This window comes from Lithobates pipiens, unplaced genomic scaffold, assembly GCF_037356315.1.
Source record: "Lithobates pipiens isolate NorthernLeopardFrog02 unplaced genomic scaffold, aLitPip1_a1.2 Scaffold_23, whole genome shotgun sequence".
Lineage (NCBI taxonomy): Eukaryota > Metazoa > Chordata > Amphibia > Anura > Ranidae > Lithobates > Lithobates pipiens.
The window spans coordinates 260,089,339-260,377,696 of NW_027507785.1; the positions used below are offsets into that span (position 1 = coordinate 260,089,339).

Consider the following 288,358-nt stretch of genomic DNA (forward strand, 5'->3'; position numbering starts at 1 on the left):
GAAGTTGTTCATTGCTCAAGGAACCCCAAGCAACCTCTGGAGGTTCCCTAGAGTTCCACACAACTGTAGATAAGAAGAGTTGTCTAGATGCTGGCCACCCAAAGGAACTCATTGGGTATGTAAACTGTATTCTTCTTTGGATGGCAACAATGAGAAAATTGGTGATCCCAATTACCCAACAAAGCTGCACAGATAAAATACATACATATAGGAGTGGTTTTACCTGCTATATGATCAATATGTCCTAATGGCCATATGCCAATTATGGGGTTGATTTACTAAATGCAAATAGACTGTTCAGTTTTGCAGTTGCTCCAGGGCTTAGTAAATTAGTAGAAGTTCTGCTTACTTCCATAATCCAATCATGTGCAAGCAAAAATGCTGTTTTTAAAATTTTCTTTGCATGTGATTGGGTATTTTTTGCAAACTGAAAATTTCCCTCATTCACTAAGCTCTAGGGCAACTGCACTTTCCAAAGTGCACAGTCTATTTACCTTTGGTAAATCAACCCCTATATGTCTATCCAGTCCTGGTATTTACACAGCTCTTTCAGAGAGCACAGCCCTGGTGGGGCAGAAGACCTGTGACTGGAGAATAAAAAAAAAAAAAGAAGCAGCAAACCGATGAGTTCATTTTTTGTCACACTGTTTTCTCCTCCTGTCAATGTGGCCCTTATTAAAAATTAAGAACTGCAGCATAACTGACTGGCTTCTTGTACTTCTTCTTTCTCTGCAAGTCTGTTCTTTGCTCTACTGTGATTGGTTGTCAAAGTAATCACACGATTGAGAGCCCTTTCTATAATTCTATATTTATAAAGTCAGTGACAGTGCAGTCCCAGCAAATTAGAGCTATACATATTTGTGGCTGCAGGGAAAAGGCCCACCTCTGTGCTGTCACATATATGCATACTTCTAGCAGGAAGGGATAAAAATTTTTTTTTCCTGATCATTTTTGTTAAATAATTTTACAGCATCTGGGTTTAATTAGTCACATCAAAAGACCATTAGACGCCATAGTTGGGAGAAAAGCCTGAAGCTACTCATTAATCTCCCTGGCGGTATTTCCGAGTGTGGCTCGGGGTGGATTTTCAGTACCGAAAGCGGTAACCCCGAGCCACACTCAGGATCTCATCGCAGGATCCAGGTACAGTTACATATCTTGTCCTCAGGATCCTGCAATGTCTCCCTGCTGTGTGCGGCGGCTGTGTCTCCACTCGATGTATCACAGCGCCATTCCCTGCAAGGGACGGAGCACAATGCCAAATTCAAAAAGTGAAGCACACACTATATATACAGTACACTGTAATCTTACAGATTACATTACTGTATCAAATAATTTCACATCCGTTTTGTCCCTAGTGGTTTCTCCAGTGACCTGCATGCAGTTTTATATTATAAATACTGTTCTTTCTGCCTGGAAACTGGAGATTGTCCATAGCAACCAAAATTGTCCCTTTACATAAAAAGCAGTTTAAGACCAGCTAAAAAACAGCAATAGTAAATTAGAACACTTGCAGAATTGAGAGATAGTGATTTGTGGGGAAATTCGTCATCAAACACTGAAAGTAACGACAGTGATAATTCTGCAACTGAGCAAAATTTCAGTGTTTTTGATTTTATTACATTATTAAATGATTTTTATTATTATTATATTATTATTTGTTATAATTATTTATAGTTATTTATGATATTATAATTTATGATTTCATGTTTCAAACTTTATCATACCCGGGATGTCTACTAGAATCTGGTTTGGACAGATTTAAAGCGGAGGTCCACCCTAAAGAGCTTCCGCTCATTGGAACCCTCCCCCCCTCCGGCACCACAATTGGCACCTTTCAGGGGGGAGGGGGGTGCAGGTACCTGTACAGTACAGGTATCTGCACCCAATTCCGGCGTAGATTCTGCAGAAGGAACGCTCCTTTCCGCAGAATCTACGCCCCTTTCCGAAGGTCCCCCGCTGCCTGCTGGGAAACACACGGATCCCAGAGACAGCGGGGACCATCCTTATTGCACAGCGTGACTCGCGCATGCGCAGTAGGGAACCGGGAAATGAAGCCACAAGGCTCCACTTCCTGATTCCCATACCCAAGATGGCGGCGGCAGCACCCGAGAGATGATCGAGAGATCGGCTTTGGGTGCCGACATCGTGGGCGCGCTGGGAGTGTAAGTGTCATTATTTTAAAAGTCAGCGGCTGCAGTATTTGTAGGTGCTGGCCTTTAAAAAAAAAAACGGCGGACTCCCGCTTTAAGCGAGTTTTTCCTAAGAATTACAGGCCTGCAATATAAAATGGCAAATTTCCATGCAAAAGAATGTACCACTTTGAGCATCAAAAATCTGAAATAATCATACCGCCTGGGAGTTTAAGCAGCTTTACTCAACATTTTTATCACAGAGAAATCCTTGAAATTATTTTCATGTGCCAGGGAACCCCTGCTAAGTTATGACATCTACAGCTCATGTTACATTACCATAATCATTTTCCTAGTCTATTTGACACCCAGAGCAGATTATTTTGTGACTCTCAGCTCTCTATTACAAAATTATTTTCAAAATGAAAGGATACGTTCAACTTTCATAACATGTTACATGTTACACTCATATTCAGGTGTAACATGCTATGAATGCACAAGCCCCCGCACCTCCCGCTCCCCCGCTGTGCCAGCTAGCAGGGGATCATCTCCACCCGCTAGCTGTCAAAAAAAAAAAAAAAACATGGCAGTGCGAGGCTCCTCCCACCTAGCCACATCACTCATTCACAGCACTCTGTTAATGGAAAACTACAAGGTCCATCAGCCTTTGCGGCTTGTCATTTTCAATGAACTACTATGGCACTGTGAGCACTGTGGTAGTTCATTCATTCTTCCTGTCAGCATGTAGAGAGACTTAAGGGGTTGTAAACCCTCATGTTTTTTCACCTTAATGCATCCTATTCCCCTCCTCCCCCCTACTTAAATCCCCATCCCAGGAAAAACCCAAGCTCAAATTCTCTCTCTCCTCATATGCCCCCAGCACAACCCCCCCCCCCCCAAACATTTTTCCCCCTCTTAGCACAAATCCTCTACCCCTCAAATTTCCCCTCCAAGTACAAGCACAAATCCTCTCCTCTCCCACTCCATATACATCCCACCCAGCACAAATCCCCCTCCTCCAATCCCCCCTCCCAGCACATATAATCTCCCCCCCCAAAAAAAAAGATCTCCCCTCCTAGCACAAATACCCCCAAATCACAACTCCTATCACACTTCCCCAAACGTCCTCTCCTAGCACAATTCTTACCCCCTGCCACTCCCCCAACCCCCCTCCAAATCTCCTCAAGCTGCCCCCCTCCTCACATGACACCACAGTGCCCAGGGTAGCCGCTCCTCCTACCCGCCCCTTGCCCTGGCTCTGTATACAGGTAATGCTAGATTATTCATTTAGCTACTGAGAATTGCAGTAGTAATTGTTTTTAGGAAGCTTTAAACCATTACATGGAAATAAAATCACATCAGCAGTGTCATAATATGTCCCAACTCTGTCAATGTCATGTTTGCTGGACAGCTTGGTCTACATATAAATGCAGGGGAAATCTAAAGGCCAGTGATACATGCAGTTTCTCTTAAGATTATAGGAACTACCATAACATCGTCCTGATTTTTAGATTACTCACAGGACTATGGGGAAACACATGACAGAAACGTAACCATATGTTTACCTATTTTGGCAGTATGTAATCAAGGTGTCTAGTTAGGATTATATGCCGTTATTTTCGTTTATTGATATTACACCAGTCCTTTGATTTATGTGTATTTGCTTTTTTAAATGCATATGACACTTTCAAACTATATATATATATATATATATATATATATATATATATATATATATATATATATATATATATAACATTTGTACTGTCCCTGTACATTCCCAAAAAAACTTGAATAAACAGAGATTAGACATAAGTAAAAATTATAATTAAAAACAACAGCGCCACAAGGAATATTAGGGCAGTGGTTCTCAACCCTGCCCTTGAGTACCCCCGACAAGCCATGTTTGCAGCTTTTCCTTATTATCTTGCACAGGTGCTTTAAATCAGAGTCAATGGCTTGGTATCTTGGACAGCTATTTTTTCCAAGAGAAATTCCCAAAACATGGCCTGCTGGGGGTACTTGAGGACAGGGTTGAGAACCACTGTATTAGGGGACCATAAAATACTATTTTCTATATGGCAAAAGAACAAACAAACTGCTGCTGCTCAGATTTTGGTGAACACAAAAGAAATATATATATAGGAAAAAATGTAAGCAGTGCTGGCCTGTAGTTGCTCATTCCTCAATTATACCAGTGACATAACAATCATGTGCAATGTGTGTTAAAACTAACACAGTAAGTATACAGGTATACGAGTCTCATCACAACATTATTAACATATATAATATTGATTTTGATTGAATACAATGTATCTGTATATATTTTGCAAAATTTTTATTATTTGCACTTTAGTATGCATTGTTTGCACTTCATAATTCACACTATTTTTGCACATTAGCAATTAGCACATGTTACTAATGTTGTGATGATATTTGTATATCTGTATATTTACTGTGCACATGATTATGTCACTGGTATAATTGAGGAATGAGCACTACACTACATCACTGCTTATCTTATTTCCTAGAGATTAAACATAAATAAGGGCCAGTGAAATAAAAAATAAAAAATAAAAAAATTTACTGGATAGTATCTGAATAGTATCTATAAAATGAATGCAGTTATCATAAAGCCCCGTACACACTATCAGATTGTCTGCTGAGTTTTTCCTTCGGATTTACCAAAACCATGTAGTAGAAGGTTCTGCCTGATTGCATACACATTGAAACTCCTAAGGTTTGACCTCATATTATATGGTTTTGGTAAATCTGAAGGAAAAACTCAGCAGACAATCTGATAGTGTGTACGGGGCTTAATACAACTTGGTGATAGTGGACATTTAAATATATGTCATGGAGGCTCCTGATAAAAAAATAAATGGATGAAAACTGTCACAGACCCTAAGCAGTGTTCAGACCAACTCCTCGTATTACTTTGATCTAATGGTCTTACACATTTAAAAGAAGGTACCATTAGGTTAATCATTAAGACTGGTGTTTTTAAAAGTATTTCTAATTTTTGTCACATTCTTTCTGAGTTAGAAGATCATCAACATTACCAGACTTTAGTGTCTTCTATGTTAAAAGCTGAACTCATACAGCAGAAGTGTTGGCATATTTGTCCAGCTGATTTCAGCTTTTCTACTTTTAGTTTCTTCGCTCATTTTTTGTAAAAAGAGAGGGATAAATTAGATGTACGGAAGCTGATTTACTAAAGAATTTAACAATCTTGAAACAATAAATTGCGTGGAATTTATTTTTAATTATTCAATCACATGAAATGCAAATTCCCGATTACTCATTTAATCTGAATATGACTGAGTATTTAAAGTGCGCAGGAATTTGCTTTTCATGTGATGTGGCAATATTCACACAATTTATTGTCTTTAGACAATGCCAAATGCCAAAAACAAAAATCTGTGACCCTTCCACCACCCTAAAAGATCCCCTGTTAACATTGTATGACTTTTACATTTGTATCTGCAATTAAATGACAGTTATTGCCTCTGACACTGTGCAAGGACTGTTGTGTAGGTAGAGAGTATTGGTGGTGCTGTTTCTCTTCTGTCTATACTACAATGGACCACTGGACTTCAACTACCAGCAGCTGTTGCATGACATTGTACTTCTGTGTGCAGAATGAGAGGGGTGATTAATGCCCCTGGTCACTACGTCTCTTAAGCAGCAAGAGGGAGCTACTGACTGTCACCTGGGAGGGGAGGTGTTACCAGACATGACCTACTCGTGTTATTGTGGCCAGCCTCTTCCTCCCAGGCGAAAATGTTGTTACCCACCATGAAAAAGCTATGTCAGCATTCAGTCTTGTAGTCTAGCAGCATTGGGGCTGAGGAGAGGGTGACAACCCTGGGTAAAATTTGTAACTACTGATACAATGTTGTCACCCTGCAACAGGAAGAGCTCTTGGCACATTGAAACAGACAGGATCAACTACCTGGAACTTTATTTGAAATAATGAGCTGTCCAACTTTGTTCCTTGTTGCCTTATGTGTACCAATGCTGCTGTGTATGTTACTTTAGCAAATTACTGTTGTTAATAAATTTTGTATTTCTTTTATATCTTGTAAACCAAAAAAACGTAATAAAAAACATTGAAACAGAAACAGGCAGGATCAACATGTATGTTGAACAGTAAAGAGGGAAAATATAAAGCACTATACACATTAAAGATAAAGAGCTTTCTACTTTACAAACTTTGAATTTTTTACATAAACTTTTAGCTGAATTTACAGGATAATATACCGTAATATAATATTTGACTGGTACATATTTAAAATGGCATTTGGAGATGTTAGAGTATAATTGTAAATAATGTCACTTCCAGGAAGTACTTTATTTTATTTTTTTAACAATTCATAAGTTAATATGTAAATGTTACACTTGTTTTATGAAATCCCCCAATGTCCGGTTTCGTACATAAAACGTACTTATAAAAATTAGTAATGGCAAGTTTCATCTTGCTTGTGGGCATGTGAAGCCCACAAGCATAAATGTCCTGGATATGGTGATGCTGAGCTACCAGCATTCACTGCTTGTTCCAGCGCATGCTCAGTTTGTATGTTGCGGAGTACCATAAACCTCCATGTTGCCATCACAACGGGCGGCGGCGGTGGCGGAAGTTCCCTCCCTGATGTGATGGCAATGAAGATAAACCGGTTTCCAAATCTCACAAGAATTAGTGGAGGCCATTTGCACTGACTCCTGGGAATGAGACATAGCTCCCAGGAGACAGTGTGTCGCAGGATATGACGACTATACCCCCATACCCGCGGGGGTCAGAGACAGGAAGCAACCAAGAAAACATTGATATACAGGTACCCCCTCTGAAAAAAAAAATTCACAATGTATGCAAGGCAAGAATGCGATGGAGGTTAACTTACAAATTTGTGTGGACCTCCACTTTAAACACTTCAAAACCAGGCCAAATCTGACATTTCTCACATACGCGTAAAAAAAATCTGCATTTTTTTTGCTAGAAAATGACTTAGAACCCCCCAAAATATATATTTTCTGAATGTCCCCGGAGAATAAAATGGTGGGTGTTGTAATCTTTTATGTCACACAATATTTCCGGAGCAGTTTAGCAAATGCAAACACTTAAATTAATTTTAGTGCACACAAACACAATTTAATACCCACTTTTTTTTTGTGAAATATAAAATATGATTATATGCCTAGTAAATACATACCTAACATGTCAAGGTTTTAAATTACATACACCTGTAAAATGCCGGCAAGCTGCAGTACCTAAAAATCTAAATAGGCGCCAATTTAAAAGCCTTTACAGGTTACTTTAGAGTTACACAGGAGTTCTGGCACAATAATTGGTGCTCTCCCCCTGACATCGCAACGTTACCTCACATGTGGTGCGATCACCATTTACATATGCGTACAAATTACATATGCATAAATCAACATGCAGTTTTCGCATTTGCGCGTAAGCATGGGGGGACAGGGCAATTTAAATTATTTTTTTATTTTATTATTTATTTTACCTAAATGTATTTTTGACACTGTATTTATCTGTTTATTTTTTTTAACAGCTTTATTGTTATCACAAAGGATGACCACCATCCCTTCTGATAGCAAGGCAATGACAGGTTCTCTTTATTCAGAGATCTGGGGTCTTTAAAGCCCAGATCTCTCCTCTGCCCTGCAAAGCAGCTGATCAAACCAGGATCCGTTTTAAAGACTGCTTTACTAGCAGGTACTAGCCAGTAAACAAAAAACCAAGACCAGAAGTGACAAAATCCTTCTGATTTTAAATACCATAGAGATAATTGGGGAATGTGAGTCCCTCCTTTGTCTCTGTGGTCACCTGGCATGACCACTCACAGCGGCTCTGGGTTCCCTGGTGGGACAAGAGAAACCAGAAACAGTGGTGCGCAGCGGGGTTGGGACCGCTTCAGCTGCTTGTGAAAGTAATTGGGTGGCTGTTTGGCTGCTTGGATCACTTTTACAAGAAAGGGCATTGCCAGCAGAAAAGAATGATATCTGGATCATGGCTGCATCACCAGCACTTCCCAAGGACATACAGTGGGGGCGGAAAGTATTCAGACCCCCTTAAATTTTTCACTCTTTGTTATATTGCAGCCATTTGCTAAAATCATTTAAGTTCATTTTTTCCTCATTAAAAGTACACACAGCACCCCATATTGACAGAAAAACACAGAATTGTTGACATTTTTGCAGATTTATAAAAAAAGAAAAACTTAAATATCACATGGTCCTAAGTATTCAGACCCTTTGCTGTGACACTCATATATTTAACTCAGGTGCTGTCCATTTCTTCTGATCATCCTTGAGATGGTTCTACACCTTCATTTGAGTCCAGCTGTGTTTGATTATACTGATTGGATTTGATTAGAAAAGCCACACACCTGTCTATAAAAGACCTTACCTCACAGTGCATGTCAGAGCAAATGAGAATCATAAGGTCAAAGGAACTGCCTAAAGAGCTCAGAAACAGAATTGTGGCAAGGCACAGATCTTGCCAAGGTTAAAAAAAAATTATGCTGCACTTAAGGTTCCTAAGAGCACACTGGCCTCCATAATCCTTTAATGGAAGACGTTTGGGAGGACCAGAACCCTTCCTAAAACTGGCTGTCCAGCCAAACTGAGCTATTGGGGGAGAAGAGCCTTGGTGAGAGAGGTAAAGAAGAACCCAAAGATCACTGTGGCTGAGCTCCAGAGATGCAGTTGAGAGATGGGAGAAAGTTGTAGAAAGTCAACCATCACTGCAGCCCTCCACCAGTCGGGGCTTTATGGCCCGACGGAAGCCATTCCTCAGTGCAAGACACATGGAGTTTGCTAAAAACACCTGAAGGACTCTCAAGATGGTGAGAAGTAAGATTCTCTGGTCTGATGAGACCAAAATAGAACTTTTTGGCCTTAATTCTAAGCAGTATGTGTGGAGAAAACCAGGCACTGCTCATCACCTGTCCAATACAGTCCCAACAATGAAGCATGGTGGTGGCAGCATCATGCTGTGGGGGTGTTTTTTAGCTGCAGGGACAGGATGACTGGTTGCAATTGAGGGAAAGATGAATGTGGCCAAGTACAGGGATATCCTGGATGAAAACTTTCTCCAGAGTACTCAGGACATCAGACTGGGCCGAAGGTTTACCTTCCAACAAGACAATGACCCTAAGCACGCAGCTAAAATAATGAAGGAGTGGCTTCACAACAACTCCGTGACGGTTCTTGAATGGCCCAGCCAGAGCCCTGACTTAAACCCAATTGAGCATCTCTGGAGAGACCTAAAAATGGCTGTCTACCAACGTGTACTATCCAACCTGACAGAACTGGAGAGGATCTGCAAGGAGGAATGGCAGAGGATCCCCAAATCCAGGTGTGAAAAACTTGTTGCATCTTTCCCAAAAAGACTCATGGCTGTATTAGATCAAAAGGGGGCTTCTACTAAATACTGAGCAAAGGGTCTGAATACTTAGGACCATGTGATATTTCAGTTTTTCTTTTTTAATAAATCTACAAAAATGTCAACAATTCTGTGTTTTTCTGTCAATATGGGGTGCTGTGTGTACATTAATGAGGGGAAAAATGAACTTAAATGATTTTAGCAAATGGCTGCAATATAACAAAGAGTGGAAAATTTAAGGGGGTCTGAATACTTTCTGTCCCCACTGTATATACTGTGGGAAAAATAATTGTTTCATACCCTGCAGATTTTGTAAGTTTGCCCACTCACAAAGAAACAAAGGGTATAGAGACAGAATATCAACCAAAATCCCCAAAAAACACAATACAAATGTTATAAATTGAGTTATAGTTCAGTGAGTAAAATAAGTGTTTGATCCTCAAGAAAAACATGATTTAGTATTTGGTGGAGAAACCGCTGTTGGCAAGCACAGAGGTAAGACATTTCTTATAGTTGGTTGCCAGGTTTGCACACATCTGAGGAGGGATTTTGGTCCACTCTTCTCTACATATCTTTTCTAAATCCTTAAGGTTTTTTAGCTGTTGCTTGGTGACTTGAATTTTCAGCTCCCTCCATAAATCTTCTATAGGAATAAAGACGGAGACTGGCTAGGCCACTCCATGACCTTAATGTGCTTCTTCTTGAGCCACTCCTTTGTTGCCTTGGTGGTATACTTTTGGTCATTGTCATACTGAGAAACCCATCCATGACCCATCTGCAGTGTACAGGCTGAGGGAAGAAGGTTCTCATCCAAGATTTTAAAATACATTGCCCCATCCATTGGCCCCTCAATGCGGAAAAGTCAGTCTGTATCTTTAGCAGAGAAACAGCCCCAAAGCATAATATTTCCACCTCCGTGCTTGACTGTAGGCTAGGTGTTCTTGGGGTCATAGTCAGCATTTTTCTTCCTTTAAACACCGCAAGTCCTCCTGCTCAAGAAGACACATGTACAGTCATGCTAATGAACATCTAAATGATTCAGAGAGGGATTGGAAGAAAGTGCTGGGGTGAGATGAGACCAAAATTTAGCTCTTTGGCTTTAACTTGACTTGCCATGTTTGGAGGAATAAAAATGTTGACTATGACCCTAAGAACACCATCCCTACAGTCAAGCACAGAGATGGAAACATGATGCCTTGGGGGCTGTTTCCCTTCTAAAGGTACAGACTATGAGGGACCACATTGAGGGGCCAATGGATGAGGCCATGTATTGTAAAATCTTGGATGAGAACCTTCTTCCTTCAGCTAGAACACTGAAGATGGGTCATGGATGAGTTTTCCAGCATGACGATGACCCAAAACATACCGCCAAAGCAACAAAGGAGTGGCTCAAGAAGAAGCACATAAGGTCATGGAGTGGCCTAGTCAGTCTACAGACCTTCATCCTTTCAAACATTTATGGAGGGAGCTGAAACGTCACGTTGCCAAGCGACAACTAAGAAACCTTAAGGATTTAGAGAACATCTGTAGAGAAGAATTGACTAAAATCCCTCTGGAAATGTGTGCAAACCTGGCCCTCAACTACAAGAATTGTCTTACCTCTGTGCTTGCCACCAAGAGTTTCTCCACCAAGGACTAATTCATGTTTTGCTTAGGGATCAAATACTTATTTTACTTACTGAACTTAATTTATAGCACTTGTTTGATGTGTTTTTATCTGGATTTTTGGTCAATATTCTGTCTCTGTCATTTAAAATACACATATGATAACAATTAGAGATCCTTAATTTCTTTGTAAGTGGGCAAACTTACATAATCTGCAGGGGATCAAATAATTATTTTCCCCACTGTATATACGCACATTAGTCAAGAAGTAATTAATTAAGAAAGCAGTACAGTCAGCTCTTACCAGTTTTTTGGTACCTGTAGACCTATGGATATCCCCCTGGCCACTGGCCAGGTATACAGAAGACAGTATATGACCTAGGCATATGACTAGCTGCCATGTACTGTAAGCACAGGCCTTGCTCTACTGTCATCCAACCAGATGTACAGCAATCTTGCAATCCATTAGCATATTGCAGCCTTTCATAGAAAGTATATGCTTATTGCTGGGTACTTAAAGCCAAGTGAAATCCTATTTACAGATAAACAGCAGCATTTTCTTAAGATGTATTTCTGTTTGGTGTTCTTCACTGCCTGAAAGATTTGCCACTAATTCTTTGCAGAAGATCTTGGTGTGTGAGATTTTGATCTGACCTTAATCCTAATCCACCACTGCCCTGGGGACCTGCATGAAATCCCTGACAATGTGTCATCCTGAGGGATTTAACCCCTCACTTGTCAACTGTTATTTTAGAATAACATACATCCAAAAACATTCAGCAATGTCCCTTTCTTATGTTGTAGTCATTACTTTCATAAACTATGTTGTACGGAGAGGAAGTCCAATGAATAGAATAGAGGTAGTCAACCCAACTAACATGAAGTACTATCCAATAATACCTGCTGCATTATGTAGTACTACATGGCTCCAAGACTGCCTGTGTGTGTTAGGTCTATATGTCCCTATATAGTAGTTATATAGTAGTATAAAGTCATCAGAAAGTTTTGCTACTGAGCCTTCACCAAACATTCACTGCAATGTGTTTCTAAATTACAGTGACTGCAGCAAATGTTTGGGGATTATAACATTCATTGCTTTAATAATGTGCTTCAAAGTGTACCTAAAGCCAACAATTGTGACATAGTCATCTTGCTGACAGTGGCAAATGCAACATTTTACAGTTGTTCCTTTCATTTTCATGAAATATTATTTTAGCTCTTGTTGAATGTGATTGCATTTTCATTATTCCTTTGGCTTTTAATATATATACAGTGTATATTTATATATATATTGATATATTTATTTGCATATGAGGCTGTGTAGCTGCAGACAGGTCATAGTGCCTATGCTGACCTGTGTCCACAGCTGAAAATGAATACAATTGGCAGGTGAGCATCAGAACTGGACCACGGAGCAATGGAAGAAGGTGGTCTGGTCTGATGAGTTCAAGAATGATGTGAGGAAAACAATAGCGAGTTTGAGGTGTTGACTTGGCCTAAAAATTCTCCAGATCTCTATCCAATTGAGCATCTGTGGAATGTGCTGGAAAAACAAGTCCAGTACATGGAGGGCCCACCTTGCAACTTACAGGACTTAAGTATCTGCTACTGATGGCTTGGTGCCAGATACCAAAGCATACCTTCAGCGGTCTAGTGGAGTCCACGCCTCAATGGTACCGATCTTTGATATAATGGAGATGGTTGCATGAATTCTGATTCGTGTTGCTCCGCTTTGCACACTTCTACATTGCTTGTTGAATAAACCCTTTATGTGACCTATTTAAAATAAAAAAATTACTTACTAGTTTAACAAGCTCTAGGTTTTTTAGAGCTAGAGCCATTTCCAGTATCCTGTACTTGAAGTGCATGCTGGGATCTGTGGCTTCACAACAGCTGCACTGCAACATGTTGGTAGAGCTGCTGTCAATACAGATTGATTGGGCATATGAACAGTGCATTTATGTGGGAAGGATAAGGGGATGTTGCTTAACAGTTTGAGAAAGGTAAAGCTTTTTGATCAATGAGATTATCATAGGAAGCTTCTTGAACTCTTTATCATTGATTTATTGTCATAAAATTTCATCTTTACTCTTGCCAGCATAAATTCTACAAACCTTGAAAGATGACACAGACAACCATCACTCTGTGTGCTTCTAAACTCAATCTCATTACCTTCAGCCGCTGGATGATGACAGAAAACAGATCTGGGCTGGCAACTGCAAGTAGAATTTTATAGGAATACCAGTTCCAGGTTTGTAGTAAATTATAAGAAACTATGGTTAATATCTATGGTGTCATACATCCCACTACCTTATTGTAATTGCAGCCACAACCTTTTTTTTTTATTTACATTTTGACAAAAGTAGGAAAAACTTTAATCCTAATTTTTAGTGCTGTTTACATCCCCATCATTGAGATCACCCCACACTTCTTAAAACCAGACACCACAGGAATTTAATGGAAATCCAAACATAAGAGGAATTCCTGCCATTGACAGCTGGCACTCAAACAAGTGTACCCATTGGAAGTAAAACTTTGGAATCTCCTTTTTTTTTTTCCCCGATGATGGTAGTCAGCATAATATATAGTGAGGGTAGATCTTCACAGTGGGGACATATATAGCAATACAAACCTGATAATGGTTCCAACACTTTGCTTCTTAGCCTAAACTATAAAAGCTTTTTGCTAGAGTTCTATGTAAATGAATCTCTTACAATTAACCATCACAGGAAAGCAATAATGTAAGTCATAAGATTGCCTGCATTTACATTAACAAAGCTCTCTTGCTGCTCTGGACTGTGAACCCCCCAAAATCCCTCTGTAAGTTGTGCCTTTCAGAAAAGTAAAGTTTGCATGTAACTAAACACACCCCGTCCATTACCATGTTATGTCATTGATGTCTGGAGATTGCCTGCTCTGGAAGTTAGCACTTGAATTTTAGGTGCTCCTGTGTACTCCATAACTAGAACTACCAGGAATTTTTTGAGGGGGGGTGGGTTCTGGTGCTGAAATAGAGCACTTTGTGAGATAAGTCAATATACTTTAGTTTTACTCTATACAAGTTGACTTTGTGGAACCTGAGAATTCTAAATACAAACCTACCAGTCTGCCCATAAAAAAAAAAAAACCTACCAGTCTGCCCATAAATAATACAAATCTACCGGTCTGCCCATAAAAAATACAAACCTACCCATCCTGCCCTGATTTCAATTTAAGCCAGGGCTATCTTATGAAAATGGAAAACATATTGGCCCTTAATTTCATGTTTATTGCACTGTATCTTGCTGACCTCTGGAGCCTATAAAATACATGATCGACACCGGTAAATGATTGGCTCTAAATAGGGTACCAAGAGGGGGTAGAGGTTCACATTAGCCAGTATATCCATAAACAGGAAAAGTCCATTAAGCAAGTCCTTATGTGATGTGGCTCACTTTTGTGGCAGCTCGGTCTACAGGCAAGAAGTACGGTAACTCTGTATAGATATAAGGAGAAAGGAGACACAAGCGCCTATTAAGTGTAGCAATAGGAGTAATTTTAATAGAGGGTAAAAAATATTACTCACAAAGGAAGCATAAATTAGGCATATAGCGTAGTAGGACCAGTCCTAGTCGGTAGGAGTTCCGGTCTGCGTCCAGGTGGAGTGGAAGCATGGGGTTCACAACTCACAGGGGCGCCGGAGGCTCCCTGTGCTTCCTGCTCCATGGAGTGCACAACCCAGCGGATGTGATGTCAGGACCGGACATCATGAAGGACATAGCTGGCAATGTGTTTGCGAAGCATGTGCTCCTTCTTCAGGCCATGTGTATGCCATATTAGATCAGGGCAGTCAGGCGTCGGCGGCCTACGAGAGGCCAGCAGCGGCCAAAAAGCACTAGATTAAGACAACTTTAAGCAAATATGGTGCAAATAAAAGGAAGATAAAAAAAATTGGTAAACAAAACAAATAAAAACAATAATATGGTGCATAAGAAACCTGAGTCATATAAGAACCTGTATCCATCACATGATGCAGCAATATGTTGACATATTTACACATGCAGAATTTATGCCAGTGTGTGTGCATGAATATGCACACATGCACACATAGACACCTTTATAAAGATCAAAAAAAAAATATATAGAACATTTTATAAGTATCTTTATAAAAATCTATCTGCAAAAAAAGAAAAAAATCAAATAACATTGCATATTTATCACAGGAAAACATAATTTCAATATTCAATCAACATATCTCCCGCTATGTGAATAGTATAATACTTACAATTGGAAAACCTGGCTACAGACCTTAAGGTACCCATACAAAGTATACATATATACCTGAATTAAAGATATATTGGAAGTATGTAAAAATCACGATAATGAAAGTTATGTGAATACATGCATACAAACTATAAGATAGTCTGATGAATAACATATATGCGGTGGGCTGTTACATCCAAATAAGGAGAGAGTACAGGGACAATGTACGATAATTAGTGGACATAATGTACAGCTGTGCCAAGGGGCTTATTTGCAAAAAGCACAACATGGGTGGATTAGAGGAGGGTATTAATCTCCAATTACTCTTTGAGGCCACTAGGTGTCAAAGTGTCCATGGTGTAGAACCAAAAGGTTTCCCTTTGGCAAAGATGTTTAAAATGCTCTGCCTCTGGGAAAGTATTTGTAATGGATTTGATTACCCATACTGTCAGGCCTCTGGATGACTTATTATGGAACTCTAGAAAATGTCTAGGGATGCTGTGCTTGTCAGCACACTCCACAACAAAACAATGATACTCACCAAACCTTTTACTAAGGGTCCTGTCACGTACCTGGGTGGAGACTGAATTGATGAGGTCGCCCTCTCTTGTATCTCCTGCCCGGGTCCCACTGGAAGTGGAGCAGAGGGAACCAAGGGCCAGGAAGAACACGAGTGCCCGCAACTGTAGACCTGGAGCCTTGCAGCAGAGGAAGCGATCTTAGACAGGCAGGAGAACCGTCAGTTCAGGATGGGTCGTCTTGCACCAAAGATCAGCTGGGCTTAAAGAGGAACTCCGCTGGAACAGTGGCACTGGAACGTTAGCTGATATTAAGTCCCTGATAGACTTGCAGCAGGAGATCGTAGTGGGTTGCAGGACCGTGTTAGCAGACATTTGCAGAATGATCAGAAGCGGGAGCAAGGTCTTGAGGGAAGCCAGATTCAGTAACAGGTGGGCAGTGAGGTACAAGGCAACAGGCAGAAGCAAGGTCCCAAGGATAGCTGGGTTGGGTAACGAGCAGGCGGTGCAGTACCAAGCAGCGGGCAGAAGCAGAGTCCAGTGGATAGCCAGGATCAGAAACCGGTGGTCAGAGCAAGAACAGGATCCAGAAGCAGGGTCAAGGCAAGCCAGGTTCGTCAATAGGTATCAAGCAGGAGAACAGCAGGATTCAGGTATCAGGACAAGCTGAAGATCAGTCAGCAACCGTCTGGGGTCAGAGCACTTCTTTAAATAGGCCATCTGGAGCCAATTGGCGCCATAGGCACACTCCTGCATGTGCACACAGTCCGCCTCGCACACACATTGACGCGCACAGGCATCTTTGAGCGCACGCATGCGTGAGTGCGCACCAGACGGGAACTAATAGTTCTCTTACAGGTCCTAATAGTTCTCACAACGTAGAACAGCCTGCAAGGGAAGGATAGACAATATACAACAAATTCTGTAGAACAGTTCTAGAAGTTATTGATGGGATACGTCTTGTTCTTAACTGTTTTTTTTGTCCGTGGGTGACATTATTACAAGTCAGGCATAGGGCTTTGCCACATTGGTACATGCCTTTCAATGGGAATACAGTTAACGGACTATTAACGGACAGTTATAGGACTTGGAGCTAGGGGGTCACTGAGTTTTTAACATTCTGGGTTTTCTGTTCAAAAATTTGGGTTTTGAGGAAAGACATGATTTGAGATGTGGGTCTTCCAAAAGAATGGGCCAATGCTTTTTGGATATCTGTTCCATTTTTTTGAACTTAGCATGAAACTGTGTGGTAGATCTGATGGCTTGTGAGATAGGTGTCCGGGGATTGTTGGAATCTATTGGGTTATCAGAAAGTACGGAGAATATGCTTGCTCTATCAGGGTCATGGGATGATAACCTTTGTTGGCAAATTTTTGTTTGAGAAATTCACTCTGGGTTACATAATCAGTTTGTCTGGGTATGTATTTTTTGCAGACAACAGAATTGGCTTTTGGGAATTCTAGATATCTACCTAGGGTGAGGCAACTGTTGAAATGTAAAAATAAGAAATCCCAGCTGTAGGTTTAAAATAATTTTTTTGATCTCACCTTTGTGGTGGTAAAATTCAAGGTCCAAAAAAGCTAGGATGTTGGCATCTTTAATGGAAGTGAATGTCAAACTATACGGATTGGTATTGAAATGGTGGACGAATTCTTCAAAATGGGGCTCTGGGCCATTCCAGATGACAATAATGTCATCTATCCATAGAAAACGATATTAGAAATTAAAGGGTTATTGCATCAGATAAAATTGGATTTTCAGAGCCCCATGATGAGATTTGCATAACTGGGGGCAAAATTTGTCCCCATAGTAGTCCCTGTAACCTGTAAAAAATAGTCTCCATCAAACTCAAAATAGTTATGAGTCAAACAGAATTCTGTGCCTTCCACTATGAATTGGGCCTGTCTAGAATTGAGTAGGGGGTCTTTCATAAGGAAATGTGTGACCCCCTTTTCCGGAGGCCAACCTCGTGTGGAATCAAGGTAGGGAGGGAATCTGTGTCTAGGAATGAACAGATGTATGTTTGCTCCCAAGTGTAGTCAGCTAGCATCTCCAGAAGATTTACCCCATCTCTGATATATGATGGAAGGTTTTGTGCAAGAGGCTGTAGGAATGGATCTATATAGAGGGAAAATGAACTGGTGATGCTGTCCGTGGCTGCAACTACTGGCCTGCCTAGGGGATTCTGGGAGTTTTAGTGGACTTTGGGTAGGTGATAAAAGTAAGGGGTGGAATAAAACTCCCTAATGAAAAAGGCAAATTATTGTTTATCGATGACTCCTACCTCATGTGCTTTTTTGGCAAGGGATTGTGCTTCGGCTGTAAATTTGAGTAATGGATTATTATGTAATTTGTGATATGCCTGAGGGTCAGAGAGTAGGTGGTGACCTTATGTGAAATAGTCCACCCTCTCTTGGACCACTACACCACCCTTACATTTATCTGCTTATTTTATAATGAGGTAGTTGTTATAGGAGAGGTCATTAAGAGCTTGCAATTCACCAGAAATTAGGTTGGAATATTTATGATGAGCTGTCTTGGTTTGATTGCACATCTTTAAAATTTCAGAATAAACTGCCTGATAAAAAGTTTGCAGGTATGGCATGTACTGGAAGAAACACTGACTTGGGTATAAAAGATGTATGTTGGACAGGAAGGGAGAAGGATGGATGCTGGGTGAAGAGAGCTAAATCTTCAATCCTCTTCATCCATGCCTAACTCTTCCAATAGTCCCAAGACCACAGGGTCAATGTACTCTGGAACCTCAAGGTCATTGGAAAATGTAATACTAAATACTAATTGGTTAAAATTTTGGGTGAAGATTTGATACTATAGTATCTGTGACCAGAGGATACGTTGAACCCAGAGTCCCTTGGGGAGATTGGGAAACCCTTGTTTCAGCTCCCCATGCATCTCCTATGTCTAAGGCCGCGTACACACGGGCGGATTGTCTGTCCAACTTAGTCCGCTGAACCGTGTTTCAGCGGACAATCAGCTCATGTGTGGGCTTCAGCGGACTTTTTCAGCGGACAATCTGACGAACAAAGTCTTACGGAATTTCCGTAAGACAGTCCGTTCAAACTTGGTTTTGTCCGTCCAAACTTGGTTTCAGCAGACAGTCCGCTCGTGTGTAGGCAAGTTGGACGGACTAAGTATGGCGCATGCTCAGAAAGGATTTACACGGCCGAAGGTTGCATTGCAGTGTATAGGACGTCGTTTTTCTAGTCCCGTCGTACGTGCTGTACACGTCATCGCGCAAGCTTTCAGCGGACTGTCTGCTCATCGTGTGTGGTCAAGTCCGTTCATGCAAATTTTGAACGGACTGTCTGTCGGATTGTCTGACGAACTTAGTTGGCCAGACAATCCGCCCGTGTGTACGCGGCCTAAGTCACCCTGTGTCTCTAATAGGGGCACAGGGTGATCAAGAACCCCAGTCTGATCTGTACTAATCGGACTCACTGTACAACCACACTGGAATGTTGTGTGCGTGTATATATATATATATATATATATATATATATATAGTATATTGTCTCATTTTGTTGTGTACTGTTTTCGGGGTCATTTGGGGTGTGGCTGTATTCTATTCTATTGTGTCTGTCTGCCTTGGATATTATGGGATGTGCAAGTATGTTTGCTATGAGGAGGGAGGGGGATTCCTCCAACAGCTTTTCCTGTTGATTGGACAGTCTACCCTGTCCGGAATGCAAAGGGGGTGGTTGTTCCGAGTATTACCTGTGTACCTGTGTTTTTTATAAAACAGTTCAACCAGATGAGTATTGTCTTGTTTGTGTTTTGTCAACGGTCGGAATATCTGATATCTATATTTAGACTGGGAGGAAGCTATGTACTGACTGAAGCACTCAAGTGGAGTGCAACGGGATCCGTTACAGTATCGCTATATGGTAAGATTTTGAATAAACTGACTGAGATCCTTAAAGATTGTGAAGGGGGGGGGGACTCTAAAAAAGACGGTGAATCTGTACTGGGACTGAGTTGTATAGAAGTTATAGGGCAATGAAGAGAACAGACAGACGGTGCAATAAGTTCTAGGGTTGGAGCCCTGGGCAAACTGTTAGATGAAAAAGTATGCACTCTTAGTATGTTCTCTCAAGGTTGTAGGAGGAACTATATCAACTTGTGAGGTGGTAACTGAGGAATTGGACCTGGATGAGATCAGAGGGACAGAAGTGGTAGAGATACTGATGGAGTTGGACACTAATGGACCATTATCTGGTATGGAACAGATGATAGCAGAGGATTCTACATTAGGATGAACCTGATGATTCCTCCTATGGTACTTTCTTTTTTCCATACTGGGCTTTGGAGGGGGTACACTCTGAAAAGTTTGGTGGGAATTTGATTCGGTGAGAGTTATAGGAACCCGCATGTTAGTACAGGATACTGTGGACACAGTAGGTGGCGCTGTGTTGAAATGACCAAAAGACTAAGGTCTAATCATGCCTGGTGGGTTCTGAGAGCTAAGTACTGGGCAAAAAGCCAAGAGATATGGGTGGAGTGGCAGTGTGTGCTGTGCTAGATGAGGGAAGGGCCCTAAGTGATTTCTTCCAATTAAACACTCTGTTGTAATTGTAATCATCCAAATCTCTCTGGATTTTACCTAGTTTGGTTTAAATAAGTTGGTCTTCATTCCTTTTTTTGTTAAAAAAAACATTGAGAGGGTAAATGGGGTGTTAGCTGAGAAACTCTGTAACCAAGAATTGTATGTGATGTTAGAGGTCGAGAAACTTCTGTTCTCACTGTTTAAATATTGTTTGCATCAATTTGCGTGTGCAGAACTCAGATATTTGAAACCATTCCTAAGTCCTTGATAGGACATGTCTTCAATATCCTCAAACTCCTGGGGGAAATGGTATGGGATATACAGTAGGACAAATGTAGGAAATGGTATGGGATATTTAGTAGGACAAATGTAGGAAATGGTATGGGATATTTAGTAGGACAAAAAAGAGTTTGTCCCACCATTGGTGGTTAGCTGGACTAATAAGTTGTTCTATTTTCCTGAACTTAAAACAGCATTCTTTGTAAAAAGTCTTGGGCAAGGAATAATCCTCTATAAAGAGCAAAGGGGAAAAAGAGTTATATCATTCTTTAAAAACTCTCATATTTGGCAGATTCAATGTCATGTATAAGTTCCATGGGGGAGATGACTTATCAATACACCAAAAATGTTCAACACATATATGTAGATAAAATATCAGTATACACAAATACAGGTATTATTAGCAATAATGGATATTCTAAAAAGCTGCAGAACCGTGAACGTCCAATGACCCTAAGTGCAGCGCAATCAAGCTTCTTGGTAGACAGAACAGACACAGGTAAATAATTGGCACTGATTAGTGTACCAAGAGAGGGCTCCGTGTTGCCCTTCTTACAGGCTGAGCTGCTGCTAACCTCCTCCACAGCAGCCATGACGGGTGTCCTCCATGGCTGCTGCTTTCTCTGGATTGGCCAGAAGAGAGTCAGTCAGTGTCCCAGCTGTGTAGGGTTGCAATGTTCAGCCCCTCGTGTTCCCTGGCTAGGCTAGTACGGAAGTCAGAGGCCATGGCTGCGCACCCTAGGCAGCAGTGCACCCTAGGCGGCTGCCTAGATCACCTAGTGGGAGCGCCAGCCTTGGGTAGAGGTTAGCAATGGGCAGTAAGTCCAATAAGCAAGCATGTATGTGATGTGGCTCACTTTTGTGGCAGCTCAGTCTAGAGGCAAGAAGTAACTCTGTATATATATAAGGAGAAAGGAGACACAAGCGCCACTAAGCCCTTGTACACACGGTCGGAGAATCTGTCGGAATGATTCTTATCGGACCGTGTCATCAGATAATCCGACTATGTGTGGTATGCATCGGACTGATTCCGTCCGAATCTCCATCCGACCCAATTTTCCAACATGTTGGAAATATTTCCCGACCAACTGGGCCGGACGGACCTAATCCGATCATGTGTAGAGCATTTTCATCGGACCAAGTGCCACGCATGCTCAGATCAAATTCTTACATCAAAGCTATTGGCTACTAGCCTGAATGTAGTCCCATCGTAACGAAATTACGTCATCACGTTCTGAAAGATCGGATTTTTCGCCAACTTGGCCCGACAGTGTGTATGCAACAGTTTCGGACTAAATCCGACGGGCAAAATCCGACGGATTTGGTTGGCAAAATCTCCGACCGTGTGTACGTGGGCTAAGTGTAGCACTAAGAGTCATTTTAATAGAGGGCAAAAAATATTACCGTATATACTCGAGTATAAGCCGAGATTTTCAGCCTCTTTTTTGAGGCTGAAAGTGCCCCCCTCGGCTTATACTCGAGTCATCGCTGTCTGCCCGCTCGATCAGCGTGTCGAGCAGACAGACAGCGGCCATTCTATTCAAAAGCCGCGCCTCCGGCTCCGCCTTCGCCTGTGATAGGCGGAACACTGAATTTCCCAGCAGCCTGTGTTCCGCCTATCACGGACGTCGTATCATCCTCGTACTACGGACGAGGATGATACGACGTCTGTGATAGGCGGAACACAGGCTGCTGGGAAATTCAGTGTTCCGCCTATCACAGGCGAAGGCGGCGGCGCAGCTTTTGAACTTTACAATGGCCGCCGACGAAGAGGGCACGGGACGGCACGGCACGGGACGGGACGGGACGGGGGCAAGGCAAGGCACGACACGGGACGGATACAAGGAGGCAAGGCACGGCACGGGACGGAGGCAAGGAGGCAAGGCACGGGACGGAGGCTCGGGACAAAGGTAGGCTGGACACACACACACACACACACACACACACACACACACACACACACACACACACACACGGATGGAGACACACACAGGGATGGATGGATGGATGGATGGAGACACACACACACAGGGATGGATGGATGGATGGATGGATGGAGACACACACACACAGGGATGGATGGATGGATGGATGGAGACACACACACACAGGGATGGATGGATGGATGGACACACACACACACAGGGATGGATGGACGGACACACAGGGATGGACGGACACACAGGGATGGACGGACACACAGGGATGGACGGACACACAGGGATGGACGGACACACACACAGGGATGGACAGGCATGTCTCACCCTCGGCTTATACACGAGTCAATAAGTTTGCCAGTTTTTTTGGGGGTAAATTGGGGGCCTCGGCTTATATTCGGGTCGGCCTATACTCGAGTATATACGGTACTCACAAAGGGAGCATAAAATCAGGCATATATTGCAGTCCTAATCAGCAGGAGTTCTGGTCTTGCAAAAACATTACGCAAATATAGTGCAAATACAAGGAAGATAAAAAAAACTTGGTAAAAGGAAACATGTAAAAACAATAATATGGTGCACAAGAAACCTGATCCATCAAATGATGCAGCAATATGTTGCCATATCTACACATGGAGAATTGATGCCAGTGTGTGCGCATGAATATGTTTACATGCACACATAGACATCATTATAAAGATTATGAAAATATACATATAAAATATTTATATAACAATATATCTCCAAAAAAGAACACATTTATATAACATTGCATATTTATCATAGGAAAACATAATTTTAGTATTCAATCAGCATTAACTCCTGTGACAGTATGTGTATAGTATAATACTTACAATTGGAAAATCTGGCTACAGGCCTTAAGGGTTCCATACGAAGTACACATGCATAGCTGAATGAAGGATATATTGGAAGTATGTAGAATACATGATACCAATCCATGTTGAAAATCAACATACAAAGAGTACCTTTGATGCTTTAAAGATAATGGCAGCTGCTGGTATAGGTGAAGGTAATTTGCCAACATTTATTTGTGCAGCCCAACAATACTTTCATCCATGTAGGACTCTGCATCATCAGAGAAGGCTTATAAACAGTTAATACAATGGCCTTTACAATGCAGGACCCATATTTTGGCATTGTAAGCACTGATTCGGTTAACTTTCCTTATCTGCTAATAAAATAGCTTACACCTATCCAGGGGTGGAGCCAGGTGGGTGCTTGGAGGTACTAAAGACCCCCAAAAAAAAATTTGCTAGCACCCTCATCGATTTAACCAGGACCACCACTTTTGGAGGATAAATCAAATAAATAAAGAATATTGATATACACTCAGTTGGATTGACCATTGCTTGAATACGTAATGTCATAAGAGATGAGTAAATGCCCTTACTACCTTGTTACTAATATGAAAGAAAACTAAACAGTCATCTAACAGATCGCAAGTGGAAAAATATATTTCAGAATAACCCAACTAGTCTTGTATGTGATCAATCATCAATATTAAACTGGCAGCACTTTTTTTATTGAAGCCCAGAAAGGGCATATACTGTAACTGACTCATCTTATCTCGTATTTTTATTCATATCTGGAGTGCACGTGATAGGAATAACCATATTAGATACAAATATTTGAATTGTTACAGTATTAAACTTGAAAATTTGGACACTACGGTGGCAATAACTCCAAAATTGAGAAAAAAGAGAGTTGTGCTGTTTATGATGTCAGCCTGATCTCTGATAGTGAATTTTTTTAAGAAACTGAATCCCCAAATGTCTTCTGCCTCGACTGCACCCCCAGTCTGGTTAGCTGGAGCCTGGGGATTCTTCTTTTTAAGGGGGGAGAGGGGGTAGTCATAAAGGCCTATTCTCAGGCCTCTTCCTGTTTTGAATATTATCATTGGTTGATCTTGATGGATAATCATTCTCTATATTAGATTTAGATTTGTGTGATATGCACCACCTGGAAATTACCAATAAAAATGATTGGAAACGAAAAGTGTCAAAGCTTATATGAGTATATAGCGATTGTGTTTACTTGCACTTTAAAACACACAGAATATGGAGATGTTGTTAGGAATTGTGGCACGGTTTGAGTCTGGCAGATCAGTTTTTATTTTCTGGCCTGTTGATTCATGACCAACTTTATAAAGGTGACATATGTAGTAGAAAATAGATATGTCAAATATTGCTCATTATGGTGCTTTTTTTGGCCATTTAAAGAACACTGTCTATTTGTCAGTTGTGGTTTATTAGGGATCTAGTATGTACAGGTATGCTTCTATCATGGCTAAATCTCTGGGCTTGAGCAAGTAAAAATATTTCATAGCCAGTGGGGATGAGACAGAAAACGGTAATGCAGGCATAGAGAGGAGGAGATTGTTGGTTGGGGGACCTCAGACATAGTAGAATTATGCTGCGTGGACATGAGTGGAATGTGCGACAGAAAAAGTCAGACAGGAGCTTTTCATCGTATATATCACAAGCGTGTGTATGCCCCATTGGACTTTTTATGTTGAAAATTCTGTTGGACCTAGAAATAGAACATGTTCTAAATATTTCCGACGGAACCAACTCGTATTGGGAAAACTGCACGTCTGTATGCTGTTCCGACGGACCAAAAACGACGCATGCTCTGAAGCAAGTATGAGATGGAAGCTATTGGCTACTGAACTTCCGTTTTCTAGTCCCATCGTATGTGTTGTACGTCACCACATTCTTGATGGTCGGACTTTGGTGTGATCGTGTGTATGCAAGACAGCTTGAGCGGAATTCCGTCTGAGTTTATTCCGACAGGAAAATCGGTCCTGTGTATAGGGCATTAAACATCAGTAGAAGTAGTGTAAAGCAAGACATAACTATTAATTACCAATCCAACGAAAGCCAGTAAATGAGATGCCTTTGTTAACAGATATAGACAACAGGAAAGAGAAATGCTTATTCTTCTCCCCTTTGTTCTTATAGTCATAGAAGGTACCTGCAAGCATTGATGTTTTGTGGAGCCTGCAGATGGTGGAGTTGTCACATAGTATTGTATGGGGATAGAAGCCCTTTAAATTTGGATCCCATGGCAGTCAGCAGATGTGTAGAAGGAAGTCTCCCATGGTGGGCCAGTAGATAGGGCCATGTAAGTTCTTCCACTGTTTGGTGAATGGGTCTCCCACCAAGAAGGGGGAGGTATAGGGATTGCTCACTTAGGAGAAGAAAGGGACTGGACTATAGCCCAGCAATATCATTATGACTCTCCTGTAGGACTGGATGTTTACATTTACTGTGTAAATGTACCTTATGTGCCTTCAGATTTGCCTGTGAAGTAGCAGCTATCTCAGGTATATGATGTTCCACTGAAGACCTCTGAATACAGTTTACATTTTGGTTTAATATAGTGTTAAATATGGTGTTTGGCCTGGTTTGCTGTTATTCCTCTTCAATTCTGTCTGCTTTGAGAGACGTTCTCATGATAGCCTAGAGTGTTGGCTTGATAGAGGGATGTATCCTGGTTAGGCTAGGCGAGGCCTGGAGTGTGCCCATCATATGCAGCCACCTGTGCTCATCATATGTAGTCACCCGTGCCCATCAAATGCAGTCACTTGTGCCCAACAAATGCTGCCACTTGTGCCCAACAAATGCTGCCACTTGTGCCCATCATATGCAGCCACTTGTGCCCATCAAATGCAGCCACTTGTGCCCACCATATGCAGCCACTGGTGCCCATCATATGCAGCCACCTGTGCCCATCAAATGCAGCCACTTTTGCCAATCAAATGCAGCCACTTTTGCCCATCAAATATAGCCACTTTTGCCCATCAAATGCAGCCATTGTACCCATCAAACGCAGCCACTTGTGCCCATCATATGCAGCCATTGTGCCCATCATATGCAGCCACTTGTCCATCAAATGCAGCCACCTGTGCCCACCGACCCCCCCCCCCCCCCCCGCACAGATCACAACTCCGGCACCCCCCACCCCCCCAAGCATACAATGGGGGGCCTGGTGCTTTGGCCAATCAGGAAGCAGGTCTGACATCCTGCCTCCTGATTGGTGGGGAGGAAGGTTAGTCTGAAAATCGGGAAATTAATTCTCTATGGTCACACAATTGGATGGGATCAGGGTGCATTCTCTGCACCCCGAGACCTATTTTGAAGCCTATTAGAGCCTCATACTCTAATCAGGTGCTTCAAAATATACCACCCCCTCCCACCCACCATAGATATCCAATGCATCCAGCATCCTGAAAGGAGCCGGGTGCATGGATGGGGGGTGGCGGCCCGTGCGCCCACAATGCACGAGCCGCCACTGGTGGGTAGTCTGGGAAGCCATGTGCACAAGGATTACAGACTAAAGCCTCATACACACGATTGGATTTTCAGACGGAATTGTGTGATGACAGACTGTTGGCGGAAAATCCAACTGTTTGTGTGCTCCATCAGACAATTGTTGTCGAATTTTCCGTGGACAAATGTTGGCTTTAAAATTTTCCGCGGACAAATGTCTGTTGTTGGATTTTCAGAGCATATGTACAGAAGTCCGTCTGCCAAAAGTCCAAAGTACAGACATGCATGCTCGGAAGCAATGATGAGCTGGAAGCGGTCAGTCTTGTAAACTAGCGTTCGTAATTGGAGGATTAACATCCGTGACACGGAAATGCAATGATCAAGTGTACGAGCCTTTAGACTGGGCTGCCATTAAAGTTCATGTGCGTGTAAAGGCAGGCGTCCCAATACTCTTGGTAATAGAGGTCTCTGGGAGAACACCTTGTTCCTTACTATTCACACTTTGCAACTTTGGGACGCTATCAATAAGGATGGTGAGTTAGCAAAGCCCCCCCCCCCCCCCATTTCTCCCCTTCTTCAGCTGGGAGAATTCTTGTGGTTCTCCCCAGGTTAGTCTTTATTCTTTTTCAAGAATTGGGCAGTCGATTGTGATGCGAGCTGCCTTAAATTTCTTTTTAATGGTTAATTGCTCCCTTTGGAGGAATTTGGACTTCTGTTTTATTAGGAAACGGGGGACTGAGGTGGAATGTTCTCTAACTGATTCCCAGAAACTATCTATTTAATTCATACCTCTACCATGTGCTCAAAATGTAAGAACTCAAGAAGTTAACTATAAACTAGTAACAAAATGGTATAGGGTCCCTAAAACATTGGCATTATTTTATCCTTCCATTTCGGACAGATGTTGAAAGGGTTCTAGTTTACAGGGTTCCTAACTACACATATGGTGGGCTTGTCCCAAAATTAGACCATTCTGGATTGAGATGAGAAAACTGATTTCAGATATCACTACTGTCCCATTTCAGGATGACCCAGTTTTTTTGTCTGCTAAACGCTTTCTATTTATTATGGGATATAAGAAGAATGTGTTCACTCACCCACCATCTATTGAACGTGGCTAAAAGCCTGATCCCCTGATCAAACTGGCGATAGGTTCCACTGGGCTCAAACCTTTGTCTACACTTATTTCCGCAGCAGTCTCCTTCAAGCTGGCTTCAATATCTTTAATTAAAACATTTCTACTCCAGGCTTTCCACACTGGGGATGCTCTATAGAATGGAACAGAATTACGGCCTTTCAAGGCATTATTCACGCTTGACCCAGGGTACCCTAATGCATTGTGGTGGCCTTGTTCTCGAAACAGGCCTTTCTGGACCATGATTTTTAAGCTATGCCACCAGATCACAGGTCAAACATGGCCAGAGACCCCAGAAGTGACCCTTATTTCTGCAATACCAGGTTCCATTGCTAGACTTAAAAGGGGTATCTTCTTTTTTTACTTTTATTCCCCCCAAACCTTATCACTTCTCCCTTCACATGTTCCTTTTCCCTTCCTTTCTTCCCTTGCCCACTCTGGTTTATTATGGCATTGTGGGACAGATGGTTGTACTTTGTGGCATATCGGCCATTTGTTTGGTATTCATGATGAACAATTTTGGTCTTTCTTGAAATATCTTCCAATAATATTATTCCTGACCCTTTGTACCATGTACAATGAAAATCTGCATTTTGTTCGCTACAGACTGTCCTTATGAAATCATACTGTTTTGGTGAACTTTTTTGTATATGCTGCTTTGTAAAAAGGTAAATGAAAGATTATTAAAAAAATTTAAAAATAAAAACCCAAAAGGCTTTTCAAAACTTCCAAACACTATCCAGAATTATACACGTTTAGTTTTCCTTGTTAGACCCTCAGGATGAACAAGAGAACACTGCTCAAATCCTCCATCCAAACTAAATAGCGAGACCAAATCTCCCACTGCTGGCTATTGTATTCTTAAGCCTAGTACACACGGGCCAAATGTAGAGCAGATTCGGGCGGTTCAATAGAAACAGGCTGACATTTGACCCGTGTGTACTGGAGTCGGTCTAACAGAAGCCGGCCTTCTGTCGAAGGGGAATGACCGAAAAAAAGGTCTGCCGATCGGCAACCAGTTAGGGCTCTCAGCCATTGGCTGACAGCGATGACCCGAGTGTTGTGGCAGGGAGCCGTCCCCCTGTCAGAACACAATAGAACAGAAGGGGAGATCACTGCACTAATGTTGGATAGTTAGTACAACGGCTCCTCCTGAGCTGTCAGTTTTTTTTCATTCAGCCCTGCTGGGTTAAGGGGAAAAAATACTAGTGTTTACTAGACTTTACAGTCTTTTACACACCTGCAGCTGCTAGATTAACCAAACAGTGACTGGAGCTGATTGGCTGACTTTTTTTCTATCCTGCTCCGAAGATTTCTCAGTCAAAGTTTTTCAAGCCAGGTGGTGTTGGCGGGGCCAGCCATGGCTCAGATTAGGACAGTTTACAGACATTGTCCAGAGATGGAGCTTAAAGTGGGATACATACTATGAGAAAATCAGAAGAAAAATTCCAGACAAGGCACGATCGTTAGATTTATGTATAGTGTGTACACAATTTTCTTCATCCAATTCAGACTGCAAACGGGACAAACTCCAAATTTTTTTCTCATACGTGATTTTTGTTTAATATGTCTAGTTTTCGTACGATTTTTGTATGAGAAAAACCAGAAACGAAGGACTGTGCATGATCAGAATCAATAAACTTGAAAAAAAAAACCTTTGTCGTATGATAATTTCCATACATTATTTCCTTCCTTCCTTTCGTTTTGTCAAGATAAACAATATAATGATCATCAAACACAGCCAGATTTATTGTTGGATTTGGTCTGTCTGATATACATCATTTACTAAGCACTGTGTGTGCAGTTCTATTTTATAGCCTGGCTATAATTTGAATGGATTCTTGGTCTGGCAGAACAAAATCTAATTCTGTGTGTGTCCAGTTTAGGTTATGCAGGTTCCACTTTTAAATATAGTGCATGACTTGGACTGTGTCATAATCATTGGTGTCAGTAATGAAAGGGATTACCGTGACTCCCCACCAACTATAATAAGAAGCAGGGAAATGATGAGGGCTATAATAACTTTCTGTTAATGATATAATTTATATCTGTTTTGTCTTTTTACAGAGATCCCACGTTGCTCCGGATGTAATGAGCACATTTTGGATAAATTCATCCTGAAGGTTCTGGATCGTCACTGGCATAGTGCATGCCTCAAGTGCTGTGAGTGCCAGGTGCCCTTGGCTGAGCGCTGCTTTTCCCGAGCTGGGAATGTATACTGCAAAGATGACTTCTTCAAGTGAGTCCCCCTACTTTACTACTTCTGTTAAAGGGTGCTCAATGCTGCTATCCGCACATGGAGAAACTCACCAGTCAAAGCAGTAAGCACCAAACATCTGAGCACAGACCATGATATCTCTAACAAATGTACAGAAATACATTGAAAATTACCTTATTCTTGCAGCATACTGGACATTTTCTACAAAGTCACCAAAATGAATCCATTATTGTCCAGAAAGAACTGATATGATCTTAAAGTGAACCTGTCAGTAATATTAAGGCTGGCTTCACAATATTTTGTTGTAGTAATGTGCAGTTAAAGACTTTTTTTTATCTTGTCTTACTACTGCTCCACGGGAGGTTTCTCGCCTTAGGACAACTGCGTTACCATTTGACAAGTGTACCCCCCAGTCATATTAAATCACATCACTTAGATGAGTGGGTGGTCATTCCTTTAAACTAGCATCCTAATGCACTAGGTATGTAGGTAGTGATACAATAGTAGTACAGCACATCATAGGGAACATGTGAGTGGTTTATTGTGATCATGGAACAGCCCGGACACCACCCACAGCTCTGTCTACATTGCATTTCCCATGAATCATGGAAAAAGCACTTCTAGCTAGGTCCACCAGGGTGGTTGGAGCGGCGGAGGTAATGACATCAAAGATCCCTCCTCCAGGCTGCTGGACATTGATTAATGGGTGAGGAGCTTAACTGATGTCACAGGAACTTAAAAAAAATTACCTTGGGAATGCTGTGAGTAATTTATATTATTTTTTGGCAATTTGATTTACCATTGGGAACAGAAGTTTAACATCGAAATTCATGGTCATTCTGGAATTCAGCTTTACCACATGCCTACTGGACACTTTCACCCCCTTCCTGCCCATGCCAATTTTCAGCTTACAATGCTCTCACACTTCAAATAACAATTGCCGGTTATGCAACGCTGTACCCACATGAAATTTGTGACCTTTTTCACATACATAGAGCTATATTTTGGTGGTATTTAATCACTACTGAGTTTTTTATTTTTTGTGCTATAAATTAAAAAAGACAGAACATTTTGTGAAAAAACACATTTTTCTTTGTTTCCGTTATAAAATGTTGCAAAGTAGTAATTTTTCTTCATAAATGTTGCCCAAAATTTGTACTGCTACATATCTTTGGTAAAAAATAACCCAAATCAGTGTCTATTATTTGGTCTTTGTGAAAGTTATAGAGTCTACAAGTTTTTGTGCCAATCATTGAAAATTGATCACACCTTATCATCCCTGATGTGCTGATGGCATATCTAATTTCTTGAGACCCTAACAAGCCAGGATAGTACAAATACCCCCCAAATTACCCCTTTTTGGAAAGTAGATATTCCAAGGTATTTAGTAAGATGCATGGTGAGGTGAGTTTTTTGAAGTTGTACATTTTTTCCCACAATTCTTTGAAAAGATTTTTTTTTTACAAAATTCTCATATTAACATTCTGCTATTCCTCCTGAGTATGGTGATACCACATATGTGATACTTTTATGTAGCCTGGCCACATATAGAGGCCCAACATTCAAGTAACAGTTTAAGCGTTCTAAGAGCATAAATTACACATTTAAATGTCATGACAACCTATCCCACTTTTGAAATCCCTGGGGCACCAGGACAATGGAAACGTCCACAGAATTACCCCATTTTGCCATTTTGGAAAGAAAACATCCCAACATATATTCTACGAGGCATAATGAGCTCTTTGAACATGTAATTTTTTTCCCACAAGTTTTTGGAAAATGTGGAAATAAAATCAAAACCCATTTCTTTTACACAAAGTTGTCCATTTATGCAATATTTGTAACACATAGCATTTACATAGCAAAAGTTACACCCCAGAATACATTCTGCTACTCCTCCTGAGCATGGCGATACCACATGTGTGAGACTTTTACACAACCTGGCCACATACAGATGACCAACATTTAAGTATCACCTTCAGGCATTCTAGGAGCATAAATTACACATCTAATGTCATGAGGACCTATCACAATTTTGAAGGCCCTAGAGCACCAGGACAATGGAAATGTCCACAAAATGACCCCATTTTAGAAAGCAAACCCCAACGTATATTCTATGAGGCATAATGAGTCTTTTGAACATGTAATTTTTTTCCCACAAGTTTTTGGAAAATGTGGAAGGAAAATTAAAAGGCATTTTTTTTTACACAGAGTTGTCCATTTATACAATACTTCTAACATGTAGCATGAACATAGCAAAAATTGCAACCCAAAATACATGGTGATACCACATGTGTGAGACTTTTACACAGTCTGGCCACATACAGAGGCCCAACATTCAAGTAGCACCTACAGGCATAAATTACACATTTAATGTCATGACGCCCTATCACACTTTTGAAGGCCCTTCATATTTTTTAACACATAGCATGTACATACCAAGAATTACACTCCAAAATGAATTCTATTGAGGAAAGGGGTAAAAAAATATATTACCTGTGGTTTTAGTAGTGCAGTTGTCCACAGAGGACCAGCAGCAGAGAAAACCCCAAAATTTGTTTTCTCCATCCGGAAAAACTATTCTGGAGCCCCTCATATATGTGAGACCCCTGTGTACTTCAGTAGCAGGGCAACAGATCAATCCAAGCGGTAGGCAGAAGCATTTTCAATAAAACAAGCCATGTTCAGTTCACGTGGAAGCAGCCCAAGCGGTAGACAGAAGCATAGTCGATAAAACAGGCCGGGATCAGTTCACGTAAAAGGCAGAAACATGGTGGATCAACAATTCAGATGGTAGGCAGAAGCATAGTCGAACAACAGGCCAGGGCCAGTTCACATGGAAGCCAGTGGCATGGTTATTTGAGCAAGCATGGAAAATGGTCAGCACAGATGATAAAAATGGGGGAATAGTTGAAAATATGGACTAATATTTTAGGGATGTATGCTAACGTTGAAAGCATTCTCCAATGTATAGGCCGGGTTGGGAGGGACACTGGGGACAATGGTAGCTGGTATCTCTTCCAAATCCTCTTTTGCTGCATACACGGCATCTTTTTTGGCGTCTTCGGCCTGCTTCAGATGGTGAAATGCTGTCCGGGAAGTGGCGCTCATTAAGTCGGCTAAGAGCATCAGAGCAAAGGTTTTCCGGGGGGCTTCACTGATCGATGAGGGACGTCACTATTTCTCATATGAATTTTAGGCAGGGGGTGGGGCTTTCTGTGGATTTGGTGTAGGTAACATATGCATTGTAAATGGCCAAATGAAAAAGATGAATCACAACTTTCTTATATCAGAAACCAGACTTCCTTGTCGCCAAGTAGGGCTGAGTAGGGCTTGAGAAAATTTTCTCAACGTATGCACTGAAGACCAGGTAGCAGCCTTACAAATCTGAGCCACAGATACCTGATAGCAAAAAACCCAGGAGGTTCCTACACCCCTGGTAGAATGGGTTCTCACCCTAAAAGGAGGAGCTTTACAATTCAGACCATAGGCCTGAATGACCAATTGACAGACCCAACTGGCAATGGAAGCTTTAGAAGCTGCCTGCTCCTTCCTGGGTCCTTTTGGTAAAACAAAAAAGGAGTCTGGTCCTCAGATCTCCGCAGATCTAGATAAATAAACCTTGACTGCCTAGACAACGTCCAAGGAATGCAGTCACATCTCTTCCACCAAACAATAAGGCAAAATAATGTCCTGATTTAAATGAAAGGCTGACATCACTTTTGGCAAAAAGGATGGAACAGATGGTAACACGACCCTATCGAGGTGCAGGGTCAAGTATGGTTCCCTGCCGTTAACTCCAAAACCCTTCTAGCCGAGGTGATGGCCATCAGGAAGGCTAGCTTGGGTGACAGCAAGTCTAATGGAATTTCCTTGATAGGCTCAAATGGTTGTTTCTGTAACATAGACGGTACCAAGTTCAAGTCCCAAGGACACATAGTTGACCTAATGGGGGAAAGCAAACAAGTTGCCCCCTGCATAAAGGTTCAGACCAGCGAATGGGAGGCTAAAGGCCTTTGGAAGAATACTGACAGGGAGAAATCTGACCTCTGAATGTACTCAAAGCCAATCTGATTTCCATAGCCGACTGTAGAAAAGAGAGAATTCTTACAATCACGTATTTCCAAGGATGCCATTTGCTGGCTTCACACCAAGCAATATAAGTCTTCCAGACCTTATGATAGATATTCCTAGTGACAGCTTTTCTAGCATTCACTAGGGTAGACACCACTGGTCCCGAGATCCACGGTCCTTCAACACCCTGGCTTCAATAGCCATGCCGTCAAATTTAGAGACTGTAAATTGGGGGGGAATATAGGACCCTGAGACAGTAGATCGGGGCGACATAGAAGCTTCCATGGCCCCTCTATTGTCAGTCTTACAATCTCTGGGAACAAGGGCCTTCTGGGTCAGGCTGGTGCCACCAGAATGACTGGAACCCCCTCTCCCCAAATCCTGCGTAACATATGTGGACGGAGAGGGATCAGGGGAAAGCATAAACCAGGGAGTACCGGCTCCATAGAACTACCAGAGCATCTGCCCCAATTGCCAGAGTATACCTTGTTCGGGACACATACTGCTGTAGCTTGTTGTCGAACCTGGATGCCCATTTATTCTTCCGTAATGCCCAGGTCCTGATCTGATTATGCGCTTCCTTCACTTCAGCGACATCAACCAGTTTCCTTCCTGAGATTATCCAAACTATGATAAATTATATAAAATTCTCCCACTTATAAAAAAGAATTCAAATAGATTTGCAGAACTTTATGCCCCTGATCAGAATATATGTGTGGATGAGTCCCCGGTAGACTTTACAGGCCGGCTAGGAATAAAACAATATTTCTTTTTTATACATCATCAGAACACAGTAACACACCAGGGGGATTCCTCTATACACCTCACTTGTGTGGATGGGGGAATTTGTTCAGTTTTTCTGACCCACAAATACTTTAGGCTCTCTAACACCAACGTTTTAAATGCTGCCACTCCCACTGTCCACATTGCGCTTCATACAGTTAAGCACATGACCCAGTTTAAAAGGAGAAGTACAGCCAAAGCTCATTGGGCTGTACTTCTCCTATGGATCACAGGAGTGCAGTTTGTTCTGCATTCCTGTGACCTGTTTTCAGCAGGCAGCGGGCTGAATCCTGCGGTCAGCTGACGCCACAAAGCCAATCCAGGGTGGGGAAAGATCAGGACCATATGGTCTGGAACCGCCCACATGCCTGGACCGGCACCCAGTTCAAGCTTTCGGCAGCTCACTCCCGCCCCCTCCACAGCCCAGTGCTTCAGTGAGTGTGGGGGGGCAGAGCAGGGCAGAGAACCGGTGACTGACCGTTACCAGCTCTCTGCTCAGGGAGCTGTAAGAACCAAGCAATCGGTGATGTTTGATTACTCGGTTCTCAGTCGGGGGACAGATGCAGCATGATTCCACAAAAAACGAATTCTCATATTTTTCTTTTGAAGCGGAGTTCTGCCAAAAAAATAAAAAATTTAAAGTCAGCAGCTACAAATACTGCAGCTGCTGACTTTTAAAATAAGGACACTTACCTGTCCAGGGGGCCCGCAATGTCCTCACCTGAAGCTGACCTGTCTTTTGGCTCCTGGGTGGAGGCATCGGCATCTTCAGTAAGGGAATCAGGAAGTGATGTCTTGCAGCTTCACAGCCTGGGTATCCACTGCGCATGCGCGAGTTGCACTGCACATCCTGACTGGTCCCAGAAGACAGCGGGAGGGACAGAGGAGGGGCCAGACATGGCGTAAATAGCCGCAGATTATTTGCCGGTCTATTGCCAGAAGTGGGAGCAAATACCTGTATTAGACAGGTATCTACCCCCCCCCCCCCTCCCCCTGAAAGGTGCCAAATGTGACACCAGAGGGGGGGGGGGGGATACAATCACTGGAAGTTCAATTTTTGGGTGGAACTCTGCTTTAAATACCTTTTTTTTTATATTTTTTCTATGATAAGATAGCAAAGCCCTGTCTCCCTCAGGAGGCTTATATCAAATCAAATTCAGGTATTTACACTAGTTGCATTAAAAAAAAAAAAAAAAAAAAAAGCCTGATTTAATATCAAATATGGAGCCACATAAAATGAGTGGCTTTTAATAAGTAGCTTTAACCATGGTGCAACTAAACCGAAAAAGAAAAAAAATGGTACAATGGGTTCAGAAAATGTCAATTTAGGGAGGCAGGTCCACTTTATGTATAATTAACTCTAACCCCAATATAATGGTCCTGACTATAAAACTTGGCTCCCCTCTCTGAATCCTTCTTGAAATTCTAAGCAGCGTGACTGTGCTGGCTTCCAGCTATCTCTCTTGACTTCCAAGGATAAAGGCTGCATTGCTGGGATTGCATTTTCAAGGCTGCGTTTAATAATTTCCGTGACTCACAAATCTAGTCTATCAGGGTATATAACACAAATATCCGATTTATACAAGACAGCTATCTGAGGCTCCATGGCAGTGATTGTGGAGGTTAGGGTGACCATCGGGGAGGGAGGGGCGCCAGTGGAGGATGTTTGGTGAAGATTGCATTAAATATTCTGTGTCATAGAGCACAGCTGGGCTTTAACTGATCCTGTGAACTGTGCCATTCAATGTTCTGTCTTTGTATGTGGGTGAAAGGCTAAAACTCCCATTAGAATGTTTTTTTTCTTTAATCCATAACTTCCATATTAGAGATGAGCAACTGTAGGGCAGAGTCAGCATTTACTTTTGTTTATTGTGTTGGGCTTTAGTTGGTATATTTATGGAGCTCTAAAACATCAGGAAACTGACAGCTGGGGATTTTACATCAGTATTCTTGGCTTTGATTATGTAACAACCAAAGGCATTGCAAAATCCTGGAACCCATGGCACGTCCCAGGTCTTCTATTGTCTGCCCCCAAGTCTCCTTTGAGATATGGACATGATACATTCTATGCAATATACAGTTTTGAAACATTGTATATTTTAATTTTCCAATCCATCTATTATTGATGTTGTTAACATAATGGGGGTTATTTACTAAAGGAAAATCCACTTTGCACTGAAAGATCCGAGGGCGACTTGCAAGGAAAATAAAAAACAGCATTTTAGCTTGCACATGATTGGATGATAAAATCAGCAGAGCTTCCCCACATTTCAGATCTACCCCTCAAATTTATAAATCCAAGGGGAATCGGAGATTCGCTGTCCAAGGGCCTCGGCTATGGAATGCTCTACCAATCAACATCCGCCTGGAAGAAAATCACCTGGCTTTTAGGAAAAAACTCAAGACCTTCCTCTTTTAGCAGATGAAGCTCGCCACAGAGCCTAGAGGCGACTCAGTTCACATTGTGCGCTATACAAGTATTTAATTCATTCATTCATTCATTTACAGCGACTGCACTTTGCAGTGCAAAGTGGATTTGCCTTTAGTAAATAACCCCCAATGTGACATTACTGTTTCACTTAGACCTTTTTCACACTGACAGACCGATCTGATCTGCCTGTCTGATTGCTCTCTATGGAGTGGTGGATGTCAATGGACATGTGTCCACTAAAAACAGGTGTGTGGGGATCCGTTCTTTCTGGTGGATTGGACCAGATGACAGTTGGATAGAAACAGACAGGTGGTCTGTTTCCATTCAACAGCCCATAAAAGATGGCGGTCTGTGTCCGTTCTGCATAGCAGAGGGGACACGGACCTGTCAACCACCTGCTCATCAGGGATCAGCGGAGAGATCCCTGCTGAGTGATCAGATTCGCTGGCGGACTTCATTAGTGTAAAAGGGTCCTTAATCCAATTTATTGTAATTCAGTTAAAAATATATATTTGTTTAAGGCTGGGTTCACACCTATGCGAATTGGATGCAGGTTTCGCCGCATCCAATTCGCATGACAGGAGATTGTGACCAGCTCTCTATGGAGCCGGATCACATATCTCTGTTGTGGCTGCGGAGCGGCTTGCACAGGAGCGCTGGGCATTTTTGGCTCAGTTTCAGGGCAGAATTCAGGCAAAAATTCGGCCCTGATTTGGCCCTGATTCATCCCTGAAACGGAGAACAGGGACGCACCGGACCCCTGCTGCAAGCCACATCTGTCGGAGGTGTGAACCCAGCCTAAAGCAATATTAAACAAACAATTAACATATTTCAGCTTAACAACTCTTAGATGTGATGGTTGCATTTGTTTTCTTTTTTAGACTTGCTTTCTTCTATTTTCATCTGGTGGTCCAGCCAGTAAGTCTGTTGTTTCCCAAAAGAACAAGCACTATTCCAGACGTATCAGTTTACAAGGTTGAGACAAACCATTTAACTGACAGGGGTGCTTAAAATGATCAGCTTGTATTTATTCATGTAAAATTTTTATTCCAAAAGGAAAATAACTGTTTGCTGTAAATGTGAGCTGGAGTTTGGCTCCCAATCTGCCAGTTCATGTAACACTACCCAACCCCAACACTGACAATGCTTCTGTCTGCTTTGCCCCCTGTGCTCCTTCATCCAGATTGGGGGCACGCTAATAGAGGAGGTGTGTTACTAGCCAGATCACCAGGTGAAAATAAAGGGAAAAAAATAATAATGCTGCCCCACATCTAGTGATTGGTAATCTGCAAAATATTATATTTTTGTTTTTTGGGTTTACTACCACTTTAAATCTGACCCAAAGTGGTCATTATGGTATCCTATCGGCACCTCAACATTTTAATCTGTGTACCCAGACAACAATCAGTCTTATATATCATACAGTGTGAGTGAAGAACTGCCTGAAATATCCCTTAGCAACCAATACAATTCAGCTCTGCACTGGCAGATAAAAGGTGGAGAACAAGAGTTGAATATCATTAGTTTATTGATTACAGGTACCTATATAGCGCCATGCTTTACATATATATTGTGCATTCATATTGGTCCATGCCCTCAAGGAGCTTACAATCTAAGGTCCCAAACTCAGATGCATAGACTGGAGCCAACTTACACAGCAGCCAAATAACCTGCCAGCATGTATTTGGAGTGTGGGAGGAAACCCACATAGGCACAGGGAGAACATGCAAACTCCAAGCAGGTAGTGCCATGGTTGAGATTTGAACCAATGACCCTAGTGCTGCCAAGCAGAAGAGCTACCACTTAGCCACTACACTACCATAAGTTGCTAGTCAAAACTCTTCACACTCGATCTGCACTCAACAGTGAAGATTTGTTATGATGAACATCACAGTGATAGCACAAGACTGAAATTATCTCAGCAAATACTTTTTTTTTTTAGCAAATAAAGCATCAAAGAAAGGGTACAAAACATGCAGAAGCAGGATTGAAGTAGGATTAGAAGCAGCGAGGCTGCATTACCACCTGATATCTGGAAGTGAACAACTAGGAAGTATAGAGGGGGGAGAGGAAAAGGGGGGAGAGGAAAAGGGGGGGAGGGCCCAGGGCCACCAACTCTGAATACATGCATGTCTGTATTTGGTGTCTTCGTAAATTGACGGGACTCAGCCACATGCGTCAATCCAGTTTCACCAGATTTTGTCAAACTTTGCCGGGCAGTTCCTGTTCTCATATGTGATTTTGTACAGTGGTAACACCTTATTAATCGTGTTTTGCCAAGAGCTTCTCAAAGGAAGCTCCTTCCCCTTCCACCATAGCAAGATTTCTCTCCTGGCATAAAATAAGGTGAAAGTGATGCATAGTTTGGTATATCTGTCCCCCTCTATGTCCTGAAGATAACTCAGTAGGATCAAAGGATCCGTTGGCATATCAATTCCATATATCTCTGTTAAAGTGTCCGCCACCACCTGCGTGGTGTTTGAAGCATTTTCTTTTGCGTCAGGGCTGTCGTTAGGAGAAGGACCTCCTTAGTCAGAGATTGTAAGCCGTCATAATATTGGGGCTCCCGGGTTCTGATATATAGGGCCTCCTGTCTAGTCGCCTCAGCTTCCACTCTGGTAAGTTCTGCCCTGCGCTCCTTCCGAACTCTAGCGGTAATGGCAGGGGCGGACTAACAACTCATGGGGCCCCCGGGCAATAAGAGATTATGGGGCCCCCGGGCAATAGGAAAAGATTATGGAGCCCCTGGGAAATAGGAGATTATGGGGCCCCCAGGCAATAGATTATGGGGCCCCCAGGCAATAGATCATGGGGCCACACAGTATACACACACACACATACAGTATACACACACAGAATACAAAGAAAAAAGAATGAAAGGGTACTGGAGAGGCGGGGCAGCTGTAAACGGGATTTAAAAAAAAACATTTTTACATACTGTCCCTGGTTTTATTGAGGCTGGCAACCCTGATGGGGCCCCTTAGTGGCATGGGGCCCTCGGTCAGTGCCCGAATGGTCAGTCCACCCCTGGGTAATGGTCTGATACTGTCCTCTAGAGTAGGCCTTCCTTGTTTTGGTATTAGCTTCCAGAATTCAGACTCGGTTCCCATATATGCAAATCAGATGCGTTTTGAACGGCATCCAATTTGCATAACATGTGAGCCAGAGCCCTTCTCAATGCAGTCGGGTGACTGCGGGGCGGTTTTAAAAAGAATCCTGTGCAATTTTGGGTCTGGTTCAGGTGGGATTTCAGGTAAAAATTTGATACCTGAATCGCACCTGAGCCAGTGAACAGATCCGCAGTGGACTCCCGCACTGAAACCAGGGCCGCATATTTGTGAACTCAGGCTTAAGCTGGGCATTGACAGTTTTTTTTTTAATTCAGCCAGATTCCTCCATCCATGCAAGCATCGTGGATGAGGAACCCCAAGCCAGGACTGGTATTCTGAAAGTAGCTCCTGCTGCTCTCAGAATACACTGCTCAACAGTTGATGATCAGAAAAAGTTTTCCAGCCTGTCCCTTCAAGTGAAGTCAATCTAACAATTGACTTCTGTCAAAGCAGATAGGCAACACACAGATCAACATTCATCTCTGCTGAACCAGTCAAACGTTATTTGTCCATACCCAGATTTACTTTCTTAGTTGAATGTCTGTAAAAGAAGTGTCTAGATATTGAATTTTGCAACCAATGTCAAACCATATCAAATCTGTCATTTTGCTTGAGTGGGCTGGGAGAAGAAAGGAAAATCTGATTCCTATTACTAAATAGACTTTTTCATTTCAGACACTTGAAATACACTTGATCCTGTAAATGTGATTATCTCCACAACCTCCTTTTAAATGATGGGGTGGGATCCAACCAGACTGTATACATAACATTTGGCATTGCTGGCTAGGCAATATGATTTTGTCTTAATTGGTGTAAATGTTTTCTAGATGGCCTCCAGCCAGATCCAACCTACACTAAGTGAAAGTATTTGATTAATTGTTTGGAATGCTCAGTTATTTGTTTGCCCTTTTGTGTAATGGGTGAACACTTCTCAGGGGACAAATCTGCATGGATTTTAAGATATTGTGTTACTCTGGTTGTCTCTGTTAAGTGTCTCCTTTATAGTGATTTTTCTCTAGAATATTCTTGTGGTGTAGAGAACAATGTCCATATGGCAAATTGCCAGTTCACAGTACAGACCTTAACATTATAATTAGGACTTCAGTTTAGTTCTCAATTTGTGTTGCACTTTTGGTTGTATGGTGTATTAGAGCTTTTTACAGGACACTTTGTTTTGTATACCAGTAATGTTGGGTAGACACGGGAAGTTTTTTTTCTTTCAACCTAGCGGACTGAACGAAAAAAAAACGTACAGATCGCCATACTAACAGGTCCGATGTTAGTGCAGTGATCTCCTTGTTGAGCTATTGTCTTCTGACAGGGGGTCTGCCCCCCCCCCCCGCCAGATAATGATCAGTGCTTGCAGCCCATGGTTTTTCACCATGCTCGTTCGTCAGAAGCTGGTCGTGAGACCAGCCTCTGTTGGAAGAGGAGCTGTACACTTAAGCCGAAAGTTGGCTGGTTCCTGCCGAACAGACTGCTCTCAGTCAATTTTCGGCCCCTGTGTACCCAGCTTAACAGTATTTGTAGTAGGCTCTCAGACATTACTTCTGTCAGAAACCATGAATTAGACTGAGACAGAAGTACAGTTAAATCACACTTGTTTAATAATAATAAAAAGGTAAACAGAGTAAACGTATTCAAAACATAGCCAAAGTTCAGGAACTGGAATGGATAGTCAGACAAGCCAAAATGTCAGGGAGCCAGAGAACAGCATAGTAGAACAAACAGAAAGCGGGGTCTGGAGCCAGAAGGAATGTCAGCCAAGCAAATCTTTAACAGGAACACAGGAGAACATCTCTAGAGATGTGACCAAGGCGAAGGCAGAGATCATCTGGACTGAACGGCTTAAGTAGGCAGGACTGATGAGCAGGATATCATCAACAGGTGAGTCACTGTGGAGAGATAGGAGCTGGTAATTAGCCGACAGCTAAGCGGCCAGCCCAGAGGAGAAAGGGCTGAGCTCAGCCCTGACAACATCTGGACTAGAAAATAATCACTTGATTGAATCTTGGTTCCCACTGCACCTGTTCGATGGTAGACCCAAATTTGGCATAATGATAATAATGAAACACAGCATTTTTTAAGGGGCATCCACCAAATAACCTTGATCAATAACATCATGTACTTATGTCTGTGTAGCAGCACATAACAAAAAATTTGTAAAGGGATTAATATAATATGCAGCATACAATATGGTTAAGGCCCCTTTCACATGGGTGTTCCATTAACAATTTTTTTTTTCAGTTAAAAAAACGTAACAAATGAAAAACAGATGTAAACAGACAAAGGTCCCTTTTGCATCCGATTTTGCATTGGTAGTGGATGTAAAAAAACTGATGTAAAACTGATAAGAACCCGATGAGAAGCTGATAAGAAACTGATAGGAAACTGCTAAGAAACTGATAACAAACTGATAGGAAATTGATAAAAAGCTGCTGAGAAACATTTAAAAAAAAATGTGACTGAACTGATGAAACAAACAGAAAGGACCCTAAAGATGGTCAACATGATGACGCTGAATGTGGTTGCTATATTAATAGGACACATTTTCTTAATTGTATTATGTTTTCTATAGCTGATGTCATTAATGTATATTTTTATATTCTTTTGTAATCCTCATCCTCCTTGCATAGTTTAGCCTTATCATTAGTCCTTCTTAGCGTTTTTTTCTGCTGGTGTGGGCTATGTACCACTGGTGACACTAGGCCTTGGATCTCAGTAACGTTTGGGATTTACAGAATGTGTAGAATTAAATTGTGCAAGAACACATGCTGGACTAATGTTAAACGTGCAGACCTCTAGGGGTTAATTTACCAAAGACAAACATGCTGTTCATTTAGTAAGGGAATTTTCACTGTGGATGAGAGTTTCCCTTAGTTTACCGAATAAGGTGAAGTTCTGCCGACTTCCATCAACAAATCATGTCAAAATGCATTTTTTTAAATCTTCCTTTCAGTTCTATTTTGTGTATTTAGGAATGAGGCCTTTTTAAAAAAAAACAATCCACTGAGCTGGCCAGAACCACATTTTCACAGCTCTTGCTGTGATGAAGCCTTTTTTGTATAGAAGGCTACATTTATTTTCCTTTAATAAAACCAATACCACAAGTTCACTATATGGACCACTATATTTATATATGTTGATCAGATACCCTCTTAATCTCCTCAACAGAAGATACATTCAGTTCCTCTAATCTTTTCTCGTAGCTGAGTTCCTCCATGCCTCTTCTCAGTTTGGTTGCCCTTCTCTGCACTTTCCCCAGTTCTCCAATATCCTTTTTCTGAACTGGTGCCCAAAACTAAACTGAACTACATATTCTAGATGAGACCTTACTAATGATTTGTACAAGAGCAAAATTATATCTCTCTTTAGTCTATACCTCTTTTAATACAAGAGAGGATTTTACTTCTTTTAGAAACTACAGTTTGGCATTGCGTGCTTTATTAAGCTTATAATCTACAAGAACACCCAGATCCTTCTCCACCATTGATTCCTCCAGTTGTTCTTCTTCTAGTATGTATGATGAATGCATATTTTTAGCCCCCCAGTGCATAACTTTAGATCAACCTTAAACCTCATTTGCTACATAGTCACCCAATTAATCAGTGCATTGAGGTCGGCTTGTAAGTTGGAGACATCCTGTAAGGATGTTATTCGACTGAATAGCTTGGTGTCATCTGCAAAGACTGAAATGGTCTTTTTTAATTCCAAACACTTTATAATTTGTAAATATTTAAAAATAGTATAATAATTGAAACATAAGGGTCCCATCTATGAACCTTGGGGTACACCACTAAAACCATTTAAACCATTCTGAGTATTAATCATGAATCACTACTCTCTGAATTCAGTCTTTTAGCCAGTTTTCTATCCATTTGCAAAGTGAATTTTCCAAGCATGAAGACTTTAAATTACACATTAGCTGTGTGTGGGGAACTGTGTCAAATGCTTATGCAAAATCCAAGTAAAGTATATCCACAGCCACTCCTTTATCTAAGGTTTACCTTACCTCCTTTTAATATTGATATTACTTAGCGCCTCATAAAAAGAAATTATATATGTTTGACAATGTCTATCTTTTGTGAAGCCATGCTGACTATTGCTTAAAATATATATTTTTTTAATCAAGGAAACCCAATCATGAGGTCTCTAATAAACTCCACAGTATCTTCCCAACTATAGAAGTTAAACCAACCAGTCGGTAATTACTTGGTAAAAATGTTGATCCTATTTTAAATATAGGCACCACATTGGCCTTACGCCAGTGGTAATATTCCAGTAATTTAGGAGTCCCTAATAAATTAGAAATGATGGCTTTGAAATAGCAGAGCTCAATTCTTTTCAGACACGTGGGTGTCTGCCAACTGGTTCAGATGCTTTATTCTTCCATATTCTGTCTAAATATTTCTGGACCATATCAATTTTGAGTCATTGTGGATCATTTGGGGTTGTGTCAGTACTATCCCCATGGACTTGAGCTTGCCCATGCTCCTTTGTATGTGCTGCTGGAGAACTACCCCTACACATGGCTCGGCACCTAGCTCTTCATAAAATATTGGTCCAATTGCTACTACCTAGAACCTGGCTTTTCTTTTTAGTTAATCATTTATTAAATTTGCCGTCCCCAGTCATCAACTCTAATTCATTTAGTAAACGGCCTACATACTGAGACCTGACCTTTTTACTGTTAATACATTTGAAGATTTTTTGGGGGTGTGTATTACCTTTCTTTGCAACCTGTCATTTGTTTTGAATTTTTGTGGCCTTGATTTCTATTTTATATATTGTGTTATATTCTTTGTATCATTTAAGTGATGATAGTGTTCCTTGGTGGTTAACATTTTTAAATACTCTTTTATTATTATTTATACCCTTTTAAACATATGTTTAGCCTTTTAAACATATTGTTTATGGGAATATATTTTACAGTGTGTTCGCACATAGTTGATTTGAAGCATTCCCATATCTGTTCTGTGTTCTTCGATGACAATACCCCCAATTTAAGTCTTGGAGAGAAGCCCTCATCTTTGGAACATTTCCTCTCTTAAAGTGGCCATGTTGGTGATGGCAACATCCTTAAATGAGAAGTATGGCCAAAGCACTTTTTGGCTATAGGTCTCCTATTGGTCACAGGAGTATACTTTGTTCTGCACTCCTGTGGCCCATTTTCAGCCAACAGTGGCCTGAAGCCCGCTGTCTGCTGACATCACTCTGCCGGTCGAGGCTCCTGGATCAATCCCGACTTTAGTGTCAGGATCCACCCAGATGCCTGTCTGTCAACTAGCGATGCATCTCAGCAGGCTGCCAGCTGTTCCCACCCCCTCCACAGCCCAGGACACCTGTAAGCGCTGGAGGGGCAGAGCAGAGAGCGAATGACAGTTACTAGCTCTCTGCAGGCTGAGGACCGAGAGCTGAGCGATCGGTGGTCTTTGAGAAAGAATGGTCAAGTGACAACCGACTGAAAGAACACACATCCTCAGAGAAAGTAGAGCACTTGCCATTTTGGAATGTATGCAAGTAACCTGTGGGGAGGCAAAAAATATTGTTAATTTGTGGTTGAAATTTTGAAGGAGACGGTAGGTGCAGTAGGATGTAGTACAGCTAAAGCAATGTTGTAGCCATGTAGGTGGGAACTTTTTATGATTTACGATTCACATTAGGAAGGTTGGGATGATGCTATATACCTGACCAGAGCTTTGGAAACACAAGTGTGATCTTAAGCCAGCCATAGACAGTTCAAATCTTGGCTGGTTCAGCAGGAACTGGCCAAGATTCTAACCATATATGGGCAGGCTGAATGTACCCAAAGTGATCGATCCTTCCATTTTACATGCAATTATTGCCAGTGGCTGCCACAGCCACTAGCAATAATCACTGTGTGTCCTGGTGGGGATGGCTTCCCCCTCCCCCCTGCCGGGAAAACACACAATGGCTCTGGCAAGAGGGATTCCCCTGTCAACACTGGTTGGCAGGAAAGAAATTCATTACATCTATGGCCAGCCTAAAGCCAGGTACACCAGTGGGTTGAACGAAAAAAAAAACTGTCAGCTCCGGTCGGAGCTGCTGTATTAACCATGCAAGGTTAGTTCAGTGATCTCCCCTGATGAGCTGTTGCATTCTGACAGGGAAAACACTCAAATTAGCTCTCTCTGACATTGGCTGAAAGCGCTGATCGGGAGTCAGACGGATGCTGGTTTTCCAGCATGCACGTCCAACATACACACGGGCCGAATGTCAGATGTTTGTTTTTTTAACCAGCTGTTGTCTACCAACATTGGGCCCGTGTGTGCCCGGCTTTATACTAACTGAATTTTTCTGCTAACTAGTTTACAGCATAATGTCTTCATAGGTCAGAGATGACATCTAGGTCCAGAAAAGAGAATCAAATGGATGTGCATGTATTGATTTATGATATGCAATTATGCATTTATAACACTGACAATTTGCACAGTACTTAGCATACTGTACATTCACATCAGTGTCTGCCCTTGAGGAGCTCACAATCTAAGGCCCCTATTTCACATAAATACACACACACACATACTAAGACTGCAAGCACAGGGAGAATATGCAAACTATTTGCAGATAGAGTCCTGACCAGAATTTAACCTGCGGAACCAATACCGAAAGGCAGATGTGCTAACCACCAAGCCGCTGTACTCCCCATGCTATAATGCAATGCTTACACTGTGATTGATAAAAGCATGTTATCTATCTATTGTTTCTCAATAATTCAGCATACTGACTATACCTGCCCAGTGTTACAGCCTAATTTCTGTATTTTCCAGGAGATTTGGCACCAAGTGTACAGCATGTCAGCAAGGAATCCCTCCAACTCAAGTGGTACGGAAAGCCCAGGACTTTGTATATCACCTGCACTGCTTTTCTTGCGTTATTTGTAGTCGACAACTGGCTACTGGTGATGAGTTCTACCTCATGGAGGATGGTCGGCTGGTTTGCAAAGAGGATTATGAGACTGCGAAGCAGAATGGTGAGGACCTACTTAAACTCTTCTACTGGATAGTGACTGGCAAGGATACAGATGAGAACACGGCCCTCTATTTTAAAGCAAGTTATAAACATTAAGTAGTTTACCGTTTTCTAAGATAAGCAATTGCATTCTCTTGTTGCAGTATGAAAGTAGAAAGTGAGAATCGGGTTGACTAAGGTCAACATAAACCGATATAATATTTTCAGAAATATTTTAATACATGAGGACAAATATCTGTACAAACCATGTCAATGCACTGCAGTGGCTTCATAAAAAAAGAGAATGTATAGTGTTTTGTATTTGTTTTCTACGTTTATTTATGTTTAGAATGAATTGATAATATTTTTATACATATTTTTCAGTTTTTATTTGGTTAAATATAAATGCATACATTTTATATTACTAATTCCAGTTAACAGCTAAAGTTCCTAGCTACTTGTTTACTAGGCTAACATTAACTGCTGTGTTAAAAAAGTCAGTTCCATATTCCTGACTGTTGATGAAGAAGGGGACTTGCCTGCTAAATTGATATTTTCGGTCCCAGTATTGTTATCAGAGAAGGGCTGCTTGGAAAACCACCCAACCAATTCACACAAGCAAGAAATAGCATTTCTTGACGTGTATAAAAATAGAGCACCGGACATACCCACTCTTATGTTACAAAAGCCATAGCTGGATAGCTGGATTTATTAAAACAATTACAGCTTGCTACAGATCAAAGTAGGCCAAACCCAAGTACATTTTTTATAGGTTTGTCAGAGTGGGTAAGGTTGAAAACATCTGTCAGATTTTAATTGCTGTGTTTCCCAGTGGAGAAGGTTTACCTGTATCAGTAACAATGGGTTACAAGGACAGGAAATGGCAACATATAGACTATATTACCAAAAGTATTGGGGCGTCTGCCTTTACACATGAACTTTAATAGCATCCTAGTCTTAGTCTGTAGGGTTCAATGTTAAGTTAGCCCACCCTTTGCAGCTATAACCATTTCAACTCTTCTGGAAAACTGTCCACAAGGTTTAGGAATGTGTCTATGGGAATGTTTGACCATTGTTCCAGAAGCGCATTTGTGAGGTCAGGCACTGATGTGGACAAGAAGGCCTGACTCACAGGCTCCACTCTAATTCATCCCAAAGGTGTTTTGTCAGGTTGAGGTCAGGACTCTGTGCAGGTCAGTCAAGTTCCTCCATCCCAAACTCCCTCATCCATGAATTTATGGACCTTGCTTTGTGCACTGGTGCACAGTCATGTTGGAACTGGAAGGGGCCATCCCCATTCCCAAAAAGTTGGCAGCATGAAATGGTCTAAAATCTCTTGCCATTCTGACACCTTAAGAGTTCGCTTCACTGGAACTAAGGGGAGAAGCCCAATCCCTGGAAAACAGCCCCACGCCATAATGCACCCCTCCACCAAATGAATTGGACCAATGTACAAAGCAAGGTCCATAAAGATATGGGTGAGAAAGTTTGTGGTGTAGAAACCTGATTGGCCTGCACAGAATCCTGACCTCAACCCGATAGAACACCTTTGGGATGAATTAGAGTGGAGACTGCAAGCCAAGCCTTCTCATACAAGATCAGTGCCTGGCCTCACAGATGCGCTTCAACGAGAAATGGTCAAACATTCCCAATAGACACATTCCTAAACTTGGTGCAAAGCCTTCCCAGAAGAGTTATAGCTGCAAAGGGTGGGCCAACTCAATATTGAACCCTACAGAGTAAGACTGGGATGCCATTAAAGTTTATGTGCACTTAAAGGCAGGCGTCCCAATACTTTTGATAATATAGTGTATCTTTGATGGGGACAGAGACTGCAACAAAGGCAGTTTGTTTTTTTCAGGGTAGAGAAGGGCTAGAATAACTGCAATGTTTGTTGCTAATCACTCAAAAACTACAAAAACAAGTTTGGGCTGGAGACGGGCTTTAATGCTAAAGTACAAAATGGCTTTTATAGCAATTTTAAAGATTGTATAATTTTTTTTGTTATTGAAAGTAGCGTTTTCCTTTAAGTCTTTAGTTTTATTTAATACTGATGAATAGATCTAGACTTGGAATGGTCAGGTGGCCTTGTGGTTAGTCTGAATAATTGCAGTCATTTAAATGAAACATTATATTGTGACTAGTTTGTAATACTTTTAAAAATTTTCTCAATGGTCAATTTTTTATCTTGCATTAAGTTAAATTACGAAAATCATTAATGCTTATAATGTCCGGTTTTATTTTCTAATTTACAGTACAGACTCCAGTCTTTAAGCAACTCATTTATCAATGTTAGTACATTTCTTTAGATTTGTTGTATGAATCATCTTTTATTTTTGCTTGGATTTTTGGTGTATTCTCTATAGAGCATACAGCGATGTATTAAACTAAAGCTGAGCTGTTTTTATTGAACCAAAATATAATGTTGTTAGATTTTCATGACATCATTGATATCATGTCATAGAAATCCTGTTCCTGTATGAAGTGTCTGCCTATATCTTCCATGTCTCTTATACTGTACAATGAGAAACATTTTAAATCAATGCAGAGCTCCAACCAAATGTGTCACACTCCTTTCTGGGAAGAGCCTAGGTAAGGAGGGCATTGTAGCACAACCAGCTGGGTAACTGGGGTCACCATAGTCACTTGCAAACCAAGCATCCATAACATATAATCCAAACATTTATTAAAGCAATTTTTGAGATACCCAAACTCCATGCACCTTGTACTAATCTCATCCGTAATGAGGATGTCCTACATGACTCTGAAACTTTGCATTTGCACTAACGGTAATGTGATTGCTTTAATAAATGTGTGAACATATTTCCATTGATTGTTTAGCACAGGTGTCTCCAAACTTTGTAACCAAAAGGCCAGTTAACTGTCCTTCAGAATTTAAGGGGTACCTAACTGTGGCCATGAATAGTGTCACTTTTTGGTGTCAGTGGGAGAAATAATTCACCATCGTTGGCATCAATGGGAGGAATAGTACCCCATTGTTGGCATCAGTGGGAGGAATAGTACCCCATCATTGGCGTCAATGGGAGGATTAGTACCCCATCGTTGGCGTCAGTGGGAGGAATAGTTCACCATTGTTGGCATCAGTGGGAGGAATAGTACCCCATCATTGGCGTCAATGGGAGGAATAGTTCACCATTGTTGGCATCAGTGGGAGGAATAGTACCCCATTGTTGGTGTCAGTGAGAGGAATAGTACCCCATTGTTGGTGTCAGTGAGAGGAATAGTACCCCACTTTTGGCATCAGTGGGAGGAATGGTACCCCATCGTTGGCGTCAGTGCGGGGAAAAGTACCCCATCGTTGGCATCAGTGAAAGGAATAGTACCCCACTGTTGGTGTCAGTGGGAGGAATAGTACCCTATCGTTGGCGTCAGTGGGAGGTATTATACCCCACTGTTAGTGTTAGTGGAAGGATTAGTACCTCATCATTGTTGTCAGTAGGAGAACTAGTGCCTCAGATCAGTGGGAGGAATAGTGCTCCAAGGGCTGGATAAATGCAAGCAAAGAGCTGCATCCGGCCGTGGGCTACAGTTTGGAGACCACAGGTTTAGAACATTCATTATATAGGATTATTATAGTGCTGTACTGGAAATTTTATAGATAGGCAACTCCTATCCCCAGATTCATTCATGGTTCCAAATTAATAATAACTACTACAGTAGGGAACAGACACAAAAACATACACTCAGCATCTTTCCAAAATAACAGTTCTGTTTATTCGACGCAATAGAATTTTTTTATACGCATGACTACGTAGGTATCACATTAATATTACAATTGTACTTTTATGGTAACGAGGGGCGTAACAAAGGCAGGCTAAATTCTAATCAGGACTTGAAAGAATCAAATCATTATTAATGCCTTTGCGCGCAATGAGTGCAGGGTACAACACATAGCCAAAGCAATAGAACACAATTTTATACAAAATGTACAAATTTCCTTTACAATCTCTCCTCTTTTGATCAATATTTTGATCACTAACCATACCCACTATCACCTTTAATCTGGAACTTCCATATGCAAATGTATGTGAATGGAGATCACACCTTTAACAGTTATGACTGGAAAAAAAATTAAACATTAAAAGAGTTAGGCCTCATACACCTAGTGTTCAATGGGGCTTTATCCTCACCTCCTGTTATGGTGACAACATTTTTGGATTTACCATTGATGTCTTAGTGACAATAGCCAACAGGATATATTGTGAAAGTAGGTCTCCCAAGAGGACATACAGTGCCTTTCAAAAGTATTCATACCCATTGAAATTTTCCACATTTTGTCATAAAACCAAAAATGTATGATAATTATTTCAAAATGTTTTACAAATAAATATCTGAAAAGTGTAGCGTGCATTTGTATTCAGTCCCCCCGAGTCAATACTTTATAGAACCACCTTTCCATGCATTTACAGCTGCAAGTTATTTTGGATATGTCTCTACCAGCTTTGCACATCTAGTGAAATAGTTGCCCATTCTTCTTTGCAAAATAGCTCAAGCTTTGTCAGATTGGATGAAGAGTGTCTGTGCAATTTTCAAATCCTGCCAGAGTCTCAATTGGATTTAGATCTGAACTTTGACTGGGCCATTCTAACACATGAATTTGCTTTGATCTAAACCATTGTAGCTCTGGTTGTGTGTTTAGGGTTGTTGTCCTGCTGGAAGGTGAACCTCCTCCCCGGTCTCAAGTCTTTTGCAGACTCTAACAGGTTTTCCTCTAAGATTGCCCTATATTTGGCTCCATCCATCCTGCCATCAACTCTGACCTGCTTCCCTGTCCCTGCTGAAGAAAAGCATCCCCACAACATGATGATGCTGGTGTGTTCAGGGTGATGTGTAGTGTTAGTTTTCTGCCACACATAACGTTTTGCTTTTAGAATAAAAAGTTAAATATTGGTCTCATCTGACCAGAGCACCTTCTTCCACGTGTTTGCTGTGTCCCCCACATGTTTTCTCGCAAACTGCAAATGGAAATTCTTATAGCTTTCTTTCAACAATGGCTTTCTTCTTGCCACTCCTCCGTAAAGGCCAGATTTGTGAAGTGCACGACTAATAGTTGTCCTGGGGACAGATTCTCCCACCTGAGCTGAGGATCTCTGCAGCTCCTCCAGAGTTCCCATGGGCCTCTTCGCTGCTTCTCTGATTAATGCTCTCCTTGCCCGGCCTGTCAGTTTAGGTGGACGGCTATGTCTTGGTAGGTTTGCAGTTGTGCCATACTCTTTCCATTTTCGGATGATGGATTGAACAGTGCTCTGTGAGATGTTCAAAGCTTGGGATATTTTTTTATAACCTAACCCTGTTTTAAACTTCTCTACAATTTTATCCCTGACCTGTCTGATGTGTTCCTTGGCCTTCATGATGAGGTTTGTTCAATAAGGTTCTCTAACAACAGTGGACTCTATTTACTAATTAGGTGACTTCTGAAGGCAATTGGTTCCATTCGATTTTAGTTAGGGGTATCAGAGTAAAGGGGGCTGAATACAAATGCATGCCCCATTTTTCACATACTTATTTGTAAAAAGAAGTTGAAAACCATTTATCATTTTCCTTCCACTTCATAATTATGTGCCACTTTGTGTTTATGTGCCACTTTGTGTTGACCACATAAAATCCCAATAAAATACTAAAATATTTACATTTTTGATTGTAACATGACAAAATGTGAAAAATATCAAGGGTTATGGAAACTTTTTTAAAGCACTGTAGACAATGATGAGAACTTGACAGAGGTTCTAACTTTACACAATATAAATTAGGAACGTTTTGACTGAAATTCTACTTTTGAATAAAACATGTTTTTTAAAATACACATATAGGACCAATCTTAATGAAAGATGCATTCCAGGCAACATTGAAAATAAAAGAAAACCTATACTAAAAATATTATGGGGGCTGAAAATGCTGAACTCATCTTGGAAAATTCTAGTTGCCTGATTGTCTTTTGCCTTAGTGCCTTTTGAGTGTTGCACCATGCTACAAATGCTCCTGTTCTATTCAGTCTACTCTGCGGCTTAATGAGTAATTCTCCTACATCATTTTTTATTTTTTATTTTTTTACCATAGATACGCCTTAAATGTAATACTAAACCAAAGAGGAAAAGTATATATGACATCGCCATCCCATCTCTTCACCTTCTCCAATCAGAGAATGCTTTGAATTTATTCAGAAAATGCAAAGCATTCTTTGAATGGCAGCAGTGCCGAGTGTCCAACCTCCTGTGTTTCCAATTCAGCAGGCTGGCCATTTAGCACAGGACCTAGAAGCAAGTGAATGCTGCTACTTCAGTGATTTCCAGCTTCCAGGGGCATTGGCCAGATATGATATACATAGTTACATTGGCCCAAGGTGGACCAAATTTAACTGTGTAAAAACATACCTCAAATTCATATTTAACCACTTCCCACCCGTAGGACATCATATGACATCCTGGACTTGAAGTAAAGATATCTGAATGATGCCTGCAGCTGTCTTTTCAGCCGGCGATTCCCTCTAATGTAAAAGCCATCCTAGTGACTGATTAGATGCTGGATTACTTTTACAGGCAGTGGGAGGGGATGTCCCCCTCCTCCTGCCACCCATCGGTGCCTCTCACAAGGGAGAGCCCGGGATCTGATGCGGCAGCGATGCCAGGTTACCACAGAGCTGGCCAAAGACCAGATAGTCACTGGCCATCTCTATGATCCTTGAAGGTTGGAAGCGATATCATGACACCACCTCTGCCTCTGGCAGATGTAAACACTGCCTTTTTCTTTTTTTTCTGAAAATCAGAGAGCAATGTTTTTTGTTTTGTTTTTTATCTCATGCTTTCCAGGATAGAGGAGATATCTGGGTTTTATAGACCCAAGATGCCTCCATAAAGAGGACCTATTTGTCTTATTTCTATCACAATGGATGTTTACATTTCTTGTGATAGGAATAAAAGTGATTTTAAAAAAAATAAATGAAAGGGACAGTGTAAAAAAATAAATAAAACAAATAAAAAAAATTCTATATCTATATAATGATATATATACAGTTTACAGTATATATATACTGTATATCTAATGTTTGGGGTTTGGGTATTTTTGTGGCAAAAAAACAATAATTTTTGCATGTAAGAGAGAAATCTCGGGAATTTTTACACACCCAAAAAAATTTAATAAATATTGCAACTTTTGAGTCCTTGTGATGGCTGTGTTAGTTTTCTTTAAAGGCTTTTTTTCCTTAACTTTCTGGTGACCTGGTTATCCTAAAAATAACACACTGTCCCTGGGTGGATGGTTGTAACCAAGGCTGCTCTCCTGATCTGGACTTCCAATATGTTGTTTGCTATTCATCTTTATTACATGGGGGAAATAGGGGAATTAGTAGTTTACAAAAGATAGCTTGGAAGGCGGACAAGAATATTTGTACTTTCAGTTCAGCTCACAGTACTGTAAGTGAAAAGGACAGTGCATTCCTTTCAAGATCAACAGGTTTTTTTTCTTTACTTGCTGAAAATGTTCTTAGCCTGAAAAAAAAAAATGCAGTCACCACATTCAAAGATTGCTAGGCTCCCATATATTTCATTTTTGTTCTTGGATTTAAACATCCTTTCACCCTTTTACTGAGGCTGCCATATATTTTATAATGCATCAGTATCAGGATGTAACAAACTTGCAGCTTCACTAACAGATGCATTTTATATACATGTTGTAGAGCTGGCTTCAGACTCTGCAATGGAAGTGATTTCATTTAATCACCTCTATTAGCTGTAAATGGTGTTCCCCCATACCCCATGTATGTGTTCTGGGCTGTGAGACCAGGATGTCTATTGGCGATGTCAGAATGGAGAGTGGCGAGGAGATGAGAACCATTAATTTCTCAATCTCCACTAGGAGCAATGAACCCAGAAGCGCTCAACTCTAACTACTACTTCCAGGTTCAGAGTTGTCAGATTGCAGCTAGTGCAGTAGAGGAAACAGGCGATCAAGCACTATTTGTCCTCAGTTGGTTGGGAGAAGTGCAGAGTAGTTCAAGGGGCTTTTGATGTCTCTGTAAAGAGAACTTGTCACTCCATATACACTATATTGCCAAAAGTATTTGGACACCTGCCTTTACATGCACATGAACTTTAATGGCATCCCAGTCTTCGTCCTTAGGGTTCAATATAGAGTTGGCCTACCTTTTGCAGCTATAACAGCTTCAACTCTTCTGGGAAGGCTGTTCACAAGGTTTAGGAGTGTGTCTATGAGAATGTTTGACCATTCTTCCAGAAGTGCATTTGTGAGGTCAGGCACTGATATTAGATGAGAAGGCCTGGCTCGCAGTCTCCGCTCCAATTCATCCCCAAGGTGTTCTATCAGGTTGAGGTCAGGACTCCACCCCAAGAATTAGGTAATGTTGTGCACGCCAAAGTGAGAGGAATGATTCCAAGGCCATTATCTGTGGTTAACTCCATACCGATGAGTTATAAAGGTTAATAAAGTGTTACCTATGAAAAATTTTGATCATCGAAGTTACCATTTTGCATCCACCTACAAATTTGAGTCCTGACATGTTTGGTATCTATATTTACATAAATCTGTCTCATCTTTTTTGTTTTATAGAAAATGTGGAGATGTTATGTTGTTTGTGTGCATTAACAATAATGTGAGTGTATTTTTGCTAAAAATATAGATGATAAACAGTTGCGCCAACATGATAAGATATAACAAAAAAGGAACTAGCATCTTTATATTTTATGGTTCTTCTGCTTTCAGAAAATGAATAATGTTTTGGGGGTTTAAGTGAGGTTTCATTTAAAAAGAAAATGTGCATTTTAGCATTTGTAAAAATATGCCATTTGTGGCATACGGAGGCATCAAAATAACAGTTTTACTTGATTACTGGAGAGGAGGTCAACTAGATCTTGAAAGAAAATGCTCCCTGGCTGAATTTTAAGCTTTCCATTCTGCTGTTGTGAAACCTTTACATATTTATACACAACATTAAATCTAAAACTAAAAATTAAGTTTTACCTAAGATGCTGAATTTGCAATGTGGTCTTCTTTTATCCAGATGACTCAGAGGGAGGCGCAAAGAGGCCTCGTACCACAATAACGGCCAAACAGCTGGAGACATTAAAGAATGCCTACAAGAACTCACCAAAACCAGCCCGGCATGTGAGGGAGCAGCTGTCCTCAGAGACGGGCCTAGACATGCGTGTTGTGCAGGTACGGCAAACATGGATAGGCAACATCAAAGCTGAATTCTCTACTTAATTATCAATGTGAAGAATACATATTTCTCTTTGTGATTATGCTTACAATTACTCATTGGAACTGTTCCATTTGGCTGATGGTCAACTGTTTGTGTATAATGGAGCTTGTTCTATGCTGTGAATAACCCAGGGATGTACAATGTGCTGTGTAAGAGATTGCTGGACAGTGGTAGCACCAGGGTCATTGGACCAGTTGGTAATGTTATGTAATTTAGAACCAAACTGAAGTTTTTATATATGAAGGGCCTTTCTGACTTTATTACACTGGGTTTTTTTTAATTACAGTTTTTATTACACTGGGTGCACACTGTTACAGAAATATGGCACTTCATAAATTATGTAATGAACACCCCACATACTTGGTGGTACCCTTTCCTATTAATCTCCCCCTTCCTCCTTAAAAAGACAAACAAGTACGGGGCTGTCGCTGTGTCGGACAATATGGCATGGCGCTCCTATCCCTACATCAAATGTACAAAAAGATACCCCCTTAATGGGACTTTAACTGGACCACCAATACCACCAACATTGAAGATAAAATCTTTTATTTAAATTTGTTTTACAAAAAATAAAAAGGACACCCAGACACCAAGTATCTCCAATAAAATACAATCAAACAAATATACATAGAAAAGACATCTATACAGAGAACCACTAATACTCTCATTAATGTCCCAAACCCAGGGTTCAATGTTGGTGGTATTGGTGGTACAGTTAAAGTCCCATTAAGGGGGTATCTTTTTGTACCCTTCCTCCTTAAAGTGCAGAATTCTTACCTGCCATGTCACTTTAAAGAAATTATATTGTGGAGGGAGCAGCCAGCATTTGCCATAATATGCATGTAGCGTATACTTACTTTTGGGTCTACTCTCCTCGAAGGACCTGAGGTCTGAGCTCCAGCAGACCACTGGTGCCATATTATTTTCCTGTTCTTCTTCTGAGTCTGCTGTATTCTTGCTTTGCCCACTGGGCAGGAAGTAATAATGTAACATGTGAACTGCATTTACATTATCTTGGTGCCCGACTCCATTCACAGCATCTGTAAGATCCCAGGAATGGGGCTGTACATTGTACTGTGCATGTGCGGCAGTCATCATATAGATTAACCACTTAAGGACCGGAAGATTTTTCCCATTAAGACAGGCCATTTTTTGCGATATGGCATTGCGTCGCTTTAACTGACAATTGCGCAGTCGTGTAAAGCTGTACCTGAACAAAAATTTTTCCCCACAAATAGAGCTTTCTTTTTGTGGCATTTGATCACCTATTTTTTGCGCCATAAACAAAAAAAGGCTGACGATTAAAAAAAACAAAACAAAAAAAAAAACAATATTTTTTAATTTTTGATATAATAAATATCCCCCAAAAAAACAAAAAAATGTTTTCATCAGTTTAGGCCAATATTTATTCTTCTACATATTTTTGTTAAAAAAAATCGAATTAAGCATATTTTTTTATCCTTTTTTTACTAGTAATGGCGGTGATCAGCAATTTTTAGTGGGACTACGAAATGCGGCAGACAGACGGGCACATTTGACCCTTTTTTGGGACCAATGACATATACAGTGGATACAGTGGTCATTGCTATAAAAATGCACTGATTATGGTATAAATGACACTGGCAGATTAGGGGTTAACACTAGTGTTGATCAAGGGGTTAAATGTGTTCCCTAGGAGGTGTTTATAACTGTGTGCATGTGTACTGACTGGAGGAGGAAAGAGATCGCTGTTCCTGATCACTAGGAACAGACGATCACTCTTTACTCCCCTGTCAGAAAGGGGATCTGTTTGTTTACATTGACAGATCCCCATTCTGGCTCTCTGTGGAGCGATCGCTGGTGGCTGGTGGATATCGCGGCCTCTGGCCATGCGCATCAGCTCCCTGCAGCTGCTATAGCTCTTAAAAGAGCCAACGTACACCTACGGTGATTTGCGGGAGTCGACCTGCCACAATGGCGGCGGCTGGTTGGCAAGTGCTCAACAAAAATTGCTAACACTTAAATAAAGAAGATTTGTGGCAGAAGAGATTTATAAATTCTCTTCAACCAAAAGATCCTTTCTGCTGGAAGGTTTACTAGTTTAATGTTTACTTCCACTTTAAAGCCCAATTGAACGTTCAGTTAAAATAAGCTAAATACATTCCAAAATGAAAGGTATTCAAAGTCTTACCATTTGTTTCCTTTAAAAAGCAACCACATCCTAAGTAGAATGACCTGTCCCCTGCCAGTATTCTGCAGTGAAGGACCCTTCTCTTTGTTTGGAATCATTGGTCTCTTTGCAGAGGTCCAACATGTGCCTGGGCAAGAAGAGCTAGAACTCTCCAATCAGCAGAAAGCGTTGAGCTTTGTTGATTGGATCAGCAGGGGATGTGTTGAACCTCTGCAGAGAGAGGCTGGATTTCATAAGACAGGCCATACACAAGGAAAATGTCCTTCCTGCACACATGGCTTGCAGGAAAGAAATTTACATGATTACCCCATCAACACAGACAGTACTGACAGGGAATTCCTCCTGCAGAGCAATTGCCTGCTCCTGGCGATGGGGTGGGGGAAGCCGTCAGTGTTGGGAGAAGACAGTGATTATTGCTAATGTCTATAGCAGCCACTAGCGATAATCACAAGTGAATCCGGCAGACTGGTTTTACCCAAGTTTATTGATTGAACCATACATGGTTCAAATGTAGTCCAGTTCCTGCTGAACTGGTCAAAATTCGAACCGTGTATGGCCAGTGTTCTGACGGGAAAGGTCCCCCTATCGGATAGTGTCCCCCCTATACTGCACTTGCGCAGTACGGAGGACAAAGGAGACGTTGAAAGTCTCCAAAGATGAACAGCTGATCATCAGCTCTACACGGCACCTGCACACTTAATAGTACATTCTGTCACACGCTCCAGATGTTGTAAGACACCACTTTGTAATAGGGCCCCTTCGCTCGGCATAATTATAATCTAACTCTATGTCCACTTGGATGGTGGGGCTTGAACCTGGACTCAGGGTAGAATGTAGTATTAAAGTGGTTGTAAACCCTTACAAACCACTTTGACCTACAGGTAATCCTAGATTAAGGCTTACCTGTAGGTCCAAGAAATATCTCCTAAACCTATACGGTTTAGGAGATATTTACCTGAAGACAGCCACCGCTGTCTATGGCGCATGCGCCGTAGACAGCGGTGCGCAGGCGCACTGGGTAAGCCGCAGATCATGGCGATATGCCGCGAGTGTCGGCTCCCATGCGCATGAGTGACATCATCGCTGCTCCGGCGAATCACAGCGCCGGAGCAGCGAGACCCACGGAGACCCACCAAGAAAATGGATGCTCGGAACTACAAGGGACAGCGGTGACTTCGCTGGCTCCTGTGTCAGGTAAGTGACACATAATGGACTACTATGCGATGCATAGTAGTCCATTATGCTTTACCTTTGCAGGGAATCAAAGAGGAAGTAAACCCATCAGGGTTTACTTCCTCTTTAAGTGCGCAGGCGCCGTGTAGAGCTGAGGATCAGCTCTTCCTCTTCTGAGACTTTTGGTGTCTCCTTTGTCCTCCATATTGCGCAAGCGCAGTATAGGGGGGGACACTATCCGTTGGGGGACATTTCTCGACAGAACACCGGCCTAAGCTTATGGGTTTGTCTACAAATAAGCCAGACAGAAAACTGTGTTCTCCAAGGTCAAGTCACATTCTCAAGTCTTTTGCATTAGCTGCCACCTAAAAGAAGATATTTCTTGGGGGGGGGGGCAGGTAATTAGTATTGTGTTTTTTACTGAGGTTGTACCCCGAGATAATCCATAGCCAGTGTTTTTCAATATGACTAAAAGGAAAATGCAGATAGATTGCATCCAGGGGCAGACATCTATCCCTAAGCACAGGTAACAGTTGGATGCGCAGATACCTGCTGATACATGCTTACAGCCTGCCATTCAGTTGTACAGGCTGAGCAGTAGCCGATGATCGGAACACCTGTGATGCCAGTATTCAAAGTATATCTCCCATGGGAATCTGCAAAATCTGAGAAATCCTTACTCTATTTTTTAGTTTTTTAGATATTTATAAAATGTTAATCATATTAATGTTAACAAAATGAATGTGTGGTAAAATACTAAAAACATTGCGACTTTGCATAGATTGTAATTGTTGTAGCATTCTTTTTATCTTAGAGTTGATTGAAAACTATAGACTGCAGTAAAGATTGATAGACCATGTGCGGCAATGTGATCTAGGCTGGGAGCACAGCAGCTCCTTATATCCATGGCAAGGACTTTTTCACTCAAAATAATATTTGTGATTGGGTAATGCTGGCATGTGCCCTACTGACTAGTGTAAATTTTAATAATAGCTCCACTTTAAATTACACCTGTCACTAGTGTATGCTGCTAAACTGTCTCATAAATGAAAGGCAGGCACTTTGTATTTTAAATGTACAGATTTATAGATTAGCCACTAGAGGGAACTCTGTTAATTGCTGCTATAACTCAGCCCCCCTGTTTAACCCTCATGTTACTGGGGGGTCATCGATGTCCAGGCCAAGTTTAGCAGCTTCTGTAAGCCTCCACCTGCTTATAGCTCTATGAGTACCCACATATTTTTAAGGACATAGATGCTTTTTTTTTGTATATTGTTTAATTCATACTTGGGTCAGGTGTCTTCTTATAAGCTGACTAGGCAAAAATGTTAAAAATGGTAAATTTTGAGTTTTCAGCTTATAATAATTATTTTTAATATTTTTATTTTATTTTATGGGTTATATTTCAGAATACCAGGATTTTTTTTTCAATTCTGCTCTGTACTAAGAAGTTACCTCTAAAAAGTCAAAATGGAAGGCGCGCACCCCTTGTGCATTACGACTGACAATTTAATGAGTGATAAAATCGTAAAAAGGAGGTACTCACAAAAGGCAACTCTAAATTGAGCCAAAAATATCACACAGTGTGTGGACATGTGCAAGACCATACCACAGGGCATATCTGACACGTTTCGGGGGGCACACCCCCTTCCTTAGAGCTAGGCTAATCAGAATTATCACGAAGAAGTTACCTCTAATGATGGTAATCCTAATCCTAGGCCCTGCTTGCTGCTGTGTAGTAGAGCTGCACAATTAATCGTTAAAAAATTGCGAACTTTATTCTACCCCGCTTTGCCGATTCTTTCATATAACAAGTGGAGAGACTTATCTACTCACTCAGCTGTCAAAAGAAAACATCCGGGTAGTCTACCAAGTTTTTAAAATGTAACATTGTAACCAACTCTTCCTTCTTAGATCAAAGGGTTACATTTCTGTGTGAAAAAAAAAAATACAGGCAGTCGACGTTTTTAAACAATGTGTACATGCAGGAAGTTTAACCACTTAAAGTCTGAATCTTTTTCTGACACTTGTTTCTTAAGTTAAAATCAATATTTTTTGCTAGAAAATTACTTGGAACCCCCAAACATTATATATATTTTAGCACAGACCCTAGGGAATAAAATGTCAATTGCTGCAATATTTTATGTCACACTGTATCTGCCCAGCGGTCTTTCAAACGCAATTTTTTGAGAAAAATACACTTCAATGAATAAAAAAAAAAAAAAAGTAAAGTTAGCCCAATTTTGTTGTTTTAATGTGAAAGATGATGTTATGCCGCGAGAATTGTGATTTATCTTCTAGGCAAAAAAATTGCGATTCTCATTTTAGCCAGAATCATGCAGCTCTACTGTGTAGTGTAAAAATGATAGCTCTAGTGATACCAGATACTAGAGTCAGAGATCTTCTTCCAGCACTGCAACTAAGTGCTGATCAGCTCTCCTATAGTGCAGGGATCGTGTGGCATGGCCGTGGCCAGAAGAGAGAAGCGTCCTCTGCTTCTCTATTCCATTTACAAAAAGTCTTGGGGGAGATTTAAAAAAAAAAACGGTGCACACAGAATCTGGTGCAGCTGTGCATAGCAACCAATCAGCTTCCAGGTTTTTTTGTCAAAGCTCATTTGGACAATTTGAATGTAGAAGCTGATTGGTTGCTTTGCACAGCTGCACTAGATTGTCTGTGCAACAGTTTTAGTAAATCCCCCCCAAAGTGTTCTGTGAATGGATAAAGGAAGTACTCTGCCATTAGTCAATCGTTTTCAGCAATTTGTAGCTAAGAATATCGATTGCATTTCACGAAACGCATTAAGAGCGGACACCACTAGTGATTTTACCACTAAACTGAAGTGCCGATCAACCTCGATCACTAATCCACAGTGTGGCAAATCACTTTAAAAATGTCACTGATAGCGATCCCATAGAAAATGATTGGGGTGGGAGGTATAGTGATCGCTTCAAGAAAATCGCCGGTGCGTCATCAGCCTAACACCGTCTTTACTATTTCGCAGCCTGTATCTGCAGGATTACAGAAAGTTATAAAAACCCATTAGAGTCATGTGTTGCTTGTTAGATTTACAGACATATTGCAGATTCCATAAAACGTCAGTCTCAGGCCAAATGAGGAGGGCCAAGAAATATAGACATTTTCTGGCATTGATGAAACTGGCAGATTCTGATGACAGTTCAAACATAAAGCCAGTATCTGAAGAGAGCTTAGTTATGTGCCATTACTGTTAGCAGAGATTTGCAACATTGTGATTAGAAAGATATTTTGTTGCCTTTTGCCAACAATCAGACACATTTAGCAGTTATATTGCACCCTGTTGTGTCACATGACTCTGGAAGCATGGATGAGGATATATTGAATACCTGTTAACAAAAAAAGAACAATATATACATAGCCAACACATAAGTTTTATACAAGAGATCTGTGTGAGTGGTATTTAAATATAATATATATATATATATATATATATATATATATATATATATATATATATGTATGTATGTATGTATGTATGTATGTGTGTGTGTGTGTGTGTGTGTGTGTGTACACACACACACACACACACACACACACATGTATGTACATATGTATGTGTTTGTGTGTGTGTGTTTTTAAAATTGCTTTAATTCTAATTCTGTATGATTATTGTTGATTAAGAATGCTTGGCTAGCAAAAGACTAAAATGCTTAGAGACCTAGGATAGAAAGGATTTTTTTTAAAGTGGAAAGAAAAAGCATGGGACCCCCTTGAAATGATCTGATCCTCATCTAAGTGACAACAAAAAACAAACACAATGTGCTTAAAGCGAAGGTCTACCCCAAAAAAATAAAAAAAATAAAAACCAGCAGCTACACATACTGCAGCTGCTGGCTTTTAATAATCGGACACTTACCTGTCCTGGAGTCCAGCGATGCTGACACCGCAGCTGAAGTTTCCATCAGCTGTCGGGTGCTGCCACCGCCATTGCAGGTAAGGGTACCTGGCAGTGTAACCTTTCGGCTTCACGCCGGGAACCCTACCACGCATACGTAGGAATAAGATGAGTGGAAGTACCACTTTTGGGATGAAAGCTTTAAAGTAAAACAATGGTAAAACATTTTTTACTTTAAGGCTTGGTTCACACCTATGTGAATTGAATGTGGGTTTTTCACCGCATCCAATTCGCATAGAAGGAGAATGTGACCAGCTTTCTAGAGAGTCGGTTCACATATCTCCGGGGCGGCTGCGGAGCGCACTGCACAGAAATGCTGTGTATCTTTGGCTCTGTTTCAGGGCTGAATTCAGGCAAAGATTCGGCCCTGATTCATCCCTGAAACGGGGAACAGGGATGCACAGCGTTCCTGTGCGATCCTCAGCCAGTTCCAGTGTGAACCGAGCTTCATGCATTTTCTACCTTAAAGCGGTAGTGAACTTAGGCAAACTGATAGTAAAAAAGTTTTCTAATAAAATTGTTAGTTAAATTGGAATATGGAAATTGTGCCCACATCCCTAAATGATATACAACAACATCAGCACCCCCTTAAATGGGACTGTACTGGACAGACAATTGGATGAAAACTGTGTTTATAAAAGTAACAAAACTTTATTTATACAAAATTAGACAAAATACAAAGGAAGCTAAAAGCATTGGTTTGGTCGATACATATATACCAAATTCCAGAGTTACATAGATATAATGGCTGCTGGTTCTGTCAAGATGGGTCTGTGTTTCGAATGACAATACTTTTGGATTCTTCTTCAGGAGTACAGACATTCACAGTGTAATTATTCCTTTTTGTATATGATACGAAACTGCTTTCATAAAGATATGGCACAAAAAGACTTGCTGCTGTCTTGTCTCACAATCGGAAATCCCTCCAGCAAAAGTCAGATGAGAGCTTTTGGTCGGAAATTCTGACCATGTGTATGCTCCATCGGACTTTTGCTGGCGAAATTTCCGCCAGCAAAAGATTGAGAGCAGGTTCTGTATTTTTCCGATGGAAAAAGTTCTGACGCGCAAAATTCCTACGCATGCTTGGAAACAATTCGACAGATGCTCGGAAGCGTTGAACTTAATTTTCTCAGCTTATCGTGGGGTTGTATGTCACCGCGTTCTTGACGGTCAAAAGTTTAGAAAACTTTTGTGTGACCGTTTGTATGCAAACCAAGCTTGAGCGGAATTCCGTCGGAAAAACCATCCAAGATTTTCCAGACAAAAACTCAGATCGTGTGTACTCGGCATAAGGGATTCCCACTGTAGTTGTTATGTGAAGGGGGGGGGAGGAGGAGGTGGTGTTCACTATGCCCACAGGGGCCCAAAGAAACTCCCAAGCCCATTGGGGTCACCCAGATCAGGACCGCAAGGACTGGCACCAATTCGTCAATGAGGAAAAAGGGGGAACTTTTAGAACTCTGTCTATATACAAATGATTGGTAATCCTTGTTGGTAAAGTGTGGATAAAATATGGTGGAATCCTTCTAAAACCTGAAGGGGCTAGGTGGCAACAAAGGTATTAAGGCAGGTCTGAGCCAGGTGGTTCCCTAGGCATGTTAACAAACCCTGCTTCCCAAATCCACCCGCAGCTTCTTCTCAGCAGCAGCACAAGGTGAGGGGGATGCCTTGTGATATAAGGGAGGGTGGGTGACTCTTGACTTCTGATGGTTGGAGGCTCTTGACATCTGATGTAAGGGTGTAAGTGGGTGTGGGGGTGCTCTGGATCTAATATTAAGGATACAACTGGCCCTTTGAGGGCAACCATAATGCTGATGCGGCCCGCAATGAATTTGGGGGTAACATCCCTGCTCTATGGGTTCACTTACTTTTACCTCTAGCACTGTAAATGTTTAATGGGTGTGTTCAATTAAGACATGAGAAATTAGAGTTGTTTGTGTGCTATCAGCTTAAGCACATTGTTGTTTATCTATTGTTGTGATGGATGAGGATCAGATCACATTTTATGGCATATTACTGCAGAAAACCATTTAATTTCAATAGGTTAACATACTTTTTCTTGCCACTGCAAATACTGCTTTCTGCTTTCCCCCGTAAGCTGCAAAGACAATTTTCAGCCATATCTCCACTTTATGTCATTATTAATGCTTTTGTATCTCGCCACAATTTTATCATGTTCACAACATTTTTTAGACACTCTAATGTGTCTGTTTTAAAGTATCTGTGAACCCCCATCTTGTAATATAGCCCTTCGATTTGAAATAGAAATGAAAGGCAAAGGTTTGTGTACATATATATAAAAAAATATAAATACTATTTATTATAAGTGATTATCACATAATCTTTGTTCTCAGCTGCATAAGGGGCTTAGAGAGGTGGAAGAGGAAAAAACGGCAGCGCACTGATCTTCCCAGTAATTGGCTGTGGTGGAGGAGGTATCAGCAGAAATCTGATAATTGAAGGACAGGCAGGCTGTGTTACCAGAACAGCCAAAAAACTGACCACACTGAGATTAATTGGCCATATATTAATCATTTTTTTTCCTTCAAACAGCAGTCTGAACCAAAAAAATTACCCGTTTCTCCCATCCATTCATTTGAAGTGGATGGGAGAATCACTCCTGCTGCGCTATTGTGTTCTGACAGCAGGTAGTCTTACCTGTTGTTAGAACACACTGATCAAAGTTGCCAGCTATAGCAAGCAGCTTTGATTGTTCGGGAAAAACCCAACAGTTTGGTTGTACAGAAGCCAATTGGTAGACTGACTTCTGTACAAGCAGCCTGCCCATACATGGCTCGAAATTTGGTCAGACCCTGCTGAACGGGCCGAATTTCGATACATGTATGGCCATCTATAGATATGCTCTCAAGGCCAGCGTGGTTGGCTTGAAATAGGAAAACGGGGACTAGCAAGAACACCAGGGATTTCACACAAAGGAAGCAATGCAAAGAGAATAGGATACTTTTTACACAAGTACAGGGTACAACAGACACACATCAGGAATATGAAATGTTGGGGTAACATATTCTTAAAGCTTTCTATTAAGCTTTTTATTTTACTTCACATGACTGCTTATAAGGGCAGAATAAGGGAAACTCCTATGACATCATGGTACCTGTGAGATCCTGACGATCAGGAGGGGCCACACAAGGGTCCTAACTTTTTAAATTCCTCAACATATCTTTTGTCTGTTAGATGTAAATTTACCTGAAGATGCACTAAAAGTATGTTTTGTTGACTCGTTAAGCAAAAATAGTGCTGAGTCGAACTACTCTTTAAGGCTAGGTTCACACTGAAGCGATGCGGGAACGCCGTGAATCCACGGCGGGTCCCCGCATCGCATGCCTCCCGCCGGCAGTTCACACTGCCCTATGCGGACTGCTGGGAGTGTCAGTGAAACCTTAATGACACCCCCAGATCAGTTCGCATATCGCAGTGCGATCTGCAAACTCGGACAGGAATCGGATCCGATTCTGCTGTGGACCAAAAAAAGGGTCCTGTGCGAGTTTGTGGTGGGTGCGATGCGAATTCAGCCATACTATCTGTATGGCTGAACCCGCATCGCACAGAGATTGCATGTGATTTGCACTGCAGTGCGGTGCAAATCACATCCGGTTCTCGTAGCCGCTCCAGTGTAAACCCAGCCTAAATCTGAAGTTTTATCAGCTTAGATTTTGCCTTCGCTGGCTTGCTTTTAAATACAATCTTTCCATGGTTATTGCATATCCTATTTTAGACCCATTGATGTCATTACTGGGCTTCTGTGCTTCCCTATTTAAGGCAGAAAGAACCTGGCTGGTGGGAAGACCTGGTAGGTTACTGTACATAGAAAACATCACAGGACCCCACCTCAGTACACCTCATAAGACCCCTTAGGTCTGATGAAAGCAAATATCTAAAGGCTTTGATGGGTGAATGTTATTCTGTAGAAGTGGAAGTTCCTAGGCAGATTGAATTTGCATGCAACCTGCCTTGGTAGTGTCTACATGATGTTGAGGCTCCAAAGAACGGAAATCCATTTGAATAAAAATTACAGCAAAATGATAGGCAGGCTGGAGAGGCAAATATTATTTGAAGCCGGATGTCTCCAGGCATCAAATGAGGGGGGCTCTATCTAAGTTGCTGCAGCTTCTAATGTGCACTCAGATAAGCTTACAGTGAGCAGTGATATCAGAGTAAGCAATTACAGTACAGGAGTGATGCCTGTACAAGAGAACTAGAAGTAAGGCTGGAGTACAGTAAAAGTAAAAAGGATAGTCCTATTTAACAGTCCATCAACCCAAAATCATATATGGTTGAATGGTAGGGGTCACAGAGGGCTATGTAAAAATTATGGTTGCATCGATACTAGTATTGGTACCGATACCAAGTATTTGGACAAGTATCGGTACGTGTGCAAATGCACCGATACCTGAAACCCCTACTTTCAGGCTCAGTTCTTTAAACTGTCAGTGGGTCTCCCCGGTGTTAAAGAAGTCTGGTAATTGGAGCTGTCAAAAAAAAAAAAAAAGCAGCCAGCAATGTTTTTTAACAACATTTCTCAGCCCTGAAACACTAAAATAAAAATAAACATTGTTTCTTTTTGTATATTTCTGTTTGTTCATCTGCAGATCAAAGGGATGAACAAATGTTCCTCTGTTTAACCCCTCATAACCCTTAATTTACTCTAATCAGCCTTACTTAACTCCCTATTCTCCTCCATTTAATTATTATTTTCCTGCTTTTTTTCTTTTGTTCATGTCTATTTTATAAACGATTAACAATTAAAACTTTTTATTTGTTCGCTTTGTTAGTGAATATTTTTACACATATATATTAACATATATTTACACATTTCACATTGAAAATGCGCTGAATTAAACAAAAATCTATTTATTTTGTTTGTAAATACATTTTCAATGCTTTGTACCATTGCTGATAGCTGAAGTTAAAACAAAACAGTTGCGGTAGCTATTGGTAATTGGTACCGGCGAGTACTAAAAAAAAAGGATCAGTACTTGTCCCTAGTAAAAAATACGTATTATACTGTAGACAGAAAATTCACTCTACCTCTCATTTCAGGTTTGGTTCCAAAACAGACGTGCAAAAGAGAAGCGGCTGAAAAAAGACGCAGGGCGGCAGCGCTGGGGGCAATTCTATAAGAGCGTCAGGAAATCCCGTGTAGGGAAGCCTGGGAAGGAAAGCTCTGCAGAAGATTGTGGCATTAGTGACAGTGAATTAAGCTACAGAGGTAACTATGAAGTCATTCCTTATTTATGGAGCTATATGGTGACCCATTGTTAGGACAGCTTTGTTTGTCCTTAGAAGCTACAAGGCTTTCCAAGAAAATGTAATCCATGGCAAGCGGAACTAATCCTTTAACCGATCTGAGTGCAGCAAGCTGAAATGGAAATTGTTATAGGTTCTGTATTGTGCGCATCGTCATTGCTTTATAAATAGATCTTCGAATACTACACTAGACTACTGCACACTAAAACGCTTTAGTTGTCCACATATGTTAAAATCTCTGTACAATCTTTATATTTAGTAACCACATAAACATACACATCCTACAACCCTTAAATTAGTCCCACATGTTAAATGCACCAAGGACGTATCTAATGTCCTTGGTGCTGCAAAGAGGACTACATGTGGATCAAACATATTCAAGAAGAATGCCTTTGCATATGTTTTTAGAACTGAAGCCCAACTCCAGGCAAAAATACAATTTAGATGGACCAAAATCACAGTTACTCCCCTCACTGCCCCTGTGAGTTCTCCTTCATCTGCAGTCTAAGTGAAATGGGCAACTGGATATTTCTTTTTTCATACCAGTGGGTAGTTATAGGGATTTGTGTGTATCGGGGGGGGGGGGTTTTCAATATCCTGGAGTTATAAAGTTGGGACTTAGGAATATTTTAGGAAACAACATGGCTGTGTGTTGTGGACAACAAACTTGCCATTACAGATCACAATGTTTTGAACCCTCCACTTTGTATAAGAGATTTGGGGCCCCCTTCACACAGTTGGTTTAATCAAGTGTGCCTGCCGCTTTTTCAGGCAGGCCTGATGGAAAGCTCCATGTAAGTCTAGAAAGAAAATGAAAAAGGGTCTTCATGCTTTTTTATTTTTATCCAACAGTTTGATGTAAATGGACACAAGTCAGTTTACATCAGGCCACCCATAGATCTAATATAGGTCCAGAAGGCTCTGGTTCCTAACCAGTTACTACTCGGCCTATAGTCAAATGATGGTCAGGCGGGACCTCTCTAGATTTGGGTGGATATCATATGATGTCCTTCCCAGATTGCACTTTACAAGGACCCCATGGGCTGCGCTGCAGCACGATCTGTCACCCGCCGTGTCTACCAGACACAGTCGATGGCAAATCACTGTACCGGCAGATCACATGACAATTGTACACAATGGACTGCATATAACATGAAAGCAGTGCGGGCATGAGCGCAGAGATGCCATAAAACATAAAGCAGCTTACCAAGCAAGCAGTTCAGCTAGGCTTTGTTGGCTGAGGGTTGCGTTGTTTATACACAGTAATCAGTGTGATGTCTGGACATACTGATGTGATTAAGACAATGTTGTCTTTTTTATTTGGGATATGGTGAAGGGTGTTGGTATTTATATTTATACATTTTTTTACTTTAAATTAATAAACGCAAATTTGAAAAGATTTTTTTCATTTAAATAATCAAGAAAATAACTTTAGGATTTTTAAGGAGCCAACAGATTAATACAAATTATTTGTCCTCCACCAGAACTAAAAATCTTTTTTTTTATCTCATGTTTTTTTGAGGTGTTTTGATAAGGTCTACAAGTGTAAAGCTTTTTTATGATTTTTCTTATTTTGATTAACTCCCCTCATGCCGACCGCCTCCCGGCTCTTTAACAGTTCTAAAAGCCAGAAGGCGGAGGCAGGCATTCAGGTCATATGATTGCTGTGATTGGCTGCCACAGCGGTCACATGATCAGAAAGCTCCCGATTGCAAGTATGCATCAGGAGCTTACTGATCCCCACTGGCTACTGTGTTGAAAGCACGCAGGGAGCGCGCTCTCAGCATGGTAAGTGGTTTACAAAGGACTACATATATGCAGCCACTCGGGTTTGAGGCCCACCTGCCAAGCAGCCGAATATATTCATGTGGTTGGCGTCAAGAGATTAATGTCATGGTAATTGTATTATTTAAATTTTAGTGGCTTATGTAGCACTTAAAAATCTACTGAAGAAGCCAGTGATGGCGAAACATGTAGGGATGAAATGACTGCATGACTTGGACCATATGGATAGAATGGTGTTGTTTCAAGGAAATGTAATGTTTTAAATGTTTTTAGTTATTAATTAAAATAAAATTGATTTTATACAAATAATTTGTAATATTCTGTTGCCACCTTTAAAATCCCAAAGTTTTTTCTTGATTATTTCATATATAGGCATGTGGTGCCCTTGATCTCCGTGTAGTTTTTTTAATTTAAACTGTATGCAGTACAAGCCACAGGGGCCTTATTAGAGTGGTTACTTTTTGGTTCTTGGTGCCTATACCTTGACATATTTTTGTAGTTGCTATGGGTTCGTTGACCGCTGGAACCACACCTTGAATTTAGGTAAAGTGGAATACCGTTTGTGATTAATCCCTATGTTTTTAGTTGGGTTCTAGAAAAGCAGTAGTAGCCTGTACAAGGTCTAGAGTTCGGCTTTAAAACTTACCAACAAATGTGTAGAGAACTTACCTTAAAGTAATTTTATTTATATCCAGTAAGGTAGGGCATCACACTACATAGTTATTGGTAAATGCAAAGTGGTTGCACAAAGTTTACCATTTGTGATGAGCTTTACACTGGAATCTTGACCATGGATCAAAACATTGGGAAGCCTAAAAAAGTCTGGTTTCTAGGACTGTCATACATGGCTAGATACAACTTGAATTTCTTTGCTCATTAGATTATGATATGACATGTATAACATTAAACTGGGCACTCCATTCTCCCATAATGCTTGTGGTTGGCTAAAAATCGAGATCTGCAACAGCCGGAATGCAGAACACAGCCCTTCATTTAAAAAAAGTGCAAAGCAATTCACCAAGGCGGAAAGTTACAGTGAATTATGGAAGTGCATGCTGTGTTGTTATGAAATATAGTGCATTGTAATGAACTTTGTATTTGTCAGCTGGTTTGCTGGGCTGCTAGAAAGTTGTAGGTACGACAGGGCTGACAGCCATCGGTAGTTACAGCTTCCTCTCCATCTCCAGTAAATACCTGAGTAGTATTCCCTGCAGTCCATTTGTCAAACACGGCCGTGAACTAGGCAATTGATCAAATAAATAAGAACGGCGAAGCGGCATTAATCATACCTCTAGTTCAGCCATCAACTGGTTTATGATGATTTTGGTGTGTGTGGAATAATAAGCAGCTTATAATTCAAACTGCCTGCCTATTATTTGATATCAGACTAATTTCTTCATTATATCTATGTTTTAGAGTTCTATAAAGAAGAACTTTAAAGGAGGACTTGTCATGTTTAATGGCACACTAAGGCTACATTGAAATGCAACACAACTTAGCATGAGCAATTTGTTGGCTTTGGAAAATCCCTTTTATTGGCTTATTTTTACAAATAGCTGTCCCTTTTCTGTAAAGACCTGATATTTTAAAATAAACCTATCATGAGGAAAAAATGAAGCGTCCATTGCTCACTTTTCATTCTAAAAATGCTGGTAGCCTGACTGGCATGCTAATTATCTTGCTTTAGTACAGATTCCCTAAAACAGAACAAGTATTCAGATATGGAGCTCTGACTTTACTCTGATTTTCCTGACCTGCATACGTGTTTCATTTTTTTTCATTAGTGACTCAGAAAGAGCTAAAGCCAATAGGTCAGTATGACAGCCAGACAATTAGCTTTTTCAGGAGATCAGCAATGATACCTTTCATGATAAGTTTACTTTAATGCTTGGTGGACACTGATAGGTTAAAGCACCCGATGATGCTCTATATCTCGATATCTCGGACCTCCCAGGATATCTTTCTCTTCATGGCTTCACTGTTATTTCATGGCTAAAAGAGGCCGCAAGGTGTCAAGTTTGTAGCATTTTCTGCAGTGCAGATGATAGTGATAAAGACCAATAGATGTCCTTAGTTCTATTGAAGCTGATATTTATCTTTTAGCCTAGCAAGCAATTGAAAAATACATTTTCAGTAATTTTTAAATACAATAAATATGTATATGATAGTAACTCATTTAACCATTGTATTTTTTCAACAACAGATGACCAAATTTTGTCTGAGCTGGGATCTACAGGAGGCATTTACAGTGCAGGAGGGGACCTTGTAAATGTGCCACTGACCAATGGAGGCTTCACGATAGATGCCACTGGACAGTCCTACCAAGATCTTCATGATGGTAGTCCATATGACATTCCTCAGTCACCCTCATCTATCTCCTCCCTTCCATCACATGGATTGCCATACAGCATGGACAATTCAGGGGGGCTTTTACCCCACGCTCCTTTACGAGCACTACCAGCTGCACCCACATCCGATATTTCCACAGAAAGCAGCATGGGCTATCCAGATTTTCCTACTAGCCCAGGTTCCTGGTTAGATGAGATGGATCATCCTCCATTTTAAAATAAATTAAAGAATTGAGGTCAGACCTTATAGACGATCACTGAGTTTGCCAAACTCTGCAGACACCATACTCTGCCTTCAGAAAACTATCAAATACAACCACAAGCTCCTTCTTAAGAACAATACTATCAAACTGATGCAAACTGCACCAAATCCATCATGTTGAAAATGGAGTTGTACAAGCAAGTTGGAGGAGCCTTCAGAGACAATAGTTGGAAACACAAGGTGATAACACTGAAATGGAATGTTTGCACTTTTGTGGGTCAAGATCTCCCTACCTAATCCTGGGAGATTTCAAGAGACATATCTTCCCACTCTTCTCGAGTCTCTAGGGGCCACGTTATACTGTGCTCATGAGTATATACACCATCATGCCACATGAATATAGCTGATGGGTATCCTGGACAATACTGCTGGTCTTCCTAAATGGCATAGACCATTAGTTTTGACATGCAGCCGACAATCTTTACCCATTTTAATGCAGCATCTGTTGTGGGCTAGGATCTTATCGTTCAAAATAAATGACGTAGAGGAATATGTTTCAATATAGCACCTCATTGTTCACTGAACAAACCTGCAACACATTTTCATTTGGGTCTACAGCTGCTATTTGGCACCTGTTTCCTTTGAGGGTCTTAGAACAGTATAGAGACTTCTAATGTTAAACAGCTAACAGTGATCCTATCGCCCAATCTCAGTTACTTGTTGGAAGAAGGTCAGATATCTGTATAATACATTGTAGGATCACCCAGTCTTTGTTAGTTGTTGGAAGGTCAGATATTTGCATAATACATTGTAGGATCACTCAATCTCAGTTACTTGTTGGAAGGTCAGATTTCTGCATGATACATTGACAGAACTGTACACTATTTAAATGGGTTAACTCATCTAAAACTAAACCAATATCAAATCTTTTATCATCAAGCATAATCATTACTTTTCCAAAAATGAGCACCACCAAACCCTGTTTCTTTTTTGGGGTGCATTTATTACACATCTGTACATGAATCATTATTTATGGTTCTATGCCTATTATAGTTTTCAATGCTTTGATTTCCTAAGACAATACATCATTTTCTGGTGGGTTTTTTTCCATTATGATTGAAAACATTACAGCTTTGCGCTTTCAAATAGTCTTACAGTATAGAGGCTGTCCAAAATGTACTGAAAGTAGACTTCAGAAGTTTTCACAGCCACCTCTGGCACCCCAGCACTTTTTTTTTTTCCATCTAGATGAACATTGACACTGTGACTTGTCAATTTGTTTGTGAATGCAATTGTAGATTTAAGGTTGAGATGTACCCAGTTCAAGCATTTTTGTGATGGCTGGGCAAAGATCAGGCTGTGCGAGAAGTCACAAATGGGAGATAACAAGTGATTCCAACCATATGAAATGCTCCTCATCACACACATTTTCAAACCTTTTCAATGCAGTAATGAGAACAAGCATTTTTGTTAGTGTGTGTCAACTGAGAGATGATTGCAGCGGTGGCCTTTTAGGGTATACATGTGATTACGGGGATCCCCTAGTTTTCGGTGAGACATCTCTCTCGTTACAGTCAGGTATAAGATACCCATGAGATGATGAGATGATGGTTTGGCTCTTTTTGCTGGAGGGGGATGTCTGTAAAGTTAGAAAACCCCTCTAATAGCTATTTCCCCTGCTGATAGGCTGGTGATGGTTTAGGCTGGTGATGGTTTTCTGCTTCTGGCCTCCTCCCTCTCCATGCACATAAACTTTAAATAATGCAGAGCTTTACGAGAACTTTATGAGATTATGGATTGCTCTGGCCTGGGGGCAACTGGATGTTTCATGAACCCTTAGGAGTGAAAACAAAAGCATGAGAAGGATCTACTTTATATGCATTAGGGAATCCCTTTAAGGTTTTTTTGGAAGCAAAACTACAGAGCTAGAGACAAATAATTTAACATGTGTAGGATTTAATATTTCCTCCTCACATGCGCTATGCATTTTAAGGTTTCAGGTAGATGCTGGTCAATGAAGAGAAAGTTTACTACAATGTAGCCACATTACGTAGCAGGGTCCCATACTGCAGTTTATGAATATACATTTGTCAGCATCACCTTCTCCATCTTATCGATTCATTTCAGTCTCTTAATAGCACATTTCCACACCCATTCCAAATACAATTTCAAAGTGCACATCCCAATCCTGACCTAGCACAATTTTGTCTGTTCGCACAACTACCCACATAATACAGCTTCTTCTGCACAGTGCTGCCCCCTGTCCGATAACACTTGCATTAAAAATGCTGAAAAAGATTTTTATTTTTGGTTTAAAGAGAGCCCTGGGAATATAAAAAAAGGTTATATTTATAACACTTTGATTTGTAGATACATCACAGTAGGAAGGATTCTTTCTCTCTTGAGCAGTGGGTACTGATGTGCTCCATCCACATGCACTAAGGCACATTCAGCAGTTATCTGCCTTCTCTAATGTGTCTTCTTGATGTCCAGGACATTGACCAGGTTGCACAAAGTGTCAGCTTTCCTTAATGTGTATATACTGTACAGTCCATGCAGTGAAAGTCTTGTGATGTATTTATTGCTATGTGTCTGAGAAAGTACCATATGCGTCTAATCCATGTAAATAAAACACAGTCTTCTTATCAAGCTTTGCCTTTCTTGTCCATAACCCTGATTGCACTGGTAGAGGACTACAGTTACCATATGCACTAAAAAACAATACTTATTGAAGAGCTACAAGTATGCAAAACAGCACACTTAGTCCAACATAAATGTTCTGTTATCACCAATTTTTAGAGGGGATATTTAAAGTTGCCAGTAGACTACCATTATGGAGTTTTGTATTATGGCTGCCTATTTTCTTAAAACTGGCTCCTAAAGTTGGTACATTTTTGTTTACTATGAACACTATAAGCACTGTGTGAAACACACCCAAGAACTCCACCCGGTGCCAAAAAAATGGGACACACATAAAGACTGAAACACAAAACATGCAATGGGTGTTACACTGTCCTCCACTAGGGAAGGACCTTACCCTGATCCCCCAGGCGTTAGGCTCCAGACGGGGACTGAGGTACTTCACATGGGACCATCTGGCCAAAACCAGGCGGTCCCCCTTTCTCTGTAGGGTCTTCTGAAACAGACCCACCCAAGTACTAGGTGGGGCTCCCCCAAAGGGAGACCCCATAAGAGAAGGCGAACCAAGCAAGAAGGCCTATGTCTCCCCCCCCCCCAAGACTTTTAGAGTTGGCCCAAGGACCCACATCCTACTCATCACACTGTGACAAACGTGAACACCAAACAAAAAAATACATAAAAGTGACAAACATAGGGATAAATAAAAAAAGTGGGGAAGAAGGAAGTGGAAGAAGTGAAAAGTGGCCATTGTGTAATACAATGGCCAGCCCTTCGGCCAGGAATTAAAAATTCCTCTGGTCCTAGCCAAAAGGCTCGGCCCTAGAGGCAGGTGTGAAAAAAAAGTGTGTGTAGTGAACTGCCCCCCAAACACTTGTGCAAGCTATGGCACCCCTGGACTGCCACTCCAGGGGCACATTCACCACAGGCTTTTCGTCACAACCCTGACCAACAGCCCAGACTGATACAGCCCCCTTCCCCACCAGAAAGGTATAGAGCGCTAAAAGCTTAGGGAGAGCACTCTTCACTATACTCCCCCCTCGCTCCCATTACTCCCACCTAATTACATTCAGGAAGAACCAACGAAACCCCCCTCTACAAGCGGGGCCGGTGTTCTCTCCCGAAAAACTGGTGGGTCTAGGGACTGCACCAAATCTAAGTCAGAAGGCTAGGGACCCGACCCTTCAGCCAGACCCAGTGGTTCTCCATCCTCATCAGAAGGCTTCCCTTTCGGCTACGAATCGCTCCAGGTTACCTTTACACCAGCAGGTTTTGCATAGCCACCGCACCTCCTGGTCCACCGCGCCATAGAACAGGGACGGAAGCAAGCGCCACCTCCTGGTAACTGATAAGAACAGATACTACACTTGATCTTAGCCAAATGGCCAAGAAGTGATTTAAAGTAGCCAGTGCGTAGCATGACAACCAGGTAACCAGCTAACATTTTTCTGTAATACCACTAATACTACTTAAAGTGATATTAAAAGTTGTTATTCATTTTTTTTAGTAACAAACATGTTATATTTCCCTGCTCTGTGCAATGGTTTTGCACAGAGCAGCCCCAACCCTCCTCTTCTCAGGCCCCCACGCTGGTGCTCTTGGCTCCCTCTCTTCTCTGAGTGACCCCATAGCAAACCACTTGCTATGGGGACACTTGTGCCCCTTGCTCCCGAGCCCCACCCAGTTTGTCCACGAGACACACACAATGGGGCTCGGCCCCGCCCCACTGGCTGTGATTGGCAACAGTGGGAGCCATTGTTTCTACTGCTGTCTGTGAGCCAATGAGGAGGCAGAGACCAGGGAGAGCCCCCACTCTCATACACATCACTGGATCGCGATCAGACTCGGGTAATTATTAAGGGGGCTGCATAATAAAGGTTTTTTTTACTTTTATGCATAGAATGCATGGCATTAAAAAAAACAACTAACCTTTAGGACCACTTTAAAGTCTTTCCTGACGTTCTGCATTTTCCAGGACACATGACACATCGGAAGCACCAAAGAGACCTGCTGTTTCCAAATGATGGTATTTTTTTACACCTCACCCTGCCTTCTTAATGACTCAGTAAGTTCCTGAAATAGAGTAAAATTTTAAGTTTAGGTCAGCTTTAAACGTAAACTCTGGTAAAAACGGAAAATTAAACACTCATATGCATGCAAGGAGCACAGACTACCTACTCACTTCTTGAGTTTTTCATCTAGTTATTGCTGTAGCACACCAGTACAATCTAGACAATTTTGTTGGTGATCTTGTGATGCAGGAAAGTTATAATCAAACACACTCTTGGCAGTCCCACTTTTTATCACTACAGACAATTGAATAAGGTTCAGACTTGCAGTGGAAATTGTGATTGTGATTGGTTTTCCCAGTACCATCCCAGTAACCCCGTAAGGTGCTCCTAGCAGTAAGGCTGCAATTTACACAAAAGTAAAATTAAGGAAAATTGCCAGTATTTTTTGATTTAATCGCAGTTCTAGTGATTGCTAAATAACATCAGTAGCTCATTGATATGTTTCATTTGTTGCTGGATTTTCTTGAAGGTATTAGCCAGATTTAAATTATGATGACTACATTGAGCAACCATACAGTATGTCACAAAAGTGAGAACACCCCTCACATTTTTTAAAATATTTTATTATGACACTTTGCTACAATGTAAAGTAGTGAGTGTACAATTTATATAACAGTGTAAATTTACTGTCCCCTTAAATAACTCAGCACACAACCATTCATATTTAAATCGCTGGCAACAGAAGTACAGAGTACACCCCTATGTGAAAATGTCCAAACTGGGCCCAAAGTGTCAATATTTTGTGTGGCCACCATTATTTTCAAGCACTGCCTTAACCCGCTTGGGCATGGAGTTCACCAGAGTTTCACAGGTTGCTACTGGAGTCCTCTTCCACTCCTCTATGACAACATCACAAAGCTGGTGGATGTTAGAGACCTTGCGCTCCTCCAGCTTCTGTTTGAGGATGCCCCACAGATGCTCAATAGGGTTTAGGTCTGGAGACATGCTTGGCCAGTCCACCACCTCTATCCTCAGCTTCTTTAGCAAGACAGTGGCCGTCTTGAAGGTGTTTGGGGTCGTTATCATGTTGGAATACTGCCCTACGGCCCAGTCTCTGAAGGGAGGAGATCATGCTCTGCTTCGGTATGTCACAGTACATGTTGGCATTCGTGGTTCCCTCAATGAACTGTAGCTCCCCAGTGCTGGCAGCACTCATGCAGCCCCAGATCATGACACTCCCACCACCATGCTTGACTGTAGGCAAGACATTCTTGTCTTTGTACTCCTCACCTGGTTGACGCCACACACGCTTGACACCATCTGAACCCAATTAGTTTATCTTGGTCTCATCAGACCACAGAACATGATTCCAGTAATCCATGTGCTTAGTCTGCTTGTCTTCAGCAAACTGCGGGCTTTCTTGTGCATCATCTTTAGAAAAGGCTTCCTTCTGGGATGACAGTCATGCAGACCAATTTGATGCAGTGTGCGGTAAATGGTCTGAGCACTGACAGAATACCCCCCTCCCCCCCCCCACACCCCTTCAATCTCTGCAGAAATGCTGGAAGCACTCATATGTCTATTTTCAAAAGACAACCTCTGAAAATGACGCTGAGCACATGCACTTAGCGTCTTTGGTCGACCATGGCGAGGCCTGTTCTGAGTGGAACCTGTCCTGTTAAACCGCTGTATGGTCTTGGCCACCATGCTGCAGCTCAGTTTCAGGGTCTTGGCAATCTTCTTATAGCCTAGGCCATTTATGTAGAGCAACAATTCTTTTTTTCAGGGAGTTCTTTGCCATGAGGTACCATGTTGAACTTCCAGTGACCAGTATGAGCGAGTGAGAGTGATAACACCATATTTAACACACCGACTCCCCATTCACACCTGAGACCTTGTAACACTAATGAGTTATATGACAGGGAAAATTGCTAATTGGGCCCAATTTGGACAATTTCACTTAGGGGTCTACTCACTTTTGTTACCAGCGGTTTAGACATCGATGGCTGTGTTGACTTATTTTGAGGGGACAGCAAATTTACACTGTTATACAAGCTGCACGCTCTCTACTTTACATTGTAGAAAAGTGTAATTTTGTCAGTGTTGTCACATGAAAAGATATAATAAAATATTTACAAAAATGTGAGGGGTATACTCACTTATGTGAGATACTGTATATATTTCTATGAGCACAGTTTAATCTTAGCAGAAACTATTGTGGATTATTCACAGGGGGTAATTGATGTGGCCTGCTTCAGAGCTACTGCACCCTCAAAATAGGACTGGTTTTGGACGTGCATGCACAGTACAAAACACACATAATGAATTGAATTTAATATACACTCACCAGCCACTTTATTAGGTGCACCTTGCTAGTACCAGGTTGGACCACCTTTTGCCTTAATTCTTCATGTCATAGGTTCAACAAGATATTGGAAACATTCCTCAGAGATTTTGGTCCATAGTCACATGATAGCATCATGCAGTTGCTACAGATTTGTCGGATGCACATCCATGATGCCTATCTCCCATTCCACCACATCCCAAAGGTGCTCTATTGGATTGAGATCTTGCGACTGTGGAGGCCATTGGAGTACAGTGACCTCATTGTCATGTTCAAGAAACCAGTGATGAGATTATCTGAGCTTTGTGACATGGTGCATTATCCTGCTGGAAGTAGCCATCAGAAGATGGGTACACTGTAGTCATAAGGGGATGGACATGGTCAGCAACAAAACACAAGTAGGCCGTGGCGTTTAAATGATGCTCAATTGGTACTAAGGGGCCAAAGTGTGCCCCACACCATCAGCAGCCTGAACCGTTGATACAAGGCAGGATGGATCTATGCTTTCATGTTGTTTACACCAAATTCTGATCCTACTATCTGAATGAGATTTATCAGACCAGGCAATGTTTTTCCAATCTCCCATTGTCCAATTTTGGTCAGCGTTTCCAAATTGTCAGCCAAGAACAGGAAACCGAGGCTACAGGAGTGGCACCTGATGTGGTCTTCTGCTGTTGTAGCCCACCTGCTTCAAGGTCCGATGTGTTGTGTGTTCAGAGATAGTATTTTGCATACCTTGGTTGTAACGAGCGGTTATTTGAGTTACTGTTGCCTTTCTAACATCTCAAACCAGTCTGCCCATTCTCCTCTGACATCAACAAGGCTTTTTCCGCCACAAAACTGCCGCTCACTGGATATTTTCTATTTTTTGGACCATTCCCTGTAAACCCAGTTTTTTTTTTTTTAAATACTCAGACCAGCCCGTCTGCCACCAACAACCATACCACGTTGAAGGCCACTTAAATCCCCTTTCCTCCAAATTTTGATGCTTGGTTTGAACTTCAACGAGTCATCTTCAATATGTCTAGATTCCTAAATGCATTGAGTTTCTGCCATGTGATTGGTTGATTAGCAATTGAACAGCTGTAATAAAATGGCCAGTGAGTGTATATTCAGAATCAATCTTTAAGATTTCACATATAGGCTTTTTGGAGTTATAGATTTTAAATTGAGAATGATACAGTGCATTACATCTACCTATACAGGTGCTTTGCTAAATTTAACGAAAAATTTGTCTTTTTTGTCCACCAAATAATTACGAGCAGCGGGGCAGTAGGCAGTTTCATGTCAGGAGCCTCATAAGCCTCTGGAGAGATTCAACACTTCCCCTCCTCCCTCCCATATCACTGCAGATGCTGGTCCCGGCCTCTCTTTGGGTTTTATTTATATCATCTTTTTTAATCATTTTAACATTTAATGCTCCTCAATTAAAGTGTTTTTAGAGTGGATCCAGCTTAAATTGTGCATTAAGCACTTTGGTTAGCGGTAGTTAAGGGAAAGGAGAGGGATTACAGCTGAGCATGTGTGCGTGTCGGTGTATAGATGTTTGCAGAGAGCTCCACTGTAAAGCAGATTATGCTGCAGCATTTGCAATGGTGAGGGCAGCTCACAAGCTGCATGCATATGGCTCATGAGGAAGATTAACCCCTTCATGGCAGGTACCAGCACAGAAACAAACAAAAGATATATATATCTTTTTTTTTTCTGCACGTCTGGGATTTTTGGACTACCCGTGTTTTATGCAACAGAGGAAATTACTCAATGCAAAGTGCCAAAGTCAAATTTAAAAGCACTGCACCAAGGTGAATTAAAAGCCATTCTTGAAAGGGCAACCACTTGTGGGAAGGTTTGCTGGCAGTGAAGTTGCAGTCTAAGCAATGCTTTAGAAATTGTTTAATATTAGGCTTATGCATCAAGTGAGCAGATGCTTTATGTTAAAATGCACAAGGAGCCTTCGCTAAGAATTGGGAAAATGGGATGTGGAAAAAAAAATGATCCTCAACTGGCCTTGCTGCATGGAAATGGCCCCTGTTCAGCTCTGGGTTGAACAAAGCCTTTTTGGGTATCATATATGGTAGATATGGTAGATAATATATGGTAGTATAGGTGGATAAAGTGACAGTTTGTTTTTAATGGAGGTTAGTAGCCAAGTCATTTCACTAGGCTTCCACCAATTTCCCCCACCAGGGCCAACGAGCAACAAAATAAAAGAAAAAAAAAAAAACTGTACAAGTTAATAGATTTTGAGATCCACTAAAACGTGAACTGAGAGGTCCTTCGATCCAGCTCCATTACCCAATCCAACTGGGTATAATATGCTGGGCAGACAGAAAAAGGCACAGATGTGTTTCTCTATATCTTCTGAAGGGTGTTTTTTTTTTTTTCATTTTGACTTCAACTACAAGAACCTGCATGCTTCATATAGAAAAAAAAAAAAATTAAGAACACGCAGGTGTCTTTTTAATGACTTCAGCCCCGGAAGATATGGCTGCTGAACGACCAGGCCATTTTTTGCGATTCAGCACTGCGTCGCTTTAACTGACAATTGTGCGTTTGTGCGACACTGCACCCAAACAAAATTGACTTCCTTTTTTTCCCCTACAAATAAAGCTTTCTTTTGGTGGTGACGGCTGGTCAGCAAGCGGTTAAATGCACATAATTGTGTGTGTATAGAAGGCCTTGTACATACAATATTATTGTATACAGTACATTACAGGCCACCAATTTGGCATATTGCCTATGATCTATAAGGCCTGGCTCACACCTATGGATTTTTTTGCACTCCAGAACATGTTCCGTAAGTAAACCATGTTAAATGGACTGTAGTACAAATCTGAAAAATGCACTAAAAACACATAGGTGTGAACCAGGCCTATGTCCTGGTTCACACCTATGCAGGTTGCAGTTTGCATATTGAGGGTGCATTTTGTGTTTTTCAATACACACTTTTGATCCATTGAAGTCTATGGAACCAAAAACCAGAAAAAAGTCCCTGGCCCTTTTCATAAAATGCACAGATGTGAACTATATCCATAGGGAACCATGTTAAATGGACTGTAGTGTGCGTTTCTGCAGAACTGAAAATGCACTAAAAAAAAAAAAAAAAAATGCATAGGTGTGAACCAAGCCTAAGGGCTCTTTCACATGACCGATCCGACTCTGCGGTCCGTCGTCACCTGATCACCATAGGGGAGAGCGGCGCTCTGACAGGCCCGTCCCTGCGCAGTGTGCAGAGACAGACCTGTCATCTTCCTGCAAGCGGATGTCCACGGGGCGGATCATCACTGATCTGTCCCACGTGAAAGAGGCCTAAGGCTGGATTCGCACCTATGCGGTTTTAGTGCTTTCTGCAGTTTGAAGATTTGCACTACATTCCATTAACATGGTTTCCTATGGAACACGTTCTGTAGCGCAAATCTGCAAACTGCACTAAAATTGCATAGGTGTGAATCCAGCCTAAGACAACATCACTGGCTAGTATTGAAAATTCCTCCAACTCCCCAGTAAATGTTGGTTTACTAACAAAGTATCATTGTAGCTCACTGAAACTTTGTAGTCAGATGTAGTTTAGTTCTCATCCTTTGGAAGGATGTTTCACGGATTTACTGCTATCATGACTGTAAAAGCTGATCTGCTTGTTAAAAAGGATCTTCAGTATTTATTTTCAACTTTCCATCTACAAATCTTCTGCCCTTGTTGCTTTAACTTTGGATATTAAAACATTTTTTTTTTTCTCCCAGTAAATACCTTATACAGCCCACTTCCTGTTTGTCTGGTCATTAGCCTAGGCTCAGCTTTCGCTCTCTTGTGAAAGTTTGCCAGGAAGGGGGGGATGAGTCATAAGAGGGCCACTGAGAGCTGCAGAGCTGGAGGTGTGCCTCAGTGTGTCTGTATAAATCTAGGAAGTGAACAGGCAGCAGCTTCAGCCAGACTTAGTAGAGGGAGATTTCTGCAGCATATTTGGCAAGTACGGAATCACAGTATATATAAAATATGCAGCGTTGTTGGAGGGAAGCTTCAGAATGGCAAAGATGTTTTTAATTACAAATTATGTGAGCAGACTGCAGTTCCTCTGAGGACCAAATTGCTGGACAATGCAAGCATGAAGGCTTGCTCCGCCTAAGATTATGAGCCATAGTATAAACCTGATTACTGGGGTAAAATCGTTTGCTCTGTACAGGATGCCATGCTCTTTAGTGCCTGAACTAGGGGTTATTGTTAGATTTTAAGCCAAAATTCCTGTGCAATTTGACCTGCCTGTAAGGTCATATCCCACCATCCCTGTGCTGCTTACATTGGGGGTCAGAGGAACACCCTGGTAAGGGGGTCCCATCAATGCAGCTTATTAGTGCCCCTTCATGCTTCTCTCTGCTGACCCCTGATCAGTACCCGTTTTGCAAGGTGGCAGTGTAAAATAATTCTCTCTAAAAATAGAACTTGGGCCCGCTGCACTGATGGCAAGCTTAACTTCCCTTGTTTGCCCAGATCTCATATTTAAGAGGTCTTCCAAAATTGAAGGCAGACAAAAAAAATGGCATTGGGGAGAAAAAAACAAGTTTAATATTACTGGTATCTTTGCACATGATTGCACTCTGTCCAGTCCAACCCAATTGCGCAGCCATGCAACAATGTACATAAAATACATTTCTGTCCCTTTTTTCCTCCATACACAAATAGAACTTTCTTTTGGTGGCATTTGATCACCATTTTTTTTTTTTTTTTATAGCGCAAAAAAAAAAATTCAAAAGAGTCAATGTAAAAAGAGAAAAAAACTCTTCATAAAATTCAGGCCAATATGTATTCTGCTACATACGTTTGATCAAAAAATAAATAAAATCACAATAAGTGTACAGTGGTGTGAAAAAGTGTTTGCCCCCTTCCTCATTTCCTGTTCCTTTGCATGTTTGTCACACTTAAGTGTTTCGGAACATCAAACCAATTTAAACAATAGTCAAGGACAACACAAGTAAACACAAAATGCAATTTGTAAATTAAGGTGTTTATTATTAAAGGTGAAAAAAAATCCAAACCATCATGGCCCTGTGTGAAAAAGTGATTGCCCCCCTTGTTAAAACATACTATAACTGTGGTTGTCCACACCTGATTTCAATTTCTCTAGCCACACCCAGGCCTGATTATTGCCACACCTATTCACAATCAAGGCATCACTTAAATAGGAGCTGCTTGACACAGTAAGGTCCACCAGAAGATCCTTAAAAGCTACACATCATGCCGAGACCCAAAGAAATTCAGGAACAATTGAGAAAGAAAGTAATTGAGATCTATCAGTCTGGAAAGGGTTATAAAGCCATTTCCAAAGCTTTGGGAATCCAGCGAACCACAGTGAGAGCCATTATCCACAAATGGCGAAGACATGGAACAGTGGTGAACCTTCCCAGGAGTGGCCGGCCGCCCAAAATTACCCCAAGAGCGCAGCGACGACTCATCCAAGAGGTCACAAAAGACCTCACAACAACGTCCAAGGAACTGCAGGCCTCACTTGCCTCAGTTAAGGTCAGCGTTCATGCCTCCACCATCAGGAAAAGACTGGGCAAAAATGGCCTGCATGGCAGAGTTCCAAGGAGAAAACCACTGCTGAGCAAAAAAAACATCAAAGCTCGTCTCAATTTCTCCACAACACATCTTGATGATCCCCAAGACTTTTGGGACAACATTCTGTGGACCGATGAGACAAAAGTGGAACTCTTTGGAAGGTGTGTGTCCAAGTATATCTGGCGTAGAAGGAACACTGCATTTCATAAAAAGAACATTATACCAACAGTAAAATATGGTGGTGGTAGTGTGATGGTCTGGGGCTGTTTTGCTGCTTCAGGACCTGGAAGACTTGCCGTGATAAAAGGAACTATGAATTCTGCTGTCTACCAAGAGATCCTGAAGGAGAATGTCCGACCATCTGTTCGTGTACTCAAGCTGAAACGAACTTGGGTTCTGCAGCAGGACAATGATCCTAAACACACCAGCAAGTCCACCACCGAATGGCTGAAGAAAAACAAAATGAAGACTTTGGAGTGGCCTAGCCAAAGTCCTGACCTGAATCCTATTGAGATGTTGTGGTATGACCTTAAAAAGGCCGTTCATGCTCGAAAACCCTCTAATGTAACTGAATTAGGACAATTCTGCAAAGATGAGTGGGCCAAAATTCCTCCAGGACACTGTAAAAGCCTCATTGCACGTTATCGCAAACGCTTGGTTGCAGTTGTTGCTGCTAAGGGTGGCCCAACCAGTTATTAGGTTTAGGGGGCAATCACTTTTTCACACAGGGCCACGATAGTTTGGATTTTTTTTCACCTTTAATAATAAACACCTTCATTTACAAATTGCATTTTGTGTTTACTTGTGTTGTCCTTGACTATTGTTTAAATTGGTTTAATGTTCCGAAACACTTAAGTGTGACAAACATGCAAAGGAACAGGAAATGAGGAAGGGGGCAAACACTTTTTCACACCACTGTATATTGATAGGTTGGCACAAAAGCTATAGCGTCTACAAACTATGGCATATATACACTGGATTTTTAATTTATTTTTTAATACTAGTAAGGCTCGGTTCACACAGGGGCGACACGACTTCAGGACGACTTTGTGAGGCAACTTGGAGACGACTTGAACATGACTTAGACACGACCTGGGGCGACTTACAACACAACTTTAAGTCGCCCCAGGCCAGGCGACTTTTGCCATGGCCAATCAGAGAATGAGCTCTGAAGGGGGAACTCCACGCCAAATTTATGAAAAAAATTTGGCGTGGGTTCCCTCTCTGAGAGCATACCAGGCCCTTAGGTCTGGTATGGATTCCAAGGGGAACCCCCTACGCCGAAAAAACGGCGTGGGGGTCCCCCCAGATCCACACCAGACCCTTATCCGAGCACGCTACCCGGCCGGCCAGGAAGACGACAGAAGACCGGGCCACCACCTGTAAAAGAGCTATAAGAAGAAGCAGTGGCCCAGCAGAAGAACCGCAGAGGGGGGACAAGACCCCCGAAGTCGGAAGAAGAGGCCGGCGGCGAGGAAGAAAGCCGGGCTCCTCCGCTAGCAGAAGAGCTAGCAGAAGATAGAGGAGGAGTCCGGCGAGAAGACCCCCGAAGACTGAAGACCCCCGGAGCTGTGCAATAAACTATTTTAACCCTGTGTTGTTTTTTTACTTTATTTTACAGGTGAATGGGTAGGGGTACATTGTACCCCATACTCATTCACATAGGGTGGGGGGCCGGTATCCCCGGATTCCGATAAGCCCCCCGCCCGCAGACCCAGAAAACCAACGGCCAGGGTTGTCGGGAAGAGGCCCTTGTCCTCATCAACATGGGGACAAGGTGCTTTGGGGTGGGGGGCCGCACGCCCCCCTCCCCCAAGGCACCCCCCCCATGTTGAGGGCACGCGGCCTGGTACGGCTCAGGTGGGGGGGGGGGCGGCCGCTCGTCTCCACCCCCTTTCCTGGCCGGCCGGGTAGCGTGCTCGGATAAGGGTCTGGTGTGGATCTGGGGGGACCCCCATGCCGTTTTTTCAGCATAGGGGGTTCCCCTTGGAATCCATACCAGACCTAAGGGCCTGGTATGCTCTCGGAGGGGGAACCCACACCAATTTTTTTTTCGTAAATTTGGCGTGGAGTTCCCCCTTCAGAGCCAATAATTCTGTCAAAGTCGCCTCCGTAGAGACAGAGATCAGACTTGGAGGCGACCTCCATTGAAATCAATGGGTACAAGTCGCCTACAAGTCGGATTGAAGTAGTACAGTAACTTCTTTTGAAGTCGGAGCGACTTCAGTAGCGTGCATTAAGACGGCTCTCATTCACTTACATTGATTTTTAAATGTTGTCCGACCTGAGGCGACTAGGGGCGACCTGAAGTCGGATCTGAGTCGCCCCTGTGTGAACCGAGCCTTACGGTGGCGATCAGAGACTTCCAGCGGATTTGCGATATTGCGGCCGAGAATCTGACACTAACTGACACTTTGTTGGAACCAGTGACACCAATACAGCGATCAGTGCTAAAAAATATACACTGCCACTGTACTAATGACACTGGCTGGGATGGAGTTAAACATTTATGGAGATCAAAGGGTTAAACGTGTGCCTAATCAGTGTTTGTGTAATGCTTTCACTGAAACAAAATCAAGCCAATCACCACTGACCAAACAGAGCTCTGTCTTGTTTACATAGAGCTCTGTTCTGCCTTTCTCTTTGCTGATCAATGGGTGAGACTAATCACAACACAAACCGCGCACACCCTAGAGCTCTGTCACAGATGATGTACAGTGTGCAGTCAGCAACTGATTACAGATATTAAAGGTTTGTTTTTATTAAAACAGCAAACCCAGAATTACCTGCTATGTGCAATTGTTTTGCACAGAATAGCCCTGATCCTCCTCTTCTCCGCTTCCTCACTAGTAGTCCTGGCTCTCCCCCCCCCCCCCCCCCCCGCCGAGTGCCCAGATAGCAAACAGCTTGCTATGGGGGCACTTGTGCGTGCTCACTCCAGAGCCCCACTGTGTTCATGAGACACACAAAGCAGGGCTTGGCCCCCTCCTTGTCACTGGCTGTGATCGACAGCAACAGGAGCTAATGGCTCCCACTGCTGTATCTGAACCAACCAACATTTTTGAGCTCCCTCCACCCCTACATACAAGTGCAAACACACATCAGCAACAAGTAATGTGTAGCACAATTGTTTTTGTGCATGTCTGTCCCTGAACAGGCAGGAGTCAGAGCAATGATTCTAGGACAATTATTCATGGTCAACTCTAAACAGAGGACCTGTAGGGGTGTTTATAAAGTGTTGCCCATGAAAAATTCAGGGTACTAAAGTTTGTTGCTGAACAGAATTGTATAGCTTGATATGTTAGGTAGCCATTTACGCAACACAACCTCATCAAAATGTACTATAAAATTGCATAATATATTGCATTTGGGCGACTTAAAAAATTGGAACTACCACCAGTTTATTCTCCTGGATGTCTGCTTTCTGAAAACAAAAAAGAGGTTTTGGGTATTTCAGAAATCCTTAGTCCTAAAATGTTTAGTTTTTTTTTTTAAACACGTTCTCTCACGTGCGACTGTAAAAAACTGAAATTTTAAAATGTGCGAAAAAATTTTTTAAATTGGTAGAAAAATGTTTAAAGTGGTATTAAACCCAAAACCAAAAATGTATTAGATTTCAGCTTACCAATCATTAGATATAGTGGCTGCATTAGTTTCCTTTCCCCCCTCCGTTTTCACCTGGTGATTTGGCCAGTAACACACCTCCTGTATTAGAGTGCCCTCACTAAATGAGCACAGGGGGCACCTTTGAACAGCAACATTGTCAGTCTGAGGGGAGTGTTCATGTATCTAAATCTGCTAGTACAAATTGAAGCCAAATTCCAGCTAATACTTTAGAAGCAGTTATTGCGGTGTGTTTTATTTGGGGATAAAGGTTTTACATAAATAAAATGAAGGCGGAATATTCTAAGCACCCTCCTAGTGGTAAATGGTTTGTCTCATCTCCAACATACATTCTGCTGGAGAATTTGTGCTTTAAAAAAAAACCTTCTTACTGACTGGATCACCAGGTGACAATAGAAGCAAGCAGGCCTAAAAAAAAAAAACCCAGAAAACAAATGCAGCCATCACACCCAAGAACTGGTAAGATGCATTATAACAAAGGTTTGCTTTTTGCCGCAATACCACTTTAAGGTCCATGGGAGAGCAGTCAACCTCTCTGGACGTGGCCATCAGAGAAAAAAAAACAAAAACACAACCTCAGATTGAACAGAAGGATACTGCAAATTCTAGACAAAGGGCTAAGGAAAGCTTCAAAAGAGATCCAATCGGAACGTCAAGGCCAATCTACATCAGTGCCTAACCCCACCATCCGTTGCTTTTTGAGTGACGGGGCTCCAAGCAAGACAACCCAAAACAACCTAACTGCTGAAATGAATAAAATTCAGACTGGAATTTGCTAAATTGCACATGGTCATGCCATAAGGCTGCCGGGAGAATGTCTTCTGGACAGATTAGACAAAACTGGAGCTTCCTGGCAAGTTATGTCAGCTCTATGTTCACAGAAGAAAAAATAATTGAAGCCTACTGAACATCTATGAAAAGAGCTGAAACATGCAAACCTGAGACAGCCGGAGAAGCTTGCCCAGGAAGAGTGGGCCAACATACTTGGCAGGTACAGAAGTATCGAGGGCTACAGTTGTTTGCAATGATTACCGTATATACTCGAGTATAAGCCGAGATTTTCAGCCTCTTTTTTGAGGCTGAAAGTGCCCCCCTCGGCTTATACTCGAGTCATCGCTGTCTGCCCGCTCGATCAGCGTGTCGAGCAGACAGACAGCGGCCATTCTGATTCAAAAGCCGCGCCTCCGGCTCCCCCTTCGCCTGTGATAGGCGGAACACTGAATTTCCCAGCAGCCTGTGTTCCGCCTATCACGGACTTCGTATCATCCTCGTACTACGGACGAGGATGATACGACGTCTGTGATAGGCGGAACACAGGCTGCTGGGAAATTCAGTGTTCCGCCTATCACAGGCGAAGGCGGCGGCGCAGCTTTTGAATTTTACAATGGCCGCCGACGAACGAAGAGGGCACGGGACGGAGGCAAGGCACAGGACGGCACGGCACGGGACGGGACGGGACGGGACCGGAGGCAAGGCACGGCGGCGAGGCACGGCGGCGAGGCACGGAGGCAAGGAGGCTCGGCACGGGACGGAGGCTCGGGACAAAGGCTCAGGACACAGGTAGGCTGGACACACACACACACACACACACACACACACGGATACACACACACACACAGGGATGGATGGATGGATGGAGACACACACACACAGGGATGGACGGACACACAGGGATGGACGGACACACAGGGATGGACGGACACACAGGGATGGACGGACACACACACAGGGATGGACAGGCATGTCTTACCCTCGGCTTATACACGAGTCAATAAGTTTGCCAGTTTTTTTGGGGGTAAATTGGGGGCCTCGGCTTATATTCGGGTCGGCCTATACTCGAGTATATACGGTACCTCTAAAGATATTAGAAAGGTTATTGGATAATAAACCTGCTTGGGTACACATTTACATTACATGGAAGCTGTGTAGAGTAATTTACTATGGGTTTACATTATATCGATTGCATAACTTTGTGGATATTATATGCAGGTTTTCAATTTGCAAAAATACTTAAAAGGGTGTAAACTATGTAAATCTTCCCACTAACAAGTTTGTGTAGTTCCAAATGAATAAAACACATATCGTTTTGAAGACACTTCCTTTAATATTCATAATTTGATCCTGAATGTATAAAAGTAATACACACAAAATATGAATGGAGACCATTGACAGGTCAGACACATAAGGTTCATACTGAGCAATAAAAACATCACACTAGAAACTACGGCAGAGTATAGACTTGCATGTCAGCTTTATTTTGGAATTTCAACAAGGCTTGGGGGCTTGTCATGTTCCCCAAATGTGGCATGTTGCTTTAGCATATCTGAAATTGGCTTGCTGTCTGTTGCCTCGTGTGGCTGAAATCCATCATTGTCCACAAGAGAGGGGTCAGCACCATGGTCCAGGAGAAGGTCCACTATTTCAGCAAACTCACAAGCAGCGGCTGCAAGACACACAACAGTTTACATCATCACAAAGAGCAATAGGATTTAAAGAAAAAACAGCACAACATGGAATCTACCAGTTTGAACAGATGGAAACCATAATGGGGACCTCTAATAGCTGATAGAGTCCCAAAAATACACATCAATTTAAAGGGAGGCCATTATTGCGAACACTCATCTAAAATACAGTGCATTCATAAAGTATTCAGGCCCCCTTCATTTTTCTATTTTGTTATGTTGCAGCCTGATACTACAGTTGTTTAAATTCATTTTTTTTCCTTATTAATCTACACTCCGTACCCCATAAAAACAAAATGAAAAACAAAATTTTAGAAAGGTTTGCAAATGTATAAAAAAGGAAAAGCTGAAATATCACATTGGCATAAGTATTCAGACCCTTTGCAACATTTGAAATTTAGCTCAGGTGCCTTCCATTTCTCTTGATCATGGTTGAGATGTTTCTACACATTGATTGGAGTCCACCAGGGGTAAATTACATAAAATGATTGGACACGATTTGGAAAAAGGTACACACACACACACACACACACACACACACACACACACACACACACACACACCTTTCTCAGGGGTGTATCTACCGAGAGGCAAACAAGAAGTTTGCCTGGGGTGGCATTTTTCAGGCGGGCGGAGTCTGTACCGGCGTGATGCATCACCCCAGGATTAGTTTTGTTTAGAGCCAGCGGTTGACTCTTATTAACCGCTCAATTGCAGTTATAAGCAGTAGGAGGGGCGACCCCTCCAGGCTCTCCCATCCGACAGACCCGAGCGACCAGCCGGCATGTCTGCTGATTGACCAGACAGCCAAGAAAAGCAGGGATGTTCCTAACAGTACACTGGAAGTGATAACATCACTTCATGTTTACTTGGGAACCAAATCGGTGGCAGTTTTTAAAACTCTAAAGCATTCAAACGCAGATCTTGGTGTTTTAAATGCTTTTAAAGTACAGGAGAAGGAATTTGGGCTCTTCTAGACCCCGGATCTCTCCATAAAGAGTACCTGTCACTGCCTATTGCTGTCACAAGCAGTATAAAACCAAAATACACCACTGACCTTTCTATAAAAGGCCTCACAGCTAACTGCATACTGCATCAGAGCAAGAGCCATGAGGTTAAAGGGAACTGCCTGCAGAGCTCAGAGACAGGATTGTTGCAAGGCACAAATCTGGGAAAGGCTCAAAAAAAAAAAAAAAATTATTCTGCACTGAAGCTTCCCAAGAGCACAGTGATCTCTAGAATTCTCAAATGGAAGAAGCTTGGCACAACCAGGACTCTCCCAAGAGCTGGCACCTCTTCAAACTAAGCAATCGGGTTGAAGGGCCTTAGTAAGAGATGGCCAAGAACCCAATGGTCACTCTGAGCTCCAGAGATCCTGTGTGGAGATGGGACAAAGTTCCAAACATGACAACCATCACTGCAACCCTTAACCAAACTAGACATTATAGTGGAGTGGCTAGACTAAAGCTTTCCTCTGTGCAACACATAAAATTCTGCTTGGAAGGGCAAAAAAAAAAAAAAAAAGCACCTGAAGGACTCGAGGAACAGGATTCTTTGGTCCGATGAAACCAACCTTGAATGGTTTGGCCTCCATTCTAAATGTTCAGTCTGGAGGAAATCAGACACCTGTCCCAACAGTGAAGCATGGTGGTGGCAGCATCATTCTGTGAGGGTGTTTTTGAGCAGCAGGGACTGGAAGAATGGTCAGGGTTGAAGGAAAGCTGAATGGAGCAAAGTAGAGCTATAGTTAATGAAAACCGGTTTCACAGTTCAGGATCTCAGACTGGGCCAAAGGTTCACCTTCCAACATGACAACATAACCAAGACAACAAAGTGGCTTAGGGACAACTGTCCTAGAGTGGCCCAGCCAGAGCCCCGACTTGAACATCTCTGGAGAGACCCGAAAATGGCTGTCCACGGTCCCCATCCAACCTGACTGAGCTTGAGAGGATTTTCAAAGAATGGCAGAAACTCCTCCAATCCAGGTGTGCAAAGTTGGTCATGTCATACCCAAAAGACTTGAGGGTGTAATTGCTGCCAAAAGGTGCTTCAACAATGCACTGTGTAAAGGGTCTGAATACTTAACCCCATGTGATATTTCATTTTTTTCTTTGTAATAAATTCAGACATTTCTTAAATTTGTAATTAATTGGGTACTGAGTGTTGATTAATTAGCCAAATAAATTAAATTTAAACAACTGTAGCATCAGGCTGCAAAATAACAAAATTGAAAAAGTGAAGGTCCGAATACTTCAGGAATGCACTGTATGTAGACTGACCTTCTGAAAATACTATTTGCCCATCAGTCATGCTGAGCCCCTGGACAATAACAGTTTCTCACTTTCCCTGTTGGACAGTTTATGTGACAATACAAGAATAAAAGTATGATGAGCAAGACCTCATCTGCAGCAAACTTCCGAGTGCCAAACATAAATCTTCTACCTCCTGCTGGCTGCAGGTGTTCCCTACAGACTAGGGTATGTCTCCAGATAGAAGTAGGGATCAACTGCTCAGGTGTGGCCAGGGAAAGAAAAAAAAAAAAAGTTTCCTGAAGACCATGGCCATTCAATTGAGAAAAGTGTACATCTAGTGGTCGGGGTTACTTTACATTGGGGGTTCTTGATTGGATTAAGTCATCAGAACAGCCTGCACCTCAAAAGATATGTACTTTAGTCTGACTTTGGGGATATTAATGTGATCTCCCTGTGTCAGTACATTAGGCGCTTCCTATATTCTTCGATGCAAATTATACCACCACTCTATGTGCCTCTCCTCTTTTGATATTTCTATAGGCGACTTTGAGTGCCAATAGTTGTGCTTGACATAAAATGGTAATAGAAGAGTGCTGACATCCACCAATATTGTATTTGGTGCACATTTTGTGAAAGCGAAGAGATGGTTTACAGCTTTGAATTTTTGGGGCACTTAAAATGGTTCTAAAGCCTAAACATTCTTCACTTTAGGGCCTTCCCTGCATTAACGTGCAAAATGTTTAGGTAGCAGTATGCCCCCCCATATACTTGAGCCCTCACTGGATCCAGAGCTGCACCTTTCTGTAGCGGCTCTCTACTCCCTTCCCGCTTTCACAGGATTGGCTGAGAGCAGGGGAAGCCAATGGCTCTTCCTGCAGTCAGTCAAATCCTGTGATGAGGGTGTAGGGGGCAGGGCCAAGCCACACCGTTTCTCTATGAAGACCATCAGCATGGCTTGGGATTAAGCCCATAGGTGTGCCATAATAAGAAGCAGCATCCTATGGTGACACATCCAGGAAGAGGAGGAGGCAGGAGCGCCAGTCGGTGATCCAAGAAGAGGAGGATCAGGGCCACTCCGTGCAATACCATTGCGACGAAGAAGAAGGGAGAAAGGAAGAAGGGAGAAAGGAAGAAGGGAGAAAGAAAAATAATCTGCATGGTTATATTTGAAACAGTATTAATTATATTGCAGCTTACCAATTCTTAGATGTGTTGGCTGCATTTGTTTGTTTTATTTTTTCTCTATTTTCTCCAGTTAATCCTGCTAGTAATTCAACAGACCAAGCTGTCCAGCAAAAGCGGAGGTTGGAAGTTTCAGACAAATGATTTAGCATTAACAAGAATGCTTACACTAGATAAATAGTTTTTTACCCCAACACTTAATATTCCTGATACATGCCTGGTGTACCATATCCTTGTATGAGAAGGCAGCTTGTTCTTTGCATTGCTTACTTTGTGTGAAATCCCTAGTATTCCTTGCTAGTCCCTCTGCTTTCTTATTAAAAACAGACTACACTAAGCAGGAGAGCACAGCATGGTCAGTTCTCTAGCTATGCTGGGAACCCTGTGTGCTCTCCTCCAATGATCAGACCTGTCCTGACACGCTCCCGCTGCACAGACATTCACTGGTGTGCTGCTGCTTTTCCTTACCCCCAGCTTTTATGCGGCTGAGAACAGAGGGAATGTGATCACTTGTAGAAACGAACGGCAAAACATTTTTTTTTTTATAGTTCTAAAAGAATATAAAATACCTTTTTTATCCCTTTTTTTATTTTAAAATAAATGGGTTGTTTTACAAGGCGATTGTTTACAATCACAAACTTCTTTATGTAAAACCTTTTTCACCAAAAGAAAAGAAAAAAATCTTTGTGCTTGAAGAGTGTTAGCTGGAGTTCAGACTAAATTTGATAGCCAAGTCCATCTAAATTTGCTAATGAATCCAACAATACCCTCTCCCTACACACTGACAACACTGTTGCTTAAAAAGGAGTCTTTGTTGGTTCTCCACCTAGAAAGTAACCACCCTTGGTGTGTTGTTGGCCAGATCACCAGGAGAAAAATAAAAGGAAAAAGTCTGAAGAAATTTTGACTGCTGGTTGGAAGCTAAACCGTGGGGACCTCAAGTGGAGAGTGTGAACAAGTTTTGCTTTGGACTTGGAGGGTTCAAAGTAACCGTGTAGTGTGAGTGTGTATTGAAAGTACGAGTGCTGGGAGTACATGTGGGCTGTAATGAGTATTAGTGTCAGGTAGCACCAGTGTACTGTGAGTACCTGAGTGTTGTGTGAGTAGGATGATGGATCGCTAGTACTTGTGTATTGTGTGTGCACGTTGATCTGCGAGTGCATGTGGGTCTGTGAGTACCTGTGTATTGTCTTGTTGAGCATTAGTGTTAGGAATCTAGTTGTTAGGCAATTTGGACAGGGTATAATCCCCAATCCATTAAATTAGTAGATACGATGCTCGACAGGTGTTGGGATGCAACTCGGTGTAGATATTGCGGCATGTATGTGTTTCCTGATCATCTGACCGAGGGCGAATACTGCTGTGCACACGCAAGCACATTGTTCCTCTGGAAGCCCAGGTTATGAATCTGGGGAAGCAACTGCCAGCACTGAGAAGACCCTTCATACTAAAGGAGAGCCGGGATCGTGCAGGTGTGAGCATGGGCCAGCACAGAGGCAGCTGGAGACAGGTGCAGGCACTAGAAAAGAGTAGATAGGTGACAGTCAGGAAGGATAGAGGGGAAGTGCGAGGGAGGCCGATCCAGGGCTGGATCACCACAATAAGTACACTCCATTGAGTGACACTGGTGAAACCAGTCAGGGACCAGCCCTGCTGGAGCTGAGGCACTCCTCTAGCTGCCAGGGGAAGAACTCCTCCAGTGAGAGTGGGGGTAAAGTGAAGGGAAAAGACAGATTCTGGTGGTAGGGGACTCAATTCTTAGGACAGAGGGCAATCTGTAACAAAGACCCGAACTGAATGTTGTGTATTAGGCGCTCGGGGTTTGGCATATCACAGATCCGATGAACAGATTAATGGGAGGAGCTGGCCTTGAAAGGTCAAGGCCAGCTTAATTTCAGATCCCATATGCAGGAATCCTGCCTATTAACATACTTCCTGAGGTGCCAACCCCTGGATCCATACCAAGAAACCTATGCCTTCCAGATTCTATAGTAAGCGATTCTGGAAGCCGGCTTCCTGGCATTAGTCAAAGTAGACACTACTGAACGAGATCACCCACGATCTTTTAGAGTGGGATTCAACAGTCAAACTTGTTAAACTCCTTGTCCGTAAAGTAGGATGAAATACCGGACCCTACGCAAGAAGGTCTGGCTATAATGGCAGAGTCCAAAGGATTTCAACTGCCCTTATAGCCATAGGGCTTAAACGATCGAGTCCTTCATAGCATCTGTGAGACACAGTGCGTCAAATACACCAGCCCCTTGCCGGGCCTGCTGATCAGGCAGAACTTTCAGATATCTCAGACCTGTTCCTTAACCCTTTGGAGTCCACATTCCAATGCACTGTGGTGACTCAAAATGTGCTCCACCACAATAGTGGCGCAGACGTTAAAGGGTTAATGGACTGAGCTACTCCAATTGCAGCCAGAACTGCAAAAGACATCTGGTCTTTAAAAGGTAAATCCAACCTCATCTTGCTGGATCCTTTAACATCAGTGCATTATCCACTGGACATGTGAGACTCTGCTCACTGGGGTGATTGCAGCATTAATAGCTGGAACCCCCCCATTTCTTTCATAGAAATGTTCCCATTCAGAATACATAAGCTATGCATGAATAGGAAAAAACATCCCCAGGTTGGGGAGGTTCAAATGAACCCTATTTGAGGCAGATACCTCAAGAGCCTATGGCAGGCAACAAAAGGGTTAAGTAAGGGAGTAGATAAACACCCGACTTGTGTGGCTACTACCTCCCTGTTAGGATCCTCTGAAGAGGAAAAATAAGTATCTTCCAATATTTGGGAAGATCTACCTGATCCCCAGCCTCCTGCACCTCAACAAAAGGGCCCAGAGGACTAGATGGGAATCTGCTAGGTTTAGTCCTACTATGGAGAGACATCATAGCAATAATCTTTTAAATGGAAGAAGAAAAACCTGTTTGTATGAAATACACAGGGACAGAAGTGTTCTACCCTTGACGGCTTCATCTGACTGGCCGTATTTTTCTTTTTACCTCTCGGGGACGAAGACATTCTTTTGGAAGGGTTTTTAGTTTGTTGTATACCATTAACCCCTTAGAAGGGTTCCTGGTCCCTTTGTCACTCATAGCTTACAGTACAAAGCAGAGGCAGTACCAGCAAAAGAATGTTACACTTGCTAGGCTATAGTACAGTACAATAACTGCTATTAATCCTAGCTATACAGTATAATGTTGCCAAAAGGAACATGCCTGTGTCACCAAACCTGATCAGCAACCACTCTGCTCTGTCCCTCCACTGCCAGGCAGCAGCTTCTCTTGCAGAGCTCTAACTACTTCCTACAAGTGTGGCTGGCATCTGACGCCATTTAGCCACACCACCACGTGAAAACGCCCCTCTCTTCCGGTTTCAAACAGGGAAGCGAATCTCCCACGTGAGCACCAGCATCATGGCGGGGGGGTTAAATCCTCCACTCGGCGAGCGTCCGTGACTTGCCCAAAAAAACGTTTCCTTTTTTTAAAGGAAAAAGAGGCAGTTGGCTGACATCCAAATAGATCAAAATCGCCAATCTGGGGGCCCAGGAAGTGATCAGACCCCCCCCCCCCCCCCTTCATATCTGAGGGTCTGAGCTGGCTTGAATGGAGAGGAAAGTTTAGCTTCTGCTGTTTCCAGTGTCAGAATGGCGAGTGCTCAATACAGCCTCCAGTGGTGACACAGACATGACATGACAACACAATACATGGAAGGAGAGATTATCTCCCCTACCTTTCCTCGCAGCAGGGTTTGTCAGAGATAAAAAAAAAAATATATATATCAATCTTCGCCCTTCGCGGTAGGCCCCGAGACCTTGAAAGTAAACCTTCAGGAACAGGGGTACACTCAGGTAATCCTGAAATCCTGGACCTGCGAGAAGACCCTGCCAATAAACTTTTATTGACCTTACTACTAAACAAGTACTCGATCCCAGGGCCCAGCTTTAAAAGCATTTGCAAGCAAAACCTCGTATCTTCGGATGACGAGGCCCGGGTACCGTTCATTTAGTCCATTAGGGAGACATCAGAAAGGATCCGGTCAGGATGGCTGGCTCTCATCAATGGATTACTGCCCAACACATTAGACACTGGTGAAAAATCTGAGGACTCCCAGTATTGGGAGGGGTTATGGGGGAAGTTCACGGCTTAAGGGGCGTGCCAGTGTCCAGCACCTGATACGCCAATATAACCCACAGTTCTTACTATGGCTCTGTGTCCCCTGATGTAAGGAAAGAAAAAGTAATTTGAAAAAATGACAACAGAAAAATGTGCCTTTAAGATGTATGGGCAGAAGTGACGTTTTGACGTCACTTCTGCCCTACTATGGTATGGAGACAGGTGGGGGCAATCTTAGCCTCACTTGTCTCCATACACAGACATGGAAAGGTCTCGATTGCCTCCACCGCTCCCGATGGCTCCCGTAAGTGGCGGGTGGCACCTCTTCCGCCGCCGATAACTGATCTTGCTGCGAATTCCGCCGCAGAGACCACCATTATCGTACACAGAACCGCTGGCCCTAAAGATGGATACCTTGGTTGTGGTAGAAGCTGCTGCCATTACTGAGATATACATCGGCAGTTTGAAGATGGATATCTACATGAGCCGGTCGGTAAGTGGTTAAAAAGGGCCCAAAATACATCCCTGGGTATTACAGACCAGTTAGCCAAACATCAATAGTATGCAAGCTCTTAGAGGGGATACGGGACTATATACAATATTTTAGTAATGAGAAGGGTATCATTAGCAGTAATCAGCATGGATTCATGATGAAATGTTCTTGTCAAACCAATCTGTTAATCTTCTATGAGGAGGCGAGTTGCCATCTAGATAAAGCAAGGCCCGTAGACATGGTGTACCTGGATTTTACAAAAGCATTTGACACAGTTCCCCATAAAACGTTTACTGTACAAAATAAGATCCGTTGGCATGGACCATAGGGTGAGTACATGGATTGAAAACAGGCTACAAGGGCGAGTTCAGAGGGTGGTGATAAATAGGGAGTACTTGAGGAAAGGTTGCAAGCACTGAACTTATTCTTTCTGGAAAAGACGCTTGAGAGGCGATAGGATTTCAATTTACAAATACCATACTGGTGACCCCACAATAGGGATAAAAAACTTTTTTTGCAGAAGGGAGTTTAACAAGACTCGTGGCCACTCATTAAAATAAGAAAAAAAGGAGGAGGTTTAACCTTAAACTACGTAGAGGGTTCTTTACTGCAAGTGCGGCAAGGATGTGGAATTCCCTTCCACAGGTGGTGGTATCAGCGGGGGAGCAGAGAGTTTCAAAAAAACTATTGGAGAAGCACCCGAACGACCACAACATACAGGGATATACAATGTAATTATGACATATAATCACACACACAGGTTGGACTTGTGTCTTGTTTTCAACCTAGCTAACTATGCAACTATGTATGCAGAATGTTAACAAAATGCATTCTCATAGTGACAGACTGCAAAAAAACAAATAAGCATTTTGATCCAGGAAATATTGTCAACCTGGCAAACATGCAAATATTTATGAATATGCATGCATGTTATTGCATGTATAACATGCATTAAAAAAAAACAATAAGCTTGAAAACGCATAAAAATGCAAGTATTTTGGAGAGTAAAAGGGCAAGCCAGTCTTTCAGTATCTACATGGAATTCTAACAGCTCAGCTCAGAGAATAAAATTTTGTCTTGACCATTGATTGCCAGGCTATGTAGAATAGACGGTATGTATATATCCATTCTACATACATTTAACAATATGCATCTGGTTGCAGCACTGTTGTCTTTCATTTCTGCATCTTCAACAGCTATATATAGATGTACCAGCACTGTTGGTAATGTATGATGCTCACTGGATGACATCTCCAAAGGCTGCTCAAATACTATTGCAAATATTCTTTGGAATAGAAGGTTGTAAGCAATGCAGCTGCTTTAAAATCCGGATTGCACTTCTTTTCACAGTGATGACAGGAGAGATGTATATTGCCTCCTCCCCATACCAGATGGGTACTGGTCTGATATCAGCTCTGTGGCTTCCAGAGAATGCTGATTTCCACTGGGAGATCAGGGAAATAGTATTTCATACCCCTATTCCAGGGCATTTCCAGAATAGAGGCGGCAACTGGAGGGAGGAGAACTCCATGCTGACCTTGGATAGTCATAAGCAGGGAAGATGGATTTACAAGCATTTTATGGGGTGCCTGACCTTTGCGATTACCACTTGCTGTCAGGTTGCAGATAACTCATGAGAGCGGAGCTGCCCAGCACATAAAGAGTTTAGGGACAGGCAGATGTTACTTCAAGGTCCTGCTGTACAAAGACCTTAGATTCTGAGCAACAGGCCACTGCAGAAAGAGGTATGCTCAATGCTACCCAAAAAACCCAAAATAATCTTCTCCATAGAGATCTTAAGAAGTACTATAAAAGAATGTGGCATTCTCACTTTAAGTATAACACTGACTCTGTAGTAAATCTTCAAAAGATAACCTGTCACTTATGCCGTGTACACACGGTCATCGGACATTCTGATCGTGTGTGGGCTTCAGCAGACGTTATTTATTTTTTTTGAAAATTCTGAAGGAATTAGAAATAGAACATTTTTTAAATCTTTCCAACGGCATGAATTCCCATCAGGAAACCGTTAGTCTGTATGCTGTTCTGACGGATCAAAAACGACGCAAGGGCAGCTACTGGCTATTGAACTTCCTTTTTCTAGTCCCGTCGTATGTCACCATGTTCTAAACGATCAGACTTTGGTGTGATCATGTGTAGGCAAGTCCTTATCAGCGGAACTCCTTCGGAAAAAACGGTCGTGTGTACGCACCATTAGATATACTTCTCTATTTGAACCCTTTATTCAAAACTGCAAAAAGAACACATTTGTGTATCAAATATAGTTTCTAGGGTTGCAGCGATGCCCTTTTTTTGCCGACGAGTGCTGATATTAACAGCCTCCCAGAATTCTGCTCTCGCGCGCCCCCTGGGGCGCGCACACGAGATCATCCGTGACCGCCGGGTCCAGTGGACCCGGCGCATCACGGAAAACGGCCGCTCGTCGCGCCCGTTTACCACGTGATCGCTCCGTCAAATGACGGAGTGATCACTTGTAAACAAACCGGCGTCATGTTATGACGCCGGTTCCTCCCTCCCCCTCTCTGTACCGATCGGTACAGCGGAGGGGAAAGAGATCGGTGTTAGCAGCGCTGTGGGCTGCATCTGCAGTGTCCACATCGCTGCTCACCGAATTTAACCCCTCAATTCCCTGCCAATACTCTGCAATACTCGGCAGTACCCCGCCAATACTCGGCAGTACCCCGCCAATACTCGGTGATACCCTGCAATACCCAGCCATAGACGCCCCCCCACCCCTCCGGTGCTTCTACCAACTCGTCAGTACGATCAAAGCCAGAATATTTTTTTTATTTTTTTTTTTTATTTCAGGCTTCCCAGCCTAGAGGTGAGATGTGGGGTCATATTGACCCCCAGATTTCACTGTAAAGAGGACCTGTCACCCCATATTCCTATTACAAGGGATGTTTACATTCCTTGTAATAGGAATAAAAGTGATCAAAAATTTATTTTTGGGGAAAAAAATGTCAAACTAAAATAAAGTAAAATGAACAATAAAAAAAATAAAATATAAAGCGCCCCTGTCCCCATGTGCTCGCATGCAGAAGCAAACGCATAGGTAAGCCCTGCCCACATATGAAAACGGTGTTCAAACCACACATGTGAGGTATCGCCGCGAACGTTAGAGCGAGAGCAATAATTCTAGCCCTAGACCTCCTCTGCAACTCAAAACATGTAACCAGTAAAAAAAAATTCAAGCATCACCTATGGGGATTTTTTAAGTAGCGACGTTTGGCGCCATTCCACGGGCATGTGCAATTTTGAAGAGTGACATGTTCAATATCTATTTACTCAGCATAACTTCATCTTTCACTTTATGCAAAAATTGGGCTAACTTTACTGTTTTTTTTAAGCACAAAACTGTTTTTTCCCCCCAAAAAAACGCGTTCGAAAAAAATCGCTGCGCAAATACCGTGTGAGAAAAATTTTCACCGACCACCATTGTATTCTCCAGGGTCTTTGCTAAAAAAAAAATATATATAATGTTTTGGGGTTCTCTGTAATTTTCTAGCAAATAAATGATGATTTTTACATGTAGGAGAGAAATGTCAGAATTGTCCTGGGTGCTCCAGAACGCCTGATGGCGCTCCCTGCATGTTGGGCCTCTGTATGTGGCCACACTGTGTAAAAGTCTCACACATGTGGTATCGCTGTACTCGGGAGTAAAAGCAGAATGTATTTTGGGGTGTAATTTGTGGTATGCATATGCTGTGTGTGAGAAATAACCTGATATGACAATTTTGTGGAAAAAAAAAATAAAAAAATAAGGGAAAAAAAAATCTTGATTTTGCAAAGAATTGTGGGAAAAAATGACAACTTCAAAAAACTCATCATGCCTCTTACTAAATACATTGGAATGTCTTCTTTCCAAAAAAAGGGTCATTTGGGGGGTATTTGTACTTTTCTGGCATGTTAGGGTCTCAAGAATTGAAATAGGCCATCAGAAATGCTACAGTGTACAGTCTGACTTGTATCGCATTGTATTAAACAAATAAAGAAAAAGTTATTTGAAAAAAAAGAAATTTCACACACTTCAGGTGTGATCAATTTTCAGATATTGGCACCATAGCTTGTGGACTCTCACAAAAGACCAAATAATATCCACCAATTTGTACTTCTTTTTACCAAAGATATGTAGTAGTATAAATTTTGGCCAAAATGTATGAAGAAAAAATTACTAATCTGCTAAATTTTATAACAGAAACGAAGAAAAATTCATTTTTTCGCCGAATTTTCGGTCTTTTTTCTTTAATAGCACAAAAAATAAAAAACAGAGGTGATTAAATAGCACCAAAAGAAAGCTCTATTTGTGTGAAAAAAAGGACAAAAATTTCATATAGGTCCAGCGTTGCACGTAATTGTTATTCAAAATGTGAGAGCACCAAAAGCTGAAAATTGGTCTGGTTATTAAGGGTGTTTAAGTGCCCAGTGGTCAAGTGGTTAAATAAAATAGGAGAATTAAGAATGAAGTCAGAGCTCCATGATGGCAAAGCTTTATTTACAGCTAGATGTCCTGCTGTCAGTATCACCTTGAGGCTTTGCTAGGTGTTGGTGCCACTAGCATAGGCATGAACTGAACCCTCAGTTTCTCCAGAGCACTGTGCAAGCAGTGTTTTACATCGAGGGGTATCAGAATCGGACAACACTTCTGGAAGCACTGAATACTTATTTTTTTGACAATGCCTGCAAAGTTACGAAGAGTCGTAATAGGCAAATGAGAAAACTATTGGGGACACATTGTATGGATTAGTTTTGCAGATCCAAATAAAGAGTTCAAAATAAGGTCTTTAACTAGCTCCAGACTTTGTAAGTGCTACACATGCCCAAAAAAATAAAAAATAAAGTCATCATCGTACACAAGATGCTGCAGATTGCTGCATTCTCACCTACACCAGTTCTACGATATTACAGACGATTAACTGTGGCATTTTTGTCTGTGTAACCTCTCTTCCTGAAATCTACACTATAGGTGAGGACGGTTTCATTGCCTGGTGAGCAAGGAATGCTAAACAAGGAAAAAAAGTGGTGTCACTTCCCTGGCTGTGCAGCGTGGCAGAGGTCTGATTTACATGAGCAGGTAATAAGGTGAAGATCTCTATGAACAAGCCTCACATATGGAGGAAAGAATAACAGACAACTCATCTCAGAGTGATCAGCAAAGGGTTTCCACTAGGACTTAAATGAGCAATAGACATGACAACACCCACCTGATTTCCATCTTTAAAATGGATATAAACCTGATTCATGAAATTAGAGCCACACACACACACATATACATATACATACATATATACACATATATACACACACACACACACACACACACATACATATATACACACATACACACACACACACACACACACACATACACACATACACACATACACACATACACACATACACACATACACACATACACACATACACACATACACACACACATATATATATATATATATATATATAGTGTTTTGTTATCTCTCTTCAAAGCACTATGTCCCATAGCTTTCTCCTGCTCCATTAATTTATCAGCCTGAGAACACCTGACAAGTTCCCAGTCAGCTGAGATAAAACCAGGCTGAGTTTCCGGTTGGGGAGGATGCTATAAATAGATTAGCACTGAGCTAAAGGATTCAACAGAGCTGAAAGTCTCTACCTATAAGGAGAGGGGGTGTGTGCGCGCCTTTCCTCCAATCAGCTGTCTTGGCTGTATGCCCAGACTTCACTGCAGTGCTAACCAGGAAGAGAAAATCTAACACAATGTGCACGTTCTAAACAGTATATAAAGATGACAACAGCAGATATACATGTAAAACTTATGTAGGGAGATTTGTTTAATCTCTGTGTATCATCTGAGGCTGTTCACTTCACTGGGTATATGTGAGGGTTTACAGCCACTTTAAGCTTTTGCCTCATTTTAATTACAGATAAAAAAAGCAAAAGAACAAATTAGACTGAATAAATAGACCTTACTTACCATAATGCAGAGGTGTCTGCCCTTCTGAATCCTGAAAGAGAAAAATATACACGGATCAATTGTGTGTACAAATTTAAGTATAGTTGTGCTAAATGGATTGGCAAAACTCCTAAAGATCCCTATAAGAGTTGACCAGGTTCAATGCTTATTGATAAAATGTCACATCAGAGGCCAGGAATGCATTAACGTATTCTGGTTCCCCAGTTTGGAGAATGATACATTAGACTGATATATTCTGAAGCCCTTTCCTAAATAAGCTACAAACATTTTATGAAAAAGGTAACTATATTTTAAATCAATGAAACTTCTACTTAATTGTACTACCACATTAGGCTTGTTATCAAATATGAACATAGTAATATCCATCTGTACATCAAAACCTGTCAGACACTGGCTCCAAATACACATTTTACCAAAGATAACAACCCCCCCCCCCCCCTTTCTTTACCTCCGATAAAAGAAATCTAGAGAGCAGCGACACCATGGACAGGGAGGACAGTTGTCTTTACACAGACATTATTAAAGAAGTATGGGTATTTTTTTTATTCATATTTACCTAGGTGGATGCAGCATCTGTCCCCAGCGCCTCCAACACTGAGATGTGAGCGATCCAACACCGCAGATCACTCGGTTCTCACAGCTCCTGGAGCAGAGAGCTGGTGACTGTCAGTCACAGCTCTCTGGCTCTGCCCCCTCCTTGCTCACTGGAGCTCCAGACTGTGGAGGGGGCAGGAAAAGCTGGTTCAGCCTCTCAGCGGCTCGCTGAGAGGCTGAGAAGGGTGTCAGTCCAGGGATCTGGGTCAGGATTAGGCCAAGCCTAGACTGACTGACGTCAGCAGAGAGTGGACTTCAGCCTGCTCTCTGCTGAAAATGGGCTACAGGAGTGCAAAATAAACTGCACTCTTGTGATCCATAGGAAAAAGTACAGCCAAACAAGCTTTGGCTGTACTTCTCCTTTAAATCCTGCATGTGGAAACTGCTAACATGCAAACAAAAGTTCCAAATAATTCCCATTTACCTCCTGCATGACAAAGGGTTTTAGCTTACATATAATCAGATAAGCACTCAGCAGCAGCTATGGGGGGGGGGGGGGGTGTTCTGATCAGTTTTTAAGTACATTATGCCTGCTCCTCTCTCCTAGTGTCATCACAGGACAGGGCACAAAGACAAAGAATTGACCTGCCACAAATCTGGACAATTTAAACAGCATACAATGAGAAATTACATAAGAAAAAGCTACCTTCAGTGAATAAACCACACATGAAAAACTAGCAGATCCACAGATGCAGGCATCAAGAGTTCTATGCAAACCTCCACTTTTTCTGTAAGTGTGGCCCTTGGTCACAGCCCCTCTCCATCTACCTAAAGGTGGAAGCCAGGGGTAAGCTAAGTATATTTACTATTTCTCCACAAGTGTATGGGGGCTCTGATCAATAAGCAGACCTTGATTTTAAAAAGGGAAAGGTCCCCTTTGAGAATGGTTTAACCATTTTAACATCTGTGCATCACTGCCTACTGTGATCCACAATTCCACATTGTTTTACTATAACTGTGCTGCTGATAGCCTGATCTTTGTTACATTCTTGGTTACTGGAAATTCACAAATGTATATTAAAGCGGACCTTGAGGCACATGTAAAAAAAAAAAAAAAAATTTTGATTTCCCGTGAACACATTTTGTGCAGTGAGTGCAACATGCGCAATTTTTACAGAATTACTTTTCTATATTCCAATGATTGCATTACATACAAACATTTGGGGATTATCCCTTTACTATCTATCTTTACATTAGGACAGATATATTCTGCATACCTACAAACAAGTGCTGAAATTGAATACAAAATTACTTATGGTGTGTGTTTTAAATCAGGATAACCTGATTAAATCAGAGTAGCAATGACGGGGAAAAAATAATAAAAGCAATATGCATTAGTAGTACTGATAGGAGTATTTATATTCAACTACTCAAAAACATAAGTAAAAGCGTAAGGATTTAGAGGGTCATGTATGTGTTAAAGCTGATCTTCAGGTCTCACTAAAGTTTAAAAAAGGAGAAGTATGGGCAATGTGTTTCCGATGTACTTCTCCTATGGATCAGAGGAGTGCAGTTCATTCTGCACTCCGGTGACCAGTTTTCAGCCAACAGTAGGCAAAAGTCAGCTAAAGTCACTCAGCCGATTCAGGAGCTGGATTGATCCAGACTTTACAGTTGCATTAGGTGTGAAAGAACCCTCAAAATTGTTACTTTGGACCAAGCTGATCCAAACTAATGGCTGCAGTGGCTGGGAGCGTTGTATACCCAGTATGTAGTCTCAGCTACATACAGTATTCTGCACTATGTTCTGGGAGCAGGACGGGGACTTTCCATCTCGTTCCCAGAACAAAATTAAGTCAGGCTGAGAGCTGCTCAGCCCTCCAGAGGAGGCTTTTAATTCTGATTAAAGAAGCCAAAGCTTCCACCGACTGGCTGAGGTTGAATTCATATACAATGAAATTCTGCATTTAGGATTATGTTGGGCGGCCTCCTCTGGAAAACTCCAAAAATTGGAGCAAATAAATTGTAAAGGTGTGAGAAAGAGGAAGGTGGCGCTACCCTTCAACTGAAGAGTGACCCACAGAAGTAAAATCACACTTCACACCAATGAGTGCAAGTGTTTAAACTTTCAATCTGCTCAGCCCTTTAGAGGAGGCTTTCAATTCCAAAAAAGAAGCCAAAGCTTCCACCGACTGGCCGAGGTGGAATTCATGACATTATCAGCCCACCTCTGTCATAGAATACGAAGGTTCTGCTGAATGGCAGTAGTACTCAGCCCAACTCAGTTTTGTTCTTGGAGCAGGAAAGAAGGTCTTGTCCTGCTCCCGGAACAAAGCATTGTATACTGTATTTTGCGGAGGCTACATACAGTTTATACAGCGCTCCCACCTGCTGCAACTCTTCGTGAAGTAGATTGTTTGCTTGAACCAGCCTTGTCCAAATTATTTAAAAGTGGTTGCAAATGCACAATGTACTTTTGCTTAATGCATGATTTGCATGAAGGTAAAAAAAAACCTGTGTGCAGCAGCCCCCCAAACACTTACCTGAGCTCCCTTTCAATCCAGCGATGTTCACAAGAATGGACACACAAAGGCGAATGTGTCTGCTTGGGTGGCCCCAAAGCAAGCTGCTTGTTGTGGGGGCTCCTGGCAGCAGCGAGGAGCCTGGACGCACCGGCGTGGGACCCGAGAAGAGGAGGATCTGGGCTGCTCTGTGCAAAACCACTGCACAGAGCAGGTAAGTAAAAAAAGTGTAGGTACTGACTTTTAATAAACATACTCACCTGTCCAACGGCTGTACAGAGACTGACTCCCCCCCCCCCCCACCTCTCCGTGGCACCGTCATAGCAACTGTGGGCACCCAGCCATGACAGCTTACTACTTCAGGGCTGGGCACGCACTGCACGAGTCGCTCTGCACTTTGCTAGTAACCAGGAAATCTTCTGGGACCTGTGACGTGTCCCAGAATGTGAAAGAGGGAGGGGCTGTCTAGGGGGGAGGAGTCGCTGCCTAGGAGGCCAAGAGACCGAAGTGGGACAGGAAGTCCCCTTCAAAACAAGGTACCCCCCCCCCCCCAAAAAAAAACACATGCCAAATGTGGCAAGTAAGGGGGCAAGGAGTGAGTAAAGCTTTTGGGTGGAACTCCGCTTTAATGCTAGGCACGTTTAGCGCCGATTCATTTCAATAGCCGGAATAAATGGTTATTCTGGGCATTATAATAAATTAACACCCAAGCGTTTTACTTGCCTACACACATTACATGGGTTTACAAGTGTTTTTTCTGCCAAAACACTTGCCAGGAAGAAAGGCATCAAGGAAAAAGACGGCCAAATGTCTCGTGTGCACAAGGTGTAAACTTCACTAAAAGCTGGAGATCAACTTTAAAGAAACAAATGAGTTATGGACGGTATTTTTGCTGGCTTCGTTTTGCCCCTTTCTACACTGTATCCCCAAATTATACTGTTCTTATTAACCTCTATAGGAATGCACTCGAAATGTGTACTTAATCTCAGCTCACATCTTTTAGAGATATCCACTGTAAAAAGGAGAATTCTGTAATCTTTTCATATTTGTAGATATTCTTGAAGCTTGCAGTGACACAATTTGCCGATTTTTTTTTTTTTTTTTTTTTTAAGACTCTCGTATCCCCTAGAAAGAAAATATATACAGTATGGTTTCTTTACAAACAAATATATGTAGGGATACAAAAAAAAAAAAAAGCGCCACACATAAAATGCTAAAGATCCATTGTGTAACAAATGCTTTGTGTAAGTAGAAGTGTGACATTAAAAATACTGATGGACTGCAGACCACCCAGTATCGCAGTGGTTAAATTAAACTGACAGCCGCTTTAATAGGTCCTCCCAAGAGCATGATCACAGAGGTTAATGAATACAACGATACACAAAGCTGCACAGTGCTTGTGAATTCCACCTGACCCAGGCGGAGGGGGAGACAGACTAGGGGACAGATGATGTGGGTGGGAGGATAGGACAGAAGACTCGTGCCAGCCCTTAAACAGCCAAACATCTGAAGCTTGCCACGCGTTCCTGATTGGATTAACATCTTAGCTCCCGACAGACGAAGAGTGTGTCTGAAGGGATCACAGGAGGTAACAAAGGTCTTGTCCCATCATCTACTGTGCATATGGCATGGGAATTGCAGCTAAAAAAAAAAAAATAAAAATGTCCAAATTGTCTATGATTCTATAGCGAATGTGCCAAAAACACAACTCATGTAAAACTTAAGCCTACACTCTTAGTATAAATTTAACTTGTTTAAAAAACAAAAATAGTTTATATAATGAAAGTGGCATGATACAATAGTGAATTCCAGAAGGGTTTAGGTCTTTCATTGCCTATAGACTGCATTTGTATTAAACAGATTCTGACCTTAAAAACATCCCTTGTACACACCCCAAACCTGAAATGCTGGATTTTCTGGGTCAATTTAAATCTTAATAAAAACGGTCATATTTAAAAAGAGAATTGTAAATAAGACGGAATTAGTAGAGAAGGTTTTGGATTAGGTGGTTTACTATACCATGGTCAGGGAACAGTTTTGCAGAGGAGATCATCCATTATATTGGACACATTTTTAACAGTTTTGTCAGTATATTTCCATTAACCAACCTTGTTTCTCCAATTGTTGGGCTCCATTCACACCTGTGCAATTTGTCAAGCCAATTTGGACATAAAAGTCACATCCTATTTTTGTGCGACTTAAGGTCGCAGTGACTTTGAAAAGGTGCCTGCACTACTTTGGTGTGACTTTTGATAAGACTTTGTTCCGACTTTACACTCAATGGATCCAAGTCACACTGGAAATTGTGCGACTTTGGAAACGCATCAATGTGAATGGAGCCTTAGTGGAACTATCCAAATATCTGAATTGCTAGAGTAATTTCCTGCCAGCTTTACCACCTGCAAAGATAGTAGGCAACTGAAACATGTATAAAGAAGGGGGAAGCATCAGCTTATTGTCGAACCTTAAACTGTCCTTTCACACCATACTGCACTTTAAAATGCATGCATTTTAAGCATGTTGCTTACAAGTGAATATTTTTTTGCTCGAAAATTACTTAGAACCCCAAACATAATTTTTTTTCCCCAACACCCTAGAGAATAAAATGGCGGTCGTTGCAATACTTGGTCACACCATATTTGCGCAGTGGTCTTACGAGCGCACTTTTTTTGGAAAAAATTCACTTTTTTTAATAAAAAAAAATAAGGCAACAGTAAAGTTAAAAGTTAAAGATAATGTTACATGAGTAAACTGATACCCAACAAGTCACGCTTCAAAATTGCGCCTGCTCGTGGAATGGCGATAAACGTTAAAAATCTCCATAGGCGACGTTTAAAAAAAAAATTCTACAGGTTGCACGTTTTGAGTTAGAGGAGGTCTAGGGCTAGAATTATTGCACTCATTCCAACGATTGCGGGCGATACCTCACATGTGTGGTTTGAACACAGTTTTCATATGCCGGCGCTGCTCACTTATGCGATCGCTTCTGCACACGAGCTCGGTGGGACTTTTTTTAACATTTATTTTACCTTTTATTTTTTTTATATTTTTACACCACTCTTTTAAAAAAATGAAATAAAAAAAATTGTGTGTCACTTTTATTCCTATTACAAGGAATATAAACATTCCTGGTCATAGAAAAAAAAAAAGCATGACAGGACCTTAAATATGAGATCTGGGGTCAAGACCTCAGATCTCACATTTACACTAAAATGCAATAATTAAAAATAAATAAATAAAAAATAAAATAAAAAGTCATTTAAATAAATGTCCCTTTAAGAGCCTGTTTTGACATCGCTTCCGGCCTGCAATGGTATGGAGACGGGTGGGGGCCACCTTCCCCTCACTTGTCTCCATACCCAGCAAGGAAGGAGGATCAGTTTGCCTCTGGTAAGAGGAGGCGGGCACTGGAGCAAAGCGGGGGGGGGGGGGGGGGGGATCCGCTGCAGAGACTACTATTATTGAAAACGGGACCACAGGCCAAAGAAGAGGATACCGGGGCTATGGCAGATAACTGCTGCCATAACAACGATATTCCTCTTCAAAGTTTGGATGTATATCGACGTGCGATGGTGTGGAAGTGGTTAAGCAAAAATGTCAGTTGTGGTATGAAAACCAGTGCAGAAAAAATACATGGTCGCTCAACATGGTGTGAAGGAGCCTGACAAACAAAGCCAGGCAGTGCGAGAAGAAAATCTGAAGAATGTTCTGCTGTCAAGTTACACCCCTAAAGCTGGCCATGACAATTTTGGCTGGTGTGTGATAAACTAGCCAAAATTCTCTCCCAGGATAACCTGGTCACCATCCTCCCACCCAATATTCTTTTTTTGAAATATCGACATAGCAGGACAGAACCTTGTTGGCTTAAAAGAAGCTGCATTCAATCTATTGCAGCCACTGAGTGCTAACTGTAAAAATAGAATGGCCACCAGCAAGAGATTCCTCCATTCATGCTGTATAGCACAGATGGAGGAATTTGTTCAATTTTTTTTCGTTCAACTTGTGGGTCAGCTGATGACTGAGGCTTGTTTCTGGCAAAACATAGGCAGCAGCAGAATCAAACAGAGAAAGCCACTGGGACAATGACAAATTTTTCTAATGCGGAAGCGACATCCAATTGTCTCGGTAGCAATGGAGCAACCCAATAGAAACTGGTGAGAGATCGGTTAGCAATCCTGTTGCTGGAAAGTTGTTTATCCAAAAATTATAAAGTTTTTGATTAATGTTTATTAGAAAGAGCATTTTAGATTAGCATCAGGGCACACACACACGTTTGTATGTTACTTTGCCAATTATGAAAACTTAAACACTGAAATGCTAGAAACCGAGGTTTCTCAATCTCAAGACGCGTCTCTTGGAAGAACCGCCGTATGTCCCTTTTGTTACTTGGACAAAAAACATTTCAGTAGACCAATCCATTTTAGTAAAACATAAAAAAAAAAAAAAATTGTGGATATTTGACTTTCTACTATAATAAATGTGTAAGTAGTTCAATTTCAAAAAGGGAATGCAGCTTTTCATCCATCTTTAAATGACATTATGTCCATTTTTCCAGAAACCACAAGACCAGCAATTTTATCATTCCCTCCAAGAGAAAAATAAAATACAAGAATCTCCCATTCCCAAGAAACAAATTGAGTTGGAGAATTACATAAAGTAGCATGAGATCATAGAATAGACTGCTACACAGTGTATGGCCTATAGAAGTAATATTACCTTATCAGTTACATTCTAGAATTGTTATCTCAGATAATCTATAGTGCAGGAATGGCCGATCCAAATAACCAAATTTTTTCCTTAGACTTCTACCCCACACACTGGCCTCATAACAGGAGAGACACATATTACCTCTACATGTAAAAAGGTGGCCACAGGCATGCAATGTCCAGGCATGCTAAACACTATTTGTGTGAACCAACCAATGTAAGGCAATCCAAATTTCTACAACATAAGAACTTGGCAAGTGAAAAGTTGCAGGAAATCACCCCTTCTAATTCAGCACCTCTGGTGCTAAATAAAATTGTTTTCTAATGTGTTCATGATAAAAAGAAAAAAAGGAGTGAAATGGATTTCCTGCAGCCAGCAACAATAGATCCCCCCTTCCTCCCCAGCAACTATAGTTTCTTTAGAAACAATATCCCTGCAACAATAAACCCAAAAGCAGCAAAATACCACCCCCCGTCACAATTCACAATTTAGCAATATATCTCCCCCCAACAACAATAGGCCCTGAGCAACAAAATCTCCCCTCCAACTAGCAACCATAAACCCCTCACGCAACAGTAGATCTCCTAGCAACAATAGATCTCCCCACCAACAATATGCAGCCGCCCCCAAGCAGCAAAAGATCCAGCAGCAGCCAGCATCAATAGACCCTCTAGCACACCCCAGCACCTCTTGCCATTACATATATTCAGCGCTAGAGGTGCCGGACCTGTGTTCCCACTGAAAAAAAAGCCCTCCATATACAGAACATTCTCCTGTCACAGCAGAACCACTTAGGAGTTCCATGTTATGGTTTTTTGACACAAATCCTCACCTTTGGCACTTGCAGTAATGGGGAATAGTCGCACATACAATGTATAAACCATCATCAACAATTTCTATAAGCCAACCTTAGTCATTACACAAGAAGAAGCACACTACACAAGCTTTTTACTTCTAAAACGTACATTTCTGGTATTGTTGTCATGCCCATTTGTGGATCAGCCTATCTAGGTATGATCACATTTAGAAGCATTTTTCAAATAGCCAAATGCGAAAAACGCCTGTAAAAGAAACGCAGCTAAACGCAAGTTAGTGCATTTTACAACTGCTTAGAAACGACTATAAACGACCCTACTGATAAGCTAGAGTAGAGTTCAGGGGCAGCTGAAAAAAAATAAATAAAAAAAAAAAACACGCCCAGCTGCTCCTAAAATGTCCATTTACCAGCAGCAGTGTACATGATGGGTGGAGCTCTGACATCACGATGCTGTACATGCCGACCACGGCCATCTTTGTGGTTGGAAACAATTGATAGCCAAGACAGACTGTAGCTTCTTGAAAAATATATATAAACTAAATATAAACTCGCGCTGATGATACAAGAACAAAATCAATACTGTGAAAAAGCAATTGCAGCTGCTATACACAAGGTGCTAACCACTTGAACAAAATATATAAATACAGCACTCGCAAACAAATACATGTGAAAAAATTAAATATAAAAGTGAACCAACATAAAGTCCAAAAAACTCTGAAAGTGCTCCAATCCAAAGTGAATAAAAACTTCAGGTGCACAACACCCCCTTGAGAGTCCCCACTCACCAGAGCCATATGACCCCCAGCTTTTCAGTCTGGAAGGTGAATTCAGACTTGGTATAGGTGTCTTTATGATGGTATGTGGAAAGCCAGGTCAGCAGATCCAGGGTTCCTCAATGAAGAGTTTAAGCCAGACAAACATGTACCCAGAAGTAAAAAAAAAGGGGGAACTAATAGTGAAGTACCATCAAAAAACTATTTGAACAAAAGATGGGTACTGACAAAACGAAGGGATTAACAACCATTAAGCATGGAACAGATCATATGAAACCATCGTAAGTGTCGCGTGTTCCAAACGTGCATTCCAAACAACCGGAACTGACATTAGTGTTCCCGGAAAATTTCACATTTCACATATTTTCAATGGGGTTTAAGTCTGGGCTCTGACTAGGCCATGCAAGGACATTCACCTTTTTCTCCTTCAACCACTGTGTGGTCATTTTTGCTATGTGCTTTGGGTCATTGTGTTGGAAGGTAAACCTCCTCATTGAAAACTTTCTGGCAGAGGGCAACAGATTTTCCTCAAGAATTTTACGGCATTTTGCCCCATCCATTTTTCCTTCTATCCTGACCAGTCCAGTCTCTGCTGCAGAGAAACACCCCCATAACAGGATATTACTACCTCCATGCTTTCCTGTAGGAATGGTGTTATTTGGATGGCGAATTGTATGGGATATACGCCAGACATATAGTTTGGTGTTGAGGCCAAATAATTCAATTTTAGTCTCATCTGACCAGAACACTTTTTTCCATGTGGCCTCAGAATCTTCAAGGTACATTTTGGCAAAGCTCAGTTGTGACTGCATGTGGCCTTTGAGGAGTGGCTTTTTTCTTTAACCTTCCCATACAAGCCACATCTGTGGTATTGTGGTCACATGCACACAATGAGCATTCTTTGTAAATAAACCCCTGCAACTGTTTCAAATTTGCTGTAGACCTCTTGGTAGGCAGACTAGTTTCCTCCTGGGTGTTTCATCCATTATGAAATGATGTCCTGATCCAGGGAGCATCTGTGTTGTACCAAAAACCTTCCACTTCACTGTGCTTCTAGGCATTGATAAAGCCTTTGACTTTTATTTTGTATCCATTTCCTGGACTTGTGCCTGTCCACAACTTTATCCCAGAGATCTTTTGACAGTGCCTTGCCACACATAGTTGGTTTGCTTCAGTTGCATTACCAGGGACTGAAATGCCCCAGGAAAGTTATTTTCACACTGAGCTAATCAAAATGACCACGGCAACAAAAAAGGAAGGCAATTCCTTTCTGTACCCGCTGTACAGTAGGGAATACCAACAGAATATCACTGAGTGCTGGGCATGCAAGTATGTGCCTTGTGGACTACCTAGCAAAGATAAGGGGGGTGGGGGTTTGAGTCACAAAGCACATTTACATTTTTCATATAATCTCAATAAAATCTTAATTTATATTTGATTGATGTCTTACCTGCCAGCTATGAAACTGGGTATATCAACAGAATTCCTAATTTTCTTACACTGGATGATACACATTGTAACTTGGTGTAATTCATTTCAGTAGAATTACTTTCCTTATAGTTTTTCTTTGTGATATTCTATTTAGTTAGTATAGATATTTGGCATTTCTATTGTTATTTCAGTTGATTATCATTTCCTTTCAGTTATGCCATATAAACATTATATTCTAATTTCTAAATATAGAAATGCCCTCATCCAAGTAGCTATATAACATGGTAGACAAAACATTCCCTCCAAACGAAAAGCAAGCAAGTGCCTGCAAAGCATTAGATGCCATGCCTGGTTTAACCCTGACCTGCTTATACTAATCACTACAAATTGGACTGGTGCTCCGTCTGGAAACAGAGGTTATACAGACTGTTTTTTCCCCGGCTATAGCTCATTTTAAATAAAATCTCCAGCATTTACCTATATTTATGTCATATTTCTTGACCTGCAATGGTTTGGAATAACTGAGACAGGCTTATTCACACCACAGTGCATACAGTAATGTGTGTTATAATGCAAGTTTTAACTTGCAATCTTCCAACACATAGCAAACACACTCTTCTGTGTACTGCCATCCATTCATATTTGCACCCAATGCAAATATACTGCACAGTGCACTGCATTACATGCTTTGCAAAAATTAGTGCAGGTGCTATTTTGCATAAGCCCCACTGATGGTTCCTTATTCAACCCTGTGTGACGTCATCAGCCTGCCTCAGCCAGAGGCAGCTTTGTATTCATTCACAGAATACAAAGCTGCCTATGAATGGCTGAGTTTCTCTCCGACCGACTTTTTTGTTTCAAGTGTGAGACGGGAAGTTCCTGTCTCATAGCCGGAACCCAGTAGTGTGTACTGTATGTAGCTGAAGCTACAGTCTATACATTGCTTACATGTAGAACAGCCTGGTCTAAACTATTTAAAGTGAAAGCGAACCTGAAAATAGGCTTTAAGTTATCCAAACTCTGCACTGTACCAAAGACCGGATGGACTCTAAGAGGCATCTTTAATTTTTAAACCTTTATATTACTGACGATTAGCTAGGTTGTGCGATACCTTTTCTGTAAATATTTATTATCCCCCCCCCCACCTTTTCTACAATATTAAAAAATCTGTTGTATTGCTTTTGGCTCTGCTCAAAGTAGAAGTGAATGTATACCCCTATGACCCAGAACACGGGGTGCAGGCTTGTCCTGATACCAATCCAAAGGGCTAGTAAATGTAAATGTAAAGATGGCCGTTACTCCCAACTACCCCAGGTAAACAAACCATAAGGAGAAGCCTCAGCCTACATGCTTCCACCATATCACACACCCAAAAGGGCACAAAAGTTTTCTAATTTGTTGCAGGATAGGTATGCACTTTCTGGAAGTGCATTCCCTGAGTGTGGAGGAGGGAACACTTTAGTGAAATCGTGGAGTGTTTTGAAGAGATACATTGTGGAGCAAATTTCAGACAATACACTACTGGACTTTAGGTTATGATTTATATTGTATTTTTGAGTGTTATTGGCAGTATTTAGATCTTTTATTAGATTTTTATCCTTTCATGTGACAACCCTGAAGAAATGACACTTTGCTACAATGTAAAGTAGTAAGCGTACAGCTTGTATAACAGTGTAAATTTGCTGTCCCCTCAAAATAACTTACGCAGCAATTAATGTCTAAACCGCTGGCAACAAATGTGAGTACACCCCTAAGTGAAAAATGTCCAAATTGGGCCCAAATTGTTAATATTTTGTGTTGCCAACGTTATTTTGCAGCACTGCCTTAACCCTCTTGGGCTTGGAGTTCACCAGAGCTTCACAGGGTGCCACTGGATTCCTCTTCCACTCCTCCATGACAAAATCACAGAGATGGTGGATGTTAGACACCTTGCGCTCCTCCACTTTCCATTTGAGGATGCCCCACAGATGCTCAATAGGCTTTAGGCCTGGAGACATGCTTGGCCAGTCCATCACCTTTACCCTCAGCTTCTTTAGCAAGGCAGTGGTCATCTTGAAGGTGTGTTTGGAGTTGTTATGTTGGAATACTGCCCTGCGGCCCAGTCTCCGAAGGGAGAGGATCATGCTCTTCAGTATGTCACAGTACATGTTGGCATTCATGGTTCCCTCAATGAACTGTAGCTCCCCAGTGTTGGCAGCACTCATGCAGCCCCAGACCATGACACTCCCACCACCATGCTTGACTGTAGGCAAGATACACTTGTCTTTGTACTCCTCACCTAGTTGCCACCACACACGCTTGACACCATCTGAACCAAATACGTTTATTGTGGTCTCATCAGACCACAGTTAGTCTGCTTGTCTCAGCAAACTGTTTGCGGGCTCTCTTGTGCATCATCTTTAGAAGAGGCTTCCTTCCGGGACAACAGCCATGCAGACCAATTTGATGCAGTATGCAGTGTATGGTCTGAGCACTGACGGGCTGACCCCCCCTCCCCCCCAACCTCTGCAGCAATGCTGGCATCACTCGCATGTCTATTTCCCAAAGAAAACCTCTGGATAGGATACCAAGCACATACACTCAACTTCTCTGGTCGACCATGGCAAGGCCTGTTCTGAGTGAAACCTGTCCTGTTAAACCACTGTATGGTCTTGGCCACCATGCTGAAGCTCAGTTTCAGGGTCTTGGCACTAGTCTTATAGCCTAGGCCATCTTTATGTAGAGTAAGGTTTTTTTTTTTTCAGATCCTCAGTTCTTTGCCATGAGATGAGCGTGAGAGCGATAACACCACATTTAACACACCTGCTCCCCATTCACACCGGAGACCTTGTAACACTAACGAGTCATATGACAGCAGGGAGGGAAAATGGCCAATTGGGCCCAATGTGGAAATTTTCACTTAGGTGTGTACTCACTTTTGTTGCCAGTGGTTTAGACATTAATGGCTGTGTGTCGAGTTATTTTGAGGGGACAACAAATTTACACTGTTATACAAGCTGTACACTCTCTGCTACAATGTAAAGTTTCATTTCTTCAGTGTTTGCACATGAAAAGATAAAATATTTACAAGTCACCCCATATTATATATATATATATATATATATATATATATATATATATATATATATATATATATATATATATACACACATATACACATACACACACACACACACACACACACATATATATATACACATACACACACACACACACACACACACACACACACACACAGCAGTTGTAAAAAAATAAATAAAAATAAAAAACCATACATAAAGTAATCTATAGGTGATATTCTCCATGAAGGAGAAAATGTCCATCACCTCCAGGACGCTAGAACGAAACTGAGGACTCACAGCATAGAGTAGGGTCATCTAAAGCTTTGCCAGTGTCCAATAACCTGGAGCTACACATCCATAACCCATGATGTATGAATGCCCTGCCTGTGTCCTGTACAAAAAAAAAAAAAAAGAGCACTACATTTCATGTTTAAGAGCTGGTTCATACTAGCAGCTGCCTTAGAATGAGGCAAATCTGTACTCACTTGCTTAACAGGGATAAAACGTAGGTGCTTACAGGTTTTCTAGGGCAGCTTCAGTTTTGTACGGTTTCATGTAGACAGATCAGTAGGGTTCTCCCAGAGCATCTAGGTTTCTATTCCCCATATGCCAATGTGCGAGCTTGCAGTGGGTGCAAAAGCGACCTCATTGTATGAAGCTTTACACATATGCCATTCAGAACCAGGGTGCCAGCAACTTTTGGCAATTGGCTGCCAATGCAACTACACAAATTTACATGTCAGAAAAAAAAAATAAACGAAAATTTGGCTGGGCCATAATTTCTGTGTTTTACTTGAAATTTTTTCCATAAGAAGCTGAATCCCCCACAAAAGTCTATTACCTCATCAGCAATCCAATGAGGTTGTAAAAACTATTTTGATGGCCATGATGGAGAAACCACCAGCATGATTTCACCCCAAATAATCTGCTCTCCTCAGCCCTGAATCCAGGACACAAAACGGGGGCAAGAGGAAGATGGAAGGAGGGGACAGGTGGGAACTGCTGGGAGCAGACTGCAGCTTTTACAAATACATACAGAAATAATTAAAATCTAAGGGGTTTAGAAGGGTTAATCTGCTTTGTATAATCTGAAGCATAAAGCCAGCACAATCGCAGCTCAAGACCGGCTGTGCCATATCAGAGGCGGGAGCACAACAGGAGGGGGGATAAGGGTGTAGGGAGGATTAACAAAGCCTGGAGAAAGGCAGGGAGGCCTATTAGAGACATATATTAGGAATGAGGTTGTGCTGTAGTGTAGCAAGTGACGAGAGCACCAGGTGACCCAAGCAGCATCACATTCGTAAAAAAAAAAAAAAAAAAAAAAAAAAAAAAAAAAAAAGGGAGATGAAGAAGCTGATGGGGTAGCAAGGTATGCAAGTCCACATGTAGCATGAACAAACCCATCTCCTCCTGGTCAGGCTCAGCAGCAGGTTGAGGGGTCAGCAGAGAATAACTTTCATCCTGTGGCAGCTGAGAGTGCTCAGCTTCTGCAGATGGAATCATGGAAATTGGATTGCGCCCATTTACCATCCTGAAGTAAAGCACTGTATTTATCCTATTACCAGGGACATTGCAAGAGCAGTTCCATTACTTCCCCCTCCTTGCTCTGGCTAAGTGCTGGGCCCCCAGCAAACCTGTCACACTCACTGAATACCACTCGTGCCTTAAAGAACTCCAAACAAGAACTTTGACATAGTTTCTGGCAGAAGCGTTTAAGGCTCTACATATATCCAGTTACTGCTATCCACTTTTAAAAATAGGAGGGCTGATAATATGCAAATTAAAGTAGACTGCAGCAGAATAAAAGATTGCCGAGAATGACTGACTGTATCAGCCCCCACTATTGCATCTTCACAAATGAGATGTGAATTGCAGATTGGAAGCATCTATTGGTCCAAGTTCCTTATTCAAAAATAGTTTCTATAAAATTAAAAATTATGGTCAGCTTAGGTGTGAGAAATGCCTACTAAAAACCTGAAGATGGTTCTGAAAACAGAACCAAATGACAAGGATATATTAAAGCTATTCAAAAACTTGCGCCAAGGTACTAAAGCATAATAAAAATAAAATGGAAAAACTGCAGCAGCTATGCAAAGGTGCTATAACCTTGACAAGCAATAGTAGAATATGAAACAGCGCTGGCAGAATATATCAATCTAAACAATTCAGTGTCATAGTGACTGGTGCCATACAAATCAATATGAAACCAGTCTGGGGTCAAAAAGGCTGTGATCTATTGATCTGGGGTATGTAGAATGGTTGCTCAAGGGCTCGGGAATGGTTGCTCAAGAAAGCACATGTACAAGCCCATCTGAAGTTTGCCAATTAACACCTGAAAGATTCAGAGGAGAACTGGGTGAAAGTGTTGTGGTCAGATGAGACCAAAATCAAGCTTTTTGGCATTAACTCAACTCGCCGTGTTTGGAGGAGGAGGCATGCTGCCTATAACCCCAAGAAAACCTTACCCACCATAAAATATGGAGGTGGAAACATTATGCTATGGGGGGGGGGGGGGGGTGGAGAGTTGTTCTGCTAAGGGGACAGGACAACTTCACTGCATCAAAGGGACAATGGACGGGGCCATGTACTGTCAAATCTTGGGTGAGAACCTCCTTTCCTCAGCCAGGGCATTGAAAATGGGTCACGGATGGGTATTTCAGCATGATAATGACCTAAAACACTACCAAGGCAACAAAGGAGTGGCTCTGGAAGAAGCACATTAGCCTAGCCAGTCTCCAGACCTCAATCCCATAGAAATTATGTGAAGGGTGCTAAAGTTTTGCGTTTTTCTCAAACGCCAGCCTTGAAACCTTAATGACTAGAGAATCTGCAAAGAGGAGATGGACAAAATCCCTCCTGAGATGTGTGCAAACCTGGTGGCCAACTACAAGAAACGTCTAATCCCTGTGATTGGCAACAATGGTTTTGCCACAAAGTACGAAGTCATGTTTTGTGAAGGGTCAATTACTTATTTCACTAATTTATAACTTTTTTGAAATGCGTTTTTCTGGATTTTTTGTTGTTAGTCTGTCTTGCTGTTAAAATAAACCTACCATTAAAATTATAGACTGATCATTTCTTTGTCAGTGGACAAACGTACAAAATCAGCAGGGGATCAAATACTTTTTCCCCTCACTGTATATCCAGTGAAATGAATAGCCTCAGATGATACACAGAGATTAAACAAATCCTCCTACATACATTTTACTTGTATATTATAATACTACAGGATTTGTATAGCGCTAACAGTTTGCACGACGCTTTACAACATGGGAGCAGATAGTACAGTTACAATACAATTCAATACAGGAGGGATCAGAGGGCCCTGCTCGTTAGAGCTTACAATCTAGATCTGTCTTCCCCAGTCTACACCCTTTGAAAAGTGCAGATCATGTTAAAAATCTTTCATCTTTCAGCAGCACATAGGGGTGGGTGGGGAGACTGTATTTACACTGTGTGAAAGCTGATTACAGGAAAAGGTACACCCCCCCTCCATTTAGGAACAAAGGGACATGCAGAGCTGTATTCTGAGTAGAAAAGCTCATTGCTAATCTCTCTCTAAGCTCCCTCCCCGACACAAATTGTGAGCTCATGTTAGCTCATGTGTCGGAGAACTTGTCAGAAGTGACTCATGCTAATAACAGAGGAACAAAGCAGCAGAGAGAAACGACACTTGAAGCTTTGGAGAAGACAAGTAAACACTATATGTATATGAGCTTAGTTCAAATTTTATGAATGGGGTTTACAACCACTTTAAGCTGCTGTTAAAGGCTGGCAACTAAATCCATGAAACACAGAACATCGTTTATATGCGTGTCCCTACAAGGTTCTTCTCAACTTGTCCTTTGTTTTTATTGGTGGATTAACCATGAAAGCATATTTTCCATAGAAAATCTATACAGGTAATAAGTATTTCTAATGCTCACTACTGCTCTTCATCTCTTAGAAATTAATCAAAACCTGGCCTGGTAGTGATAAGCAATACTATTATCTATTGCATCAGTTAAGATAATGCCTGTGTTAACAACATCAGGCAAAGCCAGGAAAGATCTCAGGATGATATTAACAACTAAAAGTAGATTTGCCAATAAAGGCTGAAGCTTATCACTAACAGGCATAACTCGTGCCCCGTACACACGTTCCGATTATCGTAAGCCAGATCGTTCACATTTTGTTGCATACAACCAAGAATACAATCGAATACAACAGTGCAAAATGTGTGTAAGATTTTTGTCGTACGATTCTGTAAAAATCTTGCGTTGTGCGTAGATACGCATTTTAAATTAAGTCAAATACATGTGACCCCGGTGTCCTTCTGGTTTATTTTCATGTTTCCAAGCATGCGTGGTGTTTGTCGAACGACTTTTATCGGACGCATACTGTACTGATTACACAATTGTCATACAATGGGCTGTTATCCGACCAAAGTTTTCCCGTTTGTCCCTTCGGATTTGATTGGACGGACTGTCGAAAGCTGCGCACCAACGATCAGATTATTGAACGATCTGTCCGAAAGCGACTTTTGTGGTTCGATAATCGGAACGTGTATCGGGGGATTAGACAATGCTCATTAGACTCCTTCCTGCCAATCAAACTGCTGTACTCCAAGGACAGTCTTGGAGTGAAAGGTAACAGTGGGCAGGGGGGGTGGGGCGAGCTTTGGGGGCAGGTGAATATCAAAACTGGAGCAGACAGAATCTGGAGCAGCTGTGCATGGTAACAAATCAGCTTCTACGTTTCAATTTTCAAAGCCAAGATGAACAAGCTGGAGATAAAAGTGGATTGGCTGCCATGCACAGCAGCTCCAGGTCGGATACATTCCCATCACTGTGTGTTGAGGATATCCTTAAAGCCTGTAAGCCTTCTTTATAGTCCCTGAGGCAAGCTCAACATTAGGCAATCATTACAAGCAATGCTTGAGTCAGGCACATAGTTTGCAAAGTCTGGGTCATGTGTGGGTTCTCCAAGTGTGCAACTGAATGGACTTGACCAAAAATGGGTACTCTGTAATAGCTTCAAGTATCTGTGTTGGTCTTGGGTGTTTCTAACAGCCTCTTGCATCCTAGGCTCATAACAGATGAAGCCTCTCAATGAATCTAAAAAAGGTCAAGATCAAGAACACATCATCAAGGCCAAAAGCTCCCCTCTATTCTTCCCCAGTCACATACCAAAATCTCTACTTTTCACTGAGGCTTCTGAATTAAATAGATGAACTGCAAGGGATGGGGCTTACTCTTCATGTCCCAAAGTGTCCAGAAATCAATTTCAAGGCAAATTCAGGTACATTCTGGCACCACAATGTACCTGTACTTCAGAACTTACCTTAGGATGCCTTAGGCAACTTTTATGCCAGGTCAATAGAACTGGAGGGGCATAGCACATTTCTACAGCACCATGTACCTTGATATACCTGCCCTGGAACAAGCACCGCTTTTTAGCAATGCCAGTTTACTGTGTTGGGGTTAAAATCTTGGTCCTGCAAGGCAATAGCTGAAAGACAAGTTTCCTTTAAGCAGAAGTCATCTTCCAATTTTATTTTCTGGGCTGCTTGTGGATACTAATCCTCACTAACGAAAGTTAAATACCATGACTTACAAGAGTGCCAGGAGAGCAAAAGTTAATTCAAGCAGCAAGTAGAATGCAGGACCAAGCTACAACTCAAGAGCCATTTCTGTACTACATGCAATAACAATATTGGCCTCCCCTGGGATTTGGAAATATAAAAGAATGGTAAGGGGTTTTAAGAGGCTCAGAGGGAGTGTCACGGTGCATGTTTTGCTATCGCCTGCTAATCCTCTCTGAGAGTTTCCTAATCTGCCTTGTGAGATGTCAGAATTGAGTTTGAAAAGAGAGCACAAGATGCTGCAATGGTTATTGGAGTGAGGGTCTGTGCTAAAAGGATCAGGAGGTGCTGGCTGGAGGGGGCTGGGTAAAGGATAAAGCTGGAGGTCTAATCAAATCAGCTGGGAAAGCTGCAGTCTCTCAGCAGTAACCTTGCCAATCAGGAAGGGAAGGAATCATGCCTGCGCACACTAATCCCTGGGTGTCCTTCACCCCATCCAAATCATGAGGCAACCCCCAAAACACTATTACATAGTAGCACAGTCACATTCAGACTTTCCCATAGTCTCAGACTTTTAGGTAAGAGGCAAGAGCAATGTGAAACAGATCAGCAGTTTTAAATGTAGCACATAAAATCGTTAACACAACTGTAACCAATACTGACACTAAGTAATAGGCACACTGACCGCATTATAAGCTTGGTGTGCTGGTAAGTGTATTTTACTGGCGTGACTAGTCTTACACCTGTAGGTCAGGCTTTCGTTGTATGCTGGGAAGGTACAGATGGGAGGTGGAGTGGTGTCCTTAGGGAGAGATATTTATGGTTATTGATCTGTGGTGAGAGCAGTAAGGAGGGAGGACTCTGCCCTCAATTAACTTATGAATCTGAATCCAATACAGCCGGAGCGCTGACCTCGTGCCTCGCTCTGCCTGTGCTCATTACAGTTACCGAGACCTCTTTACCCCTCCCGGACCTGATCCTACGAGCAGACTGAGAGCCTGACTGATAGCCGGCCTGTGACATCACTCACTCACTGCCAATAACAATTGACCAAACCACTATGGCATCACGTATATATTAAGCTGCCAGCTGGACAAGGATGATGGAGGAGGGGGGAGACCATGTTCTTTCTACCATGGACTCTTAAAGAATCAAGTTTCAATTGACGTACACATAAAAATATGAAGAAACAGATGTGTTACACCTTTAGAAACCAGTCTTGTATCAGACTGGATTGTATGGGCAACACAGACACACACACACACACACACACACACACACACACACACACAGTTTAAGTATTTTTCCTTCTATATGGATGGATAAAAGGGGTTAGTTTGTATTTAAGGGATACTTGATGTTTTGCCACCCATTTTAGTCTTAAAGCATTTGTTGCTTCATATTCCTGTTAGGTGCTTGCTGTACCATGTACTTGTAATGCCGCGTACACACGATCAGACTATCCGGCAGACCAGAGTCCGCCGGACAATCCGCTCGTGTGTGGGCTCCGGCGGACTTTTTGTCCCCCAAAGTCCGGCGGACTTAGAAAGAAGTTTTGACTCAAAATTGTCCGCCCATCTGTGTGCTAGTCTGCCGGACTTTTGAAATGAACGGACTTGCCCCCACGCCCCCCACACACACACACACACACACACACACGGTAAAGTCCGTTCATTTTGAATGTGGCTCCAGGTAGCTGAGATTAGCGAGGGAAGTGAATGTCGCCGCCTCCATCGGCGAGACGGACACCTTGCTAGCCCCGTCACCTGGTATGGATTTAAAGGGGAACCTCCAAGCTGAAAAAACGGCGTGGGGTCCCCCCCAAAGTCCATAGCAGACCCTTATCCGAGCATGCAGCCTGGCCGGTCAGGAAAGGGGGTGGGGACGAGCAAGTGCCCCCACCCCCCCAGACGTACCAGGCCGCGTGCCCTCAACATGGGGGGGTGCTTATTTGCCCCCCCACCCCAAAGCACCTTGTCCCCATGTTGATGACCAGTCCCCCCCACCCCAAGACGGAAGACCCCCGGAGCTGTTTAATAAATTTTAAAAACTTGTGTTGTGTTTTGTTATTTACACCTTTCCCCAGGTGAATGGGTAGGAGTACATTGTGCCCCATACTCATTCACATAGGGTGGGATGCCGGTATCTGGGGACCCCCAGAAGTTGACCAAAGGTGGCGCTGGAGTGTGTATGCAATACAAAGTTACGGCTAACGCCCTTTGTACAAAGTCCGATCGTGTGTATGAGGCTTAAGATTAACCACTTGCAGACATAGATATACGTCGGCAAAGTGCCACGTTCCCGCGAATAGACGTACTTCTTCCCCTTTAAGAGACACCAGAGGAGGAAGACCCGATGTGTGTGTGGCCAGCAGACGCGATCACCGCCGGCCACCCGTGATTGTGGGAACGAGAGATGGAACGGGAATTTGTGTGTGTAAACACACAAATCCCTGTTCTGTCAGGGGAGAGGAGACATATCGTGTGCCCCTACTAAGTAGAAACAACGATATACGTCTCCTCCTCCAGTCAGTCCTATCCCCATACAGTTAGAAACACTAACTAGGGAACACATTTAACCACTTCAGCCCTGGAGGATTGTGTGGTTGTGCGATATTGCACCCAAACAAGCCCTGATATGCTTTATCGCACAACCACACAATTGTCAGTTAAAGTGACGCAGCGCAGTATGGCCTGGTCGTTAAACAGCAAAATATTCCGGTCTGTAAGTGGTTAACGTGATATTAAAAGCTTGGCGTTTAACAAAAAAACACACACAATAAGCATATCATAATTACCTGCTTTGCAGTGGCTTTGGACAGAGGAGCAGCCCTGATCCTCCTCTTCTTCGGTTCCCCAATGGCACTCCTGGCCCCTCCCTCCTAAGTGCTCCCAAAGAAAGCAGCATGCTGCGAGGGCCCCAGCTCTGTGTATACATTCACACAGAGCCGTGGCTCAGCCCAACTCCCCTGGAGTTCCTGGAGAGCCGAGGCTCTCGTGCACATCACTGGATCTCGATGGGGCTCAAGTTATTGGGGGCTGCTGCACACAGGTCTTTTTTATTGCAATGCATAGAATGCCTTAAAGTGGTATTAAACTCAAAACCAACAATGTAATACAGCTTATTTCAGCTTACCAATTATTAGATGTAGTGGCTGCATTCTTTTATTTACGCGTTTTCCCTGTGTTTTAGCTCCTCTCAAAAACGCAAGTTTGATGGGGGGGGGGGGGGTTTCTGCCTGTAAGATATGCCTGAAAAACCTTGTGTGCATGGACACATTGGCTAACATAGGGGGAGGGGAGTTTCTAGGCAGAAAAGAAATAAGACCTCAAAAGCCTTCTTCTTTGAACTCCTTTGAGCTGCATTGTGCATGAGCCCCTTAGAGTGCCCACACTCTGGATGAAAGGGCACAGGGGGCACATTCAACAGCAGAAAATAAAAAGAATAAAAAATGTAAATACACTAAAAAAACTTAAGTTGAACGCCAGCTAATACTTTTAAGCAGTTATAGCAAATAGTTTTTCTCCTTCTGGGATAATAGGTTTACATCAAGAAATAAAACAAATCATTGCAAGCACCCCTGACAGTCTGGCTTGTCTCATCCCTTTTTTGCAAACTTATATTGGTCCAGCTTGACTGATTGTAGTTATCCATGTCTGATATCTAAGAGGCCACTGGGGATTAAAAAAAAAATCACTGTGGTAGTACATAGTAGCGATAGCTGTGATCTTCCAAATGCCAATTCAGTAGCTTCCCCCTGTACACTGAACACAGCACAATACAAACCATTCTGATTGGATGAGGTGGAGAATAGAGGACACCATCCACCCTCCTCTCCCACTTAGCACCCAGGAAGTAAAAATGTTTAATACACATGTTCACACTTCCAATAGAGAAACAGCATGTACAAAGAGGTTTTCCTAAAATGTTTAGGGAGAAAAAACCTGTAGGTAATAAACTTGGAGAGGATTGCGTTTTCAAAAACAAAAAAAAAAGGGTAGTTATACCAGTCATCTGCGGCCTTCTCTTTCAACATCACAACTGTTCTGTTTGGCTGACATTTATGATTTTAGTATCATGCTTTGTGACTGCGCAAGGTAGAAACCTTTAGGCCCCTTTCATACTTGTGTGACTTGTCCTGCGACTGCAAAGTCACAGGGCAAGTCGTACCCCATGATTTCCAATGAGTACCGTTAATATCTGTGCGACTTCAAAGTAGCCCCTGCACTACTTTGCTCTGACTTTGATGCAAATTGATGTCCATAGACCTCAAGATAACATAGGCATTGCTTCAAGTCACGTCAAAGTCGCATGACTTTCAGGTCATACAAGTGTGAAAGGGGCTTTAGAGTCCAACTGTTATAGCTCTGTACAGTGTAGTAGAAACAGGATAGCCTTGCATTTTTCCTACACCAGACACCCAAACGCCTTTGTTTACTGTGTCTATCAGACTATGGTGGGAGCAATGCTGTGTCTGTGCTTTCAGTCACTACTGGCAGCTGGGATGGAGGAATAGTCACACCGCTTCTAATTTTTTTTTAGCCAAATTTGTACTGACATTTATACTAAACTCTGAAAATAATATTCAAGTTGTTATTTTTTTATTCAAAAATGTACCTTTAATTGCTCTCAGATTCCTCCAAATTTTTAATTTAAATTTTTTTTTTTGCTGCTGTGACCCAACTTTTTGTTGGGAGGATGGCTTTGCTGTAGGTAGGAACATAGCCACACTCTCTTGCTCGCTCCAGAGATGGACAAGGAACTATGGACCACGAGATGCTTGAGAATTGACAATTGCTTGAGAATGGAGCATCCACAGGAGAGGGAGCGCAGACAATGTTACAAGGAGGCAGAAAAAAAATAAAAATAAAAAATAAAAAAACACAGTAAGCGTCAATATCATGAAAAATGGATTACAGGGCCATTATGTAATAGATGTTTATGGATTACTTTTGGAGAATAAGGATATCATTTAGTATCCATTTAGGTCTTTTCAACAAAGCAATATTTTGGGCAGCACAATGGAAAAGTGGTTAGCACTGCCCACCTGGCAGCACTAGGGCTGTTGCTTCGAATCCCAACCACTACCTGCCTGGAGCTTGCATGTTCTCTCTGTGCCTGTGTGGATTTCCTCCCACATTGCAAAGACATGCTGGTAGATTAACTGGCTCCTGTCTAAATTGGCCCTAGTATGTGTGTGTATGCATGAATGTCAGTTAGGGACCTTAGATTGTGAGCTCCTTGAGAACAGGGACTGATGTGAATGTGCAATATATATGTAAAGCACTGTGTAAATTGTCAGCGCTATACAAGTACCAATATTAATACATTTTTGCTGACATGCAAATATTTGATGCCTCACGGTCATACAATTTATGAATTTTATTGTTAAATATACATAAAGGGTTCTACTGTGTGTTCTACTAAGAATATTTCATTATAAGCTGAAACTGTAAATGTGATCCAGTTATTTTATTATATAGGGAATGGAAATCTATCCACCAAGACCTGGAAGCAGGAGAACCTCTGTGCTCTCAGGATGTCTGGGCTGCAGGTTGTTGTCAGTAATGAGATGGATTTGGCAATGGATTGAGCGCTCAATAATAATGTTGTTTGTGAGAATCTCTCCCCGTGGAGACGCTCACTCTGCTATTTATTATCTCTGGATTGTCTTCCTCTGAAAGCTTCAAAAAGACCCCCACCCTGCTACTTGTTTCATCCCCCATCCCTACAGCACCATTTATTTATAACCACTTCTTCTACCATCCCAGTCTTGTACGGCAAGGAGGTTGAATTTAAAGGGGCTTTCCTATAAAACTAGTTCACAGGTTGCTTCCCAGCCCCCAAAAATGTTCAGTGTTGCCTGAAAAGGTTACAGAACAAAGCTGCAGTGCAATACAACAAAAAAGCACTTACGGCTTGGACTAAAACCGAGAAAAAAAAATAAAATAAATGACTTCGGCAGTAGGCGATTAGTTCTGGCTACCTGCTACCCGGATCAGGAACTCACATCTCATCAATAGCACACGAGGACTACTTGTCTGGACTGAAGAGTGTAATGCCCCATACACAGGGTCGGACATTCCGACCACAAAATCCATCTGATTTTTTCCGAAGCTTGTCTTGCAGAAAGTTGTTGGAAAATCCAAACGTTCAGAACGAGGGGACGTGCAAAACGTACGACGGGACTATGTAGAGGCCAATAGGTTTAGTCTCCAAATTTTTTCTGAGCATGTGTGGCACTTGCCAATTAGATTGTGGAGAACGGAATAGTCTACGCGATTCACACGTCTCCCTGTACAAACAAGAACATTACAGAATAGTACAGAACACTGGAACATAAGAAGCCTCTTCAGGTGTTCCAAAGGGGCTTAAAGGGAATCTCCTCTGAGGATTATCACACTGATGTAAAAAGAGATGGGTCCACATTCCCCGCTGTCCAGCCGGTTATTACCAATAGGACAAGAAGGGGCTGTAACAGGCAGAAGCAGGTTCTACAGAGAACTAAAACCACAAATGGTCTGAAGGGAAGTCATACCTAATGAAGAACACTGGACACCGGTGGAAAATGGAGAACACTGGACAACAATGTCAGTGTTTAGTGTCCCTCTTCATTTAACAAACAGTGGTTGGATCTTTGTAACCTAAAACTAAAGTCCAACTGCTACAATACAAGGATATCCATAGAGCACCACTCCAGCTGTATGTCACAATGCAGTTTTAGATTTCACCAGGAGACGGAGATGCAGGCAAAATTTTAAGTTCCAACTTACAGCAATGGCCCTTTCACACAGCGTGCGTTATTGTGCAAATATTGCACAAATAAAATGCAAAATGTCCTGCTTTTTCAATGCACACCAACGTAGCTCACTAGTGTGAACTAGAGCCATAGGACAGAAGGAAAAAATTGCTCTTTTCTTCGGAAAGGAACTTTTTTTTGGCAATACTGCTTTTGTAAAATGAGCCCCAGCATGAAATGCTTACCTGCAGGTTTATGTGAGCATTATGGAAGAGAAGTTTAGACACTAGCTCTGTATGTCCTCTGTCACAGGCCCAGTGGAGAAGGCAGCGACCCTGTAAGAAAAAGAAAAGAAATTGAACAGCAGTTATACAGGACTTTATAAATAAACGTGACTCCCGACTGATCCTGTACACAAGCCCTCCAAGTGTAAAAAACAACATTTTGTATTGTACAAATTGAATATTTCCTTCTTTTAACCTTTATGTTCAATAGGTGGTCTAAATCTGTTTATAATGAGTGTTTAGAAATGTGTGTGAATGTATGAAAAAGGAAAAAAAAACTGAAATCACATTGGCAGACCCCTTTCACACTGGGGCTGCCAGTGCGTTAGCAGTAAAGCCCCGCTCGTTTTAGCTGCGCTTTTCGGGCCACTTTTAACCCCCGCTAGCGGGTGAAGAGCGAGCTAAAAACACTGGTGCGGGGCTTCCGAATAGCTGCCCATTCAATGCAATGGGCAGGGGCATTTTGGGAGAACTGACCGCCTCAAAGATGCTGCTTGCAGGACTTTTTTCTAACGTTCCGCAAGCACACCGCCCCAGTGTGAAATCACTCGAGCTTTCACATTCAGGCGACATGGGAGCCATGCTTTCAGGTGCTTTACAGGTGCTACTCGTAGCGCTAAAACATCTGAAAACTGCCTCAGTGTGAAAGGTGTCTAAGTTTTCAGGCCCCTTGAAATTTAGCTCAGATGCCTTCAATTTCTCGTGATCATTGCTGAGAGGTTTCTACACCTTTATTAAAAGCCACCTGTGGCCAATTAAATTGATTGGACATGATTTGGAAAGGCACACACACCTCTCTATAAAAGGCCTCATAGCTGACAATGCATACTGTATCAGAGCAAAAGCCAAGAGGTGAAAGGAACTGCCTGCAGAGCTCAGAGACAGGATTACAGCAAGGCTACAAAAAAATAAATTTTGCTGCACTGACAGTTCCCAAGAGCACAATACACACAAAAAAAAAACCCTCTTGCTTCTGTACACAGTACAATTGGCCATGAAGCATAAAAACTGATTTCCAAGCTTTAGCCTCGTTCACATCAGCATGCCAAATTGCAGCCTATTGCCGGTAACAGCACTGTCCCAATCGGTGCGACACCAACTTTGCGGAGCTGCACCAATTTCCAAAAGTAGTTCCTGCACTACTTCTGGGGTGATTTCAATAGACAACTGTGCATGAACCTGACAAGATGTCTTTCAGATCGCCCCCAAACTCGCACTGAAATGCAGGTTTGAGATTGTGCGAGTTCAGCTGCGAACATACCCTTTACTCAGTTGTGTAGAATCACCAAAAGAATAAAGCTGCCCATACATTACTCAATTTTTTTTGCCTTCAGCCAGCTGGCTTAACTAAAAAAACTGAGCAGATTTGCCCTGTCACGCATTTGAGGTGGATGGGAAAATTCTGCAATTTTCTTTTTTTTTTTTTTTTTTAGAATACAAAGACAGAGCTCTCCTACTGAACTGCTCAAATTTTGAACCACATGTGGCCAGCTTTAGAGCCAAACCGAAGGGATGCATTATGTTTTCCAAGTAAAGATCATGAAAACTCTTCAACCTGCCTAAAAAAGGAAGAAGTCTCTACTACAGATCCTAAACTTGCTCAAATTCATCCCTTCTTTGACTACCTGCCACCCGCCGTATAAACAAATGACGGCAGGTGGGATGCTCTGGGACAACATTATATGATGCCGCTCCAGTCTCACCACGCTTGCTTGCCCACTGGGACGGCGTGACCCTGATCTCGGTAAAGAGCCGATGATGCTCTTTATCAATGTGATCAGCTGTGTCCAATCACAGCTGAGTTCATGGAAACAAGGAAATGCTGGTTATCAGCTCTCCTCGTCTCACACTGACAGAGTGAGAAAAGGAGAGCCGATCAGCTGCATTTCCTCACAGGGGAGACCTGTACAGATAATCAGGGCACTGATCAGTGAAGCCCCAACAGTGCCTATTAGTGAGGCCAATCTGTGCCCGTCAGCGCCACCTTTTAGTGCAGCCCATCAGTGCTACATATTCGTGCCATCTCATCAGTGCATAACAGTGAATGAAAAAAATAACTTATTTACCAAATATTCTTATAGAAAACTATAAAATAAATCAAATCTATTTCAAAATTTTCAGTCCATTTTTTAATTTTTTTGCTAAAACAACAAAAAAAAAAAAAAACACCAAAAGAAAGCTCTATTTGTGTGAAAAACAATTATAAAAATGTCATTTGGGTACATTACATACAGGGGCGTAACTAGAAGTCACAGGGCCCCATAGCAAAATATTGTATGGGGCCCCCCCCTCAAACAGCCCCCCCCCCCCACAAAAAAATGGCGGGGCTTAAATTAAATAGTGGGCGTGGTTTAAAATGCGTGGCTCAAAGGGGGTGTGGTTCGAGTCTGAGATGAAGGAGGAAAGAAGGAAGGAAGCAAAGGGATGGAGGGACAACAGGCCCAGATCCTACACCACAATAGCAATATACATATTCCAGAACATTTAACAATCAACAGATAAAGATACTCCAAACAGCTGGTGTTAGCGCTTCAATAATCCTCACCTGTACCCAATGTGGCCTGCCTGTTCCCAATGCAGCGTGGCCTGCCCATGCCCAATACTGCCTCACCTGTGCCCACTTGTGCCCAATGCAGCCTGTCCAGTGCCCAATACAGCCTTACCTATGCCCAATGCAGTGTGGCCTGTGCCCAAAGCACCCTCCCCTGTGCCCAATGTGGTCTCACCTGTGCCCAATGCAGCGTGGCCTGCCTGTGCCCAATACAGCCTCACCTGTGCCCAATGCAGCCTCCCCTATGCCCAATGCATCGTGACCCATGCCCAATACAGCCTCACCTGTGCCCAATGCAGCGTGACCCGAGCACAATGCAGCCTCACCTGTGCAGAGGGAGAGGCGAGCCAGTGGCGGAACTACCGGGGAGGATGAGGAATGCATACTGGAGCCCTCAAATGGCTGCTGGCAAGTGTGGGGCTGCCTCACAGTGGGGGGGCTCTGGCTCTACATCCAACTCCTGGCATGTCTCTTCCAGGGCTTTCCACTGTGATTTCCACTCACCGACACCTGGCCTGGATCCCTCCTGAATGACTTTACTCAGGACGTGCTGACCGCGCTGGTCGGGACCCCCGTGAGTCCGGTCGCGGGACCCGCGGACTCGATCGCCGCGGGCATCCCCGCGATCGTCTCACGGAGCGGCCGAATGGAGGAAATGCTGTATAAACAACATTTTCCCATTCTGCCTAGCAACTAGTGACGCTGATCTCTGCTCCATGTGATTGGAGCAGAGATCAGTGTACACTAAATGAAAGCCCAACCCCCCCACAGTTAGTAACACACCTCTAGGAACACTTAACCCCTACACTGCCACCCACTGGTTAACCCTTTTTACTGCCAGTGTCATTTACACAGGAATCACTGCATTTATATAGCAGTGATTACTGTATAAATGACAATGGTCCCAAAAATGTCCGATGGGTCCCCGACAATGTCGCAGTCACAATAAAAATCGCAGATCGCCGCCATTACTAGTAAAAAAAAAAATAATAAAAAATTAATAAAAATGCTATAAAACTATCCCTATTTTGTAAACGCTATAACTTTTGCGCAAACCAATCAATAATCGCTTATTGCGATTTTTTTTTACCAAAAATATGTACAAGAATACGTATCGGCCTAAATTGAGGGAAAAAAATATATGTTTTTTTATATATTTTTGGGGGATATTTATTATAACAAAAAGTAAAAAAGAATGCGTTTTTTTCAAAATTGTCGCTCTATTTTTGTTTATAGCGCAAAAAATAAAAACCACAGGGGTGATCAAATACCACCAAAAGAAAGCTCTATTTGTGGGAAAAAAAGGACGTCAATTTTGTTTGGGAGCCACGTCGCACGACCGCGTAATTGTCAGTTAAAGCGACGCAGTGCCGAATCGCAAAAAGTGGTCTGGTCTTTGACCAGCAAATTGGTCCGGTCTGAAAGTGGTTAAAAATGCAAACACTAATACTGTTAACTTTATAGCTGTAAAAAAAAAAAAAAAAAAAATCAGAAATATGTAGTAAAGATAATTCCTACATGCAAAAATGCACTGTACATTACATGTTCTTTAGACATAAATTTTTTTTCAAACATTAGTTTCCTTTGCCAATTCAAAAAATTACCATATAACACGAATTAAAAGATCAGCATTTGTAATTTTCCTTTATGTAACCAATGACTAATGTTAGAATTAGAACAACTAGAGAAATGCTGAATGAATGTGCAGTCACAATTGCAGCCTCACCTGTGCAGAGGAAGAGGCGAGCCAGTGGCAGAACTACCGGGGAGGATGTGGAGTGCAGTCCAGTATGGAGCCCTCAAATGGCTGCGGGCAAGTGTGGGGCTGACTCAGAGTGGGGGGGGGGGGGGGGGGGGGCGAGCACCGTCCGCACGGTCCCCCAGCCAGGGGAAGCGAGGAGAGGAAGAGGCAAGCTGTCTGTACGAGCAGAGAGCTGTAATAGCTTTCATTTGAATGTCCTGTGTTCCCGGGGCTCACCGTCACACAGCCCCACCTCTTGGCCTGCAGCCTTTGATGATGTCACATGTCCCGCATTGGACCGGTGTTCTGTCTATCAAAGACGCCGGGCCAAGAGGTGGGGCTATGTGACGGTGAGCCCCGGGAACACAGGACATTCAAATGAAAGCTATTACAGCTCTCTGCTCGTACAGACAGCTTGCCTCTTCCTCTCCTCGCTTCCGCTGGCTGGGGGAACATGCGGGAGGTGATGCCCCCCTCCACAGTATGCATTCCTCATCCTTCCCACGGGCCCCTGTCAGCTGCGGGCCCCATAGCGGCTGCATGTGCCGCTATGGCGGTAGTTCCGCCACTGATTACATATATTACATGACCGTGCAATTGTCATTCAAAGTGTGAAATCGCTGAAATCTGAAAATTGGCCTGTACCCAGTACTGAAGCAGTTAAAAGATTAGGCAAACAATCTAATCAGCATCACCATGCTCCTTCTGAAGTCTACTAAAGGTCACAGAAATAAGCAAAGTCTCATAAAGGGAGATTTACTAAAACTGGTACACAGTCTAGTGCAGCTTTGCCAACCAGCTTCCAGGTTTTATTGTCGAAGCTTGAAGTGGTTGTTAAGCCACTAACTGATCATTATAGCATCCCCTCTGTCACATAAAAAGCTATATCCTAGTGCCTGTGCTTTATAAAAATAAAAGATAAAAAAATAAAAGCAGATTTATTTAACAGCGTCTTCCAGCGATCACAACTCCAGGCTCACAGCTCTCCCCATCTGATATCTCCAGCAGGCGGGGCCAAGATTCCTCTGCCGATGTCAGCCAGGGAGGAGAGGAGCAGAGAACCTGGATACGCGTAATCGCTGGAAGACATTGTTAAAACCAAAATTTTTTTTTTTTAAATAAAAACACAGGCACTAGGATACAGCTTTTTTATGTGACAAAGGGGATGATATAATGATCAGTTAGTTTTGAAGCAGCGGGGAGAGGAGCAGATCAGTGCTCATGAGAGCAGACAGGCAGGGAGGGGGGGGAAGGAACTGGACAGAGGGGGAAAGGAGGGCTGCAGATAACAGTGGATGACGCAGGCACGTACACTGACCACGATGTCAGGGCTCGGTAGCCCTGATAAATCATGGTCAGCATACAGCTGACCATGATTGATGGTCATCATGGTCAGCATACAGCTGACCATGATGACCATGGTCAGCTCATGAATCATGGTCAGCATACAGCTGACCAGTAGAAACTGGCATGATTAACCAGGTATTTTGAGGCGATAAAGGTGGCCAAAATACACAGCACATACACAGCACTTCATGCTTTAAGGGAACAGGAACAGTGTTACTAAACCAAGGACCCCATGTTCACTATATATGGTCTCCCACAGTACATGGAAATGCAATAGTTTTAGTAAACCTAAACTGATAAATACCTTTAGGGCCCTTTCACTCAGGCTGTCTGATCAGGTCCGCCTGTCAGCTTTTCAGGAGGACCCGATCGGACCCTCCATTCACCCCTATGGAGCGGCGGGTGTTGACACCCGCCGCTATCTGTTCTGATCCTGTCCGCCAAATCCAGACAGATGGTGGTCCTATTTTCTATTCGTCTGGCAGATCAAATATGATCAGGTGAAAAAACGGATAGGTGGTCTGTTTTCACCCGATTATCCCATAGATGAGAGTGGGACTGTGTCCGCTCTGCACAAAAGGAATATAGAGGGACCTGTCGTCCGCCTGCTCGGTGGGGATCAGCGGAGCGTGTGAAAGGGGCCTTAATCATCAGCAGTTAGAGCAGTCTTGTGACTTTGTGCCTGGTTAAAGCTTGTATGACGTGAGATTTATATTTTGTATACCAATGCAATACACAAATAAAAAAAAAAAAAAAAAAAGAAGAAGAAGGCAGTCTCCAGCAGTGTAGTTTCACGGCTTGGGAAGCACAGAAAAAGGTCTTAACGTACCAAGTGGTTGTAAGGGCAAAAAAGTTTTTACCTTTATGCATTCTCTACATGAAGGTAGAAAAAAAAAAAAAAAAAAAAAAAAAAAAAAAAAAAACCCCCCCCCCCCCCGTCAAAAGCTTCTCTCCCCCTCCCCCACCTCACCAGATGCATACAGCCCGGCCTAGGATCGAGCCAGCACAAGAGCCCCCATCGCAAGCAGCTTGCGATGGGGGCACTTGGGGAACAAAGTGCCGATGGGGAACTCCAGAGAAGATGGGTTTTTTTTTTTTTTTATAAAAACACACCCCCCTTTACAATCACTTTAAAAAGGGCAAAGAAATTGGTTGGCTTGCTTTAAAGCCTCATATACTAGCCTTTTCTTTGCTCCTCGCCACTCCATTCAATGCTAGGAGTTGAAGGAAATATTGTGCACTTCTGAGTATGGAGTGGCATGCAACTTAATGCATATGCCGGGCCATTTAGCGCTATGAAATTGCAGTCTGAAGCCCCGCGTATTCGAGTGACTTTAAGCAAAAAAGATGGAAAGCCCACTGCCCAAATAATCCCACAATTCTTGTTTAGACTTTGTCTCAAAGGCAACTATGATTGCCAAACCATTTTGTAGTTCTCTAATACAATGAATGAACGAACAGCACATTTATAAACCATGTAATTAGACGGAGATTTACACATAGCTACTTTGAAAAAAAAATTCACTGCAATGTCTACTTACTAGATTAATAGCAAAATGATATCGCAAGCATGAATGATCCGATAGTCTTTAGGTAAAATGACTTCACATCACAAATGGATAAAATATGCAACCAGTGGGCTGCTTAATGTGAAAGTCTAGATCATATCACTAATACCTCAGGGAGATTCATATAAAATGGTAAGCACACAGTAACCCCTCCCAATCCTCATTAATTCCCTGTGTCTCAGGCCATGAATTGATAATTGCGGCCCAGACTGAAAAGAGAACATATGCAGGAACTGCTGAAAGTAGAAAAAAATGAAATGGATACAGCATAATATAACCTAAACCATAAAATATACACCCAAACAGTAAACGGTTTCAGCTACTATTTAGGAAGTGGGTCAATTATGTCCTATAAGTGGAATACATAGAAGGGCTCATCGATGTCTGCTTGGGGAAATATATATATATATATATATATATATATTTATTAGGCTAAATATGCACTATTGCTTCTGGGCTGTATTACAGGTAAAAACAACAAAACATACCCATATGTGATATTTCTGTGATCATCAGGAGTAGGAGAATTTATTTAGGGGTGTTCTTTGGTGGTAGGTTATTGGAAATAAGAAATACAGCTAAAATTAGGCATAATCCACAGGTAGTTGTGATGATATGTATGGTTTTACCAACATATTGCAAAATCGAGCTTAGGCATTTAGATTTGTTTTATCCTTAGTGGTGAAAGGGGTTAATAGTAATTTCCAATGGTTCACTTTGAAATACAAAACACACACATACCTGACCATAGAAGTACACCATACCAAAAGGTTTTAATAGGCTATTTATTTTCTGCCTCAGTTGATCAGTATACCATCTGAAGCAATTATAAGGCGCTTTTTACACAGATTCATTATTATCTTGCTAAAAACGGAAAATGCAATATTTCCCTTTCAATCCCAGGGGACTCTTTACACCAGGGGTCGTCAACCCCCAGGCCGCAGCGTCTTTGCATTGAAAGGCACTGGTGGATCAGAGAGGAAAGCTGGCTGGCGAGCAGAGATGACATCTCTCTCCGCCCACCTAGCATCACCGTTCTTCTGCCCTCACAGCTTACAGAATGTTGGAGGTGCGGCGGGAAGCAGAGAGATGACATCTCTCATCACCCACCCCGCATCTCTGCTCTCCTACCCTCACTCAAGGACAACCACTAAACCAGTGTCACCAATGCAGTGACAATCCTCATCTGGTGGCACAGGCAGGTGATTCGGCAAGTGGAAGTCCTCATTTGGTGGCAGGCAGCTTGGCAAGTGGCATTCCTCATCTGGTGGCACAGGGAGGTGACGTGGAAAGTGGCATTCCTCATTTGGCGGTACTCAGCATGGCAAGTGGCATTCCTCAACTGGTGGCAGGCAGCGTGGCAAGTCACAATACTCATCTGGTGGTAGGCAAGCATTGCAAGTGGCATTCCTCATCTGGTGGCACAGACAGGCGACATGACAAGTGGCATTCCTCATTTGGTGGCAGGCAGCTTGGCAAGTGGCATTTCTCATCTGGTGGCACAGGCAGGGGACGCGGAAAGTGGTGTTCCTAATTTGGTGGTAGGCAGCGTGGCAAGTGGCATTCCTCAACTGGTGGCAGGCAAGCATGGCAAGTGGCATTCCTCATCTGGTGGCACAGGCAGGTGACATGGCAAGTGGCATTCCTCATCTGGTAGCACAGACAGGTGATGTGGAAAGTGGCATTCCTCATTTAGTGGCAGGCAGCATGGCAAGTGGCATGCCTCAACTGGTGGCAGGAAAGCGTGGCAAGTGGCATTCCTTATCTGGTGGCACAGACAGGTGACATGGCAAGTGGCATAGGCAGGTGACGTGGAAAGTAGCATTCCTCATCTGGTGGCATAGGCAGGTGACGTGGAAAGTAGCATTCCTCATCTGGTGGCACAGGCAGGTGACGTGGAAAGTGGCATTCCTCATTTAGTGGCAGGCAGCATGGCAAGTGGTATTCCTCAACTGGTGGCAGGCAAGCGTGGCATTCCTCATCTGGTGGCACAGAGGTGACATGGCAAGTGGCATTCCTCATCTGGTGGCAGGCAGCTTGGCAAGTGGCATTCCTCATCTGGTGGCACAGGCAGGTGATGTGGCAAGTGACAGTCATCTGGTGGCACAGGCAGGTGACATGGAAACTGGCATTCCTCATTTAGTGGCAGGCAGCGTGGCAAGTGGTATTCCTCAACTGGTGGCAGGCAAGCGTGGCATTCCTCATCTGTTAGCACAGACAGGAGACATGCCAAATGGCATTCATCATTTGGTGGCAGGCAGCTTGGCAAGTGGCATTCCTCATCTGGTGGCACAGACAGGCAACGTGGCAAGTGGCATTCCTCATCTGGTGGCGCAGGCAACGTGGCAAGTGGCATTCCTCATCTGGTGGCAGACAGGCAACGTGGCAAGCAGCATTCTTTTGGTGGTAGGCAGAGTGGCATTCCTCATCTGGTGGCAGGCGACATGGAAAGTGACACTCAGGGCTCCCACTGATTCTGCATTATGGTGAGTTGAACCATTTAATTTATATTACAATGTAATATAAGAAATAATGTGCTTCAATCATTCTGACAACATACCAACCATGGTGCTGTGATGATTGAAGTAACAGCAGAACACCAGCTATTGCCCTGATAAATTGCCCGCAAAATTTGTTTACCACTCCCAGGCCTTGCCACAATTTTCTTCCACGCAGCCGGTCCTCGGTGCCAAAAAGGTTGGGGACCACTGATTTAGAGGTGTAGACACAAACAGATGGAGACTGCTGGTCCGGCACAATGAAGTTTAAGTCTTAGCCTGGAACTTGTTTATCAGGTTGCAGCACCTTAAACCCCCTTTAAACTGAATGGCAGACTATTCATTTTGATTGGCAGTGCACTCAAGGCTGGGTTCACACCATTGCGACTTGGATGCAGGATCCCCACACCCAATTCACAATAGCAGGAGATTTTCACCAGCTCTCTATGGAGTTGGTTCACATATCTCCGCAGCAGGTCTGGTGCATTTTGGTCCATTTCAGGAACGAATTCAGCCCAAAATTCTAAAAGGAAATCTGTTGTGATTATTGGGGCTGCCAATGCTGACCTCTATTTTTGGGGGATGCAAATTCTCTGGCCTTTGCAATTATGCTTCGAATTTCTGACCTGAAACCTGTATATAGCCAAGGAGGCCTAACACTTTTCTGGCATTCATTTAGAGCATGCATGTTCTAGGTCTATGAAGTCAAACACAGCCATTTTCGTGAAAAAAACAGCAGCCCCCGCTGTTTTCTTGTGACAGAGGAACGGAAAAACGAAACAAAAAAAAAAAAAAAACCCCACAGCCTTAGCCCTGCCCCCTTTTATTTTATATGGCGGTGCACTGTAGCCATGGTGTGTTGCTCATTCCGGTGTATTGGTTTGAGTACCATTCTAAAAACGTATGACACTGTGGAACATGCATTTTACCAAAAATTACTAAAAAGTCCAGGTCCGAATGGGATTAAATGAAAAGACTGTCACTAATGCCTCATACCTCATCATCTGCCACATTCACATCAATTGCCCCTGTAGCCAGGGCCTGTGATATATGTGCGACGTCATTCTCCCGGCAGTAGTCAAAGATGTCTTTATCTTCATCCCTGGGGGAACAAAGACTTGAACATAAGAATCTCACCAATGACACACATTTTGACACAGATACATCAGTAGGAACGTGAACTCCTAGTTTGATTCATGAAAACCTAAAAATGATCCATGTTGCCAATAATAAAAACATACAATTTAAATTTTTTAAAGAAAATGAATAGAAATCCAATTAGTATACAAACATTTTGTTTGGGCTTTCACAACATCTGGCCCATACACACGAGAATAAATGGGTTTGCAAAGTACAAAAATATTCAACAGGAGGCTGCAGACCTGACTAGACGTTCCTATGGGAAGCCTGCTCAATCTGGGTCTACTTGATTTAACAGTTTAAAATAAAACCGAAGAAGAATAAATACTTCTGCTGCAAATTCTGCCCATGATTCCAAATCACGGGATGCTTGTGCAATGCCATTACTTTCTAATGGAACCCCAATAGCAAAGTGATTTTGCTGTGATTGTCGCTCAATAAACTGTGCTACAATTGCGGCAAATCGCAACGCACGACGCTCAAAAGAAGCTCCTGTTTCTTTGAGTGACAAGCATTGTCATTCGCCGCAATTGCAGCGTGGTTTATCAAGCGCCAATCGCAGAAAATCGCGGCATGATTGGGGTGCGATTAAAAAGTAATGACATCGCACAAGCATCCCGCAATTTGTCATGATTTGACATCGCAGGCAAAATTGCGGCAACTCCACCCGCAACCAGATCACTCAGGTGTGAGCCTTAGTGCTGCCAGCTATAGCCTACAGTACTGATCAGTATTCAGAGGGGAAGTCCCCCTGCTGTCAGATCACAATATAGTTCAGCGGAAAGGATTCCCCATCCACATACATTGAGTGTGAGGATGGGTTAATCAAGTAAACTCACTGGTTGAACAAATGAAAAAAAAATAAAACAAATAAAATGAATGAACATAAAATGTATGATTAAGTGCCAGTTCACACTGCTGTGATGTCAGAGATCGGATGTGATTAGCACCACACTGCAGTGCAAATCACATGCGATCTCGGTGTGATGCAATTTCAGCCATACAGAGACCAAACTCGCACAGGACACTTTTTGGTCCGCAGCAGAATCGGATCACATGGGTGTTCACACCCATGCAATCCGATTCCTGTCCAAATTTGAAATGATTTGGGGGTCATTGACTTTTAATTGACACTCCCAGGGGGTTCACATAGGGCAGTGTGAACTGCTGCCGGGAGACACGCGATGCGTGAATTCGTAGGGTTCCCACATGGCAGCAGTGTGAACAGGCACTAATGTATGACCAGCCTTAGCACGTCTATGTACTCTAATGCCGCGTACACATGATCAGATTATACGGCGGACAATCCGCCCGTGTGTGGGCTCCGGCTGACTTTTTCTTCCCAAAAGTCTGGTGGACTTAGAAAGAAGAAGTCTTGACTCAAAATTGTCCGCCGAGTGCGGCGGACAATCCGCCTGTCTGTGTGCTAGTCTGCCGGACTTTTGAAATGAACAGACTTGCCCACACACTGAGAAAAGTCCATTTATTTTGAACGTGGCTCCAGGTAGACAGAACTAGCGAAGGAAGTCAATGTCGCTGCCTCCATCGGCGAGATTGACACCTCGCTAGCCCCGTTACCTGGTATGGATTTAAAGGGAATCGCCTACGCCGAAAAAACGGCATGGTGGTCCCCCCCCAATGTCCAAAGCAGACCCTTATCCGAGCATGCAGCCCGGCCGGTCAGGAAAGGGGAGGGGATGAGCGAACACCCCCTCCCCCCACCAGGCCACGTGCCCTCAACATGGGGGGGTGCTTTGGGGAAGGGGGGGACCTGCGGCCCCCCCACCCCAAAGCACCATGTTGATGAGGACAAGGGCCTCTTCCCGACAACCCTGGCCCTTGGTTGTCGGGGCCTGCAGGCGGGGGGCTTATCAGAATCCGGGAGCCCCCTTTAATAAGGGGGGCCCCTACCCTATGTGAATGAGTATGGGGTACGATGTACCCCTACCCATTCACCGGGGGGGGGGGGGGAATGTACATTAAAAAAAAAAAAAAAAAAAAAAAAAAAAAACACAACACAGGTTTTTAAAATACTTTATTAGACAGCTCCGGGGGTCTTCTCGCGGGACTCCTCCGCTATCTTCTGCTCTTTTAAAAGAAAAAGAAAGACGAACTAAGAAAGAAGAAAAGAAGGAAAGAAGGAAGAAAGCAGAGGCCCGGCAAGAAGAACCAGACAAGACCCCGGATGGCAGCGAAAGCCGTGCTCCTCCGCTAGTAAAAGAGCTAGCAGAAGATAGCGGAGGAGTCATGTGAGAAGACCCCCGAAGACGGGAAAAAGACCCCCGGAGCTGTCTCAAAGAATTTTAAAAACCTGTGTTGTGTTTTTTTATGTACACTTTTCCCCCTGCTATGGGCTTTACTCTGTGTGTGGGCAAGTCCGTTCATTTCAAAAGTCCGGCGGACTCCCGCCATATTCCTGCGGCTTGTCCGCCGGAAAAGTCCAGTCGTGTGTGGGCAGGTGCGTTCGTCAAGTCGGGCGGCGCTCCTCTGCAAGGTCCGGGGGGTTGTCCGCCGGATAGTCTGATCGTGTGTACGCGGCACAAGGGCCATTCCTACACATGAACCACACAAATGCACTGAGTTTCTGTGCAATTCAGGCCATATGCAAAACCCACTCCATTTGCGATCTGCAGCGGGTGTTAATAGAAAGTTAATGACACCCCAAATGCAGGTTGCAAACGAAGTGCATATGCCCGCACTGGATTGCATGGTAACTTTGCACCAGGCGATCCGGTTGCTGTGCTGTTTAAAAAGTAGTGCATTGTTGTGCGATTTTAACCCATTCATGGCTGGGTCATAAAATGCCCACACAAAAATCACACAGGAATGTTCCTGTGCGATTTCAGCCTATTCATTTTAAATGTGATAAACACTGCATCAAAAGTAGTGCATGCGCTACTTTTTAAACCGCACTGAAACCAGATTGCATGGTAGCATGCGACCCAGTGTGGGAAAACAAAATGCATTTGCAACCTGTATTTGGAGTGTAGTTAACTATTGACAGCTGCTGCAGGAATTTCTGTGTAATTCTTGTGCGGGCATGGTGTGAGCCGGCCCTTAAAATGAATAGGCTGAAATCGTACCACACAAAAACATGTGAATCACGCAGCTCATTCCTGTATGGGCATGGTAAGAACCGGTCCTAAAAAGAGAAAAAAAAAAAGTGTCTGGTGATGAATGCAGTTATTACTAGGGGTGGGTGGGATGGCAGGGGGCTATAAAATAATCTATTTTAATAAAGGTGTGTATATATTTGTTTGTTATGTTTTAACCCCATAACTCGGTAGTGGAGGATGGTAGGGGGAAAAAAAAAAAAAAAAAAAAAAAAAAAAAAAAAAAAAAGGTTAACTCTATACACACACATTTTTTTTTTTTTTTTTTTATTATATATCTTATGTGACAACACTGAACAAATGACACTTTGCTACAATGTAAAGTAGTGAGTGTACAGCTTGTATAACAGTGTACATTTGCTGTCCCCTCAAAATAACTCACACAGCCATTAATGTTTAAACCGCTGGCAATAAAAGGGAGTATACCCCAAAGTGAAAATGTCCAAATTGGGCCCACTTAGCCATTTTCCCTTTCGGTGTCATGTGACTCATTAGTGTTACAAGGTCTCAGGTGTGAATAGGGAGCAGGTGTGTTAAATTTGGTGTTATCGCTCCCACTCTCTCATACTGGTCACTGGAAGTTTAACATGGCACCTCATGGCAAAACTCTGAGGATCTGGAAAAAAAGAATTGGTGCTCTACATAAAGATGGCCTAGGCTATAAGAAGTTTGCCAAGTCCCTGAAACTGAGCTGCAGCATGGTGGCCAAGACCATACAGCTGTTTAACAGGACAGGGTCTACTCAGAACAGGCCTCGCCATGGTCGACCAAAGAAGTTGAGTACACGTGCTCAGCGTCATATCCACAGGTCTTTGGGAAATAGACGTATGAGTGCTGCCAGCATTGCTGCAGAGGTTGAAGGGGTGGGGGTCAGCCCGTCAGTGCTCAGATCATACACTGCATCAAATTGGTCTGCATGGCCGTCGTCCCATAAGGAATCCTCTTCTAAAGATGATGCACAAGAAAGCCTGCAAACAATTTGAAGACAAGCAGACTAAGAACATGGGTTACTGGAACAATGTCCTGTGCTCTGATGAGACCAAGATAAACTTATTTGGTTCAGATGGTGTCAAGCGTGTGTGGTGGCAACCAGGTGAGGAGTAAAAAAGACAAGTGTGTCTCCTACAGTCAAGCATGGTGGTGGGAGTGTCATGGTCTGGGGCTGCATGAGTGCTGCCAGCACTGGGGAGCTACAGTTCATTGAGGGAACCATAAAATGTCAACCTGAACTGTGACATACAAGACAACCACTCCCTTGCTAAAGAATCTGAGGGTTAAGGTGATGGACTGGCCACCGTGCTGCATCTCAGTTTCAGGGTCTTGGCAATCTTCTTATAGCAGGAAGAACTCCTCATTGACGCACCCGTGTTACGTTTTTGATTTACATGACCTATGAAACATACACCATGAGCACAGTAATCATGGTAAAATTGTGGCGCAATTTCAGTGCCATTATCGGCACCTTTTATCTTATTGCCATTCTGCCGATAACACCAGGTAGGTGGGACAAGGCTCTTATGCATGGAATCAGCCAAGTATCACCAGCGTGCCAGGGCATTTGGGAAACCAAGGCCCCTGAATAAGAAATAGGACCTGGCCTACAGGCACACATCTGGAGGTGCTTGCTATATAATGGCACTAATGGTTAGGTGTACTTTTATTCCATTTTAGGCTAGGTTTCCACTATTGTGACCCCCAAGTCACGTGATTTACAATGCGACTTTTGATGCAATGTCATGCAACTGGTGAGAACAAGTCGCACCGAAGTCGGAACAAAGTAGTGCAAAAACTTTTTGAAGTCGCTGCGACTTGAGTCGCCCCAATTAGAATGGGACCATCGAAATACATGAATTTTGACTTGTCATGCAACTTCACATGTCAAGTCGCACAACAACTCGCAGCCTTAGGCTCACTTCAAAGTTAAATCATTTGGAATTTCGGACTTAACACATTTCAATGTGTTCCAAAAGGAGTAGCATCCAACACGCCGATTTGTTGCCTTGTGTTTAATCTACATAAAAAATCATGTTGCAGTTCAGAAAACTAAAATAAAATATCCAAAATAAGGTAAGTTCTAACTGATAAAGCAGGCACAGAGAAAAGGAAAGGATGCGTGTAAAAGGTCCTCATATAACTTCCTCCTTGTACTCCGGGGACCAGAATCACATCACCTGTAATTATTTCTAGTCTTTAATCAGCCAATGCTCACCGCCTCTTAGGGACCAATAGAAGCAAAAGCTCATTAAGAGCAGCGTCCACAGCCCCTGGTAGCGCAGTGAGCTTTTAATTGCTTAGTGTGATTAAAGCAGTGGTGCGAGTGTGATCATTTTCATAAGAATGGGGTAATGTGGGCAAAGGGGGGGTTGCCATCCCTGGGGTGCCCAGCATACACACACTGGGCAATCATGCAATTATTCACACCAGCTGATCAGTTCCATGGCTGCATGAACACAGTGCTGAGCACATTGCAGGAGGTGGGGGAAAAACAGCCTTCGAGGATGGGGCACACTCTTATTCACCATGAGCCAAGTAGACAGAATATGCAGCTCAGCAGGACTTCAGACTCCTAACCGATAACTGGATATAGATCTAATACTGCTAGTAAATGGACAGAGCTGCAGATGACTTCACGCTCAGTTCAAGCTAAGCTGATCACTGACAAGGCCCTCTTCCATGAATGACAACAAAAGACCTACTAGGCCAGACATGGGAAATAGGACACGTGGCCTGGAAAGAACCTCTTTCCTGAGCTAGTTTTGGGATTTCAAATGAATAAGATGCCAGTCTTTACAGCTAAATATGGGGGATATTCCCGGTCACCAGTTACAGTTAGGCGACCTAAAAACTGCACAAGGTTATATAAGCAAATGGACAAATGCAAATTTTAAACATTTAAAACTATTTTATAAAGGATACATGGACTCCTAGAAATGTTGTAAGTGCCCGTTCACACAGGGGTGACGCGACTTGCAGCGCGTCTCACAGACGCGACCTGCACACGACTTCAGCGGCGACTTGCAAAATGACTTCTGTATAGAAGTCAATGCAAGTCGCCTGAAGTCGCCCCGAAAATACTACAGGAACCTTTTTCTAAGTCGGAGCGACTTGAGTCGCTCCTATTAGAGCGGTTCCATAGTACAGAACGGAGCGCGACTTGTCAGGCGGCTAAGTCGCCTGACAAGTCGCGGTAGTGTGAACGGGCACTAACATTACTTTAGTCACGCGTGTCCCTTGGAAAAACAAAATTTTGTGATTTCTTATCCAACTTTGACACTGTTTCATTGAGTATGGCGTGACTTGTAATGAATTATGGATAGATGAATCTCAATTCATTAAAAGCCCCCCTAACCACTATTCCACCCATCCTAGCACTACTACTTGTACCAACACGATAGGGTATCACAAGCATGAGACACATGATGCAGAGCAGTATACAAAAATCACCAACGCCAATACAGTTCGTGGAGATAAAACGCGTTATGGTACCTGCCACGTTTACATTTGTCAAATAAGGTAATGTTATGTTATATAACTTAGCTGCGATTTCTACTCCTATTTAATATGGTCTCCATTAATAAAGCTCTGCATTCTCCATCATTTCTCAGACAGTTACCACAAGTCACTTGTGTGATCCAATGAGTGGCCAGTATGAATTCTGCTAGTCTGTGCACATCTCTGTAAAAGCAAAAGGCCTATCTGCCTGGCCACACAGACTGACCTGTGATACTTAATCTCAAAACAGTCCATTTATCTAGAAGAGTAACTAATCAATTGCAGAGGCCATCAATCATCCCTGGTGGAACTAGTCGGGTCTGAGCAGAGAGGAGAGGACAGATGGCTGCCCGAGAGAGAAGGATTAATTCAATTCTGATAGATTACTGCAAAGCTTCATGGAACAGAAAAGAGGGGGGGACGAGAGGCGCAGCGGAATGTGGGAAACCTGTTATGTGAACAGAATAAAAAAAGTCGTATAAAAATAGTCATGGGAGATCACAAGATGAGACAACAAGTTTACACATTTATAGAAAGATGATAAAAAGGGGAGAGGATTTCCCTTGAATTACCTAAGTGTTTCCTGCGCCTGGTAAAGGCAGCTGACCACTCTTCCACCAAAGCCGGCCTTGTGCTCTTCAACAGGATCCTCATATGACTGAAAAACAGACATATTGGGTACATCAAACTCTGGAAAAAAACTACAAGACTAAAAAACAAACAAACAACCCCCCCCCCCCCCCTCAACATGCTACTTTTCGCTAGTCGGAAAACATTGCCTCAGCTCTACACTCAACTTAAAAGTGCATGTTTAGCCAAAAATGTTTTCCATTGGACAAGAGTAGAAATGGTTAGAATGTTTCAGGTTTTATTCAGTCTGTGTCCTTGGTGGATTCACCTTATTTTTCCTGTCGACCATGGTCTCTGAAAAAGAAAGTGATAAGAAATCCAAAATTTTACCATTGTCACCAGAAGGAGAGAGGAGTTTAAATTGTCTACCGGGGATGGGTTCTAGGGAAAACTATCGGAAAAGCAACATTTTTATCTTTGCACAGATTTCCTCCCAGTTCATTTTGACACAAAAAGCAAAACATTTTGGCAGGCGTTTTAACCCGTATGCATCCATCAAAAAAATTGATCACTATATCGGATTCAATTTTATTTTACATTATAAGTTTCTAAACTTAAAATTGCAAATTAAAAATACTTTATCTTTTCTTTGTATCCATCTGTTTTACACACAATTTATGGGTTTTCTAAAAAGATCAAATGGCAGAAACAGTTTGCTTTCCAACCATTGCTGGTAAAAAATAAATAAATAAGTCTGTCCAAACAGAGCAGGGCAGGGCATCCCTCCTGTAATTCATTTACTGTGTTGAGGTTTGTAAATTTGAGCATGGGTATCCAATTCTAAACCCTAAAAATTACCTTATTTGGTCCCATTTGTTTTGTTAAATATAGCATTGTATGTTAGTCATTATGTTTGATAAAAAAAAATAGAAAACAAGAACATGTTGTCTGGATACTGAAAGATGAGGGAACATGGTCATCCTAGGGTTGGTAATGTGTTACTGGCAAAATTATCAGATAAAAAGAAAAAGAAAAAATTGAGAAAGAAAACGTAATGCAGCCATCATATTTAATGACTGGTAAGCTAACATATAGTACTTTAAGGGTTTCAGTTTGCTTTTATTGGTATAGGTTCTCTTTTGTCAGAAATTAGTGAAAATACCCAGCAAAGCTTGAGAAAATAGGTGGACTGGACATAACCAAACTTTACCAAGAAAGAAATGGCAAAATAGCAATGGCGTCCATTTGTAAAAAGGTCCTTTTCTATTAATAGTACCCCACTATAATCATACAAAATAGGAGAGATTTCTCCTAAAGCGAACCTGTGCTCAGCAGTCCTGCCAGCATGTAAATATTCACAATAGGTTTATTTTTTTTTTAAATCTTTATTTATTAGTTTTTCCATCAATATAAAAATTATCAAAAAATTCATTGTACGCATTTACACACATTTCTTATTACATTCTTATTCTATACCCTCTCCCTCTTGACCCTAAATACCCTTCCATCTTCCCCCTCCCATCCCTCCCCCCCTCCCCTTCCTGGCCAGTTTCTCGTGGGATTCATAAATGATTTGTCTATTTCAATCCAGGGTGCTTGTCCTTAGTGCTATTGTGTTATTTCCTCCACGTATCGCCATGATTTTTTAAAATTTTTCCAGAGATCCCACTTCCCCTTCCCGACCTCTATTGCTATTGGATCCTCTCCCCCTTCCTCATAACATTCCAAATATTGTATCTCATTTACTCGGGAGATCCATTCCTGTATTTTTGGGCTCTCCTTCTCTCGCCATTTTTTCGGTATTAAGCTTTTTGCGGTGTCAAGTAGTATGGGGATTAACGTAGATCTATATTGTTTTATTGACTCATCTGTCCCATGAAATAAGACAGTCCATGGGTCTTCTCTTACTTCCTTTTTTGTTACTACTTTTATTATGTCAATAATCCTCCTCCAGTATTCTTTAATGATGGGACAGTCCCACCAAATGTGACCCATATTCCCCGTTTTCTTACATCCCCGCCAACATTCCGAGTTTTGATCGACTCCGAACTTACTCAGTCTGTCGGGGGTGACGTACCACCTTGCTAAACATTTATAATTCGTCTCTGTCAGTTTATTCCCCCCCCCCCCATAGTGGATTAGTTTAAATATTTTCATTCTAATTTGAGTGCTACATTGTGACCCCAACTCATTTTCCCATTTTTTGATAAATGCCGGTTCCTCCAACTCGTCCCCCTCTGAGAGTATTTTATAAATTAGGCCTATGTTGTTCTTTGATTTTAGTCTCTGACAGAGCCGTTCAAAGGGCCTTAATTCTTCTATGCCTCGTATTGGTTGGGGCAATTTTGCTACAAACTGACTTAATTGGAGGAACCGCCAAGCATCAATCCTCATGAGTTCAGTTTCCTCCCTTAGTGCTTGAAATGTGCTTAAATTATCTTTTACTAGTATATCTTTTAATTGTGCATTATTTTTTATTATCCAATTCCCCCCTATTTCTTGTTTTCCCGGGGGAAAATATTCATTTTCTTTTAAAAAAATTAAAGGTGAATTGTACCCCCATTTATTTTGTGTATGAGTGCGATCCCAAATTTTCAGTGCGTGTTGTGTTATTTCATGTGTGTTGGGGCCTACTATCCTATACTGTGGCGGGTTCCATATTAATCTCCCTAATTGTGCTTCGCATTGTGCATTTTCTAAGCTAACCCATCTCTTATCGTTTGCTTCTTTCGCCCACTCTACCACCCGTGAAAGAACCACTGCATTATAGTATCTTTTCAAATCCGGGGCCGCCAGTCCCCCCTGTTTTTTCCCCCTTCTTAACACCGCAAACGCTATCCTTGGCTTTTTATGTTGCCAAATAAACTTCGAAATTAATTTCCTTAGTATTTCAAAGAAGGCCGCAGGGAGTGAAATGGGCATCATTTGGAACTTATATATAATCTTCGGGACCAGAATCATTTTAACCGCATTTATCCGTCCTAACCACGAGAGAGGGCTAAATGAGATTTTTTTTATTTCTCTCTTTATTTCCTCTATTAATGGGATATAGTTTTTCAAATATATTTTTCTGGTAGTGCTTGCGAGCAAAATTCCCAAATATTTAATCTCCTTACACCAGGGGAAGTGAAATTCTGCTCGCAATCTCTCTTCTTCCTTATAGCTGATGTTAATATTTAAAATCTCGGACTTGCTGAGGTTAATCTTCAAATTTGATATTTTACCGTACTTTTCTAACGTCCTCAGCAAGTTCGGGATTGTTATCCTAGGGTTTGTAATGAAGAAGAGCACATCGTCCGCATATGCTGCGAGTTTGTGCTCCTCCTCTCCGACCCTAATCCCCTTTATATCTGGATTGTTTCGGATCGAGGCCAATAACGGTTCAAGAGATAACGCAAACAATAGGGGTGATAATGGACACCCCTGTCTAGTGCCATTTCCCATTTGGAACAGGGTGGATGTTTCTCCGTTGACCTTTACCGCCGCCTGTGGGTTATTATATAAGGCTTTAATCCATTGGATCATCCTTGGACCTACCCCCATCACTTCTAGGGTTTCTAACATGAGTCCCCAGTCTACCCTGTCAAAAGCTTTCTCAGCATCCATTGACAGGAATAGACCTGGGGACCCACTGTTTTTCAATGCCTGGATAAGGAGCAAAGCCCTTACCCCATTGTCCCTACCCTCTCTCTCGGGTATAAATCCGACTTGGTCCGGGTGCACTAGCTCTGTCATTTTTTCTTTTAATCTAGCCGCCAACACTTTGGCATATAACTTTATATCTGTGTTTAGTAAGGCTATCGGCCTATAATTAGAGCAGAGCGTATGGTCTTTGCCCTCCTTCGGGATCAGCGTTATAGCGGCTCGCAAGGCATCTCCCCCTATTTCATATTTTGTTCCTACTCTATTTATGTATTTGCAAAATTGGGGGACTAGGATTTCCTTATATTTTTTATAGTAGGAGATCGTAAACCCGTCAGGGCCCGGGCTTTTATCTAAAGCCGTCTCCTTTAAAGCGTTATAAATTTCCTCTTCTGTGATGGGTCTATCCATATTCTGCCCGTCGCTGTCTGATAATCGTGGTAAATTAGCTTTAAACAAAAATTCTTTAATTTTCTCCTTTTTCCCTAGACCCTGTTCCCCTTGCTGTCCTACATTATACAGAGCTTCGTAGTATTTTTTAAATACTTCCGCAGTTTCCCTAGAGGTGTGGGCGATTTTCCCATTCCTGTCCTGAATTTTATCAATATAATTGATTTCTCTCTTGCTTTTCACCTGTCTCGCTAAGTATTTTCCCATTTTATTTTCCCCGTAGTATTTCTCTTTAGCTCTCCCCTCTAATGCCCTTCTTGCTTCCCGTTCATAGATGTCTTTCAGTTCCTCCCTCTTGTTGATCAGTTGATGAAAGAGGTCTTGTTGTCGGCCCCTTTGTTCTTTATGCGCCTGCTCCAGTCTATGGACCTCTATCATCAATTTCTCCCTTTCCTCTGCTCTTTCCTTTTTTTTTCTTGCCCCCATGGAGACGAGGATACCTCTAACATAAGCTTTATGTCCCTCCCATAGGGAGGCGCCCGTCACCTCATCTGTGTCATTCGTCGAGAAATAAAATTCTATTTCTTTCTGTATTGTTTCTGCACTTTTATTGTCCTGTAAGAGCTCCTTATTTAGTCGCCAAGTAAACGGGTGCCTCTGTATTCCGGGTAACCTCATCTTCATTATCACCGGGGAATGATCTGACAGGGATGCTATTCCTATCTTTGTTTCCACTACAGTCTCTAACAATCTATGTTCTACCATTATATAGTCCAGCCTAGAGTACGTTCCGTGCACTGGGGAGAAAAAAGTATAATCTTTAGTTTTGTCATGTTGTATCCTCCATACGTCTATCAGTTGGCTTTGTCTCAAACGGAGTTTAATTGTTTTCAAGCTCTTCCCGCTTATCCCCTTGGCACGGGACGTACTATCCTGTACTGGATCCATACAAAAATTAAAGTCACCCGCCAGTATCACGTCTCCTATTTTAAAATCCTTCAGTTTCCTCAAAATTTGTTTAAGGTATCTTACTGGATTTTTGTTTGGACTATACACATTTGCTAGGGTAAAGGTCTTATCCCCGAGATTCCCTTTCAGGAACAGATATCTCCCTTCCGGGTCGGTCAGCCTATCGGTCACCTTGAATTTTGTGCCTTTCTCAAACCCAATTGCCACTCCCTTGGCCCTCCTTATTGGCGAATCTCCATAGAACCAGTTCGGGTAGTTATCGGAGTACAGTTTAACATTTGTGTCTAGCGTTAAGTGAGTCTCTTGCAGAAACACCACTTCTGCTTTATATTGCTGTAATTCCTTTAAGAGTTTGTATCTCTTTTTGGAGGAATTTAGACCCTTTACATTATACGACACAAACTTTATTTCTGTCATTCGAGACTACCCGAAAAAAGAACAAAAAAAAATTTAATCTGCACCTTCTAAAACTCATATGAACCCCCTCTTCCCTTTTTTTCAACTGCCAGCAATATTTTTTCCCTCTTTTTCCTCCCACTTCCTCCCTCTCTACCCTCCCTTCCCTCCCCCCCCTTCTGGCCCATTCCTGGCCTTTGCTTTGCATAATGAGCTCTACTCCTTCTGCAAGCCCTTTCTCCCAGGGATTGGCCCTGGCTGCGGCGCCCCCCCCCCCCCACTCCCCTTCCCCTTGGGGAGCAGAAGTATCCTTCTACGAACCATGAGTGATAGAGCCCGATCCCCCCCCAGTCCCTCCATCAGACCATCCCCCCCCTCTGCCACCCCCCACCCCCCCCCTCCGTCATTGTAGGAAAGAAAAGAAATACATGAATCGCACATCATACATTCCCCCCTGTCTTCTTTTTCTTCTTTATCCCCTGAAATTACAAATCCCATGGATCTAATGGAATCATGGGAGTTGGAATTCCTAATTTATTGCAGAAGTCCTCCAGTTCATCTAGGAACTTAAGCCTAATAGATCTTCCCTCTTTCTGAACCAGGAGGGCAGCCGGGAACCCCCAGCTATATCTGATATTTGCACATCTCAATTGTTCCAATAGAGGTTTTAATTTTCTTCTCCGAGCCAACGTTCCCGGAGACAGGTCTATGAAAACCTGTAACGTTGTCCCTTCATACTGAACTGATGGTAGTCCTCTAAGTTTGCTCCAGATCTTGACCTTCTCTTCGTACAGATGGAATTTAATTATCACATCTCTCGGTATCTCTTCCTTTAACCCCGGGGGTTTCCTCACTCTATGTGCCCGGTCTATTTTTATTTCTGCGCCTTCTTCTCTTCCCAGTAGGGGATTGAATATCTTTCTAATTTTTACATCTAAGTCTTCGCCCTGTTGTTCTGGTAATGATCTAATTCTCAGGTTTTGGCGTCGATTTTGGTTCTCCTGTTCCTCCATCTTATATATGATCTCCCTGTGTGCCTCCTGCATTTTCTTTGCCTGCGTTTTTAAGTCCCATATTTCTTTGGCCTGTCTTCCTGTTTGCTCTTCTACTTCCTCTACTCGCCTCAACAAATGCCCTAGGTCCGTCCTTACTATTAAAATCTCAGCTTTGATAGTGTTTTCTAGTTTCGAAAACATGTCTTGCATTTCGCTTTTTGTTGGAATTTGAGAGGAGTCCCTTAACTCCCTTCCTCTGTTCTCCCGGTCTGAGTCCGCCTCCTCTCCGGAGGAGTCTCCCCGTGCCCCTTCAGGTTTTCCAGTATCTTTCTTTTTCTCTCTCACCCCTTTTTGATTTCTCTCTAAGCCGGGGCTTTTTTGACTTGATTCCTTCAGATATTTCTGAATAGTGCTTGTATTTAAGCTCTCCCTCGAGGCTTTTGGGTCATTCATTTTGGGGTTTCTTCCCTTCATGTTGTCTTTTATTTTTCTCTTCCCCAGGATTCCCTTTTTATTTGGGGATGGAGAGGGCCGGAGAGGGCAGAAGGGGCGAAAGGGGCGGAGCTAATCCTTTTTCTAAGTATCTTCCCAGGAAGGTGGAAGAAAAAAAAAGAAAACTTTGGGGATCAGTTCCTAAAATCCTCTCCACCTGCGTCTAGACATACGAATGAATGTTCAACTGTTTTCTCGGCGCGTGTCACCCGCTATTTACCGTTACTCTATGCTCAATATTCCACCCTTTGTATCCTGGGCGATTACACTTTTACATCACATTAAGATCTGCTACTTTGTGGCCTGCTGTTGATATATTATTTGTAAGAGAATAAGTCACTCAGTTCTGCAGGATTCTCAATACAGCATATCATACATTCCTCTTAGTTTTTTTTTTTTTTTTTTTTTCCTTGACCATAACCATAGATGATTTCAGGGGGTTTTTTATTAGGATGTTAGGTGTGTATCCAAAAATGCTGGCCCTTTTAAGCGTGGCTTTTTATGATAAAGTGGTAGTATCCCTTTAGTTAACTTCAGTGAGTGCCACTGCACAGGGGTAGAGAGACAACCAAAAAGACAACCAAAAAGAAAAGGAAGAAGGAATGCAAAACCTTGTTGTGATTTTTGAACCACTTCTTCCTGGGTCCAGACTCCAGGTTCCAGGCTATACACAGTTCAGCTTCCTGATCCTGAGATCTCCTCGGATCTATTAATTTTATTTAGGCCATTAGCACAACAGTTCGTAACATTTATACAGTCAGTAAAATCATAGCAGGTGCAATCTGACCTTATCTTCAGGCTCCTTGCTTCCGTTTCTGTCACTCTCGAAGTGAGTGCCACTGGGATGGCAGAAGGGTGCAGGGGGAGGGGGGTCCCGTCCGGAGCAGGTCTGTTTCCTCCGCCGTAAGCGGCGTTTTCCAGGTCTCGCTGGCTGCGCTGTGGGTGCTTACTTTGTAAGCTGCATACTGACAGACAGGCGGGTTGGCGGATGGACGGGCGGGCGGGCAGGCGGATAGGCGAACGAATGAATGGACAGACGGACGGGCGGGCTAGAGAACACGGTCAGCGGTCAGCGGGGACAGGCTGATGTCATTCCGGGGTGAGACGCTCTCTCACCGCGCTCGACTCCTGCAGACATAGCGGGACCTCCTCCATCTCCTCATGTGAGCGCCGCTGTCAGGTCCCTCCCCTCTCCTCACTCACGTACGCCGCATCTCAGCTGATGTGTCACAATAGGTTTAGATTAGATTTTTTCTCTAAAAACATACCCAACATTAATGGACATCTATAGAACCCCAAGCCCACAAATTCCTTAAAATATTGAAAAAACAGCAAAGTCTGTGCAAGAACAAGAATTTGCAAAGTACTACGTTTAAAACATACACATTTCCAGTGACAGCCAAAGCTGTATTTCAAGTGTCCATCTGCAGCAGAAAGAGTAATAAATAATGCTGTAGAGCCGTAAATTACCAATGAGCAGGACATTAAAAGGCAGCAGGCAAGTAAACATGAACCAGCAAAGTATGGGAGAAAGATTTCCAGGCTGCATATATTATACATGTACAGTAAGTATCTTTCACAGCTTATAAATACATAGCTTTCCTATAGCTTAAAGCACCATAACATCGCCCAATCTGAAATCTAAGCAAGCCCATCACATATCTTTGTGCAATAGTCTTTTTTGAAATAACCAAGTGGTAAATTGCCTTTTTATTGTTGTGTTCTCATTTGCTCTCCCTTTATTGACAGGATACATTAGAAATGCCCATCTTCTTGACTTTAGTTGTAGACAAAAATATAGACCCCCCCCCCCCCCCATTCAAATCCAGGCCAAAATATGAGAGAAGGTCTCAGAGAATGCCCATGCCAAGATGCTCTTTCATAGTGCACAAGGTCAAATATTGCTCCAGCCCAAATAAGAGGTGACAAAACACAGCCTACAAATAATCAACCAAGGCAGTGGTCTCCAACCTGCGACCTGGGGGCTGGATGTGGCCCCTTCGCTTGCCCTTATTCAGCCCGTCGGGCAATCCTCCCCACTGACCATTGATGGGGCCTCATTTCTCCTACAGGTACGAAGAATCGGGCATGGTTTACTCACCAACACCCAGGCATTTTCTACTCCCACAGGCCACAGTCTGACCCCTCAAAAGAGATACAAAAAAAACACAGTCCCTTCCAGCGCTAATAGGTCTTCCAAGGTGTGGAGAAAAAGATGTCAGATAAAATGGTGGTGTAAAAAGGTATATATGGTATCCCAAAACTGGGTGGATGCGGCCTTCCTTAAAATGGGGTAATCCGAAAGGAACTACAAGAAAAACAGAAATGGAAGGCGCAAACACCTAGTGCATTACCAGAGATAAATTTAATAAAAAGAAATGTTTGTATAAAAGTGGGTGCTCACAAAATGCAACTGACAGAAGGCCATAAACATAATGCATGAACTTGTGGTACAGCTAAAAATGCATTTCAGGGGCATCCTCAGAGCTAGTATAATATATATATATATATATATATATATATATATATATATATATATCACATTCACTTATATTTAGTCAGACTGGAGTAGGAACACATAAGCAAAAAGGGGATGCAGGATTGATAAATGGGTCAATCCATGTCTCGCCCCTACATGCCTGAAGTAGTTGTGCGGGGAGGAGGAAGCTTTAAGTGTGGTGTCCCCAACTGTGGAGCATGCCAACATATGTGGCATAGGAACAAGCAGGTTACAGGTAGTGATAGCCAAACCCATGCCATTCGGAAATTCATCAATTGTAGTTCACAATTTGTAGTATATTGTCTGAAATGCCCCTGTGGCCTTCTTTACATGGGTCGCACCATCCGAGCTTTACGCACACAGTTTGGGAAGCATACAAGGAATATACTCAAAGTGTCGACAACCATTCACTACCATTACATTTTTTGCATCAACATGATCATTATCCATCTGGTCTTAGGCTACTTGGCTTGGAAATTAAGGGTGAGGATACAGATACTGGCAGTCGCTTTCGGAGACTTTGTTGAAGAGAAACCTTTTGGATACATCGCTTAGGAGCCTTATCCCCTAGGGGCCTGAATGTGGGGTTTGATTTTCAGACTCTTATGCGACCCCCCCGGTCCTCTTCCCCTTCTGCTGTTGCCTTTGTGTGGATGGCCTTCCAGGAGTGCATTATATATAAATATGTCCCGTTTCTTTGGTTTCTTATTACTTTTTTCAGCCAAGTATTTGTGTACATTTTGATCTTTATTTTCATATTTATATTATTACAATTTTTACTTGAATCTACCATTGTTCTTAACGACTAGCAGCTATTGATTAGCTATTACTATAGCAACAAACTTTTATAGAATTTTTTTGTAGGGTTGGCTTTCGTGTACTCCATGGCTCCATGGTACTTTTCATTAATTGTTACACATTGGGGAATCATTGTTGTGAAAAATTCATCGCAAAAAAAAAAATTTACTCTGAGTGCATGTGTTTATGGCCTTTTGTCAGTTGCAATTTGGGAGTACCCACTTTTATACAAAAAATGTCTTATTAAATTATCTCTGGTAATGCACTAGGTGTGTACGCGCCTTCCATTTCCGTTTTTCTTGTGACCCCTCAAAAGTCCGAAGGAGAGTAAACTGGCCCTTAGCTAAAGTTTGGAGACCACAGATCTAAGAGTAAAATTTCTGTGCTTCTCATCACGCAAAGTAAGCCTTCCAAGTGTCATTTGTTAGATTCTATGGGAATAGCAGCATCAGATAGGCTTCACTCCCCAAGCTGTTAAAACCAGCAACCACCAGGATGGTGGACCAGACTGTAGTGAGTACTGTTCAGGTCAAAAGGAGAAAGGAAAGGACTTTCCAATTCTAGTGCTAGTCAGCCACCAGGTCAGAGATATGCTGGCCCGGGGACATATGCGTATGGGCTGGTCCAGAGATTGTGGGAGCTTTTCCCACATAGCAAGCACATTGAGCTGTAAAAGGCCTGAGTTGAAACTTGGCAAACATGACCATAAACCTCTACAAAATTGGGCCGTCGTCCATTTATATGCAATAGACAGCGCAAGCAGTTAGATGCTGTAGCACAGGGATCGCCAAAGATTACTAGGCATTATGGGAAATTTAGTCCCTGAACAACTGGAGGGCCATAGTTTGGAGAAAACTGCTGTAGCACATATTGTCTTAAAACGGAGGACCATAGTTTCTCTTTACCAAAAACAGATACGTAAAATAAACTATAACGCTGCTTTATATTGTGACATGTCAGGAATTTATTTATGCAGCAAAATCACTAAATGGTCCACCTCAAAACACAAATCAAAAGGTTGTACCCTAGTGTGGTTAAAATAAATAAAATAACATAAATGTTTTAGAATGTCCCAGTCAAAGTCGAGACTCTAAAGCGGCTTCACAATGATTTATGCAAAACCTTTACCTTAAAAATGAATCAAAAAATGGTCTTCTGTAACTGCTTACAGAATTATTAGCTGGAGTTTGGCCTCAAATTGTTAGTGTAGCTAAATTTGCTAGTTCATCCAACACTCCCTTCCCCCCAGACCAAGAATGCGGCTATCCAAAGTGGTCTCTGTTGCTCCATCTCAGAGCGTTACCAACTAGGTAAGCAGGTGAAAAAAAATAAATAAATAAATAAAAAAAAAATAAAAGGAAGGAGGACCAGAAAGCTAATGCAGCCACTCCATGTAAGGATTGGTAAACTGCAAAACATAGAATTTTTGTTATTGGGTTTATTAATGATGGAGACGCACTGCTAAAATAAAAGTTGATGGAACATTTCAATGGCAAACCTAACATTTTGGCTTTATGGTCACTTTTTTAGTGGGGCTCATTCTGCACAACAGGGATTAGAGAACAATAAAACTTTACTAGAGTATTAACCTCACAACTCCATCCAGGAAAGGAAATTGTATTTTGTTTCCTATGAACCTTTATTAACCCATCACAGAAATATAGTCAACATATCCTTACATACATTTAAAGCTGAACTAAAGTGGAAATCTGGACTTCAGCCACATACTAGGTGTTAAAGTGGTTGTAAACCAGTGTGTGCTGGTCTTAAGTGCACTCAGTGTCATTCCTGCCTGCTGCCTTGTTCCTCTGCTATCAGTTTGAATTAGGGATGCAACGAAATTTCGGCCGCCGAAACATATCGGCCGAAAATGCCCTTTTCGGCAATTTGCCGAAAGGAAAAAACGGCCGATAATTGAGCCGGAAATGGGGCGGGGCCTGGGCGGAACTCCGCCCTGCCCCGCCCCTGGTGCCTCCCATGATGGGGGTGAATAGCGCAGGACTGATGCAGCCAGCGATGCCCCTCTGCAGTGAAGAGAGCCGTCTGGTTGAATAGAGCGCCGGGAACATCACAGCTTTAATTTCAATAGCTGTGTGTTCCCCGTCTCGCGCCGTCACACACAGCCCCTCCCCCTTGTCCGGGGTTACTTTGATAGACAGATCACCTGTCCAGATTGGACGGGTGATCTGTCTATCAAAGTGCCTGGACAAGGGGGAGGGGCTGTGTGTGACGGCGCGCGACGGGGAACACACAGCTATTGAAATTAAAGCTGTGATGTTCCCGGCGCTCTATTCAGACGGCTCTCTTCACTGCAGAGGGGCATCGCTGGCTGCATCAGAGGAAGGAGATTTTCACAGCATTGCCACATATTGATAAGATTATTTACATTAGACTGATGTGTTAATCTAAGAAAACTATTGATAAGAGCGGACATTCCCTTTAAGTAAACACAGGATCACCTCCCAGAATTACACCTACAACTGGGGGATGCACCAAGACAGTAAGTACTCACTGATTTCCTGGCTGCATCACTGGGGGCAACACTGGCTGCATCACTGGCTGCACTTATCTCTTTTATCAGGTCGCCAGTCTCTGACCACCTCCTGTACCATGTCGCCAGTCTCTGACCACCTCCTGTACCGTGTCGCCAGTCTCTGACCTCCTCCTGTACCGTGTCGCCAGTCTCTGACCACCTCCTGTACCGTGTCGCCAGTCTCTGACCACCTCCTGTACCGTGTCCCCAGTCTCTGACCACCTCCTGTATAAAAATATTTTTTGAAAACAGTCATCTTCGGTATCGGTTTTCGGCCTAGTGTATTTTTCATTTTCGGTATCGGTTTCGGCACCAAAAAACCCATTCGGTGCATCCCTAGTTTGAATCACTTTTGACAAGTTTTTCTGAAGTCAAGAAACGGAAGGAAAAAATAAAATAAAAAATAAGTGACAGGGGAGGGACCTCCAGGTGATTGACAGCCTCAGCTATTTTCCTGTGTAAAGCAGGGTGTGTCCCTTCCTCCAATCAGCTCTAAGCCCCTGTACACACAGTCGGAGATTTCCACAACCAAATCCGTCGGATTTTGCCCTTCAGATCTTGTCCTAAACTGTTGCATACACACGGTCGGACAAAGTTGGCGAAAAATCCGATCTTTCTGAACGGGATGACGTAATTTCGTTACGATGGGACTACATTCAGGCTAGTAGCCAATAGCTTTGATGTAGGAATTTGATCTGAGCATGCGTGGCACTTGGTCCGATCAAAATTCTCTACACATGATCGGAGTATGTCCGATCGGCCCAGTTGGTCGGGAAATATTTCCAACATGTTGGAAAATTGGGTCCGACGGAATCAGTCCGATGCTTACCACACACAGTTGGATTATCCGACGACATGGTCCGATAGGACACATTCCGACGGATTCTCCGACCGTGTGTACAAGGGCTAAGAGCTCTCCTCACTACTCAGCGCTGCAGCGTAATTTCTGCTCTCTGCCCCCTTTTTCCTGAGAGCTCAGACAAGCTTTATAAATTACTTTGAATAGATGTAGGGAAGAGAAATTGCAAATAAACAGGTACAACTTATGTAGGAGGTTGAGATTCATCTCTGTATCACCTGAGGTCAGTCACTTCACTGGGTATATGTAAAGGCTTACAACACTTTAAGTGCAACAAAAATGTACGTGTATATACATTTCTTTATCACAGAGCTAGAGAGGCTAGTGTTAGAATGTTGGTGGCTATAGATGCAGGGATTTTAGTTTTTGCATGGACTTTTACTTTTAGATAAAAAAAACCTGTGTGCAGCAGCCGCTCCAGCATCGCCTAATACTTACCTGAGCCCCATCTCTGTCCACAAGTTCCTCAGCCGTCCGTGACTTTCCTCCTGTTTTGCTGAGACACAGCAGCGGCACCACTGGCCAACTGACTGACAGCAGCAGGAGCCAATCAGGAGAGAGAGGCGGGGCTGAACCGGGGCTTCATGTCTGAATGGACACAGGGAGCTGTGACTCAGCTCGGGTGCCCCCATAGCGAGCCATGACAGGAGGGAGGGGGCCAGGAGCTCCAGCCAGGGACCCGAGAGGAGGATCTGGCTGCGCAAAACCACTGCACAGAGCAGGCAAGTATATATATATTTAGAGGGGAAAAAAATAATAATTAAAAATCACTTTAATTCATAGTAGGTCTGCACAATTCAAAATATCTCCCTTCTTTTCCTGTCCCGTAGACACAACATGAACTGAAAGGAATCTGACAAAAATAAGGTAAATCCTCTTAGACAATTGTATTGGAACAGGTGTCCCCACTGTAACATCTTCTGGAATTGGAAATTTTCCTCACTTCCAATATTGCATTTTGGCCTTGTCCCTTGGGCACAGAGATTTCCTCAAGATTCTCTGAATCTTTTGATGATATATTTAAAGTATTTGCAATTTTATGTTGAGGAACATTATTCTGAAATTGTTCGACAATTTTTAGATGTAGCTTCTCACCGATTGGTGAGCCTCTGCCAATCTTTACTTCTGAGAGACTGACTCTCTAAGATATTCTTTCTATATCAGGTTACTGACCTGTTGCCAAATAAGCCATTTAGTTGCAAAACGTTCTTCCAGCTCTTCCTTCCTTAGTACCACTTTGCCAACCTTTTGTTGCCCGGTTTCAAATTTGAGATGTGTTGCTGTCATTGTCATTGCTGTATATGGCTCATATCATACAATCGTGATGGTAAAGATAGGTTTGATCAGTCAACCTGTGCAAGTCGTCATTCTTTGTTTTAGACTTTGAAGGGCAAGCAGGTTGTGGTGTAGTTTATGTTTGTTTCCTAGTGCTTTTATGTCCGATATGAATTACTACAAGGGAGGCACCTTTATCCCTCCCCCCCCCCCCCCCCCCCAAGTGTGCCACGTGGGCAATAAATACACCTTGTAGGGTACGTTTAAGAGCTTCCCACTCAATATGGAGAGCAACAGTGTATTGGGCATGAGTAAACAGAAATTCTGAGAGGGCTTGTATAATAACCAAGTTAACTGACTCCTGTAAGAGTCACTAATTTGCCAGGAAGAGAATGGTTTAGACGTATAAGGTAGGGCGATTGTGGAGGAAAAAATAAAAATAAACCTACAGTATATGGACATGAGGGAGACTACTGAGTGTACAGTAGGCTGTCAAAAAATAGTCCAGTCTGCTTAAGAGGAAGGAGTCCATGAGTGGCATCTGTAATCCTGTCTGGTGGGGTGTAGGATACGCCATAGATCAACCCATTGCAAAATTATGCAAATGTTGTTTCAACCTTTTCAGTTGAGTAAAGAATATGTGTAGAATAGTGGTTGTGGCATCTATGGAGGGATCTAACATTAGGTTTAAATTGCCTACCAGAATTGTCACGCCTTTCATGAAATCATAAAGTCACTCCTTTCGTAAAGTCTTCATAAGCTTATAAATATAACCTACGAATAAAGATAGTGGTCCTTTGTTCAGTAAATAGATATTCACTAACGTGAACTACCTGTTCGAACGCTTATTTAAGGCAATAAATCTACTCTCATTATCCCAAAGTGGTAAGGTATGTTCGTCTTAGTCAAAGCCAGTGTCAAGGAGCGTAAAGCACGCCTTTTAGCTAGTCTGCCTGGAGAAATCTTGGAAATAGAGTAATGGGTGTGTCATCGAATTTGAGGGTGCTCTTCAAACTTTGAGAAGGATCTCTTCTTGAAAAAGTGCATTCTGAACAGGACATCTCATGGCTGAGCAATGTTTAGGTTCCAGTAGCTACAGCGAGGGGAAAAAAGGTTTTGATCCCCTACCAATTTTATACAATTGCCCACTGACAGACATGATCAGTCTAGAATTTTAATTGTAGGTTTATTTTAACAGTGAGAGACAGAATTACAACAATAAAGTCCAGAAAAACGCATTTCAAAAAAGTTATAAATTGATTTGCATTTTAATGAGTGAAATGAGCATTTGATCTCTTCGCAAAACAAGACTTAGTACTTGGCGGCAAAACCCTTGTTGGCAAATCAGAGGTCAGACGTTTCTTGTAGTTGGCCACCCGGGTTTGCACACATCTCAGGACAGATTTTGTCCCACTCCTCTTTACAGATAGTGTGAAAGAAGTCTTCATTACTTGGAGACTGAGGTGCTTTACAGGCGCTACAGCGTTAAAAATAGCACCTGCATATAGCCTCTCCTCTCGCTCCAGTGCTTTCACACTGGAGTGGTGCGCTTGCAGGACGGTAAAAAAAGTCCTGCAAGCAGCAACTTTGCAGCACTGTAGGAGCTGTGTATACACCGCTCCTAAAGCATCCCTGCCCATTGAAATCAATGGGGCAGCGCTGCAGCAGAGCTTTTCAGGTGGTTTTAACCCTTTTTTGGTCGCTAGCGGGGGTTAAAAGCTCCCTGCTAGAACCCAAATAGCGCTGCTAAAAATAACGGCACTAAACCGCTGACACCTTGTGTGAAAGCACCCTTAAGGTTCGAGACTGATGTCTGACAACTCGAACCTTCAGCTCCCTCCACATATTTTCCAAGGGATTAAAGGGGTTGTAAAGGCATTCGTTTTTTTTATCTTAATGCATTCTATACATGAAGATAACAAGCCTATCGTGTGCAGCAGCCCCTGCTCACACTTCCCTGAGATCCTGCTCTGTCCAGAGATGTCCATGAGTGTGTCAGCCTTTCCGAGATTCTCTCTTCTGTTTGGATGAGACAGCAGCGGGGGCATTGGCTGCCGCCAATCGAGAGGGAGGGTGCGGGGCACCATGTCTGAATGGACATACAGAGCGCTGACTCGGCTCAGGTGCCCCCAATAGCAATCTGATTGCTGTGGGGGGGGGGGTCACTGAACAGGGAGGGGCCAGGATCACAAGAAGGACCCGAGAAGGGGAGGATCGGGGCTGCTCTGTGCAAATCCACTGCAACAGAGCAGGTAAGAACATGTTTATTATTTTTATAGAGGGAAAAACAAAACAAAAAACAGAAACAATCACTTTAAAGGTCTGGAGACTGGCTAGGCCACTCCAGGACCTTAATGTGCTTTCACACAGTCCTCTGAATCATTCAGATGTTCATCGGCAAACTTCAGATGGCCATGTACCTATGCTTTCATGAGCAGGGGGACCTTGCAGGAGCTGCAGGATTTCAGTCCTTCACGGCGTAGCGTCTTGCCAATTGTTTTCTTAGCGACTATGGTCCCAGCTGCCTTGAGATCACTGATAAGTTTCTCCCTTCTAGTTCTGGACCAATTCCTCACCATTCTCATGATCATTGAAACTCCACAAGGCGAAATCTTGCATGAAGCCCAAGACCAAGGGAGATTAACAGTTATTTTGCGTTTCTTCCATTTGAGAATAATCACACCGACTGTAGTCACCCTCTCACCAAGCCGATTGGTGATGGTCTTTTAGTCCATTCCAGTCTTGTGTAGGTCTACAATCTTGTCCCTGACATCCTTAGACAGCTCTTTGGTCTTGGCCATGGTGGACAGCCTGGACACTGACTGATTGCTTCTGTGGACAGGTGTATTTTATACAGGTAACAAGCTGAGATTAGGAGCATCCCCTTTGAGAGTGCTCCTAATCTCAGATCATTACCCGTATAGACGACATCTGGGAGCCAGAAATTTTGCTGATTGATAAGTGAAATAAGTATTTAATCTGCTATTAAAATGCAAATCAATTTTATAAAACATTTTTGAAACACGTTTTTCTGGATATTTTTGTGGTTATTCGATTGCTCAGTTAAAATAAACCTACCAATAAAATTATAGACTAATCATTTCTTTGTCGGGGGCAAACGTACAAAAATCAGTAGGGGATCAAATACCATCCCCTCCCACTGTAGGTGTACATTAGACCCTATTGACATCCATTAAGCCAGTCAGTGAGTTTCCCCAAGAAAAGATTGAATACCCCCTGGACCAGCAGTAGAAGCTGGTCTTTGCCCATAGCTTCTGGGATGCCAATCAAGTGATTGCCATTTTGTCTACAGCGGTCCTCTGAGTCGTCAAACGTGGGAACCACAGTGTCTGGAGCTTGTTTGTTGTAGTTCTGACTGTATAGTCAGAGACTGCAAGACTACAGTCCTTAAAATGTCTCCATCTGGCAGTGGAAGATATGCATCCTGCACAAAATGTTCTTAAAGTCCTGTTTGGTTAAGAGGCAAGAGTGTCAGGGCTGGGCTCAGCCATCCCTTCTCAGTACTCAGCTGTTGGTCAATTGCCAGCACTTATCGTTCCACAGTGGTGATCATTTCCTTTGCATCACCCAGCCCCTTCTGGCAATTTAAACTGCCTGGTTCATTTCTCCCATGCCTTCGCCTTGGTCAACATATCTGTACATGCTCTACTGGTTCCTGTTAAAGACTCGCCTGCCTGACGTCCCTTCTGGTTCCTGATCCGGATTGCTGTCTCAGTCTATGCTGATCTCTGGCTTCCCGATATCCTGGCTTGTACAGACTACTCGCTTTGATTACCGAACCCTGACTGACTATGTTTTAACTATGTTTACCATTTGTAAAAATGTTACCACCATGGTGTGATTTTTACTGCATTTTCTGTCTCCATCTGAATCATGGTTGCTGACAAGGAGAAGCACTACTTCAGTCCATAAACTTCACTTTTTCCTGGTTGCTACCTGATTCCAAGAAATCGCAAAGATGTGAAGTTTTAGCGACATGAACTCTCTGTGCATCTGGTAGGAGAATGGCAACCACTTTGTGTGCCAAATTGGAGCGACAAGGATTTCCGCAAAAAAGCTCCAATGTCTTTTGTGGAATCCATCAGTCAGGACCTCTTATTAAGTCCTGCTCTTCCCAGTTGGATAATTGGTATTAGGCTATATTAGGGTATGAAGGTCTGGGTTGGCTCAGAGTATAAATCTACACCGATACATCCTTAAACATAACATACTCAACAGATGCCAGTCAAGATCTCCAGAGTTTGAACCAGAAGAGATTTACACCTGTGCCCAAAACACTAAGAAATCTAGCCTTGCAACCATGAGTTTAGGTTAGATGCTTATGGCCAGTTCTATAAAAAGACTTGACCTAAGCTACGTGAGCAGAAAAACAGATAAACTTGGGGGTCACTCAAGTTTTACAAAATGGCAAGAACATTATAAGCCACTCTTTCAGATGTTTGATTACCGATCAAATCATTCTGAGCTGGACATTGCAGAGTCATAAGCAGCTCATTTACAAAACACCCTCGTCAAGGCTGGCTACACGTAAACTTATTTATAAATAAAAACCTATTCTGCAGCACTTGTATCAACTCGGCCATTCAATGGGGCTAAGGGCCGGTTCACACAGCGATGCGCGGCGAGGCGTCTCCGACTTGCCTCGCCGCGACCTGCACGGACCTCAGCGGCGACTTGCAGAGGACTTCTGTATAGAAGTCAATGCAAGTCGCCCCCGAAGTCGCCCCAAAGTAGTACAGGAACCTTTTTTCTGAGTCGGAGCGACTCGAGTCGCTCCTCTCAGAACGGTTCCATTGTACAGAATGGGGGCGACTTGCGGGAGCGAGGCGAGGCGTGTCGCCTCGCGTCGCAGTGTGAACCGGCCCTTAAGAAAACTCCACCGAAAGAGTTTACAGTCTGTCATGCATACTGGTAAAACTAACTTACATGCTGGCCTTATATCTTTCAGAGGCTCTACTGACAAAGACATATAATGTCTTACTGCCATAAAGGCTTCACAATAGTCGAATAGTACACAATTTTTTTTTCACAATAACAGTTATGGACAGTACTCAACTGTGTTGTTGCAATAAGACACCAATACTGTTACAGTCCCCTTTAGAAATCACTATACAATCTCCAATGTGTTCAGTCTACACGGATCAGCTATATCATTATGATGATGATCTACCCAATACTGAGTAGGTCCCCTTGTTGTCATAAAGTAAATTTTGCCATCAAAACAGCCCTGACCTATTGTGGCATAGAAGTCATAAGATCTCTGAAGGTATGCTGTGGTATTTGGCACCAAGCTGCCAGTAGCAGATCCTTTAAGTCCTGTAAGTTGTAAGGTGGGGCCTCCATGGAATGAAGTTGTTTTTCCAACACATCCCACAGATCTGGAGAATTTGGAACTCACCGTTGTGTTCCTCAAACCATTCTTGAACCATTTTATGCATTATCCTACTGAAAGAGGCCACTGCCATCAGTAAATACCAGTTCCATGAAGGGGTGTATTGAATTACCAACAATGTTTAGGCAGGATGTGTCAAAAAAAAAAAAAAAGAAGAGGCAAGTCTGAGAGAAAATACAAGAAACCGGACAAAGATTTTTCCAACTTGTCCAATTGCCTTCTGCAAGAAAAGCGAGACTGTTGAAGATGGAGACTAAAGATATTAAAATGCATAAACCAATAGGAATACAACCCTGCAAGCTCCTCTTGGGAAGGGACTTAAGGAAGTTGCCCTACATCCTCTGAAGTCCTCTGGGGCAGCAACCTCAATTGGTGGCCCTACGTACTCTAAAGTGCTGGGGAACACATTAGCAGTATATTAGAATGCAACAGGCATAAACAGGTTTTCATGTTTTTGAACACACACACACACACACACTTAGCAACTGATATAGCCACTCAAACTAATGTCCATATTTAGCAGTAGGATTCATTGCCAAGATTTGCACTCTCCTATACCAAATCAGTTTGCCCCTGGCACGTGCTTTCCCCAGCTGAGCAGAAGGATGGGTACATGGATTGAAGAGACCGATGTGGCTCTGATAAACAATAAAGCAGCTCTGTCTCTACAGACTTCCCTGGTGACAGATGTTTCTAAATGGTGCTGTTATTTTATGCAAATGTACGTCTGCTCTGGTTTCTCATTTACATACCTGAATACTAGCAGCTAAGAGCTTGGCAATAAACCCGCATGCAGCATTATAGCCACAGGTTGCAATGTGCAGACTGCATGGGGGGTGGGGGAAGTAACTCCTTATGTGCCAAGGACATTTTGCAGACAGTTATGATTCCTATAAACTTCGGTCAATGCCAGTAAAGACTGCTTTGCAATCTGTTAATGGAAGAGACCAGTGAGAGGTTATCCTAACCCCCCAGCATAACAAGTCTTTACATCTTCAATCTAAGGATGACAAATCAGGGAATGGCAACAGCATTTATTTCATAAGAAAATGCTGCTGTCAAGGAGTTTACAAGGCAGATTGCGTTCCATATGGGGGCAGAGAGGAACCGGCGTGAAACTCAAGAGGCTAACAACAACCTGCGATTCTCCCGCTACTGCTAAACTACAATTCCCAACACTGCTTGGATGCCAGTAGATACAGGACAGCTGGAGAGTCACAGGTTCCTCACACCCAGCCAATGTTTGGTAAATTAAATCTGTGTGCCCATTCACATCTGAAGGCTTTTCACTTGCTGTTTTAACTAATTAGGGCTGAACTCCAGGCAGAAAGAACAAACACTAAAACTGCATTTTAGTTTGCTTGACAAATCTGATACTGGGCACAGGACGACTTGTTTTTTCTTTTAAGTGTTCAAAAACTGAACGATTTGAACACAACTACCCATTTGATTTGCAGACCAATACAGAATCTTGCACCAACTGCAATTTTTAGGATAAAAAAGGAACACCTGTCAGGAACCTGTGCTGAAACCAATGCGCTGGCACAGCCATTGTTATCTCCAAGGCTCAGTTGACAGTTGCAGAAACGCACTACAATTCATTTAACATGGTTTCCTATGGGAAACGTTCACATTGATGCTTTGGAAAGGGTCAGGGATTTTTTTTTAAATAAAAAAAACTGTGCCTTTTTGGTTAAACTGACTTTAATGGAGAAGCTGCAGAAAACCATGTAGTGCGTTTTTTTTTAATCCATCCAACAAACTGGCCCAAAAAAATGAAAGGCAAAAGAAAAAACACACATAACAATTTGGCAAGAAATTGTGCGATCTGACTCATTCCCAATTACCAACAGGACTCGACAGGGATGCCCTTTTTTGCCCCTCCTTTTTTGCACTACCCCTAGAACCCTTCCTGTGCCACGTGAGATTGAACCCAGATATCACCGGAATTACGATAAAATCAATCACAACATAAAGTATCGGCACAAGCCCTACCCATCCACATTCCTGCAGGATACATTAAACAAGTACAATCAGCATTCATAGAGTTCATATGGGCCCCAAAAAAATACCCCAGCACAACAAAACACTCGCCTTCCCTAAACACGAAGGTCTAGCGATGCAGGACATTCGCACCTATCATCACGTGGTACAATTAGGCAGGCTGGTATATTGGGCTTGTTCTAGCTGAGGCCAAAGTTTGGTTTTGCGATGCTGGTACCAAAGCGAGATTCCCCTCAGAGCCCCGTGGTGCTATTCCGCCCTCCCCCAAAACATCAAACGCCATCCCCCAACACCACAAAAATCTGTGCCCTTCTATCCCAAGCTTCTTTTTTCCCCAGAACTCAGCCTTATGCCCCATATTTTGCAGGAACCTCCAATTTGCACCAGGCTTGCATGAGGCATTTTTTCAGGGTCTAGGCGACGTGGGCCTCTACCAAGCCTCCCAGTTTAGTTTTGGGGGGACGCAGGAAGACAATTACAGAATTCTCAGACCCCCACGGGCCCGTTCAACCTGGACTTCCTGAGATCACTTCAATTATGCCACTTTCTGAGATTCATTCAGCCCCCTGCTGACCATAGCCAACCCCTCACAACACTGTAGGAATTCTGTACTGAATCCAGAGTCCTACCACATACACTTTCCCTTACCTACACCCTGTTAAATAAACCTCCTGCAGAGTTTCATCTTCCAGGCCTCATCAAGTGTGCGAAAACACAAAATGCACTTCAGAAATGGATCAATAGCAAACTGCATAGGTGTGAACCAAGCCTAAAAGAAAGTGCTAGTTGCTTCTTTGTTTTATTGACTCTTATTTGGCTCTGACTTCAATGGCTACATACTTGTTCCAGATCAGCAATGTAATGAATTCAGAATTATGGCAACAGGGCAATTAACATGCTCATGCACAGTTCAGCAATGTCTGCCTTCACATTTCCCTCAGCACAAGTTTTCTTAAAGTAACATTAAGCCTTTAAAGCAAAAGCTTCTCACTTTCTATTGAAGGCTATCTCCACCTTTAGCAACATGTTACACCCATATTTAGGGTGTCACATGCTGCTAAGCACCCCAACCCTCAACCCCTGAGCCTGCCCTCTCCCGACAGCAGGTGGGGTGTTCCTCACCCCTGAAGCTGGTGTCACTGTTAAAATCAGCACAGCGGATTTTACAGAGTCACAGGAATCTGTGAATGAACCAACTACAAGTACTGTCTGTCGGCAGATTTATGGTCCTCAACGGACTACAAGTGAGCCGATTAGGGTACTCTTAGTCCATGGACACTTCCTGCACCTCAGTAAATGAAAGCCCTTACAGAGGTATAGGCAGAAAGCAGAGCCTGACATTGTATCTGTGAACCACTGATCACAGGTGCAATACTTAACAGGCTTTTGTGTATATAATAAACAAAATAAATAATTTTGTCATAAATTTAGGCAAAACATCTTTTTACTTAACCACTTGCTTACTGGGCACTTAAACCCCCCTCATGCTCAGACCAATTTTCAGCTTTCAGCGCTGATGCAATTTGAATGACAAATTGCGCAGGCATACAACACTGTACCAAATGAAATTTTTTATCATTTTTTTCCCACAAATAGAGCTTTCTTTTGGTGGTATTTAATTATAGCTGGGAGTTTTATTTTTTGCTAAACAAACAATCAAAAAAAAAAAAAAAAAAAAAAAAAAAAAAAGAAGAAAATCATGTTTAATAGTTTGTTATAAAATTTGGCAAACAGGTCATTTTTCTCCTTCATTGAAGTGCGCTGATGAGGCGGCACTGATAGGCATAGTTAAGGTGGCACCAATAGGCACAGATAAGGTAGTACTGATGGGCACAGATAAGATGGCACGGATGGGTGGCACTAAGGGGCACTGATAGGTACCACTGATAGATGGACTGATGGGCACTGCTGGACGGCACTGATGGGCACGGATATGTGGCACTGGGGTGCAGCACTGTTGAGGCAGATTGCGGGCACTGATGGGTGGCACTGTGGGCACTGATGGATGGCACTATGGGCAATGACGGGGCAATTATTTATTGATGAGGTGGCACTGGCAGGGGACAGGTGGGCACTGGCAGGGCTGGCTGGGATCGTTGTATCACATGATCAGCTGTCATTGGCTGACAGCTGATCACGTGGTAAGGGGGGGGGGGGGGGGTCGGGATTGACCCCTTGCTCGGATCCGTGATCAGGCGAGTCTTAGACTCGCCGATCACAGAGCGCGCCGCGCGCCCCTCAGGGGGCGCGCAGGCCGCTCGTGCACGGGACGATGTCAATAGACGTAGTCCCGGCAAAGGAGGTCCGCGCTGTAGCCGTCATTTGGCTATAGCGCAGATCTCAACTGGTTAACCAATGGTAATAAGTGTATATGAATTGGTTTGTGAGCTAGAGAGATAGAGATCATCTGTCGAGATAGAGATCATCTGTCGAGATAGAGATCATCTGTCGAGATAGAGATCATCTGTCGAGATAGAGATCATCTATATATAAAACTGTGAAAAATGCTAAAAATGTGCATCACTGTACTAATGACACTGACTGGAAGGGGTTAACCTTTCAGGGCACAGGTGTCAAACTGGCCCCCCCCCCAGCTGTTGCCAAACTACAAGTCCCATTAAGCATTGCAAAGCTGACAAATACAAGCATGATAGGACTTGTAGTTCCGCAAACAGAGGGCCGCCAGTTTGACACCCCTGATATAGAGGCAATCAAAGGTTTAACCGTGTGCCTAATAAGGTTCACAAGGAGTCTACTATGTGTGCTGTGTAATGTTTTCACTAAGTGATGTGCCATTTTTTTACTCCCTGCAAAGCAGGGAGGAAGAGAGAGAAAAAAACAAAACAAAAAAAACAACCACACAGCACAGCGTCACTGACAGAAGAGAGTTCTGTGTTTGCCAACACAGAGCTCTCCTGTGTCATTTGCCAGTGCTGCAGCAAACGTCAGCACAGCCAGGGCAGAAGAAGCAGATCACTCGGTCACTCTGTCTATCTACAGGAGGCAGTCCACAAATGGTTAAAGCAGGAGTCCGCCGTTTTTTTTTTATTTATTTTTTTTATTATTTAAAAGCCAGCAGCTATAAATACTGCAGCTGCTGACTTAAAATAATGACACTTACGCGCCCGCGATGTCGGCACCCGAAGCCGATCTCTCGATCATCTCTCGGGTGCTGCCGCGGCCATCTTGGGTATGGGAATCAGGAAGTGGAGCCTTGGGGCTTCATTTCCCGGTTCCCTACTGCGCATGCGCGAGTCACGCTACGCAATAAGGATGGTCCCCGCTGTCTCTGGGATCCGTGTGTTTCCCAGCAGGCAGCGGGAGACCTTCGGAAAGGGGCGTAGATTCTGCGGAAAGGGGCGTAGCTTCTGCAGAATCTAGGCCGGAAGTGGGTGCAGATACCTGTACTGTACAGGAGGGTTCCAATGAGCGGAAGCTCCACTTTAGGGTGAACCTCTGCTTTAATAACACTTTTTTACCTGCAATAACATGTGCATTTATTTTTTTTTTCCTTCCTAAAAATGAACTTGCACTTAGCGCCCCAAAGTTCTATTTTTTTTTTTTTTTTTTTTTTTTAAGGTCTTTATTTATAGCTTCCTGTGTCCCTCCATCAATCTTTCCCGAACCTCCAGTCAGGAGTGTGCCCTGTGCATGGAGTGCAGCAGGACCAATGATGACAATTCCGGCCAGCTTGGGCCACTGAGCTATTTACGTTCTGGTGTTGTATCTGGCTGATGCATGTGCAGCATTGCTCTTAGGAATCTGTGCATGCTCTGGGCAGTATGCACATCATGTGCAGTTTTTGGCCAGCTTGCAGTCATTGAATGAGTTTACCAAAAAATGTAAATATTGCAGAATATGCAGCCTCATGCTAAATAACTAAACATGCAGAATAAGCTAAAAATGAATGATCTTTAGATAAAATGCTTTTGGAGTAAAAATCTATTAACCACTTAATAACCGCCCTATAGCCGAATGACGGCTTTAGGGCGGTTTCTTAACTGTGGGAGGCCGTCATATGACGTCCTCCCAGAATTCCGCTCTCGCGCGCCCCCTGGGGCGCGCACTCGAGAGCGTCCATGACCGCCGGGTCCACAGGACCCGGCGCATCACGGATCGCGGTAAATGGCCGCTCGTCGCGGCCGTTTACCACGTGATCGCTCCGTCAAATGACGGAGTGATCACTTGTAAACAAACCGGCGTCATGTTATGACGCCGGTTCCTCCCTCCCCCTCTCTGTACCGATCGGAACAGCGGAGGGGGAGGAGATCGGTGTCAGCAGCGATGTGGGCTGCATCTGCAGTGCCCACATCGCTGCTCACCGAAATTAACCCCTCAATTCCCTGCAAATACTCTGCAATACCTTGCATTACTCTGCAATACCTTGCATTACTCTGCAATACCTTGCATTACTCTGCAATACCTTGCATTACTCTGCAATACCTTGCATTACTCTGCAATACCTTGCATTACTCTGCAATACCTTGCATTACTCTGCAATACCTTGCATTACTCTGCAATACCCTGCATTACCCTGCATTACCCTGCATTACCCTGCATTACCCTGCATTACCCTGCATTACCCTGCATTACCCTGCATTACCCTGCATTACTCTGCATTACTCTGCATTACTCTGCATTACTCTGCATTACTCTGCATTACTCTGCATTACTCTGCATTACTCTGCAATACCTTGCATTACTCTGCAATACCTTGCATTACTCTGCAATACCCTGCATTACTCTGCAATACCCTGCATTACTCTGCAATACCCTGCATTACTCTGCAATACCCTGCATTACTCTGCAATACCCTGCATTACTCTGCAATACCCTGCATTACTCTGCAATACCCTGCATTACTCTGCAATACCCTGCATTACTCTGCAATACCCTGCATTACTCTGCAATACCCTGCATTACTCTGCAATACCCTGCATTACTCTGCAATACCCTGCATTACTCTGCAATACCCTGCATTACTCTGCAATACCCTGCATTACTCTGCAATACCCTGCATTACTCTGCAATACCCTGCATTACTCTGCAATACCCTGCATTACTCTGCAATACCCTGCATTACTCTGCAATACCCTGCATTACTCTGCAATACCCTGCATTACTCTGCAATACCCTGCATTACTCTGCAATACCCTGCATTACTCTGCAATACCCTGCATTACTCTGCAATACCCTGCATTACTCTGCAATACCCTGCATTACTCTGCAATACCCTGCATTACTCTGCAATACCCTGCATTACTCTGCAATACCCTGCATTACTCTGCAATACCCTGCATTACTCTGCAATAGTCTGCATTACTCTGCAATAGTCTGCAATACCCTGCAATACCCTGCCATTACTCTGCAATACCCTGCAACACTCTGCAATGCTCTGCAACACCCACCAATACCCTGCAACACTCTGCAATGCTCTGCAACACCCGCCAATACCGTGCAACACTCTGCAATGCTCTGCAACACCCTCCAATATCCTGCAATGCTCTGCAACGCTCTGCAACACCCGCCAATGCCCTGCAACACTCTGCAATGCTCTGCAACACCCACCAATACCCTGCAACACCCGCCAATACCCTGCAACACCCGCCAATACCCTGCAACACCCGCCAATACCCTGCAACACCCGCCAATACCCTGCAACACCCGCCAATACCCTGCAACACCCGCCAATACCCTGCAACACCCGCCAATACCCTGCAACACTCTGCAATGCTCTGCAACACCCGCCAATACCCTGCAACACTCTGCAATGCTCTGCAACACCCGCCAATACCCTGCAACACTCTGCAATGCTCTGCAACACCCGCCAATACCGTGCAACACTCTGCAATGCTCTGCAACACCCTCCAATATCCTGCAATGCTCTGCAACGCCATACTCTGAGATACCCAGCCATACTCTGATATACCCAGCCATACCCAGCCATAGTCGGTGATACCCTGCAATACCCAGCCATAGACACCCTCCCGCCGCCCTCCGGTGCTTCTACCGACTCGCCAATACTATCAAATCCAGAATCTTTTTTTTTTTTTTTTTTTTTTTTTTTTTTTCAGGCTTCCCAGCTTAGAGGTGAGATGCGGGGTCTTATTGACCCCACATCTCACTGTAAAGAGGACCTGTCATGCCATATTCCTATTACAAGGGATGTTTACATTCCTTGTAATAGGAATAAAAGTGATCAAAAAATATATTTTTGGGGAAAAAAAATGTCAAACTAAAATAAATAAAGTAAAATGAACAATAAAATATATATTTTTTTTTTAAAGCGCCCCTGTCCCCATGTGCTCGCATGCAGAAGCGAACGCATACGTAAGTCCCGCCCACATATGAAAACGGTGTTCAAACCACACATGTGAGGTATCGCTGCGTACGTTGGTGCGAGAGCAATAATTCTAGCCCTAGACCTCCTCTGTAACTCAAAACATATAACCAGTAAAAAAAAAATTAAATCATCGCCTATGGGGATTTTTAAGTAGCGACGTTTGGCGCCATTCCACGAGCCTGTGCAATTTTGAAGAGTGACATGTTAGGTATCGATTTACTCGGAGTAACTTCATCTTTCACATTATGCAAAAATTGGGCTAACTTTACTGTGTTTTTTTTTTTTTAAGCACAAAACTGTTTTTTTTCCCAAAAAAAGCATTCGAAAAATTGCTGCGCAAATACCGTGTGAGATAAAAAGTTGCAAGGACCACCATTGTATTCTCCAGGGTGTTTGCTAAAAAAACATATATAATGTTTTGGGATTCGATGTAATTTTCTAGCAAATAAATGATGATTTTTACATGTAGGAGAGAAATGTCAGAATTGTCCTGGGTGCTCCAGAACGCCTGATGGCGCTCCCTGCATGTTGGGCCTCTGTATGTGGCCGCACTGTGTAAAAGTCTCACACATGTGGTATCGCCGTACTCGGGAGTAATAGCAGAATGTGTTTTGGGGTGTAATTTGTGGTATGCATATGCTGTGTGAGAAATAAACTGATAATATGACAATTTTGTGAAAAAAAAAAAAAAAAAGGAAAAAAAATCTTGATTTTGCAAAGTATTGTGGGAAAAAATGACAACTTCAAAAAACTCATCATGCCTCTTACTAAATACCTTGGAATGTCTTCTTTTCAAAAAGGGGTCATTTGGGGGGTATTTGTACTTTTCTGGCATGTTAGGGTCTCAAGAATTGAAATAGGCCGTCAGTACTTCAGGTGTGATCAATTTTCAGATATTGGCACCATAGCTTGTGGACTCTATAACTTTCACAAAGACCAAATAATATCCACCAATTTGTACTTATTTTTACCAAAGATATGTAGTGGTATAAATTTTGGCCAAAATTTATGAAGAAAAAATTACTAATCTGCTAAATTTTATAACAGAAATGAAGAAAAATTCATTTTTTTACAGAATTTTCTGTATTTTTTCTTTTATAGCACAAAAAATAAAAAACCCAGCGGTGATTAAATACCACCAAAAGAAAGCTCCATTTGTGTGAAAAAAAGGACAAAAATTTCATATAGGTCCAGTGTTGCATGACTGAGTAATTGTCATTCAAAATGTGAGAGCACCGAAAGCTGAAAATTGGTCTGGTTATTAAGGGTGTTTAAGTGCCCAGTGGTCAAGTGGTTAAAATAAAACGTGATTAAAAAAAAAAAAAAAAAAAAAAACATTATTATATATATATATATATATAACACATAAATACATACACATATTTTTGGGAAATCATTGATTTTTCTCCACCCCCAATGCTTTGTTCATATTTCATTCCTGAAATTTACAACCACTGTGACAGAGGCTCTGTCCTTACGGAAATAGATTGCAAGTGGACACAGAGTTTGCATGTCTGCTAACTGCAGAGCTACAGAGCGTAGGTTTTGTAGAGCAGAAAACTGATCTGGCAGTTTTCTCCCAATTTTGCTATCCCCTGATGGGGCTCTGTAGTTTGGAGATCCCCAAGAGTCTTGGGTTGGATGGTATCTCCAACCCTGTGTCTGGGTCCTGTGGACAGCCAGCAGGGTGTGCGCCCAGGTGCACACAGCCCATACAACAATGGGCAGGTGAGAGGAGGAGGAGGAGGAGGAGGAGGAGGAGGGTGGAGGGCGAGTAGCTTGCTGCTGCTGTCTGAAGGCAGACCTGTGTAAGAAGCTGTCTGCCCTGTGTGGGAGACTGCAGCCCATGTAAGGGGGACTCCATGCCCTGGGACTGGGAAAGGCTGGCAGCACTGAGAGTCTGGGTGACTAAAGGAAGCCAGTGAGTCTAAGAGGCTGGAAGGAATCAAGTATGTTAGAAGCAGAGGAACTGCTGGCAAGAGAACCAGGTGGCTCGGTATGTTTTCAATATTTTTGAGTGCTAAATGAAGCTTGAACCCCTGTATGGGAATCCTGAATGAACTTTGTGTTTTGTTTTTCCCCCGTTTAATAAAATGTGGGCTACCAGGCCCTTAACTATAAATGCCTGTCTGATGTGGACTCACTGCACAAAATTGCATCTATCAAACTGAGCTAATGACCGCCCAGGTCACACCACTTTAAAGTGCTACTAAACCTAGGACCCTACATTCACAATATCTGGTCTCCCACAGTACACAGAACATGGAAATGCAATTAATTTAGTTAATATAAACTAGGGATGCACCGAAATTTCGGCCGCCGAAACAGATCGGCCGAAAATGCCCTTTTCGGCAATTTGCCGAAAAGGAAAAAACGGCCGATAATTGAGCCGAAAATGGGGCGGGGCCTGGGGCAGAACTCCGCCCCCGCCCCGCCCCTGGTGCCTCCCATGATGGGGGTGAATAGCGCAGGACTGATGCAGCCAGCGATGTCCCTCTGCAGTGAAGAGAGCCGTTTGGTTGAATAGAGCGCCGGGAACATCACAGCTTTAATTTCAATAGCTGTGTGTTCCCCGTCGTGCGCCATCACACACAGCCCCTCCCCCTTGTCCGGGGTTACTTTGATAGAGCACCTGTCCAGATTGGACGGGTGATCTGTCTATCAAAGTGCCTGGACAAGGGGGAGGGGCTGTGTGTGATGGCGCGCGACGGGGAACACACAGCTATTGAAATTAAAGCTGTGATGTTCCCGGCGCTCTATTCAACCAAACGGCTCTCTTCACTGCAGAGGGACATCGCTGGCTGCATCAGTCCTGCGCTATTCACCCCCATCATGGGAGGCACCAGGGGTGGGGTGGGGGCAACACTGGCTGCATCACAGGGGGGCAACACTGGCTGCATCACTGGGGGCAACACTGGCTGCATCACTGGGGGCAACACTGGCTGCATCACTGGGGGCAACACTGGCTGCACTTTTCTCTTTTATCAGGTCGCCAGTCTCTGACCACCCCCTGTACCGTGTCGCCAGTCTCTGACCACCCCCTGTACCGTGTCGCCAGTCTCTGACCACCCCCTGTACCGTGTCGCCAGTCTCTGACCACCCCCTGTACCGTGTCGCCAGTCTCTGACCACCCCCTGTACCGTGTCGCCAGTCTCTGACCACCCCCTGTACCGTGTCGCCAGTCTCTGACCACCTCCTGTACCGTGTCCCCAGCCTCTGACCACCTCCTGTACCATGTCCCCAGCCTCTGACCACCTCCTGTACCATGTCCCCAGTCTCTGACCACCTCCTGTATAAAAATATTTTTTGAAAACAGTCATTTTCGGTATCGGTGCTGTTTCGGTATCGGTTTCGGTTTTCGGCCTAGTGTATTTTTCATTTTCGGTATCGGTTTCGGCACCAAAAAACCCATTCGGTGCATCCCTAATATAAACTTCTAAATACCTTTTCTCAGCAGCAGTTAGAGCAGTATTGTGATATCTATTAGTATCCAGCCATGCACTGGTGGAAGCTTATAGGAGTTTTCTGACTGACCTATGAGACTGCAAGACCTCTGTCCCTCTGTCTGGAGAGTGCCGATTGGCCTTGTGCTGATCACATGCACCAAAAAATAAAAATAAATTAAAAAAAAACCCTCTTGCAATACACAAACTGGGCATGTGCAGCCTGACTCCATATACTGTGTGTGATCAGCAAATGATTAGGAGTCAGTGGAAGGAGGGGAGGATCAGAGAAGAAAGGATCAAACAGCCTTTTTACACAATGCAAAGTAACCCTTTAGGTTCCACAGTGAATATAACAAGCATGCTTTACTGCATATACAGACTGATTATACTGTTGAGGGTTTAGTAACCCTTCACTCCCCTGTCGCTTTGTTTATCTGCCAGAAGGAAAAAATCCATGCGTAAGCTCAGAAGAGAAATCATTTTTGCGAATTTGTTTTAAATGGTCGTTTTAGAAAATTTGTATATATCATTTTTATTTTACTACATAAACATTCTTAAAAAAAACAGAGCGCACCTATGGCACTAATCTTGCAAAGCATCATTTAAGTAGAACTGAGCTAGTTTTCGGTACAAGTTTGAACAGCATACAATCTCTGAATGTAAAATTTATAACAATAGCCTGAGGAATGAGAGTTCAAGCACAGTCGCTGACAGATGAGTCCAGGACCTGTTCCTCCCCTCCAACTAAGGTCACGTGATCAGCAATCTGTTATACTGCCATAAGCATGGCAAAGAAAGAAGAAAATAAAAAAATAAATAAATAAATAAAAAAGACCACACCAACACACACAGAACTTACCTGTAAGCGCCTCATCTTGGAGTACAGTACAAGACACAGGACTTGTATTCATAGACCACGGGTTTTGCTACTTTATATAACTCCACGAGACTCCAGTTTTTTTTGTAGCAAGCAATAAGGAATGATCAAGATACAGAGGGAAGGGGTCTGTGTCCTGTGCTGTACTCAAAGATAAAAAACGTACAGGTAGTTGTAAATTACTATTAACCTAACTGTACAGGGAAAGAACTTTATTCATAGGCAATGGAATGTAAATCAAGCAATAAACAGAGGGGTGGGCAACAACAAATATGAACAGAATGGCCAACAGGCTCATAAGAAAACAAGGTTTAAAAACAACCCAAATAAAACAGATAACAGCTTCAAAAAGCACCACATCCACCAAGGCCTGAACATCGATCTGGTAGAACCTAGAGCTGGGGTAGGCAACCATAGAGTGATGGGGCTCTACCTGAACAACATGGGTGAAAGCAAAGATCACCAGGCACAAGGTACTATTTTTGGGAGCTCATCTAGCAAGGCCAATAAAATTCACTCTGGGATTACACAGTAATGCGGCACACTCCTGTGCATCTCCTGTGCATGTGGTGCATTTTGACAGCCCATTCATTTGAATGGGCTGCAGATCACACTGGAATGCAGAAAAAATAATGCATGCATTACTTTTAAAAGCACGCTGCAGCAAAGAGCATGATACTGCTGAAACCACGCAATATGGTGCCCACAAACGCACTGTATTTGCAATCTGCATTTGGGGTGCTGTTTCCAATACACTGGCACCTGCATGCAGATTGTAAAGGCAGTGTGCTCACGGGCAGTGCGCAAAACGCACATGGAATGCATGTTTCCTGCACCACATTCTGGTGTGAACCAGCCCTGAGAAAAATATAATACAAATGTAAATATATGAACTTATCCATGTCAGGAGTAACTAAAGTTCACAACACAGCATCACAGGTCAGGGGTATACAGCCCAGCATCACAGGTCAGGGGTATACCGCCCAGCATCACAGGTCAGGGGTATACCGCCCAGCATCACAGGTCAGGGGTATACCGCCCAGCATCACAGGTCAGGGGTATACCGCCCAGCACCACAATTCAGAAGTATACAACTCACTGTTTGCCCTTCCCAAAAAAATAAATAAATAAATTGGTTCTTTACCTGCTTGTTTAGACATGCTGCTTTCCATCCCCTCCTTTCACAGCTACACCGAGTGCCTATATTTGATGTAGAAAATGACGGATGTGAGTGGAGGCTCACACAGGAGTCAGCATAGCCGTGCTGCAGAGCTGGCTGCTGGTGTGAGCTGTTCTACTCGGGAAATCGGGAAGAAATTGTTGACAGTGGGGTTGGCACTGCAGACACAAGATCTACCTGTCACCCTCTTGCAATCGATGGGTAGATCGCGATCAATCGGTTGCCGACCCCCAACCTAGAGAATGTGTGAAGGAACAGGTGGCGGCCTTGATAACCTGGGAAGAAAATAATCGATGAGGAAAAGGCCAAGAGACACCACAGCCCTGGTGGAATGATCTCCATAGGGAAAAGGAGGAACTTTTCCATATACCCTGGAGTTGCTTGACCCACCTAGCAATGGTGAAGTGGGAAGATGTCCTATGAGGGTCCACAGGCACCACCAAAACCTGGAAAGTGCAAAATCTGGTTCAGCTCTGCATAAAAACCCAATCAACTTCCAAGTTTTACTGCCGAAGCTTAACTGAACAAGGTGAAGTTAGATGCCGATTGGCTACCAAGCAGTTGCACCAGTTTTGGTAAGTATGGCCCTAAGTCTTGTGAAGAATTTTGATGCTGCTATGTCGACCAAAAACCCCCACCACATCCAGGCAATGTAGGACAATTTACTTGGTCATGTTTTGGGGCAGGACAAAAAGAGAAGGAAGAACAATGTCTGCATTATGGTGGGGAAAAAAAAACCCACAAAAATTAGGTAGGATGGTTTTGGTCTTAAAACCCATCTTGTCCTTGTGCATATCAAAAGGACTCTTTACAGGAAAGAGTCGGCAACTCAGAAACACACCTAACAGGTGTAATGGCTATTAGAAAGACAACTTAACAAGTGGGGACATCTAATGGAATAGTTCTAAATGGGTCAGAGAACACCAGGTTGAGATCCCTTGGTGACATCCCTGGTCCTGGCTACAAATCTGGAGACTAGGATGTCAACATCTGGGTTTCCCCCACTTTTTAAGATCTGAGTGCAAAGACCATTCCCCCAGGTCTAGGCATTGATGGTATAGGAAGTCTGACGAACAATTGTCCACTCCAGAGATGTGAACAGCCTGGAAAGCCAGAATGTGAGTTTCTGCCCAGGAAAGACTTGTTCCTTTTAGGGGCAGCTTGAGTCCTTGTGCCTAGTTTATGGCTTATGTAGTGCGGCTGCGACATTGTCCAACTGTACTGGGTGGGTTCTCCTGCAGAAGGGAGGTCCAGCACTTTAGAGATTATCTGATGGTTTTCAGTATCAGAATGTTGATGGGTATTATCAACTCCTATGGCAACCAGGGAACTGTAAACTGCCCCAACCTGTAAAGGCCAACATCCATTGTGATCACATTCCAGGGCATGTGAAGAATGTTTTTTTTTATTTCATAATGTAGAGTATAAGATTTCCTATCATTTGAGCCCTGTCTTGCCAAAAAGAGTTATTCCATCCCTGAGCAATCATCTTTTATTGTTCAGCGAGATAAATCTTGACAAACTGTTTTTTTTTTTCTTTGTCATATCCTCCCCCTTGCTGTGAGTGACGGGTGATTTACATATCTCGTGCACTAGCCTAAGAGACATGCATTATTTTTTAATTCCCTCCCACTCCTTTCTTGATTTGGCATGCTGAAGTCATGTGGTTACTTTCCTGTCTTCTCACTGGATGTTAGTGATCATAGCAGAAGTTTAGTGTAAGAAATGCATAGGAGAATATGCATATTGACAAGGAGAGTGTAGAGGTGGACGGGGAGTCTGATATCACGACTCCACCCACCGAGCTCCAGACAACAGACCCACCTACAGAATATGCAGTTTTTTGGGACTCCTACCAGACAGAGGGGAGATATTTGACAGGTAAAGATACATGCAGGAGGCATGTGTATCCTTCTACATAACCCTTATGGCAGTAGTTTAATAAGGATGACATTGGGTTTACATCCACTTTAATCTAGGACAGGATTGGAGTACCACCATCTCAGGCAAATCTTTGGCTGGACAGAAGGACTAAATTTTCTTGTACCACATTGCTAGCATGCTGGATTAAAAAGATCAAAAGTGAAAGTGGGCAAAGGGAATTGCCTCAAAATGGAGGCTACCCTCAAGCCCAGAACCCTCTTGCAGAAGTGAGCTGAGGGATGCTCTTTTGACATGAGGGTCCTCATGTAGGACCTTAGGGAAACAACTTTTTCCTAAGGAAGGAAAACTCCGATTTAGGCTGTGTCCAAGATTTGACCCAGGTACTCTAGCTTAGTGGCCATCAACCAAGTTCTCAGGGCCCACTAACAGGCCAGGTTTACAAGATAACTGAAATACATCACAGGTGATATCAATTGCTGCTCCACGATTGCAGTATTCTAGTTTGCATCTCCAAGGTAATATATAAAACCTGGCCTGCTAGGCTGGATTCACACCTATGCATTTTGCACTACAGAACATTTAACATGGTTTCCTATGGAACACGTTCTGTAGTGCAAATCTGCAAAATGCACTAAAAATGCATAGATGTGAATCCAGCCTTCGTGGTCCCTGAGGACTGGGTTGATGACCACTGCTCTAGATGTTAGGGCTGGAGGACAGACTATAAGAAGTTGATTACCAAGCCAAAAGCTTGAAGGAACTGAATAGTAATTTATAAGTTAGAGTTTTTTTTTACCCAAACGCTTCATATTCCTGATATGTGCCTGCTGTATCATGTACTTTTAAGAGAAAGTATCCTGTTTGTATTGCTTCCTTTGGGTGAAATCTCTGGTGTTCCTGTCAGTCCCTCTGCTTTCCTATTAAAACTGACCACACCAAGCAGGAGAGCACAGTTCTCTAGCTATACTGGAAACTCTGTGGACTCTCCAATGATCAGACTTGTCCTGACACACCCCCACTGTACAGCCATTCACTGGGAAGCTCAGCTGCCTCTTCTCCCCCCAGCTTTTAAGCAGCTGAGAACAGAGGGCATGTGATCATTTCTAACCAAAAGGGGAAAAAATACATAAAAAAAATAAATAAAAAAATTATTATTATTATTATTATTATCTATACAAAAATGCTTTACCGTTCATTTCTATTTTAAACTGAATGTGTTTTACAAGGTGATCGTTTACAATCACTATAAGTGAAGTGGAAGTTTTCTTCAATACTTACAAATCCTACACCAAAGCCATGGTTGCCCAAAACCTGAACTTATGACAACCAACTGCAAAAAACAAAATAGTCGTGTGTACTCATGAAAAAAAATATTATATTAGATTTATTTCTTAATGCAGCCAACATGAGTACCTGAATTTGATTTGATATCAGTCTCTTGCAAAATCCAATACAGCAAAAGGTCAGACTGGTAGAGGAGAGGGACATCACTAGAAGCCCATCATGAGTACTGTATGTAAATATACTGACAAGGACAAAGCTGAAACAAGGGGAGAACAGAGGGACAAACCTATCAGGCTGCTGCTATGCCTTCCCAGGCTGCAGGTGGGGAAAGGAGTCAGGCTGTATTACTTAACTAAAAGCAGGTCCCTGGCCTGGTTGTGCTGTCTAGCAGGGTTGAATAATTCTAGCAACTGCATGGACAAAATCAAAATCTTTGGTGGCTGAAAGCAGCTCTCATATTTGAGTTCTTTACCATAATCAAACCTGTCTGTACTGTGCTATCATATAGCATCAGTTCTAAACTTCACATGCACCTTGGTCCTAGAAATGGGTTAAAGTGATCTTTATTTTAAAAATAAAGACTTTAAAAATGCTCCACTGTTCTGCACCTGTTCTGTGCAGTGGATTTTCACAGAGCAGCCTGGATCCTCCTCTTCTGAGCTACTGGTCCCTCCCTCCTGTCGAGTGCCCCCACTGCAAGCAGCTTGCTATGGGGGCACCCAAACCGAGCTGCAGCTCCGTGTCCAGACACAGAACTGCGGTTCAACCATGCCCACTCTCTCCAGATTGGCTAACTGACTTTGACAGCAGTGGCTCTGCTGCTGTGTCTCAGCCAATCAGGAGGAAGAGTCCCAGACAGCTGAGAGACTGAACTTCAGGCAAGTATAAGGGGGGACTGCTGCACACAGAAGGTATGCATAAAGATGGGGGGGGGGGGGCCGTCTGCCTTTACAAATCACTTTAAAAGTGCCAATTGTTAATTCACTACATATTTAAGAAAAAACAAACAAACACACCCTTGTCCCTTAGTCTGTCCCCTAATTTCATATGAAGGCTATTCTTAACACTTTCAATATGTTGTGTGAATAGGAACACATACTAAACATAGTGGGGGTTTCTTAAATTTGACTGCAAAAGGGAAGATACATTTTAAAGGATAATAACATTTTGATCTATGCAATATGCAAGATTAATGGGCAGAATATATTCTACATGCAGTGAGGAGTTTTGCATCCCTTTGCCAGCAACCTGGTATGGAGCCTAATAATTGACAAGGCAGACCAACAGATCAGTAAATGTGTAAAATAATCTACAGCTGCATCTTCCTGTAACTAAACATTTAGATGTTTTATGATCTGAAGCAACGTATGGCCAGCACAGTCCTAAATGGCCACTGAGCCCTATCCTTTATCACTCCTTCCTCCTCCCTCTCGGATATGATTTGTATTCCAACCATACTGACACCAAACCCATAATTCAATTAGTTGGAGAGGAGAGGATCCCCCAGGAGTAGCATTCTCCTGGCCCAAATCCCTGCATTTCTTTGTCAGATGATGACAGTGTGTGCTGGTGGTGGAGGGGGGGGGACAAACAAGAAGAGCAGCGACAAGGCTGGTATAGAGGAATCAGACAGCCCACTTACCCTCTTTGGTTTTTACTTGTCCCATAGGGGACCTGGGAAATGATGTGCACACAGCAGAGATGGGCAGTTAACAAAACACAGAGAGACAAATAACTCCCACTGCAACCATAACACATTAATTTACAAACTGCTCCCTTGGGTAGCCCACGTGAAGTATCGGAGCTGGAAGAGGAGGGGGCAGAGCAGAAGCAGATGGCTTCATGTCTTGTGGGATCATTTTCCAGATTAAAGAGCAGTGTCATCAGAGCGGTGTGTAGAGAGATTACAAGCCGTGTCACCTTTTCCGACTTTATGAAAGTTACAGAAAAGTTTAGATAATGCAGAGAGGACTTGTCAGTCTCAGAAGAGAGAGAGTCAGTAGCACTAAGGAATCCATACATAAAAAAAAGAAAAAAATTATAATATATATATATATATATATATATATATATATATATATGGATTTAAACTTTTAAACAAAGTCCAAGAAAAGGTTTGGTCTTCAAGTGGTTATTTCATGTAAGAGAACAGTGTTTGGGAAGGTCTACAAATATGAGATTGTTCAATTGTGAATATATAGGGCATTTTTGATAAACAGCTTTCCGTTTGTTGACCATAAAAAAAAACTAAAAAAAAAAAAAAAAAAACAGCCAACTGCTGCTCTCCACTGTTAGTAATGGAAGAGCTGGAGGTATACTTAGAACCGAGATTCTCTCATAATAAATATAATCTATCTTTTTTTTCTGTCTTTTTTTTTTTAGCAGAGACCCTAGGGAATAAAATAGCGTTAGTTACATGGTATTTGCACAGTGGTTTTTAAAATGCAATTTTTGAAAAAAAAAAAAAAAAACATACCCCATTTTTTCTGTAAAATATGAAAGTTGATATTAAGCCAAGTAAATAGAGAATATGTCACTCTTTACAATTGCGCATGCTCATGGAATGGCGACAGACCACAGTCACTCACACACCACACCCCTCTTTTCCAGGTCTACCAGGCTAAATGCTCAGATATGGGTCTGGTATCGGTTGAGGGGGGGGGGGGGGGCTGTGGGGACACAATTTTCCCCTTAAACTCAGCACCAGACACGAAAGGTGACCCCCTTTTTTTGCTGAATTTTTTTCTTCATTGCTGGCAACCCCGCTGACAACTGATATGTCATCTGTTAAGGACAGCAGCTGGCTTCCCAGCACACTCCTTATCAACCAGGTACTCAATGTTTAAGGATGCAGATGGCCGCCCGCTCCTTAACAAATACACTACTAAACACTTGTAAACCCTCCTAAACATTGCAAAGATGCTGGCAAAAAAAAGCTTAATATTAGCTTTGGTTATCCAGTGTTTTTTTCATCGGTTTCTGAGCGTCTAGTTTGCATGGATCCTAAGTGAACCAGGCAACATAGGCCTACAATTAAATCAACTGGAAGGATATTTGAGGGAAAAAAATAAAATAAAAAATAAAAATAAAAAACGCCCCATCATTGGGGCCAGCTGTAATTACAGTATGTACTTATCAGAACATAAAAATATTTAATACAAAAAATAAAAATAAATGAGCAACACTGGCTACCTGACTGCTTGTCTAGCTATAATAGTGGTCCCCAACTTACTTGGAAAGGTGGCCCCAAGTGAGGCCCGTGGCAATACTAAAAGGGCTGCACATAATATTATTCATGGAGTGTAAGGCTACAGAAGGCTATCAAGACTGCAGACATGCAACAAGAGATGGTCAGACTACAGGTATGCTACAGGAGGAGATGGTCAAAGACTGCTACAGAAGTTGACAGAGACTGATAACATGCTTCTGGAAACACTCAGACTATAGACGTGTTATACGAGACTGCTGTTACAGTCTTTGTGCATTCTACAGCCCCCTTAAAAAATGACATGTGCCACATTTGATATTTATTTTACCAAGAGCCATGACAAAAAAAGACTAGAGCCATGAAAAAAAATAAACACATAAAAAAAAAAAAAAAAAAAAAAAAAAAGAAGTGTGAAAGAATTGCTTAAAACTAGCCTAAAGCATTCTTTCACTGACCTAAGCAAACACCAATGTAAAAACAAAAAAGGGAAGGAAGGAAGACGATTGTCTGCGGGAGCCCCGAGGATCACACAAGTGCAAAGACATGCACAAAGCCCCTAATTTGGCACCAGGGAGCTGTAGTATATATTGTATGCTTGGGATAAATTGTTTTCAAGGCAAGTGCCCAATCTGAAAAAAGCTTCAGACCACATGACGCAAGGTGGAAAAAAACCTACAGAGATTTCATAAGCCAGAAAATACAATCTAGGCAATTTTGAGGCTACAGGGTTAGGTCTTCCTACCAACAAAAATACAGAACACTGAAAGTGCAAACATAATTAAAATATCTATATTTACTGACATGAGGAAATAGTTAACACCTAGGTTTTTACTGACAAAGGAATTTTCTGACTCATGGTAAAAAGTAAATATATAAGCATTTTATCCATTATGCTGACAAAGATATTGCAATTTTGGTTAGCTGTGGTCCAGGCCTGACATACAGGAATCTCACTCAGCTATTTCCAGGTGTAGCTTTCTTTAACAGAGGTGATGATGTTAATATATTTCAAATGAACACACTGGAGGCAGAGAGGCGATATCCTGCATTGCTGATGCATCAAACAAGTGCATCACCCGTATGGCAAACGTATATATGAAAAGAATGGTTGTACAATATTACAAGTAAAACAGTAAATAGGTATGAATAACGATTTAGCCGTTTGCCTGGAATTGTGCTGTTAAAGATAAAAAAAAAAAAAAGAATTATAGAAAAAAAAAAGGTTCCATCTGATTCTAGGGACAGTGGCTAAAATATGTCATGGAAATTGTGTTTTCTTGTTAGAACATACATCCAACTGGGCAGTACAGTTGTGTAGTGGGTAGCACTCTCGCCTAGCAGTAAAAAGGTCACTGGTTAGAATCCCAACCATGACACTACCTGCCTGGAGTTTGCATGTTCTCCCTGTGCCTGGGTGGGTTTCCTCCGGGTACTCCGGTTTCCTCCCACACTCCAAAGACCTAATGGTAAATTAATTGGGCCAATTTTTGGACAAAAGCCAATTAACCTACCAGCATGTCTTTGCAGCGTGGGAGGAAACATGAATGTGAGTTGGGGACCTTGGATTGTGGGCTCCTTGAGGGTAGAGACCAATGTGAGTGTGCGATGTATACGTGGAGTGCTGCGTAAATTGACAGTGCTATATGGGTACCTTAAATAAAAATAGGGATAATTGTAGACACACACCCACACTAACTCAGGTTGGACTGGTGTCTTTATTCAACCTCACTATGTAACTGCACTTATAATAAAAATAAGAATAAAAAAAACTAAATGAACATTTCAAGACTAATCAAATGATCACTACCACAGACAATATGGTACCCTGTTCAAAACCTGCATGTTGTGTTTATTTTAAAGGAAAATTGTGCAAGGTTTAGACACCATTAATTCTGCATACCTATTTACACAGTCAATAATGAGAAAAGCCTATTGAAATACGACAAATGTGTGATCACTGTACAATACACTACTGCCACCCACAGGCAACACCTGACACTGCTGGAACCCATGTATATGCTCACAAGGATGGCCAGGACAACATCACAGTGATTTTTGAACAGGCCGGTTTAATATTGTAAAACCTCACCCATGAGGAATACATTGCGTACTCCAAGCCTTTTTTGCAGTTTGGATAAATACATACAGAAATACATATCACAAAGTGTTATTTACATGATCCCTTCTGAGTTGCCTCTTAGTATACTGCATTAGATCAAGCTATATGAAAATTTATGAATACACTTCAGTTGTAATGCGATTATATTTATGATATATTAAACTATAATTACAGATTTTATGATATAGCACATTGTGTACAATAAGCGCTGATAAAGTCCCAATGGAATTGGTAGCAATGTAAAAAGGTAAAGGGGTCAGTCTGGCAGCTAGCATTTCAGGAGCGGTCAGTAATAGCAGCCTCTGTGTTTCTCCTAGGATAAATTTACTTTGAATACCCCCCAAAAAAATATGCTAAAGGCTCAGATTCATTTTAAAACTATACAAGACTGGCTTTTGTAGCATGAAAACGATTTTTCCTGGTCCCACAGCAGCACCCAGTGGATGATGGTGGTATTGCAGATCAAAGGGTAATACCACAGCAGATTTAAGTGTTGGCTTAATGGGAAAGCTTCCTAGAAGATGGCAAAAGGTTAATACAGCAAGGGAATTCAAAACTGCTTTGGCCAGACATAAAGCTTTCTTGAAAATAACAGAAACGCCAATGATCAGAAGCGTCTGCAGTCTGGCACCACTCAGAATTCCCTTTCTGTGTTAACCACCAATGTGACAAAACTATTTTGAGATGACATGCAAAGTTAACAAACCTGCTGGATCTCCTGAGCACGTTCTTGTACAGAATGGTCTAAAACAGTGGTCATCAACCCTGTCCTCAGGGCCCACTAACAGGCCAGGTTTGCAAGATAACTGAAATACATGACAGGTGATATCATTTGCTGCTCAGTGATTGCAGTATTCTAGTCTGCATCTCGCCAAGGTAATACATAAAACCTGGCCTGTTAGTGGGCCCTGAGGATAGGGTTGATGACCACTGGTCTAAAGGACAGCCCCTCTTTGGCCTGTGAGGAAAGACCTGGGAGCCGTGTCAAATGACAGCCAGTATGATAGCTGGCTTCTGTGGATTTCCCAGGGATAGAGGGGATCTCCCTGTGTAAATAGGCAAAGCTACGCTGTCAGCTATGGCCTGTCAGCATTCTTTCTGCTCAGTCCTCCATGCAGAGTGCCAAAGTTTACACTGGCGAAAGCCACTCTCCCTATAAAATCTATAATGCAGAGTTGTCTATTTGGGGGCCCATTCACACATAGGTGGTCTATTACCATTCAAGTGAATCAACTGCCAACCAGCACATTTCTGATTTAGTGCAACACAACACACAGATGAGCTGTGATGAATTTGGGTGAGCTGTGTGTGTTTTGAAGTGCCAATAAAAAAATGACGCGACATTGTGCTAAAGCGAGTATGGTGCATTGCCATACATTATGGTAAAGTGTGCATTGACTGCAACTGATGGGTCCTGACAGATCAGACCTGCTATAGCTTTTATCCATTCATAAATTGCGAATATGCGCAAGATATTATTATCATTAATACTACCCCACATCTCTCCTCCAGGCTGGAAAGAGATTTAAAAAAAAAAAAGGGGGGGGGGGATCTCGGATTTTCAGTCGAGTACACGACAGTGTTCACAACTGCCAGGCTGTATTTAACATCATAACGTTGCACCCGGGCCCCTGAGAGTCAGAGACTGCCTGGACCATCTGGTCCTCGGAATTCTCTATGGTGAACTGCGGCTGCCGGCAGATTCATTCTCCAGCTCACTGATCACACAGCGAGCCGGTAGAAGCACCCCAGAGGGCAGCGGGACTGTCCCCTCTCACCGCCTGTAACAATCAAGCGGCTGAACAGCAGCTATGATTGTTTTTACGATGCAGGGAGTCGCCGGCAGAAAAATGTTATATCTAAATGATGCCTGAATGACATCATTCAGATATTCCTACTCAAAGCCCAGGACGCCATATGCGGGCAGGAAGTAGTTAAGGGATGTCTGTGGATAAAAACAAACCATGCCGCTATGACCAAAGTTGAACAATGCCCTTCCTCTAGGTGTAGTTCATTTACATATCTTATGATGCCTGGGTGAAATACTCCTAGAATGTTGCCAAGGGATTCCTAGCTGTTACTTCTTACATCCATCACAGGAGTAAGCCCTGAGCCAATCCAGAGGGTTAAAAAACGCATTTATGGGGGGAGGGTTGAAGAAAAAGCGCTCACTCCTGTGATGGTGAAGAGAAACAGTAACAGCTAGGCGACTCAAAGGAACAGCCTATGAGTTTTCCACCAAGGCTTCACAAGATACATACTGTAAATGGTCTACACCCATTATTCAACTTGGCGAAAGCTGCACTGTGCTATTAAATGCCAAATTACTTTAATTTTCTCCATACAGATTTACATTTCAGTAGGTTTAACTACCTGGTCTCCACAGACATTAGTAATGTAGTCAGGGCCCCACAATTGCCACCCACCCCCCAGATGGCCAAGTCACCAGTGCCTTCCAGGGAAATGCCTTTTCCCTTCGAGGATGTCTGGCATCTCATGGGCAAAGAGGAAGCTACAGAGCTCTGCACTGATAACAAAATCTTGCAGGATTTCAGTAAACACATGGGGATAGAAGAACCTGCAAGGAAAAGTAATTATGTAGTTTAGTTTTAGCATTTTGAAATGTGCCTTTACCATTTGTTTGGGATGCCCCAGGTGGTGTGAGTTAGAGACATGTTCCCACCAGCCACTACAAGTGACTGCAAACTTGGTGCATACACTACTTTATAAAATGCACGGCAAGCAGATCGCATGGTACTACTGTACCATGCAATCCAGTGCAGGAAAACTCACTGTTTGTGACCTGCATTTGGGGTGTCATTAAGTTAACACTGACACCCACTGCAGATTGCCACTGCAGTGTGTTTTGAGTGCAGTGTGTGAAAATTGCACACAACAGATTTCCTGCACTGCATTCTGGTGTTAACAAGCCCTATGTGGACATTACTGCTCTAATCAAACATGAAAAATTTGCTGAAACAAAAAAGGCAAATACCAAAACAGATTAAACATTTATGACTTGTCTGAACCCGAAATATAAATAAATATCTGTAGCCGGTTCAAATTCCTTCTCAATATTTGATTTGTTGAAATGGCTTTTGGCTAAATTTCTTAGTAGCTGGTGCACTCATTTTGTAAAGGATTTTCAGTGTAAGCCTGGAAAGATGCAGACCATGTGTTCACTAATTCAAGTACAGCCCTGCTTCTGAATACAGTAATTGCATACTGCATAGAAAAATTACAAAAAAAACCAAAACAAAACACCCCCACTTCTTCCTCCATTTTGGATAGAATAAGGGAGGGTTGTAACTCCCCTTTCCATTTTTCCCCTCTATTGGTCTTCTGAAGTGAACCCAAAATTTGTGATTTTCTCTCACTTTCGAGGATAATGGTAATCGGGACAAAGAGATGTGAATAATTATTATATATATATATATTTATATTTCACACACACACACACTTTTTTTACCTTAATGCATTCACTTACCCAACTCCTACATCGATCCAGCGGTGTGCCTAGCTGCAGTTCTCTGCCTTCTCTTCTGCGCCGCCCTTAATGGCATTGCTAAGAGCAGTGAGGGGCACTGGCTTCTGCTGCGGTCAGTCAAATCCTGTGAGCAGAGAGTGGGTGGGGTAGGGCCAAGCAGGTCTCTGTGTGTCTATGGCTGCATACAGCCCAGCTCCGGAGTAAGCCGCACATCTGCTCCCATAGCAAGCAGCTTGCTTTGGCGGCAGACACAGAAGAGGAAACACCAGAGTGGGAGCCCAGAAGAGGAGGCTCAGGGCTGCTCTGTGCAAAACTATTGCACAGAATGGGGGGGAATACAGCAATTTTTTTTTGCCTTTAGAAAAATGCTTCATATTAATACATATAAAAATTTGCAATTCATTTTTATATTAATGCAAGCAGTGCAAGTATCTGCATTTAAGCTAGTGAACAAATCCTGTAGAGCAGAGTTCAGACGGTGGAGAGGAATAAGCTGCACAAGCTGCCACTCAGTTGTGCTGCAGTGCTTATGCATCAATCAACAAAGGACATGCTGGTAGGAGAAAGCAGTGTGACAGACACAGAAGTTCATAGGTGTGCTACTTTTCCTTTCATAAGACCGGTGTTACTTAAAGAGGAGCTCTAGTCTCCACCAAAAAAAAAAAAAAAAATGAAATACAAATACTGTAGCTGCTGACTTAATAGGAGGACACTCCCCTGTCCAAAAATCCAGCAATGTCGGCACCTGGGTCAATTCTTTAACCACTTGCCGCCCGCCCTATTACAAATTGACGGCGGCAAAGTGGTTTCATTATCCTAACCTGACGTCATATGACGTGATTAGGATAATGAGCCGCTGCGCGCCCCCGGGGGCGTGCATCGCGGCGATCGTTGTTGCGGGGTGTCAGTCTGACACCCTGCAACTACGATCTCGGTAAAGAGTCTCCGACGGAGACTCTTTACCATGTGATCAGCCGTGTCCAATCACGGCTGATCACAGTGTAAATGGGAAGAGCCGGTGATCGGCTTTCCCTCACTCGCGTCTGTCAGACGCGAGTAGAGGAGAGCCGATCGGCTGCTCCTCTGACAGGGGGGGGGTCTGTGCTGATCGATTATCAGCACAGCCCCCCCCCCGAGGATGCCCACACTGGACCACCAGGGACACCACTAGACCACCAGGGAAAAGGTAATAAAAATCCATAATCCTCCCTAGACCACCAGGGTGCCAGTCAGCACAATGGGTGCCAATCAGTGCCCATAATGGATGCCAATCAGTGGCCACAATGGGCATCACTGATTGGCATGCATTATTGTTTGGCACTGATTGGCATCCATTACTATAACACCGATGCCGCCTATGAGTGCCCACCTGTGCCGCCTATGAGTGCCCACCTGTGCCGCCTATGAGTGCCCACCTGTGCCGCCTATGAGTGCCCACCTGTGCCGCCTATGAGTGCCCACCTGTGCCGCCTATGAGTGCCCACCTGTGCCACCTATCTATGCCCACCTGTGCCACCTATCTATGCCCACCTGTGCCGCCCATCCGTGCCAGCTATCAGTGCCAATTTGTGCCACCTATCAGTGTCCGTCCGTGTCGCCCATCCGTGTCGCCCATCCGTGTCGCCCATCCGTGTCGCTCATCCGTGCCGCTCATCCGTGCCACTTCATTGGTGCCACATTGGTGCCCATCAGTGCCACCTTATCAGTGCCCATCAGTGTAGCCCCATCAGTGCCCATCAGTGAAGGAGAAAACGTACTTATTTACAAAGTTTTGAAACTGAAACAAAAAAAAACCTTTTTGTTTTCAAAATTTTCGGTATTTTTTTATTTGTAGCGCAAAAAATAAAAACCGTAGAGGTGATCAAATACCACCAAAAGAAAGCTCTATTTGTGGGAAAAAAATGATAAAAATTTCATTTGGGTACAGTGTAGCATGACCGCGCAATTGTCATTCAAAGTGCGACAGCACTGAAGGCTCAAAATTGGTCTGGGCAGGAAGGTGTTTAAGTGCCCTGTATTGAAGTGGTTAAGTCAGCTTTCAGATGCAGGGGGAATAAACTTCCTCAGATTGCCACAGCTAGTGAGACTCAAAAGTTTACAACTTTCAATGTTGCTGGCATCTTGCTCAGTGCTGCTTCCCTGAACTTCTCATTGGGACCTGTGTGTCATTGCAATCTCCAGTCAGTCAATCTGTTAGCTCGGAGAAGGGAGAGGGAGGGAGGGAGGGAGGAGAAGAGGGGTGCCTTGCCATCTTAGGCCTAGTAGACACAATTCTAGTCCCTCCACGCAGGTGCAGATTAGAGGCCTGCCTGCTGCGTTTAGTTTGGCTACAAAGTGGCAGAGATCTCACCCAAGACAATGGGCGATAGGAGGTTTGCTCATGCCCAGTAAATTTTCTTTGTCTGTCATTTACCAAACCTGCTGATGATGCAGCATGCGATAACATGCACTTCCAATGCTATGTGCTGTACTTTGGTTGGCCCATAGCTGTCCAGCTGTCGCAAGTAATGCTTACAGAAGACACAGAAGTGAGAGAAACAGAAGCTTACAGGAAATCAATGACATCCCAATCAGATGAAGGTGTATAAGACTAGAAGAGCATGGAACGGGAGTTAAAAGAATACCTTACATACAGGATTACAAAAGTTTCTCTTTCACATACCTTTGGGCTCCAGTCTGGATCAAGTTTTTTTATAGTCTCTATATATTCACGCATTGCCTGCTGCTGACTGTAATCGCCCAATGACTTCCATGCGTCCCTGCAGGAAACATAGAAAAATCACAAAACATGTAAGCAAATTACAACAGCACCAAAATTTCCCTCAATACTTTTTTTTTTTTTTTTTTTTTTTTAAATGCAAGTTGTCCGGCTTTTATAGTGATCCAAAGGCAATAATTGTACACGGACCTGTGACAAGTATGAAGACTATGCTGCCACCAAAGGAACCAGCAACTATCCCACAGACAGACCAATTTGGGATCTATTCCCACTCACCATTAACCACTTCCCATCCAGGCCAATTCTGACATTTCTCTCCTACATGTAAAATTCATAATTTGTTTGCTAGAAAATACATTGAACCCCCAAACATACATATATACACATATATCTATCTATATATTTTTTTTTTAGCAAAGACCATAGAGAATAAAAAGGCGGTCGTTGCAACTTTTTATCTTGCACGTTATTTGTGCAGCAATTTTTCAAACACGTTTCTTTTGGGGAAAATAAATAAAAAAAAAAAAAAAAAAAAAAAAAAAGAAGAAGTTACCCCAATTTTTTTGCATAATGTGAAATATGAAGTTACGGCAAGTAAATAGATATCCAACATGCCACGCTTCAAAATGCACACGCACTTTGTACTTAAAAATCCCCATAGCTTTAATTTTTTTTACTGGTTACATGTTTTGAGTTACAGAGGAAGTCTAGAGCTAGAATTATTGTGTGGTTTGAACACTGTTTTCATATGTTGGTAGGACTTACATATGCATTTGCTTCTAAGTGCAAGCACATGGGAACATGGTCACTTTAAATAGTTTTTTATTATTGTTAAATATTACTTTTCTTTTTTTTAGTTTGATACTTAAAAAAAAAAAAAAAAAAAATTAATAATAAATCACTTATATTCCGATGACAAGGAATCTAAACATCCCTTGTAATAGCAAAATAGCACGATCGGTCCTCTTTATAGTCAATAAGACCCCACATTTTACCTTTAGGCTGGGAAGCCTGAAATAAAAATGATGTCGGCTTCTCAGTTGAGGCAGCGGCATCCGTTTAAATACAGAGATTGAGCATGACGTCATAACGTCACACCCGGCCTCTGAACAAATTAGAGACTCCGGCGACCATCTGGTCCACTGGAAATCTCTATCGTCACCATCTGGGGCCGGCGGATCCTGTGTCTGACTCACCGATGGAAGCGGCGGTGAGTCAGTAGAAGTCCCCTCTGGCCACGCGTAAGAACGTTCAAGTTTGGGGAACAGCCGCTATGATCGTTCTTATGGTGCAGGGAATCGCCGTCTGAAAAAGCTGAGGATATCTGAATGATGCCGGTAGCTGCAGGCATCATTCAGATATACCCCCACAAAGTCAAAGACGTCATATGACGTACCTGGGGGGGGGGGGGGGGGGGGGGGAGTAGTTAACATACAGCAGCAGCCCTGAAGGGGGGGGGGTATTTGCTCCCCCCAAAATGTGTTGACTTCTAATTGGATGCTGGGCACTCAGTTTACCTACCCCTACAAGTATGCAGATTATGAATTCTTCACTAGCTATGGGAGGAGTGTCACAAGTAGCTTTTTTTAAATTCTTCTACGTGTATACAACTGTCAGAGGCAAAAGCTAGCAGAGAATTACAAAAAGGGTAGTTTTTCTGCCACCTTACCCAGCACACAATGGGGGGGGGGTTGCACAAGGCATTTGTGACAGTAAGGCATTTGTAAGCTTTGCACGAAAAAAAATTATGAAACCCCTGCAACTTTTTCATTGTTCTAAACGATGCATCTAACAAAATCAAGTAATTAATATATGACACCTCACAAGTTCACTGTATGGTACCAGCCAACGGTGCAACAAATTCATAAAGAAATACCGCCATAGCATTGACAAGGAAAGTAGAGGAAAATAAGACCTTTCATGTTAGGAGTAAATTGTCGATTTTGACACGTGTGGTTACAACTCCTGTCACATCTTTGGGAAAATTCTGCAACTAAATTTGTCTTTACACTCATCTGTAATGGATATTTGACAAATTTCCCTCTCTCCCAACTTCTCCAAATAGCTTATCTGCCTTAGAAATTCCCGTTTGCAGGAGAGATGCTTGCAGCAAAATTTATATACATACATCATACCGGCACATAAAGGAGTTCTGCCATCTGTCACACTGGGGTTGATTTACTAAAACTGGAGAGTGCAAAGATCTAGTGAAGCTCTGCATAGAAACCAAATCGGCTTCCAGGTTGTATTGTCAAAGCTTAATTAAACAAGCCGACGTTATTAGCCAATCAGGCCTCTATGTACAGCTGCACCAGATTCTGAGTGCTCCAGTTTTAAGAAATCCACCGATTACGACACTCTGAATTCCAGGGAATGTGCGTTGCAATACACTGCAGGCAAATGCAGCATGACCCATTTTTTCACACAACGAGGTGAAGAATACCTAATACAACATGCAGGTAAGCATGGAATGAACGTGCTCTGGTCAACTGCATCCTTGTGTGAACCAGCCCTAATTCAAGCACAGAGATCAAACATCTGGATAGCAGTCACCTTATCTGCAATATATTAAAAGTGATACTAAAAAGTCCCCCCCCCCCCCCTTTAAAAATAACAAACATGTTCTACATACCTGTTCTGTGCAGTGGATTTGCATCCTATGACCCATATGCATCTGAGGGCACACCTTGCTGGTCATCCACAAAACCTGGACACAGGGTTGGAGATTCTGACCCACCCAAGACACTAATGTAATCTCCAAACTACAGAGCACCATTCAGGTATACCAAAATCTGGAGAAAGCTGCACAAGCAGTTTTCTCTACTCCACAGCCAGGGCCGTCTTTAAGGCAGGGAAAAAGGGGCCCCGTCATTGTTGTGGGGCCCAAAAGTAGTGCCTCATACATGCCAACTATCCTGGTTTAAATTCCCTTGCCCATTGAAGTTTTAGTCCTGTGTCCCAATATCTCAGTGTGAAGTGCCGCTACTAATGCTGCCCAGCTCTGCCCCATTGTGTATGGGTGACTCACCTGCAGACCATGCATTTACATGTAAATAAACCAGCATTCATATGTAAATAGAGGAGGCATTCATATTCATATGTATATGTATATGACCGTGGTCATTAAGCCCAACATCCACCAGCAAATTGGGAGGGGGGGGGGGGTAGTGTGGGATGTGGAGAGGTAGGCATGTAGGCAGAGAAGGCATTACAGTTTGGGGTGCACAGGTGATCAAGGGATGTGTAGAGGTTAGGAAGGTGGGTGCAAAGATGAGCAGAAGAGGCAGGTCAAGTTAAAGGGGAGGGGGATTGGAGTGTAGAAGATGAGGGAGGTTTGGAGTTAAAGGTTAGCAGGGGGTTTTAGGATGCAAAGGTGTACTGACAGGATGGATAAAGATGTAGGCAGTGTGTAGGGCAGCCCATTCATGTCAATGGGCTGCTCTATGCGCTACAAATGCTGAAGAAAGTCACTAACCCTTTTTCAAAACCATATGGTGCCAAGGCACATGTCAGCAGATGTGCTAGGGTGTCATTAACCACTGATGGTACTGCTGTGTATCTGCTAAAGGGCAGCAAGTTTCTGTGGTGTCAGGAAAGGGATTTTGCATGCGTTCCCAACACACAAATATGAACACAGGCTAAATGTCTGTTACATTGGTGGTCAGTGTAAATCTCATTAAATTTGTGCTTGGTGCAGAATCCTTTCATTCACACTAGTGGCCAGTGTGAATGTTCCCCTTATATTAATGGTCAGTGTATATCTCTCCTTACATTGGTGGTTACTGTGAATGCTTCCATTCCATTAGTGGTCAGCGTAAACCCCTATTACATTGGTGGCCAGTGTTGAAATATATATTGGTAGTCGGGGGGGGGAAATAAAAATCAGCATTGCCATTCATCACACCCCCCCCCTCCCCCACAGCACTACTACTGATCCTAAGAGTTCTAGGATCCATAGGAGTTTTCTATTGATGGGTCTGCTCACCTCCCCAATCCACGATGTGCAGTGATAAGGAGATGATGTGCTTTAACCTCTAGCAACAAATCAGTGAGCCATAATGTGTGCTGTAACCTCAGGCAACCAGTTTTGCCCAGGGCCCAATCAATATTAAAGACGGGCCTGTCCACAGCTACACTCTGTAGTCCTGCACAGAGTCAATGTGCACAACCTTTGTCCTTTGACCACCTTTATAGTAGAGCTGCACAATTCTGGGCAATGAGAATCACAATTTTTATTTTTTTTACTTAGAATAAAGATCACGATTCACTCACAACTCTTGCGGCGTAAAAGTTTTCACATTATACAAAAAAAATATTTGGGCTAAACTTTACTGGTTAGTTTTTGGTTTTTTAATTAAAAAAAAACAAAATTGCATTTGAAAGACTGTGCGACATAAAATAATGCAACAACCATTTTATTCTCTATGATTTCTAGAATATGAATTTATATATATATATATATATATATATATATATATATATATATATATATATATATATATATATATATACATATACACACACACACACACACACACACATATATATATACACACACACACACACACACACTTATTTTTTGGCGGTTCTAATGTGGGGGGGATAAAACACAACAACTGTCAGAAAAAGGTTTAGTGTTTAAATGGTTAAATGTTTCTAATTTAAATACACTCCTTTGACATAAAAGACAAATTGATACAATGTTTAGACTTGATAGAACTCCATTGATAGAATGTTTTAAAACTTGGCAGACTGCCCAGACTGACTTTTGAAGGCAGAGAGAAAAATTCTCTGTACATGAAAGATTGATCCCAACAGGGGGAAAAAAAAAAAAAAAAAAAAAATGGAGGGGGGAATAAAAATCACTATAAACAATTCTTGACGATTAATCGTGCAGCTTTACTTGATAGTGACAGAGTCCAGTTCTGTCATATATATTTGAAGTGCAGACTTTCATCTTTAAATTCAAAGGGTTGAACATAAATATCAAGAACAAATTTAGGGACTGAAACTATTTTTAAATACAGTCCCCCCATTTTCAGGGGCTCAAATGTAATTTAACAAATGAATAGAATCATAAATAAAATGTTAATTTTTAATATTTTGTGGAGAATCCTTTCGTGGCAATGACTGCCTGAAGTCTGGAACCCATGGACATTACCAAAGATTGGGTTTCCTCTTTTGATGCTTTGCCAGGCTCTAACTGCAGCTGTCTTCAGTGGTTTGTGGTCTTTTTGCCTTTAGTTTTGCCTTCAGCAAGTGAAATGCATGCTCAATTGAGTTGAGATCAGGTGATTGATTCGGCCATTGCAGAATATTCCACTTTTCCTTCAAAAAGCTCCTGGGTTGCTTTTGCCGTGTGTTTTGGCTCATTGGCCATCTGTACTGTGAAGCGCCATCCAATCAACTTTGCTGCATTTGGCTCAATCTGGGCTGACAGATCTCTAAATACTGCAGAATTAATCCGGCCGCTTCTGTCACAACATCAATAAACATCAATGACCCAGTGCCAATGGAAGCCATGCATGCTCATGCCATTTCACTGCCACCACCATGTTTTATAGAGGACATTGTGTGCTTTGGATCATGAGCAGTTCCAAGCCTTCTCCACACTTTTTTCTACCTGTTATTCTGGTACAGATTAATGTTATGCGCCCAAACAATGCTTTTCCAGAATTGGTCTGGCTTTTTTTTGTCAAGGTCTAATCTGGCTTTTCTATTCTTCAGGCTTATGAATGGTTTGCACCTTGTGGTGAACCCTCTGTATTTGCTCTTGCGGAGTCTTCTCTTGATTGTAGACTTTGACAATGATATGCCCACTCCCTGGAGAGTGTCCTTCACTTGTCTGGATGTTGTGAATGGGTTTCTCTTTACCACGGAGAGGATCCTGCGATCATCCACCACTGTTGTCTTCCGTGGATGTCCAGGCCTTTTTATGTTGCTCAGCTCACCAGTGCGTTCTTTCCTCAGAATCCACCAAACTTTGGTTTGGTCACTCCTAATGTTGCTGCCATCTCTGATGGATTTGTTTGAAGTTTTACAATGACCTGTTTAACTTGCATAGACCGCTCCTTTGAATGCATGATGTAGGTTCACAGCAATAGATTCCAAATGCAAATACCACACTTACAATCAACTCCACACCTTTTACCTGCTTAATTGATGAAGAAATAATGGGAGTAACCTATGCCTGGCTATGAAACAGCTTTTGATTCAATTTTCCAATTTAAATATCAGTGGTACCCGATTAATACTGCATATGTCTATTAGCCCAAAATAGAACAAATGAATAAGGGAATCCAATCAAAAAAACAGCATGCATTGTTTTTACAGCAGGGAATAAAAGCTTCTACTTACAATAGAAAATAAAGTTAGACCCAGACACACTTTTTTTAGGCCCGCTGGCTAGCCAGCTCCTGGGAATTGTCCAGCCCCACTTCTGACTGCTATCTCCATTACAGCAGAAAAATTTAACAATACAGACTAAATGGAGCATATGATATAAAAAGTTCCAATAAATTAATTTTAGTGCTGGAAAATAATTAAAGGAAAGTATAATGTAAGGTGAATGAGTAATTACCCTTTCAAGTGGGGCTGTCACAATAAATTAATTTACATTATGAAATAGAATAGATTATGAAAATTATATTACTTTAGTATTTGAATCGCAAAGACAGCATTCAGCGTCCAATGTGTGGCAATATCCTTGTGTGCGAGGTCAGGGACCTTGCTGCAACTCTATTGACTGTGCAATGCATCAATGAGTGTGAATCTGTCACTCCTAAAAATCTGTATTTTTGGGGGGGGGAAAGGTAGGTTAAGACACTCCCAAGAACACACTCAAAGCATGGCAGCAAAGTACATGTATACTCCAAGGTAGTTTTTCTCAAAGCCAGTCCTTAAGGAATCCCAACAGGTCATGTTTTCAGGCTTGCCATTATTTTTGAAAAGGTGATTTGATCAGTTTCACTGCCTTAGAAATTACCACAGCCATTCCATCTGAGGGAAATTCTGAAAACATGACCTGTTGGGGCGTCTTGAGGACTGCCGTTGAGAAACACTGCTTTAAGGCCAAGTTTTACACTTGCGGTTGGGGTAAAAACATGGTTGAGATTCATTTTTACAACCCTCTGTTTGCCCGCCACTCACTGTACATAATCATCCAGCCTGTTCTGGGTTTGGGTCCCATATGCGTGCACCCCTGCTAACCCGCACAGTCACTGGCTCCAGCAGGATTTTGTCAGCAGGTCCTGGCCAAAGATTTATAGCCGAGGCCTGCTGATTGGCCCGTCTCTTCTCCCAGGGTGCCCCGGACGTCATTGTGTGACAAAACGCATTGGACGAAGCAGCGTGCTGATGTCACTGAGCTTCTCGCATCCTGGAAGGATGGGCTGTTATGACTTAGCTGGCTGGCTTGTGCATTACAAATGCGATCTTAAAGTCTTAATGTAAGTGCAATTTTTTTCTTGACACAAATTTTTTTTTAATAATATACATTTTATTTATTGATTTCCTGTGATCGTGCCATCTTGAGGGGGAATCTTTATGCCCCACAAGTTCCCTTGGATGGATAAAGGCCCTGGCTGGGTTTTGAACCGCAAGCGTCACTGACCTTCCATAACAGGAGGTCCGTGCAAGCTGGTAAGCAAAGACTCTTTAAAAAGGTGGAAGTGGTAACTTAAAGGATCACACACTTTATGGTTATGGATGGTGTGGATACAGTTGAAAAGGAGATTTTTTTTTTTTTAACCACATTTGGACTTTAAATATATCTTATTTTTTCCAACATTTTTTTATTGGCATTTTTTAGAGCAATTCTATACAAGTTATTATTTGAGACTGTGCATATCTCACAGCAGAGTTTCTGCTTTCTAAATGTAATACTATATAGGATTTACAGTGCAGTTATCCACCTTTGTTAAGGGAGAAAAATCAACCAGATCTGTAAGTAAAAGCAGCACATATTACACTTGTGAGACACACTTAATCCTTTGATTGCCCCTTGATGTCAACCCCTTCCCAGCCACTGTCATTATCTTATCACTGTATTAGTGTACTTCCGACCAAGGGTCTGTTAGCGTCAGATCGTCCACCTCACTATCACAGTCCCACTACAAGTCGCTAATCATTGCTATTACCAGTATAACATTAAAATTTATATATGTTTGTGTGTGTGTTGAGATCTATATATTATCTCACACACCTCAAAATTTCAAGTCCCGAGCTACTAGCCAAGCCTTAGGAGTTACTCACCACCAGTTGCCCCACCCAAACCCTACCCACTTCTAATCCCGCCCTAAAATTATCTCAAGAAATTACATTGTTAAATGCTTAATTTGGGATTAAGTTTTTCAATAAACTCTCCTCAAAGGGGTAGCGCACCAAAAACTGCCTTGCAACTGATAAAGAATGCTGCAACCGTTCCCAGTCCTTGTAAATGAACTTATCAAAATAGGACAGATAAGGAAAAACGTTAGCGGAGCGGACCGGCTCGGGAGACCCAAAAATGGGACCAATACCTCAGCGGATGCCCCAGCCGTAGCCTCAATTTTCAAAGTATCCTGCACCACCATGATAAGTGCCCCCACTAACGCCTTCTCATGTGCAGCAACAGATGCAGAAGATTCCACCTCACTCCGAAAGGTCAGGCACTGCCTCATCCTAACCGTCAAGACAGGGGCCACCCACTACAGTGGGCCCCCGAGTCCAGATCAGAGTGTCTCGGAAGATGGAGGGGGAAAGGGACGTTTTTAACCGCCTTGCGCCCGCATGCTACTTCCACCCTGGAAACGAATCACTCCAGGACTGCCAACAAAGCGTCCAGGGGCACCACTGACCCAGAAGAGCTGGCTGCCATCACAGGGTTGTCTGTGGGAAGGGCACCTGCTTCAGACACCACGCTGTCTGAAGTATCAATTTAAATGAGTGATCGAGCCACCACCAGTGAATGTTTGGAAAGCAGACATGTACATTTAAAAAAAAAAAATTTGGAATGCGATTTATCTGTAAAGGCATCCTTTGGGGAGACATCTAAAGAGGCCTAAAACAGCTGCTGGGAGCTATGAGGTCAGAAGCCCCAGAAGACATCATCCAAGTGACACTATAGTATTTCTCTTCTTTCCTACCCCGGCAGGTGCATTAAGTAATAAAAAGGGGTGGAGGAGCCATAGGGAGTAATTAGATACTTCCAGAAGAGGAAAGCACTATGATGATTTTTCCGGGAGGGTAGGGGCTGAGCTAAGGAATGGACTTCTGAGAAGAAAGAAAAACCTCCATATGATGAAAAATAAAAAACCCCACCACACTTCATTCCCTGCCTGTCGTCACAAGGAGGGTTGAGCAGGGAAAGGCTGCAGGTGCCCAATCGTGTTACATGTTCCACCCTAAAAACAGGGAAACATGTAACATGTTCAAAAAGGTGAACGTGGCCTTTAATATCTTAGAAAAAATTGGATAATATAACACTTTGTCACCCAAAAATTCAGGATGCACTTGACCAAAACTGAAAATGACAGTTTTATTTTTTAAATTCAAAGAACTGTATTATATTCAACTTTTTAATATCATGAATTTAAGTTAATATGAATTTATGCCATTATCTGCACCTTTAGTGCAAGAAAAGCTCAAGGAAAATACATCCCTTTAAATCAGGGCTCGACAAAACCCGGGCGCCAGGTCGCATTGGCGACTAGAAATAGCGACCTCGCGCCTGGGGCAGCACAGTTGGGGGTATCCTGTCTCTGTGGACCCCCCCAGCATGATCGCGTCGGGCCGTTCCGCCGGCGGCCGAAAATTTAGGCCGCGGCTTTGAGGCCTTCTGCGGTCCTGTGATTCCCTATGGAATCTGGCGCCCTCTTGTGGTCGCTGTTGGTATGACAAACCAGCAATGCTAATTTCCTCTGCAAAGTTTCCTTTGCCTGTTTTATATTACCTGCCTCTTCTTCCCTTTATTTAGAACCCCCTAAACATTATATATATTTTTTATTCTAACACCCTAGAGAATAAAATGGTGGTTGTTGCAATACTGTCTGTCACACCGTATTTGTGCAGTGGACTTACAAGCGCACTTTTGTTGGGAAAAATAATTTAGTTAATAAAAAAATAAGACAACAGTAAAGTTAGCCCAATTATTTTTTATATTGTGAAAGATAATGTTACGCCAAGTAAATTGATACCCAACATGTCACGCTTTAAAATTGCACCCGCTCATGGAATGGCGACAAACTTTTACCCTTTAAAATCTCCATAGGCGACGTTTAAAAAAATTCTACAGGTTGCACGTTTTGAGTTACAGAGGAGGTCTGGGGCTAGAATTATTGCTCTCGCTCTACCGATCACGGCGCTACCTCCTATGTGTGGTTCGAACACCGATTTTATATGCGAGCAGGACAGGGCGCGTTTAAAAATTATTATTTTTTCTGCTTATTTTAACTTTTTTTTTTTCCACTGTTCTTTTAAAAAAAAAAAAAAAAGTTGTGTCACTTTTATTCTTATTACAAGGAATGTAAAAATCCCTTGTAATAGAAAAAGCATGACAGGTCCTCTTAAATATGAGATCTGGGGTCAGAGAGACCTCGGATCTCATATTTACACTAAAATGCAATTGAAAAAAAAAATTGTCATTTGAAAAAAAAAAATAAAATGTCCCTCTAAGAGCTATGGGCAATGACTTGGAGACGGGGGGGGGGGGGGGGCGGCGACGGCGCTGCTATCTTCCCCTCACTCGTCTCCATGTCAGGCCAGGGACAGGTCCGGATCGCCATCACGGACCTGGCTCCTAACTTTTTAAGCTGGCTCCTAGATTCCAAGCAAATTTGTCAACCCCTGCTTTAAATTCTATGAATGTCTTCACACTGACCTGTACTGCAAGAACGCATCAATAAGGCCCCTTTCACACTGGGGCAGTGCGGGCGTCGGCTATTTTTAGCGGCACTTTACCGTCATTTTAGCGGCGGTCTGCAGCCACACTGGAGTGAAAGGGGCCAGTGACTTACCTGGTGATAGCCTGCTAGTCAGTCCTGTTGGCTTCTTAAGCTGCTCAGTTCAGATCCTCTGGTTCCTGATCCTGTGCCACTATGCCAATCTCTGGTTTCCTGATTGCCTGGCTTGTTCAGAAGTACTCTGATCCCTGGCTTGTCTGACTATTCTTTCCGGTTACCGAACTCTGGCTAGGTTTTCAGTAAGTTTGCTCCGTTAATAACTTTACCATTATATTAGTGTGATTTTTCCTGCACTTCTGTCTCAGTCCGATTTATGGTTCCTGACACCATGTTATGATGCCTTTTTTAGCACAGTAAAATCGTGGCAAAAATCACTTGTTTTTTGGCACAATGCTTAAGACCCCGAAATTCCAATGCACCTCTATACTGCAGGATAATAGGATTTTTTGTACTCGCCATAAAATCCTTTTCTTTGTAATTCACCGACCGAAACAACCCAATGGCTAAGAGGAGCTGTGTCGGACGGTGAATTACAGAGAAATACAAAATTTGGAACCACCATAATGTTTTGGAAGATTTAAAAATAATCTCCAAGTGGTTAAAAAGGCAAAAGTTTATCTTTATTCAAAAACCGGTGTGCAGCACCCTTATACTTACCTGAGCCCCATCTTGATCCAGCAATGTTACACAAGAGTCACAAAGTTGAGGGACCCTCCCTCCTCATTGGCTGAGAGCAGTGGGCACCATTGGCTCCCTCTGTTAAACAAGCCAATAAGGAGAAAGGGGGGGCAGGGCTAAGCCACCGCTCAGGTGTCTTAATGGACACACAGCAGCAGCTCGACTTGGGTGCCCCCATAGCAAGCTGCTAGCCATGGGGGCACTAGGAAAGGAGTGAGGGGCCAGGCATGCTGGTGAGGGGCCCAAGGAGCAAGATCTGAGCTGCTTTGTGCAGAACCACTGCACAAAGCAGGCAAGGATGGAGATGGAAAAAAAAAAAAAAAAAAAACACCCCACACAAGCCTTTAGAATCTTTTGGACCCAATTTTTTTTTTAAAAACAGGTTTGCAACATGGCTCTGGCAGCAAAAGGGTTAAAGCATACCCAAGTTGCACTATGCTTACCTCCCCTCGAGTGATCTGACACCCTCCAGCTCTGTCACTAGGGCAGACATCTGAACCCAGTCTGGCATTTTAGCCATCTCAATGGGCTGGCCCAGGATGACATAGCTCATGGAAAACATACACCAAGCTGTGCATGTGTGGCTTAATTACATTTAGGAGAAACATTGCTGGCATTAAGAAGAGGAGCTGTACATGCTTGCTTGTTCACACCATACATTCATAAAAATTGATGGAAAAACCATGCAGATTTCACTTGCAGAGACAAATTTAAATCGATTTACGTGTGTTTCAGTGAGTTTTTATGCACGTTGAACACTGCCCAGTAACCACTGCAGAACAAATGTGTCCATATAAAACACTTATTTTAGTAATAAACTGACCTTTATTAACCACTTAACAACCGGCCATTGCCGATTAACAGCTTCAGGGCGGTTGTTTAACTCTGAGAGGCCGTTAATTAACGGCCTCCCAGAATTCTGCTCTCGCGCACCCCCTGGGGCGCGCACTCGAGAGCATCCGTGACCGCTGAGTCCAGTGGACCCAGCGCATCACGAATCACGGTAAACGGCCGCTCATCGCGGCCGTTTACCACGTGATCGCTCCGTCAAATGACGGAGTGATCACTTCTAAACAAGCCGGAGTCATGTTATGACGCCGGTTCCTCCCTCCCCCTCTCTGTACTGATCGGTACAGCGGAGGAGGAAGAGATCGGTGTCAGCAGCGATGTGGGCTGCATCTGCAGTGCCCACATCGCTGCTCACCGAAAATTAACCCCTCGATTCCCTGCAACACCCTGCAACACCCTGCAACGCCATACTCTGAGATACCCAGCCATACTCTGAGATACCCAGCCATACCCAGCCATAGACATCCCTTCCCCCCCCCTCCCGCCGCCCTCCGGTGCTTCTACCGAATCGCTAATACGATCAAAGCCAGAATCTTTTTTTTTTTTTTTCCAGGCTTCCCAGCTTAGAGGTGAGATGCGGGGTCTTATTGACCCCACATCTCACTGTAAAGAGGACCTGTCATGCCATATTCCTATTACAAGGGATGTTTACATTCCTTGTAATAGGAATAAAAGTGATCAAAAAATTTTTCGCATGCAGAAGCGAACGCATACGTAAGTCCCGCCCACATATGAAAACGGTGTTCAAACCACACATGTGAGGTATCGCTGCGAACGTTAGAGCGAGAGCAATAATTCTAGCCCTAGACCTCCTCTGTAACTCAAAACATATAACCAGTAAAAAAAATTAAATCGTCGCCTATGGGGATTTTTAAGTAGCGACGTTTGGCGCCATTCCACGAGCGTGTGCAATTTTGAAGAGTGACATATTAGGTACCGTATATACTCGAGTATAAGCCGAGATTTTCAGCCTCTTTTTTGAGGCTGAAAGTGCCCCCCTCGGCTTATACTCGAGTCATCGCTGTCTGCCTGCCCGATCAGCGTGTCGAGCAGACAGACAGCGGCCATTCTATAATTCAAAAGCCGCGCCTCCGGCTCCGCCTTCGCCTGTGATAGGCGGAACACTGAATTTCCCAGCAGCCTGTGTTCCGCCTATCACGGACATCGTCTCATCCTCGTACTACGGACGAGGATGAGACGATGTCCGTGATAGGCGGAACACAGGCTGCTGGGAAATTCAGTGTTCCGCCTATCACAGGCGAAGGCGGAGGCGCGGCTTTTGAATTTTACAATGGCCGCCGAGGCGCCGACGAAGAGCGGCGATCCTGGCAAGGCACGGGACGGAGGCAAGGCAAGGCACGGCACGGGACGACACGGGACGGAGGCAAGGCACGGCACGGGACGGAGGCAAGGAGGCAAGGCACGGGACGGAGGCAAGGGACACAGGCTCGGGACACAGGTAGGCTGGACACACACACACACACACACACACACACACACACACACACGGACACACACAGGGATGGATGGATGGAGACACACACACACACACAGGGATGGATGGATGGATGGATGGACACACGGATGGACACACACACACACAGGGATGGATGGACGGACACACAGGGATGGACGGACGGACACACAGGGATGGACGGACGGACACACAGGGATGGACGGACGGACACACAGGGATGGACGGACGGACACACAGGGATGGACGGACGGACACACAGGGATGGACGGACGGACACACAGGGATGGACGGACGGACACACAGGGATGGACGGACGGACACACAGGGATGGACGGACACACAGGGATGGACGGACACACAGGGATGGACGGACACACAGGGATGGACGGACACACACACAGGGATGGACAGGCATGTCTCACCCTCGGCTTATACACGAGTCAATAAGTTTGCCAGTTTTTTTGGGGGTAAATTGGGGGCCTCGGCTTATATTCGGGTCGGCCTATACTCGAGTATATACGGTATCTATTTACTCGGTGTAACTTCATCTTTCACATTTTGCAAAAATTGGGCTAACTTTACCGTTTTTTTTTTTAAGCACAAAACTTTTTTTTTTCCAAAAAAAAGCATTCGAAAAATTACTGCGCAAATACCGTGCGAGATAAAAAGTTGCAAAGACCACCATTGTATTCTCCAGGGTGTTTGCTAAAAAAACATATATAATGTTTTGGAGTTCTATGTAATTTTCTAGCAAATAAATGATGATTTTTACATGTAGGAGAGAAATGTCAGAATTGTCCTGGGTGCTCCAGAACACCTGATGGCGCTCCATGCATGTTGGGCCTCTGTATGTGGACACACTGTGTAAAAGTCTCACACATGTGGTATCGCCATACTCGGGAGTAATAGCAGAATGTGTTTTGGGGTGTAATTTGTGGTATGCATATGCTGTGTGTGAGAAATAACCTGATAATATGACAATTTTGTGAAAAAAATAAAAAAAATAAAAGTAAAAAAGAATCTTGATTTTGCAAAGAATTGTGGGAAAAAATGACAACTTCAAAAAACTCATCATGCCTCTTACTAAATACCTTGGAATGTCTTCTTTCCAAAAAGGGGTCATTTGGGGGGTATTTGTTCTTTTCTGGCATGTTAAGGTCTCAAGAATTCAAATAGGCCGTCAGTACTTCAGGTGTGATCAATTTTCAGATATTGGCACCATAGCTTGTGGACTCTCACAAAGACCAAATAATATCCACCAATTTGTACTTATTTTTACCAAAGATATGTAGTGGTATAAATTTTGGCCAAAATTTATGAAGAAAAAATTACTAATCTGCTAAACAGAAACAAAGAAAACTTCATTTTTTATTTTTTATTTTTTTACAGAATTTGGTATTTTTTCTTTTATAGCACAAAAAATAAAAAACCCAGCGGTGATTAAATACCACCAAAAGAAAGCTCTATTTGTGTGAAAAAAAAGGAAAAAAAATTTCATATAGGTCCAGTGTTGCATGACTGAGTAATTGTCATTCAAAATGCGAGAGCACCGAAAGCTGAAAATTGGTCTGGTTATTAAGGGTGTTTAAGTGCCCAGTGGTCAAGTGGTTAACAATCTTCTATTCAAATATCGCCGACTGTTGCAGTCTCAAGGAGAGTGCATTTGTTATCACTCCACCTATGGCAGGAGGCGGCATGATACAGGATAATTTCAATGGCCAGAATAAATTATTATTCTGGCCAATGAAAAGATTTAAACGCCCAAGTGCTTGAAGCCTGTAAACACACCTAAACTTGATATACACCTTTACAAGTGTCAGGTGTTTTTATTGCCAGGAGGACGGCTTCTAGGAGAGTTTGCAAGATGTCTTGTATGGATAAGGCCTAAAAAGGATCTTCACAGAAGATCCACAACATTTGGAAGGCAAGTGACTGGAATGTTTGCCACATTCAAGCAGATTTTAGCACACGATACACACGACTTTTCCAATCAATTATCTTTCCATCTTGACTGCATAGTTTGTTTTAGCATCAATAAATGAACTTCTAAAGTAAAGTTTTGAAATTAGTTTGCTCCAAGATGAACGTACATCCTGAAATGAACCACCAAAATAACTGATAATCGTACCCTGACCCCAAGGGCACAAGGCTCCTTAGGGGACATAGGTTTACATGGTCTGCCTAGCCAGGAGGCCTGGCAAACCCCTTTCTTCCAGGACAGCCGAAGACATCCCCAAATACTAGGTCAGGGGAGCTCTCCCTAAGAGACCCCCCCCCCCCACCCAGAGGCAGGGAGGAAGGAACCAGAAGGCCACACATCCTCCCCCTACATGTCAGGGTAAGCCCGAGGACCCACCCCCTTCATCCAATGAAAAAACACGCACAAAAGTGAAGTGGCAAAAAGTGGGAGTGCCAAATCGTGCACTGGCCGGGCCCTGAGGAATCTCTCACCATGGCCAAGACCAAAGAGCTGTCCAAAGATGTCAGGGACAAGATTGTACACCTACATAAGGATGGAATGGGCTACAAGACAAGCATGAGCAATCACCCCAGAACTACATGGGAGAATCTTGTCAATCATCTCAAGGCAGCTGGGACCATAGTTACCAAGAAAACAATTGGTAACACCCTACGCTGTTAAGGACTGAAATCCTGCAAGGTCTCCCTGCTCAAGAAAGCACATGTACAGGCCCATCTAATGTTTGCTAATGAACATTTGAAGGATTCCGAGAACTGGGTGAAAGTATTGTGGTCAGAGTAAGACCAAAATCAAGCTCTTTGGCATCAACTCAACACACTGTTTGGAGGAGGACTGCTGCCTATGATCCCAAGAACACCATCCCCACACAAATATGGGAGGTGAAAACATTATGCTTTGGGTGGCGTTTTTCTGCTAAGGGGACAGGACAACTTTACTGTATCAAAGGGACAATGGGTCATGTCCATCCAAATCTTGGGCAAGAACCTCCTTCCCTTAGCCAGGGCATTGAAAATGGGTATTGCAGCATGACAAATGACCCAAAACACACGGCCAAGGCAACAAAAGAAGTGGCTCAAGAAGCACATTAAGGTTCTGGAGTGGCCGAGCCAGTCTCCAGACCTTGATCCCATATAAAATATGGGGAGGGAGCTGAAGGTTCGAGTTACCAATTATCAGCCTCGAAACCCTAATGACTTGGATCTGCAAAGAGAAGTGGGACAAAATCCCTCCTGAGATATGTACAAACCTGGTGGACAACTAAAAGAAATGTCTGACCTCTGCAATTGCCAACAAGGGTTTTTCCACCAGAGTTTTACTAAATCATGTTTTGCAGAGAGGTTAAATACTTAAAATGCAAATCAATGGGTAACTTTTTTTAAATACGTTTTTCTGAATATTTTTGGAGGTTATTCTGTCTCACATTAAAATTATAGACTGATCATTTGTCAGTGTGACAACGTACAAAAACAAAAGGCATAATGTGCTAGCATGCATACTTGCCCGTTATAAAATGCTTACCTTAGAACAAAGCTGTTCCTGTTGCGCCCACACACCACTGAGACGGCTAACATTTTCCCTGGAGTTCTACCGGTTCACATGTTCTAGCACTGAGCTTGGCCGGAGCCACGATGACGTCACCATGCGCGTGGGAGACGCTGTTCACGGCACGGGGCTGGGAAGGAACGGTGGGCGTTCCTTCAAAGTGCATGCGCCAGTGATGTCACTGGTTGCATATAATGTAAATATCTCCTAAACCGTACACGTTTAGGAAATATTTACACTACCTATAAGCAAGTCTTACCTATAGGTAAAAGTCAGCAGTGGAAGATTACTTCCTCTTTAAAACGCTTGGTGTATCTAAATGCCGCATGTAGGCACGTCAAACGTTTTTTCTACCCAAAAGCACCTCTCAAAAACGCATTTGTGATGGGGGTTTTTCAGTCTGTAAATGGTCCTCTACAAACAGGCTTGGAAACACCCAAATGTGCATGGACACATAGGGTAACATACAGATGCTTCTACAGGCTGAAATAAAAGAAGAAAAAATAAAAATAAAAAACATGCCAAATGCCTGTAAAAGCAACATTTTTATGTCCAGTGGGCATGAGGATTCAGTGTTCTAATGAGGAGTTTCAGTGTCTGCATCCCTTTAGAATTAATTAACCCTTAGGAGAGTATCTCACAAAAAACATAACTCCTATTGCAGCAAAAGCCTAACAAACATTTTACAAGCATCTTTAGTGCAAACTTCTGAGAAAACTAGTAAACCTATCAGAGAAGCAAAAAATGTCATCTCTGGGGAAGTTTTATACACCAACCAATGAGAAGGGAGAGTCCCCAGAGAGCCAAGGCTCTCCTGCACATCGCTGGATTGAGATGGGACTTGGGTAAGTATTGGGGAGGCTGCTGTGCACAGAGAAGGTTTTTTTACCTTCATCCACTCCCTCACTATCTGCCAGCTGAAACAAATTAATGACTTATGCTCATGGAGGAAATGCAAGCTAGAGAATTTGACGAGTGGGAACAATTCACCACTCCTTGGTACATCTGGATACATTATTCCACCTCTTAGAAATTGGGCAACAGACTGAAGAAACAAGTCTAGGTCTTTTTAATTTTCACTTCAAGAGAACCCATGTCTACCAAGCTTTCCCTCTCTTTCCTTTCTTTCTCCATCTTTTTTATACATAGGGGGTTATTTACCAATGGAAAATCCACTTTGCACTGCAGATCTACCACTTAGATTTAAAGCGACTGCCCTTCCAAGTGCACTTTCAGTGCAAAGTAGATTTGCCTTTCGTAAATAACCCCCTTTGTCTCTCTTTACGAGTTAAAAACCACACTAGCCCCCCCCCCCCCCTTTTGCTTTTTTGGGGGGTCAAACATTTTTTGCAATATAAGCATGTGTCGAGGTTCATATGGAGGAGATCCTTTCTGTATGTTTGTGACTGCTTCCAGCAGTTCAACTTCTGGACCTCTATCATTTTATGAGGTTTCGTTCAGTAAACAGTATTTTGTAGTGGACCCCATTCCCTTCTGGGATCTGTTATGTGCAACTAATTTACAGTTTCATCAATACTTTTCATTTCTATACAAATTAACAATACTGTTGCGCACAACCTCACCAAATGTAACCTAATCTTGTGTTCTAGAAAGCTGCTCACACATAAAAAGTGTTCTCACTCAGATATGGATAAGGGGGGTGTTTTATGTGGCGCTACCTTAATATTAGGTGAGACTTGTTTAGGAGTCACCTAATATTAAGGTAGCCCCACATAAAACACCCCCCTTATCCACTTCTCATTTCTAGTTGTTTCAGCTCATGTCGAGTGACTCTTTTGTAATCTTTTCTGAAAAGGTTGTCGTAAATAAAAATATATTCAACCTTAAAATTTGAATATGGCCTATGTAGCAATTGCATATGCTATAATATTCTTATTTGCCGCGCTCCCCCCCGCAAAATAAAAAAATAAATAAAATAGAGCTTCCCTTATTTGATTACCACTGGGTTTTTTTGTGCTATAAAAGATCAACATTTTAAAAAAAGTTAAATAAAAAAAAAAAAATTTAAGATCAAAATTTCTTTATAAATTTAGGCCAATATGTATTCTGCTACATATTTTTGGCAAAAAAAAAAAAAATTAAAAGAATAAAATAAATATCCCAATAAGCGCATTGAATGGTTTGTGTGAAAGTTATATTCAACTATGGGATATATACTGGAATTTCTTTTATCTTTTATACTAGTAATGGCAGCAATCAGCCACTTGTTTGGCACTGCAATAGTATGGGGGGGGGGGGGTGCGGCTTAAATCTAACACTACTACTATTGACACTTTGCGGGAACCAGTGGCAATAATAGTGATCAGTGCTAAAAACAAACATCTGTCATTATACTGGCAGTGGCTGGGAAGGGGTTTACAGCGCTGGTTACACCAAGGGTTGTGCCAGTTTTTATTCCCTGCTTTGCAGGGAAACAAAAACAGGCACATCCCAACAGACAGAACAGAGCTGAGTGATACAGTGAGCAGCTATGGCCGCCGGCTGTATCACGGGAGTGTGCCAGCAAGCACTTCTCACCATGCGAGGGAGCTTGCATGAACGTGAGAAGTCCTTGCGGGGGGTTGGAGACAGCCATTGAGGGACCCCAGAAGACCAGGTTCGGGGCCACTCTGTGCAAGACGAGCTGCACAGTGGAGGCAAGTATAACTTTTTTTTTTTTTTTTTTTTAAACAAACTCTTTACAACCCCTTTAAGTAAAACTAAAAAGGGCAATTCACCTTTTTGTCCTGTTTACCAGTTAACTGTAAAATAAAAATCCCAAATTTTAGGTTGTCCCCAGAAAAGTAATAGAGAGGCAATCTTCAAATGGAGACACTAGCTCTGATGACCTGGCGGTCCCCCAAAGAATTCTCTTAATTTGCAGGGATTTCCTCTCACTGCCCGTTTGGATATGGGACAGGAAATGAAGGGAAATCTCCACAATGTGACGCAGATGGTCAAAAAAAATAAAAAAAAAATAATAATAAGTCTGACAAGGGTTCTTACCCTCCTTTGCTCTATCCAAAAAATAAAAAAAGGTTTTGCCGATAGTTTTACTTTATGTTCATGCCAAAACATGTGTGTGCTTCACTGGTATGTGTTTAACATGTCACCCTTTTGAATTTTCATTTTAATTGATTTTAATTCAAGATGCAACATTCAGGCCTTTTCAAAGACACTACAACTAAACTGAGTGGGAACATTACTTACTGAAAGTAAAGCATTTCTCTTGTGCATGGATTTCAGCGCCAACAAATCAGCAAATGCAGCATCAGTGCATAACAAGGCAAGCCTGAACTCCTTTGACAAAAATTAACTAAAAACATAATCTATAGACCTTTGTAAGCCAACATTTTTGCTTCTGTTTATTTGTAAAAAAGAATTGAGGTGCCAAGCAAAGGGCTTCGGGGGGGAGACAGCAGTAACATAGGAGGTCATGAGACTGACCCCTAGAAGTGATGGTTTCTCAGTAGCGTTCAGTGGACCGGTTTCCACCAAAGAAACAGTTTATGGATACTGACAGTGGGACTGATAAGTTTCTCCTCTCTGCTTTGCAAGTATCTGTTTGAGATTCCACTTATAGAACAAGGTCGCTTTAAAGTTAGACTCGGCACCTTTTGAATGTTTTTGCTGACTGACAGATTCCATACGAGGCCCCGGGTCAGCCTGCACTGTTGCTACAGCTGGTTCTTCTTAGCAGCACTGTAATCTTGCAAATACAGCACTAGCAACATGGCGGGTGGACATCCAAGTGGTTGTAAACATAAATCACTTTTTACTACAGGCAAGCCTATAATAAGGCTTATGCAGTGATTGCACAGATACACAGGATTTTACTATGCAACCACTTTTAACCACTTCCCGCCCAAGGTACATCCAGGAAAATTTTCGAATTTGCAGGGGTATATCTGAATGATGCCTGCAGCTACAGACATCATTTAGATATTATCCTTTAGTGCCAGCGATTCCTTACACTGTAAGAATGATCATAGCGGCTGTCCGTCGCTTGATTGCTCTTATGGATGGCAAGAGAGGACGACACCCCCCCCCCCCCCCACGCTTCTACAGACTCACCGCTTCCATCAGCGAGTCGGATACAATATCCGCCGACCCCTGATGGCGATCATAGAGATTTCTAGTGGACCAGATGGTCGCCGGAGTCTGATTGTTCCGAGGCCGAGCGCAATGTTGTCACATACGGGCTCTGCATTTAAACGAATGGCGACGCCGTCATAAGGCAAGCTTCTTGGGGGGCGGAGCTATGACGTAGGAGACAGCCGTCCGTCCGGACCTCCTGAGGGCCTTGCTCTGTCTCCCTCCTTCTCAATGCTCCTCCGTACATCCGCAGCTGGGCTGCGGGCCATCTAGAGCGGCTCGCCGAGGCTCTGCGCCGCTGCACTTACCTGCAACGATCCGGGCTGACCCCCTCCGACCAACGCAGCTGCAACGTAGGACAGCGGGCTTTTCTATCCCAGTCTCAGCATTCGCCTCGGAAAACAGCGGCAGAGCACCGCGGAACGCTGCTACACGCCAGGTCGAGACCCGGGCTGCATCCCCCTCTCAGAAAGCAAAGATCCCTGCCTGAGCTCACCGGTCCACAGTGAGAGGCTGGTTGTCCCAGTGAGTTACGCAAGCGGTAAGACAAGCTGTTTGATGGGGTGCAGGGGATGTTCTTGGCAGATCGGATGGGGGCACGGACAGTATGCTGGATAAGGGGATATATCCCCTGTAAGTAAGCTGGATCCCAACCCACCTCTTCTATAAACGATCAAACTGATTTGAAGGAAGTTCCCTTAAGGACAATATTCCTTTTTGAAAACACTGCTAGAATTGATGTTGTACTCTATGCTATCAGAGGAGAATAAAAGGGAATAAAGGAAAAGAAAAAGGAACTGTTATCTGAAGTGTGCACCATCTGCTCCCCGTCCCCTTGACTATAAGGGTCAGTTTCATCTACATATATATAGCTAATAATAGCTGCAGGAGGAAATCGGCCATGTCTAAATAGCAGACGCAGGAGGAACATATATATTGCTGTAAGGGCCCAGGCTATTGGCTGCGACTGCTTGACTGCTAGACCTGAACTTTACTGATATCTGGAGATTGCTGGGGAACACCTTTAACGGCCTAAAGAGTGCTCATATTTGCTATACCTTACAGATGCTATTAATTATCAGCTGACCAACATAGAAGGGTGGCTGCAGGGCAACAAACAACATTTTCTTACTACTTGCACTTTCTTAATATGATATGAATAATCTGTTGTATGGTTATTTGGAAGCGAATAACGCCGGAGGATTCAAGACAAGTGGACTTATTTGTTAGCAAATAATAAATTTCTCTCTCCCCCTTATCTACCTTCCCTCCCTCTTTTTTTTTTTTTTTTTTTTGAGATATTGGAGTTAATGTAATGCAATTGGTCGGTATTGATTCCCTTTAAATTAACCGCAATAACATTGTGAATGTTGTTTTAGGGGTAGACGGTCTTACGACGGGGGTATTATAAAGATCCATAGTGATTTCTGAGTAGGAGGAAGGGAGATTTATTTGGCGAAGATGAGAGGGAAAGCAGGTAAAATAAATACCGTATATACTCGAGTATAGGCCGACCCGAATATAAGCCGAGGCCCCCAATTTACCCCCAAAAAAACTGTCAAACTTATTGACTCGTGTATAAGCCGAGGGTGAGACATGCCTGTCCATCCCTGTGTGTGTGTCCGTCCATCCCTGTGTGTCCGTCCATCCCTGTGTGTCCGTCCATCCATCCATCCCTGTGTGTGTGTGTGTCCATCCATCCATCCATCCCTGTGTGTGTGTGTGTCTCCATCCATCCATCCATCCATCCCTGTGTGTGTGTCTCCATCCATCCATCCATCCCTGTGTGTGTGTGTCTCCATCCATCCATCCATCCCTGTGTGTGTGTGTCTCCATCCATCCATCCATCCCTGTGTGTGTGTGTATCCATCCGTGTGTGTGTGTGTGTGTGTGTGTGTGTGTGTGTGTGTGTGTGTGTGTGTGTGTCCAGCCTACCTGTGTCCCGAGCCTTTGTCCCGAGCCTCCGTCCCGTGTCGTGCCTTGCCTTCGTCCCGTCCCGTCCCGTCCTGTCCCGTGCCGTGCGTTGCCTTGCCTCCGTCCCGTGCCCTCTTCGTCGGCGGCCATTGTAAAATTCAAAAGCCGCGCCTCCTCCTTCGCCTGTGATAGGCGGAACACTGAATTTCCCAGCAGCCTGTGTTCCGCCTATCACGGACGTCGTATCATCCTCGTCCGTAGTACGAGGATGAGCGGATGCCCGTGATAGGCGGAACACAGGCTGCTGGGAAATTCAGTGTTCCGCCTATCACAGGCGAAGGCGGAGCCGGAGGAGCGGCTTTTTAATCAGAATGGCCGCTGTCTGCTCGACACGCTGATCGAGCGGGCAGACAGCGATGACTCGAGTATAAGCCGAGGGGGGCACTTTCAGCCTCAAAAAAGAGGCTGAAAATCTCGGCTTATACTCGAGTATATACGGTAAGCCATTGACCCCTGCTGTAAGCCCAGTTGGAATTCAAAGGTATATGGCTGCGAACACCAGTATAAGGGTAGAGGATGAGGTGGATAGCCCTAGGATAGAGAAACCACCCCGCTCAGGTCCAAGTAGACAGAAGGGGGAGGAGAGTAGGGGGGCAAAAAATTTAGCTACTAAGTCAACCGAGGCAAAAAAATAAAAAATAGTGCAAACCTACAAAACAGTGATATAAGCCAGAACGAACTTCAAGGAAAGGAGGGGTTAGCACCTCTGGAGGCAGGAGGGGCGGGTTTGGATACACAAGGGGAAACCCCCCAGCCCCCACAAATTAGGGAGATGCTCTCAGAAATGTTCACGAGAATGGAGGTCTCTCTAAGGGCAGATATAGCAGCTATAAGGGGGGATATTGGCCTGGTCTTGGGGAGAGTGGAGGAGTTGGAAAATAGAGTAGAGTCCTACGAGCATAGAATAGATGAAATACTGGAGCAAGTAACAGCTCTTCGTAGGGGAAACAGAATAATTAGATATAAATTAGAAGACCAGGAAAATAGAAGCAGAAAGAAGAACCTACGAATAAAAGGCCTCCCTGAGTCATATAGCGGATCTGCCCTTACAGAGATAGCCCAACATATTTTTAACCCCTTAGATAGGGAAGTTTCAACTCCACTGAAGCTAGATAAAATACACAGGATGACACGATCTTTCGGAGTCAGATCAGAAGCTCCACGAGACGTCATAGTGAGATTTCACCATGTAACAGAGAGGATGCAGGTAATGAGAAAAGTTAGAACACAGCCAGGGGCGAGCTACGGGGATGTGGAACTGCAGATCTACTCCGATCTATCAGGAGAAACGTTGGGCAGAAGGAGACGATTGAAACCGCTAACGGAACTATTGAGAGCAGCCGATATCCCATACCAATGGGGATTTCCGGCATGTCTCATAGGGAAGAAAGAGGGACGATCCGCTGTTCTACGTTTCCCAGAAGATCTCCAAGAATTCTGTGAGCGGTTAGGAATCCAACCCGCCCCACAGATAGAATGGGATAGTGAAGAAGAGCTAGGGGATGGGGGCAGCAGGACTCAAAGGAGTATGAGGCAGAAAGGCCCGAGCCCCTGGAGACGAAAGAATCCAATTATTTGAAGCCAAGATGACTAGAAGGATGTTTCAGGAGTGGGGGGGAGGGGGCTGGAGGGAGGTTTGAGGGAGGTCTGGATGGACACAAGGGGTGAACCCCAGGGATACTATGGGGGAGAGGAGACCACAAATAATGGCCTGCCAGACCCATAGGCTTAACAGGAAAGGGGGAGTCCTACCCAGTCTTACGAGACGTTCTGTTATAGGACAAGGGGGGGAGGGGGGAGGGGGGTTTTTTCTTTTTTTTTTTTTCTTTGGGCTCTCACTCGGTCCTCCCACAGGGTTAGCAAGGGTAGTCTCTACCGGGTTCACTAGACGCCCCAAAACGGTGGGGAGAATGGTCATTGAAAAAGATATGGGGATAGTCAATGTTATCACCTATAATGTAAGGGGCTTAAACACAAAAAGGAAAAGATACAGGGTAAATGACGAGTTATACCATATGGAAGCAAACATTGTTTGTCTCCAAGAGACGCATATAACATGCACCTCAAGGATTAGACTGAATTCGGTTAATTTTCCGGTATGGATTTATGGGGATTCCCCATCCTCATATTCTAGAGGGGTTGCTATAGGCTTTAGTAAAACAACAAGGTTTAATTTAGAGGACCGACTAGTGGACCCGGAGGGACGATACTTGTGTTTAAAAGGAATGCTGTTTAATCTTAAATGTACAATTGTCAATATTTATGCCCCAAATGAAAATGCTGGTACATTCTTGAAAAAAGTATTGAACAAAATAGAAGATTTTAAAGAGGGGAAATTAATCCTGGCTGGGGATTTCAACTGGAGTATGAACCCTAAAATGGATACCACAGCAGGGGGTTCTAGGACATCTGAATATAAGCAGAGAATGTTTTTAAGGGCCCTAGCTGCATTCCAGCTACAGGATACCTGGAGAGTATTGCACCCAAAGGACAGGGATTATACATGCTTCTCCTCGGTCCACGGTTCCTACTCTCGCATAGATTATATTTTTTTGGAACACTCATTTTTGACGGCCCTTAAGAAAGCGGAAATAAAAATAAGAACAGTGTCTGATCATGCGCCAGTTAAGATTCAGTTGGAGGTAGGGGAGGACCAGGGACCGAGGATGAACTGGAGATTGAATGAATCACTGTTACAGGACAAGGACTCTGTAAGTAAGATTGAGAGAGAATTGGAACAATTTTTTAGATTAAATGACACACCAGGAATCTCCAGCCCTATATTATGGGAAACGCACAAAGCAGTTATTAGAGGAATATTAATAGGGATTGGAGCGGGGAAAAAGCGTGAGAGAGAGAGAGAGGAGGAAAACCCTACTGTACGAAGAAATCCAGAGACTGGAATTGAGTAGTAGACCAAGGGGACTTAAAGATACTCAGGACTTAGTAATAAAAAAAAGAGAACTAGAAGATTGCCTAGAGCAGGACAGGGAGGCCGCTTACCACATCCTGGGAACAGAGAAATATCAATGGGGAAATAAATCAGGCAAATGGCTGGCCAGGAGGGTGAAGGGAAAAAAAAAGTAAAACCTTTATCCCAAAAGTGAGAAATGATATTGGGGATATACAAAATATGCCTGAGGACATAGTGAACACGTTCTATACATACTATAGGGCCCTTTATAATATTCAACAACAAGACAACATAGGGAATAGCGTAAGGGAAAACATAAAAGGTTACTTGAAAGGGATAGACATCCCCAGGGCTAAACACATAGAAATGGAAGCATTAGAAGCCCCAATATCAAAGGCGGAAATTGAGTGGGCGATTAAAAATACAGCCAAGGGAGGTTGCCCGGGACCAGACGGCTTCCCGATCTTATACTATAAGCAATTTCAAAAACAGCTGGTCCCAAAATTATGCGACTATTTTAATGCAGTGGGGAGAGATGGAAAATTTCGAGATGAAACATTACTGGCACATGTGGTCCTGATACTGAAAGAGGCAAAGGATCCGCTCGCGGTGGAAAGTTATAGACCAATTTCCTTGCTAAATTCAGATATTAAACTTTTTGCAAAAATCATATCTGAACGATTAAGACCTCATGTGTCAGAGTGGATACAGCAGGACCAGGTTGGATTTATTCAAGGGAGAGAAGGGCGAGACAACGTATTAAAGACCATTATGTTAAGCCAGGAAACCATAAGGCAGGGCACCCCCACGATACTCATGTCTATAGATGCTGAAAAGGCATTTGACAGGGTTAGCTGGGGGTTCCTATTTGAAGTGTTGGAACGATATGGAATAGGGGAGAGGATGAGAGGCTGGATAGAAGCGTTGTACACTCAACCTAAAGCGAAAATTAGAATAAACGGGGCCCTGTCCTGCCCCCTGGAATTGTGCAATGGGACAAGACAGGGCTGTCCGCTTTCCCCACTATTATTCATATTGTCATTAGAACCCCTCCTGTCGGCAATTAGGAAGAATCAAAACATCCATGGAATACGAGTTGAAGGGAGGGAATACAAGGCCGCTGCTTTTGCAGATGATCTCCTGCTTTATATTTCTAGCCCTGAAACCTCCATACCGGCGATTATGGAAGAACTGTTAAAATTTGGGAAAGTCTCAAATTTTAAGGTTAATGCAACCAAATCTGAAATCTTAAACTTAAATATACCAGCAGAAGAGCAGAGAATTCTCCAAGCTAAATTCCCTTTTAGGTGGTGTAGGAGGGAGCTAGTCTATTTGGGAATAAGGCTGACGGCAGCGTTGGGCGATCTGTTCGAGGTCAATTATATCCCCTTATTAAATAAAATTAAACAGCATTTGGATAAGATCCAATATAAAGCGCTATCATGGATAGGGAGAATAAACGTAGTTAAAATGTTTATTCTACCAATGTTTATATACACATGTCAAATGGTCCCGATACTGTTACCACAGGGCTATTTAAATAAATTAAGAACTATGATTAAAAGATTCATATGGAAAAAAAAAAGCGGCGAGGGTGGCTCTTAATATCCTGACAAGAAGCAAAGATAGAGGAGGGTTAGCAATGTCCGATTTTAAAAGATACTATGAGGCTATAGCAATTTCTTGAATCACAGATTGGATACATAATAAAAAGGGAAAGGATTGGGTGGAACTAGAAATAAAGTTGAGTAGAAGGGAATTAGGGGGGATAATATGGATACCTGCAAAATATAGAGAATTAGGGAATAGCACAAATTTACTGACAAAAGGTTTACTTCGAATTTGGGACACAATAAATAAGAGACATAACTGGGAACACAACTCACCACTAATCCCACTATTGGACACTAAATTTTTTTTACCAGGTCAAGAGGAACACGTATATTATAGTAGCTGGGCTAAAAAAGACAATATTAAGCTACAAGATGTTATGGAAGGGAATAGGTTGTGCACATATGAGGAAATTATAGGGAAGTGGGGACACAAGCCACTAGACAAATGGAGATATTCACAGTTGCACCATTTTACTCAGTCTTTAACACAACCACTACGGGGTAAGGAGCACCTAAGACCACTAGAGAAGTTGGTAGAGAACTGTCATTGCCTGGTAAAAAGGATCTCAAAAATATATGAAATCCTAACAGATGTAGGTGAGCAAAAGTACCCCCCATATTTGGAGAAGTGGGAAAGGGAAATTGGATCTTTAGATAACGACCTCCATAGAAATAGGATCATTAGACGGACCTACTCGGTAGCTAAAGACTTACAAACCAGAGAGATGTCAGATAAACTTTTAACAAGGTGGTATATAACCCCACAGCAAGGAAATAAAATTAGGAGTGAGACCCCCTCAACGTGTTGGAGAGGCTGTCCAGTGGTGGGTACTTTTGCTCATTTATGGTGGGAGTGCCCCAAGATCCAGCTTTTCTGGGAGAAAATCATAAAAGCGATTTTTGAAATAACAGGAGAAGGGATTAGGAGAGACCCCTGGGTATGTCTATTTCACGACCCGGAAAAAGGAGAGAGAGAGTATGCGCATTCTCTGGTCCCTGGCTTATTGAACTCTGCTAAGGCTCTGATCCCGAGAAGGTGGAGGAATCCCGACCCTCCATTCATGAAAGAGTGGGTAGAAAGATTAGAAAGTATACGAAAGATTGAAGAGACAATGTTTAAATTGGATAATTTAGAAGAGAGATATCAGAATAAATGGCGACCCTGGATACAATTTCGAAAATCTGAAAGCTATTTGAACCTGCTTGAATGTTAGGAAAACTCTCTGGGTAAGGACCGAGTGAGGGGGGGGAGGGGGGCGGGTGAGGTATAAGGATGAGTATTTGCAAAGAAATGTTGTTGTTTTGATTATTATGCTGAATAGTTTATATTTGTAAAGCTTGAAAAATTTGGAAAATAAAGAATAAATAAAAAAAATAAAACGAATGGCGACGCCTCGGCTGGGAAGCCATGATCATTTTTTTTTTTTTTTTTTTTTTTTTGATTTCAGGCTTCCCAGCCTAGAGGTGAGATGTGGGGACTCGGCAGCCTAGAGGTGAGATGTGGGGTCTTATTGACTCCATACCTCACTGTAAAGAGGACCGACGTAACGTCATCTTTCACATTAAGCAAAAAGAATTGGACTTTAATGTTTCTCCCCCCCCCAAAAAAATAAAAACCATGTGTTTGAAAATTGATAGAGAAAAAAAAAAAAAATATATATATATACACACACACACACACACACACACACTTGTGGTTAAGTGGCCCATGTTTACTACATTCTCCATCCAACAGACAGATCAAACTAATTCTATATAAACAATGTAATTTTATTAAAAAATGATCGGATGTGCTCCATCCCTACAAAGTGAAATTGCCCCCAATATAATAACTCCTCCAGTAAAACCCTTTTGTTTTCATAACCTTGTGGGTTATTACCCCTGCAAAAAAACAAAAAAAAAAAAACAAAAAAAACAATGCCTACACAATACAAGCGGTAAGGTGAAAACAATTTAAATCTACAGTCACTAATCGGATCTATGATATGAAGCAATTCTTTACCGCTTCCAAACATATATCCGATTACCTGCCCATGTGGCAAACAATATGTAGGCAGAACCATCCGTCCTTTCCATAAAGAGTCAATGAGCACATAGAGAATAAAAAAATAAAAAAAAAATAAAAAAAAGGGAGTAATCAACCACAGTGTTCCTAAACACCATTGTAGATACCACAATCGGGATCCTAGTGGTACTCAATTTTTGATTATATACCACCTTGGCGTGGAGGGGCTTACAACAGGTGTGTTTAAAGACTTGAGACTTGTTTCAAGACTTGGACTGGAATTACCATCTGCATTCCTACTCCCTGTTCAGGATGAACATAGAGGGGGACATTAACTCCTTTATCAACCAAGCATGATTTAGCTACGTGAATTTACTTGATATATGGTATAGGGGTGTTCTTTGGAATTATATGCTTTTCATTTAATTTAATATTTTATCTGTTCTGTTTTTATTTCAAAATTTATCATCATTTAATTGTCCATGTATGTTATATTATGATAGACTGTACAGCGAGATGTATAACAGTGGCATTACTATTGCTGGTTCTCGCTTTTTATATGAGGCTTGGCCTGCTATTATAGATAGCGCTTGCTACATTACTTCATATCTCCAGTTAGGGGCTTGAGTGTCAGGTGATAGGCCTGTTTATGACAGCTAGAGGGTTGGTCTTAGCCTTCGCTTTGATGCAAGGCCTGACCTGCATTTGGGATTCCGTTGTCTCCATTTGAGGTTTGACCCGTGCGTCCTGCCTTTCAGATCGAGGCCTGAGAGACATGCTATCACATCGCTACGATTCTCCATTTCCACATGAAGGCTTGACATGTTCGCCTCCGCGCCATCTTGCTGTCAATCCCGGAAGCGATCGGCGGATTAGACACAGCATTAAGCAACACGATTATCCAGGTGATGGGGTACATTATCTATAAATATTGTGGTGGCACAGGCATCAGGACACCCCAGATGAGGTCTGACAGACGAAATGCATTGATTCCATTGTCCTGCCTATGCCATTATAACTTGAAGCATCATTCAATCTAGGCCTTTTGATGGTTACCAAAATGTGAGTGTTTTTTAAATACATTTTTTTTATATGGTTTTACACTAGGTCGAGTCTTCTATCCTTTCTCCTTGGATCTATGTCCTAACAGAGTACTGTTGAGAGGATTTTGACTTTGACAATGAAGTGCCTTACTATAATGGCTTCAGTGGCTGAATTCCTTCCAATTACCATAAGATCAATTGGAGAAGATTGCAGCTAGCCGTCTCTAACTAGGTGTTGATACACCACTGCCTGTCTAACCAATTTAGTATAAACGGAGTAGGGTCCATACGTTCCAGTAAGTCTCCTTATATTCCATTTGGTGGCAGAAGTTTCACAGCGGTGATCCTTTTGGGTGATAGATTATCATTACTTGGGACCACAAAGTGTATGGACTTTTTTTGGATTCACTACCATCAATGATTGTGTATTTTCACGTTTAGCACTGCACTTTTTATATTTACTATAATAAGGCTTACCTGTAGCTACCCCTGATATCTCCTAAACCTGCACCGTTTAGGAGATATCCCCTGTATCAGCATTTGCTGACATCATTGGCACATGCACACTGAACGTGCCATTGCGTCAGCTAGTGTACCGTTACAGGCGGCTCCGGCCAATCACAGCGCCGTAGCCCGTGATACCCGGAAGTAACTCCGGGAGTGATGTTGCCGGCCAGTGGTGGACTGGGACCGCTGTGGGGGCCTCAATCTAAGGTGATTATTTTATAATGAGTTAGTATGCTATGCATACTAGCTTATGCCTTTGTCTTGCAGGGTTTTTTTTTAGGTTTACAATCACTTTAACCACTTGACCACTGGGCACTTAAACACCCTTAATAACCAGACCAATTTTCAGCTTTCGGTGCTCTCGCATTTTGAATGACAATTAGTCATGCAACACTGGACCTATATGAAATTTTTGTCCTTTTTTTCACACAAATAGAGCTTTCTTTTGGTGTTATTTAATCACCGCTGGGTTTTTTTATTTTTTGTGCTATAAAAGAAAAAATACCGAAAATTCTGTAAAAAAATGAATTTTTCTTTGTTTCTGTTAGAAAATTTAGCAGATTAGTAATTTTTTCTTCATAAATTTTGGCCAAAATTTATACCACTACATATCTTTGGTAAAAATAAGTACAAATTGGTGGATATTATTTGGTCTTTGTGAAAGTTATAGAGTCCACAAGCTATGGTGCCAATATCTGAAAATTGATCACACCTGAAGTACTGACGGCCTATTTCAATTCTTGAGACCCTAACATGCCAGAAAAGTACAAATACCCCCCAAATGACCCCTTTTTGGAAGGAAGACATTCCAAGGTATTTAGTAAGAGGCATGATGAGTTTTTTGAAGTTGTCATTTTTTCCCACAATTCTTTGCAAAATCAAGATTCTTTTTACTTTTTTTTTTTTTTCACAAAATTGTCATATTATCAGGTTATTTCTCACACACAGCATATGCATACCACAAATTACACCCCAAAACACATTCTGCTATTACTCCCGAGTATGGCGATACCACATGTGTGAGACTTTTACACAGTGTGGCCACATACAGAGGCCCAACATGCATGGAGCGCCATCAGGTGTTCTGGAGCCCCCAGGACAATTCTGACATTTCTCTCCTACATGTAAAAATCATCATTTATTTGCTAGAAAATTACATAGAACTCCAAAACATTATATATGTTTTTTAGCAAACACCCTGGAGAATACAATGGTGGTCTTTGCAACTTTTTATCTCGCACAGTATTTGCGCAGTCATTTTTCGAATGCTTTTTTTTGGAAAAAAAAAACAGTTTTGTGCTAAAAAAAAAAAAACAAAAAAAAAAAAAAAACAACACAGTAAAGTTAGCCCAATTTTTGCATAATGTGAAAGATGATAGATACCGTATATACTCGAGTATAGGCCGACCCGAATATAAGCCGAGGCCCCCAATTTACCCCCAAAAAACTGGAAAACTTATTGACTCGTGTATAAGCCGAGGGTGAGACATGGCTGTCCATCCCTGTGTGTCCGTCCATCCCTGTGTGTGTGTCCGTCCATCCATCCCCGTGTGTGTGTCCACCCATCCATCCATCCATCCATCCCTGTGTGTCCGTCCATCCATCCCTGTGTGTGTATCCATCCATCCCTGTGTGTGTGTGTGTGTATTCATCCATCCATCCCTGTGTGTGTGTGTGTGTGTGTGTATCCATCCATCCATCCCTGTGTGTGTGTGTGTGTGTGTGTGTGTGTGTGTGTGTGTGTGTGTGTGTGTGTGTGTGTGTGTGTGTGTGTCCAGCCTACCTGTGTCCCAAGCCTCCGTCCCGAGCCGCCGTCGTCCCGAGCCGCCGTCGTCCCGAGCCTCCTCCGTCCCGTGCCTCCTCCGTCCCGTGCCTCCTCCGTCCCGTGCCTCCTCCGTCCCGTGCCTCCTCCGTCCCGTGCCTCCTCCGTCCCGTGTCGTGCCGATGGATCGCCGCTCTTCTCGGCGGCCATTCTACGATTCAAAAGCTGCGCCTCCGTCCTCCGCCTGTGATAGGCGGAACACTCAATTTCCCAGCAGCCTGTGTTCCGCCTATCACGGACATCCTCTCATACTCGTCCGTAGTATGAGAATGAACGGATGTCCGTGATAGGCGGAACACTGACTGCTGGGAAATTCAGTGTTCCGCCTATCACAGGCGGAGGCGGAGAAGGAGGCGCGGCTTTTGAATTTTAATGTCCGCCGTCTGTCTGCTCGATACGCTGATCGAGCAGTCAGACAGCGGTGACTCGAGTATAAGCCGAGGGGGCACTTTCAGCCTCAAAAAAGAGGCTGAAAATCTCGGCTTATACTCGAGTATATACGGTACCTAATATGTCACTCTTCAAAATTGCACACGCTCGTGGAATGGCGCCAAACGTCGCTACTTAAAAATCCCCATAGGCGACGATTTAAATTTTTTTTACTGGTTATATGTTTTGAGTTACAGAGGAGGTCTAGGGCTAGAATTATTGCTCTCGCTCTAACGTTCGCAGCGATACCTCACATGTGTGGTTTGAACACCGTTTTCATATGTGGGCGGGACTTACGTATGCGTTCGCTTCTGCATGCGAGCACATGGGGACAGGGGCGCTTTAAAAAAAAAAACATTTTTTTTATTGTTCATTTTACTTTATTTTAGTTTGACATTTTTTTCCCCCCAAAAAATTTTTTGGATCACTTTTATTCCTATTACAAGGAATGTAAACATCCCTTGTAATAGGAATATGGCATGACAGGTCCTCTTTACAGTGAGATGTGGGGTCAATAAGACCCCGCATCTCACCTCTAAGCTGGGAAGCCTGAAAAAAAAAAAAAAAAAAAAAGATTCTGGCTTTGATCGTATTAGCGATTCGGTAGAAGCATCGGAGGGCGGCGGGAGGGGGGGGGGGGATGTCTATGGCTGGGTATTGCAGGGTATCACCGACTATGGCTGGGTATCTCAGAGTATGGCGTTGCAGAGCATTGCAGGGTATTGGCGGGTGTTGCAGAGCATTGCAGAGTGTTGCAGGGTATTGGCGGGTGTTGCAGAGCATTGCAGAGTGTTGCAGGGTATTGGCAGGTGTTGCAGGGTATTGCAAGGTGTTGCAGGGCATTGCAGAGTAATGGCAGGGCATTGCAGAGTAATGGCAGGGCATTGCAGAGTATCGAGGGGTTAATTTTCGGTGAGCAGCGATGTGGGCACTGCAGATGCAGCCCACATCGCTGCTGACACTGATCTCTTCCCCCTCCGCTGTACCGATCGGTACAGAGAGGGGGAGGGAGGAACCGGCGTCATAACATGACGCCGGCTTGTTTACAAGTGATCACTCCGTCATTTGACGGAGCCATCACGTGGTAAACGGCCGCGATGAGCGGCCGTTTACCGTGATTCGTGATGCGCCGGGTCCACTGGACCCAGCGGTCACGGATGCTCTCGTGTGCGCGCCCCAGGGGGCACGCGAGAGCAGAATTCTGGGAGGCCGTTAATTAACGGCCTCTCAGAGTTAAACAACCGCCCTGAAGCAGTTAATCGGCAATGGGTGGTTGTTAAGTGGTTAAAAGGCCAGTTCAAACACAACGTACAGCTGCTGGATAAGTACACTGCTGTGGTTTCCTCTGTCCATTCTGGCTGTGGTAGGCGTAGTGTGGTTTGCTATTCAGTGCACACAATGCTCCCTTTTTTCCACAGCGCACTCAACTTTATTTGAAGCGTACAAAAGTACAGTTCATTCATGTCGCTGTACAACAGCTCAATGGGTGACGTGATCCTGTAGAGTGTGCTGCAATAAAATGCAGTATGTCCTAATTTTATCGCAGTGCTGGGCTGTGTTGCAGTGTGAATGGGACACACAGAAAAACTGCTTTTTGGTGTGCTTGCGGTGACCAGCCTTTACAATGCAGTAAAACGCTGATCACCACACTATGGGGGCTCTAGTACTACCACTAGCAGAGGTCACAGCATCTGTGCTAGAATAATGTGGTAGCTGGCACAAATACAACTACAGAGATTATTATGGAGTTCTCTGCTTTTTTATCATCACTCCTACAACATCTGCTGAGGGCTCTGGGAAGAAGTGTTGCAGGTCAGGCCTATGTCAGCTGGTAAGTATTTAACCACTTGCTTACTGGGCACTTAAACCCCCCTCAGTCCCAGACCAATTTTCAGCTTTCAGCGCTGATGCACTTTGAATGACAATTGCGCGGGCATACAACACTGTACCCAAATGAAATTTTTATCATTTTTTTCCCACAAATAGAGCTTTCTTTTGGTGGTATTTAGTTACAGCTCGGAGTTTTATTTTTTGCTAAACAAACAAAAAAAGATGCAAAAAAAAAAAAAAAAAAAAAATCATGTTTTAATAGTTTGTTATAAAATTTTGCAAACGGGTCATTTTTCTCCTTCATTGAAGTGCGCTGATTAGGCGGCACTGATGGCTGCATTGGTGGGCTGCATTGGTGGGCACTGATGGGCTGCATTGGTGGGCACTGGTGGGCACTGATAGGCATAGTTAAGGCGGCACTAATAGGCACAGATAAGGCGGCACTGATGGGCACATAAGATGGCACGGATGGGTGGCACGGATGGGCACTGATAGGTACCACAGATAGATGGGACTGATGGGCACTGATAGGTGGCACTGATGGGCGGCACTGATGGGCGGCACTGATGGGCGGCACTGATGGGCGGCACTGATGGGCGGCACCTTTGAGGCAGATTGGGTGGCACTGTGGGGTGGCACTGTGGGGTGGCACTGTGGGGTGGCACTGTGGGCACTATGGGCACTGACGGGGGGCACTTACTTTTGCGTTTTATTTTACTTCAGGATGGCACTGCGGGAGGCAGGTGGGCACTGGCAGGTGGCAGGTGGTCCCTTGTATTGATGGCCGTGATCGGGACTGATGTCCCGATCACGGCCGCCGGTGATCGGCTTTTTTTTTTTCTCCTCGCGCTGTCAGCGCGAGGAGGAATAATAGCCGATTACCGGCTCCGTTCTATCACATGATCAGCTGTCATTGGCTGACAGCTGATCACGTGATAAGGGGTCGGGATCGACCCCTTGCACGGATCGGTGATCAGGCGAGTCTCACGGACTCGCCGATCACAGAGCGCGCCGCGCGCGCCCCTCAGGGGGCGCGCAGGCCGCTCGTATCCGGGACGACGTCAATAGACGTCGTCCCGGAAATGTAGGTCCGCGCTGTTGCCGTCATTTGGCAATAGCGCGGATCTGTAGTGGTTAAAGAGGAACTGCAGTCTGCTCAAATAATCTGTAATAAAAAACATCTTTGCCATTCTGAAGCTTCCCTCCAACCACTTTGCATATACTGTCATTCTGTACTTGCCAAATATGCTGCAGAAATCTCCCTCCACCAAGTCTGGCTGCAGCCATTTTAACTGTGGGCAGCTGAAGCTGCTGCCTGATCACTTCCTGGATTTACAGACACCCATTGGGGAGAGGGAGGGAGATAGATAGCCTTGGCATATCCAACAAAAAAAACAGGCTGTATAAAAGGGTATTTACTGACAGAAAAATATATAATAATAATAATAATAATAATAATAATAATTTACTAGCCAAAAGTTAAAACAAGGGCAGAAGATTTAATAGATTGAAAGATGTCAGCAATGCCATATTTCACATATTCAGCACAAAATTACCTATAATTTGACCTCACATACTTCTGAAACAATGAGCCATTTTACACAAGCAGGTGGGGAAACTAAAGATTGATGCTATGCTTGCAAGAGAGCTGACATTTGATGCAGGCTGAAATAGAAAAGAAAATCCTATTAATAGATTTAAAGAGGTTGTAAACCCTTAAGCCCCTGTCACACCGATACGTTTTTCCAGCATGGGGATGTGGAAACGTAGAAAAGCCTACACACATGTATTCAACAGAGCTGGAGGTTTTCAATCTGATAGAGGACCCTCCCCTGTCACCCCTTTTTTCTCTTGGTGTCAGGAAAATTCCTCAGAAGTGATTCATGCTGATAGCAGAGAAATGAGACACTGTGTGCTCTGGATGGAGACAGGTACACACCATAGAGCAGTGACTGCAAACCTTGGCCACCCAGATGTTTTGTAACTACATTGCCATGATGCTCAACTACACTGCAGAGTGCATGAGCATCATGGCAAATGTAGTTCTAAAACATGTGGGGCGTCAAAGCTCACCATAACTGCTATAGAGTTATATGCTTTGTTCATATTTCATGTCTGAGGTTTACAACCTATTTAAAAAGGTTTATATGGTCATTATATTTGTAATAATGCTCAACATAAGGGCTAGTGCATGTTAAAAGCAGACCTCCAGTAATGCAAGGCCAAAACAACAAAGTATGATTAAAAGACTGTCTATGCAATGTTGCCTTATGAGTTTATGTGAAATCTTTATTAATAGCTGTAAAATATTGTAATTAGGAATATCATTTAGCTTGTATCCATGCAGGCCAGAACATATTACCATATAACACAAACTTTTTTTTCCGCTTAAAATCAGGGGAAAAATCATGGGTGCATGTTATACGCCGATCACAGTCATGCCCAGTCCTGCCTTTGGACCTGTGTTATGTCCATCATAGGGCAGGACTGGGCGTGACTGAGCGGAGCCAAGAAGAGCCAAGTACACTCGGCTATGTGCATCTCGGTTCTGCCCAATCCCTGCGATCTCAGCGGTTTTCGCTCCGCTCCAGCAAGTCTCGGTGGCGATCTCGGTGTCTCCCCTTTTTTAAATTCATCCAAGGCTGCGATGGAAACTGGGGCAAGGCTGCACCGACAAAGCTGCACTGGGGCAAGGTTGCATTGATGGACATTTAAAAACGTAGGTTTTTTTTTTTACTTAAACTTCCCTCCTAAAAGAAGTTCCCCCCCCCCCCCTTAAAACTCCCTCCTAAACTTGGGGTGCGTGTTATACTTCAATCTCCGCTGATTGCGAACGGAGCGATCGCCGCCGAGATACACATAGCCGAGTGTACTCGGCTCCACTCACAGTCACGCCATTGGACCTGTGTTATGTCCATCATAGGGCGGGACTGGGCGTGACTGTGGGCGGAGCCGAGAAGAGCCAAGTACACTCGGCTATGTGCATCTCAGCTCCGTCCAGACCCTGCGATCTCTGCGGCGTTCGCTCCACACCGGCAAGTTTCGGGGGAAAGCTGCAGTGGACACTGATAAGGCTGCATTGATGACCATTTACATGTAATTTTTTTATTGTCCTTAAACTTCCCTCCTAAACTTGGGTCTGCGCGTTATACGCCGATAAATACGGTAATCTTCACATATAGCTCCAGAAAAGACAGTGCCCAGGCTTTTGTGTACAAACAATGGGATTCAAACCACACGGTTTTACACACTCACTTCAAAGGATCCCACACTGGGATATGCAATGAAGGGAGGCCAACCCATGATCAGTACTTAAATTCCCGGGAAAATGCAAGTCGATCTCCTGCTCAGAATTGTCACAAGGATTTGCAATAAAGGGGGCTGACTTATGCAAAGTCTAGGGATTGGAGATGCAGGCAATCCTTAACCAGCAATAGGGAAGCTCACCAATCAATTGCCACGCTATGCCAACCAATGAGGCATCAGCCTGTATTGATATACAGAGACTAGATGGGAAAGATCTCTCTTTCTGGGAGAGCAGCCATCAGAATGGAACCTTGGTGAGAAACAAACGGGTAATTATAGGAAAGATCGGCCCTTTACTTTTAACTGCGTTTGTAGATTAATGTTTTAAGGAATATACTTTGTATTCCTTCATGCAATTCTCTTATTTTAACCTAATATTTTCTACCTTAGTGTAGACTATAGATAGATGGTTGTGTTAGAGAGACTTTCAACTACTTACCAAAATGTTTTATTGCGTAAAAGCTTTCACTCTTGGTCAAAGAACTCTCATTTAACCCACATCAGATCTTTGAGATATTAAATATAAGAAACGGGCAACAGCAATCACACATCAGCCAATCACATTCAAAATGTTCATTCTCCAAGTTTGAATATAAGCAGCTTCTTTGAGAAAACATCCGGCTCCTACTGCAGACGCTGGATTATATCATGCAACATTTCTTACCATTTGCGTTTGCCTTCATAATCAAAGAAACCTGGCTTCGAAGTATTGCACTTTCCAACCTTCACCTGCCAAGAAAGATAAACACTGTTAAACGTTGCTATGTACTCAACCAATGACTCAGGGCATCAGATCTGGTTGTCCTTTAACAACTGGTGTAAACTATAAGCAGATGCATAATGACCTAAAATGAGACCAGGGTCTCTGTGCGGTTCTTATCACCTGCATGTATCTGGTATTAAACACAGGAGGAAAAGGCAGAATGAGCACATGGTCAAGAGGGCGCACCGGGGACTCATTCCTTTCTTATAGCAAGAAGAGAGATAGATAGAGATGTATAGCTATTGAAGAGATGGACACATAATAGATGGTACCATATACCATATACTAGAAGAGCTAAACACTGACCCAGCAATGCATGATTGAAGCTAGCACTGAAAGTATGACTGATTAAAGTGGAGTTCCACCCATTTTTTACACTTGCTATGTTGTCCCCTTTGAGTGTGCTTTTCCCAATTAATTATTTTTTTTTTTTTTATGTAAATACCTTTTTATTCTTATTTCAGCTGCTCTTGCGGCAGCAGCCGCCTAGGTGATTAGGTCACTAGACGATTCACAAGGGCTCCTGGGATAGCGGCGTCATGCATTCCAGGATTCCTTGCGAATCACCAACTGAAGTAATCTCACATTTTTTGCAGACTGGAAATGACCTGAACAGGAAGACTTCCATTACCTTCCTCTGACATTGCTTTGGCAACCTGTTAGGAAGAGGGAGAGCCACACAGTGACATTACTGCGCAGGCGCGAGAGGTGCATGCTGGGTAGCCAGCTGCATGGAAATGAACACAGGAGCACTTCAGATGCCCACAGCTAACATGGAACATGCCTGCTTCAGAGATCTGGTTAGTAATTAAATATTTTTTACATAAACTAAAAACGACCACACATATGACATGTTCAGACAAATACAGGAGTCCTAACTCTGCTTTAAAATCCATATATGAAAGTAGTATTAAAAAGGTACGGCTTTTGTTTAAAAAAAAAAAAAAAAAAAGACATGTCATACTTACCTGCTCTGTGCAGTGGTTTTGCACAGAGAAGTTCCGATCCTCCTGGCTCCTCCCCCTTGACCAGTGCCCCCCATAGCAAGTCATGGCTTGGCCCGGTCCCGCCCTCTCCTCATTGGCTCACTGGCTGCGATTGCCAATGGCTCCCATTGCTGTCTCAGCCAATGAGGAGAGGGAGCCCCAGATAGCCGAGGCTCTCGTGTACATCGCTGGATTTAGAGGGAGCTCAGGTGAGCATTAGGGGGCACCTTCAGCCTTTACAACCACTTAAAGATAAGATGGTATTGAGAATGTGGTGCCATCTTAGCAGCTTGTGGCTGGCATACAAGGCATGCCGGATGTAACAGCTATGAACTAACCCATAAGGCAGGATGGTGGCATCGGCACTTGAGTGCATTATATTACCTGCTTGGCATAAGATAGTGGAAGTGGAAGAGCAAGGAGGTGACACGATAGACAAGCTCCATAGCTGTGGTGAGGTGGCTCCCACACAGCGAGGCTTCCCTGATAGGCACCCAACTGTAGATCAGACCATAGAAATACAGAAAGGAGCACCAGACCAAAACCAGATGAAAGAGTCCAAGGCGTTGTTGATTAAAACAAAAAGTCCTATAAAACACTGCCAATGTGTTTCAGGGACAACACCGCCGCTCCCCCTTCACCAGGGCTCAGCATAACACATGGTTACATCCAAAGGCATGTGCTGAGCCCTGATGAAGGGGAGTGGTTTAAGACTTTTTTGCCAGCAATTAAAATGGATATTGGACTTTTCCATCCAGTTTTGGTCTGTATTTCTATGGTCGGAGATACAGAATACAAGGGCTGGAGGAGGCAGAGGACACAAGATGGATGTACAATTGTTACCTGCCTATCCTGGACATAAAAGATAACTGTTGTGGGGGCACAGGACCGAGGACAAGGTGGGGAGGCATTACCTGCTTATCCCTGACATGAGGTATGACTGGTGTAGGATCATATGAGGGATGAAGATGATGCTGGGTGTCTGGCTCATTACCCGACATACAGTATAATAGGGGTAAGAGGAAGGAGGTCACATGGGGGATAAGGATGACACTGGGGTGGCATTACCTGCCTGCATTTGGCATACCGTATAATGGATGGGAGGGCAGCTGGAGGATGACTATAGGGGGAGAGATCATTACCTGCTTGTACCTGGCATACAGCATAGGAAGGTGTCACATAGCGAGGGCCCCCCCCCACACACACAGAAGGGAGCACGTAGCAAAGCCCCCTCCCCCCACACATGGTGGACACATAGCATCGGGCCTCTACACACAGGGAGGGCGTCGCGTAGGAGGGGCCCAGACACACAGGGAGGGCGTCGCGTAGGAGGGGCCCAGACACACAGGGAGGGCGTCGCGTAGGAGGGGCCCAGACACACACGGAGGGCGTCGCGTAGGAGGGGCCCAGACACACACGGAGGGCGTCGCGTAGGAGGGGCCCAGACACACACGGAGGGCGTCGCGTAGGGAGGTGTCATGTAGGAGGGGGCCACACATGGGGGGGTGTAACATAGGAGGGGTTACACATGGAGAGTGTCACATAGGAAGGGCCATGCATGGAAGGCGTCACGTAGGAAGGGCCGCGCATGGAAGGCGTCACGTGGGGAGGTGTCATGTAGGAGGGGGCCACACATGGGGGGTTAATGTAGGAGGGGGTCATGTAGGAAGGGCTGCAAAGAGGGAGGACGTCGCATGGGAGGGGCCGTGGATGGAAGGTGCCACGTGGGAGGGGCCACACATGGAAGTGTCACATGGGAGGAGCCACACATGGAAGGTGTCACGTGGGAGGAGCCACACATGGAAGGTGTCATTACCTGCTTGTACCTGGCATACAGGTAGAGGAGTTGCTCGGTGGTGGCCACATGGGCCAGGTTCTGGGCGTGTCTGGCGGCCTGCTCGAAGTGAGCGCTGAGCTCCTCCCCCTCCAGCAGGAAGTCCCCGAGATCCCCGCACCCCCCTGAACAGGCCTCCCCGGAGCTGAACTCCTCCAACACCTCAGGAGACGCCATGTCCGGAGCTCACACACACCCCGCCCGCATAGTCTGCCCGGACACCGGACCTGCACCACCAGACTGACACCTTTCCCCACACTGCACCGGTACCCCGGCGCCCACTGACATCCGGGATTTTAAACTGGCAAAAGGCTATCGCGCATGTGCAGAGCCCAGTACGGGGACCCGACAGTGCGCATGCGCGGTGCTGATAACACGAGACTGGCCGGGCATTGTGTGCTGTGAGTGAGATGTCATCATGTATACTGTGGAGGAGAATCATCATCACAATGAATATCATCTCCTGTAATCTCATTGTATGTCCACATAGAGCTCACCATTCTGTGTCTGCAAACACCAGCCGTGATTCCTGAATGGCAGCTTTTCTTTAGTGTATATATTTATTATTATACAAGATTTACAGTATCTCACAAAAGTGAGTACACCCCTCACATTTGTGTAAATGTTTTATTCTATCTTTTCATGCGACAACAGTGAAGAAATGACACTTTGCTACAATGTAAAGTAGTGAGTGTACAGCTTGTACAACAGTGTAAATTTGCTGTCCCCTCAAAATAACTCAACACACAGCCATTAATGTCTAAACCGCTGGAAACAAAAGTGAGTACACGCCTAAGTGAAAATGTCCAAATTGGGCCCTTTTCCCTGCCCGTGTCATGTGACTCGTTAGTGTTACAAGGTCTCAGGTGTGAATGGAGAGCAGGTGTGTTAAATTTGGTGTTATCACTCTCACTCTCTCATACTGGTCACTAGAAGTTCAACATGGCACCTCATGGCAAAGAACTCTCTGAGGATCTGAAAAAAAAAGAACTATTGCTCTACATAAAGATGGCCTAGGCTATAAGAAGATTGCCAAGACCCTGAAATGGAGCTGCAGCATGGTGGCCAAGACCATACAGCGGTTTAACAGGACAGATTCCACTCAGAACTGGCCTCGCCATGGTCAATCAAAGAAGTTGAGTGCATGTGCTCAGTGTCATATCCAGAGGTTGTCTTTGGGAAATAGACGTATGAGTGCTGCCAGCATTGCTGCAGAGGTTGAAGGGGTGGGGGGTCATCCTGTCAGTGCTTAGACCATACGCCGCACGCTGCATCAAATTGATTTGCATGGCTGTTGTACCGGAAGGAAGCCTCTTTTAAAGATGATGCACAAGAAAGCCCAACAACTGTTTGCTGAAGACAAGCAGACTACGTACAGGGATTACTGGAACCATGTCCCGTGGTCTGATGAGACCAAGATAAACTTATTTGGTTCAGATGGTGTCAAGCATGGCGGTGGAAGTGTCATGGTGTGGGGCTGCATGAGTGCTGTCGGCACCGGGGAGCTACAGTTAATTGAGGGAACCATGAATGCCAACATGTACTGTGACATACTGAAGCAGAGCATGATCCCCCTCCTTTCGGAGACTGGCCAGCAGGGCAGTATTCCAACATAACAACCCCAAACACACCTCCAAGACGACCACTGCCTTGCCAAAGAAGCTGAGGGTAAAGTTGATGGACTGGCCAAGCATGTCTCCAAACCTTGGTATTTGGTATTTTGCTAAATATTTGCCAATATATTTTTCTTTATTTATTTATACTGTTTTACACTGTATGCACTTTATGGATTGAGTCACATTCTGAATTCCATTGTATTTTTATTGTCACTGTATGCACTTTACTGTCCTAAATTAAGAGTATCCAATCGTCACATTGCACGGGATTGGATATTGCTTAGTTGGCACTAATGCACCTTAGGAGGTGGACATTTGAAATCACTAGCTTTAGTAGTCGCATGTAGTTATATAAACTATTCTGTGTACTATTTATTGACATATACACTTATTGATCTATGTTAATTAATTGTGGAGCGCAACACCACTTATTAATCAAATACCATACCTGTTTAGGGGAGGGTTTGCACCCCTGCCGGGGTTTTGCTGCAACCATAGCCTTTTTTTTTCTGGTTGTTTAATCATTGTGGCGCGAGGATAACTTATAACTATTATGTCTCCAGACCTAAACCCTATGGAGCATCTGTGGGGCATCTTCAAATGGAAGGAGGAGGAGGAGTGGAAGAGGACTCCAGTGGCTACCTGTGAAGCTCTGGTGAACTCCATGCCCAAGAGGGTTAAGGCAGTGCTGGAAAATAATGGTGGCCACACAAAATATTGACAGTTTGGGCCCAATTTGGACATTTTCACTTAGGGGTGTACTCACTTTTGTTGCCAGCGGTTTAGACATTAATGGCTGTGTGTTGAGTTATTTTGAGGGGACAGCAAATTTACACTGTTATACAAGCTGTAAACTCACTACTTTACATTGTAGCAAAGTGTCATTTCTTCAGGGTTGTCACATGAAAAGATATTTACACAAATGTTAGGGGTGTACTCATTTTTGTGAGATACTGTATATACAGCCATATATCTGTGTGTGTGTTTAAATAATCTGATGATCGCAGTACCAGAGTGTGTTCTGTCTTATCATCAATTTGGAGCTTAAAGTCCCACTCCAGTCAACTAAAAGATGATCCCTCATGGTGTGACTGTGCCCGTGTTGCAAGGGTTAACTGCTGGTTTAGGTCTGGAGAAAAAACAAAAGGGATATTCTTAACCGATCCTTCGCTCCTCTCCACAGGTAGATCGTCCCTACAATGTCTGCACACTCTAGTGGTAAAAGATCCCAAAGCCATCAGGTCCAGGGCCCTGCATTCGATGTGAGGACGCCGAAAGACAGTCCAGCACCAGAGTACGGGGAACGGAGGTGCAAAGATGCTCTGTGCATTCCCATGTAGGTAGTCCCATTCATGCCATTTGCGATGCAGCGGCTGCACAGACACACCCGCTGCTCCAAATCTGGCAGCCAGGTGATTTCGAAAATCACAGACATTGGGATTTATTTAGTAAAGCTGAAGACTGCAAAATCAGGGTCACTTCTATATAGAAACCAATCAGCATCCAGGTTTTATTACCAAAGCTTAATTGAACAAGCTGAAGTTAGAGGCTGATTGGTTTCAATGCAGAAGTGAGCCTGATTTTACACTCTCCATCTTTAGTAAATAAACCCCATTGTGCTTTGGGGACACTTACCAGCAAGCATGTCTAATTGGAAGCAGTGGCTGTGTCCAGGCAGCTGCTGTATTTCAATTGACATGAAAGGTATTACCTAAACGGGGATGCACAGAACACATGTGCACCCCGAGTGGGCTAACACAGGCCTATGTACACTGGTATGAATGAGGCCTAAAGCCCCGTACACACAGACTGAATGTCAGGAGACATCAACCGGTTAAAAAAAAAAAACGGCCAACATTTGGCCCCAGTGTATGTCAGTCTGTCCAACAGAAGCCTGCCGTTTAGCCGACTTCTGTCAGATGTGCATGCTGGAAAACCAGAAGCCGACCGACTTCCGATCAGCACTATCAGCCAATGGCAGAGAGTGCTGATTGGAGTGTTATGGCGGGGGGGGCGTCCCCCTGTGAGAACATAACAGCCCAGCGGAGAGATCGCTTCACTAATTTCACATAGTACAGTGGCTCCAACCAGAGCTATCAGGTTTATTTGTTCAACCCCCCAAAAAAACTCATAGTGTGTGCCAGGCTTAATATTGAACTTCATGAATTATATTTTTTCCTACTGGCCTAGCTTGGCTTGATTTAAAGAGGAAGTAAACCCTGATGAGTTTACTTCCTCTTTCATTCCCTGCAAAGGCAAAGCATAATGGACTACTATGCATCGCATAGTAGCCCATTATGTGTCACTTACCTGACACAGGAGCCAGCGAAGTCGCCGCTGTCCCCTGTAGTCCGCCGCATCCATCTTGTTGGTGGGGTCTCACAGCTCCGCCACTGTCATTCGGCGAAGCCGCGATGACGTCACTCCCGCGCATGCGCACGGGAGCCGAAACGCGCGGCAGCTCCATCGCTGAGAATGCCGCGCTCAGTGCGCCTGCGCGCCGCTGTCTACAGCGCATGCGCCGTAGACAGTGGTGCATGTTTTCGGGAAAATATCTCCTAAACTATATAGGTTTAGGAGATATTTCTTGGACCTACAGGTAAGCCTTAATCTAGGCTTACCTGTAGGTCAAAGTGGTTTGTAAGGGTTTACAACCACTTTAAGTATTCATATCTAATAACGGCTTTGAAATTGCTCTACTTCAGCGTGATTTCAAAGAAACCTTTTTTAAATCAGTGAAAATTACAGTCGCACAGCTTTGCGTAGTTCCATAGGCACAAATAGGGTGTGACTTGGCATGTGATTTTGAACTGTCAAATCACATCACAAGTCACACTGGTGTGAGCGGGGCTAAATCAGTATAGTGGTTGTTACTACATACAGGAGAGGCGGGTTTTGTGTCAGTGGCTTCCCCTCTGCATACTGACCACAGTGGGTGGCTTGCTCAGCAATTCCAAAATATATTTTAAGAAAACATTTTTTTTCAGTGAATACAAGGCATTCTCTAATTGGACAAGGAGGGCTGGATTATGTCACAATCTATACTCATCTAATTAGAGAATGCTGCTGAATGTCAGCAATTTCAAGTGGGTGACCCCCTGTGGTCAGTGTGTAGGGAGGGGGAAGCTACTAACATAAGACCTGGATGATCGCCTCTCTCGCTGTAGAAGCTCCAACTACTAGAGTGATTTTCAGCATCCCCAGTGGCTGATATCTGATATGAATACTTACATCGAGCTCAGCTGAAGCAGTGTAAGTATGATTAAGATAAGATGATTAATAAGATTAAGACGATTAGGATAAATAAGATCATTTCTGGAGTTCAGCTTTAGGCCTCATGCACACGGGACGTTTTGAAAACTCTACTAGAAGTCTTACCTCCTGGAAGCAGCAATTTTGGAGAAAAAAACGCCTGATGCTTGTAAAAGTGTCTAACGCGTTTACAGGTATCAAGAGCTTGGGCATTAATTCATTTCATTGGCCAGAATAATAATTTATTTGTTGCACTAAACACGCATTTACAAGCATCAAGCATTTTTTCTGCCTCCCCAGTGTGAAATCCAGAGTACTTTTCACAGGGGGGCGGTGCACTTGCAGGATGGGGAAAAAAAGTCCTGCAAGCAGCATCCTTGGGGCGCTCCCAAAACTCCCTGCCCATTGAAATGAATGGGCAGCACTGCCGAAGCATCTGCAAATCGCTTTGGCAGCGCCGCAACAGGGATACTTTTAACCCATTCTTCAGTCGCTAGCGGGTGTTAAAAGCACCCCGCTAGTGGCCAAAATGTGCGGCTATAACATTGGTAAAGCGCGATTTACCACTGAATGAAAGGGTGGGTGTGGCCAAATTGCACTAACAATGGGAGGGCCTTACTGAGGTGAACAGGGTACAGGTAAGTGTACAGGGTGAAGTACTCAGGAATATTCTACAGATGGTACAGGAGTATGCTACATACAGGGTGCAGGACTCAGGAGCATGTTACATACATGGTGCATGACTCAGAAGTATACTACATACAGGGTGCAGAACTCAGGAGTACAGGGTACAGGACTCAGGAGTACACTACGTACAGGATGCAGGACTCAGGAGTACATTATGTACAGAGTGCAGAGCTCAGGAGTGCACTATGTACAGGGTGCAAGACTTAGAGGCACTCCACGTACATGGTTCAGGACTCAGGAGTGCAGTACGTACTGGGTGTATGACTCTGGAGTATGGTATGTACAGATTGTAGGACTCAGCAATGCACTACGTACAGGGTGCAGGACTCAGAGTACACTATGTACAGGGTGCAGGACTGAAGAGTATGTTACATACAGGATGCAGGAGTATGCTACGTACAGGATGCAGGACTCAGGAGTACACTATGTACAGGGTGCAGGACTCAGGAGTATGCTATGTACAGGGTGCAGGACTCAGGAGTAAACTATGTACAGGGTGCAGGGCTTAGAAGCATGCCACGTACAGGGTTCAGGACTGCAATACAAACAGGGTGTAGGACTCATGTGCATGGTAGCCAATCAGCTTCTAACTTCAGCTTGTTCAATTAGGCTTTGACAATAAATTCTGTAAGCTGACACACACAAGTTGATTTACCAAAACAGTAAAAAATCTGGCGCAGCTCTGAATAGAAACCAATTAGCTTCTAGGTTTTTTTTTTGTTTTTTATTATTATTATTATTATTGTTATTAAAGCTTAATTGAACAAGCTGAAGTTAGAAACTGATTGGCTACCATTCAGATCTGCACCAGATTTTGCACTCTCAAGTTTTAGTAAATCTCCCCCCATAGGGTAACATGCAGGGAAGTTTAGAGGCAGGTAAAAAAACGGCTGCTCCGGTACAACCTGAGTCGCAGGCCGCCCCTGCAGCTGTGCCAGTCTCTGTGCAGGCACCCACCTCAAGTATTACCTCTATAAGAGGTATGTCTGGTTCTGCTCTGCTTCCCCAGTGATTTGGGGGCTATCCAGTTCAATGCAGAGGGTTTCTCAATCAGGTTGAGATATACTTGGAGATGCTGCCCCAGGCGTTTCCCACGGACAGAAGCAAAGTAGGTTTTGTGATATCTTTGCTTTCTGAGAGAGCCTTAGCCTGGGCTAACCCTCTATGGGAGATGCAAAAACCTGTTGTCTTGAGTTACCCTCAGTTTGTGGCCTTCTTTAAAAGGGTATTTGATGTTCCCGCACGCTCCACTTCTGCTGCCAAGTCCCTCATGTCCATCAAACAGTACGAGAACTGTTGCCGACTACTCCATTGAATTCCGTACTCTGGCAGCAGAGGTTGCTTGGAACAATGAGGCCCTTGTGGCTGCTTTTTTTCATGGTCTCTCAAATTCCATCAAGGATGAAATAGCAGTCTGAGATATACCCACTGAGCTGGAGAGCTTGATCTCGTTTGCCATCCTCATTGACTCCAGACTCAGAGAAAGACTTTCTCTTAAGGAGCGCTTGCGGAAGCCTCCTGTACGTTTGCCTCTGAGCTTTGTAGTCCCACCCATGCCTCCCTCACCTCCCATGCCTCCTGGTACCGAGTTGGTCAGTGAAGATGAACCCGTGCACCTGGGCTTCACGCGCCTCTCTGCGTATGAGAGAGCCTTTAGGAGGAGGGAGAGATTGTGCCTTTATTGTGGCCAGGCGGGTCACTTTTTTAAGTCTTGTCCTTGGGCTGAGTCGTCCATCGAGATACAGGCTCTAATTGACTCTGGGGCTGCAGGCCTGTTCAGCTTCATGACACTCCACTTGCCATTGAGGCTCTTGACGGGAGACCTTTACAGCCTGCCCATGTGACTCCTGAGACGGTTCCGTTGTCCATGGCTGTAGGGGCTCTTCACCATGAGATAATCCAATTCCAAGTTATTTCCTCGCCCAGGTTTCCGCTGATTATTGGTTATCCTTGGTTACAGAGGCACAACCCCTCTTTTGATTGGCTCCGTACTGAGGTTCTCTCCTGGTCACCACAATGCAGTGAGACATGCTTCCTGAAAGTATCCAAGGTCCCCTGCACCTCTTCACTCCCCTCCCTGCCGGAAGAGTACCACGATCTTTGATAAAGGTCAAGCTGGTAGTTTGCCTCCACACTGGTATTATGATTGCGCAATTGACCTTCAAACTGGTGCCATACCTCCTCGTGGCCGGGTTTATCCTTTGTCGGTCTTGGAGGATAAGGCAATGGAGGAGTATGTTGCGGACGCACTTTCTCAAGGTTTCATCTGCAAATCCTCGTCTCCTGCTGGTGCTGGTTTCTTCTTTGTGAAAAAGAAGAGCGGTGAACTGAGACCTTGTATAGATTATAGGGGTCTCAATCGTGTCACGATTAAGAATGCCTACCCGATTCCATTGATTACTGAGTTATTTGACCGCCTCAAGGGAACAACGGTTTTCACGAAGCTTGACTTGAGAGGGGCATACAATCTCGTGCGCATTAAGGAGGGCGACGAGTGGAAAACTGCGTTTAATACCAGAACAGGTCATTATGAATGTCTTTTGACCTTTGTAACGCCCCAGCAGTTTCCCAGGAATTTATTAACAATGTCCTCCGAGATTTGTTGCAGTTATGTGTGGTGGTTTATCTCGATGATATCCTCATATTTTTCAAGTCCCTGGAGAGCCACCACACAGATGTCTGTCGTGTGCTTCAGAAACTAAGAGAGAACAATCTCTATTGTAAACTGGAGAAGTGCGAGTTCCATCGTGAACAGGTTACATTCCTGTCATTTCCACTGCTGGTTTTTCGATGGACCCAGAGAAACTTTCAGCAGTCCTACAGTGGCCTTGACCCGTGGGTTTACGTCCTCTGCAGCGTTTCCTGGGCTTTGCCAACTACTATTGGAAGTTTATTCATAACTTCTTGTCTCTGGTCAAGCTCCTGACTGATATGACCAGAAAGGACTGTAACCCACAGAGTTGGTCTCCGGAGTCCATTAAGGCCTTTGAGACTCTCAAGGCTGCCTTTATTTCTGCTCCTGTGTTGGCACATCCTGATCTTACGTTGCCTTTTATCCTAGAAGTTGATGCTTCTGAGACTGGAGTTGGTGCCTTCTGTCTCAACGTCCTAACTCTGAGAGCGTTATGCATCCGTGTGGCTACTTTTCCAAGAAATTGTCACCTGCTGAGTGCAATTATGAGATTGGTGACAGAGAGCTGTTGGCGATCATTTTAGTCCTGAAAGAATGGAGACATCTCCTTGAAGGTACCACTGTGCCTGTTCTTATTCTTACTGACCATAAGAATCTTACATTCTTGTCTGAGGCTAAGCGACTCTGTCCCAGAAGGGCGCGATGGGCTTTTTTCTTGTCAAGCTTTAATTACATGGTCTCATTCTTACCCGGTACTAAGAATGTAAGGGCTGATGCCTTGTCACCACAATTTTCCTCCACTTCCAAGTCGGAGTCGGTTCCGGTTCCTATGATTCCTCCTGATCGTATCTTGGCTACGGTTCGCACCAGTCTTACTTCTCCTTTGGGTGGCAAAATTCTTGCTGCTGAGGTCCATACTCCTCCTGATAAACCTTGTGACCGCTGCTTTGTCCCAGAGAGTCTCTGTACTGCTGTGCTCCAGACTTACCATTCTCCCAAGGCTGCTGGCCATCCTGGGAAGAATCAACTAATTTGGGCCATTTCCTAACAATTCTGGTGGCCTAGTCTACGGGCTGATGTTACTGCCTTCGTAGCTGCCTGTCCCGTGTGTGCTCAGAGTAAGACTCCACGACACCTTCCAGTGGGCCTCCTACAACCCATACCCAATGGAGAGAGGCCCTGGACTCACCTGTCTATGAATTTCATTGTGGAGTTGCCCAACTCCCAAGGCAACACTGTTATCCTTATGGCGGTTGACCGGTTCTCAAAGATGTGTCATTGTATTCCACTTAAGAAGTTGCCTACCTCTATGGAACTGGCTTCCATTTTTGCTTGGGAGATCATTCGCTTACATGGGCTACCCAAGGTGATTGTCTCGGACAGGGGCAGTCAGTTTGTCTCCTGGTTCTGGCGAGCCTTTTGTGCACAGTTGGGAATCAAGCTTGCGTTCTCTTCTGCGTATCACCCGCAGTCTAATGGGGCCGCAGAACGAGCCAATCAGTCCTTGGAGCAATTCCTACGTTGCTATATTTCTGACCATCATAACAACTGGTCAGACCTATTACCTTGGGCAGAGTTTGCTCACAACAGTGCCTTGAATTATGCCTCCCGATTGTCTCCATTTTATGGCGAATTATGGTTTTCAACCTTCCATGTTGCCTGACTCGTTTGTTCCGCAGAGTATTCCTGCATTAGAGGAGCATCTCCGTGGTCTTTGTTCCACTTGGGTACAAGTCCAGGAGGCTTTTTGTCATGCTAATGATAGGTACAGACTCCATGCTGACCGCAGACACCTGCCTGCACCTTCCTACCAGGTTGGGGACAGGGTCTGGCTGTCATCTCGCAACCTCCAGCTTCGTGTTCCCTCACTGAAGTTTGCACCTCGGTTTATTGGGCCTTTCCGTATCCTTCGCAGGATTAACCCAGTGGCTTACGCGTTGGACCTTCCTCCTAGTATGCACATCTGAAATGTGTTTCACGTCTCCTTATTGAAACCGTTGGTCTGTAATCGTTTTACCACCTCAGTGCCAAGTCCTCACCCTATTCAGGTTGAGAACCATGAGGAGTATGAGGTACAATCCATTGCTGACTCCCATAGGTACAGTGGGCGCATACAGTACCTGGTGCATTGGAAGGGGTACGGTCTGGAGGAATGCTCCTGGGTTTCATCCTCTGACGTACATGCCCCGGTCCTCCTCCACGAGTTCCATAGACGGTTTCCCCTCAAGCCCGGTGGCCTCCGAGGGAGAGGGGTCATTGAGGAGGGGGTACTGTCAGGGCTGGCTTAGCCCTTCCTTCTCTGGGCTGGCTGCTCAGCTGTCGGCTAATTGCCAGCTCTCTTCTCCCTCCACAGTTACCAGCTGTTCCTGATGATGCTCGTCTGACCTGCCTACTTAAAGCCATCCAGCTCACTTCACTTCTGCCTTCGCCTTGGTCACATCACAAGAAACCATCTCCTGCAGTTTATTTAAAGACCGGCTTGCTGACATCCCTTCTGGCTCCTTATCCTGCTTGCTATTGCTCTACTTGGATCCCTGACTTCTGGCCTGGCTGACTACCCGATCTGGTTATTGAATTTTGGTCTGGCTGACTACTCTATCCGGTTACTGGACTCTGGCTATGCTTTGACTACGCTTTTTCTATTTACCTTTTTATTTTTATTAATAAACAAGTGTGATTTAATTGTACTTCTGTCTCAGTCTGATTCATGGTTTCTGACACATGGCCAGTTCAGGTGGCAGGCAGAGGCATGGCCAGTTCAGGAGGTGGCATGCAGAGGCATGGCCAGTTCAGGTGGCAGGCAGAGGCATGGCCAGTTCAGGTGGCAGGCAGAGGCATGGCCAGTTCAGGTGGCAGGCAGAGGCATGGCCAGTTCAGGTGGCAGGCAGAGGCATGGCCAGTTCAGGTGGCAGGCAGAGGCATGGCCAGTTCAGGTGGCAGGCAGAGAGACATGGCCAGTTCAGGTGGCAGCAGGCAGCACTATAGGGCCCCTTGATCAGGTAAGACCTAAGGACAGGGGTAGAGGCTTCTTCCCACCCAAATTTCTTTGAAGCCTCCGAGTCTCCAGATCCTAAGCCGAGAAAACAAAAACCCAGAGAAAAAAAGTTTTCTCTACTTGGAAAATCTATTGTGGTGCCCCTCACATATGTGGGACCCCTGTGTTTTCTTGAATCCCACTAATACAGTGACAGGGCAAACGATCAGTTCAGGAGGCAGGCAAAAAGCATAGTCATTTAACAGGCCGAGGTCAATTTAAGTGGAAGGCAGAAACGTGGTGGGCAGAAGCATAGTTGATAAACCGTCTGGGTCATACACAGAAATAGCAGAAACTGGAAAAATATCTTCACTTCACAGTCGATAAACAGTTCGGGGGTCATACACAGAAATAGCAGATAGTGGAAACTGGAAAAATGTCTTCATTTCACATATACAGTAATACCTCTGAGAAATAACTTGGTTCGCGAGTGTTTCCAAGCCTCTCCGAGTGTTTCTGAGTGCATCTGAGCAGCTCTGAGTGTTTCCAAGTGTCTCCGGTGCCCCCCCCCACCTCTAGCCACATGCGGTACTGCATACAATAGAAGTCACTGTGGAACGAATTATCTGAGTTTCCATCTTCAATGGGGAAACTCGCTTTGGATTACAACCATTTTCTGGAACGAATTATTATATATATATATATATATATATATATATATATATATATTATATATAATCATAATCCCAGGTACCACTGTACTTCAATAATACTGTTGTGAAGTGTGACAGATCCGATAGCACTCTCCAATACAGAGACCTGGCTGGGAGGGACATTGGGGACAGTAATATCGGGAGTCACTGCTAATTCTTTTACTTGAACATACACAAATTTTTTTGGGGGGGGGGGGTTTGTGGCCTGTTTGGGTAAGAGGGAGGATATTGAGGAAGTGCCTTTCATGAAGTATGGCTAATACATCAGAGCAAATTTGTTCAGGGGAATGGCCATGTGGATAGAGAAGGGCTGTAATAGCATCCTCTTGAAATTTTAGGTAGGTTAGGGATCTTTGTGTGCACTTGAAAAAAATAACATGAATTGAACAGGGCTAGTTGAATCAAATAAATGGCGAATTTCTTATACCAAAACAGTGATCTCCTGGTGGCCAAGTAGGGCTGCATCAGCTGGTCATTCATATCCACCCGGCATGAATAGGTTATATTCCTGTACACATTTTGGCTTCTGGGCGGGACCTTGTCTAAAGTTCCAGCCAGGTGTCATCATGTATTGTGGAAAGGATGTACACATTTCTTTTATCTCTCCACTTCAAGGCTAGTACCTCTTCATTCCACATACTGGCATTTGCCCTGGTTGTAATTACTTGGTGACCAATCTCTGTGGGAAGCCCTTGCAGTTGATCCGTGCTGTCCCACAGGCCACAGTCTTCTTGAGGTAGAGATGGCAGAAAAGTGGGAGACTTGTGTAGAGATTATCTACAGATAGGTGGTAACCCTTCCCGAACAGCGGTTCTATCAGCAGCCAGACAATATTGCCACTTGTCCTAGGGCATCCAGGAGAGTTTAGCTGGCTGTCCTTTTCCTCATAAATGTTGAAATCATACCTATAACCCGTGGTCCTGTCGCATACCATGTAAAATTTTACCCCATATTTGGCCCGTTTACTAGAGAGGTATTGCTTGATGCCAATTCTTCCAGTGAAGTGGACTAGGGATTCAGCTACACAAATATTTATTTCGGGAGTAAACAATTGCTTGAAGCTTGAGCAAAGAAAATTGATATGGGGCCCAATTTTGCATAATTTTTCTTAATCAGGATGATTTTGAGGGAATGCACTGGGCATTAATATTGAAATGTAAAAATCTCATTACCATTTCGTAACGGGTTCTTGGCATCAAAGAAGAGTAGACTGGCAAATGATGGATAGGTTGGGTAGACCAGTGGGGTAGAGTTCTTTTTTTTTTTTTTGTGGGTCCCACATTTAGGGTTAGTCCAAGGAAAATATTTAATTCTTCCACAGGGTTTTCAAAAAAAGATGGGTATAGGAAGAATCGAGATCGCTGGCAATATGTTGGCTGGTGTACAGATTACACTGCTCTACAATGTAATTCAGCAGATCATCCCTGAAGGATAAAGGGAAATAATAAATTGGGGTTACATTTCCTGTTTGTATCTGAGGGCCTGGCTGCGTTGTAAAAGGGGGAATTACAGGTTCGGCCAAAGTAGCGGGCAACCATGTAGGATACAACAGAATGTCTGGGAGGCTAGCCTCTTTGTTGTGGATGGGATACTCTGTTACTAGCATCTGGGAGGCTGCCTCTTTGTTGTGGTTGGAATGTCCCATTACTAGCATCTGAGAATGTTGCCCTGCTTGTGCTTGCCACTGCACAAGGATTTGCTGAACTACTGGTGGATGTCTGCCTATTACATGGAAGTGTCCTGCGCTGCTGGTGGATTATCACGGACAGATGTGCGCAGATGATCACGGACAGATGTGGCAGATGATCACTGGGACAGATGTGCGCAGATGATCACGGACAGATGTGGCAGATGATCACTGGGGCAGATGTGGCAGATGATCACTGGGACAGATGTGCGCAGAATATCACAGACAGATGTGCGCAGATGATCACTGGGGCAGATGTGGCAGATGATCACTGGGACAGATGTGGCAGATGATCACTGGGACAGATATTTTTACTGGGACAGATGTGTGACAGGTGTTTTTCATGTGTGACAGGACGCTTTTTGGGGACACTAGCTGGGTGATCATTGTATAAAGTATAAAAAGTTGTAAACAATGGCTCAAACTCACTGGCAGCACAGATCGTCTCTCTGACAGGCTTTGTATGAGGAGAAGCTGAGCCTATCGCCGTTACAATGGCTGTGTTTTCATTATACAATGGCTGTGATTGGACATCATGTAATCAGGAGGGACAATCACAGAGCTCTCGTGCTGAGTGGTGATGCGCTGTGTCTGGGGGACGTGGGCACGCAGCCACGCATTTGCGCTACTTCTGAGCGACATTCAGGGACGTCCACTCAGAAGGAGGAAATTACGTATATATGAAGTGGCGGGTGGAAAGTAGTTAAGTGGTTAAAGATAGTAAAATGTGGTACTCAGAAATGCTCTTTTCTTGATCATACATCACAGGACACAGGAGCTTCATTACATAGTGGGTTATATAGGCACCTCTGGTGATTGGACACTGGTTGACCCCAATTAAGGAGAATTCCTCCCCTATATAACCCCTCCCATATGGGAGGCACCTCAGTTTTTTCGCCAGTGTCTATGGTGGTTGGTCACGTAAAACTTTAGCTCTGTGCAGGTCCCTGCAGGGGCCTAAGGGCTACAACAAACCGGATCCATCCCCCGGGCCAATATTTGACTCCCAAGGTGGTATGGTACCCAGGCCTCGTCAGCCGAAGAAAGGTTTGGCCTGTAAGTCCTCTCCATTGGAAGACTGGGCTCTGGGAAAACCAGACTTGGTGTACTGTTTACACAGAGCGCACGAAAGTTTCTGGCAGAGTCTTTTACATGGTCCAGGTAGGAGGCTCTTCCGAGAAAGAGCCCCAGATAAACCTGAAGGTTGGCTAACACTACCCGCTGTGATGGGTGAAGGCTGGAATTTGTCTGGTTCAGCAATTCCTGCGGCGGGGACAGGTAAGGGAAGTTAATCCTATATATATATATAATTATATGATGGATTTCTTCATTGTGAGTAGTTGTATGTCTTACCTGGTTTCCACCACTAGAGGGAGTAAGAGCAGCCTGATGCATACTTACATGCCTTTCAGTACACACGCTCAGTGAAGCCTGGTTCTCCAGCTGTCTCACGTCTCCACTGCAATCCCTGCCACAACAAGGTAACACAGGGGTCCCACGTAGTTTGGGGGTCCCACGCAGCTCCGGTGGAGTTCTCCTTTCCCCCCCCTGGATCCCGCGGTCCTTGTGCACGTGCGTCAGAGCGTCAGGGGGTTGTAAGTGGAGACACAGGAGCTGTGGGCAGTAAGCATCCGTGGGGATTGGATCCAGGCAAACCTTAGACACCTACTCAGCATCAGGTTGTGCAGTTTAAGCATATATATTTATTATGAGACTTTAAGCACAACAGTGATTGCACTTGTACTAGTACCTCTGCTTTGTAGCTTAGGACTATGTCTCCCCGTAAGAGGGTCTCAGGGAGAGGTAGCAAGGGCACTGGTAAATCACCGCCTAGGTCCAGGGGTTCTAAAAGTGCCTGTAAGTTACCATCCCCCCTGCAAGACTGGAGCCAGCCTCTCAAGATGAGTCAGTGCCCCTGTCAGGTTTTGCAGCCTCTCCTAATGTCCCAGCCCCGGTTTATGTCACTGAGGACTCCCTTAGGGCTACATTGGAGGGTTTTGAAGGGAGAATAATGAATTTTATTTCTGCTTCCCTGAAAGATAGCAGGAAAAGGGGTAGATCCTCTCCCTCTGCTGCAATTCCTCTCTCAGATGATTCTTCTGAAAATGAGGAGAGATCCCTGTCTGGGGACAGGGATCATGAGCAGTCGGATGAATCAGAGGAAGAGGAGAGAGTCCCCTCCTCCCAGGCGCTCAGAAAACAGGTGCAGTATTATACCGAATTGGTGCGTACCACATTCAGAATGCCTGCTGCTGAAGTCGCTACGTCCTCTGTTTCTTCCCTGGGAGTCAGGAAAGCCCCACAGACTGCCTATTCCTTTCCAATTCATCCCTTAATGGATGAATTGTTGTATAAGGATTGGGGACATCCCGATAAACTGTTTGCTCCTCCTAAAAGGTTTTCTATGCATTATTCTCTGGAGGAAAGTTTCACCAAGAAATGGGGGGTCCCATCTGTTGATGCGGCTGTTTCTTGCGTGAATAAAAACCTGACTTGTCCCTTGGATAATGCACAGGTATTTAAGGATCCAACTGATAAGAAGCTGGAAACCTTATTAAAAGCCTCCTTTTCCATGACTGGCGCTGTGGTGCAACCTACAGTCGCAGCCGTGGGGTTGTGTCAGTTCCTCAAGGAACAGGTTAAGCAGATGCTTGGGCTCCTTCCCAGTGAGGAAGTAGAAAACTATGCAGAACTGCCTCATATTCTGTGTTTCATGATTGATGCGATTTTGGATTCTGTCCAACAAGCATCACGTTTGTCCCTCATGTTGGTACACATGCGAAGGGCCCTATGGTTAAAGAATTGGGCAGCTGAGCTGTCATGCAAGAAGCATTTGATTGGGTTCCCGTTTAAAGGGGAACGTTTGTTTGGAGAAGAATTAGACAAATTCGTCCAAAAAATTTCAGGAGGTAACTCTACTCTCCTTCCAGTCAAAAGGAGCAAGCGTCCTTCATTTAGGCGTGCTCTCTCTCCCGGAGCATCAAGCTCTAAGCAGTGGCGACGGCCTTCTCAACCCTCCTCTACAGGAAAGGCTCAAGGCCGAGCCCAGGGACAGAAAAAGACTTGGGGGCGAAAGCCTGCCAAGCAGAGCCCAAAGGCTTCCTTGTGAAGGGGCGCCCCCCGCTCGGCCGAGTGGGGGGAAGGCTCCTGCGGTTTGCAGGTGCCTGGCGGGAAGAGATCCGGGACAAGTGGGTCATCTCTTCGGTATCTCTGGGCTACAGGCTAGAGTTTCAGGAGATTCCACCTTCTCGCTTTCTAAGGTCAAGGATCCCCAGGGACCCAGTAAAGCAAAGACCGCTATTTCTGGCCTTAGATCACTTACTATCCCAGGGGGTGATAGTAGATGTGGACCCAAAAGAACAGGGTTCAGGGTTTTACTCAAATCTCTTCACCGTTCCAAAGCCAAATGGAAGTGTCAGACCTATCCTAGATCTGAAGGATCTGAACCGGTTTTTACGCATCCGGTCCTTCCGAATGCAGTCAATCCACACTGTGGTCTCCTCCCTGCAAGGGGGAGAATTTATGGCATCAATAGATATCAATGATGCATATCTCCATGTGCCAATTTTTCCCGCACACCAAAAATTTCTAAGGTTCGCGGTAGAGCGGCGCCATTTTCAATTTGTGGCCTTGCCGTTCGGGTTTGCTACGGCCCCTCGAGTCTTCACAAAGATTCTGGACCCTCTCTTTGCAAACCTAAGAGCTCAGGGTATAGCCGTCATGGCTTATCTAGACGATTTGCTTCTCATGGAGAAAACAGCAGCGTTCCTAAACCACAGCGTCACCAGAACGCTAGAACACCTGGAACGCCTAGGTTGGATCATAAACATAGAAAAGTCATCCCTACAGCCTGCCACCAGGTTGGAATACCTGGGTATGGTCATCGACACCGCTCAGGGCAAGGTGTTACTTCCAAGGCCAAAGGCCTTGGCCATTGGGGATCTGGTGCGCCTAATTCTGGGCAGGAGATCTTCCCCCATTCGATTGTGCATGAGACTGTTAGGGAAAATGGTCGCCTCCTTCGAGGCCGTCCCATTCGCCCAGTTCCACTCAAGGCCTCTGCAAAGATGCATCCTTGCGGCTTGGAACAGGAAGCCCCAATCCTTGGATCTTCCTATGTGTCTATCCCCAGGGACACGCAAGAGTCTCGTCTGGTGGTTACGAACCAAGAATTTGCTGAACGGCAAAACTTTTCTTCCTCTTCCATGGAAGATTATCACGACAGATGCCAGCCTGACAGGCTGGGGAGCAGTGTTGGAGGAGACACCGGGAGCAGTGTTGGAGGAGACGTGCTCTCAGGGGAAATCGCCTGCGATCGAGAAGCTATTGCCCATAAATGTCTTGGAGATCCGGGCAGTTTATATGGCTCTCATAAAGTGGTCTTACAGACTACCAGGTCTCCCGGTTCGGGTTCAGTCCGACAATGCCACAGCATTGGCTTATATCAATCACCAGGGCGGTACCAGGAGTCTGGTTGCCCAAAAAGAGGTGAATCGCATACTTGTCTGGGCAGAAAAGCATGTTCCGTGTCTTTCTGCAGTCTTCATTCCAGGAGTGGAAAATTGGCAGGCGGATTTTCTGAGCCACCAGCAGTTGTGCCCAGGAGAATGTGCTCTGCACCCCGACGTGTTTCGGGAACATATATCACATGTGGGGTACTCCAGACGTAGATCTGTTTGCATCCAGGTTCAACAGGAAACTGGACAATTTTGTGTCAAGGACAAGAGATACACTTGCTCAGGGGTCAGATGCTCTGACAGTTCCCTGGGATCAGTACAATCTGATCTATGCCTTCCCCCCGAGCCCGCTTCTGTCGCGGTTCCTGGGAAGAGTCAAGAGGGAGACAAAGTCGGTCCTTTTGGTAGCCCCGGCTTGAGCCAGGCGACCGTGGTACACAGAGATCATGAAGTTGGCAGTAGGCAGGCCGTGGATCCTCCCTCTCTGGCCAGATCTGCTCTCACAGGGTCCAATCTACCATCCTGCTTTACACAGTCTGAATTTGACGGTTTGGCTGCTGAGACCCACATTCTGAGAGACCGTGGCCTTTCAGGGCCAGTCCTTTCTACTCTGGTCAATGCCAGAAAGCCGGCCTCCAGGCTTATTTATTACAAAATCTGGAGGGCATATGTTTCCTGGTGTGAACTCAGGAAATGGCATCCTAGAAAGTATGTCATTAGCAGGATCTTGGCCTTTCTCCAGTCAGGCCTAGAAATGAATTTGGCCATAAGCACTATCAAGGTGCAGATTTCGGCCCAAGAAAATGGGATTTTTATTAAACAGCTTACCTGTAAAATCCTTTTCTTGAGAGTACATCACGGGACACAGGGCTCCCGCCCCTCTTGGGTTTTACGTGGTTTCTTATTGCTTTGCTACAAAACTGAGGTGCCTCCCATATGGGAGGGGTTATATAGGGGAGGAATTCTCCTTAATTGGGGTCAACCAGTGTCCAATCACCAGAGGTGCCTATATAACCCACTATGTAATGAAGCTCCTGTGTCCCGTGATGTACTCTCAAGAAAAGGATTTTACAGGTAAGCTGTATATAAAAATCCCATTTTTAGACCTCACTTAAAATGGTCTCCAGAAAGAGACCTGCTCAACCCTTAATGCACAGAAGATAATATTTCTCTTCTGCAATGAAACTAACTTACCTGTCCGCATATGAAGACGGTGTTCAAACCACACATGTGAGATATCGCCGCAATCGTTAGAGCAAGAGCAATAATTCTAGACCTCCTCTGTATTGCAAAACATGCAACCTGTAGAGTTTTTTAAACGTCGCGTATGGAGATTTTAAGGGTAAACGTTTGTCACCATTCCACGAGCGGGCGCAATTTTGAAGCATGGCATGTTGGGTATCAATTTACTTGGCATAACATTATCTTTCACAATATAAAAAAATGGGCTAATTTTACTGCTGCCTTATTCTATTTATTCAAAAAAGGGATTTTTTCCCGAAAAAAAGTGCACTTGTAAGACCACTGCGCAAATACAGTGTGAAAAAAAAGTATTGCAACGACCGCCATTTTATTCTCTAGGGTGTTAAAAAAAAAAACAATATATAATGTTTGGGGGTTCTAAGTTTTCTAGCAAAAAAAACCTGTTTTAAATATGTAAACACCAATATCTCAAAACGAGGCTGGTCCTTAAGTGGTTAAGTCCACTCAGAACTCAGTTTATTTTGAACGATGAACGAGAAGAAGTTATACTCTCAGATCACCACTGGAGAGAGCTCTTGTATTTCTAGAACCATTGCGCTGTCATTGATTTCTAGCTGTCTGTAGCTCACATCCACCCTCCTGCATTTCATTTTTGCACTATTGTTCCTTTGTCACCGCATTCTATACCTGTCACAGGGTGGGTGTTAGAGGAACCTTGCCATGGAAAAACATCAGGATTAGCAGTGAAAGCTGCATAGAACTGTTAGCAGGGTTCTAGAGATTTTAGCGGTAATTAGAAACTACAGGCATTTTTCTTTAGAGCTCAATAAAGGGGCTCCATTACCTGCAGATCTTCGATTACAAGGAGCCAGACAGGGAAGGAAATTGGGCTTCAGGCTGTGAGCAGTATGTCCCCAGAATGGCGAAACCTAATTGACTTCCAGTGATTAGAAAGAGAACCTGGACATGCCTAATGTCAAATCCTTCGCCCTGTCATGATGGTTTATATATGAAATGGAAACAAAAGGTCACCTAATTTTTGACAATTGATAACAAAATCTTCTATTCAGCAATAAGCTCATTTATCAACGTGTATGAATTGTGGTGCCTTGCCTCGACCAGTCCAGCTCCAACCGTGATGTTGGATTCGCACCCCCAAAACTGTTCGCAAAACACTCTGGCAGAATCTGATAGCATGGGTGTGAACGCCCAATGCGATCTGATTTCAGTGCAGCGATAAAAAAAGGGGGCGTGTACCTTTTTCCTGCAGGTGCAGTGCAAATTGAGCCCATTCATTTTGTACTGCAAAGAATCGCATGTGATTTGAACAGGAATATAGTGATCCTGTCCGAATCATATGCGGTTCCCTGCAAGGCACCAGTGTGAATTTAGGTTCAATCAGCTGAATACATTCCAGGTGCATCAAAACAAAAAGCTGCTCCAAGCCTTAAGCCTCGTACACACGATTGGACTTTCCCGACGGGAAATGCGTGATGACAGGCTGTTGTCGATATATCTGACCGTGTGTATGCTCCATCGAACAATTGTTGGCAGACTTTCCACGGATAGCAGGTTTTCAAATTTTATGCGGACAAATGTCTGTTGTCGGATTTTCCGAGCGTGTGTACACAAGTCCGTTGGACAAAAGTCCAAAGTACAAACACGCATGTTCGGAAGCAAGGACGAGCTAGAAACGGTCGGCTTTTTTTTTTGTGATATCAAGAATAATATTATTATGTTTTTTTTTTTTTTTTTTTGGTCAAGTTACCACAACACCATTATCCAGTAGTTTGTTTATATCAAAGATACAACAATGTTGGTGTCCCTTGTTAATTTTACATTGTATTTTTTAAATGTACCTGCCTACTCCCAAACTATCATTTGTAGTAAAACACATAGCCAAGTATTATTCTACACAATTTTTTTTATTGTGCATTAAAAAAAGAAAACAAATAAAATTAGACATGCTATCTGCCAATAGAACTTAACCAAAAAGTCAATTCTATGCATCCAAAAATATAGAAAATATACCAAATCAAATCATTATTCAACCAAAAAAATAATGTCAAAGCAATAACTCCAAGGTCAATAATAAATAACATGTTATCTCCTCCGATTCCACAACATGGCTTGTTGACGAACGGCAATTCAGAAACAAAATGAAAAGCGCTAAATTAAAAGTGCAAAATGAAAAGAGCGAATCAACACTCACCAAACTTCTACTAACACGAAACTAGCAGAAGGAGCCCAAAGGGTGGCGCTAAAAAGAGCTGAAAAACAACGTAGTACGTCACTACATTCGTAATCGTTGGCCAACAATTGTGTGGCCGTGTGTATGCGAGACAAGTTTGGGCCAACGCCCTTCAGACAAAATTCCACGATTTTGTTGGCGAACAATCAGATTGTGTGTACGATTCATTTAAATTTTTTATTCAATTCATTTTCATTAGAAAGCCACAACCTGACAAGAAAAGACTGTCCCTTGCCAGCAGCATGGCAGCACCCTTGCTTTCAGTGTGGATGCAGTGGTCTCTCTGCAGTGGTCTGACATGTCTACATTCAGCAAAGTACATGCAAGTCTGTAACTTCAGGTGAGCTCCGGTGCAAATCATTTTTTTTCTATATGCCCTTGAAGTAACTTATGTTAATCAGGTGCAAAAAATGGCAGTCACCATGCAGGATGTAGTGCTTAATATAAAGCATTTTCAAAAAATATCTATAATGCATTTGTAGCACTACCCCCTCCCCCCCGCAGGTGCTGCAAGTAACATGGTTCCCCACTGCTGCACAGCCAGTCACTCAGCATCTTCAACTTGCATCCAGACACAGAAAACAGTCCTTTGTTTATGATGGGGGTGGGAATTATGCGATGCCCAGCTTGAAATTGACAAAACCAGCGACAACTTCCTCCCTATATACAGCTCCTCTTTATCCTCCTGCACCACGTGACTTGATCCTCCGTACAGCTCTGCTTGGTTCACTCTTTTAGAAATGATCAGTCTCTTGTTAGCTTAGTAACAACTCCTCATAGGCTAGGACCTCTGAGACCTTGAGAAAAGCAGCACATGTTGTGAACCGCATCCGGGAGTACCTTCAACTCCTTTGTAGACACTGGTCCTGGTTCTAACTGCAGGAAATGCTAGCCCACCTGGGTGCCTTTTTACCAGCCCACCTGGCTGCTTCTTCACCGGTCTACCTGACTGACTCACTGGAGATCTCCCAGGGCAAGGTTTGATGAAGACTTAAGCACACCGCTGTCTTTAAGAGAGACCTGCTACATGTTGCAGTCTCTCCCTTTGTCTGTTCTTGCACCGTGCTGTTAGTACTCACACTGTCCTTTCCTTGCTCCTTGCCTCTCAAGAAAGCCTCCTTCCAACTTCTCCTGTGGTAGGATCCTTCCAGGCCACCCACCTGGAAAATCCCACCTCTGCAGGGGTCCCTCGAGGGCCACTGATAGCCTCCTCAGCACTGAATCTCCATCTTCTACCCGACTGCTCTCCCAGCATGACTCATGTTTATTTAAGGACTCACTTAGTCCCCTGCCAGGCTCACCTCCTGGGGATTAGCTAAAGGTTCCTAAATATGCAGAACAGACCCTCCTAGCCCCCACCCTCTAGTTTCCAGAACATTCTCCAACATTCTAGAACCTGGGGGGAGGGGGCACTAGAGAGCTGTCTGTATGAGTCATGCTGCCCTGGACTCTAATAACCCTGACTCAATTACAGACTTACAGTCTTAATCATGGATACATTTTGCCTACTCTCACGCTAGCAGCCCACACTAGAGGGTGCTACACATTATGTTAAAGAGCACCAGAGGTGCTGTAAAAACAGCATCATATAAAGAAAATGGGAGGTGCTGTTTTTTACTTTTTTTTTTTTTTAAACGCTACTTCAGAACCCTCTCCGTAACATAACATAGCAGGGGAGAGCTAGGTAGGAATTTTAAGCCAGACATACATGATTGGAATTTGGGCAGTTCCACATGTGGTGATGTGAGGCGTGGTGCGATGGCAATGAGCATTCAGATGTGGTAACAAAACTGTATTTTAATTGTGGTTCAAGCAAGCACAACTACCCAACAGGAAGTCAATCGGACCGGGCGCACTCACAGGATGTGATGTAACAGCAGGTCTCAGAGGCTCCGACAGCATCTGTCTCGAGTAATGGAATGTGGCCTGGCCAGTCTGTGCCCACACGGAGCGGCTTCCAGGAAGGTTAGCGTGTCCCTGCTCTTACCCTACTGGTCTAGAATCTCTTCCTACCGCTAATACTGTCCCTGACAGACGGGTGACCTGTTCCTACACTACCCATGTGCGAAATGTGTTCCAAGCCTCGGAGCCAGGGTCTTAAATAGACTGTGCCTGACCCAAGATGGCCACCAGAGTCACATGGATTGGCAGCATCCAACCAGATAGCTGCCCCAGTGACCCAGGAAACCATATGCTTCTTTTGACTTCCTCTCCATCTGCAATGCCGCTGTGGTTGAGCGCCACCTGCAGTAGATAAAGTAGACTGCACCTGCCTACAGAGACCAGCTGAGATTCGATCCATGTATGGTCACACTGATTGTACTCAGGTTGATCCAGTCTGTTTTTTTTTACATTCTATTACTACTGACAACAGTGGTGGTCGCTCATTAGTGGCTCACAGGCGCCTCCCCCCCAATCCATGAATCCAGCCCCTAATATACATGCAGGGCGCCTGACTCATGGATTTCAATGGATTTTTTCTTTTTGTGGAAGCACACGATTAGAGCCTGAGGCTCTAATTAGCTTTGAAAAAGGGTGGGCTCAGCATGCAGAGCACTGCGCCCTGAGCCCACCCTGTTGTGTGTCATTAGCAAATAAATATTCGCTAACGTCTTCCTGTTTCTCCTTCCTGCCAATCAGGAAGTGGGTCCTGAGACCCCATTGACCGGGAGTCCTAAGACCCCATTGGACCGGGAGTTCAAAGACCCGATTGGCTGGGAAGAGAAGCAATGGCCAGGACACGAAGGAGATGGAGGGGTGGAAGTCGCCACCGCAGCCCAGACCTGCATGGCATGAGTGCCGGTCTGGCGGGGGGGGCCTGGGAGGCCAGAGGACAAGCAAGCGAGCAGGCAACTGGGGGAGGGGGTTCCTGCTTCCTCACCACCTGTCGGTGGTCTTTAGGGTGCTTTCAGAGGCAAGAAAGATTTAGATGCATATCTAAATCTACCCTTAAGAAGCAGTGGAGGCCGGACCATAATGAATGCAGGGGTGCCGCCCCCCCTAATTTGCGTGCAGGACGCCGGACTCATAGCTTTCTATGAGTTTTTTTTTAAGCACATGATTAGAGCCTGGGGCTCTAATTGGCTTGAAAAAAGTTTGGGCTTGGGGCGCAGAGCACTGTGCCCCAAACCCACCCACTTGAGACACTAGCGAATCAATATTAATCAGCGGTGGGCTGTCCATACGAGGCGCCGCCCTCCTAATCTCTATGCACCAGGCCCCTAATCTACATGCAGGGAGCTGACGCATAGAGTTCTACAGGTTTTTTTTTCTTCGTGACGCATGTGATTAGAGCAAGGGCTCTAACTGGCTTCAAAAAGGGTGGGCTCGGGGCGCAGAGCACTGCGCCCTGATCCCACCCACTTGGACAATAGCGAATCAAGATTTTCTATTGTTTACCTGCTTCTCCTCCTGGCCAATCAGGACAAGAAGCTGGTCCTAAGATCGGATTGTCCGGGATAAGAAGCAACCGTATTGGCCAGGAGGAGAGGCTGGTGAAGCCACCAAGGCCACCCGGGACCTGGATGGGGTAAGTGAGAGGGCTGGCAAGCAGGTGAGCAGGGCTGGCAAGCGCGCCTGCGAGTGTGGCTGACAGAGGGTGGGGGGTTTGTTTGCTGCCCCCCCCCCAAAAAAAATGGAGCACCAGCCGCCACTAATTTTCGCTGTCGGTTTCTGGATTCTTCTCTCAGCCAAAAAGGAGGCGGATCTAAAGAAGACTGGGTTAGCCTGGAGGAGAAGCCAGGGAAGCCGTGGCGTCATGACCCTGGAGGGGTGAGTGCGGACCTGGGTTGGGGCTGTTATGCTATGTTATGGGACTGTGTAAAAAATATAAGATAGGTAGGTGTTACCCAAATTTCACTGCAAAAGTAAAAATACATTTTAAGGTAGCATTTTAGGATAAATCTAACAAATAACCATTCTTTGATTCTCTGTATAAACCTGTGTATTTGTACAGTGCTCCTCTTCCATCATTGTCTGATGTCTCTGTACTGCCATTGTTCCATTCCTGTCACTTCTCCCCACAAGGGAGTAACTGCAGGAGTGACAGACAAGACATCAACTGTCAGCCACCTTGTGAAAATGTTAATATATTACTGAATACTAATACCCCTGACACAAAGAGGGTAAAAAAATCTATTTACTGATAATTTTAATAGAATAAATTTTAACAATCGCAATGTTCTAGATTTAATTTAAAAAAAAAGGAAATTACATGCAGTGTGCTAACACATATACTGTACAGTATGTCATTTTAATAAACTGAGCAGAAGACTTAGGGCTCATTCAGACGGGTGATTAGTCCTATCTTCCATGCAGAGCCACTGGCAGATATGTGTGCATTCACCTCGGAGCCGCATACAGGCAGCCCATAGAAATAGATGCATACTCAGCGGCTGCAGACACAATCGCATGTGAAAATCTGGCACGTGGGCAGGAGCGGGTGCACAGATCTAAATACACAGCTCTGCTTTCAGATCCATGAACCCACTCCTGTCCATATGTCAAACTTTGACGTGTGATTGTGTCCGTGCAGCCGCTGCATGTGCATCTGCTTCTGTGGGCTGCCTGCATGCAGCTCCAAGGTGGATGCACACACATCTGACAGTGAGTCTGCACAAAGGACGGGACTAATCGCCTGTCTGAACAAGCCCTTAAGCCTATTACACACAATCAGAAAAGTGGTTGGAAAAAAAACGCTTTCAAAGAGATTGTATTATAATCTGATTGTTAGTATACAGCTATCGACAGCCGATCACGACAGTTCGTCAGAAATTATCAGAAAGTACAAACGCGAAAAAATTATCTTGTACGATACCAGATCGTACGATTTTCATTTTACCACTTGCCGGCCGTGCTATAGCCAAATGATGGCTACAGTGCGGTTGTCCAGTTCTGGGAGGACATCTATTGACCAGGGGTGGCCCGTCCATTAAGGGCGCACAGATGCCACCTCCTCTTTCAATCACCGTTGCCACCCCCTATCCATGCATCCAGCCCCTTTCAGGATGCCGGGCACATACATTTTTTTAAGCATCTAATTAGAGCCAGGGCTATAAATAGTGCTCCCAAAAAACCCCTGCCCAGTGAAATTAATGGGCAGCCCTTCCAAATCGCCCTAAAAGCACCACAAAATGGGTCTTTTTTCCTTTTTTTTAGGTCACGTTGTGAGTATTAGGGGTTCTGTGGGGGGGGGGGGGGGAGCAGCTAGAGTTGCCACCTATCCCTTTAAACCCGAACCCATATTAATTGCATGGGTTCTGTGGCTGATTAAAGTGGTAATTAAACTCACTTGGTGGCTTATCTGCATTAAATTATCCTCAGAACCCATGTAATTTATGTGTTCGGGTTTAGGCTCCATGCACAATGGAGCTCATAAACATACGTTTTTTGGAGTTTGGGCGTTTTTTTTAACAGCCCATAAACTCCACTGAATGTTATCCTATGTGTCCATGCACACATGGACGTCTTTGAACTTTTATCAGCAATGGGCTGTTTTCTGAATGCCATAAAATCGCATTCAGGAGTCATTTTTCTGACCACCAAAAAAGCCAAACGCTTATAAATGCTGATAAACATTGATAAACGCTCAAAAACGTGGCTTTTTAACCCTTTTGATCCATTGAAAAAAAAACGCTAACGCGGAAGAAAGTTAAAAAACATTGAAAGACTCACTGCAAATCTACTGACATTTTTATAAGGTTATGTTAATGTCCAGTGTGCATGGACCCTTAAAGGGAGGAGGTGGAAACCCTAGAAGCAGCACACTAAGGGTCCGTTCACACAGGGGCAACACGACTTTCAACATGACTTTTGGAGGCAACTTGTACACGACCTGAACACAACTTGGGGCGACTTACAACATGACTTTAAGTCGCCCCAGGCCAGGAGACTTTTGCCGCGGCCAATCAGAAAATGAGCTCTCAAGGGGAAACTCCACGCCAAATTTATGAAAAAAATTTTGGCATGGGTTCCCCCTCCGAGAGCATACCAGGTCCTTAGATCTGGTATGGATTTTAAGGGGAACCCCCTACGCCGAAAAAACGGCGTGGGGGTCCCCCCAGATCCATACCAGACCCTTGTCCGAGCACGCTACCCGGCCGGCCAGCCAGGAAAGGAGGTAGGGACGAGCGAGCGCCCCCCCCCCCCTCCTGAGCCATACCAGGCCCTCAACATGGGGGGGTGCCTTGGGGAAGGGGGGGGGGCGCGGCCCCCCCCTTCCCAAAGCACCTTGTCCCCATGTTGATGAGGACAAGGGCCTTTTCCCGACAACCCTGGCCGTTGGTTGTCGGGGTCTGCGGGCGGGGGGCTTATCGGAATCCGGGAGCCCCCTTTAATAAGGGGGCCCCCAGATCCCGGCCCCCCACCCTATGTGAATGAGTAATGGGGTGCAATGTACCCCTACCCATTCACCTGTGAAAAAAAAAGTACAAAAAAAACACAACACAGGGTTAAAATAGTTTATTGCACAGCTCCCGGGGTCTTCCGTCTTCGGGGGTCTTCTCGCCGGACTCCTCCGCTATCTTCTGCTAGCTCTTTTACTAGCGGAGGAGCCCGGCATTCTTCTTCGCCGCCGCTCTCTTCTTCCGACTTTGGGGGTCTTGTCCCCCTCTTCGGTTCTTCTTGCCGGGCCACCGCGCCTTCTTCTAGCTCTTTTACAGGCGGTGGCCCGGTCTTCTGTCGTTGCCGCCGCCTTCTGTTCTTCTCTTCTGGAGATGTTGCCTCGCCGCCGTCTCCGCTGACTATGATAGAACACGCGGCGTGCGGCGACTTATATAGGGACATCACCGGATGATGTCCCCGCCCATTATATGTGACATCATAATGGGCGGGGACATCATCCGGTGATGCCGGGTTCCTCCGCTAGTAAAAGAGCTAGCAGAAGATAGCGGAGGAGTCTGGCGAGAAGACCCCCGGAGCTGTGCAATAAACTATTTTAACCCTGTGTTGTGTTTTTTTTGTACTTTTTTTTCACAGGTGAATGGGTAAGGGTACGTTGTACCCCATACTCATTCACATATTCCCTTATTAAAGGGGGCTCCCAGATTCCGATAAGCCCCCAGCCCGCAGACCCCGACAACCAACGGCCAGGGTTGTCGGGACGAGGCCCTTGTCCTCATCAACATGGGGACAAGGTGCTTTGGGGTGGGGGGGCCGCGCAGCCCCCCCTTCCCCAAGGCACCCACCCCATGTTTATTGGCCTGGTATGGCTCAGGAGGGGGCGCTTGCTCGTCCCCACCCCCTTTCCTGGCCGGCCGGGTAACGTGCTCGGATAAGGGTCTGGTATGGATCTGGGGGCCCCCACGCCGTTTTTTTGGCGTAGGGGGTTCCCCTTAAAATCCATACCAGACCTAAGGGCCTGGTATGCTCTCGGAGGGGGAACCCACGCCAAATTTTTTTTCATAAATTTGGCATGGAGTTCCCCCTTGAGAGCTGATAATTCTGTCAGAGTCGCCTCCGTATAGACGGAGATCCCACTTGGAGGCGACCTCCATTGAAATCAATGGGTACCGGTCGCCTACAAGTCGGATTCAAGTAGTACAGGAACCTTTTCTGAAGTCGGAGCGACTTCAGTAGTGTGCATTAAGACGGCTCTCATTCACTAACATTGATTTTTAAATGTTGTCCGACCTGAGGCGACTAGGGGCGACCTGAAGTCGGATCTGAGTTGCCCCTGTGTGAACGGACCCTAAGGCTCCATGCACACTGAAGCTGATAAAGCTGTTTTTGTTTGGGCATTTTTTTTTAACAGCCCATATATGTCCCCTCTATGTTATCCTATTGTCCTTGGACGTTTATCAGCAGTGGATTTTATGGGCTGTTTTCTGAATGCCATAATATTGCATTCAGGAGTTGTTTTTCTGACCACAAAAAAACGCCAAACGCTCATAAATGCAGATAAACGCAGCTCACCAGCATTTTTTAACATTTTTGATCCATTGAAAAAAAAATTAAAATAAATAAATAAAATGCTATAAACCGCTGATGTGGAAAAACGCTAATAAACGCTATTGCAAAAACATTAAAAAATGTTGAAAGACATTGGCGTTTTTATAACATTATTTTAATGTCCAGTGTGCATGGAGCCTCAGTTTTTTTTTTTTGCCATCATGCATAGAATGCATGAAGATAAAACACCTTCAGCCTTTACAACCACTTTAACTGACACTAAACTGTAGTTTTAGCCCTTGCACACACGGTCGGACATTCCGACGGAAAATGTCCGATCGGACCATGTTGTCGGATAATGCGACTTTGTGTGGGCTCCATCGTTGTGTGTAGAGAATTCCGATCAAACATAGTGCCGCGCATGCTCAGATCAAATTCCTAGACCAAAGCTATTGGCTACTAGCCTGAACGTAGTCCCGTCGTAACGAAATAATATCGTCACGTTACGCACGATCGGATTTTCCGACAACTTTGTCCGACCGTGTGTATGCAACACAAGTTTCGGACAAAATCCGTCCGACAAAATCCGACGGATTTTGTTGTCAGAATGTCTGACCGTGTGTACAAGGGCTAAAAAAAATGATATTGAAGTATGTATTCTTACTTCAGAAAAGTCTCTCCTATTGCTCTCAGCCTCCTCCAAATTCCTATGTTTGCTGCTGTGTTTTGACTAATGCCGCGTATACACGATCGGAATTTCGGCCCGCAAAAGAGGGATGAGAGTTTTTCATCAGAAAATGCGACCATGTGTATGCTCCATCGGTCTTTTGCTGGCGGAATTCCAGCCAGCAAAAGATTGAGAGCATGTTCTCAATTTTTCGGTCGGGAAAAGTCCTGATCAGAAATTCCATTCGTCTGTACCAATTCCGACGCGCAAAATTCCTACGCATGCTCGGAAACAATTTGACACATGCTCGGAAGCATTGAACTTAATTTTCTCGACTCATCGTAGTGTTGTACGTCACGGTCGTAATTTCAGCGAACTTTTGCGTGACCATGCATATGCAAGGCAACCTTGAGCAGAAACCCTCAACGGAAAAGCCGCCATATCTTTTTCCGATGAGAAATCAGATAGTGTGTACGCGACATTACTGTTGGAAGGTGGCTGCGTTCGTTCGTTCTCCATGGTCCCACTTTATAGAATGTATGTATGGAATGTAGCCAGCCTCTCTTGCTCACTCCTGAGATGGACTATGGACTATGGGATTTGTAGTGTGCCTAGAGCAATGCACATGACCTCAACTAACGTATCATTCATTTCAAGCAAATTGAAGTGAGAGGTGAAAAAAGTAGAGGTCCGGGTGCTCAAGGGGGACATTACAAGGAGTCAGAAAAACACCGTAAAAAACAATTTCATACAAAATATTTTAAAGGGCTCTTTCTGAACTTTCAAAAAAAAATTTGTTTTTCCCATGCTGTAACCCTTGTAACTTTAGTAGGAATCTGACCACTTGTGTGCCGTCTCTTACGTCTGTGCTGTCCCCCCGCTCTTCCACATTCCCAATGTTACTATGTATGCACAACAGCAGAAGCCTGCATGTCTGCTTTTAAACACACTTGAAAATTTCAGGCTTAATCAGCAGTTTGTTATCAACTAAACCCATAAAGTAATTTAACAGAAGTGGAAGTTGGAGTGGAATTGTTAATGCATAAGTAAATGTAAACAAAGCTGAATGTAACACGTGCAGAATGGGGGTGGGTGTTGCTGCTGTCATGATTCAGTGTTCTGCTATCAGTAAAAAACTCATTGCAATATATTCCTTATTAGCCACACGGGATATGAATGTCTTTTCAAACCCAGATATTACATTGTAAAAGTAGCAGTGACATCATTACTGTGTTGCACATGCTGCAGAGCTGTGGGAGGGACCCATCAGCTCCACTACACCACACTACAGGAGGGGTGGAGACGAGACCAGTCACCCTACACAAGGTGAGAGCGGCAGTGACTGGTCTTTATTACAGGAAGCTCCTGCACAGAGGCAAAGTTTCACACTGGGTTACTGCACTGATCTAGTAGCTATACACAAAGTGCAGCAAGATTCAAGTATGGATACTATTTGCTTATCCTGGAATTCAGTAGGGGTAAGGTTAACCAGTTTTTGCCCACCCTCTAGACAAATGCCTGCCGGGCGGGACATTTACTGTTCTAGGTGGACGTCATATGGCGTCCTCCTGGAACATGCCTCGCGCGCACCCCATGGGCCGCGCTGCTAAGCGACCTGCCACCTGCTGTGTCCACCGTACACAGCGAGTGCATTATCAGTGCCCCAGATGCTAATGATCCCATTTGATCGATGTGACCAATCATAGCAGATCACATGACATTTGTACAAAATGAATGACTTTGATTCATGACATCCATTATGTACAATTGTGTCGATCCCTGTGATTGTTCACAATGATCACGTGATACAGATAGGGCCCATCACAGCCCATCTGTACCATGTGATTAGCTGTGGCCAATCAGAACTAACCACAATGGTAAATCGATTTCATTCAGTACAAATTTTGCCAATAACAGTGAAACTCACTGGTATAAGCAATCATAATGTGAAACAAAAAATCCTGATTACTTTCCTACTAACACTGTATTTCTCTGGTCACAGTGTGTTAAAAAAAATTGTACAAAAAAAAAAAATACACCAGTCAGTGTCCCTGATTACAGCCATACCAGTGACATTATATAAAAAAAAATAATTGTGAAAAATACTTTTTTTTTTTTTATTTATTAATTTTCCAAAAAGTTGTGACAAAAAATTACAACTTCAAAAAACTTGCCAAGCCTCTTACTAAATACCTTGGACTGTCTACTTTGCAATAAGGGGTCATTTGGGGGATATTTGTACTGTCCTGTCATTTTCTGGCCTCAAGAAACGAGATGGGCAGTCAGTACATCAGGACTGATCAATTTTCAGATATATATACCATAGCTTGTGGACTTGGGTTATTTTCACCAAAGAAATGTAGCAGAATATAGTTTGGCCTAAATTTTATGAAGAAAGATTATTTATTTGCAAAAGAAACAAAGAAAAAACAATAAATATACACTTATTGGGAATTGTTTTTATCAAACACATGTAGCAGAATACATTTTGGCCAAAATTTATGAAGAAATATTAGTTTTTGATAATTTTTTATTGGATATGTTTTAAAGCAGAAAGTAAAAAATATTTTTTTTCGCTTATGCACAGTAGGGAACCGGCTGTGAAGCCGCAAAGCTTTACTGCTCTTTCCCTTAGCCAAGATGCCTGCAGGAGCACCCATTGGCCGATTGAAAAATCGGCTCGAGTGAGGACACTGTTGTTGGATTTGGATTTACAGGTAAGTGCCCTAATATTAAAAGTCAGCAGCTACAGTATTTGTAGCTGCTGACTTTAAATGTTTTCTGAAGAAGCCAGGAGCTCTGCTTCAACCCTGACCCCTGCAATCTGTGTGTTGCTTCCTCCTGACCCCTGCACTCTGTGTTTGTTGCTTTCTCCTGACCCCTCTAATCTGTGTGTTGCCTTCTCCTGGCCCCTGCAATCTGTGTTGCTTTCTCCTGACCCCTGCCATCAGTGTTGCTTTCTCCTGACCCCTGCACTCTGTGTTTGTTGCTTTCTCCTGACCCCTCCAATGTGTGTGTTGCTTTCTCCTGACCCCTGCACTGTGTGTGTGTTTCTTTCTCCTGACCCCTGCAATCTGTGTTTGTTGCATTCTCCTGACTCCTGCAATCTGTGTGTTGCTTTCTCCTGACCCCTGCACTCTGTCTAGTACTTATGTTTGACCCATGCACTTCGTGCATTACTCCTGACCTCTGCTTGTTACTTACTCCTGACCTCTGTATGCTACTTATGTCTAACCCCTGCACTCTATGCACTACACGCTCTTGACCCATGGCAGCAAAGGCTTGTGTTTTATTTAACCATACTCCTTTAAGCCCCTCCCACTGTTACCATAGTTTTGTCCACACCTAAAATCTGCCACGGCATGCTATGTGCTGCATCATTCCTATATTTTTGGTACAAGCGGCTGCCCATCCATATGGGGTGCAGGGGCACCGCCCTCCTAATTCATGTGCCTAGTCCCTAATCTACATGCAGGGTGCTGGATGCATGGATTGCAATAGGGTTATTTTTTTTTTCTTTACAAGCACATGATTAGAGCCCGAGTCTCTAAGTGGCTTCAAAAAAGGGTGGGTGGGACTGCGGACTGAGCCCACCCAGTTGTGTGACTATAGCAAATTAATATTCGCTGTCATTGTCATGTTCCTGATTCTCCTCCCGGGCCAATCAGGAAGCGGATGAGACCCGTCACCCGATTGGCAGACAGGAGAAGCGATCCTATTGGCTGCCAAGGAGAAGGGAGGAGATGCAGGGGAAGCTGCTGTGAAGCCCAGGGGGAGGAGGCGCAGGGGGAAGCCGGTGTCTTGTCAAATAGGGTCCTCCATCAGATGCTGTCCTCTGCGTACTGCGCATGCGCAGTACACAGGAGCACAGATTCCGAAAATTGCCGAGGACGAACGGCGCCTGCGCCGTGAGTCCAGGTTCTATCCCCACTATCCAAGTGGACATAGAGTTAGAATAAAAAAGAGCCGAGCGCAGCGAGGCCGAGCCCGAAGCGTGGCGAGCGAAGCTCGCCCGCGAGGGGCCCTCTAAAATTCTAAACCCTATGTCCGCTTGGATAGTGGGGCTACCTCCTCCACTCACGGCGCAGGCGCCGTTCAGCTTCGGAGATTTTCCGAAGCTTCGTCTGCTCCGTACTGCGCATGCGCAGTACGGAGCGGACACATATGGATGGCCGGACTCTATTAGGCAGAACACCGGCACCCAGAGTAAGTGCTGCCCACAAACTAGCAAAAAGAAAAGATAAGATTGCGCTATGGACAAATTTACCTGTTTGCTAGACAAGTTTAAATAAGTTTAAATGTTAAAATGACTACAATAAAGTGAACTGTGAAGGGTTAAAGCTGCCTGTGCTTGAAACCTATCCCTCAAGATGGGAATAGATTAGAAATCTGAAAAATAAATTAAGCTTTGGCGCTAAAACCTAAATGGTGTACTAAAAATGCTAATATTCTGCAAATTACATAAAATGAAGCCCAATGTGGGAATTTCACCAATACACTGTATATGTGATATTAAAAATATATGTGAATGGGAATGTGTATCCGTTATCTTACATAACAACTATGCACAAGTGTGGTAAAAAATAATAATAACTATGCACAAGTGTGGTAAATAATATGATGAAAAATACAACTAATCTATCACAACTAAAAATGTAAGTGCTTTGGTAAAAAGTGCTTTTGCTCACATAAATGAGCCAATACTTATACTCTAAAAAGTGATAATCAAAAAGGCATTGTGAAACTACCAAGTGAAAACATCAAAAAGATCATATAATGTCCAATCCAAAATATATTATAATGTCCAACTGAAAATATTTATTCAAAGTCGCATCATCTAGTTGCTGAAAAAACGCATAAGACTTTTATCAGATAGGAAGGTGAAGCAAGGTGACTGGTGAAAACAAGGGTTAAATTCCTCTCCGGTGCGCCACTCTGTGTTAGAGAAGAAATGTATATATGCGCTCACCAGACATTAAACCCCCAATGGGTTAGCCAAGCAGTCACAGTATGAGCCACTGTGCAGCTCTCTCAAGGCTCTGCCACCGCTGTGCTGTGGGGATATTTTACACTCTTCCTTCCGTGAATGGTCCGTTTAGCGTTTGTACATGAAGGGAAACAGAAGTACAGCCATGGTGCAATATTGTTGTGTAAACGTACAATGTTTATTAAAATCAGTTTTACTCACAAATTCCAAAAAAGATAGATCGCTGTGAAATATGTTCCGCCGGCGTTACTGCTTGAATAGCAGTGTAAGGTGCACGTTCTAGGCCACGCCCTACGCGTTTCGTCAGAGCGACGTCATCTGGAGCGGCCATATTGGTGCACCTTCACGTTTATGTAGGGTGCAGTGCTCTTCTGCGCTTGCGCGATGTATTAGCGCCATTTTAATTGTGGGAATGCCCTATCCGAGCCGCTGTGCGTCTATATTGTATGGTCTCTTGTGACAGTATAAACGTGGGAAGACTCTTTGCTTATTGTCAATCCAGGGTGTGCCGTCTTCTATTGTGTAACGGTCACAATTAAACTTTTGCCTACATGTTTGTAATTGCGGACTCCGGGCATGGTGAGATATAATAATGTAGCACCGCAACCTACATAACTATTCCAGTATACTTATAAAGGGAATATCAGCAATTATGCATGAATACAATTGGTATCTTTCAATATACTCATAAAAAGAGGTTAACCACTGTACATAAAAACAATTAGTAAAATTAATATAAAATTAATACAGTGTATGTAAAAAATATATGTAAAACATACAGAAAAGAAAGGAGAAATTATTAAAATATATAAGGACCAAGTATATAAAATTTAATATAAAATTTAATATATTTAATATATTTAATAGTAATACCCTGACCAGCTGCATATTGCATGTGTTACCTGCTGGGCTTCCTGACTACAGGATTTTTATATGTGTTTATTTTCAGTCTGAATGGTTAAAAACAAGAATACAAAAAACTATATGTCCACTATATTAATAAATGGACATATTCCCCGGTAAAGAGGACAGGAGGAGAGGAAAAAAACTAAAAGTGAAAAAATGTGTATGTGTGCTACTAAGCTCACACAAATTAGAAAAAACTTTTTTTCTCTTTTACCAATAAGCTGAAATAAATATATTGTGGGGAGATATTGATATCTGCTCATTTTTAAAAGGCCTTATTTTAAAACATTTGTTAATAGGGCAAACTAGATAGAAGAAGTGCAATGAAAGGAAACTAATAGTGAAGTTGAATGGGGAACTCAGTGTTTAGATGTATACCTCGTTTCAAGGCCTTGTGCATGGCCTTACATGTTGCTAGACATATTCTCCAGTAGGGGGCAGACTTTTTTCTGTAATGTCAAACAATTATTGGTAGGGGGGGGAGATGGGAAAGGAAAACCTTCTAGGTTATGGTTCGAATGTTATATTGTGATTTATTGGTTTATTTGGTCTATATTAGTCCTGCCCTGAGCCGATAATGTATAGTTATGAGTTTAGACTGGGGGAGTTTTAAAAGTTCGTTAAAAAACAATTCAAATCCAGCTCTACATTCATTCCCTGGGGTTGGAGGGTGTCTAAATTGTATATCCATTTGGTTTCATTTCTGGATATTTTGATGGTTTTGTCCTCACCTCTCCAGTGGGCCTTTACTTTGTCAATACCATAAAATGTCATCTGTCCTGGGTCACGATTATGGTAATCCCTAAAATGTCTGGAGACACTGTGATTGGGGTACCCTTTTTTGATATTCCTAATATGTTCACCAATTCTAGTTTGGAGTTCTCTCGTGGTGCGTCCTACATATTGTCTAGAGCAGGGGCACTCTATAATGTAGGTGACATAAGTGCTTTTGCATGTAATGAGCTCATTTATTCTATATTCTTTTTTATTTGAAGCTGACTGAAAAGTGGTTCTTTTCTTTTCAGTTTTTTTACTATTTCTACACGGGAGGCATTTACCGCACCTGAAAAAACCTTTCAGATTGCCCCCTACTTTAATTTGTTTCGGGGGATCAATGGTGTTTTTAACAAGTTTGTTCCTCAATGTAGGTGCCCTTCTGTAAATGAATCGCGGTTTTTTTGGGAGGATATCTTTGAGTGTGTGATCTGCTTTCAAGATAGGCCAATGTTTCTTGATGATGGATTCCACCTCTTTATGTTGCCTATTGTATCCCGTGAGGAAAGCAACTGATGAGTTGTTAATTCTATCTTGTTTTTTATCTTCCAATAATTTGTTCCGTTCCATTTGTTTTATTTCGTTTTTGAGTTTGCGCAGGCCCCTTTCATCATATCCCTTATTTTTGAACCTTTCTATTATTATTTCCGCTTGTTGTTCGTAGTCAGTGCTTCTGCTGCAGTTTCTGTAAAGTCGCATCAGTTGGCCTTTCGGTATGTTCCCCAACCATTTAGCATGATGACAACTATTTGTGGGAATGTAACCGTTACGGTCGGTGGGTTTGAAGAAAGTGCGTGTGCCCAGTTTGTTTCCTTCCTTGTATATTTGTAGATCTAAGTAATTTACACTATTGCTGTTGTAATTACCAGTAAATTTTATGTTGTAAATATTATGGTTGATCTCGTTGAAAAATTCTTGTAGTTGTTCTGCTGTGCCACCCCATATTATCACGATATCATCTATATACCGTCGGTACATTTTGAGGTTCTCCCTATGTACACCATATATTTGCTCTTCCTCCCATCTATTGAGAAATAAATTCGCTACACTGGGGGCATATTTGGCCCCCATGGCTACGCCTTTGATCTGATTGTAGTATGTTCCCTTATACCAAAAATAATTGTGGTGCATTGCCATTTTAAGACCTTCCGTTAGATATTGTATTTGCTCTTGTTTTAGGTCAGACATCTGTTGCAATGCCCACTCGACGCTACTGAGCCCATCATCCTGTCTTATATTGGTGTATAACGATTCCACATCAATCGTAACCAATAGGTCTTTCTCTTGAATTGTCAGATTTTTCAGTTCTCCAATCAGTTGTTTGCTGTCACGTAAATAAGACTTTCCTTTGATTACCAACGGTTGCAGGAAGCCATCAATATAGGCCCCTAATCTGGAGAACAAGGAATCGATCCCACTCACAATTGGTCGCCCAGGTGGGTTGTTTTGATTCTTGTGTATTTTAGGGACGTGGTATATAATTGGAGTTTTAGGTGCCTTCTGTATTAGATATCTGGATTCCTTTTTGTTTAAAATGCCGAGGGTTTTTCCTTTTTCTACAAATTTTTTAAGTTTCCTTTCGTATTCGGCTTTGGGATTTTTCTTCAGTTTCTTATAGGTGTTAGGGATGTTAAGTAAATTCTCCATTTCCCTCTCGTAGTCCTGTTTGTTTAAAATTACCAGGCCCCCCCCTTTGTCCGCTGGTCTGATTACTATGCCTTTCTGTTTTTCTATCCGCTTAATGGTGTTCCATATGTTTTTTCCTTTAGTTCTTTTTACTTCCAAGTTCTTCAAATCGTTCTCCACCATCTTTCTGAAAACTTTTATATTCTCATCCTGCGTTACCTTAGGGTTGAATGTGGAGTTGTTCCTTAATTGGGAATGTTTGTATGGACCGTTGTCTTTGTCCCTAGTATTTGGCTTTGTTGGACCAAAGAACTTGGTGATATTAAGTTTCCTCACAAATTTTTGGAGATCTATGTAAGTTTCAAATTTATCCAGACCTTTATCAGGTGCAAATTTCAACCCCATGTTTAAAACTCTGAGTTCCTCTTCTGTGAACACGACTTGGCTGAGATTGTAAATGCCATCTCCTATTGTTCTCTTCTTCTTTTTCTGGAGGCCTCCTCTCTTCCCCCTTGTACGTTTTCTGTTTGCCAGTCTGATGGCCTGTGTGGTTCCGCCCTTCTCTGTTGCCAAGGGCGTTCGTGTTCTCCATGGTTTCTCCTTGGGTTGTCTTGTCTGGTCCATCTCGGGTTCCAACCTCCATTTCTGTAATGGCTTCTTTGCTGGTTTCTTCCCGGGTATCGAAAAGGTCCTCCTTCTCTCCATGGGTTGTGATAAGTGTCCGGTATTCTGGGTGGTCTGCGCTCCTGCCCCCTGTGAAAAAAATCTCTATTGTATCCCCTATTCCTATAAGGGGTGTATTGGGGGTATTCCCTCAGGGGTGAATACCTATTGGGATGTCTGGGGATATTTGGCGTATAGGGAGTGCGGTTGTCCCAATATCTGTTCTGAGTTTGTTCCCTAGGGGTTCTGCCTTCTGTTCTCCTATGTGCTGGGGTAGCAGGGGTGTTCTGTACAACCGTGTTACTTTGTGTCTGTATGTCCCTTACCCAATGTTGTTCTTCTTCTTGTATATCATTTTCTCCTGATTCTTCCATCAGTGAAGTTTCATTTTCCACATCACTGTAGTTATTGTCTGTCTGCCATTTGTAAACCTGCTGGTTTTTGTAGTCCAGTACGTCCCTTTTAAACTTTTTCTGTTTCTTCTGTTGCACTTCTTTGTCATACTTCTTTATGGTTTCTTGTAGTTCCCTTTCCTTGTTTAAGTATTCCTCTGTTTCTTTAAATGGTGTTAATTGCTCTCTAAGTTGTGTGATCTCCGTTTCTATGTTCCTTAATTTGTGTTGTCGTCTCACTACTATTTTTTGTAACAATTCGGTCTCACATTGATTAAAGAACCTGTACCAATCATCCATCAACTGTTTATCATTAACTGCATCATTAGGAGAAACATCCCAGCGTAATCTTCTGGGTGTTATTTTCTCAGTTATGTACATCTCTAGTATGGCCACATCCCACCATACTCTCAATTGTTTTTCTAAGCAGTGTTTTAGGTGTTTGAATAAACTTTCCAGGTCCTGTCGGATGACCACATGTTCTTGATTGAACACCTCCATTAAGTTAACTTTCCTGCTATTGACATATTTAAAGATGTCCATTGCTGCAACTTAGAGTGAAACTAACTGTTTCACAGAAAATAGCAAAAAGAAAAGATAAGATTGCGCTATGGACAAATTTACCTGTTTGCTAGACAAGTTTAAATAAGTTTAAATGTTAAAATGACTACAATAAAGTGAACTGTGAAGGGTTAAAGCTGCCTGTGCTTGAAACCTATCCCTCAAGATGGGAATAGATTAGAAATCTGAAAAATAAATTAAGCTTTGGCGCTAAAACCTAAATGGTGTACTAAAAATGCTAATATTCTGCAAATTACATAAAATGAAGCCCAATGTGGGAATTTCACCAATACACTGTATATGTGATATTAAAAATATATGTGAATGGGAATGTGTATCCGTTATCTTACATAACAACTATGCACAAGTGTGGTAAAAAATAATAATAACTATGCACAAGTGTGGTAAATAATATGATGAAAAATACAACTAATCTATCACAACTAAAAATGTAAGTGCTTTGGTAAAAAGTGCTTTTGCTCACATAAATGAGCCAATACTTATACTCTAAAAAGTGATAATCAAAAAGGCATTGTGAAACTACCAAGTGAAAACATCAAAAAGATCATATAATGTCCAATCCAAAATATATTATAATGTCCAACTGAAAATATTTATTCAAAGTCGCATCATCTAGTTGCTGAAAAAACGCATAAGACTTTTATCAGATAGGAAGGTGAAGCAAGGTGACTGGTGAAAACAAGGGTTAAATTCCTCTCCGGTGCGCCACTCTGTGTTAGAGAAGAAATGTATATATGCGCTCACCAGACATTAAACCCCCAATGGGTTAGCCAAGCAGTCACAGTATGAGCCACTGTGCAGCTCTCTCAAGGCTCTGCCACCGCTGTGCTGTGGGGATATTTTACACTCTTCCTTCCGTGAATGGTCCGTTTAGCGTTTGTACATGAAGGGAAACAGAAGTACAGCCATGGTGCAATATTGTTGTGTAAACGTACAATGTTTATTAAAATCAGTTTTACTCACAAATTCCAAAAAAGATAGATCGCTGTGAAATATGTTCCGCCGGCGTTACTGCTTGAATAGCAGTGTAAGGTGCACGTTCTAGGCCACGCCCTACGCGTTTCGTCAGAGCGACGTCATCTGGAGCGGCCATATTGGTGCACCTTCACGTTTATGTAGGGTGCAGTGCTCTTCTGCGCTTGCGCGATGTATTAGCGCCATTTTAATTGTGGGAATGCCCTATCCGAGCCGCTGTGCGTCTATATTGTATGGTCTCTTGTGACAGTATAAACGTGGGAAGACTCTTTGCTTATTGTCAATCCAGGGTGTGCCGTCTTCTATTGTGTAACGGTCACAATTAAACTTTTGCCTACATGTTTGTAATTGCGGACTCCGGGCATGGTGAGATATAATAATGTAGCACCGCAACCTACATAACTATTCCAGTATACTTATAAAGGGAATATCAGCAATTATGCATGAATACAATTGGTATCTTTCAATATACTCATAAAAAGAGGTTAACCACTGTACATAAAAACAATTAGTAAAATTAATATAAAATTAATACAGTGTATGTAAAAAATATATGTAAAACATACAGAAAAGAAAGGAGAAATTATTAAAATATATAAGGACCAAGTATATAAAATTTAATATAAAATTTAATATATTTAATATATTTAATAGTAATACCCTGACCAGCTGCATATTGCATGTGTTACCTGCTGGGCTTCCTGACTACAGGATTTTTATATGTGTTTATTTTCAGTCTGAATGGTTAAAAACAAGAATACAAAAAACTATATGTCCACTATATTAATAAATGGACATATTCCCCGGTAAAGAGGACAGGAGGAGAGGAAAAAAACTAAAAGTGAAAAAATGTGTATGTGTGCTACTAAGCTCACACAAATTAGAAAAAACTTTTTTTCTCTTTTACCAATAAGCTGAAATAAATATATTGTGGGGAGATATTGATATCTGCTCATTTTTAAAAGGCCTTATTTTAAAACATTTGTTAATAGGGCAAACTAGATAGAAGAAGTGCAATGAAAGGAAACTAATAGTGAAGTTGAATGGGGAACTCAGTGTTTAGATGTATACCTCGTTTCAAGGCCTTGTGCATGGCCTTACATGTTGCTAGACATATTCTCCAGTAGGGGGCAGACTTTTTTCTGTAATGTCAAACAATTATTGGTAGGGGGGGGGAGATGGGAAAGGAAAACCTTCTAGGTTATGGTTCGAATGTTATATTGTGATTTATTGGTTTATTTGGTCTATATTAGTCCTGCCCTGAGCCGATAATGTATAGTTATGAGTTTAGACTGGGGGAGTTTTAAAAGTTCGTTAAAAAACAATTCAAATCCAGCTCTACATTCATTCCCTGGGGTTGGAGGGTGTCTAAATTGTATATCCATTTGGTTTCATTTCTGGATATTTTGATGGTTTTGTCCTCACCTCTCCAGTGGGCCTTTACTTTGTCAATACCATAAAATGTCATCTGTCCTGGGTCACGATTATGGTAATCCCTAAAATGTCTGGAGACACTGTGATTGGGGTACCCTTTTTTGATATTCCTAATATGTTCACCAATTCTAGTTTGGAGTTCTCTCGTGGTGCGTCCTACATATTGTCTAGAGCAGGGGCACTCTATAATGTAGGTGACATAAGTGCTTTTGCATGTAATGAGCTCATTTATTCTATATTCTTTTTTATTTGAAGCTGACTGAAAAGTGGTTCTTTTCTTTTCAGTTTTTTTACTATTTCTACACGGGAGGCATTTACCGCACCTGAAAAAACCTTTCAGATTGCCCCCTACTTTAATTTGTTTCGGGGGATCAATGGTGTTTTTAACAAGTTTGTTCCTCAATGTAGGTGCCCTTCTGTAAATGAATCGCGGTTTTTTTGGGAGGATATCTTTGAGTGTGTGATCTGCTTTCAAGATAGGCCAATGTTTCTTGATGATGGATTCCACCTCTTTATGTTGCCTATTGTATCCCGTGAGGAAAGCAACTGATGAGTTGTTAATTCTATCTTGTTTTTTATCTTCCAATAATTTGTTCCGTTCCATTTGTTTTATTTCGTTTTTGAGTTTGCGCAGGCCCCTTTCATCATATCCCTTATTTTTGAACCTTTCTATTATTATTTCCGCTTGTTGTTCGTAGTCAGTGCTTCTGCTGCAGTTTCTGTAAAGTCGCATCAGTTGGCCTTTCGGTATGTTCCCCAACCATTTAGCATGATGACAACTATTTGTGGGAATGTAACCGTTACGGTCGGTGGGTTTGAAGAAAGTGCGTGTGCCCAGTTTGTTTCCTTCCTTGTATATTTGTAGATCTAAGTAATTTACACTATTGCTGTTGTAATTACCAGTAAATTTTATGTTGTAAATATTATGGTTGATCTCGTTGAAAAATTCTTGTAGTTGTTCTGCTGTGCCACCCCATATTATCACGATATCATCTATATACCGTCGGTACATTTTGAGGTTCTCCCTATGTACACCATATATTTGCTCTTCCTCCCATCTATTGAGAAATAAATTCGCTACACTGGGGGCATATTTGGCCCCCATGGCTACGCCTTTGATCTGATTGTAGTATGTTCCCTTATACCAAAAATAATTGTGGTGCATTGCCATTTTAAGACCTTCCGTTAGATATTGTATTTGCTCTTGTTTTAGGTCAGACATCTGTTGCAATGCCCACTCGACGCTACTGAGCCCATCATCCTGTCTTATATTGGTGTATAACGATTCCACATCAATCGTAACCAATAGGTCTTTCTCTTGAATTGTCAGATTTTTCAGTTCTCCAATCAGTTGTTTGCTGTCACGTAAATAAGACTTTCCTTTGATTACCAACGGTTGCAGGAAGCCATCAATATAGGCCCCTAATCTGGAGAACAAGGAATCGATCCCACTCACAATTGGTCGCCCAGGTGGGTTGTTTTGATTCTTGTGTATTTTAGGGACGTGGTATATAATTGGAGTTTTAGGTGCCTTCTGTATTAGATATCTGGATTCCTTTTTGTTTAAAATGCCGAGGGTTTTTCCTTTTTCTACAAATTTTTTAAGTTTCCTTTCGTATTCGGCTTTGGGATTTTTCTTCAGTTTCTTATAGGTGTTAGGGATGTTAAGTAAATTCTCCATTTCCCTCTCGTAGTCCTGTTTGTTTAAAATTACCAGGCCCCCCCCTTTGTCCGCTGGTCTGATTACTATGCCTTTCTGTTTTTCTATCCGCTTAATGGTGTTCCATATGTTTTTTCCTTTAGTTCTTTTTACTTCCAAGTTCTTCAAATCGTTCTCCACCATCTTTCTGAAAACTTTTATATTCTCATCCTGCGTTACCTTAGGGTTGAATGTGGAGTTGTTCCTTAATTGGGAATGTTTGTATGGACCGTTGTCTTTGTCCCTAGTATTTGGCTTTGTTGGACCAAAGAACTTGGTGATATTAAGTTTCCTCACAAATTTTTGGAGATCTATGTAAGTTTCAAATTTATCCAGACCTTTATCAGGTGCAAATTTCAACCCCATGTTTAAAACTCTGAGTTCCTCTTCTGTGAACACGACTTGGCTGAGATTGTAAATGCCATCTCCTATTGTTCTCTTCTTCTTTTTCTGGAGGCCTCCTCTCTTCCCCCTTGTACGTTTTCTGTTTGCCAGTCTGATGGCCTGTGTGGTTCCGCCCTTCTCTGTTGCCAAGGGCGTTCGTGTTCTCCATGGTTTCTCCTTGGGTTGTCTTGTCTGGTCCATCTCGGGTTCCAACCTCCATTTCTGTAATGGCTTCTTTGCTGGTTTCTTCCCGGGTATCGAAAAGGTCCTCCTTCTCTCCATGGGTTGTGATAAGTGTCCGGTATTCTGGGTGGTCTGCGCTCCTGCCCCCTGTGAAAAAAATCTCTATTGTATCCCCTATTCCTATAAGGGGTGTATTGGGGGTATTCCCTCAGGGGTGAATACCTATTGGGATGTCTGGGGATATTTGGCGTATAGGGAGTGCGGTTGTCCCAATATCTGTTCTGAGTTTGTTCCCTAGGGGTTCTGCCTTCTGTTCTCCTATGTGCTGGGGTAGCAGGGGTGTTCTGTACAACCGTGTTACTTTGTGTCTGTATGTCCCTTACCCAATGTTGTTCTTCTTCTTGTATATCATTTTCTCCTGATTCTTCCATCAGTGAAGTTTCATTTTCCACATCACTGTAGTTATTGTCTGTCTGCCATTTGTAAACCTGCTGGTTTTTGTAGTCCAGTACGTCCCTTTTAAACTTTTTCTGTTTCTTCTGTTGCACTTCTTTGTCATACTTCTTTATGGTTTCTTGTAGTTCCCTTTCCTTGTTTAAGTATTCCTCTGTTTCTTTAAATGGTGTTAATTGCTCTCTAAGTTGTGTGATCTCCGTTTCTATGTTCCTTAATTTGTGTTGTCGTCTCACTACTATTTTTTGTAACAATTCGGTCTCACATTGATTAAAGAACCTGTACCAATCATCCATCAACTGTTTATCATTAACTGCATCATTAGGAGAAACATCCCAGCGTAATCTTCTGGGTGTTATTTTCTCAGTTATGTACATCTCTAGTATGGCCACATCCCACCATACTCTCAATTGTTTTTCTAAGCAGTGTTTTAGGTGTTTGAATAAACTTTCCAGGTCCTGTCGGATGACCACATGTTCTTGATTGAACACCTCCATTAAGTTAACTTTCCTGCTATTGACATATTTAAAGATGTCCATTGCTGCAACTTAGAGTGAAACTAACTGTTTCACAGAAAATAGCAAAAAGAAAAGATAAGATTGCGCTATGGACAAATTTACCTGTTTGCTAGACAAGTTTAAATAAGTTTAAATGTTAAAATGACTACAATAAAGTGAACTGTGAAGGGTTAAAGCTGCCTGTGCTTGAAACCTATCCCTCAAGATGGGAATAGATTAGAAATCTGAAAAATAAATTAAGCTTTGGCGCTAAAACCTAAATGGTGTACTAAAAATGCTAATATTCTGCAAATTACATAAAATGAAGCCCAATGTGGGAATTTCACCAATACACTGTATATGTGATATTAAAAATATATGTGAATGGGAATGTGTATCCGTTATCTTACATAACAACTATGCACAAGTGTGGTAAA

At 43.1% G+C, this 288,358-nt stretch overlaps 2 protein-coding genes and 1 pseudogene across 4 annotated transcripts in view; 1 reads left to right on the forward strand and 2 right to left on the reverse strand.

The window, feature by feature from the left end:
• LHX4 (LIM homeobox 4) overlaps positions 1 to 76,455 on the forward strand; it is a 97,829-nt gene extending 21,374 nt beyond the window's left edge. Inside the window, exons 2-6 of the mRNA XM_077453096.1 lie at positions 30,171 to 30,342; positions 47,511 to 47,713; positions 56,726 to 56,880; positions 69,265 to 69,433; positions 73,460 to 76,455. Of these exons, the coding sequence (XP_077309222.1) occupies positions 30,171 to 30,342; positions 47,511 to 47,713; positions 56,726 to 56,880; positions 69,265 to 69,433; positions 73,460 to 73,821 (1,061 nt within the window). The 3' untranslated portion in view covers positions 73,822 to 76,455. The remainder of the gene's footprint in view (positions 1 to 30,170; positions 30,343 to 47,510; positions 47,714 to 56,725; positions 56,881 to 69,264; positions 69,434 to 73,459) is intronic.
• Positions 76,456 to 77,660: 1,205 nt separating this feature from the next.
• Positions 77,661 to 77,840, reverse strand: LOC143928548 (U2 spliceosomal RNA; annotated as a pseudogene).
• A 14,217-nt stretch (positions 77,841 to 92,057) lies between these two features.
• Positions 92,058 to 242,679, reverse strand: ACBD6 (acyl-CoA binding domain containing 6). 3 transcript variants are annotated; one of them, XR_013262390.1, is made up of 9 exons: positions 242,323 to 242,679; positions 239,422 to 239,486; positions 199,696 to 199,792; positions 150,942 to 151,027; positions 143,621 to 143,726; positions 132,881 to 132,970; positions 130,514 to 130,693; positions 106,488 to 106,518; positions 92,313 to 92,419 (listed from the first exon to the last, which is right to left on the reverse strand). XR_013262390.1 is itself a non-coding variant. In XM_077453097.1 (8 exons), the coding sequence occupies exons 1-8, from the start codon at positions 242,515 to 242,517 to the stop codon at positions 92,229 to 92,231; spliced, it is 861 nt and encodes a 286-aa protein (XP_077309223.1). In that variant the 5' UTR covers positions 242,518 to 242,676; the 3' UTR covers positions 92,058 to 92,228. The 3 variants fall into 3 exon arrangements, 2 of the variants coding, with proteins under 2 accessions (XP_077309223.1, XP_077309224.1); XM_077453097.1 differs by lacking the exon at positions 130,514 to 130,693 and having other exon boundaries at positions 92,058 to 92,419; positions 242,323 to 242,676; XM_077453098.1 differs by lacking the exons at positions 130,514 to 130,693; positions 242,323 to 242,679 and adding an exon at positions 241,649 to 241,711 and having other exon boundaries at positions 92,058 to 92,419.
• Between the last annotated feature and the right edge of the window lie 45,679 nt (positions 242,680 to 288,358).

Coding starts and splice junctions, on each gene's coding strand:
- ACBD6 (XM_077453097.1), bottom strand. CDS start 242,517: ATGGCGTCTCCTGAGGTGTTGGAGGAGTTCAGCTCCGGGGAGGCCTGT. Junction 199,793..239,421: donor TATGAAGGCAAACGCAAATG/GTAAGAAATGTT, acceptor TGTTTCCTGCAG/GGACGCATGGAAGTCATTGG. Junction 106,519..132,880: donor ATGCTCACATAAACCTGCAG/GTAAGCATTTCA, acceptor TTTCTCTTTCAG/GATTCAGAAGGGCAGACACC.